The sequence below is a fragment of the Anas platyrhynchos genome, chromosome 5, assembly GCF_047663525.1.
Source record: "Anas platyrhynchos isolate ZD024472 breed Pekin duck chromosome 5, IASCAAS_PekinDuck_T2T, whole genome shotgun sequence".
Taxonomy (NCBI): Eukaryota; Metazoa; Chordata; class Aves; order Anseriformes; family Anatidae; genus Anas; species Anas platyrhynchos.
The window spans coordinates 11403984-11689523 of record NC_092591.1 but is presented as its reverse complement, the minus strand read 5'-3'; the positions used below and the strand labels follow the sequence as shown (position 1 = coordinate 11689523).

The 285540-nt window shown below is 39.5% G+C and overlaps 10 protein-coding genes and 1 non-coding gene across 50 annotated transcripts in view; 6 read left to right on the top strand and 5 right to left on the bottom strand.

The window, feature by feature from the left end:
* The window catches only part of PPP2R5C (protein phosphatase 2 regulatory subunit B'gamma), an 81743-nt gene extending 38075 nt beyond the window's left edge, over positions 1 to 43668 (top strand). For all 3 annotated transcript variants that reach the window (XM_027458159.3, XM_005020728.6, XM_027458161.3), the window contains 13 exons: positions 12441 to 12640; positions 20146 to 20256; positions 20894 to 20986; positions 21099 to 21229; positions 23260 to 23319; positions 25392 to 25500; positions 27337 to 27390; positions 30323 to 30493; positions 31580 to 31707; positions 33238 to 33339; positions 35363 to 35435; positions 37777 to 37893; positions 40750 to 43668. In XM_027458159.3, the coding sequence (XP_027313960.1) occupies positions 12441 to 12640; positions 20146 to 20256; positions 20894 to 20986; positions 21099 to 21229; positions 23260 to 23319; positions 25392 to 25500; positions 27337 to 27390; positions 30323 to 30493; positions 31580 to 31707; positions 33238 to 33339; positions 35363 to 35435; positions 37777 to 37893; positions 40750 to 40881 (1481 nt within the window). In that variant the 3' untranslated portion in view covers positions 40882 to 43668. The remainder of the gene's footprint in view (positions 1 to 12440; positions 12641 to 20145; positions 20257 to 20893; positions 20987 to 21098; positions 21230 to 23259; positions 23320 to 25391; positions 25501 to 27336; positions 27391 to 30322; positions 30494 to 31579; positions 31708 to 33237; positions 33340 to 35362; positions 35436 to 37776; positions 37894 to 40749) is intronic.
* A 4038-nt stretch (positions 43669 to 47706) lies between these two features.
* Positions 47707 to 90935, top strand: DYNC1H1 (dynein cytoplasmic 1 heavy chain 1). The gene is made up of 78 exons (XM_005020730.6): positions 47707 to 48056; positions 50341 to 50428; positions 50990 to 51163; positions 51622 to 51877; positions 52782 to 52968; positions 53154 to 53425; positions 53536 to 53763; positions 54563 to 55639; positions 55958 to 56137; positions 56638 to 56787; positions 57048 to 57194; positions 57329 to 57469; positions 57618 to 57794; positions 57907 to 58017; positions 58098 to 58217; positions 58438 to 58677; positions 59201 to 59356; positions 59697 to 59810; positions 60495 to 60605; positions 60686 to 60895; positions 61292 to 61438; positions 61656 to 61822; positions 62489 to 62662; positions 63400 to 63565; positions 63645 to 63833; positions 63920 to 64114; positions 64396 to 64678; positions 64942 to 65042; positions 66434 to 66593; positions 66894 to 67137; positions 67319 to 67502; positions 68066 to 68278; positions 68429 to 68667; positions 68791 to 68947; positions 69346 to 69573; positions 69807 to 70037; positions 70172 to 70312; positions 70551 to 70784; positions 71379 to 71585; positions 71680 to 71801; positions 72162 to 72327; positions 72526 to 72689; positions 72892 to 73021; positions 73780 to 73913; positions 74178 to 74292; positions 74410 to 74571; positions 74648 to 74862; positions 74949 to 75153; positions 75293 to 75466; positions 75562 to 75681; positions 75813 to 75933; positions 76073 to 76268; positions 76910 to 77027; positions 77991 to 78206; positions 78764 to 78976; positions 79091 to 79218; positions 79592 to 79745; positions 80518 to 80664; positions 80744 to 80894; positions 81096 to 81349; positions 81523 to 81657; positions 81769 to 81863; positions 81949 to 82123; positions 83147 to 83222; positions 83801 to 83961; positions 84241 to 84352; positions 84434 to 84494; positions 84879 to 85002; positions 85343 to 85456; positions 85713 to 85883; positions 86096 to 86313; positions 86510 to 86613; positions 87004 to 87215; positions 87928 to 88081; positions 88873 to 89015; positions 89420 to 89588; positions 90023 to 90150; positions 90554 to 90935. Exons 1-78 carry the CDS (start codon positions 47786 to 47788, stop codon positions 90680 to 90682), a joined length of 13956 nt encoding a protein of 4651 aa, XP_005020787.4. The 5' UTR covers positions 47707 to 47785; the 3' UTR covers positions 90683 to 90935.
* Positions 90936 to 92060: 1125 nt separating this feature from the next.
* Positions 92061 to 96044, bottom strand: LOC140002575 (uncharacterized). Of its 8 annotated transcripts, none has more exons than XM_072038283.1 (6): positions 95903 to 96044; positions 94621 to 94688; positions 94165 to 94218; positions 93074 to 93133; positions 92355 to 92903; positions 92061 to 92199 (listed from the first exon to the last, which is right to left on the bottom strand). In XM_072038283.1, the coding sequence occupies exons 2-5, from the start codon at positions 94675 to 94677 to the stop codon at positions 92361 to 92363; spliced, it is 714 nt and encodes a 237-aa protein (XP_071894384.1). In that variant the 5' UTR covers positions 94678 to 94688; positions 95903 to 96044; the 3' UTR covers positions 92061 to 92199; positions 92355 to 92360. The 8 variants fall into 8 exon arrangements, with proteins under 8 accessions (XP_071894384.1, XP_071894385.1, XP_071894381.1 ...); XM_072038284.1 differs by having other exon boundaries at positions 94165 to 94215; XM_072038280.1 differs by lacking the exon at positions 95903 to 96044 and adding an exon at positions 95147 to 95335.
* Positions 96045 to 105087: 9043 nt separating this feature from the next.
* Positions 105088 to 113126, bottom strand: HSP90AA1 (heat shock protein 90 alpha family class A member 1). Of its 2 annotated transcripts, none has more exons than XM_027458158.3 (11): positions 112932 to 113126; positions 111360 to 111518; positions 110896 to 111262; positions 110302 to 110435; positions 109542 to 109850; positions 108695 to 108860; positions 108230 to 108420; positions 107959 to 108106; positions 106612 to 106880; positions 105957 to 106290; positions 105088 to 105834 (listed from the first exon to the last, which is right to left on the bottom strand). In XM_027458158.3, exons 2-11 carry the CDS (start codon positions 111516 to 111518, stop codon positions 105725 to 105727), a joined length of 2187 nt encoding a protein of 728 aa, XP_027313959.1. In that variant the 5' UTR covers positions 112932 to 113126; the 3' UTR covers positions 105088 to 105724. The 2 variants fall into 2 exon arrangements, with proteins under 2 accessions (XP_027313959.1, XP_071894380.1); XM_072038279.1 differs by lacking the exon at positions 112932 to 113126 and adding an exon at positions 111753 to 111820.
* Positions 113127 to 131107: 17981 nt separating this feature from the next.
* On the top strand, positions 131108 to 175931 carry WDR20 (WD repeat domain 20). 7 transcript variants are annotated; one of them, XR_003497809.3, is made up of 5 exons: positions 131115 to 131483; positions 158571 to 158753; positions 162665 to 163942; positions 165712 to 165778; positions 175024 to 175931. XR_003497809.3 is itself a non-coding variant. In XM_038179641.2 (4 exons), the coding sequence occupies exons 1-4, from the start codon at positions 131220 to 131222 to the stop codon at positions 168689 to 168691; spliced, it is 1815 nt and encodes a 604-aa protein (XP_038035569.1). In that variant the 5' UTR covers positions 131114 to 131219; the 3' UTR covers positions 168692 to 175931. The 7 variants fall into 7 exon arrangements, 5 of the variants coding, with proteins under 5 accessions (XP_027315228.1, XP_038035569.1, XP_027315226.1 ...); XR_005266070.2 differs by having other exon boundaries at positions 168602 to 175931; XM_038179641.2 differs by lacking the exon at positions 165712 to 165778 and having other exon boundaries at positions 131114 to 131483; positions 168602 to 175931.
* MOK (MOK protein kinase) lies at positions 173671 to 198630 on the bottom strand. 19 transcript variants are annotated; one of them, XM_072038263.1, is made up of 15 exons: positions 198455 to 198607; positions 196132 to 196195; positions 195080 to 195446; positions 194307 to 194421; positions 192397 to 192486; positions 190947 to 191017; positions 187490 to 187568; positions 186944 to 186992; positions 185849 to 186027; positions 183377 to 183478; positions 182790 to 182963; positions 182430 to 182538; positions 181238 to 181435; positions 181079 to 181151; positions 173671 to 176285 (listed from the first exon to the last, which is right to left on the bottom strand). In XM_072038263.1, exons 4-15 carry the CDS (start codon positions 194324 to 194326, stop codon positions 176122 to 176124), a joined length of 1308 nt encoding a protein of 435 aa, XP_071894364.1. In that variant the 5' UTR covers positions 194327 to 194421; positions 195080 to 195446; positions 196132 to 196195; positions 198455 to 198607; the 3' UTR covers positions 173671 to 176121. The 19 variants fall into 19 exon arrangements, 17 of the variants coding, with proteins under 17 accessions (XP_071894364.1, XP_071894365.1, XP_071894363.1 ...); XR_011809455.1 differs by lacking the exons at positions 195080 to 195446; positions 196132 to 196195 and having other exon boundaries at positions 173671 to 173935; positions 176055 to 176285; positions 198455 to 198614; XM_072038264.1 differs by lacking the exon at positions 195080 to 195446.
* Positions 198631 to 199569: 939 nt separating this feature from the next.
* Positions 199570 to 199643, top strand: TRNAI-AAU (transfer RNA isoleucine (anticodon AAU)). The gene has a single exon. It is a non-coding gene; the product is annotated as a tRNA-Ile (tRNA).
* On the top strand, positions 199599 to 211593 carry ZNF839 (zinc finger protein 839). Of its 3 annotated transcripts, none has more exons than XM_027457524.3 (8): positions 199599 to 200286; positions 201038 to 201970; positions 204110 to 204361; positions 205255 to 205347; positions 205717 to 205869; positions 207411 to 207458; positions 208332 to 208470; positions 210214 to 211593. In XM_027457524.3, exons 1-8 carry the CDS (start codon positions 199813 to 199815, stop codon positions 211203 to 211205), a joined length of 3084 nt encoding a protein of 1027 aa, XP_027313325.3. In that variant the 5' UTR covers positions 199599 to 199812; the 3' UTR covers positions 211206 to 211593. The 3 variants fall into 3 exon arrangements, with proteins under 3 accessions (XP_027313325.3, XP_027313324.3, XP_038035377.2); XM_027457523.3 differs by having other exon boundaries at positions 199600 to 200286; positions 201041 to 201970; positions 207411 to 207551; XM_038179449.2 differs by having other exon boundaries at positions 199600 to 200286; positions 207411 to 207551.
* A 3452-nt stretch (positions 211594 to 215045) lies between these two features.
* On the bottom strand, positions 215046 to 221163 carry CINP (cyclin dependent kinase 2 interacting protein). The gene is made up of 5 exons (XM_027457525.3): positions 221033 to 221163; positions 219911 to 220079; positions 218590 to 218716; positions 216878 to 217007; positions 215046 to 215383 (listed from the first exon to the last, which is right to left on the bottom strand). Exons 1-5 carry the CDS (start codon positions 221037 to 221039, stop codon positions 215181 to 215183), a joined length of 636 nt encoding a protein of 211 aa, XP_027313326.2. The 5' UTR covers positions 221040 to 221163; the 3' UTR covers positions 215046 to 215180.
* On the top strand, positions 221083 to 262744 carry TECPR2 (tectonin beta-propeller repeat containing 2). 2 transcript variants are annotated; one of them, XM_027457522.3, is made up of 20 exons: positions 221083 to 221212; positions 225835 to 226119; positions 226258 to 226386; positions 226776 to 226907; positions 227876 to 228033; positions 229158 to 229470; positions 229952 to 230084; positions 231642 to 231935; positions 232543 to 233537; positions 234656 to 234839; positions 236694 to 236867; positions 239069 to 239249; positions 240733 to 240874; positions 242181 to 242421; positions 243318 to 243407; positions 244230 to 244463; positions 248020 to 248168; positions 260410 to 260551; positions 261761 to 261910; positions 262199 to 262744. In XM_027457522.3, the coding sequence occupies exons 2-20, from the start codon at positions 225886 to 225888 to the stop codon at positions 262354 to 262356; spliced, it is 4233 nt and encodes a 1410-aa protein (XP_027313323.2). In that variant the 5' UTR covers positions 221083 to 221212; positions 225835 to 225885; the 3' UTR covers positions 262357 to 262744. The 2 variants fall into 2 exon arrangements, with proteins under 2 accessions (XP_027313323.2, XP_027313321.2); XM_027457520.3 differs by having other exon boundaries at positions 231471 to 231935.
* Positions 262745 to 278399: 15655 nt separating this feature from the next.
* ANKRD9 (ankyrin repeat domain 9) lies at positions 278400 to 282212 on the bottom strand. 3 transcript variants are annotated; one of them, XM_027458640.3, is made up of 2 exons: positions 281960 to 282212; positions 278400 to 281242 (listed from the first exon to the last, which is right to left on the bottom strand). In XM_027458640.3, the coding sequence occupies exons 1-2, from the start codon at positions 282195 to 282197 to the stop codon at positions 280296 to 280298; spliced, it is 1185 nt and encodes a 394-aa protein (XP_027314441.3). In that variant the 5' UTR covers positions 282198 to 282212; the 3' UTR covers positions 278400 to 280295. The 3 variants fall into 3 exon arrangements, with proteins under 3 accessions (XP_027314441.3, XP_027314442.3, XP_027314443.3); XM_027458641.3 differs by having other exon boundaries at positions 281966 to 282212; XM_027458642.3 differs by having other exon boundaries at positions 282005 to 282212.
* Between the last annotated feature and the right edge of the window lie 3328 nt (positions 282213 to 285540).

The window sequence follows — 285540 nt, the reverse complement described above, 5'->3', positions numbered from 1 at the left end:
CGTCTTTTAAAGACCTCCAGGGATGGTGACTCCACCACTTCCCTGGGCAGTCCATTCCAATGCCTAACAACCCATTCGGTAAAGAAGTTAATCAAAATTCTTGTTTGGTGATTTTTTGCTATGACATGCATTTAAATTTAAAACTCAACATGGTTTTCAAGAAATGGTTTTATCCCCGTGTCTGTTAAAGGCTTTTAATAATAAATTGTAACTTCTGTAGAGTCAACTAATTCTCTATCAAATACTGCTAGTTACTGAAACCACCATAAAGCATGTAGATTAAGTGGGTACCAGCAATATTTTTCATTTATAGGTACAGGAGTATTTACATCTATGCAAACAAGATGTTCCTCTGCTGGTAATGGCTTTTATGTTCTAACCTTTTTGCCTGACCTAAACCACCTATATGACTGAAAGTGCAGTCTTCTCAGGAAACAGAGCCTGTGCTTGGCTTCTGTCCGTGTGCTTGTGTTTTAAAAATGACACAGCTGAGTTAAATGATGCTCTGAATGCAAATGAATGCATGATATTTTAAAGTCAAATCTGCACGTGTTTTATTGAATTCCGCTTAATGTGCATACAGGTTGTGCAACACCATTTCTGCTATAATTTGCCAGTTAAGTTTCCTTTTTCAAAGGCACTTAAATTAGGGGCGGGGGGCTGCCTCTGAACTGTTACCAGTAATGGTGGAAGTGACAGTTTTATGTCAGGCTTCAATTTTCTTAATTGCTCTTGTGACTGATACGTGTCTGAATTTTATGAAGTAAACATTTTCCTCATAAGTTCTTTAAAGAAAAGATGAAATATGAAACCAAAAGATGTAAATTTTGAACTTCTCCAGTTATTTGTAGCAGTCTGCTACTTGAAAACTCCTCTCTGGATCGGTTTTATGGAAGTTCTTTAATTTGCATTTTTGGATTTGCCAACTGTGTGGTTTGTTTTTCCTTTACAAAACCTTTAGAACCAAATTTTCATATTGCTTTTGTATTTGAAGTGAAAACATAATAATGTCAGCGCTGTTTCAAAGGTGTCCTGTTTTCATTCACATATTGGAAAGAAAACTTGACCAAAAGGATCAAAGCTTGAAATCTCATAAACAGGATAAGGAAAAACTGTTATCTGTTCTTTGAGGTATAATAAGTTTTTCTTCAAAGATTTACTCCAAATGAACTTTAATTAGACTAGTATGTTTTTTCCAACCTCTCCCCAGTGCACTATTTTATCCTTTGCTTCTGTTAGCATATAACCTTCTACAGAAAGTATCTCAAAATCCCAAATCTGATGCAGAGGTGGGTGGTTTTTTGTTTGGTTGGTTTTTGAGGACTGCCTATTGAAGTTATTTGCGTGGTATGAAAAGTTTGGTTTTGTTCTTGTCCCAGTAGGAAATTAATATCTCACTGACCTTTGAATCAGAGTAAACATGTGCTCTCCAAAGTAAAATTTTGAGCATGGACTTTACTGCTTAATTCTTCTCACTCCCTCTGATTGGAAAGTGAGTATTCATTAATGTAGCTTAAGGGATAATGAATGCTAAAGCTTATTTTAAATAGAAGAAATTAAAATCAACTGCTTTCATTGTTCATTAAATCTTCTGTTTAAAAAGAAGATAGTAACTAAAAATAGCCTTAATACTTAGTTTGGGAAATCTGCTGGGAGTTAGGTGATGTTCATAAATATGACCAAGATTTTTGGACATGGAGTAGTGGGTCAGCCTAGGATTCATAGCTAAGAAAGCCAAACTATTTTTGCCTTTTGTTGGAGGCTCTGATTTGAGTGTGTTACATAAAGAAATGGTCCACTCTTTCTGCTGTGGGAAAGTGGTAGAAATGTGGTACATGTTATCAGCAGAACGTCAGCCTTTCTGGCAGCAAAGCAACGTACTCCTTTTGGGATGCTGTTGCTAATAGGTACAAGCTCTGTTCTGACCAGAATCCCTTTGCAAGACTGAAGACTAGTCCAACCAGAGCCTAAAGACATCTGTTTGAAGTAAATGCTGTATTTGTCTGAAAACACGTACACAAGGGAAAATAGCATTGGAATATGCATTATCATATGCAGTGATGATTTGTGAATTGAGTTAAAAGGAAAATTCTGAAGCACTTCGTTCCTGACATAATATGCCTGTATATATTTTGGTTTTAATCTCTATCTGGTTTTGATCTTCAATCTTAATGCATAATAATATTGAAAGCATGCATTTCAATACAAGTCAGTACTATGGTCTTGTTATATGAGTCAAAATTTCCCTTACTGAAACATGAATTTTATTTCCCAGCAGGGCACTGCTAGTAATTGTTGTTAGCATTTGAAGTAATGGTTGTTAGCGCTTGACGTGGCAAGCATTGGCTGCTAAGTAGGTTACTGACCTAGCTCTAAGGTTACTTTTCCTCTCCCAGGCATCGTGGCTGTCATGCCAACCACTTCTTTTACCCGAGTTGCATCACACAAGGTTCCCAAATTTCATAGGCATATGGAACTATTGAAGTGTTGCTTATGCCACCAGTGAGGAAGGCTACGTACTGAATTGAAAAGTAGGATTTTTCAGGAATATACGTGGGGTGGTAATTGCTGTCTGTTGGAAGTTCAGTCAGAACCTCAGTTTGCATGCAGGCTCGGTTACCTTCACTGGTAGAGCCTTTCCTCTGAATAGGAAAAAATTTATTCCAGATCCTATTTCTAATTTTGAAAATAATGGAGAATTCAGCTGATTTAGTGTTGTCGTCAAGGAAAAATTGTAGAAGTGTTTGATTAATTTAAAAATAAATGTTAGCTTCAGTGAGTGCATGCAGCTGTGCCTGTGGTACAACTTAAAGAACTCTTGCCTGAGGGGTTGTGCATTCAGTTTAGGTTGCATTAGGATGTGAAACACTGAGGGTTTCTTTCTATGGTTTAACCATAGAAAACCGTGGTTCTCTTTTCTTCATGCTTTCTAATATATTATGTCATCTCTTCCCAAGTCAACACTTGGCCCAGTGTTCTTCAGTGAAATCTTGTGATATCTGTTAATAATTATTCTAAATATCATTAAGTTTATGTGTTTTATAATTCAAAAGTATCTAATAGAAAACAAGGAGTAACCCACAGGGTTTAGGACATGTAACAGAGCAAGGAGAGGAACAACCATGCTGATAGGCTCTTCAGGAAGTAACCAAGGTACTTTACACATATTTTGGTGGTTGGTTTTGCATTGAATTACGTTTCACACAGACGTGTGACAGCTAATACCATTGGCAAATTACTCACACTTGACTGGTATCTGGCTAGAGTTAGAGGTTGGTATATGGAGCTTTGGTGTGCTTCAGGAAGCTGTTCTGCTTGTAGTATATGGGTAGGCATGATTAGCTTAGATTTATTTAAAGCAAGCATCGGAAGTGGCAGAGTTTGATTCAGTTATTCATTGTTTTCTTCAGTTTTCTTAATATAAAGCATATAAATTACACCACGCACTGGAATTATGTTCTGTAATGAAACTTAAGTCTGGTCTCAGCAGTAGCCTTGACAGCAGTTCTTCATTTTCTGAGAGACAGTTATATATATTAAAAATACTTTTAAAAAGCTCAAATGCAATTGATGTTGCATATTCTTTTATGTAAAACTCCAGATTATTGTGCCATTGAAAATGGATGCAAAGTTACTTGTATCTTTTGAAGCACATAGTAAAACTGGGAAATAGAGGATTTTTCATTTTTGGTTGCTAGTAGGTACTTTGTGTTCAAAAATGGCTTTTCCTGTCATGTTAACTGTGTGTGTGCCAAAAAGCTCAGAGATCTGTATCTGCTTGGTTCCTGCTTCCCTTGTTAAGACAGTTTTTTCTTCCATTGTCTTTTTGATTTTACTCGCTGTCATCTTTCTCCCTAATTTTCAGGTGGAATTTTTACTTCATTAGGTCAAGCCCATTTCTGCTTGTTTCACTTGTCATTTCCTGTATGAGCATTCCTGTTTTCCTCTTTATGGCACATTGCCTTCCAAGTATTTATGCAGTTATGACTTCTACACTCTATTTCAACATGTTTTAATCTAGTCTAAAAATTCTTAGTTTAGTTAGATTTAAATATATATCTGATCGTGATTTTTTTTTTTGGGGGGGGGGAGTCTAAGAAAGTAGTTGATTTCTGGTAACATTCTTTTTAAAACAAAAACTTAGATGTAGGGTGGTTTTAGTTCACTTTTGAAGAATCATTGCATAATGTAGTAAGTCATTGTGTGCCTCTGATCCACTTTTCCCATCATTAGTTATGATGTACACCTGGAAAAGATGTTAGTGGAAGTCATTTGTGTCTCAGCTTGTTTAAATACTTAAAAAAATAATAATAATAAAATAAAAAAAAAAATAGTGCCATACAATGGAGAATGACAACAATTTTTTTTTTTACTTCCTTGCCGGTTGAAGTTCTTAATCTCCCATTTTTATTTTTGACAGTTAAATGTCATTACATAAAGCTTCTCTATTATCAAACCCACAATTTAATCTTGTAGCTAGGGGATAGCTGCCACCACCAATAGCCTTCTGCATGGGATTCCCCCAGGACTGCAGCTTTCCTAGAGGATTACTGTTCTGAAGCACCTCTCTTCTGCTTCACTCCAGGACTGACAAAACATGTGCTCAGGACTTTCTGCCTCTCTTCAGCTGTGGGTTATTTTTGCTGTTGCTGTTTAGTTAGTCTTACAGTAGTTCATTTAATTCTAGCAGCCTTTAGTTTATTTTTTCTAATATATGCCAAACTGTATTGCTTAAAAAAAATCTAAATCCAATGAAAAGTCTTTATTTTGAATGAAGAGATTTGTTTATTTAGAAACAATATTTAAAATGCTGTGTACGTTTCTATGTAATGATTTCCAACATCTTGCTCCTCCTGCCTCCCCCCCACCCCATTTCCCTGTTGTGAGTTTAAGCCTAGTTTCATACACAAGCTGTCAGAGGTGGAATAACTTCTTTCACTTAAATAGAGTTGCAGTTAAACCCAGACTGCACATCAGCAGAGAAGCAAAGTCAGCTCTATTGCTTTGCTGAAAAAATAAAGCTGAATTTCCAATCCTAGCTGGAACCTTTGTTTTCTGAAAACAAAACTTAAGTAAAACCACTAGAGTACTTGAATGTGCAGAAATTTGAACTACTTGAAAGAGAAATCAAATGCAGCTTGCTTTTCAATTTTAGATAGAAAATATGCCACGTAGGATTTCAAGCATCGTTTTTAAGCTTTATTTACTATCAATATGTAGGGAAATATTTATCGTTTTGTGTGCTTTTGTCTCATTCAGGCACATTACAGAATGTGAAACAACAATAAGTAGGAGCAGTGTAGTTTCTCCAAAAACTGAAAAACCAAACCAAAAGCTCTTATTTCCAATTACAAATGCCTGTTACCTGGAGCACAGCCAAAAGGTACGGCTGGCAGCAGTTCAGTTCCTTGAAGGCAAAAAGGAGTGGGCATAGCCAGTATTTACAGCTGATTCTCCTTTCTCTCTGGGATTGCTGCTGAGAACAGTGGTGCTGCATAAAGGCAGCTGATCCAAAAGAGGGTCATGCTTTAAAGTTGCAGTTTGCTCTATGAGTACTAATAGAGGCTGGGTTGCATCCATCTGCTAGTCTCAGCTCACCATCAAATTGGCTTTGAACAACACGATTTTGCTATGATATTAGGTGTTTGGGCAATTAAAACATTTCGTTGTCTGTCCTGCAGAAGCTGTAAGTATCTTTAGAGCGTTTTTAATTATTGACCAGGAATTTTTGGAGAATCATAGGCTTTGTTCTAGGCCAGGCTGAAAGTTCATCTAACCTGCAGCATCCTGTTTCTGACAGGAAATGCATTGTTTCAAGAGAAAGGAGAAAAAAAAAAAAGGCTGAGAACTTCTCAGTCGGAATGTATTTGAGTAATAATAGTATAATAAATGGTAAATGGAGAAGGACCTCAAACTTGAAAGAAGGAGAAGGAGCTGTGATAAAGACTCAGCTGCAGTTCTTTTGGAAAAAGTCTGCATTCTTTTATGACACTACTTCACTTACATGTGAATCCCATTATCTTCAGTAGTGAGACAGAGTAGAATTTGCTTTTCTACGCCACTTAAGGGAGCATGATATATAAAAATACAGAGTCTAACACAAGCACTGTGTGTCTTCCCATGGGTGTTCCTGTGGCTTTGATCACAGTGGGCATTTTTCTTGTTTTAAGCATTTCTTTTGGAGGGGGAAAAAAGCTACAGGATCAATAGTGTTCCAGATAAAACAATACAAACAGCAATATTTTATGTATTTTTTTCCTATCCAATGTATGCATAACAATACCTTGTTTCAAGTAATCTGCAGCCATACTCCTACTCCCAGGATTGCTAGTTATTGTATAAAGTGTATTGCATACTGTATGTAATTATAGTAATTTCTTGTATTCCTTAAGTGTATTTTAAAGTACTGCTAGATGTAATAACATTAATTAAACTTTCCACGTGTGAACTGGAAGACTTTCTCCCCACCCCCTTATTTCCAGTATCTTCTATTAAGGTAGAATACTGTTGTCTGGGAGAGTTTTGTCTCTAAGTATATAAAATATTGTTATATTTTCAATAAAATAATTTCATTAAAATCTGCTGAAGAAAATCAGCAACTGTGATGAGTTGGTCAAATAATAGAAATGCAAGAAAAATTAAGTTCTGTAACCCAAGGAAGTGCTCCTTGCTGAGGACTAAGATAGTAATTCAACAATTTCAAAATAAAATATACATTTTAAATAGAACTTTATTAAGCGTTAGACAAGCTTTTTTTGTAATCTTTCCATTTTTCTGTGATTTTTCTGTTAAGTCAATGTTTCAATTGATTATGTTCATTTTCCCATGTTATGCAGTCCCCCTACTTACATGGCTGGCAACTTCCATTTCTTTTACCCTAGATATTGAACACTCCTATTCTTTTAGAAAAATGCTGTCATGGTACTATTAACTGAAATGTCTGGAAAAAAACAGATTGCCTGAAACATGCTGAACTCCTCATGCTGAAGTACAACTCTGTAGTGCAAATTACAGAGCTCCAGGAATGCTTCAATTTTGCTTGCTTTTCTAATGGACAGCCAATTTAAAGGACACTAATACCTGCTTTTTGTTGTCAGAAGGGGCCATGTTATCAGTCAGTGTACTGGATGTACTGGATAGCACCCTAGTTTACAGTTAAATGTTGTTTTTCCATATTTAAATTTATTTAAACTTTCATTTTTAAAAACTGTAACCTTCAGTAGACTTGGAGACACATTTCATAAGATTTATCGTCTGCTTGCAAGCAAGCATCATGCTAGGACTCTTGCTATACACCTGTATCTTAAGGAAAAAGTTATTTCTAGCCTTTGCTTTTTATCTAGCCTTTTTTTTTTTTTTTTACACATGCTACTTCCCCTCAGTGTGGTGGTCTTGTGGATCCTTTTACTTAATCCTGGGTGTATATACGTGTCCATAATCTGATTGGTAGTTCTTAATATCAGACTGTTTTAAAGAAAAAAAAAGTATTTTTCCTTCTGATAAAGTGGAACTGAGCAAAACTGATACCTCTGCTGAGCCTTCACAAACAAGCAAGTGCTCACACAGCTACAACGAACGGTATCTCCTCTATGTATTTTCTGCAAGTTCTCAGCTATGATTCGTTTTTTTGCTTTTAAAATGATGTAGTGAGTCTTACTGACCACAAATTATATTTTGTGGTAGCAACTGTATTGTTCTTCCTGTCAGACCATGACCTGAACATTTTCAACTTCTAGCTTTATTGCAGTGGCAATTTGTATGTGAAAACAGCTGTTTTGTATGACATTGCTGAGTCGCCTGCTTACCCTGCCTGCCTTTGTCCTGCCCTCAGCAGCTGGTAAACACTGTTGTCATAGAAAAAAGGTCTCTTTTTCTCTGGAAAAGGTAGAGAGTGAGTCAGTCACGGGCACCAGGTGATAACACAAAATACAGTACTTGAAAGGTGACTTTTATATTTGACTGAAAAAGTTACCCAGAGAACGGTAAGTTCTCTGAAGTCCTACAATGCAAACGTGTGATGTAGTATTGCTGATATGTCTGGGCACTTAGAAACTGAACTGTAATGTTTTCTGGTTTTGTTTCTTTTTCTATTTCTATTTTTCTTAAGTGAGGCAAAAACTTTGTTGTATTGTGAAAGCAAGGAAATCATCTGTGTTCTGCTAAGACACTTAAGCAAATTCTGTAAGTATTGAATATGTGATATAAATAGCAAAGGGAGAGTTTTTAAGCGTTACTCAGTGAATAGCACCAAAAGTCAATTTGAGGATAAGGAGTACCTTTAAATAACCACAGCCTTCTCGGTCATTGAGGGATGGAGCACCAGAGCTGCTCAATTACCAAAAAAATAAAAAATAAAAAAAAAATCATACCTAGTAAAATGGTCTTTGAGTATGTCAGTTAGCTTAAGCAATTAGAAGTCAGAGATTACAATTAATTGTAGTGGAAGATGATGTAGAAGTTGTCGCACAGTGAACGGAAAGCACGCAGCCAGATAGTTTCTGGCATGTGGCTAAGGATAAATGACTTGTTGGGGCATCTCATAATTAAACAGGTGCACGTACATTCTCTGTACAAAAATTCTGGTCTATCCAGTCTGCTGCTTGGCCACCTTCACTAATCTCTGTCATCCTGAAATCATCCCTTCAAACCTTAATTGTAGGAATGATCTTGACTTGATGGCAGGTACTCCAGGCAAGCACCATGAGAGAATTGAGGTCCGGACATATTAAAGCTGTTGATGAACACTTAAAAGGCTGGGAAGGGACGTGACAAACAATTCCTTACAAATACATGAGGTTCTCAGTCTGTAGAAAGACTATCTCTCACATCACTGAGGGATAATTATTAAACTTAAAATATTTAAACCAATTCATAAGTGGTGATGCAGGTGGCTTGCTTTGTGAGGGTGTTCCTGGACCTTCTTAGTTGTCAGCCTTGAATTTCAGAGATTAGTACTAATTATAGCTATAATGCCTCCTCTCCTTCCAGGTTGGTGTACTGGAAATCATTGTAATTGTATGTCCATTACTTGTGTGATTAAGGTCTCTGGATTTTGCGCAGTATACGTGTCCAGCACAGTATCCCTAAGTGAGATCATGTTGTTACGCTTCAGGCTGAACCACTTTCCATTTTAGTTAATTGGGAAAAGGTAACCACTCTAACCACTTTGTACAAACAAGACTTTTTACATTTAGGTCGTAAATTTACCTGGCTTCCTGCATGCAAACAACTCCATTAAATACTCTTTCCAGGAGAAATTTATTCATTAGTTACAGTTTTTAATATAAATAGACAAAAGCATATGTATTCAGATACAATTTGTGTGGCTTACAGTACTTTCAGATTGTTCACAACACTGGACAGGATTTTTAATTTGCTGGGAAATTTGTTGGCATTTGTCATTTAGCACCTTCTTCCTAATTCTTGAACTCTTCATTATCCAAGGTGCCTTAATGACACTGAAGTCTGTAACCAATAACGGCTTCTTTTGTCTACAGTTTTTTGTTGTTCTGTATCTTCTTTGGAGCTCTTCCGCTATGTTTTTTTCTTCTGCGGTCGATTAGTGGAGCAATTCAGTGTCTGTAGCTTTTTTTTTTTTATTTAGACCAAATATGTCATGCAGGTTTATTAAAGCAAAAGTACTTTTGAGAGCAACTTCTTTTGGGGAGGAAGGAACCACTCCAGTTTGCTATCTTGACAATACATTTGTCAAGCATTTAAAGAAGAGCTACTCACTATATTAACTAATCAGCTGGGCTGATATGTCAGGCAGTTTATTACATTACGTGTTCATCTGTTAGGCTGTGTGTGTTTATATTCAGTAGTACCACTTGAAATGCTTTGTCTGGTGGTGGTTCTTACTGCTTGTGTTTAAGAAAGTTTTTTACATTTTACGGTGCGCTAAGGAAAAATACAAGCCATCAGCTGGAGGAAGTCAAAGCAAACTGCAGGCATTCTTACGAAGGCAATCTAGACTTTTGTCTTTTATCAGGCTTAGCTGTTCATAGCTAACAATAAAAAAAATGTCATACAAAAATATTAAATGTATTATGGTGCTAATTTATGCAGGCTTTCTGTGGTATATTCTCATTTCTTGTCTGGAACTTAATGCTGTGGTTATATGGCCATTTTAATTGGAATAGGTATTTTTTTGCTGCCGTCAAAATATGGTACTGTTTTCTTTACATCTGGCCAGTTACTTAAATATTCCCAATTTACTGGAAGTTAAGGTGCTGATCCTGAAAGCATTTGCTGTGTATAATAAACTATAATGTCTCATGCATTGATCATCTTAATTGCTCATGGGGTCACTTAGGCAAAAAGCAAAGCACATGGGGAATTTTGTGGCATCACAGCTAAACCGTGTAGAATTTTAGAGGCATTACTTTTTGTTTCATAACTGTTGAAACGTTAGATGTAAGAGATATTTTAAGTTGTCACCATATGAATATTTATAAATAGCAGTCTAGTGTTAGTTCTTTCTTAACAGTAACCTAAATTTAGACTTCTACATCTAAATTTGGACACAGTGATTTAGGCTTGCTTCAGATTATAACTGGTGGGTTTGTGTTGATATGAGTGTATTTTTACATTTCTGAAGGTTTGTTATTTTGGAAAGTACTGATGGCAAAAGTAGTGCTGGCTTTCTTTCTCATCAGTTCTCTGTACATCTGAACTGTACAATCTAATTTTACTTCATATACAAGCATTAAATTAATTTTTGAGGGTCATCACGGTGGATTAAGGTGTAAAAAGCCCAGGAATTAGACTTCAGAGTTTTAGGAGAACCTAGGTATCCTTGTCAAACAGCAAAAATGCTACTGCACAAAGCACTGTATAAAGGAAAGGCATGTGTAAATTGATAGAAGTGTTACAGACAGAATTAGAGTTACCAAAAAAAGTATTTTGAAAAGGTACCACAGAAGAGAGAAATTAAATTAAGTAGATTTGTACACACTTGAGAAGAGCCACTTTAAGTGTGAGGAGCAGTAAAACAAAGCACCAGCAAGCTTGCTCAGAAACATTATGAATAGATAGACTAGCTTCACAGGTCAAAGATCCTCTAGAAAAAAGGAAAGGGGAGGGATAAAAATGGGCAGAAGAGGGGCACTGGGAGACTTGAAAGGAAGATGGGCAGAAATGTTAGTGTTCCTATTACTGGCTATTCTTACCAGCTACACTTGAGTGATGATTAAACAATCAGTAAATATCAAACCAATTATTTACTCATTCTGATTCAAAAATTTACTGGCCTTTTTTTTTCATGTTTTATTTTCACCTTGGTGAGAGCTGACAGTGTTATTTTCTTGTGTGTTATTTGTATTTTATTTGTATGTATATAAATACATATGTATACGTGTTTGAAGGGATTCAAGACATGGACTCCTGATGGCATTTGGACAGAAGGCATTTATTGCCCTTTTTCACTACTACATATACTTTCCCTGTAGCCCCACGCACTGTCCATGTGCCTGAATCTGTCATACAATTGGGTAGAGACCCTCAGACACGCACCTCCAGCCTGCCAGCAGTTGGCCACTGCCCAAAGCTCATCTTTAACACTGTAGCCCATTTACTTTATCTCAACCTTTCTCAAATTTTTGTTTCTATTGCTTGTTTCCTCATTATCTAATTCGGGGAGGTGTGAAACATCACGGAGCCACCTGCAAAATCCTTTCCCACACATGTATATATAAACTCATGACTTATATTTAGTAATTGTGATCTTTTCTAGAAGACCAGTGTTTAATTTTGCGGTACTGGCCACAATTAACTGAACAAACTCCTAAAAAATGCTTCAAAAGATTCATAATGCAAGTCTATCTCTTGCATGTCCAGAACATTCAAAGTGATGCTATAAATTGAGCAAAGAGTTGAAGATCTGCATCTACTCAACTTTCTTTAAGTGTTTTTTTTGTGTCAATAAGTTTTAAAAATAAATAATTGTTCTGTGCCTAGCTAGATGTGGTTACTGCTGTTTATTTCCATGCGTGACAGGAAAAAATTGAATTTGTGAAGTGGTAGATCCCAAGTTTAAAAAGTGACTCTGGCTTAAATATATTGATGAAACCGAAGATTTATCTCTTAATACTCAAAAAGAATATTTCTACAGATATAATATTTTGTATGTAAACTGAGCTCTTTGGGGAATTCTTGAGGCATTTTTTCAAGTATGTGTTGTTTTTTTCTGTGCAGCAGCTATTTGTAGTGAAGGCAATCACGCAGCACTTTCGGAGTTCTGTTAATTCATCCTGTCACATACAATGTATTTTACTGGGGTTCATGTTTTGGACTATTATATTCCTCAATTTCTTTGAAGATTTGGGAAGTTTGCTTTTAGTCTTAAACACTGCAGTACCTGTGTCTCGGGGAAATAAAAATGAGGAAAAAGTAAAATCTGCTACAACGTAAATTATAACCAATTATTTTTTACTTTTCAGATGTTCCTCCTGCTGATCAAGAAAAGCTTTTTATCCAGAAGTTACGACAATGTTGTGTACTTTTTGACTTTGTTTCTGATCCACTAAGTGACCTAAAGTGGAAGGAAGTAAAACGAGCAGCTTTAAGTGAAATGGTAGAATATATCACACACAATCGCAATGTGATTACAGAACCTATTTACCCTGAAGTAGTACATATGGTAAGTGATGGAACCATTCTGAAGTTTTTTAATTCATAATTACTTCTTCAGCTCTGTCAATCTGTCTTAAGAAATACTACTGAAATCTTCAAAAAGATCAACTATGTTTGCACACTGGCAAAATGGTAATATAATAGGTTTTTAATCCTCTTGCAAGTGTTGACTCTTTTATGTAAGAGAAATTGGATGCATATTTGCAGCAGAAATAAATTATGATTTAAGTTGACAAAAATGAAATCTTTAATAAATAAAAAAGACCATCCATCCCCTCCCCCCAATCTTTTTTATAATAGGCATTTATAAAAGCAGGGTGAGGGTGAAGGGTATAAATAATCTAGTTTTTTAAAGAACGAGTAGATCACAAAACTGAAAGTCTGAGTGTTTGTTAGAATTAACATCACTTGTTCAATCTTGACACTTAATCTCATGTAATTACATTCAGTGCCCATGGTTGAAATTGTTTTTTTTTCTGCATTTGGAGCTGAGAATGAGAGTCAGACTTTATTACACTGATGAGGATTTTGCTGGAACAAGTTATATGTACTATTTAGACCTGTGTTGTCTTCCCTTTCACTATCGAAATCCAAGCCAATTAGACCCACTTCATTTTTTCTGTCCTGTTTAAGTTCAGTCCAGAGGAGGAAGCCGTGAAACTGCAGGAGAGTCTTTCTTCTCTCATTGTGGTGACTGTATGCCAGTTGCCTGAGGTAGCAATTGGGCTGAGGACAGAAAAGCATCTTTCCAAGTAGCTAACTACTAAGCTTCCCCAAAAAAATGTTGACCACGTGACATGATAGTTATTCCCTCTAACACCCCACCCCCGCCCCCAAAAATACTCAATTGGGTCAAGCTTTCAGGGGGATAAGAAAAATGTACTTCTTTAACATTAGTGTGAACTCAGTCAGATATTGAGGTTGAGGTCCTGCTCCAAATCAGAGACTGTGAAGCAACTTCAGAGTAGATTCTAAAGATTTATAGTATTAAAGGTGCTACTCTAAAGATTGCTTGCACCATAAGTGTTCACTAATACAGATTTTTTTATGAGAACTTCTGAGTATATGAGGATTCTGTACAACTTTAAGTCAAATGTATACAAAACATTGAGGATGGTTAATGATATCATGTGATCGTGTCTTTTCATATGTTTTGATAGCCTATTTGTATGTGTTTTTTGCTAATCGATTATTCATTTGAGAATATTTGATACTCATGGAAAAATAATTATGAAAGAATAAGCTTGCTGAGATTTGATTTAGAGGAAAAAATGGAATTCATGGTGATGGCTTGAATATCAGTTTAAGACATTAGTGTTTGCTCTATGTGGAGTCTTAACTGTCCATAAATTCATAACTTCTGCATTATGAGCCCACATTATCTTCCTCCATCAAAAACCAATGGCAAGGATACATTTAACCAAGGAAAATACATACTTCCTTTGCTTTCAGATGCAACTAATGGTAATACAGTTTGCAATTCTGTCAGTCTAATAAATCTTGGTGCAGAATTTGTCTCATCTGAACTACCAGCATTCTGCTATGGGCTCAGAGCTTCTGTTTAACAATTCTTTCAGTGAATTTGAAGTGCTTTTTACATGTAAGAATCTAAAGGGTATGGGATTTCCTTGTATAAGACTTGTACAGCATTGTGGCAGACACTTTCAGTGGCTGTTGTCAGACCTGGACTAGGATTTTTAGGTTAAATTCAAATAGCAATTTTTTTTAAGGCTGCTAATATGGAAAAGTTTTCTTTCAGTTGTCTATAATGAAACAACTATATTCCTCTTGCAGTATTATTATATGCCTCTTTCAGGCGTGCACATAAAGAGGTGTACTTTTTGTGAAATTCTAGTAGTATATTTATGTGGATGTTAAGGTAAAATGGCTGTCTTCTTTGTAATTTAAGGGACCTGTCTACGTTAGGACTCATTACACCAAACTTGGGATAATAATCCATCTAGCTCAGCATCCTGGTCTTGTCAGGGATGAGTGTAGAGGCTGCTGGAAAAGATGAAATCTTATTTTTCTTTATCTGAGCTGGTAGTTGGTATAGGAGTTAGGACTTTACTGTGCCATTCTGTTTATCTTCACAGCTTGGGGGTTACTCATCTATAGATGACTACATACACGCGTAAGTGCGTGTAAGAGCGAGAGAGATTTTTGTTTGCTTTAGTTACTGTACTGTTTAGGCCAAAAACTTAGGGCAATAAATTTCACAAGTTACCCATTTAATAATAATAAAAAATTATTTGTCCTTTACGGTATCTTTATTTGTTCTTTTGCTCTGATGAGAGCAGTCTTTATAATTCAAGTGATCACGTCATGTTCGTGCCCATCATCCCAACCCTCTGCTTCGTGTTTCAAGTGTCTTTGGCAAATGTATAGTTAGATCTTGTCTTTAAGCTATGTTTTGATTTGGTTGCTTAATAATTATTTAACATTAACCATGAGTCTTTTCAAACAATACGAGAGAAACAAGTTTCTTAAATTGATGTAATGTTATTCTCCAGAGGGGGATGTAAGAGTTTCTTCCCCTTCTTCCTCAAGGACCCAGCTGATGTCCTTCAGATTCTCTTTACCTTTGTAAGCAAAAATGTGATGGGAAGGGAAATGTTTTTAATACAGACTTGTTTTACAAGTTCCGTTTCTCATGTACATGTATATTATAGTAAGATTGGATTGACTATCCCCAAAGCAGAAACTTACATCTCGAAGCTGAAAGACATGTGGACAAATGTCTAAATACACGTTGTAAATGTAAATGATAACTTAATAGTTTGGATGAAAAGCATCTGTTGCGGATTCTTGTTTAGTAAAGGGATGTATGCTTTATTTTAGCTTGGGTTTTGAAGAAAACAAGACTTTGAGATTGTTCTGTTGTGTACTAATTAATCAGAAACATAAATATTTAAGGCTATTAGTTTTGTAGAAAACTTCTGAGAATTGTTAGCTGTGTAGAATATGGACCCATAGGAATGCTGCTTTCCATCTCAGGAAGGGATGGGCAATATCTGTATTGTATCTATTTTAAGAGGGACTATGAAAGTGAACAGTGGTATGAATATTCACTTCCCCAGCTAACCAGTCAGAGGATATTGAGGAGAGCTGAGAGGAAGCTGAGGAAATGCTGAATTTTGAGATCCGGGGTTGTAGTGTTCTGAAAAACAAGTAGATCCAAAGCTTGTGTAAATAAGACTTATTTCTGTAGCCCCCAGAATAATTTCCTTGGTGATGATGTAGTACTTGTGTATAAGAAATCGATGTTTTTGTGAAGCACAAAGACCAATATGACTTTTTAAGTTGGTAATATAAAGGAATTAAGATCTTACTTTATAACTAGGTCATTTCAGCAGCTAAAGCAGTTTTCCCTGCTACTCTTCATGTATTATGAAAATGAAATGACACACTCATGCACATGGGGATATATATTATTTTAAGTGTTATTTTGGTGTTAACATGGGTATGTCTTTTGTTTACTCTGACCTTTGATATGGAATAAGAGTTGATATTGTGAGTAGAAGTGTACTATATGTGGCTCGATTCAGCTGTTAGGATGGCTTTATTCATTAAAATATGGAGGGTGCAGACTCTCAAATTATAAATCTCATCATTCAGAGCTGTTCTTGTCAAGCTTCACTTGGGCTGCTCAGCAGAAGGGAGGAGAAAATGTGTGTAATGTTATCTCTGTGATACCTACTTGCTTGAAAATTTTCTCTAGTGTTACACAAAATGGGCCACCAGAAGAGCAGGGTATGCAACAACCATGACAAGCAAACCTGTCTGTGAAGCTGTAAAAATGCAGCTTGTTGGCCTTTTCTTTTGCTGTTCTCCCATCCCCCTGAATGAATTACATACTTCGGAGTCAAACATGCCCATGCTAAAAGTGCAGAGAGAATCCTGGCACACGAGCCCAGTTAAAATTCAAATCTGATAAATCAGGGGGGTGCTTATGGGGTTTTGTTGGATTTGGGGGAGTATAAATCAATCCTTTATGCTGTGTTTGCTTAGTTTTTCTCTGGGAATTTGAACTTAGAGGAAATTGGGCTTTGCAGCTTGCATCTTGTCTATTTGGTAAAAAGAGTAGTTAGGGAAAAGAGCAGCCAGTTGACAAAAAGGCAAAGGTCTCAATTATGCTAACTCATTGTAAATTTTCATATAAGCCACTTTAGTGGCTTAATAGACAAGAGTTTCAGAGCTGTCTTCATTGAGAAATGCTGCACCTTGATTTGAGCAATTCTACGTTCTGCTGGTCAGATACAAAACACAAAATGGCAATCAAATCAGGCTCCATCGCTCATGGAACAAGTTATTCTGTTTTGGGTTTGATACTCTTTCCATTTGATATTCTCAAAAAAAAAAAAAAAAAAAAAAAACTGTTACACCTTATACAACCCAGCTTTTCTTCTTGCTCTCTCTCTAGCCTGAGACTTTCCTTTCTCACCTAGAAAAGGCTGATTATTCTTCGATTTGCTTAGCAATCTTAGCAAGTGGGAATCACGTCTGGTCTTCCTATGTTTTTTTTTGGAAGACCATTGATTTATTGTAGTTTTTCACCTTTTTAGAAGAAAGCTTCAAGGTTATTAGTTTCTTGAAGTCCATGCTGTTAAAATATCTTTATATTTATATGCCCCTTCTTAGCTTTACCTTTAATTTTGTGAAACTGTAATTACTCTGATACAGCGTTCCTAATCGATATCAACCCTGCGGCTCAGTTGAAATAAAGGAATATTATGAAGCAAAACAGAGCGTCAGGATGACTTTTCCTTCATGGGAATATGATGTAATTCTTGCAGATTTAGCTGATGCAGTTTGATACTGCCTCCCACTGTCTGCTCTGCCATCTGTCAGACGTGAGATGGCAGGACAGCACATACATATGCTCCATAGCCTGCTAGTTAATAAGTAATGTACAGCATTATTTTAAACTGTGAATGGAGGTGTTAATGATAAGCAGTCAGAATGTGAGCAGGGAAACATGGCCTTCTGTTGCTCTTCCCAGAATCCCACTGAAGAGGGGTGGAGTGGATTCCTCTGCAAAACAACATCTTTAGACAGCTCAATCTTTCAGAGCTTCTGGGTTATCTTCAAATTATAAGCAGCTAAGTTCTGATACTATTTAAAAAAAATATATATATATATATATATATATATATGTAAAAGTAAATAAATAAAACTGTGAGAAGAGAACAAAAATGTGTGTATGGGATGTGTATCATAAAACAATTGAAAATCAGACTGATACTATGGCATAAATAATAGACTTTTAAGTGTGCTTAAAGTAGCCCTACAGCTACGTTATAAGTGAACCCCATCCATCATGTAGGGTTTAGGATTTTTCCTTTAATTGTTGAGAGCTTAGGAGTGTCTCAGCTGATGAATTAAATAAAATGTTTTTTTTGCATACTCAAAACATTCAGTTTGATGCAAATTCCAATGGAATAATCTTTTTTTTTTCTAGCTAGTTGTGGAAATGCCCTGTACTGGCATGTTTGCTGAGCCAAGTATTGGCTTTCGTGAAAAGGCTCTGTAAATGGTTCTGCTGCTCCTGGTGATGTAGCCTTTTGCAAAGAATTTTCTTTTTTCCTGGGAAATCAGGTGTATCTGACTTAGCCGGACTTAGGAAATGTATTTTTCAGATTTCCCCTAAATTCTCGCAAAAAGACTTCCCGATCTGTTACACTGCTTGAATAAGTAAGAAAAGCCTTAAAGAGTTTCTGTATATATCCTAATATACTTGATCATTATGGAAGGTTAGAATAGTAAACCACTGTTTTTATTTTGGCAATCTTTCCATTTCTGCATTGTGTTCAATCTGAAGCCTTTGTATCAAATAATCTTTTTCAAGTAGAGGAAGCAGTTCAGGACCGTAACTTGAATTGATCTATATTTTTCATTCTGTTCAAAAGTAAGTTTAGGCTGCTTGGTACTGGTTTGATAACAAATAAGCAAGCAACAAAACAGAACAAAAAGTCTCTCTTGGATGCACTTACATGGCTAAATAGATTGTATTTTTCTATTTGCTCATCAGTGTTGTCTCCTACCAACATCTGCCCTATCTAATACTCTGGATTACAAGTGGAATTGAGGAATTAGTCTCTCTCGGTATTGACAGCTGTAGCTGTCTTTACATTTACAGATAAGGGATTTTTCCATTTTTCTTACTGGCGTGCACAGAAACCTGTTCCCTGCAACTTTCTCAGTAAAAGGTTTAATCATTAACTTGTCAGGGGTGACAGAACAACCATTTGAGTCACTAGCTAGTCGGTCCTTTCTTGTCCATGAAGGAGCCAGCTGTCATTTCAGGTGGAGAACTGAGGGTACTGCAGACTTTAAATCTGCACTAAGCCATTGTAGGTAAGATTACTCTTGAGAACGTGTGCTAAATTTATCCAAAAATCATGTAAGGTTTTTTTCAGCCAACAAATGTTGTGTACATTCTTTTATGATTATACGTATTGTATATATAGATGTCATTGTGATCATACCTGATTATGTGTATTTTTATTTACATTTAAAAAAATAATCCAAGCAATGTGCATTCAGTGATGAAGTGGTTTTACCTAGAAGAGGACCTCTTAGGAAAGTGTTTTGTGTCAAAATTTGTTGCAAAATCATCGCTCTGACAGTACCTGTGATGATCAATGCACAATGTAATGTGCAGGAGCACAGTCAGCGCCCATCTTCCCTAGAACCTTTCTGACCTTGAAATATGCAGAGGTTCCTTAAATTTTACCTTTACTTTTATGCTTTTTGCCTTTTAAGATTTTTAAAAACTTTTTTTTGTCTTGAAAACAGTTTCAAAATCCCTAATAGTTTTTAAAGGGCTTTGTGGCAAATACTACTTCAGTTCACTCACATTACAAATCTGCATCTAGACAAACACTTGACAGCACAAAATATATTTATACCTTTGTACCTGTGTGTGTGTGTGGTTGTGTATGTGAACCTTGAAAAGCAATTCATCTTCGTAGTCTGCTCCACATCCATGAGGATGCCAAACTGTGCATGGTTTAAGAGAAGTATCACTAGGAGGGGAACAGAGAACTTTGATTTTAAAGTGTTTCCATATAGGTACACCCAGAGTATGATTTGAAAGCAATAATAATTTACAGAATAGTGGCAGGTAATCTTTGTTTTCCATGTCTGGTTCTGACTTCTGCTGTTGAAGGTTGTTGTGAGGTCCTCTAAAGCGTATATGTAAAAATATTGTCTAACCACTTATAAATATATTTGCTTGGACTTTCAAAATGTATTTAAAGAAAGAAAATATCCTGTCAGCAAGATTGTGCTTTCAAGAGTACTGCACGGAAAACTGTTCTCCAAGTTAAAAATTTTTAAAGAAAAATAAATTTACCTCATTTTTGTTTAAATTGCTAGCTTACATATCTTGCATTTTTGCAGATGTTAACTAAATAGGTCATGTTAAGAATTCTCAGTAAAAAATTATCTTTGAAATCTTTTATAGTCATTCACTTGTTTCAGAGTTCTTAAAGGCACGTGTGATTTCAGTTTGCAGTTAATATGTTTCGAACATTACCACCATCTTCCAATCCAACGGGAGCAGAATTTGATCCAGAGGAAGATGAACCAACTTTAGAAGCTGCGTGGCCTCATCTACAGGTACTTAGTGAAGATTAGGAAGTTGTAATTTAATAGAATTTTAACATTTAAATCATTGCTTATTGACTCAAAATGACTTAGGTTAGGTGTTTATATCTGTAAGTTGCGTTTCTCTGCTATACCTAAAATACTTTTGAATTTACACGTAATATTAAAAAAAAAATCACTAGTGTATTGGAGGTTAAAGGCTTGCTGTTTCTTGCGGTGCAGATGCAATTGCTGTGACTTAAATGTCACTAACTGCTTTGATCTGACTCTGGCACAGTTCTGGCTTTGAGAGGTACTATGACAAAGAGAGGAGAACAGAGAATTTTCAAGACACATACTTCTGAGCATGATGAATATTAGATTATTCTGGGTCCCATGAGTAAAATCTAGCAATGGAGCTCAGCAGAATTTGAATGCGATTTAAAGAACCCAGAGTTCTTGCTCTAGATAAAAACATACTGCATTGAGAGGGCAGGAGCAAAGCTTTCACCGTGTGCAATATAAATTTTTAAAAAAGTGTGCTATACAAATATAAATAAAAACAGTCCTGTTTTGAGCAACTAATCAGTAACTTTGGTAATGTACTGCTTATAAAATGGTTTCTTGTTTAAAAAACTAATACTGTTTTTTGTCGGACTTTTTTTTTCAGCTTGTTTATGAATTTTTCTTAAGGTTTTTAGAATCTCCAGATTTCCAACCTAATATAGCTAAGAAATATATTGATCAGAAATTTGTATTACAGGTAAGGTTTTTTTTAAAAACAAAACATATTTAACTTAAAGCTCCAAATCCATATTATCTTACAATGCATTAGGTTCAGGTAAAGTGCATCCTTTCTTTTTTCCTCTTTGCAGCTTTTAGAGCTTTTCGACAGTGAAGATCCTCGTGAAAGAGATTTTCTCAAAACAACTCTTCACAGAATATACGGGAAATTCTTAGGCCTGAGAGCTTACATTCGGAAACAAATTAATAATATATTTTATAGGTAATACATTTTATAGCTTTTTTCCTTTTTTTTTTTTTTTTTTTTTTACGAGGGGGAGGGTGGTGCTTCGAGCTTTGGTACACTTTTCCACAAGTCATTATACTGTGAATGTTTTACAGTCCTTCCATCATGTCTCTGTTTTCTACCCACAATGAATGTATGAAACTTCCCATTTAAGAAACTAGCAAAAAAGCTGACACATACTGGGTACCATTCCATGAATGGCACGAGCAGTACCAGCAGCAGTACATTCTCTGTATGTGGTAACAAGTGAGCCTTTAGAAGAGATAGAGAGGAGTTGCTTTAAAATAATTGGGAAGCCTTCACTCTCCTGCAGACAAGAGCTCTTGACTGGCCGTATCTAGAGCCAGTATGTCCTTAGATAAAAATACACGTATATAATTCATTTCTGAACTTTTATATATATATATATATATATATATAATAATTCATTTCTGAACTTTTATATATATATATATATATAATAATTCATTTCTGAACTTTTTTTTTTACTTGCTACTTCTTGTGCTTTACTTCAAGGAGTAGCAGAAGCAAAGTCTTCAAACACAGATGGTTCTGGTGTGTGGCTTTTGGAAGACTGAGAAATGTTACAGTCATTAAATTGACTTCATTACAAAGAATGCAAACCATTACAGTTTTCCATATTTTTCACTCCGAAATTTATGAGAGATGATGTCATTTGCACTGCAGAAATAACCTTTCTGTACCAAGTTGTAAGGGAGAAAATCAAACAGAAAAAGTTTCTTATTTCTGTAATACTTTTGAGCTGAAAGTTGAAACTTTTTGCATTTGATTGTAAACTCATGAATATGAACACCAGGGAGGAAAGCTGTGTCAACTTCTGTCTTGAATTAAGGCTTTGTATGTGACAAACTCAAAGTATGTGCAGAATTTTTCAAAATGCTTCATTTTCGTATACTTTTTCCAGCAAGTCTTCTTACATAAGCCTAGTAAGAAACAGAAGTGTGGTCTTTGTCTTTTAGTCACTAATCAGGATTGCATAAATTCTGTCCCCATGGTATGCTAATCTTACTTTTTTTTCTAGTGTGAAATATATATTTTTTCTTAAATTATTAAGCCAGTATGTTCCTGCTTATTTGCTCTTAAGGTTTTAATATCATTGTCTTTAGTTTTGCTTGAAATCGTCCTGAATTACATGGAGAGCATTTTAAGGAGAAAAAAGTCATATCAAATACTCTGGATTAAAAGTAGTTTTTAGTATGTTGGTCTACGACAAATTTTCAAATAGATAACAATTTTCCAATAAATTAATATTATCTTCTAATAAGTAAAATTTTTGATAATTGTAAAATACCTGAAGTTGTGCATAGAAGTTTTTCAATAAACTTACACTCAGGCAATTGGAAAAAATGCAGGAAAGGTGATTGCATGGGAAATTACAGTGTTCTGTCAAACAAGAATTCAGGAAAATTTGACTTCCTCAGTTTATTACAGAGCCTTTTGTGTGCATAGGAATCTGTAATGCCAAATAGCTCTTTAGATCCATAAGTAGTAACTGTTTGAACACCTTGTGCTTGCATGTGCTATAGAAGGTTGAGTCACAGCATTTGATTATGCCAGATGCTCTGTGTTATTTTAATATTTAAAGCATTGTTTGCTGTGTTCCATTTCGCATTATTGAAATGGCATGGAGTATGATTGGAAAAGGCTCAAATGACTGTACTGTTATTAAATGTGGAGGGAAGGAGCAAGCATGAAGGTTGAGAGCAGCTTGATGTGCTCTTGATTTGTTTCTATATGGAGCGTGCATGTCTGCTATAGAACAGGGCCGTCAAGTACAGACAGTGTCACTGTCTTTAGAAGAGTTTGTAAGACTGCTAAATTGTTCTGGTGAACTCTGCAAAGTTTCTTTTCCACTGTGTGCTTGTTTTCTTCTGAGTGACTAAAACTGGGGAGGTGAAGGCTACCTGTAATGTTAGATGGTAATCTTGTTGGTCACCTTGCATCTCTATTTGGCAGTAACTGAGTAAAACTTTTCATTTATTTAGGTTTATTTATGAAACAGAACATCACAATGGCATAGCAGAATTACTGGAAATACTGGGAAGGTAAGTTGTAGGTTTTGTCTAATTAGACTTGCTTTGTCCTCAGAGGAGGCTTTAAAGATTGAGTTGGGAATTGCACATTGTTATGAGACAAGATGAAAATAGCTTCCTAGCATGTGGCAAAGCTGTAGCTGAGGATAATTTTTTTTATAAGAGCACAGAAATGCAGCAAGAACTTGAGTGTAACAGCAACATTTTTGGGGTGTGACAATTTTTTATCACATTTTAAGTCTTATTTTCTAGCTTAGGAACCCTGTGATTAAGATTAGTTGTAATGCAGCTGTGATTAATGTGCAACTAATTGCAATTTGTTTAAAAATTCTTCCAACTTTACTAAATATGTAGCAGGTAAACAGATAGGTTGTAAGTTCTCAGAAATCTTCTGTTAATCTTATAGTAAACTGCAGTGATACATCTGAAAGCCCTTGAAACTAGAATTGTACAACATAAAGCTGATAGCCCAGTCAAAACTGGTGTGTTTTTTATCAACTGCTTTCTCTCATCTATAGGCAAGTTTTTATTTTATATACATAATACACTTCAAAAGCATAGTTTATTTTACTTTACAGTTTTTTCTCATCTTTGCACATAAAAATAACAATGTAATGTCACTTAATTTTAGAAATATGTAAATTTCACAGGATCAAATAATGAGTCAAATTGGCAGGGACCTGTGGAGATCATCTAGTCCTACCACTCTGCTCTGGGCATAGTCAGTGAGAGTGGGTTGTTCAGGGCCATGGCCAGTCAGGCTTTGAATATCACCAGGGCTGGAAGCTCCACAAGATCTCTGGGCAACCTTTTCTGTGTTGGACAACCCTGAGATTAAAAAGGGATTTTTCTTCTGAGTGAAACTTCCTGTTTCAGTTTGTGCCCGTTGCCTCTTGCCTTTTCATTGTGCATTGTTAAGAAGAGCAACTCTGTCTACATGCTGTCTCATCTGATACTGTTACACATTGATAAGACCCCTGAGCTTTTCCTCTTCTCTAGCCTAAATGGTCCCAGCTCTCTCAGCATTTCCTAGTATGTGAGGTGCTCCAGTCCCTTAATCACCTTCATGGCACTTTGCTGGACTCTCTCCATTATGTCCATATCTTTCCAGTCCTGGGGAGCTTAGAACTGAACCCAGCACTCCAGATGTGTCTCACTAGTGTTGAGCAGAGGGGATGGATCACTTCCCTCAACCTGCCAACAACTCTGTTCCTAATGCAGCTCAGGATACTGTTTAAATTGAAAAGACGTTTTGTAAATTCTCCATATCTACATGTCTGCCTGGAATAATTATTTAATTTTCGACTAAATATTCAATGATTAACAGAAGTTACAAATCTATCATTACATCTACATGCTATAAAAGTAATCAAGTAATACTGCTCAAGATATACTGAAGACTGTCTAAAGCTGAAATACAAGAAGATGGAGCTAAATCTACAAAAGTTACATCACTGACTTTTTCACTTTAGTTTTTTTAGGTTGGCTTTAAGTGTTAATGTTGTAAAAATTAAGTGTTTTTTTCCCCTCGGGTTTCCAAGTCAGTATTTCTATCATCTAAGTAAGGATTCTTTGCTGTAAACATGCTATACTGATGGGCTGATATTGATGGGGATGGGTTCTGCAAGTATTTTAGCAGTCCATGTGTTGGTTTTTTTTTTTCCCTTCTCTGCTGTCCTGGGTCAGTCTCTCCAATATTCAGTCTCAGGTTCATTCTTTAATTCAGTGACGATGCTGATAAAAATATGTTTTCAAAGCTTTGTTTGTAGTGAGTAGTTCGTAACAAAAATTAGAATCTGAAGTGCAAACATAATCATGTATGTTGCTTGGAAGAAGAATTTAGGACCTGTGAAAGATTTGGGTGAGGTGTGGGCAGATGTTGATTTGACTGTTCTATTTATTTAAAGAGCTGGATCAAAAATGAAATGGTCTCTGGTGCATGTGGAATCTACATTTTTCTGCTACACCGTGTTTTCCGAAAGTTCTCAAATGTGCTATGAAAACAAGGGTTTGGTACATGCAGTACAGTAGTGCAGTTTTTGAGTAATTGCTGACTTTTATTTTTTAATTTCTTTCCCTGACAGCATAATTAATGGATTTGCCTTACCATTAAAAGAAGAGCACAAAATATTCTTATTGAAGGTTTTGTTACCACTGCACAAAGTGAAATCACTCAGTGTTTACCATCCGCAGGTAAGTTTTGTTTGGCACTTTTCTTAGTAACAGAACAGTTGCAAAAGTCTGCTATGATTGACACCTTCTGTTCTAACCTGCCTGAGCTGGATTGGTCTTTCTGTTCCCCTTACTTCATAAACTAATTCTTCTACACCTTCTAGTGACTTGCATTCATATCAGCAAGAAGGGTTGCCTATAGGGTTGCCTGTCTTCTCTAGATTAAAGCATCTGCTTTAAATTGATACACATAGTTATTACTAGTTCACTTTCTCATATTGTAGCAAATCTTATGATTTAAAACTGTTCTGTGCTTTTTTGACTAACTTAGGTGATGAAAATATTTTTAAACAAATGCGAGACACCAAAATGTTAGCAACTGGAAAGCACTTCAGAATTTAAAATCACAATTTTGTTTTCTGTGACTGAAAAGAGGAAATGAGTTGAAATATGAAGTACAAGATAGAAAAAAAATCTAATTCACAAGTATGGAAAGGGGAATAAATTGACAGTTAATGTAAAATTAAATCCAAATTATTTAATGTACTATTACATTTTTTTCAAAAAAGAAAGACATCTTCAGTAAAGACACTTCAAATTTTCATCTTTTTGTAGCTAAATCAGATATTGGCACTCTCTCTTTTCACTAGCAGCCTAGATAAGGCCAACTAGGAGATAATTTTTGCTATCCTACATGTGTGTGGACTTTATGAAGATAGATTTACTTTCTCAGCTTCATAGTCTGTTCCTTCATGTTCATTTCCAGGAGATCTGTAAGCTTTTTATTCATAACAAAAAGATGAAATCTCAAATAGAACAGTAGTTTGCGGATTGATTTCATCACCAAAAATAGGTGCAAATTCCCATTCCCATGCAAGAATCTCATTTGGAGATTTGGAAAGTGACTGTTTCCCTATTGATAACAAGAGGAGAGGTTTTTAACCTTCCTTCTTGACAACCCAAAGGAGAAACCAGCAGATATGCAGGTTATTACCTCTCCAACAGGAGCTGATTCAGCCTTTGCAGTGCTGGCTTCTGACTATTTGCCTCAGGGAAGCTCTAGAGTTGTATTAAAGTGAGCAATTACGTTTATATAAAGGAGAACTTCTAGGACATGGATTTCTCATTTGCTTTAGAATTAAGCTTCTTTAATTAAAACCAGCAAAGCAAAAACTATGTAAAAACAAGCAGGGCATTTGAGCAAAGATCTAGTAGATGTGCGTAAACTGTGTTCCTGTGTCCAGAAGTCTGTTTTCATGTTGATTTCATACTGTTTAATAGTGTATCTTTATCAGAGGATAGAATCATTTAACAGTGAGGATTCTTCCCCTGATTTGTAACTGCTTGTTGGTAGTCTCTTCTCCGTTTTTGCTATCTTCTCTTTGTATATTAAGAAACATTTTAGTATCCTAATTCATATTAGAAAGAATCGGTCTTACTAACCCTATCTTTTTGTATCTCCTTGTTTTCTGGTAACAATTTATCAATCCTGATCACTGATCCACTGTATAATGAGAGAAGAATAAATATGGTTAATTTCTGTTCAAGCCTTTCTCCCCCTCCTGTGAATTCTGGCTTTCTCAAGAGACAGTATACAAGTCTTTAAACAGTTGAAAGTTTATGTTCCTATTATAACCTAGAAGATGAGTACAGACTTGAGTACATATGCTTTAACAATTTTTCCCCAGCTATCTCTTTTGTTGTTTGTTTTTTTTAAATTGTCTGCCAAATAACCTTGTAAAATTACAGAAAAACTGTTGTTTTTATCTGGATTCAGTAGTGTTCTGCAGTTATACTGCTGATTTCAAAGTGTGTTCAATTTCACAAGTGTTAATAAAATATTTTCTTTTATTTTAGCTGGCGTACTGTGTAGTTCAGTTTTTAGAAAAGGACAGCACACTTACAGAACCAGTAAGTTTATCTTGCTATAATATGTTTTTGGAACATTAATATCCCTTTCATCTGTTGACTGCTTAAGGAGGTTTGGGGAATAAAGTATTGATAGGTAATTGTTTTCAATCAGAAGAGTCAAATATTTAATCATTTCGATCTATCAAGTGGATTTTTTTTCCCAGCAACCATTTGGAATCCTCAAAATGAGTTAATGCAACTTGAAAATTATCTCTTCTGTTTGTTAACAGATATTTTATTGTGCTTATTTTGTTCTAGCTGATTATATCTGAGACAGTTGATGCAGAAGCAGTTTAGTCAGATGCTTGCTTGCCTGAACTGTGTTGTGTTGAGAAGCTGATGATATGCTAGAGCACAGATTTCTGGCACACAGCTACGTACTGATGCAAGGCTTTTGAGTCAGATCCTGACTCCTTTTGAATCAAATACCAGCTTGGAACATAAACAAAAACAGACTTTGGTCTGGCTGCACATAGCTGAAGAGATGAATACTCACTGTCCTAAATAGTATATAGGGTTTTGCATCACTAAGCCAACACATTTAATCACTAAGTTGCAATCTGTAAACGATTGCTAATAACGAAAGTGATATAGAATTAGATTATAACTGTTTCCATTGTAAAATGGAAACGGAATCTTAATGCAGTGCACAACTGAGCAAGAATTCTCTTCTACTTGGAGCTTCTAGTCTTTAAAATACCACGTCTTGTACATCTGACATTTGTGCCATATGAGATCTTGGAATCTTAGCTTTCTTCCAAATATCAACTGGGATGTTACATATTTCCTAGTACGAATTTGAACTAATACAAATCCAAGTTCATTTTCCTTTTTTTAATCCCAAATTGGTACATAACGCTTACATTTTTTAATCATGGTGAGTAATGCATGTGCTAAGTTCCCCTTCCAAAATTCCAGTCATTACAAAATAAAACCCTTTGTTTCCCCTCATAATTGTCAAATAAGACATTTTTACATCTTATTAAATAAAATCTGCATAAATTTCCCAAGGCTTCATTAATGACATAGTATCTACTCTGACAATTAAATGGATACATACAATAAACATACACTGATTTCTCATTGAGGTAGTATTTCATTGATTGTGTTACATTTTAGGTGTAGTTTTTAAGCTTAAAAAAAATCTGGACTTTTATAAAAGTATCATCCATTTCAGAAAATAAAGAATGCTCTTTTTTTCCTAAATAAGAGAGAAAGTTTGGTGTCTTAAGACAAAGGCTAATGGATTGTTGTAACTTAAACTACATCAAAGCTGTATAGAAGCTTTTTAGGAGAGGGTTGTTGGGGGTTTTGCTTGTGTGCTTTTTTCCAAGAATTCTGTGCCTTTTTTCTCCAGTTCTACATCTAGAACTAGACAAACACTGTCATATTTTTGTTCTTTATGCGGCTTTTTAGGTTGCTGTATGTACAGTGACTAAAAATTTAATTTCAAAAAGTATGTGCTATGGTTTTGTCTCCACAAAAGTACATTGCATCATGCAGGTGAAAGTGCTTCCATTGAGTTTTACTCCCAGAGTATCATATTTAAAATACAGGATGTTTTAGTAAGTATTAATCAGACAAGCTAAAAGCAATCATAAGTTGCACACTTTTCAAAGAATCTATTGAAATAGTTAAATTGATTTAAAAAGAGGTATAATATAAGATTTTAATGGTACAGTTGCCAGATGAAAGTTAAATTTCATAGAAAAATATATTGAAATACAAAGTTTCCTGCATGCTCCTGGAAAGTAAGTCAGAATGCAGAACAAGAGAAGGAAAGATTAAAGGTATCTCTTGTTGACACACCAGTTCATTTATTGTTAGATATGCTTACATGTGAATTGTAACTTTTTAATTCACAAGTTTTTCATCAGTTTGTATTGGTTTAGTTTATCAAAACATCACTAGTTAAAATTACTGTCTGACATGGGAATGCAAATATCCTGTCCCTTTAGTGACTAGAGTCCTAAGCCTTCTGTTTTTAATCTTTAACCACAGAACAAAAGCATTTACAAACACGTGCTTTCAAGAATATACTAATTTCTTATAAAAATATCTAAAATGGAGTGATATGCCAGTCATTTTGAAATATTTAATGTGTTTTGAAATATTATTTAAAGAAAAGTCTTACTTGAATATTATTAATAGCATAGTATTCATTATGCATTCAATATAATTTTGCATGTTTTTGTTACTTAAGTGATTATGTAATTGAAAACTCCATTAATAAGTACAATTGCTAAATATATTAACTTCTAATCTGGTATCACTCTTCAGACTTAAGTTCTTCAACTTAAATATTCAATAGATTAAAGTTTTTTTGGTTTTCAATTCAGAGGCCTTTCCCACGGATGTATAGATTCTTTCTGAATACTTGTGAGCCCTCTGAGAGATTGCTTCCTTTTCTATCACATTTTATGGATCCCCTTAAGACTGTGATTATAGTAATGTAGTCAATTAAATAAAACTTAATGTGTAACAGTAATCTGCCTGGAGTAGTCAGTCACCTGTCAGCCTGGGTATTTATGGTAAGTCTTTCCTTAAAATATAGTGATAGAGCTTAATTTCTTGAGCCTTGGAGTACTCCTCCAAGAAATAAGAGATTAAAAACTGCTGTCACTTAAGTGGCAGATAATTTTTCCCCATCATATATCAGCAAATTTGCACTTTGACATTCGTGTTGAGGTAGCTGTCAGGTTACTTTCTGTAGTCTTCGGATAATTTTTGAGCAAGTTTTTAACAGTATAACTCTTCTGAGAAATTGTTTTTAGCCTTATCAGCTATTATTTCTGTGACTGAACCATATCTGATTGCTACTGTCATGTGGGACAAGAAATTTGAGGGTTTTGTTCTGTTTAAAACATTGAACTTCTTAATGATATGCGATTAGACAACTTTTATGAAAACTGTGTTCACTTTGCTTCTGCAGGTTGTAATGGCACTGCTGAAATACTGGCCAAAGACTCACAGTCCAAAAGAAGTCATGTTTTTAAATGAACTAGAAGAAATTTTAGATGTTATCGAACCATCTGAATTTGTAAAAGTAATGGAGCCTCTCTTCAGACAGCTAGCCAAATGTGTGTCTAGTCCACACTTTCAGGTCTGTATTTCCTGAATGCACAATCCGATGAGAATTTGTATAGAGTGAACTTGGTATTATTCACTGATGCTGTTCACCATACTTAACTTTATTTCTTGCAAAAAGTCTTCAACTTTGGCAAAAATGGGGTATCCAAATGCCAGCGTTATTTCTTTTCAATAGCATAATGCATGAGTTCATATTGGCTAATTCACTTAAGCTCTGACGTTAAGCATACCACTTTTAAAAGCTTGGTGTTTTCAGAAGTGCCTGAACATTTTCAGTAGATACTTTTTGCATTTTACTGATTATAATAGAGTTCTATGGATACTCTTTTTCTGGGGGGCAAACATGTCTCTGCTCAGATTTTCTGTTAAAGAAAAAGCAGGTTTTCTGTCCTTCCATGAGTAGCTTCCAGTTCATGATTGTTGTGGTTTAACCCAGCCGGCAGCTAAATACAACACAGCCGTTTGCTCACCTTCCCCCCTCCCTCTCTGGGATGGGGGAGAGAAATGGGAAAGTGAAGCCTGTTAGTTGGGATAAAGACAGTATATTAAGACTGGAAAATAATAATAACAATAATGATGATAGTAGTATTACTAATAATAATGTGTATGAAACACGTGATGCACAATGCAACTGCTCACCACCCAGCCTAACCCCAAGCAGCTGACCCCCCCACCCCAGCCAGCCACCCCTATATATTGTTTAGCATGACTCCAGATGGTATGGAATACCCCTTTGGCCAGTTTGGGTCAGCTGTCCTGGGTCTGTCCCCTCCCAGCTCTTGCTGTACCCCCAGCCTGCCCGCTGGCAGGACAGAGTGAGAAGCTGCAATGTCCTTGGCTTTGTATAAACACTGCTCTGCAACAATTAAAACATCAGCATGTTACCAGTACTCTTCTCATCCTAAGCCAAAACATAGCACCCTACCAGCTACTAGGAGGAAAATTAACTCTGTCCTAACTAAAACCAGGACAATGATATAAAAATCCAAATCTCAGTTGAAATTCTTCTTACCTTTCAGTTATTTTTGCCAAATGTTTCTATTACATGCTCTTTAAGGGATTGTCTAAAGAAGTGTTCCTTTCTTCCATGTTGTCTTAGGTGGCAGAGCGAGCATTATACTACTGGAATAATGAGTATATTATGAGTTTAATTAGTGATAATGCAGCAAAGATTTTACCCATCATGTTTCCATCCTTGTACCGGAATTCAAAGACACATTGGAACAAGTAAGAAACATTTGTACAAATTCTGCCTTCTTTTATGTCTAGTTTAGGCTTGAAAGTGGTTCAGACCTTACCTTTGAATTGATAGTTTTAAATGTTCTGAGCTGTTTATTCTATGATGTTAAAGTTACTGGATAAGGAGATCACTGTAGTCAAAATATTAAATATTAAGAAACGAAGAAGAGGATAGTTTTTTCCTCTTTTCATTAAAGAAAAACTGTTTTAGTACATCAAATCCATGACACTGTATTAGTATAAACTTGGCATTAATCCATAGTTTAGATATTTCTAAAGACAAGCTATGATTTCTGATATCTAACCTCTTTGCTCATCTGTATTTCTTCTAAATTCTAGTGGAATATGTTGTAGATCAGGCCTTTTATTTTCTTTTAATGTTCTTGTTTTTTTCCCCTTTTTCTGTTTTCTTTCTCCATTGACTATTTTTACTTTTTTTCCCACAATAACATAGTACTTACGCATGAAAACAGTCCTGGTCAGCTCCTTTCTGCAGCTGTTCCATTGTGAAGGGCCTCTTTGTTTGAGCTGTTGTGCAACTGCTGGGATGGTAAAAGTATCACAGTCTAGTGCTGGCCATGAACTGAGGACTGATGAGGGTTTGGCCAAAAATACCTAATAAATCTGCCACTAAACATAGGAAAAGAAATGGAAGATAAAGTGATGTTAAAGTGATTGATTACTATCACTGATTGTAAGCAGTAACAAATAATGTACTTATTAATAGCTGTGATTCAGTGATGCAATTATACATAGTCAATACAGATTTTCAGTTATTTTTCTGGCTTTCAAGGCCATGCAGTCATTTTGTTCTGAGCAAAGTCATGCTACCCAGTACAGCTGCACTCTCGCTTGCAACTCACATGCATGATACAAAGTAATCACTTAACTGATTGCTTCTTTCTTTGGTTGTAATAATCAGTAAGAGATTAGACTAGAATTGCAAATTACTCTGTAGAAGTAAGTGCTTCATAAGGCACATGGGGTTTTTTGATTATTTTTTTCTGTTGTTTTCCATATCACATTTCTAACGCTTTTCCAAAGAGTCCTGGCATAACTGTTGAAGTGCTGTTGCTGTGTGGCAGTTTTCAAAATGAATGATGTCTTTTCTAGGCTCCTTGTAGTCCCTTTGATTTGTCAGTTGCCAGTATGTTACTTGTATTAATAACTTTAATACAATCTTGCATTTTTCTGTAATAACTGTAGCTTGGTTAGTGTCAGCTACTAAATTTCAAACCTAGTCCTCTGTTCTGATAACACATAGTATTAAAAATGAAGTTCAAGCTTCAAAAGTATATGTGACTAGTACTAGAGTAAGTAAACTGGTAATTTTAGCACTCATGTTAGCCCTTCTGAGAGTGAACTGAAACTTCCATTAACTAGTGTTGTTTCCGTTTTTTTTCCTGAAATGATGTAATTTTCCAGTTATGTAGGCTATTGGCTTCTGTTGACCAGAAAAAAAAAATAGATTTCAAAGTTTAAAGTACTCTGAGTTTCAACCAGAAGTTTTACTTATAGGACAATACATGGCTTGATATACAATGCTCTGAAACTCTTCATGGAGATGAACCAAAAACTGTTCGATGACTGCACACAGCAATTTAAAGCAGAAAAACTGAAGTAAGTTTTCATGTCAGTGTGTCTGTCTGTTCTTGAATAATTTGTTCAGAGTGCTTTAGCTCTGAAAAACTGTCTCTCTACTGGGAAGTTGTGCCCGTTTGATTACAGTACAAGTCTCAAAATTCACTTGGTGAAATTTCTCATATATGAACTCTTTAAAATCTTCAGAATAGGGTGCTTCATGTAGTCTTTGCTGCAAATCACCATCTTCCTGATGAAAAGTAATTTTTTGGAGAAAGATGCTGCTAATCCTGGAGCCCAGTGTAAAAGATCTCTTGAACAGCTTAGTTTACATCCTATGCTTACTTCAGCATGCTTTATTTACCCAGTGTTGTTTTCTCTCATGTTACCACTCGGTTCTTCCCAAAACACTTTTTGTGTATTTTCAGCATTGCATTGTGTGCACATGTGCATGTTTTCCTAGAAATTCTCCAAGACAAAGTTGTCACTTTTTTGTAATACATTATTTGCCAGAAGAATCCTGATGAGTTTAGTGCATTCCTGCATAGGCCAGTGAAACGGCAGGGAATTGGAAGCTAGAACTTTTCTGGTTTATGCCCAAAAGCGTGGCTAAATCTTATGATCATAATGTCACTTATCTTCTGTTCTTCTTTTTCCCACTGGACATAATTTTGAGTCCCAGAAGTCAAATCTATTAATCACTCAGTGCTTATTTTAGAAACTGGGGAGCATAGTTAGAAAGACAGTATTGAAAATACATCAATTTGAATTTCATTTTTAATTTCAAAGTGACCAAGGATTCCCTTAAGTAATGTTTCCAATTATAAACCTATATTAAAACAGTATACTGGAAGTAATATACATTTCTAATGTGGATTAACTTGCCCAAATTTTGAGGGTGTTTATTACGATTTCAGTAGAAATAAGCTTGTAGTATAGTATAAATTTTTTAAAATACATATCAAAATGTGATCACTACTTTTTTGTTTTTAAAAGAACAAAGACTATACATTTCTCTCTTCACTTACAGCGAATAAGTAGAATCAATTTTAAATCAGAAGGCAGTCTTTTCTCCTTTCTTCTTTGTTTTAGGCCTGTTGGCTTTTTTGGTTGTTTTGAGGGGTTGGTTTTTTGTTGTTGCTGTTTGGTTGGTGGTTGATTGTTTGTGTTGTTTGTTTGGGTTTTTTTTTGTGGTGTTTCACTTGAATGTGACCAAAGGCAAGCAGAGTATTAAGGGTTACATTAAAGCAAAATAAAATCCCTCACTGCACCACAGTTTAGATGGGATGGGCATTCTTCTACCCCACTCCAAACTTAGCTTAATGAAAAGTTGGAGACAAATTGTGTGTAGACTTGTTTTTAAGTATGGATCATCAGTATTTTGAAGTCTGAAAGCCTTTTTCAAGCACTCTTTAGCTAAAAGCCCTTTTAAACTCTGCCACATTGCAAACATGTGTGTTCTAGGCTCTGCATGAAGTTGATTATCTATTAGAATGGGGAAAAACAATTTTTAGTATTTAAATTACATCAGGCATAAATCACAGAACCATAGAATATCCCAAGTTGGAAGGGACCCCTTTAGATCATCAAGTCCAACTCCTGAATAAAGAATCAAACCTTTTATCTTCTTTTTGGTGTTCAATACAAAATATCCCTGGGTGTTTTATTTCAAATTATCACCTAAAGCAGTTGGGCTGACAATAAGAATCCCTGCCTTTTATATATTCAAAAGTTAAAATGCTTCCACGTAGACCAAAACTTTTGAGTTGTAACCATTTTAACACAGTTAAAGACTAACTGGTGTCAGTCAGTTTGTTGCTTTCATGAGAGCATTGGTGTTCTTGGTTTTGTTTCCTTTTAATGTTGTTTTTAGATCATGGGGTATTGCTATAATGCAAATTGTCCTGTCAACAGTAAGTGGTGTTTTGAGTGGTAAGCTGAAACAAGCATAGACAAATAATTTGTTCTGGTGAAATTTTTCATATTTAAGAAAATGTATGCAAGTTGTGATACAAGATTCACCAAGCTTTTGCTATTTTTGCTTTTAAACTTTTTTTTTCAGAGAGAAGCTAAAATTGAAGGAACGGGAAGAAGCATGGGTTAAAATAGAAAATCTAGCCAAATCAAATCCCCAGGTATTTAGAAAAGATTAACATAACATGTTCATGTTTAAATACTTTAGTTTTGTTAAATATCAGCGGGGGAAACAGGTCTGACTGATCATGGAAATAAAGCAATTTCACTAATTGTATTATGAAAGATATACAATAAAAGTACTTTTAAAATTTGTAACCTTTCTCTTGTGCAAGTAATTATTTAAAAAGAAAAAAAAGTTTCTGAAAAATATGATGTGAAGTACTTTTTCCTTTTCTTACAATAGGAAATATACTGTATTGCGGTTTGAAAAGTTATTGTGCAAAATTATGGAAAATATAGAGATGCCATAAGTGGTTTCTCTTGAAAAGCTGTTTTGCAAACAATATATTACAAAAGAGATCTTTCTGCAAACTGTGAGTTACGACTGGTCAGTTTTCCTCTGTGTCAAATGGATTAAAGTAATATTGTACATTCTTGTCTGCTGCATTTGTTTTCATGTTTGCAATGGGCTGGTCTTCTGATGGACCTGCACGTCAGGTTCTTGCTAAAAGGGAAAGCATCCTGTCAGGCATTTGTCAAAGTAACTTAACATTATTGAAATTTTGATAAAGAAAGGTTCCTTTAGACTACTTATTTTGAGATCATGGGATGGTTCAACCTGGTTTTCCCCCCACTTACCCACCCTCCCATTGCTTGGGGAATGCTGCTATATTTATTTTTTTCTGAAAGATCATTTTTCTTTATCTCAACCATGCTGATTTGCTGCTATGAGGAAAAAAATGTTTCAATTACTTCGCAGCAAGAAACTTACTGTACTGTGTCTTTGCAACTCAGAGTTTAAGTGGTGGAAGATTGAGTAATGGTACTATATGAATGGCAGCAGGACACTTTATGATCTCAGTGCTATTTTAAAACAAATTATGGGGTCATCTTTTTTTTCAAAGGAGAAGGAATTTCAAAAATGTTTATTTCCTCTTGTGGCATTTCTCAGGGAACTACTATTAGTGTGCTCAAATAAAAAAAAAATGTTCCAATCATTTGGTACCACTATTGACAACAGATCAGTTAAATGAATTTAAAAACTACGTGTAATGAAAGTAGCACTTGTTTTTCAGTGACAGAACATTCTCTAATCAGATAGTCCATACAAAAGCCCTGGTTGAAGAGTGTTTGATATACACGGTCACTTGCTAGCACAAACGGTGGCATGTCTGACTAAAGAAGTGGGTAGACTTGTGGTAGTAAAATGTACAGTACTGCAGAGTAAAATTGCTTTTCTTCCCAATTAACTTGGTAACTCAGTACATTTTCTGAAACTGGTAAGCACAACGTTGTATACATTATATTCCGAATAGTAGTTTTGAAGAGAGCTGATAATTGCAAGCAATTAAAATATGATTAATTTGAACACTGAGTGCTCCACTGAATAAAGAATTGACATAGGTGTCTAGGTGCTTCTAGCATACTCTGTAATGGATTTTAGCAGTTCCACTTCCCACCATGAATTTCTATTAATGTTTACTTTGTCTATTTACTGACAATTCTCGTTCAGAGCTATTCCTTACTCTACATGGCACAAGAATACATTTTAAGGTTTTTAGATCTTGATAAATAATTTGTTAAATCCTTGCTGTCAGTGTCATGCATTATGTTATGGGTACACTTAGATACTAAAATATTTTTGAAGAAAAATGGTTGAGAAAGTGCGTGTGTGTTCATAAATGAGTTTTGGTTTAAAGACCACATCTCATCTGAATTAAAATAGAACTTAAGCTATTGATAAACCATTGAGATTGCAGTATTTTGATTTAGTTTACAGCAAACTTTAGATACTATACAGCTGTTTTCATAGCTTTTTTTTAATTCACAAAATACTTGAATGGCTGCTTTATCAAACTTTTTTGTCTTAAGCAAGTATTTGATTTTGAAATTATTTTACATCTGTATTAGCCAAATTGTGTTTTTAACAGTATATTTTCTTTACAAATATAAAATTGCACCAGCAAGTTAAATCATTGTGTTTAGGTTGCTACACTGCTCATAAATCACTAGAGAATGTATAAATAGGGTTTCAGTTACCAGAATAGAACATCGATACTGGCAAAATCTGAATATATTTTCAAATTCAGTCTCAGATAAAACATATTTTTCATATTCTGACTGTATTTTTCAACAGGACATTTCTGCCAAAATGAAAGTATTGGAGTTCCATTTTTCTCCATCTTTCATGTGCACTTGGGAGGAAATTTATTACTTGGTACCTAGAAGCATAAGATATTGAAGTTAATCTCAATTGTAACATTCAAGTGCTCTAAATCACGCTTAGTTTTTAGGTATTACTACTAAAAATGACTATTTTAACACTTTGCATTTTATTAGTACCCAACATATAGTGACACGAGTTTGATGAACAGTCCTGTTGCAATGGAAACAGATGGGCCTTTAATTGAAGATTTGCAGATGCTGAAAAAGACAGTGAAAGAAGAGGCTTGTCAGGTAAAGCTATGTGAAAATAATAAAGCACTCGTTACAAATTGAATTAGCAACTCTGCCAGATTTATAATTTATTCTTAATTTTATTTACTTGGTTAATCCTATAAATGAATTTGAGTTACATTTTCATCTCTCACTGTTGTCTCCTAAAGTAATAAACTTCATTAGAGCTGCTACTTTAAAGTGATACTGTAGCAGCAAGGAATAGATTATTATATACAGTTATGCCTGTGGATCTGCTGTATGGGTCTCTTTAGATAGTTCTGCAAATATTTTGTTTCCTTTCAACTTAGAAACAGCTGTCTGAGTCATGGCAGAAACAAAGGCTATGCTTTAAGGATAATTAAAAATATGGCTAAAATCCAGTGTTCTCTATATACCAGTTTTGTTTATTTAAAAAAAATCATGTTTAAAATAGTCAGATTCTAACAATGATGCTTCTTTTGTCTGTTATTCAGAGCCTTCTTTTTGGCTAAAGCTACTATGTTCTGACAAAATTTATGAAGTGTCCACCATAAAACTTGCCTTGCCTACACATAGGCTGTTTTCCTCAATCCACCATCTGTCATGTTCCATTACCTAGTAAAAGGCAGAGTCTGAAGGCCATTCCAATTGTCATTAGCTTATGGTTAGTGATCTTCAGGACTTTTTTATATTCAATTAAGTGGAATAAGAGTCCTGACATTAAAACTAGACATTTGGAGAACTATTTGAACTAGGAGCTAATGGAAGATGGTGAAATAACAGGGAGTACTGCAATATCACTAAGATGTCTGGTAGAATGTCAGTAGTATGAATAAATCTATATCCAGCAATTTTTGAGACTAGAGAAGTGATCTCAATGAGTGGCTGAGATAGGAGATAAATTCTGTTTAACAAAAGTATCAGACAAGGAATTTAATAAAAATAAGCATATGGTGAGCGTAACGTTCCACATTAATTTTGTAGAATTCATTAATTAATTAAAATTATATTTATGTATTATCGTATTTTATGTATTATAAGAAATATGGCATTTTGCATCCAGTAGATTGAAGTTAAAAAATACATATATATGCACAAATACATATGTGTATTATACATGTATATCTATATATATACACACACATATATATGCCTCAAAGTTATGCTCTGTGACAGCTGGCTTTTAAACAGCCACTTCTGGAGTGGATTGCAGTGAAGCTAATGGAAAAGAAACAAACTGTAAAAATAAATAAAATTCCAAAACTTAGTTTAGAGCTGTTGAAGTGTTCTTTAACCATCACTCCAAGTGCATGCTTTCCTGCTTTTCTATGTTCAGAAAGTGTGCAAGAGGTAAATGAGATTTTTCAAAGATAAAGATCCTGTCTTAGCAGAGCTAATGGGATGTTTTGAAGCAGGAGTTATTATTAACAGAAACTTAGAGATAACTCTGAGAAGTATAAAGCAAGAGGATTGGTAAGTGGCTCGCTAGAGAGGGAAAAAGATTGATTAAGGTTTAGGGCACTGTAGATAGCAGGCTAAATGCAGGTAGGATTCTTAAATTTATGAGCGGACACTGTAGAGAACTACATATCCCTTGCTAAGTACTATCAGAAATTGATGTTAAAACGATCCACAAGAGTTACCAGTTTAAAGTCAAAAGCAAAATCTAGTGTTTTTAAAATCAAACTTGAGAAGTGAGAACTATGTCAAGATCTATCCAGTTTCAGGGAAAATAAGGCTTTGTCAGAGGTTTGGAATATAGCAGAGTGTCAGTATTGAAGAGGTGCTGCTAGAATGGCTGAGGAAAGTAGAACAGCTTTTCTTCTGTACTGGACTACAGCTTCTATACTGGACTCTGGTAAAGCTGAATTTGACCACCACATACTACTAACTTCGTGAACATGCTAGTGAAACAAAGGCAAAGTAAAAGCTGCTCAGTTTTTATATGGGCCTTTCTGGTTTTTGAGCCCTTTTATAGGGCTGTTGGGGAACAAAGGAAGAAAAAAAGAGAATAAATGGTTGCTTTTCTGTGTGAGAAGAACCAAACAGCAGCATGCCAGATTTATTATGTAATGTTCACTGTACCTGAGAAAGAGGGGGAGAAATGTGAGGTGACACCACTTGCAGATTGCAGTTGTATGGGTTAAATGAAATTGTATGGGGTGAGAAAGTGCAGACCTAACTGAGCTTGGATGTATGGGGCAGTGTAACAGATGGGGAAGGGAGGAGTGTGGGGGGTGGATGAGAATATCTGTAGAAAATCAGTCTCCTTTCTCAGTCATCTTGTTAGGTTTGCGTTCATGCAGACAGCTCAGACTTTGAGGATAATTTGTTAAAGAACATGAATTAACATCAGTGATCTAACAGCTGAATTAGGGTAGATGAGAAGGACATGAGGACCGTATGAAGGCATTATTATTCAGTTTTATGATACTTTGACAGGAATATTGTTTGGTTTTGACAGAGCATCAGTACTCTAACACAGGAGAACCTTAAATTTTCAGATATGTGAATGGTGCAAGTAAACAAGCATGGAAGAAACTAAGATCATTTATCTAGGATGTAGAGAAACACAAAATGAAAAATAGTACAAGGAGAGGACTTTTTTGTTTTAAGGAAGGTTATAATCAAGGGACAATCATAGTAGTAACACAAATGCTAGCAGCTCTTGTTTCTTTTTTTTTTTAATTGTATTTTCTTAGTAAAAAGAAATTGTTTCAAGACTTGAGACTGGATAGCTGGTGGAATAAACAGGAGACAGTAAAAAACTTTTTCTTATCCTTTTTTGTTTCAGTCCCTGAAAGGAAAGTGAACATTCTGATATGAAAGAAATATTTTAAAATAATTGTTCAATAATTAATATTTTTGGTTAACTTTGTTCCATTTTGATTTCAGGCACAGAAAGATCAGAAAAAAGATCGTCCTCTCGTGCGACGCAAGTCAGAACTGCCTCAGGATATCTATACCATGAAAGCCTTGGAATCACATTGCAGAGCTGATGAATTAATATCACATGATGGGCATTAAACTATTTACAGTGAAATATTATTTTGAAGGAAAAGTTGTTTTTGTTTTTTTTTCTGGACTCAGTTCTACAGTAGAACTTACTTTTTTGTGCCATACCAATCAGTTACACACAAAGTCAAAGCTTTCTTCAACCCAGTTCTGTAGGCAATAACTTAATAGAGTATGCAGCTCAAGATTAGTAGTTCAAACAATGGTAAATTACCCAATTCCAAATGCAGAATGTCGGGTTGACTATAATCAAGTGGACACAATTTCCTGGAGGTGTTATCATAGTACCAGCTAGCTGATAACGTAGTTTTTTATCTTCATATTTGAGAAGAGCATTCTATGAACTATTTCCACCTAAAGAAATGAATGACCAATCGTTGGTACTGATGATAAATGTGTATTTTCAAAAGCAAAATTATTTCAGATTTAATTAATAAACTTTTTGTAGGATTTCTCAACTTTATAGTTGTTTCCACGTTATTGCTGTCTTGTAATATACCAGCAGTTTTGAAAATACACAATTGTTCTTTCATACTATAAAACATGGCTTACAAACTGATAACTTTCACGACAATCCTCAATCATGATTTCTTTCTAAGAATTATGTAATTTTTTTCTCCTTTACTTAGGATAAAGATATAGATCTATATATTCCATGTCCTAATACTTTATGTATATTTAAAGCCATATTTTCCAGTCTCTAGTATATAATACGGCACCAGTATTTGAGATAAGAACTGGTAAAAGAATTTTTCCTAAAATGAAAATTTGTTTACGATGACTGGGAATAGATTGAATATAAAATTTCATTTTAATTTTTTTTCCAAGTCAATAAAATACTCTTTCACTGTTTTCTCCCTTATCTGAGCTTTTAATACTCAGCATTTTTCTTGGGCTCTAGGAGTTCAGTATTCCATGGCAGATATTGTGTGTCATTTCAGCTGCATCAGTTTTTATCTGAAAGATGAACGTAGCCTTTCAGGAAACAAAACATTACAAGCTTGTGTAATTAAGTAAAATGAGAAAAAGAACAGACCCTTGAATTCCATTCTGCTTCTTTTTTAAGAGTCTAAGAGCTGAGGGGATAGTGACCATAATTTTACCGTGAAAATATTTTTTGTTGTAGTTGTAAAGAGCATATTTGCTGCAAATACACCTCACAAGTGAACTGAAAATGCATCTGAATTGCTGATGATCTTCAAATGCTGCTATATATTCCACAAGATTACTTGCATGTAATGAGCTTTTTGTTGTAGATGGAAAAGCACGGGAGGAAAATCTCTTTTAAAATATAGTGCTTTGTCTTCAATATTTGATTTCTCTCAGGGTGGCCAGTATTTTGACTTACTTATCCTGCTTACAAGCTGTTTGAAATGTGTTCTGCTATTCTAAGTGGGTGGTTAGTTTCTTTTGTCTCTGGCAGTAACATGATATAACTATGTTTAATGTCTTGATGCATAAAGAGATAAAAACGTGGCTTCTTTAAAAATAGTTTTGTTTTATTTTTTAAGGAAGTATAACGTCTCCTGCATCCATGAAAATATTGCGCAAAGCAGACATTCATAGTAACCTTGTGCAGATGTAGTGCCTGCTGTTTGTTGGTTGCATTTAACATACAATTTCCAATATTTGTTACGTTGTCTATTGGAAGAAAATTGTCGGTGGTAAACATTGGCTTACAACAACTAAATTTAAAGACCAACCCAACCTTTAAGTGGAACGTCCACTGCGTCTGAAAACATTTCCTGTAAAACTTGAAAAAGAATATGCTTTACCATTAGGATAAACTATATTAAAAGAAGTTTAAAGATGCCTTCTCCTTTTGAGGGAAAAAGGGTGCTTTTTTAATTGTGTAAAGCAATGTCTATGTATTTTGATATACCATTGTTTGAACTTCCATCTTTAGCTGGTAGATTATCAGTTACCTTTGATTTTGGGTGTTCAGTATGTTTGTGCAAGAGGTTGCTGAAAGGAATTATTCTTATGTTACCCAAGGGAAAAAAAAATGTATATCAATGTTTGATTGATTGTGTGATGCTCAACGTATAAGAACATCTTTCACTGTCTAGATTTAATTTCTGTTCTTTATTGAAGATAAACACTCACCAAAAAGGGAAATGTTTAGAGACTTAAATTTCACCATAAATTCGTATTTGAAGTTTGGGCCACTGGACATTTGTTTAGGCACATTCCAAATCTATTACCACTAATGGTTTAGGATGTTTATTATCAATATTTATATACTTATAACCCTTTATTAAACCATTCTAAAACTAATATATCCAAAATAAAAATTTTAAAAAAGTAGAATTTTGGTGACTGTTGTTCTTCATAAAGTTCTATGTTTGACACCTTTTCCTGTTCTCCAAAATTACACCTGTACATCAGGAATGTCAAAAGTAATATTACAAGTGTCTTTTTAGTGTGGCTTTAGTATGGCTTCATTTTAATATTGTACATACATTGTACCTTGTTTTATGGTAATAAGTAATAAAAATGTAGACTTCATATTTTGTACAGAATCGTCCTATGTACAGAATAAAAAGTTCCTAGAAACAGCAAAAATAGGTAAGTGGAACAATTATTTTTCATTAGACAATTTCTGTAACACTGTTAGTGGAATGTTAAGTTCAAATGTACCTACATATTTTTTAACATTTTGTAATTCAATTTTTTGTTCTGGCATTGTTTCTGAAGAACTTCATACACCTGCCATTTAATATGCTTTTATCTAATTTTAAAACAAAACAACAAAAAAGTGGTGTATTATATGGACAAATAAAGAACATGTGAATTTTACTTGCTCATCATGAAACTAAATTTAGCTCAGGGCCTTTGGGGGTGTGTTCAGATTATAGTTTGCAGAATTAGCTATGTGAATTAAAGAAAAAAATAATTTCAGAAGTTTCACAAAACACCCTAATCCTAAAAAAAAAAAAAAAAAACAGGAATTTTGTGGGAATATTATTAATAAAGGTATAGGGGCTAATATATGTTCAATAGAAAAAGCAAACTTAGCTTCTAGAATAGGTATCGGTACTGAAAATAAATTGATAAATTTCCAGTCCACACATACAAAAAAACATTTTATAGTATAACGTTTTCCCATGTAGCACTTATATTGACAGGCTTCAAACAAAGTAGCCATAAAGGATTATGGTGTGGGTAGGTGATGAGTGGTCAGATGGCAAGGACATAAGAAAAGATCTTTTTTTTTTTTTTCCCCTTTGGAACCCCCAAAAGTCTCCAAAAGAACTAAGGTAATAGCTCACATAAAGCTTGACTTTCAAATTGGGGGGGGGGGGGGAGAGATTGGTTGGGATTTTTTGTTTTGTGTTTTGAATGCTAATACAAATCTGTTCAGGCTTTTTGCTTGTTACAGTTTTCTGTTTGGGTGGTTTGGGATGCAGGGATGGGAGTGGAGTTGGTTTTGTTTGTTTCTGGGGGGATTTTCTTTTTCCAGAGGCCCAAGATCAATATCTGACTATTGAGTTACAAATGTAACATTCAGTCCAAAGAACTCTGCTAATAACCTACTCATTTTGGAGACACCTAAATTCAGTAGCCACCTCCCTGTGAAGTCTTTGTGTGTCTAAAGAAGTCGAGTTTTCTGCATGAGCTAAAACTCATCACATGCAGTCCCAAACTTAATCATAAATCAAAACACTAGATACTGAAACAAGTGATGATTCAGTCATTCATTCTGTTTACAAAATTAGGATCAAATATCTTTCAAAATACAACAGTAGCTACTGTTTTAAAATAGTGGTGGTTCTGACCTTTTTTTTGCTATACAAATACACTTGAGTCGCGATCATGTTCAGGAAGTGGGAGAGGAGGAACTAACCATTTTTGTCTATGGGAATTAAACTTCAGGGCTTTGACCAACAACTTTTTTTTTTTTTTTTTTTTTTTTGACATTGCTAGCTTGGTAAGGCTTTTTAGAAGCAGAAAGGTAGGTGCAAGTGTGGCATAGATACACTTGCGTTTGGAGGCTTGTTTTACTCTCTGAAAACTGCTCTAGTACCTTGGAAAGACTACTTCCAGGATTCCAGTTCATGGGGAGGGTTGGCTTGGATCCTGGTATGGACCATCCGCCTGAAAGTGGAACGCTTTTCCTCCTAGAATCTTATCCTTCCTGTGCATAATAATTGTGGAGGCTCAGACTGCATATAGCTAATTAAGAAATGCCATTCTAATTACCATATCCCTGTCTCCCTGGATTATAGTTTATTTTAAATGATGAGACTTGGCTTGAGCTGCCTTTACCTTATGAAGTAAAACTTTGATGTAGTTAAATACTGTGTGTGAAAAATTTCCCAAGGGGGAATTTACTGTGGAGCGAAGGATGATGATGCATTATTCCTTCATCACATAATTGGAGAGCAGCATGACTGCAGCTGCTTTTCCCTGAACAGATTCATATTGGGACTGCATTCACTCCCGCACAAGGAGAGGATTACACACACAAAATGTGAAGTTTCAGAGGCTTCCACCATAGGATTTTGAGTGGAAAAGGCTTCCACTGTTTTAATATAAAGAGAAGAGAGCATTCACATAATTTGCTTCAAGTTATTTTAGGCATTTTTGTGGACCAGAAGACCGCAGGAGCATTCATGCCTGTGTGAAGGTCTTGCCATAATAATAGATCATGCTTTTTACTAGTACCCTGCCTGGAGAAGTCTTTCTCTGTGTTTTTGATACTTTCTCTGTGTTTTGATGAATATCCAAGAAAAGGATATTCATAGTCAACTTGAGATAGATCAAGGGGAAATGATTTTTCACTCTAATTGAGCCTATTCTTCCCATAGATTTTACTTGAACCTGAGAAGCTGTGCAAAAAAAAAAAAAAAGTTTATCTTTGACACTTTGTTATCAAAGTCCTATACATTTGTTCTTCATTATAGTCTTGTCACAGAATATTTTTGTATGTGCTTTTTCTAAGTAATGTAAGACTTGCTGGTTTTTCTTTTTTTTTTTTTTTTTTTTTTTTTTGACACTCTCTGTGATTCAGCAGTAGTGGATATAATTACCTGGATTCTTATTTTTCATCTCTGCCAAGTTACACTTGGGCTGGGCTGTTCAGTTAACGTATTTTCTAGATGCATGGCCTGAACTGACGTATACTATGCAGAGATGAGTAGTAAATGGTTATTCTCCCCCCTGGGAAGCAGCCAGGCAGAATGAAAATAGGAGGGTATTTTATTAAATACTTAACTCAGTAACTGTGTTCCTTAAATAGGACATTCAACTGACTTAAGTACCTATGACTATTTTTTTTCATCAAAAATAAAAATTTACCTTTCTAACAAAAAGGGTTTGGGGGGTGAAAATTTAAATGGTTTTGATCAGTTTTGGTTGGATCATCTGTATCACTTCTGGTGCTTGTATGTGAAAACTGGTTGCTGAATTGATCATTTTCCTTCCAGAGAAGAAAGGTTTGAGATTTGTATTACTTCAGAAATCACTGGTTTTCCGAGATACACTGGGTTCCGAAGCCACTTAGGAGCGTACTGAGCATATGCGTGTTTTGGGGGGTTGAAACAGAGAAGCTGGGGTATGCGGCTGGGCTTTCTGGACACATCTGAACAGATCCTGAGTGTGAGGGTCTCTGTGCACATTGATTTGCCTCAGTGACCACCTAGGGAAATGCATGAGGAGTTCTGAGAGAATTTTATTTTCTCTTTGGGGGTTTCCCCTTCACCACAGGAACAAGAAGTGGAGTTTTCAGTCTGTGGTCACCCAGTGCCTCCAATGTGCTTTGTTGGGGCCTGGGGAGTTGCTCTGGACCTTGACTGCTACCTCCCGTCTCTCAGGCATGTTCTCCTTTGGTTTTCTGTTTGCTAAACCAGCAGCAGCTGTGAGCCAGGACCAGGCAAGGGAAGAGACTACACTGGGCAAGGAGGAACAGGATTGTCCATCTTTGTGGCAGTGAGCTGGATTCATCTGATAACTTAGGCAAGCAGTGGTAAAGGAAGATTAAGGTTTTTCAAAAATGAAATTCAGAAAAAAGTCTTGTTCATCAGTGTGTTTATTTGGTATTCTGTCCTATGCTTTTGGGAAACTGTCTGGCACTACAATCTGGATTAGTGGTTCAGATACAGGGTCCAGAGGAGTCCCATGAGGATGAGCACCTCTCCTATGAAGAAATACTGAGACAGGTGGGGTTATTTAGTCTAGAGGAGAGGAGGCTCGAGGAAGACTTCATTGTGACTTTCCTGTACTTAGAAGGGGTCTACTGGGCAGCTGGGGAGGGACCCTTTATGCGGGAATGTAGTGATAGGACAAGGGCTAAGGGCTTCTTATCTCATCTAAACCTAAAAGAAGAAATTCATGAAGGTGGTTTATCACTGGCACAAGTGGACAGCCATCCCTGGGGCTGTTTAAGGCCAGGTTGGATGGGGCTCGGAGCAACCTCATCTAGGGGGTGGGATCCCTGCCTATGGCAGAGGGTTGGAAGTGGGTCATCCCTCAGGTCGCTTCTATTCTATTTGGACACCTCAGAGTCCAGGTGAACCAGGGGCAGTACAGGCTCCTTTCTCATTTTCCCTTCCCTTGCCCTCGCAGCGGCAGGCGCGGCCTGCTTTCCCCCTCAGCACAAATAACTCGAACAAAAGCCCACACACACCCCTCGCTGGTGCTTCCCGCTAAAGCAGAGGGGAGGGAGGGGAAGCAGCCGCCGCCCTGCGACGCCCGACCTCCGCCTCCCCCCTCTCAGCCCGGGGGGCGCAGCCGGGTCTCTCGGCAGCCTCCTCCGGGGCTCGAAGCCAGCAGCAGCGCAGCCCGGAGCCCGGCCCGGCCCCGGGGCGTGTCGGCCCGCCCGGCGCAGCCTCCCCCGCGGCAGCAAGGCGGCGCTGGGAGCGCGGCGGGCGGTGGCGGAGCGGGCGGAGCGCGGCCGCCTGCCTCCTGCCTCGGCATGTCCGACTCCGGCGGCGGCGGGGGCGGCGGCCCCGGCGGCGAGGAAGGCGGCATGGAGGTGTCGGGCTCGGCCGTGCAGAACGTGGCCGATGTGGCGGTGCTGCAGAAGCACCTGCGCAAGCTGGTGCCGCTGCTGCTGGAGGATGGCGGCGAAGCGCCGGCGGTGCTGGAGGCGGCGCTGGAGGAGAAGGGCGCCGTGGAGCATATGCGCAAATTCCTCTCCGACCCGCAGGTCCACACGGTGCTGGTGGAGCGCTCCACCCTCAAAGGTGAGCCCGGGGCCCGCGGCCGCCGCGCTCACAAAATGGCGGCGGCGCCGCGCTGAGGGGATGGAGGAGCCGGGGGAGGAAGGGAAGGGAAAGGAAGGGAAGGGCCTGGCGGGGCGGCGGCTGGCGGCGCCTGGCCGCGTTCCGTGTGCTCTGCTCCTTCTGCTCTGGGTGCTGGGGCTGCGATGGGCGCCGCCACAGCTGGCTGGCCCGGCAGAAATGCTTCGTCAGTAGGCCCCGGGCGCCGCTCCTGCGGCCTGCCCGCTGCTCGGACTCCTCGGCCGCACCGGGAACCTGCTGCTGGCAGAGCTAACCGGGCTGGGGGGGCTGAATTGGCCCTCAGAAAGTGCCCCTCTGTGGGTAACGAGCAAGATTCCCAAGTTCTGAAAGCCTAAGGGAGGCCCTGCGCGTCTTTGTTTAGTCAGCGAGGGCTGCTGAGCGTGCTGCTTGTAAACGCTTATCGGAAATCTCGGCAAATGCTGCAGCAAAGCTGGCTCTGACTGACGTTTCTGTCATTTACACGCTCCATTTACTTCAAAAGTGGCTCTTTATGAAATTTGTCAACAAATCTGCTGCTAAATAGGCGCTCCTTGTTGCAGAATTCAGGCCGGTGAACACCAATAAAATAGGATCCATTCATAACGCAAGCATTTACTGTTAGACAAAACCTGCAATCTGCATTTGGCTGCGTGCCCACCACTCTGAGCCTGCAAAATGTTAACATTAAATTTCTAGATTTCTACTCTAAGCATGCTGTTGGTTCAGTCCCTGCAGATGTGCGTCAAATTTTAACGTAGTCATACTTCACGTTGCGCTGCGTAGCACGTCAGCAGCCGCGCTGTAAGGTACGGGCTGCGTCCCTGCAGCTTCTGCACAACAAGGGAAGCTTAGAGAAGGTTCTTCCACTTAAGATGAACTTAAGATGTTGCTTGAAATATCCTGTCTTTGTTCTAAGTGTTTCCGCTGATTGTCCTCCTTCCCATTCAAACGTTTGAGCTCTCAATATCAGTAGAAATAACTAGAATTTTCTAGAGAGGAAAAGCAATCTGAATGAATTCGTGATGCAGCGTTTAACAATATTTAAAGGAAATGCACTGAGTGTTAAGAGGCTATGCACATGATCTCTGAAATTCTCTTATGTCAGGCTCACGAGGTTGGTTATCTTTAGTTTGGGTTTGAAGTAATGATACAGTACTGATCGGTTAGTTCCAGGCTTATTTTCACATATATATGATTAAAGCACACTGAAACCCTTGAAGCCATTTCCATCAATATCTTTTGGATTAATAGCAGTTATTTGGCAAAAGTGCATTTCCTGACAGAAGACCCCCACAGACACCCCATCAAACTTAACAGTATTCAGAATATACAGCGGCATATGGAGATCTTGTTGTCCCTGACACTGTTAATAAAAACTATTTTTGTCAAAATTTGTTCAAGGAATAGATAGTATGAAGCAAATTATTGATTACAAATACAGCAAAAGAGAAGCTGTATTTCTAAGTAGTTAAAACGTTAGGTGATATCACTTGCTACACAGCCTGTCGACAGCTTTCACAAGGGTTCCTGTAGTGTCTGTGATCGGGCTCCTGCTGCTTGGGATCGCAAACATGACAGCCTGAGAGTATGTCTTGTATGAAGTGCCAAATGAAACCGAAGCAGAATGAGAGTCCAGTGCAATGCGTCCAGTCAGGGTGTGTCTCCCAACAGGGAGTAACCTTCTGCACCGAAATCTCTGCATTGCAGCACAGCTCCCCGCATCCCCAGTAATTACATCATCTGTGATACGTTGGCTCTACTAACGCCCAACTACTTCCTATGGGTTGTTTGGTTGGTCATTTTTTTGTTCTGATTTAATTTCCAAAACACTTTCAAAGAAAATGTCTGAAAAAACAAAGCAGCCTATAAAAGGAAAAAAGTATTTGTTTAATGTTCTCACTGAATTGTAGTTATCCTGGCAGCATATCTCTGCAAATAAGTACATGTTTTGTACTGCAGAAAATTTCATTCTGCTTTATAAGCAGAATGTGGGTTCTAATTTGCTTGTAATGTTTAATCTTTTTTTTATAGCAACCTAAAAAATTTAATGGAGTTGTGCTAGAAAAACAGGGAAACCATTCTGAACTTGAGAGATATTGCAAAGCTAAATTTAACATCGGCTATTTTTTATAAGTTGATGTCGAATTTAAAGGTTAGAAAATTGCCTGGTTGTAGCTGAAGATGTTTGAGAGGGGGTGACAGATGCCACAGAACTAAAATATTTCTTAACATAGCATATTTTTTGCAGAGGATGTGGGAGATGAAGGAGAAGAGGAAAAAGAGTTCATTTCCTACAGTATCAGCACTGACATTCATTATGGAATAAAATCCAACAGGTGAGTTAGTAAAAGAGGTCTTGACATTTTTGCCCAGTGAAAGCAAAACCTACACAAACAGTCTTATAATTAGTATTTACCTCATGCTTTGTGCAGTGTGCTTATTTGGGTGGGGCAATAGGTTTTCAAGGGGGAGGCTCTGGTGAAACAAGGGTGTATCATGAGGCTGAAAGGAATGGACTTTAGAACTAATAGCCTTGAGGTTGAATACACAAAGGAAATGGGCTTATTTAATCAGTATACTTATAAACATACGTACATCTGGGGTTCAGTAATCTTTTGTTATTGTTTAACCATTCCATGTTGCTTTCCTCCCTGAAGCTTCTTAAGGCATCTGCTTCTAACACGCACATATTGCAGGGTGCTTGTTGACAGCTAAGTTCAGCTGAATGCTGAAGTATAAAGGTGTATTTATGGGAAGATTTGTTTTCAAGTCAGAAACAAGATTATAAAACGTGATAATGAAGGTTAGCATTTAACTCCTGTGAATGAGGCTTGCAGTCAGGTTAAAGCTGTTCTGTCACTAAGTTTCAAATGGTAACTCTCTTCTCTGTTCTGCAGCCTGGCGTTCATTAAACGTACACCAGTGATTGATGCCGACAAACCAGTGTCTTCCCAGCTGAGAGTGCTCACTCTCAGTGAAGATTCTCCCTATGAAACATTACACTCTTTCATTAGCAATGCCGTTGCTCCCTTTTTCAAGTCCTATATCAGAGAATCTGGCAAAGCAGACAGGTAATGCAATACAAATACTGCACTTCTCTGCTAACAAATTAAAGTAGGTGTTGTGCTGGGTCTGGCTGGCATGGAGTTTACTTTCCCTGCAGCAGCCCATGCAGTGCTGTGCTCTGCGCTTGTAACTAGAACAGCACTGGCACCTCACGCCAGTGTTGTGTCTACTGCTGTGCAATACTGGCACCACATCAGGACTCCCTCCAAGCCCCCCCGAGTAAAACCACCACATTGGTTTTACCGTGAATGAAAAAAATCAATCATCATTTACAGTTTAATTTACCATCAATAAAAAAAAATAAGACAGTGATTCTTCAAGCCAAGCAGTATGCAAAATTGTTTAAGCGCACAGTTGCATATGAAGCTGCTGCTTACCCTGGGGAAATAATTTAAATGGCTCAAATGTGTCATGTAAGGTTTTGGGTTTGGCTTCTTATCCAGAAATACCTGTGCTCTTTCAGGGATGGCGATAAGATGGCTCCTTCAGTTGAGAAGAAGATTGCAGAACTTGAAATGGGCCTCTTGCATCTGCAGCAGAATATTGAAATTCCAGAGATTAGCCTGCCAATTCATGCAACCATTACTAATGTTGCCAAGCAGTGTTACGAACGTGGAGAAAAACCAAAGGTTACAGATTTTGGCGAGAAGGCTGAGGATCCGTTATTCCTCAATCAGCTACAGTCTGGAGTCAATCGCTGGATTAGAGAGATACAAAAGGTAGACAAGACATGTGCCAGACTATGTGATAGGAACTGCTCTGTAGTACTGGGAAAAATTCACCCAAGTATCTTAACAGTTTCAGTGGTAAAATATTGCTCCATGCAGGATACTCTGGAGATCTGAGACCAGTTTTATGAGCCACCAAAGACTCTAGTCTGCTTCTAGACTAGCCTAAGCCTAGTCTAAATTTAAGAGTCTAGTCTAAATTCTTCTGCAAATAGTTGAGAACATAACTGTTTTGTCTCTACTGGGATAAACAGACTTAAGAAACTAGCAGTATCCTGGTGAAGACTATAACCGTTCCTCAAATCTGTACAGCAGGTTGAAAGAAACAGGACTTGTTTTTTTTGTTTTGCTTTGTTATTTCTCCAGGTGCATCCACAAACACTTCACAGCAGTTGCTCTACTCCTATCTCATAATTTCTTGTATTCTTGACTGTTACTTTTCAGAAGAACTCTGCTGTTCTACTGTCCCTCAGAAAGAACATCTCAGATTTTTTTTCTCGTGGGCACTAGTGCTCCTGGGAAAGCAGTGCCCTTGCTTACTGCAGAGGATAAAACATTTGTTTTCTTGCTTGGCACATCTGTCATTAACCAAAATATAGATGTTGATCAGGAAAGTGGAGAGGTGGCTTTTTTAGACCATGCTGAAGATAGTACATGAAGGTCTTAAAAATCAACCTTTAAGAACGCTGGAATTAAACCTTAACTCTTCTACCATGATTCCTATACTTTTCAGTGATTGCCAAAAATTACTCATGTTTGAAATATTAGAACTTTGTAGATGTTATGTGTCTCGATTACATTTAGTAATAGAGAAAGCTTTTACAGTTGAAGCATGTAAATAAAATGTTTTTCTCCCTTCCTCACTCCCTATCTTTTTCTTTTTATTATTTTTAAGGTGACCAAACTGGATCGAGATCCTGCATCAGGCACTGCGTTACAGGAGATAAGCTTCTGGTTAAACCTGGAACGTGCTCTGTATCGTATTCAGGAAAAACGTGAAAGTCCAGAAGTTCTTTTAACTCTGGATATTCTAAAACATGGCAAACGTTTCCACGCAACTGTCAGCTTTGATACAGACACAGGTAAAACGTCTGCTCAATAAGATTTTTCACAAATGTGCTGTGGAAATTAACTTGTTACAAAACTTGAGTATTGTGGTACAAAGATTACTGCCATGTAAAGTTGTTATAGTTAAAGATACTGTCTTGTACAGATTGGATTAATGAAATGAAAAGTTCTAAGTCAAAATCTCTCCTGTTACATTTAGGTCTAAAACAGGCTCTGGAAACTGTGAATGACTATAATCCACTGATGAAAGACTTTCCATTGAATGACTTGCTGTCAGCTACTGAGCTGGACAAAATAAGGCAGGCCCTTGTTGCAATATTTACCCATTTGAGAAAAATCAGAAACACAAAATACCCAATCCAAAGAGCATTGCGTTTAGTGGAAGCTATATCAAGAGATCTGAGCTCTCAGCTACTTAAAGTGTTAGGAACCAGAAAACTGATGCATGTTGCCTATGAAGAGTTTGAAAAGGTATGCTCGTGGTTTCCACAATGCTAGCAGCTTTATTTTTGCATCAAGTAGTGATTATAAGGAAGTATTTCATTTGGGAGCTAAAGTTTTTATCCTTAAACTTTCTTTAGGTAATGGTTGCATGCTTTGAAGTTTTCCAAACATGGGATGATGAGTATGAGAAGCTACAAGTTCTGCTGAGAGATATTGTGAAAAGAAAAAGGGAAGAGAACCTGAAGATGGTGTGGCGTATCAATCCTGCTCATAGGAAACTCCAGTCTCGTCTTGATCAAATGAGGAAATTCAGGCGTCAGCATGAGCAGCTGAGGGCAGTTATTGTGAGAGTCTTGCGGCCTCAGGTAATCTTGATTGTTACCAGACAGAAAAGCTACGGGCCTTTTTGCTTGCAGGCAATATTTAATGATGCAGAGGAAGGGGAGGGATGTATTGAAGTAGGTGACTAAATGCATAGTCTTAGTATCTAAGTATCAAATGTTCATTTTTTTCCCAACTGTAGAAATTCTGTTGTATGGTCAATCTTAACACTCAGTCTGATTGGATTGTGTTACTAAAACTCTGCAGAAGAGTAGAAAGGGAAGAAGAATGAAACTTCAGTTACAATCTGTAATAAGAATAATGTGTAAATGCAGGAAACATCTCTACAAATTAGAGGAGAAAGTGGATTATATTTCCAAAAACTTCATGTTCACTGTAGCTTTAAAATTCACCAATATGAAACTAATGTAACATTCAGTTTCACTTTCTGCTTCCCAAGCTGGTCTGCTTATGAACCCTCCCTAATAGGCTTAGTTTTAACTCTGCCATACTTCACATTCTCTGACCACGCTCATGTTAACAGACACAACAAGTCCAGGCTTATGATAGAGGAGATTAATTAGTGTGTGTATGTATACGTATATGAGCTTGGCTAAAGCATAGTGGAAAATGAAGACTACTACACAGCAGTGGAAGTTTATAATGTAACTGTTTTGTCCTATTCCTTAGTTAACTTAAATCTGAGACATTACTAAAATTCGCTAGGGATTTGGATACTAATTTGTGAGGTTTTTGCAATGCTTATTAGAACAGACCATGCTTTACTATTTCTAGGTAAATTTTCAGGCATCTAACTCACTTAAATCCTGATTTTTAATGCAGGTAACTGCTGTTGCCCAGCAAAATCAAGGAGAGGTACCAGAACCTCAAGATATGAAAGTAGCAGAAGTACTTTTTGATGCTGCAGATGCTAATGCAATTGAAGAAGTCAATCTCGCTTATGAGAATGTTAAGGAAGTAGATGGGTTAGATGTTTCCAAAGAAGGTACAGAAGCCTGGGAGGCAGCAATGAAACGATACGATGAAAGAATTGATAGGGTTGAAACAAGAATAACTGCCCGTTTGAGAGACCAGCTTGGTACAGCAAAGAATGCCAATGAAATGTTCAGAATCTTCTCTCGGTTTAATGCCTTGTTTGTCAGGCCTCACATTCGAGGTGCTATTCGTGAGTATCAGACACAACTGATCCAGCGTGTGAAAGATGATATTGAGTCTCTTCATGACAAATTTAAAGTGCAATACCCCCAAAGTCAAGCTTGTAAAATGAGTCACGTTCGTGACTTGCCCCCAGTGTCTGGGTCTATAATTTGGGCAAAACAAATTGACAGACAGCTCACTGCTTACATGAAGCGTGTTGAGGATGTCCTCGGTAAGGGCTGGGAGAATCATGTAGAAGGTCAGAAACTAAAGCAAGATGGAGACAGCTTTCGCATGAAGCTCAACACTCAAGAGATCTTTGATGACTGGGCAAGAAAAGTTCAGCAACGCAACCTCGGTGTGTCTGGCCGTATTTTCACCATTGAAAGCACTCGTGTTAGAGGTCGAACTGGAAACGTCCTGAAACTGAAAGTCAACTTCCTTCCAGAAATAATTACACTTTCCAAAGAAGTGCGAAACCTGAAGTGGCTGGGTTTCCGTGTCCCACTAGCAATTGTCAACAAAGCTCACCAAGCAAACCAGCTCTATCCATTTGCCATTTCTCTCATTGAAAGTGTCCGTACATATGAGCGAACATGTGAGAAAGTCGAGGAGCGTAACACTATTTCACTTCTGGTTGCTGGTCTGAAGAAAGAGGTTCAGGCTTTGATTGCAGAAGGTATTGCACTCGTGTGGGAGTCGTACAAACTTGATCCATATGTGCAACGTTTGGCTGAGACTGTCTTCAGTTTCCAAGAAAAGGTTTGTTTTATTATTTATCTTTCAAAACAATTGAAATTACTGCGATTGTTTTTACATCCGTATTTCAGTAATGAGTCGTTAACCAAAAGTGGAATTTGATAGCTGATGGCCTGCTCAATATAGTCTCTGTAGTTCTTTGTTTAAGTAGTTAACTGAATTGGCACAAATTGTCCAACTGAATGGATGTTTTAGTACTAGTAAATTTGATCATCTTGCTGTATCCAAGTAAAGATAAGTGACTAACCATTTCTGCTTGGATATCATTGTATCTAATCTGGCAAACTAAACATTCTGTTTTTTCTTAAACTGTTTCTTTAGGTGGATGATCTGCTCATTATTGAAGAGAAAATAGACCTGGAAGTGAGATCACTGGAAACGTGCATGTATGATCACAAGACCTTCTCTGAAATCTTGAACAGGGTTCAGAAAGCTGTGGATGACTTAAATCTTCATTCATATTCAAACTTGCCGATCTGGGTCAATAAGTTGGATATGGAGGTAGGTTTGAGTAGTATATATTTAGAAGATGCCAAATCTCTTTGAAGCTGTTCTCTTTTGGGATCAATGAATTCAAGGGGAAGTTACTCGTTTCAAGAAAAAGGATTGGTATAGTTCAACTGTGTAGAAAGCTAGAAGAGCTCCTTGTTGTAGGAGCAAGGTAGATAAAGGATAGAGGAGTTTTGTTACTCTGATAGTGAAGATTATTCGCCTTAATAGTGCTTGTTACTGCTTGCTAAGTTTCAGGTTGTTGGACACTAGGTCAATTGCAAAGCAGTTCAAATTACTTAATTCCATGAACATCCAGGAGGACAGGGCAGGCTTTGAATTGATGTTGACTGAAAAACCTACCAAAACTCTTAAACCTCTTTTTAATTACTTGGTAAAGGAGTGTTTGGATCTTTAAGGTTCCGTAGCATACCTGGTGTCAGAATATGATAGTGGGGATCTTTATGCAGTAATATGAAGCTTTTTCCTCCAATGTGGACTACTTTCCCTAGATTGAAAGAATCCTCGGTGTTCGCTTGCAAGCTGGGCTGAGGGCCTGGACCCAAGTTCTTCTTGGACAAGCAGATGACAAAGCAGAAGTTGACATGGATACAGATGCTCCTCAAGTGAGCCATAAACCTGGGGGAGAACCCAAGATCAAAGTAAGTGGTTGGTGTTTTTGTTGGGGATGTGGTGGTGGTTTTTGCATTGTCAGTTACATAATGCAGTAATTATATGTGAGCCTTTTATGGGAGATAAATCTTTTTTTCTTCATCTGGCTTTGGAAGAATACATGCCTTCTGCCATAAAAGTGCTATTTGCTTTTCAAAAGTATGCTACTTCATGAAGTCCAAAGTTGTCTTGTCAATGTGTGTGTTGTAGTGGCTTGCAGTAAAACTGAGTGTGTTCACTGTTTCTGCAGAACATTGTACATGAGCTGCGAATAACCAACCAGGTGATATACTTGAATCCACCAATTGAAGAGTGCAGATACAAACTTTACCAGGAAATGTTTTCTTGGAAGATGGTAATCCTGTCACTACCAAGAATTCAAAGTCAGAGGTATCAGGTAGGTGAAACTGTATCTGAGGTCTGAGCAATTACTTTCACTTTGCACTTAATTGTGTTCAGTATCTTAGTGTGTTGCTGTAGGATCAAATATGAGTGCACTAGAAATTCATGTATATCACATGTGGTTCTCAGGTCGGAGTGCATTATGAGCTGTCTGAGGAAGAGAAGTTCTATCGTAATGCATTGACACGGATGCCTGATGGCCCTGCTGCCCTGGAGGAGTCGTACTCTGCTGTCATGGGAATTGTGACTGAGGTGGAACAGTATGTTAAGGTAAGAGGCTGACACCACGTGATGCTACAGCTAAAATGAACATGGACTTTTCTCTCAGTTCTCCTTTATAAGAATTTTCATGAGTAGGGAAAAACATCTTATAGAATGTACTGGAAAAGTTATGAATATTGTGAAATATCTTTATTAGGTTTGGCTGCAGTACCAGTGTCTGTGGGATATGCAGGCTGAAAACATATACAACCGCCTTGGAGAAGACCTAAATAAGTGGCAAGCTCTTTTAGTTCAGATAAGAAAGGCCAGAGGAACATTTGACAATGCAGAAACTAGAAAGGAATTTGGACCTGTTGTGATAGACTATGGCAAGGTAGGAAATTATATTTATTGGTCGTGACAAATGCATTATATTTCAGAATGGGTGGGTGTATAACAGAAAATGACGAGGCTATTAACTATTATGTAACTCAATTCAACTGTAGGTACAATCAAAGGTGAACTTGAAGTATGACTCCTGGCACAAGGAAGTACTCAGCAAATTTGGCCAAATGCTCGGGCAGAATATGACAGAGTTCCATTCACAAATTTCTAAGGTAAGAATCCATCTCCAGTTTTTCACTTTCAGATCAGCATATTCTAGATTTCTAAAACACTGAATTATTGCCCCACACAGTCCCGTCAAGAACTGGAGCAGCATTCAGTGGATACTGCCAGCACATCAGATGCAGTGACATTCATCACATACGTGCAATCCCTGAAACGTAAAATCAAGCAGTTTGAAAAGCAAGTTGAGGTATGTTGCCTTGCCTAATGATTCGCACTTGTGAGAATGTCAGACTTAATTCTGGAGATGATATACATGTATTCAAGCTTAGCATCGTGATGTTCAAGTCCTCTTGAGAGCAGACTTGAACTTCGTTTCCTGTAGTGAGTGCTTGTTAATGTGTTGAGAATTTAGTCTTGCAACATCAGTTAAAAAGACATAACTAACTTAGAATTGTTGTCTCCTGTAGCTTTATCGCAATGGTCAGCGGTTGCTTGAGAAACAGAGGTTCCAGTTTCCATCCTCTTGGCTATACATTGACAACATTGAGGGAGAATGGGGTGCCTTTAATGACATCATGCGTCGGAAGGATTCTGCCATTCAGCAGCAAGTAGCAAACTTGCAGATGAAGATAGTTCAAGAGGATCGGGCAGTGGAGAGCAGAACAACTGACTTGCTAACAGACTGGGAGAAAACAAAGCCTGTAACAGTAAGTAGTAATGATTAATATTCATTCACCAAATAAAGTAGTTTCTTTGCACTTAACTAGAACAAAGCAGTTTACTTTTAAACTTTTCTGTAGCTTTTCATTGTATATGATGGTTAAAGTCTTTTTGTGAACGTTCAATTATATATAACTTGTTGGTTGATTTATTTGTGTGGCAGAGGGAAGTCTAACCCTACAATGTAAGTGTCTTAGGTGCAAAAAGCAGGACAGCTTCAGTTACTAACAAAACTTTGGCTGAAACAAATGCTCTTTAAGAAGTGTGCAGGTAGGAAGATTCAGAATAAAGGGTTTTCTCCCCCAACCCCACAGTGGTATTCAGTAAAGCTAAAAAGTGCATCTAAAAGTGGGATTAGACTTACAGAATTGGTGTGTAGCCTTATTGCCAGCATATGGGAAATAGAAAAATAAAGAGACAGACCAACGTTTGGTATTCAATCCTTGCTTTTGTTTTGGCTTCAACTTACTTTTAGGGTTTTGGGATTAATATATCTCATCCAATTTTTAGGGAAACTTGCGTCCAGAAGAAGCTCTTCAAGCTCTTACCATTTATGAAGGAAAATTTGGTAGGCTGAAAGATGATCGTGAGAAGTGTGCAAAGGCCAAAGAAGCTCTGGAACTAACAGATACAGGACTACTCAGTGGCAGTGAAGAACGTGTCCAGGTATAAACTGTTCATACACCTTCTTATTGGTCTTGCAGCACAATGTTTCAGTTCCATCTCACTTTTCATTTAAGAAAGTGACTTGTAGCCTGTGGGTGATGGTGTCCACACTCATCCAGTTCTAGCCTTAAAAGATTGTTCATGACTGCCTTAATCTTTTGAAGCTATTATATGACCAGAAGTAGAAGAATCTGGGTCACTTGCTATTGCAATTTTGTTGAATTAGCAAGCTGTATGAAGGTTTTTGACATGTTAAAAGTATTCTGTTTAACTCCACCATGCTAATGACTTTGAAGAAATTATCACTAACTTGTGATGTTTGGTTCATTCTTTACTATAGGTAGCCTTAGAAGAGTTGCAGGATCTCAAAGGTGTCTGGTCTGAACTCTCTAAGGTCTGGGAACAGATCGATCAAATGAAAGAACAACCCTGGGTTTCAGTACAGCCTCGCAAGGTATTTCACTACTGTATATGTAAACAATATAACTACTGCAAGTGTATATGAATTAAGAATTAGACTTCTTGAGATAATGTGCTCAATAGTCACATTCAAGATCATTTTCAATGTTTATGTACCTTTTTCAGTACCTCATGAGCATATTTCTTCTTATGCTAAGCTTAAAAAACTTTCACAGGATCTATCACAGCTTAACTCTCCAGTGGGCCTGTGAAATTCCAGTAGTCTCGAAATTGAGATGGTACTGTATACGGAGAATATGTATACTATGTTGGTCTATTAGACCTCCATAGGAGAGCTTTGTGGTTGGATGAACAGCATCAGTTTTAGTTCAGTGGTTGGGGGGTAGACAGTGGCAGGAACCCTAAGCTATAACTGCCTGTTACAATGCTATTTCATAAATCTTAATCAGACCAATAAAATTAAATTCCCAACTACAGAGCAACCATATCTTACACAAATACATATAATATTAAAAGAGCTGTCCTGTAGATTAAACTTTATATTTTCACAGAAATCTCTCAGATGTTAACTTTTACTAGTACAAAAGTTACTTTTTTAACTGTAAAAGTTAACATCTGAGTACTGAGTACATCAGTACTCAGATGTTAACTTTTACTAGTACATCTTTATACACTGCACTTCCAGAGAAATATTTCAGTTCTTTTATGTTACTGACAGCTTCGACAAAACCTCGATGGTTTGCTGAACCAACTGAAAAACTTCCCTGCCCGCTTGCGACAGTATGCCTCTTATGAGTATGTTCAGAGACTTCTGAAAGGCTACATGAAGGTAAGTTATACTGATTTCTAAAATGCATGAATTGTATATTTCATCTTCCAAGATGTAACTTGCTTTCTTGTCTTTTCTAGATAAACATGTTGGTTATTGAACTGAAATCAGAGGCACTTAAAGATCGTCACTGGAAACAGCTAATGAAGAGGCTTCATGTTAACTGGGTTGTCTCAGAATTGACCCTGGGACAGATCTGGGACGTTGATTTACAGAGAAATGAAGCAATTGTCAAAGATGTGCTGCTCGTGGCTCAGGGAGAGATGGCTTTGGAAGAGTTCTTGAAACAGGCTAGTATCAACTTCTGTGTGTATGCACATAGTAACACATCAAAGCCTTTTTGTCAGGTGGCTGACATTTGTCCAGTAAACCTGTCAGTCTAAGATGTTGATACAAGAGCTGGGGACTCCGTGAAACACTGTTGTGGGGAAAAACTTAAAGCTGTGCAAGTTTTCATTGACCAAAAATGCAACATTTGGGAAGAGCAGTCATTGACTGCAAAAAACCCTCATCTTGTTTATTTTACCTAGTTGTGTTATATTCTCAATACTTTTAACAAAAGCTTGAGTGAAAACCCAGAATCCTTGAGTAAAAAGAAAAATCTGAATACTCTAATACATTTCTACTTTGTTATTGTGCTGAAGCAGAAATAATTGATGTTGTATATCAACCATCCTTTATTTTAGATAAGAGAAGTATGGAACACTTACGAACTGGACTTGGTCAATTACCAGAACAAATGTCGTTTGATTCGTGGATGGGATGACCTGTTCAACAAAGTAAAAGAACACATTAATAGCGTGTCTGCTATGAAGCTATCACCATACTACAAGGTAAAATGCAGAAAAAAAAGCCAATTTAATTTAACTCTACCTTCCTGTCTTGTTTAGTATATGTGATTGTCAGCAATATTAGCTCTTTAGGTTGACAAATAATTAACTGCATATACATTCTTTGTTATTATTAAATGACTGCTTCCACTAACAATTATTAGCAATGAAACTTTTGATATTATTAAAATGAGTATTAATGCAGTGTATAAACTTTCAGGTGTTTGAGGAAGATGCCCTCAGCTGGGAAGACAAACTGAACCGTATCATGGCACTCTTTGATGTCTGGATAGACGTCCAAAGACGATGGGTCTACCTGGAGGGTATCTTTACTGGTAGTGCAGACATCAAGCACTTGCTGCCTGTTGAGACCCAACGGTTCCAGAGGTAACATTTTAATTGCTTTTTTCCTTTTTTGTTTCCCTTGGGGAATCTCAGGGACAGACCTTATAACTTCATGACTTTAGTCTAGCACTCTCCTAAGCTGAAACATGAATTGTATTCTTACCTAGTCTGGTTTGATTACAGCCCAGACTTAAGTTCATCAACCAAACAAAGCAAGAAATGCATGTAAACAGTTGTGACAGTAAAAGGTTTATACTAAAAAGGGTAGCATACAGTTTTTAGAAGTAGATTGGAATTAAGTGATTTTTCTTGCAAGTTACAGTCAGGTACCTCAAGGATTTTTCTGGCTGTACAAAGGAGGTTGATTTCAGTTGTCGCAGCCTTTAGTCTCACCATTAAATGCTGTTTTCCTCCTCCACTTTAAGTTACTTTGATCATCTTTCCACACACTTCCAATCACATCAAAGAATTTTATGCATCTCTTCAGGAAATGAAGAAAAGTAGACCTTCAGCAGTGGAATTAATAGATTTAACATTGCAAAAAGCTAGACTTTGTTGTTGTTGTCTTGAGGTAAATTAAGATCTATTTGGGGAATGTAGCCTTGTGTTCCATAGGGCAGTGGTCATGTAGAGACAAATAATTTTGGAATTCTGCAGGCCTGTGGTTACTGAATTTTATACTGTTGTACCATGTTATTTTACTTACAGCATCAGCACTGAATTTTTGGCACTGATGAAAAAGGTGTCCAAATCCCCACTTGTGATGGATGTTCTTAACATTCAAGGAGTGCAAAGGTCACTGGAGAGACTGGCAGACTTGCTTGGAAAGATCCAGAAGGCACTGGGAGAATACCTAGAAAGGGAGAGGTCCTCTTTCCCTCGGTAAGAAATTGACTTCAGTTGACTCTTGAAGTAAAGTAACTTGATGTTTCTGTACAGGAATGTTCTGTTAGGTAAAGCCTCTGCCAGTTTTTACTTACCGTGTGTATAAGATGTTACAGCCATATATCTGTGTCCTTCAAAGTACAGAATTCATTTATAGCCACTTCTCAGGAAGTGGAACTAAAACTTTACTTTATCATCTGTGTCTGGTCTTGGGATTCAGAAGTTACTTAAAGAACCATTGCAGCTGATTTCTGTAATCTTACAGATTCTCTTTGGAACTGCTTAATTCTGGCATATGATTGAAGGACAGTGTCCAAACTGTCACAGTCCAGTATTTAAGTTATTGATTCTGACTTAACCCATAGTTGTCAACAAGTTTATCACATAGCATGAAGGCATAAGTGTGTGACTCAATGTGAGGAGGTAGTGAGTTGGAGTTGTACCTGTATTAATTCAATCCCAAGCACTGTTGTGTGGGTATTTCAGGGATGGATAAGTAAAGAAAATACCCCAAAGCATGGAGTTATGCGTACGGTTTTGTTTGGTATAGACCATGTGAACTGAGAGTAAGTCTTAGAACTAAGCTCTTCCAGCAAATACGTGGTTCTTGCCCTCTTACAGTGTGGAAGAAATGAGTGACAGTTATTCCCATATAATAGCTGTCTATGAAGTATGAATAAATAAAAAGTGGTAGTTGGAGTTGTGATACAGGTCTGATTTTATATGATTATTAGGTTTTACTTTGTTGGTGATGAAGACTTGCTTGAAATCATTGGAAACAGCAAGAATGTTGCTAAGCTGCAGAAACACTTCAAGAAGATGTTTGCTGGCGTTTCTAGCATTATTCTCAATGAAGATAACTCTGTGGTTTTGGGAATATCCTCACGGGAAGGAGAGGAGGTAGAGTCACGGTGTTTCTTTTTTAAATAAAATTTTGTAAATAAGTGAACATAGATTGACTTGAACATAATTCTTGCAGGTGCTGTTCAAAACACCTGTCTCCATCACAGAACATCCCAAAATCAATGAGTGGCTCACTCTTGTTGAGAAAGAAATGAGGGTGACCCTTGCTAAATTGCTTGCAGAATCTGTTACTGAAGTAGAAATCTTCGGAAAAGCAACATCAATTGATCCAGCAGTCTACATCTCTTGGATTGACAAATACCAGGTATCTGTATGCAACACTTCAGCATATTGCAGCTTGGGTACTTTAGTGAGGAAAACTATCTGATGAGGATTCTTCTTTTCACACAGGCTCAGCTTGTTGTCCTGTCAGCCCAGATTGCATGGTCTGAGAATGTTGAGTCAGCCCTCAATGGTATGGGTGGAGGTGGGGACAGCAGTCCTCTCCAGTCAGTGCTGGCTAATGTGGAGGTCACACTCAATGTCCTGGCAGACTCCGTGCTGATGGAGCAGCCACCTCTTCGCAGAAGGAAACTGGAGCACTTGGTAAGTGAAAACCTCCTTTCCTCTTGTGGGTTAGGAGGTGAGGTTTTGTAAAAGGTTAATGAAAAATCAAGTAGTCTGACTTCTCTCTTTTCCTCTAGGGGGAAAAAAAAAAAAGTTTAATGCAACTACATCAAGCCCTAGTCCTGTAGGTGGCTGTAGTTTTTAATTCTGCTCGTCTTACTGCATGATACCATATTATAGCATATAAAAACTGTAGAGTTCCTGGCTTTATTAGCAAAGGCTTGTATTGTTGTGATCTAATGAGTTGTTTCATTCTCCAGATCACTGAGTTGGTGCACCAGAGAGATGTCACAAGATCGCTGATCAAAAGCAAGGTCGACAACTCCAAATCCTTTGAGTGGCTCAGCCAAATGCGGTTCTACTTTGACCCAAAACAGACAGATGTACTGCAACAGCTCTCCATTCAGATGGCAAATGCCAAATTCAACTATGGTTTTGAGTACCTTGGTGTTCAGGATAAGCTAGTACAGACACCTCTTACAGACCGCTGTTACCTGACAATGACACAAGCCCTAGAGGCAAGACTTGGAGGATCACCATTTGGTACGTTTGTACTGAAGTACAACAAAATCTTGAGACAAGCATATAAACTTCTGTTCTCTTTAATTTATAGCTTTAATATAAGGTTTCAGAATGTTTTAAACTATGACGTTTAAGAACAAAACAGTCTTTTGGGGAAAGAAGGTAAACCATTTTAGGTTTCTTGTAAGGGACATTTGGATTCAATATGCTGGCAGATTACATGGTTGGGCACTGGTAACTCGGACTGTAAATACTGAAGCATGTCTGTCTCACTTCAAAAATAGGTCCTGCTGGCACTGGTAAAACAGAATCTGTTAAGGCTCTTGGACATCAGCTTGGCCGCTTTGTGTTGGTTTTCAACTGTGATGAGACATTTGACTTCCAGGTAAGCTGTTTGATTTAAAAAATGTAGTCTGTGCTAGCAAGCACTAGAAATCTCTTTAGAAGTTTAAAACAGCCAGCAGTGTTTACTTTTGAAATGATCACCTATAACACTTAACTGAGCAGGTATCCGTGGGTCATACAGACACTCTATAACAAAAAAACGCCTGAAGTAAAATTGTTTTTAGGTGGGGAATGTTCTTCTGATTTTTTTGTTTGTTTTTCTCTTTAGGACTGATAGTTCAATAGCAGCAAATGGAGGGAAAGGAATAGGAAGTACAGGGATGTGGAGCTTAAGACTGGCTTTAGGAAAGTGGCTTAAACTGTTTAATTTGTCTTAATAGTGCTGGTTTAATGGAGAACAGAGGGGAGTTTGAGGCTGCATGATTACCAAATAAACCATCATGGCAAAGCTAAGGAGTTTGCCTCAGTATGTGAAGGATTACTCAAAACTAAGAAAATTTACCCAGCTATTTTAAAATTACTTACATCTTCAAACTGAGAACCAGATGAAATGCTTCAGTCAATTGCAATACAACAGATATCTTAAAATAAAACCTCTGTGAGGTGTTTATGTAAAGAGAAATATAAAGCAAAGACAAGTAATCCTACTCCTTGGACTGCAGTGGGGTGTCCATATGTTCTGTGTTGTGATTTTTTCCTGTACAGCTGTGTTTGATTCATTTAGTCAGTGTTTGGCCTCTAATGGTGGCCATAAGAAAGTACCTAGGGAGGGAAAAGAGCAGGAACACAGTGCTTGATACTCCTTCCTTGCACCCAGTCCCCTTCCTACCACTGACAGTATGGATCCTACCACAGTGGCAGGATCAAGTGACAGCAGTCCCAAGCTGACATGGGTTATTCTCTATTCATGCTCCAGTGAGTCTTTCTCCAGGTACTCGTTTCTCCGACTCAATCCACGTACACACTTGTTTCTATAGCATTCTCTACCAAATAGTTCCACAGTATTATTATGCACTTTACAAAGAAGCGACTTCTTTTTGTCTATTTTTAACAATTCCCTGGTTCTTGTATTCAAAAAGATGGTGAACAGATGATAACTGGCCATCCTGAACTACTGTGGCTTTTAGACATGCAGTGTTGTGTAGTTCTAGTATCTGCCTTCTGAGAAAGTACTGGAACTGCACCTGGCATTTCTATCAACAAGCAAAATAATATGCAATGGGCTTTCACTGTTGTGCGACTACACTGCAGTACCATAGTAATAGAAAGCTGCAAATATCTGAACTTCAGAACCTTGTGCACAACCTACATACAAATTCAACTTCTACTTGCCTTGGGTGCACTGTATAAAGCACTCTTCTCTGTTCCATTTGCCTGTGCATTGGCAAGAATAACTGTGCAACATCAATGAACTTTCCTCTCTACGCGCAGGCAATGGGACGCATCTTTGTGGGACTTTGCCAAGTGGGCGCATGGGGCTGTTTTGACGAGTTCAACCGACTGGAGGAACGCATGCTGTCTGCTGTTTCACAGCAAGTTCAGTGCATCCAGGAAGCCTTGCGAGAGCATTCCAACCCCAATTATGACAAGAGTATGCTACTATTTATTCCTCGTAGTATTGTACCGTTTCTTTAATATCCTTCATGCTCTTTTGTTGCTCAGTTACATTTTTCCCAAGAACTCCAAGAATCACATGAACTCACTTACCATCAAAGATTAAAATCTTGAAGTAGCTTTCGGCTGGTAGGAATCAAGTATTTGAGTTGCAGTACAAAAGGATGCGCTGTCCATTACTGTAGCAAACTAAATTAGAATACTTGAAGTATGACTTATGTCCTCAAGGTGACTGGTCACCAGCTCACTTGTAACTAAATGTACCGTCTCTTTTCAGCTGCAACACCAATTACTTGTGAGCTGCTGAACAAACAAGTCAAAGTGAGCCCTGACATGGCTATCTTCATCACCATGAATCCTGGCTATGCAGGCAGATCAAATCTGCCTGACAATTTGAAGAAGTTGTTCCGCAGCTTGGCAATGACAAAACCAGACCGTCAGCTGATTGCCCAGGTCATGCTGTACTCCCAAGGTTTCCGCACAGCTGAAGTCCTTGCCAATAAGATAGTACCATTCTTCAAGTAAGTGACAAGTTTGTTTTGAGATTCTAAATGTTGAGCTTATTGTTCAAATCTGTGATGTTTATTGTACAACATGCTCAGTGAGTTACAAAGATTATTCCAAGTAAGCAGTGGCATATGTTTTCTTGAATGCTGCGTTGGTTTCGATTGAGAATCAAATTTTGTCTTTCTTGATTCTTAGGCTTTGTGATGAACAGCTGTCCTCCCAGAGTCATTATGATTTTGGCTTGAGAGCCCTGAAGAGTGTACTGGTCAGTGCGGGTAACGTGAAGAGGGAGAGGATTCAGAAGATTAAGCGTGAGAAAGAAGAGCGTGGTGAAGTTGTTGATGAGGGAGAAATTGCTGAGAACTTACCAGAACAAGAGGTAATTTGTGTGTGAGCTCTTATCTTCTGTGACAAAGTACAGAATGCACACTAAACAGAGCAAACACTCTGCAGTGTTCATCAATTAATGTTAAGCCATGCAAGCAAAGCAATGTTAGTTACAGGAGGTGATAATTAGATAGCTTAGAAGCACTAAGAAGTGAAATAAGTGTTGAATTTTAGGATTCCTTGAAGAGTAATAAAAGACTTATGAGGTGGTGTGTTCACAACTCTCATTGCTGCCCAGTTCTTTTGAAGTTAATTCAAAACAAACAAACAAAAAAAACCAACTCTGTTTTAAGGGTTAAGTACCTGCAGTTGTATAAATTAAAAGTCAGTAGGAATTCATTGTGTAGTTTCAAAGCTGAGCTGCCTGCTAATGGTTGTTTTTTACCTAGACCATCCTGGTTTGGTGCTTTATCAGTGAAGTGTTCCCCATCAAACACACTCAACAAAAAAAAAAGTCACACAGAATGGTTTGGGTTGGAAGGGACCTTAAAGATCATCTAGTTCCACCCCCCCACACACCTCCAGGTCTCAACTAAAACATGATTTTCTCTACAGATCCTGATCCAAAGTGTATGTGAAACTATGGTACCAAAACTGGTTGCAGAAGACATTCCATTGCTGTTTAGTCTCCTTTCTGATGTATTCCCTGGAGTACAGTATCACCGTGGGGAAATGACAGCCTTGCGAGAGGAGCTTAAGAAAGTGTGTCAGGAAATGTACCTCACCTATGGTGATGGAGAAGAAGTTGGTGGCATGTGGGTTGAAAAGGTAAAATGCAAAACTGAAAATGTTGTGGAACTGAAATTAATGTGTTTGTGAGACTTAACTTCCCTCTTATTATTAAATTATTCATTTCTAAGTGAGCAATACTTAGTGACTACCAAAGTTGAGACTTACACATCATTTTTTCTGTTGCAGGTACTTCAGTTGTACCAGATTACACAGATAAATCATGGGCTGATGATGGTGGGTCCCTCTGGAAGTGGAAAGAGCATGGCTTGGAGAGTACTGCTGAAAGCTCTTGAACGGCTGGAAGGTGTGGAAGGTGTTGCTCACATTATTGATCCAAAAGCAATCAGCAAAGATCACCTGTATGGTACTTTGGATCCAAATACCAGAGAATGGACAGATGGCTTGTTTACACATGTCCTGAGAAAGTGAGTCTTCAAGAGTACGAATGAAAACTGGACGGTAGATTTGTGCCTTACGTGTTCTGGTTTTATTGGGTCTTTGTTATCTATAGCCTGTAAAACTGCAATACAAATTTCTTTTAATTACAGAATTATAGACAACGTGAGAGGTGAATTACAGAAACGTCAATGGATTATCTTTGATGGTGATGTAGATCCCGAATGGGTTGAAAACTTGAACTCTGTTTTGGATGACAACAAACTGCTTACTCTGCCAAATGGAGAACGTCTCAGCCTTCCACCAAACGTAATGCTACTTTTATGTGATACTTGCTTTCATATAAACCTGTTGCTTTTACCTTGATCTGTATTGGTGCCTTTCCCATCACTTGTCACAAGCAGAGTAATACTGATTTCAGGTAGTGGTTAACTAGAGTTAGGAATTTCTGTGGAAACAAACATTTTATGTTATGCTTGTTCTGACCCTGTGAGACAAGTGTGATGAATTATAAGAAAGTCTAGGGTAGCAGGCAGTAATGATGAACTTAGTTTGGGATAGTTTAACGCTGTTCTTGATTCTTCAGAGGCTAAATACAGCGTAACTTTAAAAGTTCTGGGTGTGGGTTTGTTTTTTTAGTGTATATTTGTGGTTTTTTTGTGTGTTTTTTTTTACTTAAAAATCTGTTTTAAATTTCTGCTTTTTAGGTGCGTATCATGTTTGAGGTACAGGATCTGAAATACGCAACTTTGGCTACTGTATCAAGGTGTGGCATGGTGTGGTTCAGTGAGGATGTTCTCAGTACAGACATGATATTCAATAACTTCCTGGCCAGACTGAGAAGCATTCCTCTGGATGAAGGTGAAGAAGAAGCTCAGCGAAGGCGAAAGGGCAAAGAAGATGAGGGAGAAGAAGCAGCATCCCCGATGTTGCAGGTATAACTTAGATTACATTCTGGGCTAGTGTGTTTGAACACTTGTATCACAAGTAGTATGATGTACTTCAAACTTAAGGCAGCTTAATTATACAAAAGCTGACATCCTGATTTTATTTTTTTTAAAAAATGTTAAAATAAGAAGCATTTCAAGCCTTAAACAAAGTTACTTCCTGCTGCCTGGTAATCAAATGAAAAGCAAATGCTTTAAGCAGTGTTGTTCTCCCCTGACAGATCCAGAGAGATGCTGCAACAATAATGCAGCCGTATTTCACCTCCAATGGCCTCGTAACTAAAGCACTTGAACACGCTTTCAAGTTGGAGCATATTATGGATCTCACCCGGCTGCGCTGCCTTGGCTCTCTGTTCTCAATGCTGCACCAAGCTTGCCGCAATGTAGCCCAGTACAATGCCAATCACCCAGACTTCCCAATGCAGATAGATCAACTGGAGCGTTATATCCAGGTAAATATAATATGCTGCTGGGTGACTCCTGTGTCTGATACGTCAGAATAGTAGCTGGATTTCATTTATCAGTCATTAAGTTTTGTTCCATTACTGTACAATCAAGTAATAGCTGCTTTTCTTGCTTCCTGCAGAGGTACCTGGTCTATGCAATTCTCTGGTCTCTCTCTGGAGACAGTCGTCTGAAAATGAGAGCAGAGCTGGGAGAATACATTAGGAGAATCACCACTGTGCCACTGCCAACTGCACCCAACATACCTATAATTGACTATGAGGTAAAACCTTTCTTAAGGTTTCTGCTTTAGAATTTGGAGCCAAAACTTAAGTTTTATAGTTTCTGGCTCGTCAGTGAACAATGTTCTAATCTACCTGTTCTGATAATCACATCAAATTTGATGCTACTAACTTACTATGATTTTTAATAGTTTATATGTATATGCTAAACTATATATATATTAAACAGATGAAACTACATTCCTGTTCTAAATTCTGATCATGTTTTTGTGTTCTTAGGTGTCCATTACGGGTGAGTGGGTGCCATGGCAAACCAAGGTTCCTCAGATTGAAGTTGAGACACACAAAGTTGCAGCTCCTGATGTTGTAGTACCAACCCTAGACACAGTTCGCCATGAAGCATTGCTGTATACTTGGCTGGCAGAGCACAAACCTCTAGTACTCTGTGGCCCGCCAGGTTCTGGAAAGACCATGACCCTCTTCAGTGCTCTCAGAGCCCTGCCTGATATGGAGGTACACAAGAGAGTGTGTGCGCACGTTTGTATGTGCACATGTATGTGAATTAAAGGGTAGTAACTAGTCACTTACCTTAAAGATTCAAGCAGTCTTGAGTTAGCACCAAAGTGATTTGCTAGGAATTCAGTGGTGCTTCCACCTCAGTCAGTCATGTGAAAATACGGAAAAAAGTAAAAATGATGTTGAGTAGCATTTAAATGTATTTCTCAAGATCCTTAGCCCAAAAGCTACTTCCTGCTATCCAGCTTCAATAAGAGAGGAGCATTCCTCCATTTGGTATTTTAAAACCTCGAATAATGTTTAAGAATAGCTCTTGTCCTTCAGTGTATTAGGTTGGCATAACAGTAATATGAAGCTGTAGTGTTCTAAGTACAAGGCTGGGCAGAAGTTTTTGCTGCATTGTAAATGGAAAACCCGTTGTGGGAAGCACACAGTGTACTACAGTCAGTGACCTGAGATGTAGATGATACATGGACATCCACTGTGGAAAGCTAAGCTGTAGCATGCCTGGTTCCAGGGCTCTTAATAAGCTCTTTCAAGCTCTAATGCATTTTGACTTATTTATTTTCTCTTCACTATTGTCTTCTTAAGGTGGTTGGACTCAACTTTTCTAGTGCTACTACACCAGAACTGCTCTTGAAAACTTTTGATCACTACTGTGAGTACAGGCGCACGCCTAATGGAGTGGTGCTGGCTCCTGTGCAGTTGGGAAAGTGGTTGGTGCTGTTCTGTGATGAAATCAACTTGCCAGACATGGATAAGTATGGCACGCAGAGAGTCATATCCTTCATTAGACAGGTTTGTTTTCCTTTGTAATTAACTCTGTCATAACGGTTACCTTCACTGAAACTTAATGGTACACTGATTTTGGTTTGGTTTTGTTTTCTTCCAGATGGTGGAGCATGGAGGATTCTATCGTACATCAGATCAGACATGGGTGAAACTGGAGAGAATTCAGTTTGTTGGTGCATGTAATCCACCTACTGATCCTGGAAGAAAACCTCTCTCACACAGGTAATGTACCTTGTAAACAACTTTGTACTTACAGAAAGATGGGGGTCAAAACTGAAGCATTGACTATGGAATCCATTCTTAAACACTTAATACCAGTTGTGCTCAAGTTGTGTTCTTTGTTTTTGAGCTAACTACTACTCAGTTCTTATCCTGACTGACAGTCAGTGGCCTCATTGTATTTCTCGAATAACCTGTCTAACATGCAGTGGGTACATCATAACGCTTTTTTAGTCCAAGGCACTAAGGATCAACTAACAAACTGCAGTTAATGTTGGGAATTTGTAATAAAACTGTGATTTAATTTTGATTAAAAAAAAATAATATAGACTTTCTGGACTCTCAAATATGCTAATCTTTCAGATTTTTGCGACATGTTCCTGTGGTTTATGTGGACTATCCTGGGCCAGCTTCACTTACTCAGATATATGGAACATTCAATCGTGCGATGCTAAGGCTGATCCCATCACTTCGCACATATGCAGAACCTCTCACTGCTGCTATGGTAGAATTCTACACAATGTCTCAGGTAATTTGTTGAACACAACCTCAAATTCTAATCAGTCTTGGCCAAATCACTTAAGGTATATTGTTTGCCCTTCATATGTATGAGACTAGCAAAGTAATATATGGCAACTCAAGGCTTGTAAAATAAGGCAGAATTTTGGGACAAAGTAAATAATATATTTTATTTTTATATATAACTAATATGTACTTGCATTTTTAGGAGAGATTCACTCAAGACACACAGCCACACTACATCTATTCACCTCGTGAAATGACTCGATGGGTGAGAGGTATATTTGAAGCATTAAGACCACTAGAAACCTTACCAGTTGAAGGCCTTATCAGGATTTGGGCCCATGAAGCTTTACGTCTCTTCCAGGACAGGTAAGAAACATGAGATGGGGGGCTATAGGGGGTGGAACTTGGGGACGGGACAACAAAAAAACAAGCACAGAATGAATTTTCCCCTACTCCTCCAGCTTTCATTTGCAGACCAAACTTCATGTTACGTAGCTGGAGTGTATCCTTCCACTAGAGTATCCTTCCACTAGAGTATTTGTAGTCATGGATGTTTTTCTTTATCCAGACTTGTAGAAGACGAAGAGAGACGCTGGACTGATGAGAACATTGACATGGTTGCTCTGAAACACTTCCCCAATATTGACAAGGAAAAAGCTATGAGCAGACCTATCTTATACAGCAACTGGCTGTCAAAGGTAATAGATTAAAAAATGGAATACTTTGGGAGCAATTGACTGATGCAGCTTTTATGACTATATTAGCATGACAATCAGTGTCTGTAATTTTATTAGGCTGATCTCTGAGAAGTTTTTACTATGGATATCTGAAGTAAATTACTACAAAGTTAATAGCTGTTATTGCAAGGATGCTGTTGTAAGATCTACCACAGCATATAAAGGCAGTTTGAAATAATGTTTCTCTAGAATAGGGTAACACTTCCAGAAAGTTGCTGGCATTTACTGCATATGGAATCTCTTGGATAAGGTGTGAGCTTCAAACAACTCTGATAGTGTAAATTGTATAGTGGACTGTCTCACAATCTGAATTGATACAGCTGGGCAATCTGTAGAAATCCTGCTGGATCAAGGCAAAGGTCCTTCTAGTCTGCTACCCTTCTTAGGCATTTATTGTTGGTCAGGGAAAAGCTGTTTGGATGGGGAAGTGAGGGGAAGCAAGTCTTGCATGCTACTTCCCAGTCTCTTTGGTGTCTGGCAGCTCAGGCTCAACTTATCATAGATTCAGTGTTTCAACCCCATGCTGGTGTCTGTGGCCCTCTAAGCTGTGGGTAGACATGCTCCTGGGCAAGTCAAATGTGTACAGCATTTTTAAGTTTTTGTTAGGGGATTGCTTTATTAGATACTCTAATACTTCTGCTTTCATCTAGTAAACAATTGTTTGCTAAGCAAAATACCCTTAATCTTAACGTCCATACTGTATTGACTGATTCTTCTAGGATTATATTCCAGTGGATCAAGAAGAATTAAGAGACTATGTGAAAGCTAGGCTTAAAGTCTTCTATGAAGAAGAGCTCGATGTACCGCTTGTTCTGTTCAATGAAGTCTTGGATCATGTGTTAAGAATTGACCGGTAAGTTGAGACTTTGGTTGCTGTTCATGTACATCTTATTTAGAGACTTTTTCTAAAACAGAGAAGCCTGTGTAGAGTCTAGGAAAGGAGCTTGATCCCATTCCTTTCCATAGACGACCTACTTCTGCCCTTCAGAGAGCAGGATCCTAGCTAGAGAGATGTGTGTTGTCAGTTGTAGTGCTAGCTTGAAGTATAGGTGCTCAGGGAAAAACTTGAGTGAGTTGATAACATTTGACCAAACATACTCATTTGTTCTTTTTTCAGAATCTTCCGTCAACCACAGGGCCACTTGTTGCTCATTGGAGTCAGTGGAGCAGGGAAAACAACCCTCTCAAGATTCGTTGCCTGGATGAACGGTTTGAGCGTCTACCAAATTAAGGTTGGCATGCTAGTTTTACTCAACAAAGACTGTGTCAAAACTCATGCTTCCTAAATATCTGCCCCTAAGAAATCCCACTAAAAGAAAACATAAATAACAAATGTTAAATCTTTCCAGGTTCACAGAAAATACACAGGTGAAGATTTTGATGAAGACTTAAGGACAGTACTGAGACGTTCTGGCTGTAAAAATGAAAAAATAGCTTTCATAATGGATGAGTCAAATGTATTGGATTCTGGATTCCTGGAGAGAATGAATACTCTCCTAGCCAATGGAGAGGTAAGAAGATTTTAAGTAAATTCTTTAAGTGCCTTTTTACAACTGTAAGATACTACAAAATTATCTTTTGAATTAGGTTCCTGGTCTCTTTGAAGGAGATGAATATGCCACCCTCATGACTCAGTGTAAAGAAGGAGCACAGAAAGAAGGTCTAATGTTAGATTCACATGAAGAACTCTACAAATGGTTCACCAGCCAGGTTATTCGCAATCTCCATGTCGTGTTCACTATGAATCCATCGTCTGAGGGCCTGAAGGATAGGGCAGCTACCTCTCCTGCGCTCTTCAACAGGTAATTGCTGTATATCTCCCTGTACATTATAAATACTATTAAAACAGTATTTTTGGGAAGCCTTCACAAATGCTTTTGTATTTCAGGTGTGTCTTGAACTGGTTTGGAGACTGGTCAACTGAGGCACTGTACCAAGTTGGCAAAGAGTTCACGAGCAAAATGGATCTTGAGAAACCAAATTATATCGTGCCTGATTACATGCCTGTTGTGTATGATAAGCTACCACAACCGCCATCACACAGGGAGGCTATTGTTAATAGCTGTGTGTTTGTTCATCAGACTCTTCATCAGGTATGTTTGCTTAATGTTGCTGAACTTGTGCTGATTGCTGTGCCACAGCATCGTGCACCAGTTCCCTAAAAAGCATGATTTTTGGCACTTAAATAGCATTAAAACCAATGCATAATCAACAATTCCTTCTTCCCTAAAGGCTAATGCTCGTCTGGCAAAACGAGGAGGCAGAACCATGGCAATCACACCACGCCACTATTTAGATTTCATCAACCATTATGCCAACTTGTTCAATGAGAAGCGAAGTGAATTAGAGGAACAGCAAATGCATTTGAATGTTGGCCTTAGAAAAATCAAGGAAACAGTTGACCAGGTACTTATCTTTAAAACTGCCTTTTATAAGGCTTGGAGTGATAAAATAGATGTCCATGTTTAGTCTGAGTTCTCCAATCTTACTCTCTGTCTTAGGTGGAAGAATTGCGGCGTGACCTAAGAATAAAGAGTCAGGAACTGGAAGTGAAGAATGCAGCAGCCAATGACAAGTTGAAAAAGATGGTGAAAGATCAGCAGGAAGCCGAGAAGAAAAAGGTAAAAATCTTTGTTAAATCTCTGTAAGTAGTAAATATTCTTGTTTCTAAAACATTAGAGCCTATAGAGCAAATACTTAAGGAAGTTCAACTTGTAAAAAGCAGTGTTTTCTCTGTGAAACTTCTACCTAGGTCATGAGTCAGGAGATTCAGGAACAGCTGCACAAGCAGCAGGAGGTCATTGCAGACAAGCAGATGAGTGTGAAGGAAGACCTTGACAAGGTGGAGCCTGCTGTCATTGAAGCTCAGAATGGTATGTGAGCATATGAAAAGATAATACTTCCTTTTTGGAAGCTTGAAGCATTTTTATAGATCCACAGTACTTGAACAGACTTCACTAACTGTTTGTTTTCCTCCCAATCAACTTTCATCACCTTTCTGGCATTGGTTAGCTGTGAAGTCAATAAAGAAACAGCACCTGGTAGAAGTCCGTTCTATGGCTAATCCACCTGCAGCAGTGAAGCTGGCACTGGAGTCCATCTGCCTGCTGCTCGGTGAGAGTACAACCGACTGGAAACAAATACGGTCCATCATCATGAGAGAGAACTTCATTCCAACCATTGTTAACTTCTCTGCTGAGGAAATCAGGTACAGTGCAAATGTGCATTATGTGGATAAACCATTCACAAAGGCGTGGTAGGTTGTAATTGGACTTTTTCTTAGTCTAATTGCTTTAGTAGCACTGGACTTCTTTTGAGACTGATTTACTCCTGCTTGTAAAGATGGCTTGTAATGTAGGTGGTACAGGAAACAGACCACTGCAGCAAAGGTGTATCATGCACACTGGGACGAAACAACTGCTGTTGAAAAACTTCAAGGCAGAATTTCAAATCTGTATGCTGCTGTGCAAAGCCATGTTATTAGCTGAAACTAGTTTTCCAGGAGTAACTGAACAGGTTGTTCAGGCTGACCTAGGTATCCTAACATCTGAGCAGGTTAGAAGAGTACAGACCTCCTGAATTCCCTTCCAACCCCAAATTATTCTGTGATCATGTGAGCAGTTAAGCAGTTAGTGATCAACTAGTTACAAGAATATGTTAAATATCCTTATATTGCTGACATGCTGATACAATTTCTGACAATTTCTGATACAATGTCTTGAACTAATTAAAACATCAGCAAAATTGCTAGGAAATGTTCTTGCCAATTGCGAAAGGTAAACCACGTTCTGAAGACCTACATGCCAACATTCAGTGGACTCATGCTGTCTCTAAAAACTTCTCTTGCAGTGATGCCATCCGGGAGAAGATGAAGAAAAACTACCTGTCGAATCCAAGTTACAACTACGAAATTGTAAACAGAGCATCGTTGGCCTGTGGGCCTATGGTGAAATGGGCAATTGCACAGGTAAAGTCAGTACTGTGGGAAAGCAAATGGAATGTGAAGAGTGAGCCTGAAGGCATGTGACAAGGGTCTAAAGGCTCTGAATTTACCTCTATTCAGCTAAACTTTGCAAGCTATTTTGCTTCAAAGACATTGGTAGAAGGTTCATATGGATGCATTTGGGTTGTGTAGTACTGTGCCAGAGAACTAATTGGCAGTTGTGGTATACTTTTTGTGCCAAGAAACGTTTGCTTTACAGCAAACAGTAGGTGTTTCTTTCTCTATAGTGTGATCTTACAGGACAGTTACTTTGAGTTTTCAGCAAGACAAATGCTGGAAAATGCACTGCAGTCCTTTTAGTGAAACTTCTGCTGTCTCCATCTAGCTTCACAGTAGGGTATGCTCATGGGCAGCTCTGTTAAGGTCTTTTAGTTAGACTTTTCAGTACTTGAATGGTTTCCTAAAGGAAACAGGTTTTGGGGAAGGTGCCCCCAGTGTGAGATACCTGAGGGTGGTTTTACTCACCTGCTGATGTTCAACACAACAGTATGCTTGGCTTGCTAAAACTGTGGCTTCTACGAATGGTAGCGGTGTGTAGAAATTCAATTTAGCTTCAGTCTTGCCAATTGCTCCTATCTTAATTGTTCTGTGGCTTGGCTATTCTAGGAGAGGCAGGTGACCTCAGTACTGGCATGAACATCTGCTTAAGTATTTCAGCAAAACAGTGTCACACACTAACCAATGTGGTCTCAACCTCTTGTGTGTCTACAGAGCAATTGCAAAATTGCTTTTGTTCTTGGACTTGGTTTAAACTAAATCTTAGAAATTGATAGACAGTCCTTAGTTTCTGTTAAGCCACCCTTAATTCTTCTACAGATCGCAGTTACTTAAGATTGAAAAGATGGAATTGCTAGTGTATTCCTGCATGCTGGGAATGTTAACACATTTCAATTTAGAAAGCATAAAGGACTTATTTACCGTTTGCAGCTTAACTATGCTGATATGCTGAAAAGAGTAGAACCTCTACGCAATGAACTGCAGAAGCTGGAGGATGATGCCAAAGACAACCAACAGAAAGCAAATGAAGTGGAGCAGATGATTCGTGATCTCGAGGCCAGCATTGCACGTTATAAAGAAGAATACGCAGTACTGATTTCAGAGGCTCAGGCTATTAAGGCAGACTTGGCTGCTGTAGAAGCAAAAGTAAGACCTTTTATGATTTTCCATTCCTTCACCTTTGACAGTTCGAAATTGAACCATTCTTCAAAATTCCTTCTGATGAGCAAACTGGGCTGCTGCTTCTTTACAGTGCATATGAGCTATCTCTTTCATCCCTAGATATCATCAGCTCCTTAAGCTATTGAAACTTGGCTAGAGTTAGACATGTCAGCTCATGTTGCTAGTCAATTAACAAGACAGTTCACAGCAGGCGTAAAATAAACGGGAAGCCTTTGGAAATAGTCATGCTTGTAGTGTAATATTGCAATCAGACTTTTTTTTTTTTTGAAGAATTTCTTCATGTATTTGGTCTAATCCACTAGCATGTCACTACTACGCCACTACTTAACCTTTTAAACTCTTCAAGATAACAGTTGAATACCAACATAGTAAATTAACACTGGAGTGTAGAAGCACAAATTTAATTTAATTCTAAGCTTTTAATTTTAAATTGGACTTCGATTCAGTATAAGTAGTGTCCCTGGAGACATTTAATACAATAAGAAAACATCATCTAAAGACACTGCTTCACTTACTTCTAGGTCAACCGTAGTACAGCTCTTCTCAAGAGTCTTTCTGCTGAACGTGAAAGATGGGAGAAGACAAGTGAAACTTTCAAGAACCAGATGTCCACTATTGCGGGAGACTGCTTGCTTTCAGGAGCTTTTATTGCCTATGCTGGTTACTTTGATCAGCAGATGCGTCAGAACTTGTTCACCACATGGTCTCACCATTTGCAACAAGCAAATATCCAGGTAAGGATAGCATCATGACAACTTAACCATAAATCAATTCTCTGTAACACCTAAAGAAGTTTTAAGATTGCTAAGAATCTCTAGTCAAATACTAATGGTATGTTCTTCTTGCAGTTCCGTACAGACATTGCAAGGACAGAGTACCTTTCCAACGCAGATGAGCGGCTTCGCTGGCAAGCAAGTTCTCTCCCTGCAGATGACCTGTGCACTGAGAATGCCATCATGCTCAAGCGGTTCAACAGGTATTTCATTCTGAGACGCAGAATTCTAGAACAGCATTATCACAGCAGGCAGGCTCTTGTGCCTTTCAAAGAATTCACAACTCTTTCAGAGCACTGTTTAATTATTGTGAGAGCTTTTAATGTTTATAAAAGCTACTCAACCACATGTAAACACAAAAGTTCTCACTCATCTCTGCTTGCCTCTTTTGTTGCACTTAGGTGATGACTTAGGTTGGCTTGAACTGAAATCTGAAATAAGTCCTTGAACTTGTCCAACATTTCTTCATATGCAAGCTTTTAGAGTTGTGACTAACAGTGCAATCTAAATTCATAAAAATGCTTAGTTGTTTGCAGTCAAAACCCAAATAATGAGTGTGTTTGATTGTTAACTTAGGTATCCATTGATCATCGATCCCTCTGGGCAAGCTACAGAGTTTATCATGAATGAATACAAAGACCGTAAGATAACTCGTACTAGTTTCTTGGATGACGCTTTCAGGAAGAACTTGGAAAGTGCACTGAGATTTGGTAACCCACTTCTTGTCCAGGTTTGTTCCATGATCATGTAGAAGCTACTTACAATTCTTGAATTCTGCCCTGTGTACTAGAAGAATTTGCAGTTTTTCTGTTAGTAAGATGCAAATAACTTCATTTTCCAACCATTATTAATTAATACTGAGTAGAATGTGAAGAGTTAGTCCTGAGAAAAATAAAACTAGTGAGATAAGCAGGCAGAAGACACTACCTTTTTCTACTATTTCAAGATCAAATGCTTTTATTTTCAAGTGTTCTTTCCGTACTTTCACTCATTTTAGACTTGAAGCTTGTCTATTCCTTTGTTCCCACATGCTGTCTCTGCTTATAGTTAATAGTGGCTAATATGCATAGCTATCCAGAATTAAATCTACTCTGAGTAGCAGGAAGAACTTTCAGTAATACAAAGAACTAGGCAACTAGGAATAGTTGGCTTCCGCTTCTGAGATTTTTTGTTTCTTAGCATAGAAGTGGGAAAATAAAGGGTTAGCTCACAGATGAGATCAGCAACTGTTGCTTGTGCCGCTTAGAATAGGGCCTATTATGCATTAATACTAACACAACCAGACCATTAACAGTGCTCCCCTACTGAGGCCTTGTATGGTAATGGCCTAAACTCTGGGCTTGTGTTACTCAGCTACAAATCTAAAGCTTCTGAATGTGATCTGTATTCCAAACTGAATGCACATTGATCACTACCGGACCATTAGTTGTAGCTGGATTGGGATTGTTAGCTAGAGAACACTTGGAAGTAACAAATTCTCTCTCACACATCTCTGTTTTTAGGATGTGGAGAGCTATGATCCAGTTCTGAATCCCGTTCTGAATCGTGAAGTCCGGAGAACCGGAGGCAGAGTTCTGATTACTCTGGGAGACCAAGATATTGATTTGTCACCATCCTTCGTTATCTTCCTCTCCACCAGAGATCCAACAGTAAGCAAAACTCAAAGCTGTCTTCTCTGTAGAAATGGTATATCAGTGAGCTGAGAGTTTTTTATGTTTCCTGTGATAGGTTGAATTCCCACCAGACCTCTGTTCTCGTGTAACGTTTGTGAACTTCACAGTAACTCGCAGCAGCTTACAGAGCCAGTGTCTGAATGAAGTCCTGAAAGCTGAAAGACCAGATGTTGATGAAAAACGCTCCGATCTCCTCAAGCTTCAGGGTATGCTTACCGAAATTGAAGTAACTTCCTCCTGTTCTGAAAGGATACAGTAGTTTAACTCTAGCTTTAGTAATACGCCATGAAACACCTTTATAGCTGATACCCTTGCTTTTTTAGCATGGCCAATGGCAAGTCATACACAATTCCTGGAAAAATAGCACATCTATACAACGTATAACCTAATTTTTTCTTCTAATTAAGGTGAATTTCAGCTGCGCTTGCGCCAGTTAGAAAAATCCCTACTCCAGGCACTTAATGAAGTGAAGGGACGTATCCTGGATGATGATACCATCATTACTACTCTTGAGAACCTGAAGAAGGAAGCAGCAGAGGTTACTAGAAAAGTAGAGGAGACTGATATTGTCATGCAAGAAGTGGAGACTGTTTCTCAGCAGTACTTGCCCCTTTCTACAGCATGCAGCAGTATCTACTTTACTATGGAGTCACTGAAACAGGTAGGATGAGTGCTCCTTCCTGCCAGAAGCCTCGTTTATTTACTATTCAAAGCTTAGTAGGTACTTCCTAATTCCAGTCCCAGCTGCCATGTTGCAATTTTATAGGCATATGCCTTTGACCATCAAAACTGGTGGAATTCTAGAGAGGAAACCAAACTCTTTTTGTTTTTCAGATACACTTCCTGTACCAATACTCTCTCCAGTTTTTCTTGGACATCTATCACAATGTCTTGTATGAGAACCCAAATCTGAAAGGAATCACAGACCATACTCAGCGTCTCTCAATCATCACAAAGGATCTCTTTCAGGTTCAGTATTTTATTCAGCAGATGTACTCAAATAATTTTTGAGGGGCCAGAATTAAAGGCCCCTTTAAGAATTAAATCTTTATGATACTAATTTTGCTATTTTCTTGGTAGGTGGCTTTCAACAGAGTGGCACGTGGCATGCTGCATCAAGATCATATAACATTTGCTATGTTGCTGGCCCGGATTAAACTGAAAGGCACTATTGGGTAAATGTTCGTTTTCTTACCTCACTTCAGTTGAAAAACTATTGAAGAGGCAACATGGAGTTAAAGCCTTCTTTTCCCTTACTAGGGAGCCTACATATGATGCAGAATTCCAGCACTTCTTGAGAGGAAAGGAGATTGTACTAAACACTGCATCTCTCCCAAAAATCAATGGTTTGACTGTAGAGCAAACTGAAGCAATGATGAGGTTGAGCTGCCTTCCTGCATTTAAGGACCTTGTTTCAAAAGTACAGGCTGATGAGGTAGGTGTTGGCTGGGTTTTCTTCTGCATCAAGCTACTTGGTTAGGCTTTAGGGTTTCTGCTTTAAGAACTTCATTCTATGAGTAAGGTCTCCCAGTATGAGAAAGGAAGCCTTACAGATTAACTAGTTGTGGTCATTGGGAAAATGTGAATGTTCTTCATTTGTAATCAAGCTATGAAACCTGATTTGTAAATACCAGCACTGTTCATCACTCAGCCTTGGAAGCAGCTTATTCATCTCACTGTTAATCCAATCTTGCAGTCAGCTTTTTTGCAGACAGAAAGTGTGATGTCTTATCACATCACAGTGATACAGTAGAAAATTATGCAGTAGAGGGGAGCAGCCCTAGCCATACATACATTGTTATGGTGGGCTCTTGAAGAATTAATGAAGAGTTAAAAACTTGGTAAATGTGATTGTCCAAGTGCAGTTTTGCTCAGGGAAACATTCATACCAGTTATTATCAACAAGCCTTGGAAAACACCAAACTGCATGGAGTGTCAGACAAAATGTGGTGCTACATTTAATGTTTGACTTTAGTTAATATGACAACTAGTCTGCTATAGCAGTGCTTCTGTTTAGCACTGTTAGCCCTCACTAGCTTTGCAAGACTTATTTGTAGATGGAAGCTCAACTGCTGCATCTGGTACTCAGCTGAAGTTTTTATACTAAAGATGGATGGTAGGATGTGAACATTAAATGGGAAAAATCTTACAAAGTTGTTGTACATTTCATTGATTGAACATTTAACTACTTACTATTAAAAAAAAAAAAAACTTGAAGGGATTTTGCAAATGCAAGGCTGTTAAAGCTTGGATTGTCTTAAATAAAACCTTACATTAGCAATCTTCTGTTGCTTACTGAAAGCTGGTATGTAGCTGAACATTTCTTCAGTGCATTAAATTCTACATTTTAAGGCTGAAATTTAAGATCTCTGTTGCATGAGCAGGACCTAGACCATAAAGCACAGTTTTGGTGCCATGAAACTCCATTTCAGGTATTTTGCATTTTCTTTTAATACAGCAATTCTGTATCTGGCTGGATAGCAGTTCACCAGAACAGACTGTACCGTACCTTTGGACTGAAGAAAAACCTGCAAGTAAGTTAAGTTGCACTATTGTCCACACCATTCCTAATTTACTAACTTCAACCTAGGGAAAACTGACTAGATTTTAAAGCAATTTTAAAATAGAACTGGAATTTGGACCTCAGTGACTCTGAAAATCATGAACGTGGGATTGCAGCAGAACCGTAGTCTGGTTTTATTTTTAAAAACAACAATAGCAGGTTATTGAATGAGTGAGATGATGTGAAGAGATCTGTTGTCTCTGGAAGCTTAAAATCGTAGCATGGCACTTCTAGACTATAGGTATTGTAAACAAGTAGCATTTTGGTACAGTCATGAAGCATCCTACTAAGGTAGGCTTTTAAAAGGCTCATAACATGAGACATTGAGCAGGTAATTAAAATGTCATGGAAAGCAAACCCACTGAAACGGGTGCATTTCTTTGGACTGACCAGGTGAACACAGAATATAAGCACTCCGTTATTAATATGTTGCAAAAGATCTTTCATTTAGTTTCAGGAATGAGACAGGAAAAATTGAACGGAGAACTGAGAAGAGGTAGGTGTTGGGGGTTGGTTTCTTACCTGTCCAATTCTGTTTCCCCTTTTCAGCTCCTATCGGACAGGCCATACATCGCTTGCTTCTGATCCAGGCCTTCCGTCCAGATCGTCTGCTGGCAATGGCTCATACCTTCGTTTCAACAAATCTTGGAGAGTCTTTCATGTCCATTATGGAACAGCCCTTAGATCTGACGCACATCGTAGATACAGAGGTAATCTGCCTGTTTTTGGAAGGCTAATTTCCTGATGTAATGCTCAGTGCCAGTTCGCATGAGGTCCACCCTGAGTAAACCTGTTCACAGAACAATTCTACTTAACACTTCTGCCCGTGGTATGAAGAATGGATTGTTTTCCTGTTTGTTAACAGGAAAAAATAAGAGTAACATAATGTCTTTAGCTGGCCAAAGGGAAGGAAGACTGAGCTTACTGCACTTGTTATGTATTCATGTACTTACTGACTGCTTTGTATCTTTAAATTTACTGTACAATAGGTGAAACCTAATACCCCTGTGCTGATGTGCTCAGTGCCGGGTTATGATGCCAGTGGTCATGTTGAAGACCTTGCAGCTGAGCAGAACACACAGATTACTTCTATTGCCATAGGTAAGAACATGCCACTTCTCATTATCTAAGCATAAATTAATTTTTTAGCAGTAAGAGTTTAAGCAACCTTCTGTCTTTTAGGCTCTGCTGAAGGGTTTAACCAAGCAGACAAAGCAATCAACACAGCAGTGAAATCTGGAAGGTAAGTTCTATTTACTTGTAAGCCAGAATACTGTCTAGTAGGAAGGTGAATTGGGTTGGGAGGGGAATAATCTACTGGCTAAATAGACAAAACTGTGAAGAAAAAACAGTCCCAATTTTCTGAACTGAAATTTAAAATAATGTAAACACAACTATTTACAACTGGTGTTTAACAAGTATTTTCAAGGAGAGAGGTAGGTTGTACCCGCAGAACAGGAAAGTTAGCTAGTTACAGCAGTAACTGATTCTATGTAGAAGAAAGGTTTAAAAGAGGGAGGAAAACCTGTAGCATTACTACCAGATTCTGTTACTCTTTGTGGTGATAATAACCAGGATAGATAAGTTGTATGCTAAAAAGCACTCGTTTTGTTTAAAAATTTCATAGATGGGTAATGCTGAAGAATGTTCACCTGGCTCCTGGCTGGCTCATGCAACTGGAAAAGAAACTGCATTCCCTGCAACCTCATGCTTGCTTCAGACTCTTCCTTACCATGGAGATCAATCCCAAGGTAATGCTGATCCAAAATATGATGCTCTGGTACAGCAATTGTCCTGCAGAGTCAAGAACACTACCCAGGGAAGGATTTGTCGTTACTGCCTTCCTGCATTAATAGAAGGAGAACACATGTTGCCAGAGTAGTTACTAGCCATGGGTTTTAGTAACTGAAGTGTACCTGAACACTTCATAGCATTCCTTTCACTGATTCCCCCACTCTCACAAAGACAGGCAGGACTTCACTGTGTGCTTACAACAAGGTTCTGGGGTTTTGAAGGTAATGCAAACTGTGCTGTTAGAAGGACTTAATTTAGTGAAGGCTGAAGGAGTTGGGCTTACCTTTTCTCTTCTAGGTGCCAGTGAATTTGTTACGTGCTGGCCGAATCTTTGTGTTTGAACCTCCTCCTGGTGTAAAGGCAAACATGCTGAGGACTTTCAGTAGCATTCCAGTTTCTAGAATGTGCAAGGTAAGGCTGTGACTTGTATGGGTAAAATGTAAATGTCAGATTATGTTATGAAAATTGTACTTCAGAAAGATGATAAAATGTCTTGTTCACCTAGTAGTAAAATAGTAGTTGTTCCTTCTGTTGATAGAACATACACAATTCTGGTAGCAATCTAGCATTAAATGTGACATATTCTAGCCAGGCTATTATTTGCAGGCTTTGATTTTTATCAATTCACTTGGGTAATAAGTGTATTTTTTTTTCCTCTCCTTCCTAGTCTCCAAATGAACGTGCTCGTTTGTATTTCCTCCTTGCCTGGTTCCATGCAATTATCCAAGAGCGTTTGCGCTATGCTCCGCTGGGTTGGTCCAAGAAGTATGAATTTGGAGAATCTGATCTGAGATCTGCCTGTGACACAGTAGATACATGGCTGGATGATACAGCAAAGGCAAGTAGTCTTGTGTACACGAGGTACAGATAGAATTTAGGTTACTTAAGATCTTCAGTTGAGGAAGTCTGTTCTGGAAACCTTCAGCAATGTAGATGAGTTGGCTGAAATAAGCTGGTGGCAACTTAACCTAGTTCTTAAGTTCGATTCCTCTAGCAGAGGAGAGGTGGAAAAGATGCTTTCCTGCTAATTACATTGCATTTTACTCACAGGGCCGCCAAAACATTTCACCTGATAAAATCCCCTGGTCTGCATTAAAGACACTGATGGCACAGTCTATCTATGGAGGCCGCATTGATAATGAATTTGATCAACGTTTATTGAACACTTTCTTGGAGCGTCTGTTTACTACTCTGAGCTTTGATAGTGAATTCAAACTTGCTTGCAAAGTTGATGGACACAAAGATATTCAGATGCCAGATGGAATCAGGTATCTTTTTCCTTATCCTGATCTCTGTGTACAACTGAAAAGTTTTTTGTTTTTTTTAAACAAAAACACATAAAGCATAACCTGTATCTTTGTGTGCTGGAATTTGGCTGTGTAAACATTTGCCTTGGGCACAGAATTACTGTGCTATTATGACTGGGGGAAGCTTTGTAATGAATACCAAAATTCTGACTTCCAGGCGTGAAGAATTTGTCCAGTGGGTTGAGATGCTGCCAGATACACAGACACCATCATGGCTGGGCCTGCCAAATAATGCAGAGAAAGTTCTTCTCACCACACAAGGTAAGAAACAGAACTTTAACAATGTCTTACATAGATAGGAGAGATGATAGTTGAACTAAAAAGCAGAAGAGAAATAAAAGTCCTGCTGAAGAATTCAGTTTTCCCCTCCACTCTCAACATAGTTTAACCTCTGCAATTTAAACACTGTCATTTCAGAAACTTACTAGTTCATTTGTGAATTCAAAAGACAGTTACATTCAGCCTTCGAAATGTCAAGGTCCCATCTTCATTCTGGAAGGCCTTATTGTCAACTCTGGAAACATTTGCAACTAGACAGTTTGGAATCTTAGGTCTAGACTGAGGGAAAAAAGTCCTACTTCTTGTATGTGGAAGGTTGTTTTCATTTTGATGACAGTGCTTCTCTGACTAACAGCATATTTTGTGTTTTAGGCATAGATATGATCAGTAAAATGCTGAAAATGCAGATGCTAGAGGATGAAGATGATCTAGCTTATGCAGAAACTGAGAAGAAGACAAGAACAGATTCTACATCAGATGGTCGCCCAGCCTGGATGAGAACACTGCATACCACAGCCTCTAACTGGCTTCACCTTATCCCACAAACTCTGAATCATCTGAAGCGGACTGTGGAAAACATTAAGGTAAGAATTAAGTTTTATCTAACATGGACATAGGAATCACACAAGCTCTAATGTGTGAAATAAGTGCATTTTGATTTCAAGTACCAATTAAGCTGTTGCACAGGATGGTGGAACCTGCATTGATGCTGATTCTGACTGCCATAGCCCCATGTATGCCCCACTGGGTTTCATGAAATGCTCTTAGAAGTTGGTCCTGTGTTTTCTGGGGAATTCTTTAAAGAAATACGATGGTAAACTGCCTGTCACAGGTACTGCTTCTGAAGCTTCTCTGTGATCAGGTAGCAAGAAACAAGTGCTTCCTTTTGTACTTGCAGCATACTGACTATTCTTTATGGCACTGCTTTTACAGCCAGCACACATTACTTTGTGTTAAAGTTCAGTGAGAGGAGATATGGCAGCAGCTTCTGCTAAGTGAGAACAAATTGCAGGGGAAAACTCTTGAGATCTGGACAGGATTAATCGAAGCACTAACTCAGGAATAAGCTCATTGAAATTGAATATGGCTGTGATTGCCAAACTGCTTCTAAAGGTTTAATCAAGGATGGTAGGTAAGACCCTTTTGTAGCTGATGACAAGAAACCCACAATTGTTTGGAAGGTGTCAGTACAGGTGGTCTGCATTAATTGATTAACTAAAAGTCTTCAACTACCAGTTTTCCAGCAAAAATGTTGAATTTTGATCTGTAGCTTACTTTAAATGCTTTGTCAATCAGGATCCTTTGTTCCGGTTCTTTGAGAGAGAGGTGAAAATGGGAGCTAAGCTGCTTCAGGATGTGCGTCAGGACCTTGCAGATGTGGTTCAAGTGTGTGAAGGAAAAAAGAAACAAACCAACTACCTGCGTACGCTTATAAATGAACTGGTGAAAGGTATGGTAATTCAAATTGGTATCTCCCAGGTTGTAGCTTGCCACTTGCACTCTAAGTTAGAAGCTGTTATGCTCAGCAGCTTAATGCCAATCCCAATTTCCCTCCAATTACCATTTGGTACAGGCAGCCCTTTTGAGTTGAGCATAAAAATCCAATTGGCTTAGTTTAATATTACCTACCTCAATTTGAAATTCCAAACTTCTTCAGGCAGTTAAATTTTCAGCTTAGAAATTAAGCTGCTATCTTTCCAGATTCTTTGTCTGTAAATTGTGATGGAACAAAGTTGCTAATACTACAAAGTGAGTAACATTTCTCCTAATAAAATCACTTGGCAAATATTTTAGTCTTCTAAACTTCCGTTTCAAGATTGTAGGTAAATTTATATTTCAAGTAATAGTTGAAGATCAGTTGTTGAAGTACCATTCAGATGTCTGCTTTGAACAAAAAGGTTTCTTAAAATGATGTAACTTGGCCTGTTCAGTTCTTTATAAAGCATTCAAATCTTCAAGAAAACTTAAAGATACGTTAATACACTGTATATCTGTGTGTTACTAAAGTTGCTGTTGAAGGGTTTCTGTAACTGGATGGTGTTTTAAGTACTTAAAGCCATCCGCTTTGAAATCTTGTTAAATGCTTTCACTTTTTTTAGGAGCCTTGCAGTAAATGCTTGTGTCCCAATCTAACTCTTAAATGGCTATTAGGAGAAAAAGAGAAATGGTTAAAGTCTCAAAATAGTGCACAATTGCAACCTGTATGCAAGCAAAACTTAATTTCAACCACATTTTCCATAGGTATTTTGCCTCGCAGCTGGTCTCATTACACAGTACCAGCTGGCATGACTGTTATCCAGTGGGTGTCTGACTTCAGTGAACGCATCAAACAACTGCAGAATATTTCCCAGGCAGCTGCCTCTGGTGGAGCAAAAGAACTAAAGGTATCTTAAGATGGTATCATCTAGAGGTTATATCTAAATTTAGGTGCATATCTACTTTATGGAGTCTTCATATCAACACTTCTTACACGTTCATTAAGCAGAATAGCTTCATTTCTCCTAAATGTGGTTGCGAATACTGTTAAGTGTCTCCTGATACTCTAGTGAGACCTAGCAGGGTTAAGTTTATATGGCTTAGAGGGGAACGATATTTTTAGGGCAGAAAATGTATCCATAGAGGAAAAAGCAATTCAGCAGTTACATAGTTACTGCGTAGTATTCCAGCAGCTGCAGCAGGAAAATTTTAATGGAAATTTAGATTGATGAAGTAACATTTATGATAATCACTAATTAATACCACAGCCACATGCATTGATAATCTTTTTCCCCTTCCCCCCCTTAAATAGAACATCCATGTGTGCCTTGGAGGCCTGTTTGTACCAGAGGCGTATATCACTGCTACACGACAGTACGTTGCCCAAGCAAACAGTTGGTCCCTTGAAGAGCTCTGTCTTGAGGTCAACGTTACAACTACCCAGAACGCGGTCCTGGATGCATGCAGTTTTGGAGTGACAGGTAACCTTACAGTGGGAAGAAGGAGGTCCTTGTTCTACAGTACTTTTAGAAGCTCCTGGTGTTAAATGGGCTGAATTACATAAACAAGTCACATCATTGAAAGAGTTAATAGACGCTTTTTGAAGCTGTTTGTTTAAAGATCTTGTTAATAGGGAAGTGTTTATAATGGTAATAAATCCCAAGATTCAGATCAGTATATGTTTAAGTAGTATTAAGAGAGTGTATCTTTTACTTTACAACTTCTCTGTTTGGGGGATATGAAGTACTTCTAGCACTTTTAGTGGACTTAACAGAGAACCAGAATGGCCATAGTTTAAAACATCTTGCAAAACTTCCATAGATTAACATCACAGCCCTTACATGATACACGGGGAGACTCGCTTTGTCTGGATATACGAAAGCTGGTGGAACTCTAAAGTGTATTTCAATTACAGGCCTGAAGCTTCAGGGAGCTACATGCAGTAACAACAAGCTGTCACTTTCAAACGCTATTTCAACTGTACTGCCCATTACACAGCTTCGCTGGATCAAGCAGACAAATGCTGATAAGAAAGCAAATGTTGTAAGTATTGATAAAATTACTTAAATATGTATTAAAAAAATTATAATCGTGTCTTCTTGTGGCTGTCCAGCCAATAATATTTTTTTCTGAAATGCTACCTTTTTTCTGACACCACAAATAAAATTATTCTAATATTCTTAGTGTCAGAGGGTAGCATTGACTAGGTCTTTCCTTTGTAGGTAGGTAAGAGGAGAGAGCGTTCAAAAATACTAATGCTGTGTTCAAGACAAAGCTTCATATGAATAAATTAAAGAAAGCTATGCTTTAAAGTGAATTAACAATGCCTGTTGCATATTGAGTTACCTGAGACTAAATTCCTCTCATAAATACCACCTAGCGGTATAGAAGCTTCTTGCACTCTTCAGCTGCCTTGTGTAACTCTTCTGTACTCATTTTTTTCCAGGTGACGTTACCAGTTTATCTGAACTTCACTCGTGCAGATCTGATTTTCACAGTGGACTTCGAAATAGCAACCAAGGAAGACCCTCGCAGCTTCTATGAACGTGGTGTTGCAGTTCTCTGCACTGAGTGAAAAACTTTTTGTTTGGTAATACTGTAGCCCTTGTCAGTCTTCTGTGTATTCTTCACCTATACTTTGTAGCTGATATGGTTAGGCTAGGTTGGCAGATGGATTTGTATGAAGTTGACTAGAAAGAACGCAGGAGTGTAGCAGAAAGCTGGTAGGCCGGATTTGTTCGAAGGAAAAAGCGTATGAGACTTTTAGATGGTTATTGACATGTGGTATTAGTTGGATCATATTATCTGAAATAAAATCTATAGCAAGATTTCTGACTATTTCTGGAATCATTCTGGTGACTGGTCTGGAAAAACTACTTACGATCTTCTTAGAGAATAACAAGTAATAAATAAATTGGTATTTAAGCATAGTGTTGACTGTCACACAGCTCACTGAGCTAACTCTCAGCACCAAGAACCTTATATCTAAAACATAGAAACAAGAACATTGAAACAGAATTCCTTAATGCAGCAGGACAAGAAGCCTGACATTACGTGCCATGAGGTCAGATATTGAATAAGGTATTCAAACTGGCTCTTGTTTGACGTAGGCTGCTTTTACATAGCTGCTGAGATGCATTCAGAAGCTAGACTATCCTAAGCAAGACTTCCTTGTCCTACTGACTATAGGGATTTTTCTTTCTTAAGCTGCTTTTATGGTAATATAAGGCTCCAGTTTCCTGTCTCTTTAACCCAGGAAGATAGCATTAGATTTGAATGTCTAAGTAGTGTTACCCTGAGGCTTACGTACCTTTCAATATTTTCTCCTTATTGTTTTTTTTTCTACTGGATTATTTCAGTAAACACCTGGTTTAAGTAAAACATTCAGTAGATGGATTGGATGCTTACTTGGGCAAAAGGCTCTGAATTTTAAGATATACTTGCTCTAACCACTTTGTTTTGAGGTATATTTAAAACCAACTACTTATCTCTAAACTGAAGGGGAAAAGTTACTTTAATAACATAATTATGCAGCTGTTAATGGAATGGTACAAGCTACCTTTTTTTTTTTTAAGAGTCTGAAATTAATCTCTTTCAGTCATGCAAAATGAAAAGTTTCTGAACACTTACAGAATTGGTACTGGTGTATTTCAAGCAATCGTGCTTCTGCAGTTATAGCCCATTTATGTGGAAAGGAAACTACTAAAAAGATTACTACTAAAAAGATTATCATCAGGCAGGGAGATCAGAGAGGTTTTACTAACTGACCTCCCATCTGCATGCACCACTTCTGCAGCTTGTTCTCAGTAAGGAAGAGGAGTACTTACAGATACCATGTTCAACTTTGCATTGTAAATTCTAAACTGGCAGATGTACTGAGCATACATAACAAAAATATTGTTCAGAATAGGTAGGAACATATATATTAATAGCACAAGTCAACAGCACTGTGTTTAAAGAAAAAAGAAATGAAAGCTAGATTGCTACATTCATTACAGCTTAACGTAATTGTTTGTAATCAAACCTGTAGAGTCATTCAAACAGCTGCTACCCTCCTGCCACACAGCAGATCAGACAAATGAAGAACAAACCCTGTGGAGTGAAACAGGTGAGGGGTAAGCAGTAGTTATGGAAAATCAACAGCAATTTAGTCACTCATCTTTCCCTCCTCAACAGAGCCTTGCAAAAGGAACGTCTACCAGGTTCACTTTTTAGAACACAGAGTTCTTTCAACTATATATTCATACCTCAGGTTAGATAGCACGAAATTTCTTTCTTCGTAGTTTTTCACCAGCACCCTCTGCAGTGGAAAATCCTTGTTTTCTTTTAATTAGTAGCTGTTTGGATATTGTTTCAGAGTCATCTGTTAGCATGGTTTGTGAAACACTATCACCTGGACTTCCTAGCAGATCTGCAGAGGCTGAAGAATGAGTACCCATCAGTAAGGAACGGTCAGGTGTCAGCCACATGGAGGGAAATGCTTCTGTGGCTCTAGTCAGTTCAGAGGATTGCGACAGGCTTCTTGGGAAATCCTTCTGTTGGGTAGAAAGTTCTGGAGGTGCTTTACAGTCAGTTGGTATCTGGGTGTGGATTTCACCAATTTTTGTTTCTGGACAGAGCCAATGCAGAGTTTCAGGGGAAGACTCTTCATCTTCTGAAGGATCAGCATCCTCCAAAGCCATCGCTTTTGAGGCACTGTTCACCCATGGTGCAACTTTTATACTATTTAAAGAATTCAAGCTGCAGTCAGAGTATACGGATGCATCTTCTGAATCGCCATCATAAGGATCTAAAAACTAAAACAGAGATCTTTATAGAGTAACATTCAATGGGCTTAAAAAACTCTTCAGTGTAACAAGTCATAAACTTACTATGGAAGTTTTGTTTCTCCACACAATTTCACCCTGTATTATAATTTTTGGGTTGCACACTGAGAACAAGGCTTCTGTATAATAGCTGAACCTACCTGTGATCCCTTAGAGTCCCTTGCCTTCTTGAGTCCTTCAGCAAGCAGGCTAGGCACGGCCTAGTTAAGAGAAGTTTACATAGGTTTATAAAACATCTTCCCCTGAATTATTGATCGCTTGAAGTAAAACTAAAGCAGATAAAAACCTAGAGAAGAGGAAGCCAGATTGTTGTGTGTGTGTGTGTGTGTGTCATCCCGCGTTCCCCCCCCCCCCCCCCCAAAGTTAAAAATATGTATCAGACAAACTAACTTCAAAAGGCCTGGTTAAAAAAAAAAAAAAAAAAAAAAAAAGCACTAAAAAAGAGCTATGGTAAATCCTCCAGCACTTAAGATGTCCCTATGAAGAGAACAATGAGTAATTGTATACCCTACTACCAGAAGTAAACAAATCAGAATTTAATAATAGAGAATATGTAATTTAGAGGTTAGAGAGCTTTCCCTTCAAATTAGGTCACCTTTTGTTCTTTTACATTAGGTACAATCTGAAATTCACCTTCATTATGAATTTTTACAGCTAACAGAAGTTCCCCTCAGGACTCGGGTAGCACAGACCCTGTCTCAGCACAGGAACAGCAGTCGAGGCCCAGGCAGGCTCCGTGCTTCCACAATACTTATCGGAGCTCTTGGGGGTGCTCATTTTGCACACTACACCTCCAGGTGCTGACAAGAGCCAGTAACACGCAGTATTTCTGTAAGCTTGGTTTAAGCTCTGCCCAGCCCTGCAGAAACCCAGCCGCCCCAGAGCCACCACAAGTCAACCACCAGAGACAACCTAGGGCAGCTTTATGCATGTTTTAGCAGGGAAAGTATGTCAAACCTAGTACTTCCCTGCCTTACTCCCACCCCACCCGCTTCCTGATTTTGCTGAGCTTATTAGCGGTTGTAAGGAAGAGCCTGATGAACCAAACGGTGTTGCGGGGTTTTCTGTTTTGTTCCCCTGCCCCCCTTTCCTTTCACAGTCACAAGGAAGAACCCAACAACCACGCCTTGGACTCTCCCTACCGAGATCAAAGGCAGGGAAGAGCAGCGTTGGATGCCAGGCGTTACAGACGCTCATCACCATCAAAACACCCCAGAGACTCGAGCCTCACCTCAGCGCTGGATTCAGACTCTGACTCTGTGCTTGACTCTACGACACACTTCTGCTGTGGAGGAAGAAAGGGAAGAAATACTGCCCAGAGCAGAACTTCAGGCAGCTTTGGGCCGAAACTGAAGTTCCAGTACAAACCATAGATGCTGTGTTTTTCCAAAGCTTTCAGCTTTTCAGCTTGTCTTTCCAAACATCCCACATTTGTGTTGCTGATTGGGTTGTACAAGCAAGAAAAGGGAGAAAATGGAAGCCCTTTATTCTTCCCCCAAAAGCTTCCTCCCTCCTTTTTTGTTGCTTTGCAGGTGATACCATTTGAATTGATTATTCACACATGTTCCCCATGAAATATTTTCCAGCACAGCTATCTGCACCATCAGGCTACTGACAAAGCAGCTAACTAAAGCTAAATTACAGTTTAACAGGGGGATAAAGAAATAGCAATTAGAATAAAAGTTACCATGTATTTATGTGCCAGTCTTTCTATGTAGTCCGAGCTTTTAACAGAATCCTTCATTTCCTGAGCATCTGACAAAACAGGAAGAGGGTAAGAAAATGCATTAGAGAAAGCTCTCATCGATAAGTTTCCTAGACATGGTAACTACCTCTGTGCTAGGAAGGTTTGTAAACCCTTCATAAAGTCTGTGTTAAGTTACTAATCACAGGCAGCTGCTGTTAAACAAGAAGCAAGCTCTGTCTTCTACCACAACAACAACTGGATTCACTGGTTATTTGTGCAGCATGAGAAAGATGCACATTTTTTGAAGAAGAAGCTTACATTTGGCGAAGGATTTTTTTGTTTTGTTTTTAAGAAATGGCACTACAAGACCCTCAAAGAAGTGCCTGTGCTCAAGAAACCAGACTAGACTAGAGAAAGCAAACACAAAGCCACTCTCAGCCACCCTTCCTCCCAGCCCTCCCACCCAGCACTGGGGTGCCCACACACCCCCTGCCCTCCCCAGGGGCTCTTCCTGCAGGAGATTCACCTCTCCCCAGCCCCTCCATGGGCTGCCCAGCCCGATGCCGCCTCCGCCGCCTCTTCTCCACCAAGGCCATCTTCTTCCAGCACCCGCACCCTCCTCCAGGACCTGCACCCTCCTCCAGCTTTATATGCCTGGGCTCCCAGCCCCCTCTTGCCCCCACTGCTCACACCTGCCTCCCTGCTCAGCTCCCCCAGCACAGAAGCACCTCTCTCTGCTGAGAAAGGTGGAAGCAAAGCAAGGGCAAGGAAGGGTGAGGCCTCCTGGCAAAGTGCTCTCTGCCACAACCAAAGGCCCCAGACTCCTCCACAAAAGGAGTTCATGAGAGCTGGTCGTGGGGAGATCTGCAGAAGCAATCTGCAGAGAACAACACGGTTGTCTGAGCCTCTGCTCACTGCATTTTTATACACAAAGCACACCTATACGCAGACAAGCACACGCATTTGCAGTTGAGTTTACAAGGCCTGGCAGCCAGAGATGCATCGCTCCCACTCTGCTCTCATGGATTTATTTCCTGTAGCCCCTGTGCATTCACACAGCCCTCAGAAAATGACCAAAGGAGCGTAAGAGCCAAGGGTTTGTCAGTGGAGCCAGCAGCCGGTCATCACTCTGAAAAAACACCAGGAGACACCAGAGGGAGAGCAGCTGCACCAGAAGCTCACAGCACACCCCGGACACTTCTGCTCCACCCCTCCCACCAGCTGTACACCTAACCGCATGCACCTCTCTTCTCCCCTGACAGCTCCTCTTCCACCTCCTTACCTTCTCTGCCCAGGCTGAGACCAGTCTAGTAGTTAGCTCCCCTTTTGGGAACCTTCAGCTGCTTCCACATCAGAACAGAGACCAGTCAAGAGCCTCCCACACCAGGGAGGTGGGATTGAAGAAGTGCTCAGTCAGTGCTTGCAGCTCCAGCTGATTTGTATGAGCACACACGGCCACCAACATGGCTTAGAGAACTTTCTCTTCCAACAAGCCTGCCCGAAGAAGCTACTAATGCTTTATAAGCAACAGGTGTCAGCATAAGGACCCATCAGGTGGTAATCAAGACAACTGTTAGTCTCTGAGGGATTACAGGTGAAACAGTGACATTAGGAATCACATCTTCCCTGCACAAAATATTTTAAAAATTCAAGATGGGACCGCGTTGTGGTGAGAGTGGTTTTACCTGAGCTGATCAGATGAAGGAGGTACAGAGTGTGAAGTTCTGCAGTCACAAAAAGGTCAACCCATGGCGGATCAAAGTAAATCTCAGTCAATCCTGTGTGTTGTGACAAGCTGAAGAAAACAAGGTACTGGAGAAACTGCAAGCTCATCTCACACTGTGGAAGTGTTTCTGTCTATCAGCAGTTCAGGAAATCTTTGACTTAACTTCCTATTAAAATCAAGCTGTGAATAAAGACATTACAAGCACAGTTTGAGGCTGTTTTGCTTAACAGGAATTGGCTTTATCCCTTACTTTGTTTGTACTTGCACATATGGTGCCGTACACGACTGCAAGCATGGCTGAACTACAACTGGTGCCGCAGTTTCCTCATTTCTGCAGCTCACCTTGAAAAGCCTACAGCAGCTATTATGGGTAATATGTGACTGCTGATTCTTTAGGAGAAAGAGAGAGAAAACAAAGCCAGCCTTTGAATTCCTGAACTCGCAGCTGTTTGCACACAACAACATCCCATTCTCTTCTTCATGAAGTCTTCTCTCTGTGATGCGTGACAGAAGGGTTTGGAAGACAGAAATGTCCTTGGTGGCTGCCCTGGTCTGTGAGTACAGACGTGCCATGTTCTGAGCTAGCTGTTCTGAATAATCCCTTGGGAGCAAATTCAATAATGGATATTCTGTGGTATACGAACCATGGGAGTTTCTAAGATTCTTGGTTTTCTTCTGTACATCAGAGGCAGCACGAGCTGGAGACCTGCACTGGGAGTTAAAGCAGAGGTTCTGTTCTTGGCTTTTGTGCCTTGATGCATGACCTTGGAAAAATCATTTCACAAAGGGAATGAATTAAGCTCTGGTTGAGAGCGCTGATATGTTTAAATCGATATTTAAGGCAAGAAACAGCTCAATAGGGAAGAGAGAGATTTTCTTCAATGCTTTATTTCATGAGAGCTACGTTAACCATCATGTGAGTGAAGCTGGGAAACATCATTCCTGCTGAGGCAAGTGGTCAGAAACCACTTGCCTTTGCATCTTGGGGAAGCACCTGCTGATTCCCAGGCTCCGAAACACAACCCCAGGCCAGCTGGGAATTGGGCATTTAAGAGTTACTTTGTTAAACTGCCTCAGTCTAACTTTACAAAGCAGCAACATTTTAGCAGTACTTTGCTGTCAGCATTTCTGCGCAGTTGTAGCAGAGCCATGCACTTAGCATTTCCTGGCAGCTGTTTGGTCAGAAGCCAAAGCTCCTCAGGCTGAGGACCAGCTCCCACGGCTGGCAGCTGACACATCTTCACGCTTGTCAGAAAGCCTCCTGTAAGTTCTGGGTTGTTGGTGCATACAGTGGACATTCCACAGCAAACACACAAAACTTGTGTTTTATTAAGCGAGAAAGCCACGCTAATGTTTGGAGAAGGAATTACGTTTTTAAAGGCAAGCCAGACTATTGCTGCTTTACTTCAAAGTCTGTTTGTGAGGAGCAGAGAGGAAATATTTTGCCTAACTTAAAATATAGCTCCTTAGCCACCCATGAGTTTCTTTGACAGGCTGATGTTGTTCTGAAGATGAAGTGCTTTATATCAATACCCCTGGAGCGTCCACATGCCCTTCAAGACCATAAGAGTAAGGATGGTATTTTGGCTGTCTCAGTTTCCTCAGCTGCTTTTTTAGGTTCAGGGCTGGGGTCTTGTAATTTGGATGCTGAGAAGGCAGGGAAGGTGGTCAGAGCACGAAAGCGTAGACTCCACTTACTAAAACCAGTTACACATGACTAGTAAGGTGGTTTCATGTGTGTGTGTTTCCTAAGCTCTCTTTATATTCCCAGACTTAGTTCAGCTGCATCAGTAATTACATCATTTGAAGGCGGGACGTGAAGCCCGGCCTGAAAGCTGACGGAAGTCACTGCACCCGCCTGGTGAGCTGCACTGCAGATACCGGACCTGATGCTCAGAGCTACCTGCAGGTGGTAATACATCGAAGTACTGGAACATTGCAATTCTTGTTTCTACACATACACCCATGGCGGGCACCACTGTGCCCAGTGTGATCTAATCCTAACAGGTGAAGGGCAGAAGTTACTCTGGAGACTTCTCACATACATGTTCTGCTCCACTTTTATTTTAAAGTAATGTTTTGCCAAACTTTCGGGGACTATTCAACAAAAGCCTTCTGCTTTCTGATGTAGAGTTTTTTCCTGCTTGAATATGTGCCCAGCTTCTCGAAATGCATACTGCTTTTTTTAATTGCTACTTGCAATGGCTTTCATGCCAACTGGATATCAAGGGACGCATTGAAATCACTTGAGGAATACAATAAATCAGCCATTTTTTTGCGTTTTCAGCTTGTTCTGTTCACCATTACGGTTACACCACTGCTGAGACAGGCCGACTGAATGGTGGGCAGCACAAAAGCTCAATGGGGACTTCATAAACTGGGAGAGGACTAGGCTGAGTTTTTGCAATATAACCGTTTCTCTGACTGGCTAGGCAGTTTTAGTAAACCCTCCAAAATCTATTTACTTCAGGAGCACACACAGTCCTGTCTTTAACCTGTTATCATACAGTAAGCTTGACATATACATTCAGTACAGAGCCAAGCTCCAGGTGAAATGTTTCTGTTCAGCCCAGTCAGTGCTGGTACCAGCAGCCTAAAGGTGAAAGCTTTTCAGTTCACAGTTACAGAGCCCACTCACATTAGCAGGGGTCTGTGGATCCTACAGGACCTCGAAGTGACACCACCATTCAGGCAACAGGACAGTACCCTGTTTCTACCTAGAGGTATCAAAATTCCATAGATCCCCAAATCCACCTGTTATGTCTTGGCAAAAGGGCCACAAGGATACAGAGCAGATGTCGTATCTCATTTTTACCTTTCATGGGAATCACAGGCATTTACAGGTTTTGTTCTTGCTCTTAATTGAAAGTAGATTGGAGGAAAAGCAAGAGAAATGAGCAGAAAGAACTCTTAATTCTGACTACATTCAATAGATGTTGCAGTCTTCTGCTCTGGCTCTAATTTCAAACTGAAATGGTGCACCTGGATACTAATGTTACAGTACATGCTGACCGTGTTAAATCAGGATCTGCAAAGAACTGAACTCGCGTGACCCTCCTGCCGTTAGGGATTTGCCTTGTGCAGCAGCCTTAACATTTGGCTTTGCTTCCCAGAGTGATTTCGTAACATCCTGGCCCTGGAATTGCTGAATTGCTGCTTGGTTGTACTATCAAGTACATCGCTCACTCTCCTCTCAAGCAGAACACAAGGCGCCTACTGGGCTCCACGGCAGATGGTTGCCAGGACTGGCTCCACTGCATTTGAAGCTGACATCTTTTCACTTCTTTAGTGCAGTCTGATATCTTCAGGTGGACTTTTGTTCTTTGAAAAGATAGGGAGTAACATGAGTGATCTGGCCATCTCGTATCACAGAGTGCTGGAAACAGTTCCTGTCAGCTGGGAACACCCAGGAATGAAGATGCTGCAGATTCAATTTATTGGAGAAAAAAATGTCCTTCACACCTCTCTGTTCCTATTGGAACTCTCCGATGCCAGCTACCTTACCCGCCTACACGAACAGAATACCATGGGACCAAGAGGCTTATTTCATAATTACTTGATGCTTCAGTTTCAGATCTGCCTCAATGTATGTAAGCTCTGCCGAAAACTAGCATGTACACTTCAGAACATGACTAAAATCAAGTTGTTTGAGACTAGTGAAGCATAACAAACATTTAAATGATTGCAGAAGGGATTGGATTAGCTTGGCAAACTTTCTAGCTCAACCACTTAAGAGCCTGAAGAAAATGAGCAGTAGTCAGCACGCTGCCTTTATAGCCTGACTCTCACATGCCTCAGGAACAACCTGGGAGAAACGGCAACAAGAATATCCCAGTCACATGTACATCACATCATCCCCTGCATTACTTTTAATTCAACCACAACAAAAAAGTATTTTGGTACCTTGATGAACCAATACTCCTATTTCCCTGGCAAAAAAATAGGAAGTCTGAAGGAGGGAATTTGTCTTCCCAGAAGCCTTGCCTTTCCAGACCCATCAACTAGCAGTTGTAAGAACCTAAGGCAGACTTGTCCTTCTTGACCACCTAACTTCATAAAGCCTTCCCTTGTAGTTGCCTGTATGTATAAACAATTACAATTTTGAAACCTTAATTCTATTATACCACCTCTATTGTCCATAGGAAGCTAGGAAAGTTTCAGAAGTTTCACGGTGCATTAATGACAGGACAAAGTATTGGGGATGTCAGTAATACAGCCACACCTACTTTAGGTGACATGAAGTTTTCTTTCATTAAGTTTTCAGCAGTCCATTGCAAAACTGGAAACATTTGTTCTTTGCTTACACATCACCGTCCCATTCTGGTAGTGGGGGTTGCTGCAAAGCAGTTGTGATGGAGTTCTCCAGAAATCCCATAGATCTTGAAGGCTCGATATCCATGGGTGAGGGGCATTCACGCCTCTGGGGCCACCTTGCCTCTGCACTAGCTCCAGATCTCTGAGACACTTCATAAAATTCTGCTAAGGCTGTTGGAAAAGCAGATTCTTCCTTAACATTTGTTTCCATTGGTGTTTTAGAATCGTTTTCTGGTGCCATGTAAACATCACTGTGGGACTCTCTAACAGACAGGACTACGTTTTCAGGTGTAAGAGCAAGCTGTTGGTCTTCTAAAGGGAAATGCTGTCTCAGAGCTACTGCCTCTGGCACGTCATGCATCAGTACAGGTTTAACTCTTCTTTGATGTTTACCGCTAGTGAAATTCACACTGCAGTTGGCATGAAGTGATCTGTCTTCTGAGTAACCACAATAAGCATCTAAAAACTAAAATAAAATGACTCCAAGTGAGTGAGATGAGTTCTGTACTATCTGGGTCATTTCCTACCAAAGGAATCACTGAGATATCAGGGTAAAGGTTTCCTGCAGACTTTCAGTGCATGGCACCGTCTGTCACAGAGGCCAGCAAAACAGAGGAACAGTACACGAAAAGGCCTCATTAAAAATGTTTTAAAAGCTACTACAGAAAAAAATATATGGAGTATGTTTTCCAATATAAAAAGACAACTCAACAATTATCATTTATAATCAGCCATAAATAGGTAAGTAAAAGTAACAGTGAAATATATTGGGATACTAACTCTTGTATTTTAAAGCATTAACAAAATACTTGGTTCTACTTTAATGGCCCAGTGGCTCAAAATCAGGAGAATTCCGTGCACTGGGGTAAAAAAGGCAACCTTTGCCACCCACCCTCATCATCCCATCAGAACTGCACCTTGGTGTGAAAGGAAGCACGTCTCCGTCTTCTCTTCATGCTGCTGCTAAGGACACTGAATGCTTCTCTAATACACCTCCTCCTCCTTGGACCAGCCATAGTTGAGATTGAGTTTATTCATCAGGGCGTGGTTTTTTTTTGTTGTTTTTTTTTTTGACCTTAATTTTTAAAAATACAATGTTTATACAACTGACTAGCATAAAAACACATCTTTATCTGAAATCACTTATCATTGTAAGGATTATTTTGTTTTAAATAAAGAACATTCAAATGTTAATCTATAACAAACTCCCAGAGACAACAGACATCTGAAATTCATGTCACTCTTGCCCTCACTGTTAAGCAAGTTCTGATCTAAGAGAAGTTTAATTTACTCACAGGCAGACCATCTGAAATGATGAGTTTGCAAAAGCTTCTATTATAAAATTGTTAAGATCTCCAACTACAAATAAAGAACATGAATGAACATCTCATATTCAGCTGCAAATGAATGGAAAAGCTCAAGACACATCATTGCCCGTGAAATATGTTTATATATATGACTATCAAATAGTGCATTCTAAGCATTTTATGAAATAAATCCAATTCCATCTCATTCATCACAGCACAAAACTGAACTGGGTCTAGTTCAATTGTTTGTTGCAGTTTCTAGTACAATGGGAGTTACATTGCTGCTCTGCCACCATCCAAGTCCAGGGCTGTACTGCACACAATGGTGGGAGCCTTTCACTAGAACAATAGGGGCACCAGCTCCCAGGGCTCAAAAATCCCTACAGATGAGTGTACCAGGCTTCCTCCAAGAGCTGAGGAATCAAGTACTAGATGACTTAAGTATCTTAATAGCCTGCTACATGTTTAATATCTTGCTACAATTCCGAGATGACTAGTAGTAACAGGAAAACATTCTGAATTTCAGCAAAACCTCCAACTGACAGCAACATTGTCTCTAAACACGGAGGCAAGAGAGCACAGGGTCAAACTATGAAGGTTTTATTGTAATCACTTATTCAATGTGGTTTGATTCCACTGTACTGAAGCTCCCCTAAGCAGAAATATTTTTATACTGGTATCTAAGCCTTCACTGAACTGTGTTTTGCTGCATTTCCACATAAAAAAAAAAATTCTAAATTCTCGGCAATGCTGTACCATGAGCCTCACTGGACAGCCAAAGAGCCCTGAAAGACATCCAAGTTGCCTTCAGGAGGTCACTCCTCTTTCCTAAATTCTACTGTTGCACTCTGCAATATCTACTATTTAAAAAGTAACAAAGTATGTGAAACAAGGAAAGCCTGGAACTTGCTATGTTACAGTAGCCAAGCAAAATTTTTATCAGTGCTATTCTTACTTGCTAAAATGTATTTCAGCAAAAACCTGATAATGAGAGGAGTCCTACATTCTACGCAAAAAAACAAAAACATTTTGTTCTTGTGTGCTTTTTGCAAGATCTAAGGTCTGACCACTCCATTAATACAATGCAGGAAACAGTCTCACTGCAAGAAATGCTGGAGGTAACCCCCAAATTTCACCTGCCTTATTTTCTAACAGATAAATTTCCAAGGGAGGTGAAAACTTGAGTCATTGCTTCACTGCCTTAATCTGTCTCCAGTCTTTTCTATGCCATCGCACCCTTTCGATCTCAATTCTGAAGACCTTGTAGAATACATCCTAGTTATAAGACACAGAAGTACTTGCATTTTCATATAGCTGTCTTCAGCTGTGGTACAATACTACTAAGAATTCCTGCCAGTTAGACCTTGGAGAAATTACCTAAAGCTGACTGAATTCAACCCAGTGTTTTTAAGTATTTAAGCATCTCCAAGATGAAGCCTTCACCTTTTGATCAGTTTTTATCACCCATGGTCTGAAAATGCAAGTCAGTACTGATGGACACATTTCTAGCTCTGCAACCCCCCCTTAGAAGCCAGGACAGCATCTGTCCTTATGTCATATTCATTACTATAGCAACAGCACGTTCATTACTATGGCAAGAAAATGTAGTTGTATGCATGGAACACATCCCAACCATTCTGTTTAACACTGAAACTGAATGTTAACTGGAGGTAACTAGGGAAGCCCTAGAAATAGTGACATTAAACTTAAGTAGGTCTTGTCTTGCTTTCATACTGGGGCAGGGGAGAACAAAAACACATTGCCTCATTGCCTAAGTGCGTTTCATGTTTTGACATCTTACCTTTGCCTTGCTGAGTGCAATTTGCACTAACATGAAAAGTACCAAACCCTTCTGTAACCTTTTTCAGATACCTGTAATTCAAAGCAGTTTTGGACATTTTAAGCAATGACAGAGTAACACTACCATGGAAGACAATTGTCTCACATGGAGTCACACTTAACGACTTTTAGCCATTTTGTAGATGCTTAGGATTACTTTTTTCTTCTAGCTATTAATAGCTGGGAAAAGCTTTTAAACCAATTTGGGCACATGACAGGACATGTAAGGCACCCTGAACTCATTAATAGTGGAAGGCATGTTTCTTTCATGAACTTCGGAAGCAGATGCCACTTCCTCTTCACAGTGCAAGTCCTCCATTTCAGTAACAAGTGATTATCTCCCTACTGAAGTAGTTTAACACAAGTGCAGCCCAAAAAACACAGCAAGCTTCAACTGAGGCATTGAAGTCAAAGAAAACACTCATAAAAACCACCACAGAAGCCTTCAAGCAAGTTACTTTTAGGGATTGCACAATACTGAAAGAGTTTATGATTTTCATATTCAATCCCTTAATTTCATTTTTGAGAAATAATTTTATTTGCAGAAACAAGCACTTCTATCCAGTCTACTGACATGCAAAAGTCAGTTTAAAACAGATAACCCTTTACTACACAAGTCATCCTGTCACACAAATTCTGCATCAATAAACCAAACTCAAGTCTTGCCAAAAAAATAGAACAGGCAGAAGTAGTAAACTAAATCAGGACTTGCCAAAAAATGGGGGCAATATGCTCAGTACTTGCTCCTACCCTGTTCTCTTTCCTAATTCATTAAAAGCTACCTTGGTGCTGCATTGCTGAGTTTGACCCAAATAGTATGGCTATGTGGCTGTAACCTCCACTTTGAGGACTTGCAAGGTACTAACTTGTTAGTCTGATTATTCTCTAAAGCATCTGTGCCTCTACTGCATGCAGTGCAGGACCACTCAAGAGCACCTTGAACTTCTTGTTCTTATTCAAACTTAATTCTCTTAGTACCAGCCACCTACCACTGCTAGCACAGCACAATGAACAGAGGGCTTACATGTTTTAAAGCCTAGTTCCAGCTGTACTATTTTGCAAACATTGCTCAGTAGAAACATTAAGTTAAACCTAACTTCAAGTCAGTACTGCCTCTACCTTCCCACTTCCAACATGTTACTGCATGTTCTGCAGCACCACTGCACAGCATTGCCAATTGTAGGTTTAAGTCAGCAGCTAGTACTTGAAATCCAAAGCAGCATTCATGCTAACAGCAGCAGTTTTGGTTCCCAGTGTTAACAGACAAGTCAATGACACAACTCATTCTTAACACTTTTATTCTTACAGTTCTAGGTTTGAACTGTACATGCAGAGTTGCATAAGTCACAATAGAGATTTACAGTGGATTCTATTCTATGGTAGAGTGCAATCCAGAATCCTTGAACAGTATAAAAAACAACTTTAAACATCAAGACCTTGTTAGGAGCAAAAGGGTTAAAGCTTCCCCAAGTATTTCAGCTCTCATAGATACCTAGTTACTAGGTACTGTATGTTACACATATTCCAAGTTGAAGAGCTGTATTAACACTAAACCAACTTTAACATCCAGATGTCATACCATCTTTGTTACTTCCCCCAATTTCTGGCAATTAAGAATAAGTCAAAAAACCCTGCCACCTGCAACCAGCTAATACAGACAAAAATAACTACTCCTTACTTGCCTGTCTAGGGTTGTACAGTGTTAAAGAAAATATTCCCTCAATGGCATTTGTATCTCACGTCAGCTGAAAAAGCAATGTAACAAAAATAAAGGTATAACATCTTTGAAAATAAATATAAAGAGGGAATGCAGACAAAGTGTCAAAGATTTTTTTTTTGGCAGGTAACATTCATAATATACAAAATATAACTTATTCATATTAGCCAAGGAAACATTCATGAGTTCCTGTAAACTGTTTTAATCCACCTCCTCCATGCGTGATGTGTCATCATCTCCTTCAAGAGGTGGCATCTCCTCAGTAACCGCTGGACTAGCTTCCTCTGCAGCAGTATCATCTTCATCAATGCCTGTACAATGAAGGAAAAAGGGACCGTTAGTGCCCATGGAACTCAGACTTTTACCTACGTCACACTTCAGCTGGCCTGAGGTGATTAATGCCATTTTCCAGTCTGTCCCAGAGAAAACTTACCCAGGCCAAGTTTGATCATTCTATAAATGCGGTTGGCATGTGTCTGAGGATCTTCTAAACTGAAGCCAGAGGACAGAAGTGCTGTTTCATACAGCAAAATGACAAGATCCTTTACAGACTTGTCATTCTTGTCAGCCTCTGCCTTCTGCCTCAGTGTTTCAATGATGGAATGATCAGGGTTGATCTCCAGGTGTTTCTTTGCTGCCATGTATCCCATTGTGGAGTTGTCTCTTAATGCCTGCGCTTTCATAATCCTCTCCATATTGGCAGTCCAGCCATATGTACTTGTTACAATGCAGCATGGAGAAGTTACCAAACGGTTGGACACAACAACCTAGGAAAACAAAGCCATGATTTGTAACTTAGCATTTCAATACTTCCATTGAATCAGAACCCCACTGACTTAGAACTAAGGTGCAAGTTTGAAACACTGCCGTGTCATGAAGACATGTGACTCAGAAATCACAGCTGAGGAATTCACAATACTAACAGGAGAATCACCTAACTTCGCTAGAAAACACATCTGCAAAGCTCTGACCTGCAGAATGATTACAGCTGTTAAAAGCCAGTTTTAGACTGTACTGTAGTCTTCTCTGCAAGACCTTTGTTTCAGATAATTGAGCAACTTGTTGCATACAAACTGAATACTAATTACCTTTTCTACTTTCTTCTCAAGGATATCTTTCATTATCTTGCAAAGGTTTTCAAACTTGGCTTTTTTCTCCTCCTGCTTCTTTTTCTCTTCTTCATCTTCCGGAAGCTCCAAACCCTCTTTTGTTACAGAAACCAGGGTCTTGCCTTCAAATTCCTTCAGCTGCTGCACACAGTATTCATCAATAGGCTCAATCATGTAGATCACTTCCAGGCCATGTTTGCGAAGACGCTCCACGAAGGCGGAATTAGCCACCTGATCTTTTGTTTCACCTGCAAGAAGCATGAACTGGTTGAGCCCCTGCATTTTAACATGGCAACTTGTTTTCTGCAAGAGCTTGTGTAACAATGCTCCATGGCCATTACCAGGAAAGTACGGGGACATAAAACAAGTATATGGCAATCTACTGGAAGATCTTGGCCTGGTAAGACTCAAAAACCTTCTCCAGCCAACATCAAAGCTTGGAATAATTCTTTGGTTTGAAAGAACATCTGGAATGCCAAGCCATGTTTCCCACTCCTGCCAACTGAGAAAACTGGGAAGCCCTCTATAGCATTTTCCTCTTGAAAGTCTTACTTTCTGCTGCCCGAATAGTTAAAACTCCTTTGAGTTATCTATTAGAGATCAGGTACTCCTAGCCAGATTAGCCTTATTTATTAGTCCAAACGCAAAGCTATCGTAGAGGCACATGAAGGACTTCTCAATCATTCAAGGAAGCAATGACCCTGGATTTTCCATTTTAGAACTTAAGGAATGCTTCAAGAGCAGCTATTCTATTTCAGCTCATTTAAGCTTTATAGCTCCTGAAGAGAGCAGTTACCATGGCAGCGGTAAGCTCAAATTTGGCAACACTGAGTATCCTAAAGCCACCCTGCAAGCCTCCTTAAGTACAGTAAGTTAAACTGAAGAAAGCGTTACCACTAGCTAGATCCACTGTCATCGTGAACAAGGACACAGTATGAACCAGAACTGCAGCTCCATTTTAGATGGCTTTAACACTGCATGCACCATCTATTCATTTCTAAAGCTCTATAGTCCTCCAGGGATTTGATTGGAACTTACATTAACAGTTTTACCTTCCCCGGATACATGTCAACATTTCTCAATCATGACTACTAGCAAGACATGTTGACAAGGCAACTGATAATCAGAGAACAGTGCAACTTCAGTACAACTGACTTTTTTTTTTTAATCAGATTAAAAATTGTGTCAATGCATCAATTTTACATGAAAACTTAATTTTTCTTCAGAGGTCATTACCATGGTTATTTACCATGTCCTCATCCCCCAAAATAACCCTGCCTATATGTGTACACAGGCTTGTCACCCAGGCCATTGTCTCCAACTCACCAGTAATGTAGTAGACGTGTTTCTGGTTTTCCTTCATCCTAGTGCAGTAGTCCTTCAGAGAAACCATTTCATCACCAGATGCAGAGGTGTAATACCTCAGCAACTCAGACAGCTTCTTACGGTTCTGGGAGTCTTCATGTATACCAAGCTACAAAAATGTAGGACAACAGATCAACGTACTATTCACTAAGATAAATACTACGCTTCATGAGGACTTCGTAGCAAGAACCTCTAGCTTTTACAGTTGGTATTAAGCAGAAAAGACACTAACCTTGATATTCTTGGAGAACTGCTCATAGAACTTCTTGTAGTTCTCCTTGTCTTCAGCCAACTCAGTGAAGAGTTCCAGGCACTTCTTCACCAAATTCTTCCGAATAACTTTCAGGATCTTGCTTTGCTGGAGCATTTCACGAGAAATATTCAGAGGTAAATCCTCAGAATCTACCACACCTCTCATGAAATCTGGAAAGAGATGAAAACAATTAGTTTTGCAGATGATACAGAAATTCAGTTTCTAACCACCACTTCAGTGGCTTTGAATTACAAATTGGCATCTCAGAATAATGCAGTGCTTTCTCTTCAACTGATCAGATACTTTCTGATCAGCTCATTTTAGAACTCCTGTCTTTCCCTCACCCCCTCCCCATTTATTTTTATTTTTTCAATATTAAGAGGAACTTTGTAATTGCTAGGTAAATCCCATTTTTTAGGAAAGGTATTTCTCAAAAATACTCACTCAGGTATTCAGGGATCAGCTCCTCGCAGTTGTCCATGATGAAAACTCTGCGTACATACAGCTTGATGTTATTCTTCTTCTTCCTGTTTTCGAAGAGATCAAAAGGTGCACGTCGTGGGACAAACAGGAGAGCTCTGAATTCCAGCTGACCTTCCACAGAGAAGTGCTGCAAGAAAACAAGACATCTTATTGCAATTTGCACAGCTCTCACTCAAGCAACCCTTTAAAAATCTCTGTAAACATAGAAGGAAGGTAAGTGCTGTTTCAAAAAAAAAAAATTAGTGCAGTAAGACAGATACTGGTCAGGAAAACAAGCATTCTCCAGTACAGCACTGAAGTTCTGTTCCACTGCTACCTGACAAGCGGAATGCTTCAGAAGACCTCTTCAACCCCCAGTTGCATAGTGAGCTTCAGTGAAGGATGTGCTTTCTTACAGCACCTCCAACCAGTGACATGCGAAAAGGCTAGCTCCAATTCACTTGCTCATACCTTTTGACTACAACAATGTTGAGAACTACACTACAAACCCTCTAAACTTCTAAATTTGTATTTGAGACCTACTTTTAGTATTTGCAATTAGATTTGTTAACTAAGCTCTACACACAGGTAAAGCACCTGCAATTCTATCTGCAATAAGCTGACATGCAGATCTCGTGATTATGAGCACAATCTTAGAACTGGCCTGAACAGTTGTACCTCAAGAATGACCCTCACACTGTTCAAGTGTTCTGAATACTATCACCCTAAATGGTAAACTATTTACAGCAAGACAATGGAACTGAATTTATTTAGAAGATAGCTTTAGTTCAAGAAGATTGCGCCTGCAGAAAGGCAAACAAGAACCTACCTTGACAGCCAAATGGTCTTCCCAGTCATTAGTCAGACTCTTGTAGAATTCGCCATATTCCTCATTGGTAATGTCATCTGGGTTCCTGGTCCAAATGGGCTTGGTCTTGTTGAGCTCTTCCTCATCGATGTACTTCTCCTTGATCTTCTTTTTCTTCTTCTTATCTCCATCCTTCTTTTCTTCTTCCTCATCAGAGCCAACATCCTCAATCTCTGGCTTGTCTTCTGTCTTCTCCTCCTTCTCTTCTTTTTCCTCTTCCTTTTCTTCAGCCTCATCATCACTGACCTCCTTATCACGCTCCTTCTCCACCTACAAAGGGTATCATTAGTTGGGTTTAAAGACCTTGAAGTTTTATGAGCAGTTCTCAGATTTATGCTTTAAGTTTTTGTCCTCCATTCAGGTACTTTGTCCTACATCTCATTTTTATTAGTGCTGATACAGAGGTGGCATTTTGGCTCACGTCCATTGTGGTGTTTTACACCATTAAGTTAAAATGGATTCCCACTGAGAATGCATCAAGATACAGTTAATGTCTGAATTGTGTGGGAAGTGTGGCACTACTAGCTTGGTAGAACTTTTTTTTTTCCCTTCATCTTAGAAAATCTGTGAACAACAACATTTGATAAAGGGCTACATCCACATAGCTATCTGCAACAAATAGTAAAACTGATCTGTTATACAAACTTCATGTTAGTGTTTTTAAAAATATATTCATTTTGAATTGGTTATACTTAAATAAAATTTCAAGTAAGGTACGTACAAAGAGCCTGATAGGATAGCCAATGAACTGGGAATGCTTCTTCACAATTTCCTTGATTCGCCGTTCTTCCAGGTATTCAGTTTGGTCTTCTTTAAGATGCAGGATAACTTTTGTTCCACGGCCCAGAGGTTCACCTAGAATGGAATTTGCAGGTGTTATTTGTGCAGGAGTATACCAGGCTTTGACTAACTCTAAGTTATCTGCTGTTTAGAAGCATACTTGTCACTCATTTCTTTACCACTAGCAAAAAACATACTGTGTACAAAACTGGGCTTACAGATACTTCCACCTTACTGTAACCATAATCTATTTTAAAGGAACTTAAGAAAAAATTCCTTGATTGCTCTGTTCCTACAGAATTATTTCCCTGCACAAGCTTAAAGCACTTATGTCTTTCTTATGATGCACTATTTACTATAGAGAATTGCCTATCATGTGCAATTACTCTAACTAAACTTAATCTGAAACATGGGTAGTGCTACCCTGATCACCTATCACTGCTCTCACTTTTTTCCCAATGCACAGAGTAGGGTAGGCATCTGAACTATTTGGTGACTCATCTTCATAAAGTGAGCAGGCACATTCAACACTCACCATTATCAAGCCTGACAGTGAAAGATCCTCCAGCTGACGACTCCCAAGCATACTGCTCATCATCATTGTGCTTGGTGATGACAGTCACTTTCTCTGCAACAAGGTAGGCGGAGTAGAAACCGACACCAAACTGGCCAATCATGGAGATATCAGCGCCTGCCTGCAGTGCTTCCATGAAAGCCTTGGTACCAGACTTAGCAATAGTACCAAGGTTGTTGACCAGGTCAGCTTTGGTCATCCCTATGCCTGTATCCACAATGGTCAGAGTACGATCATGTTTGTTTGGAATCAGGTTAATTTTCAGGTCTTTTCCAGAATCCAGCTTGCTTGGGTCAGTCAAGCTCTCATATCTGATCTTGTCCAGAGCCTGTAAAAAGAGAGGCAAGCTTTAACATTGCCCTCCTATTTCTAGAGATTTCAGTAGTTCTACCAACACAAGCCAGCCTAAGAGCTCAAGTACTTACATCTGAGGAATTGGAGATCAGCTCCCTCAAGAAGATTTCCTTGTTGGAATAGAAAGTGTTGATGATCAAAGACATCAACTGGGCAATTTCAGCCTGGAAGGCAAAGGTCTCCACCTCCTCCTCCATTGGTTGGTCTTGAGTTTGCACAGCCTCAGGCATCTGTAAGGAGAGATCAAGTTAAATTCCATTCTGAAGAGCACTAGCTTGCTACATATACCCCTCCCCCTTACAGGCAGTGACAATGGCATTTGGGATTCAAGTTATTAACTCTATGGTGCCAAATACAGCACAACAGGGACACAAAAAAACTCTACATCTGATTCCCTAGCAGTAACAATTCCTGAATTCTGAAAGAACAAGTAAACTAGATGCAAATACTTTAACTGGACTTGCCTTATATTCAGTATGATTTGCATTTACTAGTTCTGCACCCTTACATCCCCATGTGAAAGATCAAGCATATATACTGCAAAATACAGAAATACAACTGAACACATGGCCCAGAATTTGAACGGCTAGCAAGGCTGTTCTAAGGTCAGTGAATGACAATAGTTTCCATTTGGACCGTTTCCTTTTTCTCCCATCTAACTCTGCTTCTTGAACTACTACCTTCACGTGCATACCCAATCCTCAAAACTTATTTAATGCTAACTAAAATGGCAACCCAGCCCGACTGAACTTGTTCCTCTTGTCATACAGAGAGAGGTATATTCTCCGAACTTGCACAGCCGCCTGCTGCCCGAAAGATCATGAATCTGGACTGAGGGAAGCCAAAACGATTTCAAAATGAACAAAAAACCCCTTCGACCGTCTTTTAATCTCTGATGAATGACCAGAACCTATCTGCAAGGGCGCGATCCCCAGCTGCACGGCTAGCTAAGCGATGAATAACCAGACGGCTCGCCCAACCGGCTCCTTCCCGCGGCTCGGGGCAGTGCCAGCCTGCGGCGCCCCCTGCAGGCTCCCGATGGAAGCGGGAAAGGTTCTAGAAACTGCCAGAGCCTTCCCCTACCGCCCCCCCTCTCCCTCCACCCACTCCCCGTCAGCGGCGGCCCCGCGCAGCCTCCCCGATGCCGGCCGAGTCCTTCCCAGCGGCCGCCCCGCGCTGCTCTCCCGGCGGGAGCCTCCATCTTAGATCCACCTCGTGCCCCGCCGGCCGGGCTCTCCCTGAGCTCACCGAGCTGCCCCAACATCCCCAAAAACACCCTCACCCACCTCTGCTCGTTCCCCTCTCCCCCCCAGAACAACCCCTGCAGGCTGCTCCTCCCCCTCTCCACCACGATCCCCTCACGACGACCCCCCCCCCCCATGCCACCCACCATTTTCCCTTTGCTCCTCAGGAAGCCATGAGGCAAAACCAAGAATCTCTAATAATTAATTAACCACCTCGCACAGCCGCCACCTCCCCTCCCAGCCACGCGGACACCGCCTGGCGCTCAGCGAAGCGGCGGCATCGCCCTGCACCACGCGGCCCCCCCCACACCGCCCCGCTCCCCTCAGGCAGCCCCGCGCTGAGGCGCGGCCGTTGGGGCTGCGCCGCCGCCGCCTCACGGCACAGCCTCGGCCGCTCACCTTGGCAGCTAGGGGGGTGGTGGTGGTTAGGATTAAAGGGCTCTGCTGATCTCCTCAGTGAAGCGGCGAACCCGACGCGCTCTGCCCGCACCGCTGCGCCTCCACTTAGTGCGCGCCCCCGGCCGCCCGCCCGCCTTTTATACAGCCGGCGCCGCCTCCTTCCAGAACCATCGGGAACCTTCACTGGCGGCCGCGGGGGAGGGGGCGCCGGCGAGGGGAGGGGGGAGGAGGAGTGGGCGGGGCCGAGCCGGCGCCAGCCAATCGCGGGCGGCCGCGCACGGAGCGCCGAGGGCGGGCGGGCGTTGGCCGTTGGCTCCGTTCAGATGGGAGGGGGGGAGGCGGGGAGCGGGGCGCATGCGCGGTGGGAGCGCGGGGAGGGCGTTGGGAGCGCGCGCGCGGCGCGGGAAGGAGGGGCTGAGGGGAGGGGGGGGAGGGAGGCACCCCCCACCCCTTCCCCAGCCGCCGAAGCTCCTAGAAGGAGCGTGAGGGAAGGGGGCTGGGGGCTGTGGGGAGGTTGCTGCCCCGTTGGGAGGCGGGGTGGCTGCTCGCAGGGCTCAACGTGGGGCTGTGGGACCTGCCCCGCGGGCTCTGTGGTGCTGTGGGGATGAGGAGAGGCGAGGGAGCGCAGCCAAGAGGCGCGGGCGCACATAGCGATGCGGTTACCTCAGGGCTGAGGCGCTCATAGCGGCTGCTGGGCGGGTGCTGGGGGAGGCTGGTTTGTGAGAGCCCAGAGCCTGAAATCTGCTGGGGTTCGCAGGCGACGCGGCCTTGGCTGCCTAATCTGCCAGAGATCTGCTCTGGTGTTCAAAGGGCACGGCCGCAGACACCTTTATCCGAGCATTTGTGCAGCTTGCATAAAGGCTTTGATAAGTACAGGCCTGGTTACAGCGCGCAGCTCTGTGATTAACGCGTTCAGCGTTATAGTTAGGCTATTTTTACATCCCGAACGACCTGATTGGGAGCAAGGAGCTAATGCAGGTCTTCCGTGTCTCGGGAGAGCCATCTGCATCACCCGTGTGCCGGAGCAGGCTGCTGAAACTTTCTTCCTGGAGCTGATCCACTTTGGGGGATATAAATACTATGTGAATCTACGTGCTAAAACTGCACAGTGATGAAAACATCAGCCTAGAGAATCCCTGCTCTAAGGAACGGTTTTATTTTTATTAAATGAACAGAAAGGATGCACTTTCTGTAGCAAAAATTCATCCCAGGCCCGACTTTTTGGCATTTTCTGTTGTCTCTTAAATGTACCCCAGAGAGCAATCTAGTTCAGCATCTGACTGACTTGAGAACGCTATTTTTAGATGCCTAGCATGCCCTTATCCCAGTTAAGCATCCTAAATTAAACAGGGTAGCATGCCCAATGAATTAGATATTACAATGCTCAGCTCTATTAATGCGTATAACTGAAGATCCTTATGCTGCATCTGACATTCTCCACAACCTTTTATCCTGCAATTTGATCTAGATAAAAATGATTGACCTGGGGTCTACGGGCTTGATTTTGTTGCAGAGTTCTGTCTTTCAGGGATTTTTCAGTCCTTTTTGCTATCTTCTCTGACAAATGAGAAGGTACATTAAGTATATGTTTAAGACATTATGTTGGAGCAGCTGAGGAATTAAAATTACAGCTTGCTTCACTGCAATTCCTGCAGTATCTACATGAGGATCTGCATTGGTGCAATGACTTACACGGCTCTGCCCTTCTAAATGCTGGCGTTACACCTCTGCCCCAAACAGCTGGCCAAAACATGGGGTCCTGCCGGTTATTTTAATTAGAAGGAAAAATTAATAGTTGTGTCAACAGTAATGTAAACTAGCGTGAGATTAGCTGCTGCCCAGCACACGGAAGAAAACCTGTAAGAGTGAAGGTAGTTGCTCACTGAGGAAGCTGGATTTCAGCCAATGCTCAGCCTAGAAAGTTCTGCGGTCCTGCCCAGGCCACCTCTTTGCTGCTCACGCCAATTGTTTCCATGCTTTACCTTCTTTGGGTCTGGGTTTGTGGTGGTTCTCCATGTATTTCTTTTCCTTTCTCTCAAATACATGTCTACAAAATAATCTGTACCAAAATCCTTCGTAGGGTATTTTTTGTTCCTTTCTTCACATAGTGACTATGGTTTCAGTCGTTGTACAGCTGCTTTGCTCGCCTGCTTCCATAAAGCAGCTTAATGGCTTTTTTCCGCTGTCTAATAAAGTGTGGCAGTTATACCCAATGCATGTTTAATGCTTTTCTTAGATAAAATATAGTCCTGGTGTAGTGTCAATTCTATAGGACAAACCTTTTAGGCTGGAACAGTTTTACATTCAGAATTCATCAACTGAAATGTTTTCCAACATCCATCTGGTTCAAAATAACCTCTGTATTTTAGAGAACTGCTAAGCCATTATTATTTATGGATATCTGTCCAATATTTTTTCCTGTAATATCCTACTAAAATTATTTGTGTGCTTTCTGTTTGAGATGTCAAAAAAATGAGATTGACATTTTCATCGAAATAGTTAAGATGTTTTTCTTAAGAAAATCTTTTCCTTTCTAATCTCTTGATTAATGTGGATTCAGTCATACAGACTTAACAATATACTTAATTTTAAGCATGAGAAGACCTGTGGAAGGTTTGAATAAGTCTGCAGGATCACAGACTGTCTGATGTAGTAGTCATGTTATTCTGTTTCTCTTTTGTGATTGTGTTATTTGGCTTACAAAAGCTGTCTTCAAACCAGACTGATTTTTTTTTTGTCAAAATTGTTTGACAAATCCACTAGGAGAACATAATCTCATTCCAAACCATCTGAATTTTCCCAGCTCTGCTTAACACAAGTTTCTGGGTGCCTGTGTAAAGCTAATATTTTCTTCACAATTTTTGAATATATTCCTCTTACACAGTGAGAGCTCATGAAGACTGTTTTTGTTTTCCTATTATTCCTCTGTTTTAACTGATCACAGATCTGTATTGCTTGTTTCTGGCTAAAATGTTCCAGACTTAATTTCTGCCAGAGTTAATACTGGGGGAAAAATCTGTGCAAAATTTCCCTTTTCTCAACTAAGAGATAGTACACTTCCCCATTTTAACAAATAGCTCTATTAATTGCTGAAGCCTGTTATTTTCAAGTTCTACATTCTTGGCATATTCACACATGCTTGTTCCCTTCCATGTCTCCCACCCACCCCTGACACTTCTCACTGTTCCAGGTCTATCCTTTGATTTCCAGCCTGGACAACAAGCAGTCCATTCAACAGGTAGCACACATTTGGGCTTGGGCAATAAATAGCCAGCCGTTGCCTCCTAGCTCTTAGGACAGTCAGAAAACAAGGATTCTCCCTGTTCCTTCCTTCAAAAGAGGCAACAAGAGGATGCATCTCTGCTACCCACCTACTGATTTTCTCAGACTTAAATATCTCTGTGATCTCTATTCCTGTGCTAGCTTTGATTGAATCGCTTAAGTAGGTCAAATTTACTAAGGAGGGACTGATGGACAACCACCATACCACGGCATATGTTTCATTGCCTTAGGATAGTAGACTAAAATCATTCTTCCATTTTTTTTCCACTAAACAACTGTTGTAACCGGTGTTTGATGGATGGTTACAAGGTGTTTGTTTTTTTTTCCCAATTATACAGTTTTAAAATAAGTAACATGGGGAAACTACCATTTATTCAGTAAAATGTACTACTTCAAACATCAATGTAAATGCAAAAACAAAACAAAACGACCACAATACCCAGTCAAAGCCCAGGCAGGTAGTTGACTTGCCATTCTCATCAGAATCTGAGCAACTTCCGCCTTCAGAAAATTCAGATTTGAACCAAATTTTGAGGAAACTGGTCTTTAATCAAAAACTGTTCCATACCAACACATGCCAGAAAGTTAGATATATCGCTGCATTACTGCATAATCTTGCATTTGCCAATTTCCTAAGGAAGATCCCCATACTTGTTCCCTGTATACATTTGCACTGTAATAGAAGATTTAATTATACAACTTTATTGATCTTACAAAATAACATAGAACAAAGTAAAAGACGTCTGGAAGAAAGTTATTTAATATTAAAAGCACTGAAATAACACTCAGGAAAACCCAGCGTTTTATTCTTGATTCTGCCACAGGCTTCTTCAGTGTTGCTGAATAAGACTTTTTTATTTTTATAAACCACAAAGAAATTAAATGAAATCTGCATAGAGAATTTTAACTCCAGCATTTACTGATTTTTGAGTGTTTGATGTTGTAGCCTTAGTGCTTTTGAAATTAATTCTGTCTGAGTTCTGAGACAGATTTGTCATGTCGTTATCTCAGTACTTCAGGGTTTACTTAAAGAAAACAAAACTGCAGCAATTGAAATTGCCTATACAGTAGATTTCAGAAAACTGACATAAGTAGAAAGACGTGGAAATATGTGTCTGGTTTTCTTTAACACACTAGAATTATGCATGTAAAATCTGTGTTATCATAATGAAATGTAAAGCTGGCTTGGATCACTGACTGAACAAAGCATCGTGCTTTCTTAAAACGATTCATCAGGCTGTCCCATTTCCTGCTTTCTCTCGTCTTACTTGGGAGCCGAAATGATCAGAAGATCTTTGGGTCACAAAAAAGAAGTGATTCATACTAGAAATAGGATCGACAGTCACTTAGAATTTTTATTTTTTTTTGTGGTGGAAAGATACTCGAAAGGCAGAGAACAAAATCGATCTCACAAAATGTAGTTGTACTTCTGAACCGTAGATGGCAGCAAGAATTGTATGGACCAAGGGCACATTCCTAAACGTACAGGTTTTTTGAAGGAAGTGTTAGGGAGTGTGGTAAATGTCAGTCATTGCTCCAGAAGGAATTGTGAAGAGACTTAACTGTTGAAGAAAAATTCATTAGTTTTAATGAGAATCAATATTTCCACTAACAAATGCCAAGTATAATTTACAATAAAAGTTCAGCTGCATAGAAAGGCTGAGAGAAGCAGCGTGGAAAGGCCCCAACGTAACTGTCTAATCTTAGCATAGATTACTTCATATGCTGTCTGTTACAAAACGAGGAGATTAGATTATAACCAGTATCATTCAATGTTTTAAATTTGTCCTCATCTTTATATTCCCTTGTGGCTTAAACAAGAGATACTGGTTTTTGGAGTTTTATGCCATATATCATGATTTACACCTTCCCAGAATAAGTGCATAATTATGCACTTCTTAGCTGAAATTATATGTACAGACCAAGAATTATACCCAGGAAAACCTGAGAGACAAAGGTCACTCTGTCTTCCACAGTATTACAAGTGGTTCTTTCCAGTCTCTGGTTCTGCTTTTTGCTTTACCAGCCACCATGAGGCTGCAGTACCTGTTTTCTGAAATGTGTGTTGTCTTTGTCCAGCATGGGACCAAAAAAACCTGCACATATAATTGCACGGCTTGGAGAATGACTGCAGAATGCCACCGGAACCCATCAGAACCCCTCTGAAACAAGAAGCAATCAGGAATAGTTCCATAGATGTTAGTTTTGAGGGAAGAACAACAGAGATGGTGCCAGCTGTAACTTTATTATCCATGATTCAGAGCTTTTTTCCACTCATTGGCATAAGCTGCAATAGATCCTAATTCAGAAAGAGAAGAAACTTGGAGAAAAAGCTCTTCCAGAGAGCAGGTGGTTTAACTAAAAAGCCACCAGACAAACAAAATCCTTGACTTCCCATCAAGATATTCAAAAATTGTGATGGTCACAACGCTAGAAAAGTTAACAGAGCCTCATCATCAGGTGTGGCAATAACTTGATACTTTTTCCCTGTATATATTCAGAGTCTAAGAGTTGGATTCAGTATAACAGCAAAGGTAGTAAGTAGTTTAGATGCATGTTTCAACAAAGGTTTGAGAAGCCACGGAAATTTTAAAAATGTGAAGCCACAGAAATTTTAAAAATGTGCAAGCTTGGGTTCAATATTTTTCAGGAAGAGAGATTTAAAATTTTAAATTTAAAATAGTGGTCAAATTTAAAATAGTAGTCAGTGACGCTGACTCTTTCCGTATTTCCAACATAGGATATAATCTTTATTTCTTTGTACTTGTGAGAAAGAGGGAAGAATTAATTTGAATCTGTCACAGGTTCTGGGTAGACTGTGTAGCACCTGGCTGAAGATTTTAATTTATTTTTTCTGTATTTCAGACTTAGTATTTTCATCTTATGACAGAGATACTGTTAAGGAAAAAAACAGGGTTCTAAAATTACAGACTACTTTCAGATAATCACGGATTAAGTCATCACAGCTATCTATGGTAATCACTCTGCTACGTACATTTTTTTTTCCTTCTGTGTCAGATAGATCAAAAGATGCATTTCTTGGGGGGAAAAACAGGACAGCCCTGAATGCCATCTTTCCTTCCAAAGAATGCCAAAAAAAAGAATAGTAGCACTAAGATAACCTTGATTAAAGCTGACTATGAGTAGATACGTTGAGAAATTTAGTCAAGAGTTGTACAAATACTTGATTAATCATATACAAATTTATCTGTAGGCTATGCTGCAGTAAGCAAGCATAGTGAATTAGAGGGAAAGTCAGTTTTCATCTCTTTCAAAGTGATGTTTTCTGCCACAGTGAGGCAAATCTCCTGAAGTAACTCTGCCATCTATATTGAAATCCTGCTTTGCAGTCAGCTGAGCTGAGGGTATTCTTAGCCAGTTAATATGCATGTCAGTATAATGCAGCTGCTCTACAGCATTTTACATTATGAAAGTAGGACAGACTAGAGTTATTAGAAGTCACCAGGTTATTTCTTAATCAGAGCAGTGCTGGTTAATACTTGCCAGGAGGTATTACTTTCTGCCTTTTTTTCTCTCATAGTTGGCTACAAAAAAAAGAGAAAAAAAACTCTGGAAAGGTTCTTTCATCTGACTGAGAACCACACTGACTCTTATGACTGACAAATTTAAAACGGTTTCAGATGCTGACAGCTGAGGATATCTACATCCCCACTTCGTGTGGATTAGATATGTCTGGAATAGCAAAAGTATTTTTATTTTGTTGAATTTGAGTTACTTTTTGAACTTGTTTTGTGTTTAAATAAAAGCAGTAAGTTTACATTAACCAGAAAAGTTCTTTATTATAAAACTACGAAAAATTGATGAAATAATGCATTTTCTGTCTCATTTTTGCTGTCTTTCAGAGTACATCTACAAAGCTAAATTGTAGGAATGCAGAAAAGGATTGGAATAGTAAAAGAACGGATTTTTCAGCTCTTTTTTTTTTTTTTTTTCTCTTTATGGCACAGCTGCTCTTTCTAATGACTTATCTAAAATTGTATTTCCTCAGACTGTTTGGTCAAAGTGAAATCTGTTACCCATAGTTCTGTAGAACTGTTTCAAGTTTGTTTACCTGAAAGAAATACAGTTCTGAGTTTATACCAAACATAACCATGATGACTTGGCTTCCTTCTCCTTAGCTTTCTGAGATGGAAAATGGCAGTGGGCCATTCTTTTCACTAGAAATCTCTGCATTCACATTCCTATTTTATTCATTCATTTGCATTTGTTATTTCCATCTTGACTGACTTGCCTGTATGTCACGGCTTTTTTAAGACTGTAGGTCACGAGAAGTATTTCCAATTCTGCTTTGTGTTTTCATAGTGTTCGTTCATGAAATACTATACATCTGGTATTCAAAATGTCTTTCTAAATTGCTTTCTGCTTATCTATTGTCAATTTTGGAGCTAGAGCTGTAATATCTGGTGCTTAAAAGCCAGAATTACTAATCAGTCAGTGTCAACCAGACCTCTTTCAGAAGTATATTTAAGTGCTTTGGGAGACTTTTTTGGTCCCAAATGTACAGCTCTAGGTTACATCAGTATAAAATATACATTCAGCATTTATTGCTTTAGCTGCATGATTAGGATTTTCAGCTACAAATATGTCTTTGCATTGTCAAATAGTCCAGATTTTACCAAAAGCATTAGCTGTGTCTTATTATATTAACTATCATAAATGTTAGTCTTATAAGACATCCTCTGAGTAGGTGAATGAAAAAATCAGTATACAGTTTTGACTGGTAAGTGGTATAACTATATTATATATTATATAGACTATTATATATTACTCTTAAATATAATTATATATTACTCTTAATTATATATTACTCTAATTAATTACATATTACTCTAATTATATATTACTCTTAAAAAGTAATCATTAGGAAAGAAATACAGAAATTATCTCAAACACAACGTAGAGTCCTTCTTGTACATGTTTCTGCTAACAGTACAAAGACAGCTTAGTTAATGCTGTACTAGTAGCATCTGGGAATGCTGCAAGGACATTAGGTATTCAACTAGTGTTTCAAAGCATGTACTATTAGCATCTCAAACAAGGCACTTACAAAGAGTGTAATTGGATAGCTGATGAATTGAGAATGCTCTTTCACATTTATTTTTTTTTTGATTTGCCTTTCTTCCAAATAATCTCTTTGGTCTTCCTTAGGATCTAGGATAATCTTTGTTCAGCTCAGGAGTTTCCCTTTAATGAAATCTGAGAGTTTAAGTGGAGCACAAGGCCAAAAAGCAAGCTTTTCCTGAAATTAAGGATTAAGATTCTCTCACTACAAATACATTAACTGTCATTGACTACCTGAGAACAATGAACTCGTGCTTTGTACGTATTTTGTGCTCCAACAAATAAAACAACTACAGAAATGAAACCATTTTGATTTGTATTTCCCCTGACTTTCAGAATCCTGATAAAGCATAGCAATACACAGCAACACATGAACTGCAAGAAGGAGTTTATATGGCAGAAGTTCATTAAGATTGACCTTTTTCTTTAAATGTTATAATTTTTTAAAATGTTTCTTTAAACATGAAATGCAGCACTGGTGTTGTTTTGTGTGATAGCATCTTCATTCTCTTGCTAAACAAAGTTTGGTCAATGATTATTACCCAGCCAGGGCAAATTTGCTGCTAAAGTTAGAACCAGTGTTATATCAGATGGTGCACCTGTGCTTGCACTGCTGTTCTACAATGTGTTCACTTGACATTACTCACTTATGAGACGGAGAACAGCAAATTCCATTCACAACATCATTATTAACACTGACAACAAGAGAGCCTTGCACTGAAGGTGATACACACACTGCCTTTTTGCTTTGTGAGTCCGATTCAGGAGATATCAGCATGAACAATGGTTCTGTGAAAGTTTTGGTGCCAGACCTCACAGTAGTAATGGAGGCAGCTTTAGTCATCCCGTACCTTACAGCTGGAGTACAATTATGTTCATTGGGTCAGGCATTCCCAGGATCCAGCTTGTTTGACTCAGTCTAGGCCTGAAATCTGATTTTGTTCAGAGATCACAACAAAATCAGAAGGCTTAAGCATTCTCAGGCTATACTTAGGAACTTAGCAGTATTTTACTTGCTGAGTCATACTGATGTCAAGACTACGTGCATCCAAAGAATTGCAAAATGGCTCCTTCAACAAGGTTTCCTTGTTGGAGTACAAAGTGTTGATGAGCAACTATTTTAGCCTGTTAGGCAAATGTTTTTTCCCTTTTCACCCGTTGGCTGATCTTGAGTTTGCACAGGTTCAATGTCAATACGGGTGAATGGGGCTGAAAGCTCATTGCATGTCTATGTTTATACATACACAGAAACTTGACTGTGACATATGGCTTTTTAAACTGAGTAGAAAGATACAAATAATTTTGGATTTATGTTGTGAGAGTAAAAGACAGAGAAATATAATTGCTGCAGGTGCAATACTAATATTTAATTGTATATTTTGGACTTGCACTCTTGGATTTATAATTTCTTGCTTAAGCTGAAGACAGAATAGGATGGATAATTGTTTAATCAAGACAATTTAGTAAGCTTTTAAATATAATCATGTTAGATTGTGGTATAAAGCACAAAAAGTCATCACAAAATTTCATTTACTACCAACAATTAATTTCCCATTTACATTCTTGGACATCCCAGAGTTTACATTTTACTGTTATGACAATAACAGACACTGGGTATTCTTCTCCGTCTCCTTTAACTGAAACACTACTTGTATAGGAACATCCTGACATAATTTTTTAAAGAATGTAAGTGGAATTTTGGGGGAGAATGAGAGATACTGACTTAGGTGGTATAATTATGAATATTCAAGTCAGAATAAGACTGCAAGGAAACACATTTTACTTAAGGGACATGTTACATTGTAAAGTCCCTCTTGTTAATTTAAAGGTAATAAAATCTGAAACCACCTAAATGTGTAGAGTTCCTATTTAAGCTATGTTCTTATTTAATGTTCCTATTTAAGGTATGTTAAGTTCCCTTTATTTAAGTCCCCTTTATTCACCCGTTTTGAACAAAGGCCATGAGAACCTTGTGCCTCACTAACAGCTGGTGTTGTTCTGTCCACAGTTGTCTCTTGGTACAGCTGTGGGAAAGAAAGAAGACATAAAAAAGAAAACATTATGACTTAGACTGACTAGAATGATTTAGAAGATTATGACAAGAGTATATTTGAATTTTCCAAGGGAAATGATGGACAGAAACATACTGTTGCCACATTTAAACTTACTTTAGGAGAGCAACTAATCTTCATCATCTAAGTCTGTCAGTAAAAGATCACTGTCATCACTCATCTTTCCGTAGGTAACCTTCAAACCACACTTTTTTTTTCTTTTTTTTTTTTTTATAAGCCCATCACTTGCTTTAGACACGCAGTGGGAGAGGGATAGTAAAGAGAAACTGAACAAATTTCATTAGGCATGAAGCAAGTCAGACTTCCAGTCAGACAGGCACTTAGGGTGCATTATTTTCACATATCGCATATCAAAGGCTGACTGGGTTTGCTAACCCATGTATTAGAGGCAAGCAGCCTCCTCATTTGTTATCTAGAAACTAAGATCCCAATCCTGCACTTCAAAAGAAATTTATAATCACTTATGCCTACGCAAGGTAAGTAAAATGCTACCTACTCAAAATAATGTTTACTTACATTGATATTGCACAAATATATGTGATTACATAAAAGGTAACCTTACAGAATCACAGAATAGTTGAGGATGGAGGGGACCACGTTGGAGGTCACCTCATCCAACCTAGGGTCACCTAGAGCAGGTTGCCCGAAGCCTATGCCCACCAATGGCTCTTCTGACAGGAACTGATGGGTGACATTGCTTTGCGATTACAAGAAGTGGATCAGAGATGTCTCCCTGAAAGAATCTTAAAGGCAAACTCTCCACTGGAGCAGTGGACACAGATAAACTGATTTTGCCCTGTCACACATGACCTCAGCTCAAGGAGCACTAAAAAACAGAAAAAGGAAGATAAATAACCTTGTGAATGGCAAAAGTGCATTATAGACTGTTCGTATTTGTGAATGCAACTGAAAATAGCAGCACCCTAACTTGCGAGATGAATCCACTAAAATGGAAGAAAAGCTTATAAACTATGTTAGTACTAATAAGGATTCCTTCTTGGTGCTTGCACTATTGTGACTACAGTGACAAAGGGAGGAATATGGGTCTCTGCGTATGCCCTACCATCCATGTGGGACACGTGAGATGAGCACAAGTCTGTCTAGTTTGCAATGCAGTTAGAATTCACCAGATGGGGCTAATACAGCAAATATAAATATTCTCTATAGAAGTCATACTGAAGAAATGTAGATAGGTAGGGAGAACAATATATACTTGTATATATGGCACAGGAGTTATAACTCTGAAAGGCTGTGGCTGTTTTTGTTGTTGTTATTGTTTGTTTGTTTGTTTATTGTGGTTAACCCTCTCAATTAATTCATTATTTAAAATAGATATTTTATTTTGATAGTCTTATATAATTTATATGTTTAACTATTCAACCATTAACCACCACCACTCCCCAAAACAGTAGCTGTAGGTTTCTTATTTCAAATATTTTTTTAAATCTCTAAACAACTATAAAGCCACAAATACAGAAATGGAAGGATATATGTTGTCTTCAGATCCTAGATATGATTCTTTTTTTTCTGCCTTTAAATAAAAACACAAATACAAGTTGAAAAAATCAGTCTATGCTTGTAAACACATATGACTTTCCTTTTTGACATGGTACATGACTGATCTTGTTTCCTACGTCCATCTCCCAGGTTTTGTTTCATGTAGATACTCTGAACATATTTAGACATCACAGTGAAGTTTTAGCTAATTCATTAAAAAAAAAAATCCTTGCACGCACTGCATCTTTCAAATGCCCTTATCTACGTCAAATCATTGAATCGGAAACTTAGTACCAAAAATTGAAAGTAATTATCTGTGAAAAGTGTCAGATTGACATTCTCTATATTCTGACATGTCTTTAATAATTGATTCTATAATTTTTGCCATCATTGGGAACGAAAATATGTTAAAATTTAGTATTTATCAACCTCATATTTGATTTTATCATGTTATACCTATTTATGTAAATAAAAATAACAGTGAATACAGTATACATCAGATAGCACTTAACCCATTGAACAAATATTATTGGCAAATGACAAATCATATTATACCTAGTGCTTGGTCACAGATGGAGGCAGAAGACAAAGAATGTCACACTAATGATTACTGATAAATATATATTAGCTAAGAATATAATATTGTATGAGCTGGATAAGGATGGTAGTTTCAGGTAAACAAGAAAAGCAGGGACCCAAGAGCCTACTCTACATAGGCAACCTTCAAACTACTCCTTTCTTTAATAATCCCATCACTTGCAGTAGGAGAAAGAGAGTAAGAGAGAAACTGAACAAGTTTCATTGAGCATGGAGCAAGTCAGACTTACAGCTAGACAGGCACTTACAGTTCTGAATGCTTCAGTGCTGATAATTTATTACAAATTAAACTTTTTGTAATGAAATTATAAGGTATATATGATAATAAGAATATATGTTCTAGCAATGAATTCCCATTCTCCTCAGCCAAGCCCTATTCTCCTTGCCTTGTAGATCACAAATAAATAAGTAAACAAATAAGTAAATCCCCTTTGATGAAAAAAATGTATTGGGAAGTTCTGTCTAAACAGTTACACGATTCCGCTCACCGATCTTCCAGTTCCCAGATACGAGTAAGTTGTGGACACCAGATGGATGTCTAAGATGTGTGAATATAACTTACGCCCTTCTTGCCTTGCAAATGAAAGTCATGAGCATGACCATAATAATGACCATAATGAAGCCAGCACTCAGTTCAGAGAAATGAGCTCTCCCTTCTGTAAACGTGCAATGATTCAACTAGCACTGAATGAACAGCCTGTGCTATACAGCTTCCAAAGCTTCTATGCTTCAGTGAGCTCACAGAAAAGCTCATAAAAAGTTCCAATAGAAGATCATCTACCTAAAAGTTCAATGCTTCATCTAAAACAATTTGGAGTCAGTCATTCAGGCCATGGAATTTAAATTACACTTGTGACACTGATGAAGAATCTCCTTCTAAGGCTCAACAGAAAGCAGATATAGCCATTCTTACCCCGAAGCTCTCTGCAGCATGTTTATTTCGAGATAATATTGTCTCATGTGAGAATGGTGATGAGGGAACGCAGAACATGCTACCAAGCTTTCAGTCCCTCCTTGAGAAATATACCAAAGCAATGGAAAAATAACTTCATTGAGATGGTCTTAGCTTGTACATTTCTAGATTAATCCTCTCTCCAGTCTTTTTCAGAAAACAAGCTTGAGTGCCAGCAAACAGTATGCAGAAGGACGACAACTTTGTTCTTGCCAAAGTGCTAAATCTGGGCACTAGGCAGTGGAGTAGTCAGGACACACAACCCATCCATTAACAAGCAAGCTTTACTGAATATGTATACAGCTATGCAAAACTAAGCCATGATATATAATCGCTATTAACAAGAGCTCATCATCATTTCAGTAGATGGCCTGGGGGAGACTGGTGAGCCTAGGATAAATGTAAGACATCTACAGATCTCTTTAAAGTGCAAAATGTTCAGAGCCATTTGATTCTGTCCACTTTTTAGGCAAACAAAGAACTTACTTATTCTTTGTTTTAGGCTGGTAATGCTTCCCTCTCCTTAGCTGTTCTTTCCAAGGACACTTTTCTCAGCTTTCCTTATTTCCTGTTCTGCTTAAGGGAGACTTTAAGCACACAATGACAACCTCTTTTCGTGTTAATTTGCATGGATGACTAACTGTTAGCTAACTGTTGCTCACACCAACTACAGGTTGCTTGGCTGACCTGCAAAACCTATCAATAATCATGTATGATCACAACACGATCACCAACATGACCTGCCCAGTGAAAACCAGCTGAATGAAATAGCTGGCTGTGATGAGCAGAGAAAATAATTTTGAAACATTTACATACTAAGTATTTTGCTGCTTAAGTTACAAACACACGAGTGACTGCAACTTAGGCATGTTCTTGGCCTTCTTGATGGCATTAAATTCTCACACTGCAGCACTGATAAGCATCACTGTCTAGAAATTCCAGTTTTGTAAGGAACTAAATTATTGCTGCTGGACAACAAACAGACATTACTTATTCACAGCTTTGTCATTCCTCATTCCTCAGCTGGATTACAGCACTACTGTATGGATGGATAATATGTCTTACGTGTCTAGGGAGTTTTGAGAAGTACATAATGCTGGACCACATCTCAGAAACACAAGCTATTTGCAGGCATATCAAACCAATCTCTCTGGCTTCCCATAGAATTTAAATTAACTTCATAATCTCAGTTTTATCTTCAGAGAACATAATTTCCAGGATAGCTAAAGCTTCAAGATAAGAACTGTTTTTGACAAGAATAACAGTCTTCACTATGGAGGTAAGCTAGTCTGTTCAGGAGACAACTTTCAGAGAGCTGACTGCAAACAGCAAAATAAATTCCTTCAAAGACACAACAGAGTTCATTGTCATCCAATCCCAACCATAAATCAGATTTCTTTTACCTTGCCTTCTTTAAAACAAATGTTTGTTTTTAAAAATAGCCATTTATTTTTAAGAAATGAATCTTCAACACTATGGTAACAATTCTTTTCCACGTACTTTTGTTCCTGAGGAGGGACAAAAGCACAAAAACTCACAATGTATTCTAGATTAGAAGAGATTTACTTGCTTCCCTAACATCCTTTTGTTTTGTAATGCATAAAACAATGCATTATCATATGTCTTTAGTGTTAATTATATGTAGTGGTTAAGAAGAGATTCTTGATGCAAATAGGGAGCTATGAACTGAAAATTTATAAAACTATGCCATAAACAATATTTTCTCATGATGAAAATAAATTAGATGTACTTTAAAATCCATGTAAGCCATTGGAAATATATTTCCAACATCACAATTGTTCTTTTCCTAATATTAAATGGAACTTGCATTGCACTCTCCTTTCCACCATTAATCTGACTAGCTCAAATGTGTTGTGTATACCTGTGTCAGATGGTAATTCTCACGCATTCACAATTTGGTAAGAACTTACACATTGCAAAGCTTTTGATACCCTGAAGCCACTAAATACCTAAATTCTTTTTGACATCAGTAATCCAAGCAAGATGTGACAGACAGCCTACAGTTGACAGAGACTGCAGACATGGTCTCTTGATTCCCACCTCATAATCTGCAGACAGTGCATGCTTGAATAGATACTTTTAGCATGATGAAGTAGAATGCAGTCACAATACCTTTTTTTTTTTTTTTTTTTTTTTCTCAGAAGAGCTGATAAAAGCATCACTGATCTCAGTTGTTGCACTTTTAGACAACTAACAGATGGCATTCAATTCAAGCATAGAAAAGTTTTGTTAATAACTGTACTTGTATCACCTAAGTTTTAAGGCTCCAGTTTCCTCACAGTCAGCAAAAGCACTAATAACACTGCAGCCTGAAATGCTGCAGGACCAATTCATGCTGTGCATAAATCAATCTCTAAGAACTGCACTATTTTATTAATGTTAGTGAATTTTGCTCATGTCTGCCTTCCAGCTTACCCTAACACTAGTGAGAAGTCCAGGCACAATAAAGCAGTGATTCTGCCTGACTTCCATTCATTGATTGTACATACAAAACAAAACATCTATGGGCGTCCTGATGGGATCATTTCAGAACTATAATCTTTGGTTAGCTTGAAACAGAAGAATTTACAAGTAGTACAGAGAACTTTTTCAGAAGGCTTATCATTGTAATCTCTTTTTCCCATTCTTTAACCAAGTATTTGGTGAGGATTGTTGATGGGGCTGTACAATAGCGTTCTTGTGACTTGCAGCTGTGTTTTTCAAATGAATATTTGTCTTGGATTCTCTGTGGAATCTCTCAGCAGCTTTTATTGATGTTTCTTGGTAAATGTTAAACACTACATCAATTCTTTGACTTTCTGCACCATCATGTACTGCTGATAACCAGGTACATGTTAACTTTGTTTATTCTTTGGATCACGCTCATTCCATTAGTGATAGATGGCCTGCTGTGGTTTCAGTACAGTTTGCATTCCTCACGATCCCTCTACCAAAGTTGCCTGCTTGGTCGCTCGAAGTGATCTACCCAACATTGTCAGTGTGTAATGAGTAAGACATATTCATTATGTCAGTTTGAAGCAACACTTTTTTGGGTTAGATCTTTGTTTTCAATACTATTGTCATTAAGACATTAAGAGGTCCTTGCATTTCCCATTTTCTGCCTTTTTTTTTTTTTTTTTTTTTTTAATGACTGAAAACATTCTGACCTTCTTTGTGGAACTCAATTCATGAAATTTCTGCATGAAAGAACCACTCTCTAGATAAAGACTCTTAGAATAATTGCAGGTCTGCTCACCTACTTCACGTACTTCTAGGAGGACATCAATACTATATAGCAGCTGGTTGATAAACTGGAAAGATCTATTGGTCATTATTGATTGTCTCTATCTTAAGAATTTCAAGCAAGGCTTCAATACCTGGCCTCATTACAGTTCAATTATCTGTACTTGTTCAGATATTCACTAATTTACATACTCTATTCTGCACGAGTTAACCTGGAGGTCTTCAGCTGTTTCAGGTCTCTCAGCTACCTTGTACCAATATTTTGATGATTGTCAATAAGGTAGTATTTAGCTTCAAACTAAATCCCTTTGAACTAAACTGATTTGAAAATAAAGCCCTTTAGCCCCCTGGAGTCTGGGTGGGCTTCTGTGATTGAGATGATCTAGTGGAAAGAAAGGGAGGTTCTGCATCCCTCCTGCTCTGCACCCCCATCCCCTCCCTTATCCAGTCTGTTTTTCATCTAACCCGACTCATTTCATATTTACAGAGGGGCTAATTCTCTGCCCCAGAATCTTTTATAAGCAGTTTGTCATAAGGTCAGATGAGCAACACTGCTGGTGAAGGAAGTAGCAGCAGACAGTCAGTCAAGGAAAAAGAGAGCAGGAAAACCCCTTTACTAGCAGCTACATTACAGCAACTCTGGTACAATGTGAAACCACACTTTGAAAGTGCATTGTTAGAAGGCAATCTAACAATGTGCTGATCTTCCCCTAGCTGCACATTCCCAAGTCCTTCCTTATTTTGTCTCTAGCAGTTCTCTGTTGAATTGGACCAGCTTCGTTACTGACCAACAGTTTTCTTACCTGAGCGAGAGCCTGCCATTTCTCTGGTGGCATTAGCTTTCGAGCTGCTCTGACTCACCCTTTTGTTGCATGACTACTGGAACTGATGCAAGGGAGGCAGTGGAAACCTGTACCTGAAGACAGAGGAGATGTTGTGTTCATAGACTCATACAATATCTTGAGGTGGAAGGGACCCATAAGGATCATCAAGTCCAACTCCTTGTTTTGATGTCAGAGATATCTGTCACTTTTTTTTTTTTTTAGGAGATGAGATGTCACCTTTTTTTTTTTATGAGATGAAATGTCACCTTTTGTTTTTTTACAGCTGGAGAGCAGTCTCTGATTAGCCTAAGCCCACTGTGAGGAGGAGGATATAATTAAACTCAGAGGACACTTGCCTCCCTAGTGGAAATTTCGGGGAACCACAGGCTTAACACCTCAATCTACATTTGCATTTATTCTCTTTTCACAGCCTCATCCTCGTGCAGGGTTCGGGAACCCCACCACCAACCCCAAGCCCTTCACCCCCACCCCTCCTCCGCCATCTTGTGCACCCCCCCCCCCGCCATCCCCGCCCCGGTCCCCGCCGGCCCCGCCCCCTCCTTGGCGGTCCCTCCCCCGGGCGGGCGGGGGCGGCGCATGCGCAGCGGCGCGGTAAACAGGGGCGGCGGCTCCTCCCCCTTACGCCGTTTGCGTGGCCGCCTCCGCGCAGGGCCGCGCGAGCGCCGGCGGCGGCGGCGGTTGCGCAGTGTGGCCACATCCGGGCGCCGGGGCAGGATGAATGCTCCTTTCCAAGATGGCGGCGGAGGGAGGAGGGAAGGAGATGAACGAGATTAAGACCCAGTTCACCACCCGGGAGGGGCTGTACAAGCTGCTGAGCCACTCGGAGTACAGCCGGCCCAACCGGGTGCCCTTCAACTCGCAGGGCTCCAACCCGGTGCGCGTTTCCTTCGTCAACGTCAACGACCAGAGCGGCAACGGCGACCGGCTCTGCTTCAATGTGGGCCGGGAGCTCTACTTCTACATCTACAAGGGGGTCCGCAAGGTACCGGGAGGCTGCGGGGGGGGCTGACGGGGGGCTCCGGGGGTCCCCGGGGGCTGTGGGGGTTGTGGCGGGGGCTGTGGGGGCAGCGGGCGCCGCTGCTGAGGGCCCCCGGGGAGCTCCGGGGCCGGCAGCTGTGGGGCTGCTCCCCCCGCTGCTGTGGGGTCGGGGCGGGGGGTTGGGGCTGAGGGGGGGTGGGGATGGCAGCCTCGGTGCCGGCAGCGGTGGGAGTGGGAGCAGGGGGTGCTCGGAGGGGTGTGCCCGCGCTGGGCCTCGCTGCCAGTGTGACATTCGTGTAGGAATGAGGGGGTTTGAGGGTAATAAGGCGGCTCCCGGCCTCCTTCACCTGCTGCTTGGGGGCCGGGAGGGAATGCCCGGCGTGATTGTGGTGGTGTCAGAGCCCTGCGGTTAGGCCGGTGGGCGGAGGGTGGCTTGGTCGCGCTGGTTGGGGAGCTCCGGTGGGTGTTTGCCCGAAGTTGGGGCCTTTCCGATCAGTTTGGAGCGTGGAGTGGTCCGGGGGTTGTTCCTAAATGCGACGAGATGAGGTTTAAATGTCAGATAATGGATGCAGAGAAAGTTGTTTTTATAGGAAAGAACCGTTGATGCAGCTTGAGATAGAACCCTTAACAGTTAGCAGTTGGTGCGGGGCTAACAGCGCGTGCGTTTGGTGTCTGAGGTCACCGTATTTATGGACAAACCCTCTCTGCATGGTGTGTCTTCAGGTCCTTGATTTTGACGGCATTTAGGGAAGGATTCAGAATTTGTCATGCCAAGTGAATGGGTGTCGCTCAGTGAATGTAAACACAGGCATAACAACTGCTAGGTTTCTGGGTTATGTGCCAAAAAATGGGTGTTTGTTGTCTTATATGCTTGGCATTCACCTGCTGTGAGGTGAGCGCTTCGAAATCTTCCTGCTCTTAGTCCACCGTGCAACAGGGGATGAAGGCACAGAGAGCTAGAGATGTCCCTAAAGCTGTGCAGAAAGCTTGTGGGCAAGCAAGGAGACGTACCTGGATCTACGGCCCCCTAAGCTAATGCCCAAATCTCTGCTCCTCTGTATAAAACATAAGCAGCAACTGGAGAATAAAGGCTACCTCGTTATCTGTTGACTGTGATTTGACAGATCGAGTATGTCATGTATAATTATGTGGAAAAGTGTGTATGGATTTTAGTTTCACACTTTAATGAATTTTCATAATTTAGTTGTTTTAAATAATACTTAGACAACAGCTTCTTTAAGCGTGTGATGAGTGTTTTGTATCAGGCAGTAATTGCTATTTATAAGCAATTGCTGTCTCTACAATTTACAAGATATTCTGTCAATATCTCTGTAAATCTGTCATTTGAACTATTACCATGTCTGGGTTCTGATATATAAGTTTGCTTTTCTGTACCAAGCAACTGCAGAGTTGTCTTGCATATAACAGAGCAGGCCTTTATGCAGTCCAATGTTACATGTGGTTCTTGCAAGTTATCGTAGTCATCTCTTGTCACACTTAAAATAAATAAAAATAAAATCTAAAGCTCTGAACTGCATCGAAAGTAGGGACCTGAGTAACTTTTTCAAATCATAAAATGTCTTTGAGTTTTAGCGTTGTAATATTTTTTTTCTAGATGCTAAAAGCTGCTTTTGATGGTGCGCAGTAACAGAAAATTTTAGTTTGTCAGATTGGTAACTTGTGAGCTTTGAGATATACCTGTTAGAGTATTACATAATTTTTCGCTAAAAAAATGTAAAGCATACACTTTGTTCAGAATAGTTTGTTTCAGTGAGCTCTTAAAATGTCAACAAAAAATATATTTCATATTTTATGTGCGTAAAACTTCAATGAATCTAGAGAACCAGCTGAAATAGGTTAGGGAAGGTACTTTAACTGAGAATGGGGAAAATGTACTGTCTGAAACTTGTAATACTTGTTTCTTTGGAATTTATTTTGAAACTATTCAATTGGAAGTCGCTTTACTTTGTGGACAAAGTCAGCATAAGAACAGGTTGATAGGCTTTCAACTGATTATTGGGTTTGTCAGTATCAAAAGTTAGATTTTTTTTTTTTTGTGGCTATCGTAAGAGGAGAGAGCTGATGTTACCTGAATTAGTAGTGTGTAAATCTGACTTAAAGTGGACAAACTACCACTTTGTGAGACATCACCTCAGCAATGGGAGGGAAGAAGGACTTTATTGGTTGAAGGCCAACCTATTTGTGATCCTCTGCCTAATACAAATGCTAATAATTTAGCTGTTATTGCATAATTATCTAAGTACCCCGTAAAAATTTCCCTAATGACTTCCAGACTGTAATCTTCTCTTCATTTTGGTGAAGTCACAAAAATGAGTACAGGTTGAAGTTAGTGAAGCTGTGCTGTGTATGTATCAAGCAGCTATGATTTGGTCTTTTTTTAAGGTCTGCTTCTGTTCTTGCTATGGAAATGTTATGCTCTTATTCAAATGAGTGAAAGAACCACCAGGACCTTATTTCAAGGAGCTGTGTCTGAGATACTGCTATAATCTTTGTATTGATAATCCATTGCAGATCAGGGCACATCAAGTAAGAGTCACACTTGAGCCATGCGTGGTGCTTAAGAGTAAATAATGCTAATATTGAGTAAAGGATGTTTCTTGAAATCAATGATGCTAAGCTTTTTTTTTAGTTTCCATTAAATCCTAAATATGTTGCATCTGCTAAGTCTAGTTTGTAAGTCATCTTTTAAAGTAGACTGCTAACATCTGTGTTTTTTAGGATATTTAACATATATAAAGAAAAAAAAAATCACTTTTCAAGATGTTTTTTAACCTTTTTTTTTTTTTTTCAAGAAGCTCAATTGAAAAATTACATCCACTGACCGGGACAGTAGTGTGGAGATTGGAGTACCAACAAATAATGGTGGTAATTTAGTGGAGAGGCAGAGGAGAGTTTGGGCAGCATTTCAAGCTGTCTTTAGATATATATATTTTTTGAGCAAAAATGCATTTCCACACAAATTTGTTCTTTGCTCCCTGAAAAAGGAAGCTGAGTTATTATTTTATTCTTCCATGTTACCATGAAACTTTACTGTGAAATGTTACCGTGTTTCCATGTATTCCATGACAGTGAAGTAATCAACAAAAGCCCGTCAGCTATAAGCCAGCGCTGTATTGTTTTTTGTAATGGAACTGATGCAGCTCTCCTTCCATTAATAAGGCAGCACAGGCTTACCAAAAACTGCTGTTTTTTGATTCGGATCCACTGAAAAAGGAAGTGATCCTATAGATTAGCGAGGAGAAATTAAACTCTGATTTAATGAGCTGTGGTTGCATTATTTACGTAAGTATGTAATTATTTTCAACTGCACTGAGTGTCAGTGGGCTTTCCCTTTCGGTACTCCTGAACTTTGACATTAAGAACTGATGTGTTCAATCACCTCTTGTTGAATTGAACGGGTGGATGTTCACGAACCGAACTGGTGTAGCGACAGCTGGAAATGCTGGCCTAGCAGTGAGGTATCTTCCTGACAGCGTGCTCCTTTCTCCTTGCTGGCCTTGGCAGCGCTCAGCCTCAGGTTGAGCTAGTTCAGCTTGCTCAACCAGCAGCTACATACCTGCTCTTTTTCTGGGTAGACTTTTCTCTTGATTTGGCAAGTTAACTGTCTCTTCCTGGGGTCAGGTATTAGCCGGCACAGTGGCAGCAAAGAAAAGGCTGTGGGGGAAAGGAACAAAGCTTTCCCCTGAAGAGGCCTGTGCTATCAGATGGGATCTGTTGCCTTACGAGGTCTCACCTGAACAAAGCCTTTACTTCAGCCTTAAGTCAGATTGGGAATGATCTGTTCTTTAGGGATTGCTGGCTTAATCTCGACTGAGAGCTATAGGTGTTACAAGAGACCTTTTTCTGTTGCTGCTTCATGGAGTAAAAGTATAAGGTAAGCGTTAAAAAATGATTGATCAAACTATGCTGCATGGATGTTTTGGATGGGTTGCCTTTTTCTGAAGCCCCACATCAGGAGCGAAGGCCATTACTGGAGTCTTGCTTGTAAGACAGGCTTGGAGCACTTAGCTGGCTTGTGGCAGGCTTTGAGAAATGATTTATTAGTTGATTCATTAGGCTTGGAAAGGAGCGTGCTATCTCATCTTCCTTGCCTTAGGAATGACTGACAAAACGATCGCTGCTGACATGAACTATCAAATCTGTTTCCCTTCCTACTTGGAAGCTAGTGCATTTTCCTTTAAACTGTGTTTATGATAATTGGTGTATTCTCTGTTTATTGTAAAGGCCTCTGGGCAAGTTAATCTGTAACTAGGACTGCACTAGTCATATGGAAGTACGTTGCCTTGGCTTCTATCTCCTGTATTGGGGTGTTGTGGAATTTGGATGTGTAGCTCAGCTTATTATGTTAGACTCAGCTTTTTGCATCGTAAGGGAATTCTGACGACCAACTCTGCTAACATCTGGCAGACTGTGGTTGTTTCTTTTCTTTTTTTTTTTTTTTTGAACTTCTCACTAAAAGAAGCTTTATCTTCAGTTCTACTTTTTTTTTTTTTTTTTTCCTGCAGCTACCTAAAGCAGCAGTCTGTCAATAACTATATGACATTGTAGTGTGTTGTAATGGTATTGTGGTAGAAGCGTGTAGGTGATAAGCTTCTATTGGGGAAGGCGTGGAGGACATAATCTTTTGACTGTCTTTTTAACCCTACATTGAGCAATGGGCTTAGAAATAATTGTAAGATGGAGGTAATCTCACATCTTAACCTCTTTTATTAAGAGTTAGCATGTTGGTAATACCTGATTATCAGTAAAAATACTGATCACAGGTTGGATTTTTTCTTTCACAGTTCTCTAAATTACCTTTCTAATGTCTGGCTTGATATTGGAGGCTCTGTTGTCCAGTTCAGCAGTGTTATCGCTGATGATTACTTGCATTCTACAGACTGGTCACCTAGGATCTCGTCTCAGTGACAGAGCGATAATGGGTGGCATTTGTCACCCTGCTTAGTGTGTTGCTCTGGGAAGAGCAGCATGGGACACTGCTAGGTTGGGAGCTGGAATCTGCAGAGAGCGACAGCCAGCTTTTCTGTGGTGGGGAGGTGAGTTTGTGTTCTTAGAGATCACTAAGATGTATCAGGCCTCCCAAAAAGATGCACGTTTTAGTAGCATGTATGAGGTACTAAAAGGGTGAGATTTGTCAAGGTCTCTGAAGATGTGCTTGCTCTGAAGCAGAATGGAGTATATCTACATCTTTGTGACCAGTTCTTAAACGCGAATTCCACAGCCTTCATAATTGTTTTGGGGCTTAGTTTCCATATTTTTTCCCTAATACCTAGCTAAATATTTATTTGAGGGGGACAAAAAACAAGCTGATTGCTGTTTTCTGCCAGGATCATAGAGAACAGTTGACTGTTGCCTTTGGCTTTTGCGTATTTGAAAACTTGTTAGTTTGTCCTCTCATTTTTCCAAAGAAAAATAAATCTAGTCCTTTTAATCTTCTCAGGTCATGACTTCTGAGTGTTTGATTGCTCTTCTCTATATTGGCTTCAACTAACTAGCATTTATTTTTATTTGGAGTACTGAAAATAGGTATAGTACTTCCACTGTGATTTCGATACAGAGAAAGGGAGAACAGTTGCCTGCTGTGTCTGTCTTCTGATATTCTTGCTAACATTTTGAACAATGTTGACATTTTTGAATTCTTCTCATAGTGTTGACTCACTTGGATTGTTTCTTATCATATTGCTGCTTTTCTCCACGCTTTGATTTCTTAATTTATAAATCCCACATAGAATTTTTGTTGAATTCTGTTCTAGTAGCTTTATTAAAGGGTGTTTTTTGTTTCCAATTCTGTGCCACATAGTGCAAATAATCCTTCCAATCTTGATGTCATTCACTCTCATCCATTTAAAATATCTTAAAAAACATGATGCTTAGTTTGCCTGTAGGTGTGTCACGTGAGACTTACCAAAAGTGTTCCTAATTTTAAGGCATTGCAGTTGACCTTTTCTTCTAGACCAGTTATTTTTATTTATTTATTTTTTTTTAGAAAACTATATTGGTTTGGTGCCAGCTTTTATCAAATTTGCCTTGTATGGGATTTCTCCCTTTTGTCTAGGTGCTTACAGACATTACTTTGGTGTTTTTAATACCAAAAGAAAGGTTTATTACTGTGGCTGTTGAATTCTACTACAAAGTGTTCTGCATTGAAATATTTATTTATACTGGACTCTAACATCACTCTTCTAGTCAAATGGAAGACAAACACAGCTGGCTAATGGAGCTACCACAGTAAAGACATCAGAACTTCCCTCAAAGGTATCTGATGCCATCCTGCGGCTGGAAAAATGCTCCTTTTTTGTGCTACAGGGATTTGCATAGTCCACAACTCTTCAGGTGTTCTGGACGTGACACTGTTAACCCAATTTGTCCTTCTTCAGAAATGTGTTGTAAGGTTGTTTGTGGCTTTGTTTCTGTTTCTTGTTTCCTCCAGGAAATCCCTTAATTTGCTGAGGAGTCTTTCTCCTCTGTCTTGTAGATAGGAGATATGTTGCAGCTGGATTCACCAGTCCCATGGAGGTATTGTGGCTGGGTCAGTAATAAGTTACCTGCTGATCTGTGCTTGTGGAGGTGTTTGAAAGACTAAAGGAAATTGTTCAAGCATTTCATTGATGGATATACTTAGCAGCCCAAGTTTTATGATGCAGATAGATGTTTTCTTCCTTAATTTTAGCTGGGCTGTACTAAGGACTGCCAAGACATGTTACAAACTGTTCCTGTGGAGTTTTCTGAAGGGTGGTGGTTTGGTTGTTCTGTTGTGTTGTTGTTTTTTTTAATCGCTTTATTTCAATGACACCTCAGAGGAAAATAGTGAAGAGTTAATGTTGGGTTACAGGAGTAAAAGGTAGGTTTAAGAGGCTAACTCTGTTTTGAGGCTTATTTAGAACACCTAGGACTGCCTTGAGTAAAAGGAAAGAACAAATGTAAAGAAATAGCTGTTTTAAAATGATACTGTTAAGCATTTATTGCTGTGGAAGCATTTATTTGCACTTGACAAAGCTTGCAGTGTGATTATTCTCTGGGGTTACTTCTGGACAGTAGATAAGGCCTGTACTCTGTAGCACTTTCACCTTTTCTGGTTCGTGCTTCCAGCCTATATCACAACTGCATGTCTTCAGTAGGCTATTGCAGGACATCCTTTGAAGGGTTGCTCTCCAAGGTAACAGTTCATCTCTGGCTGCCTGCTTGGCTGGCATCTTGTAGTGTGAATACCGGGTCACGCTAGCCAAACCTCTCAATTGGTAGGCCAGGTTTTGTAGGCAGTGAGGTGTTTTTTTTTTGTTTTTTTTTTTTGCCACTGAGTAGAATTTTTATTTTGTATTAAAATGTATTTGTAGTACATGAAGTAAGTTGGAGGAATTCAATTTAGTGTGAAGCCATTAATTGTGGCGCTTAATCTTTGCAGGACAACAAAATTTTAGTCATAACACCTCACAGATGTAAATAATGATCATTTCTACTACAAACATTTGTGATGCTAAAGAGTTTTGTGAGCCAGCTTTGTCAGAATATTTATAAAAGGGTTGTACTGTGTGCTTAGATTGCAAGGAGTTTGGGTTATGCTTTGACATCTGACAGTTAATAGTTAAAATACACATTGAAGATGCTTCAGACTATTTAAACATTGCCTAGGCCCATCTCTGAGAGGGTCGCAGCCATAGTTGTCTTGTTTGACATTGTAAAATCAAATTTAATGCCCTACTTTGAAGTATTAGTGCAGATCTCTGGGAAATATAAATATTTCCAAAATACTTTGTTTTGAATAATGTGTATCCAAAGGCCACATGCTGTCCTGTTGTCCTGACTATGAGTTGGCACACTTGGACAAGTTACTGTTTAAAAATGGCCAGGGAAGGAAGGCCAAAGCTCTTCAACCTAATAATGTCTTTCCTCTCTCAGAAAGCTTAAGGAAACCAACCAGCATTAAATGTGTCATACTGTAAGGTGAAATAATGTTTTGCTGTGTACTCCTGAATTGAGTATTTCTTCCTGATTACTTCACCCCACTTTGTAAGTCCAAATGTGTATGCAGTCCATCTTCCAGCATCTACATTCCTTCAATTTCTTGCCCCCTGGAGCTGAAAATAAAGCAGCTGATTTTGCTTGTCTCAGCTTCTCCTGAGCAGACTGTCAGTAGGCTGAATGTAGCCCTGTAGTTCGTGTGGGCAGGATCACCAGGCACTACAGTGAAACTCTTTCCAGTGACATAGCTTGGAGTTGGATTTTTACTTATGCATTGTTCACTAAAGCTGTTTGTAATGGAATGACAAGTCTCTAAGGGATACCTTCTGCACTTTGGTTTTGATTTACCAACTCTAAATCAGGCTCTAATTTAATGAGTTAATCACAGAATTCTCAGGTGGCTGTCACGGTCAAAAAACACTACTTTTCTGTTGCTGACTCTGGGATTGGAAAGTGGTTGTACTATTCCTTGTTTAATAGAGCCTAATCTTTGTACACCTGGAGAATGTGAAGTGCGAAGTTAGACTCAATGCTAGTCCCAGCAAGAACTTTAGGTTAAGAATGCCCTGGGGGAAGGAGGAAGAACTCTGCGAGCACTGGACGTTAGGAGCAAATTTCATTATCCTCAGTCTACTAGGAATGCAAGATGTAATTCTTATTGTCTGTGCTGGGAGTTTACATGCACTTTGTCAGGGAAATTATGTTGTGTAAAACCTGCAGAGGACTCATGTTTATGGTTTTAAATAAACTAAAAGTATAAAAAAGTATATGGTTTTAAAGCTCCCTCTCAATTAAGGGAAGGAGGAGCAGTGACAACCGGAGACTGAGTGGATGTCAATATATATTGAAACTGTGTTCAAATCCACAAGTCTGACGAAATAAACTATTGGAATGGTGCCCTGTGGACACTTTAGCCTTCACAGTCACAAGGATAACAATACATCTGAGTAACATAAATGTCATTTTTTTTTTAAAAAAAGCAAACACTTTTTTACAAAAACCTTTTTAATAGGAGGGTGGGCCGGAAACCTTGAAGAGCTAGCCGTGTACACCTAGGGCGTCAAGGAAGTGCACCTTTAAAGAGTAATTTATTAGGACAGGAATAGTTGCCTGATTAGGCAATACCACTTTCAAAATATGATGCTGTGTGTAGTGCAGAATGCAGCATTTCTTACCTGTGTTTTAAATATAGCCTATCTTGCATGTGTCAGCATTTCTCAGCTCCAATTATTATTCTATTGTTTGTAAATAACTAGAGACTTTTTGAATTAAAAAGGTTGCCTGGTTGGTGTGATTGTTTTAAACCAGGGGGATGTTTTTGTGTTTTTTTTTCCCAAAGAAGCCTTTCAGAAATACAGGGTGCTCTCAAGGAAAGTGGTTATATTCACATCAGTTTAATACATGGGTATGGCTTGCCTTTCTCACCTTCAGCAGTGAAACTGTTCTCTTGTACAGAATAATGTATGGCTGTGTCGTGTACAAGTAGCAAACACCTGCAAAATTTTAAGATGCTGTTCTTCTAGATGAAGTTTCTGACCTTCTAACAGTTGGTGGGACAACTCTACTGAGAATTAACTGTGCCAGTGTAGTTCTGTGTTAGCAAAATGCAGTTCCTGAACTGGGATGTTTAAAAGCATGGGTGAGCATGTTAGCACTTTATAATCAGAGAGATGGGGCAAATAACTATTCTGAGCAACTCAAACAGAAGTCCAGATGAAGCTGCCTTTAGTGATGCTGGAGATGATGTAGGCTTCTCCTCCCAGAGCAGCACAGTTCTTGTTGTCAGTTAAATTGCTGCAGCAGTCTAGAGGCAACCTGTTTAGCTGCTCTACCTCTGCCCTGGAGCAGCATGGATGGGTTAACCCCTTTTGCAAAAAAGTACCTCATCAGCATTGCTCTGCTTGATCTCCATGCTGTTTTTTGCTATTCCTAAACTGATACAGGCTTTACTTGTACATAAAAGAACAAGACAAGAGGGATGTTGATAAGATCAGCGCTCAGAGAAGTTGTGTCTTATGATGCTAGAAGATACTTTTGCTCTGCTTTGTCTGGAGTCATTTGGGACCCTCTCCTTCATTTGTCTTATCTCTGGTGGTGGTGGCTGTGGCACCTCCAGTGCAAGCTGATGTAGAGGAAAACTTAATTTGGACAGTCTGGGGAGATCAGTGCTGGTTGAAGGTATGAGGTATGATTATTTTTGAAAGCAGAAATCCCTGCTTTCAAAGCACGTGTAATATTCGTATGCCATAGCAGTGGGAGGGGTGACTTAATAGCTGGGCTGTGTTCTGTTTGTACCCTGAGCGTGCTCAGCTCCCTGCTCTAATACAGGCTTCTGCTACCACCTCTGGCAAAAGGCTTGGAAGGTGGGTACTTGGCAGCACACCCATGTGCAGGAAGGTCAGTAAGTGACAATAGGTACTCTGATCGCTCCCTCCCACGAAAATCAGCCTGAAGAAAGAGACAATGTTGGATGATTGTGGTAAAATAAACACTTTCAGACCTTTAAATGGCCTTTTGAAATCGATTAATAGGCAAAGCAACTCTTTTTTTTTTTTTTTTCCACATAATACCTGCACCAGTGAAGTTGTCAGCACTTAGTGTTACTTAAAGTATCTGTAGTGCTTTGCTTATTTTAAAATAAGGCTTTTGGGAAAACTTGTGCCAGAGTTGGGAGCTTGCTGCCTTTTGCTCTAAAACACGCAAAATAGGGTTCTGGTTTGCAGACTGGGTTGTGTTCTAGACCTTGTACGTATGGGACAGTGGAAAATCTGAGTTCATCGCAGTGTATGCGTTAGGGATTTGGCCCTTGCAATGTTTTCTAGCCTGTCTCTTGCTCTTGTTCAGTAACACTTTTTGCTGTGTTGGGCTGGGTTGTTATGAAATGCCTTCAGCCCCAGAAGGAAGATGCATTAGTGTAAATTAACAAGTTCAGGACAAGAGTTAAGGCAGATGTGTTCTTTCATCTGTCTGTTCCTAAACATGACCACAAGAAGTATAAACCACTGGGCCTCGCTGTGGTATTGAAGCAGAGATTATATATTTGGTAGATAACTTATTCATATAACTTCAGCAGAAGTCTTTTGGGGCTCTTAGAATAACAGCTAGCTACATCTTATTTTTAGTACAGAAGTAACTGGGCTTTGTTCTAGTAATGTTTTGTTAATACGCTGCAACACGAGGGAGTTGCTGGCTTAATAAAACTACCCTATCAAAAATGTCTGGCATTCCTGTAGGGCTTGCAAAATCCAACAGTAGCCAGAAAAAGGCACAATTCTGACTTGCTGGACAGACGTTTCTGTGTTGTATTTGACTCTTATTGAGCTTTGTAATGAAAAAATACAAATTGATTAACAATTAACTGCTACGGTGACAGAAGTTTCTATAGCAACAGTGCAATGCAGGCTACAATTATTCAGACTGCTCTTCTGTAACAGATAATTTTTTCTTTCAAGCAGTGAATTTACACTGTTGGACTAAAACACTGGTTTGTTATAGCAACGGATAATCCTGAGCTCTTTTTCTGCTGCTTTTTTTTTCTTTTCCTAATCCTAAAGAAATAACTTTTTCTCTTATGTGCTGAAAGGGGGTGGAGGGAACATTAAAAGATAAATACCGGGGTGGCGAACCAGTGGAAACTCTAGTTAATACTGCTTGCCTGCAGGTTGTTTAGTGTAATAGAACTGTAATGCATGTGTTGTAGAGCAGTATGAATTTATATTTCTCTGTTGACAAGTCTACTTGAAGCTGGACTTGCTTTAATTTGATTAAAAATGATCATGTAGTAGCTGGCAGATTTCAAGTAAATTGGTTAATAAAGCTTAGTCCTAATGAACTAAACAGTTGATATTGATTCCTGGAATCAGGCAGGTTCTTGCTGTGTTTATCTGTATATATTTGAGGTCTCTGTGTATTTTTTTTTATTTTGTTTTTAATACTCGTGAATGCACCTACAGAAAGGAGTGTTCAACTTTAAGCCTCACTGGTGCGTTTGGAGAAGATAAGGGGACTGCATTTTTGTCCATAAAACACATTTGTAACGCTCCACAGGTGGTTTTGCTGTATTTTGGTCTCTTTAAAATTGGAAGAAATAAAATTTGAGCAGCTTCAGTCTTGAAGCTACACAGCCTTAGTCATTTAACAGGGAATTTAATTCTGTGTAATGTATTTTAAGGATACTTTGTTGTACAAAAGCAGTGTCAATAGACAGTCAACCTCAAATGAGCGTTCATAGATGTTCGTGTATTGTCAAAGTGCATTTTTCTGATAGCAAAAGAGTATCATACAGTTATTTTAGAGAAGAAAAAGAATTAAAGTTCAAAGCTAAAGTGCAAGTGGTGGCTTTGAAGGCGTGCTGGGCTAGCCCACTAGTCTGACAGGTCAGGTAGCTTTGTGTGGGCATGGGGAGGAGACAGCACGGCAAGAGATGACGCTGTCAGGTCCTGGGGTGTTTCCAGTTTGTTCCATGGTTTGGGGAGCCATCTAGAAGCAGTCTGCCTGCTCCAATTGAAATGGGTGTCACCTTTAACAGTTTAATTCTCTAACCAGTCTTACTGAGATGAGCCAATTTCAACTATTTCCAAGTGATAGTAACTTGCTATGCGTTTAGTAAGTTTCCCAGCTGAGCCAGTGAATTGGATAACAGTTGAATTGTATCTGAATGTGTGGTTTTATCCATTTAATATTTACATGCTGCTTTATTTTAGTTTTTCGTACATCTAGTGTCTTACCTTTGTTCAGTTGATCTGAATTGTACCTTATTCTGCATTAAAAACAGGTGAGAAAGGACTGATTATAAGTGTAAGCAACGGGGTGACTAGACTAGGATTAGGAGGAAATAAAAGGATTCACTGGAGGATAAGAAGCAAGAAAGAGATCAGAAAGATAACTTATCTTTTTAATTTCAGAGCTGTGAATCTGTTACAACCTCTTTGATTGTAATTGTTGAGAAAGGAATTATGGCTAACTAAACATACATCTTAGAAGAACCTTGAAGAGCTTAATTATAAAGTAGTCAAGGAAAGATGCAATTGTTACAGTACACTTCATTCTCTCAATTCCTCAAAAGTGAAGAGACTAAAAAATGTGCTTCAGTGCCAAGCTTTACAGAAGGTGGTGGATTCTTTACACAGTATGTGACACTCCATAAGGAATATTATAGTGTGAACTTCATTTAGTGCCTGCAAATACTCAGTATGGTCCCTACTACTCTGAAACTAGTTGCTTTTTAATTCACCCTATTCTTAACAGTGAAAACTTATGCTAAAGCCCAGTTGACTTGAATAACATGAAGGCATTTTCTTAAGGCTTATCCTTGATTATATTTAGGTAGAGGTAAAACATGCGAGAACACTATGCGGAGGGGAAAAAGGTGTTATGAGCAAATGAAAAAGGATTAAAGGGATTTGTTTGTAGTGGTGTCTGTATTTGTTTGTAATGGCACAATGCTGAGAAGAATCCTCATCTGCTTACAGGTACTTTCAGCTTTTGAAATTCTGAGGTGGTAGAGTTCTGTACTATTTTTTTTCTAAGTAAAATGTTGTTTCCCCGCAGTCTAGGCTGAGAAAAAGCGTTAATGTGTAACATGTATTATGTAAGAAAGCTTCCTTGAAGTTCAGGTGCTCTGCCTTCCCAGTGTAATACACTGGTAGTAAGAGGGAACTGGAACCATCATTGTTTAGTTTAAAAATGCACTGTCTGCCTATTGAAGTCTCATCTGTGCTGCTATCTCAGGTGGTTTAATTTTCATTAATAACTTTGTTCAAGCATCCCTTCAATCTATGTCCTTGACTGAACTGGCAATTCTAGTTTTGTATACTGTATGTTTTAACTGAAGGAGTTCTAGAACCTACACTCATCTCTCTTTATATCTTTTACTGATCCCAGGGACTGTAACAGTAGTTGAGAAGAGAATTTCAAGCTGAGGTACTCTAGTAGCCTACGGACAAAAAAGTAAGAACAAGTGCAAGTTGGCAAAATTCCCCTAAGTTGAGAGGGATCACTGTTCATAGAGTACTTTATAAGGTTCAACAAGCTGATAGCAGAACTGTAACTGAGGTGAAACTTCATTGGAAAAAGATGTGTTTAGGGAATTTTTGCTTCAGCCTGAAAACTTTGAGAAGATGTAAACATTATGGTGTGGTTATCAAGCTGAGCTAGCTTGTGCTACAGCTGTTGAGGGCAGGAGGAAACAGATGCAATTTGAAGATCGCTCAAATGAGGTTTACTGATAGAAATAGGGAAATGTCTTTGGTGCTGTCATACTAGATAGTGAAGAGATGTCTTTAATATTGTATGAAATTGTGGTTGCTTCTGTTGATGAAGGTAAATTTCAACTGCTGCTGTTAGGAGAAGATAGCATCTAATGTAAAACTGGAGAAAAAGGAGTATGATTTTAATTAGCCTGGCAAAGCAATCACAATTTCTTAAAGTTGTAAAACGAAGAAGAGAAAGAATAAATAATACAAAACCCTCCCTAGGTGTCTGAGAGACACTGCCAGATCTCCCACAAATCCCAGCCACACAAAATAACTATGAATTCAGAAGGATTCTGCTCTTTGACCAGCCCTGCTGTAAGCTGTTGCTAATAGTTGAACGACTGCATAATGAAAATACTGTTGTGTCATAGGTTACAGGCTCCATGGGAAGTACAGAATAGCTTTTGAGAAGAAGCAGAGCATTTCATCCAGAAACTTCTGTGAGCCCAGACAGATAAAAAAGAGTGAAGAAAACGTATTCATAGCGATACAAATCCAACTATCTGTGGCACCCAGGGAGACTACCTTACTGGCTTTTAGATCCAGAAAAGGAAATTAAATTGAAGATAGGAGCTGGAGACACTGAAGCCCAATGAAAGAAAGAATGTACAGCTGACTTTGCAGATATTGTGGGAAGAACATGCTATGTTTTGTGCTAACAGTACCTCAGCAGTTTTGTAAGCAAGCTTCAGGGGGTTTTGGTTTTTAGATTTTCTTGGAGATGGTTTGCTGTACTTTAAACCTATATTTATACAGCAGGTGTTGGAGTTCAGAACCATATAATGTCACCTTTAACGTGAGCAAAGTGAAGGGTGAGATTTTCCTGAATATTAACATCATGTAGTAGTGGCTCCACTGATTTATTATAAAAGAGGTGAGCAGCCAACCCTTATTAGTTTTTCTGGGGGGCAGTGAGGCTTAAACAAGCAAGCAGTAAACTGTCTTGTTTTAAGACTTGCTAATCTGTTCTTTACTTACTTTATATAAATGCTAGTGCACTAAAATGCTAGTGCATTTTCTGGGAATTAGGAATGATCCCACGTGCTTACACAGATGTTTTTGTATTTGTGACCCTGTAATTGAGCTGAATGTTTGAAGAAAGATCTTCCTTCAAAATGGAAACTGAGAGAAGCTAGTTACTGTTGTTTGGCTTGGCCCTGCTAATGTTAATCACAGGACTTCAAGTAAGTTAGTCTGTTACCTTGCTCCTCTCGCGTCAGAGCAGCAGGACTGTTTTCTCCCAGGTCACAAGCTTTAGCATATGGAAGCTATCTTACTGAAGTGTACTCTTGGAACAAATTTCCCTTTATCGTGAGTGTAAAATCTTGATTCACAGGAGAGAAAACACTGTCAAATAGAGCCTGTTCTACTCTAGCTCCTTAAATATACCTTGTCCCTCGTGTTTGGGTGTATGCTGTGTACTTGGTAGCTATTTATGCACATCTTTGGCAGTGAAGTTTCCCCACTATCTTAAATCTTAAATAACGACAAAAAAATCCTTTAAGGTTTGTAATACTGAAGGTGATTTCTCCAGTATGAGAATTGCTCACTGTGCTCACTGGAGTACATTAGGGTGTTAATGTATCTTGATTAACATGCAGCACTAAACAGTTAAGCAGAATTTCAAGTAGACGCTCAGCCTGCTTGGTTACCATGGCAAACACAGTAGGAAATGCACGCCAAAGTTTGGAAACTAAGATACGCAGAAGAAAACTTGTAAACCAAAATAGTCACTTCAGAGAATAAATGCAGTTGTTCATAACTTCAGATCCCTTTTCCAAAGAATAATAATTTAAAATCCGTTTTATCAAGCAAAGCTTAATTTCCAGTCCTGAGTTTTACACAAAGCAGGCAATATTCTCAAGCAGGGAAGAGTGACGTTCTTTGTTCACTTGTCCTCTAACTGTAAGGGCATTGAGTGAATAGAATAGCCTCTTGGAGCCAGATAAATTACTGAGTACAGTAATCAACCTTTATGTATTTTTCACTGTGCCATGTCATGTCTAACAGATGGGATTGGGATAGTGGTTAGATCATGTATGTGTGTGTTTGTGTGTGTAAAAGTTCTTGAATTACTTAATTCACTTTCCCACAGTTTGTCTTCCGGCTTGCTAGCTGTAACTGAGATCTGTAAATTGGTGTTTTAATTGGGACAGTTTTCTGTTTGCTGGGTTCCCTGTTTAATCACTGGCTGTGTACAAACACAGTACTTTGTTTTGTCGGTTATGTTAGTATAACGCGGTGAAATCTGATATTTTTGCGTATAGCTTGCTGTAAACTTTCCACAGGTATGGCAGCATTTAAATCATACACTTCTCAATGCAAATTAGTATGTATATTTACATGAATCTTTTCCAAAATCTCTTCACCAAAAGGGGAAGCTGTGTTACACAGAGAAATCATCCTGTGGCTTGAGAGAGATGCTGCTTTATAAAACCAAAACAAACAACCTCTCCCCCCCCATATATCCCTGAAGTTTGAAGCTAGAGTCATAGCTTGGCATCGAGGCTGTGCACACTAAAACATGTGACTTACCCACATCGCTTTATACATTGCATAAATGGGATTGGTGCCTGTCAGATTTTTGTAGGTTAAGAGAACTCAAGTTAGGATATTCCTGAGAAATCATGATTAGTTTGCCTTTGCTTTTATAGCACAGGGTATTTTGGGAAGAAAGGCTTGATGTCGTACTGGCTAGGAAGTTGTGTTAGTGGAACCTGAAATGTTAGGGGTGATGGAATGGTTTAGTTTGAAGCTGAAAAGGTGCTTGGGAGTTTGGATGAGTTTTAGAATAGAGGCTGATCTGCAGACTGGTTACAAATAGGAGCTGTTGTATTGAATTACACGTTAGTTTGTGCTTTTTGCTGACCTTTTTTTAAAGGGACTTAAGGATCGCTTCATAATTAACACAAAAATTGTCTTTCCAGGTGAAAACATCTAGAAGATCATAGGAGGGTTTAGTTCAAAGGAAAGTAAGACCTTGGAGGCCGCTGGAAGTGATGAATTGTTGCCGTTGATTAGGCACAGTAGATTTTAAGTGAAAGGGGAAAAAAAAAAAAAAGGGTAGTGGTGGTGGAGAAAGGCAGCAGAAATCGCAGGTGGACTGAGTTACATAACTGTCAAAGCAAGAGGAAGTTGTAAGAAACTTGGGAGATGTAATTATGCTAGGTGAGGGAGCAGAAGTGCTTGTTCCCACTAATCTTTTGGTGGCACACTGAGGGTAATAAAGTTGAGTCATTTTGGTACCACTATGCAAAAAGGGAGGGGGATTGCTGGGGATGATTCAGCCTTCACTGGTCAATACTTGAAACCTAATTTTTCTTTATTGTTATAAAAAAAAAAGGCACAGAGCGGAGCTTTAGAAATAACAATTGAGTAAATTGTATTCCATTATATTAATTGATAGATCTAAGCATAAGTACTTGGACATGTCTGAAATAGAACTAGAACAAAGATTCAGAGAAGTGGTGAAAGTTGTGATATCTTAAAACTTGCATGGAAATACTGAAGAGGGTGGGACTGTTTATTTTAATAAGCAATATAAGTGCTGTATGTAAGAAATAATATCTATTGTCTCTTCCCAGTAACAAAAAGCCATTCAATGAAATCTGAGGGAACAAAATTCAGAACTGATACTGTTTTCTATACTTAACTTGATTGGAATGTGTTGCTTCAGTCATCTAAGCAAATAACGAGCAGAAAGTAGGTGTTAAAACCTGGCAATATTCATTGTTCTATGCAGTAGCTAATACAAACAAATCCTGTAAAGTGTTACTAAACTTCCATGTTTGCAATTTAAATGGCTGTCTGGAAGAAATCTAGGATGGGAGATAAATGAATGCAGCAAGTTTCTTGATTTCACTTCTGGGACATGTTTCTGGCCAGTGTTGAAGAAATGGGGGTTGTGGTCCAGTTCTGCAGTCCATGATAATGAAGTACGTCTGTGCCATGACTTCCTAAATCTGCATCTTAATTTTTAAGCTGCTAAGGGAGAGACCAGTATATAAATGTGACCCTTCACCCATGGTTTAATTATAGCCCTGAGAAATCATTGTTTTGAACCTAAAACTGCACAGTGAGATCTTTCTTGCATCTCTTTAAAAAGAGCTGAGTAGGGGGAGAAGAGGAGGAAGATATCTGCACTGCATGCAAAACATACGTGATTCGGAATTGGGTTGCTGCCTGAGAGGGTTTTATCCAGCTGGCTGAACGACAATTGAGCCAAAATCCTGTAGACCAGCCACTGGGAAGAGATGTATCATGCCTTCTTTACCCTTCTTCCCTTTTAAAAAAAAAAAAAAATCCAGAAAAAAAAGGCAACTAATTGCTTAAACCAAAATAGAACATCTAATTCAGTTCATGCCTGTTGGGAGTGTGCAATACAGTGCCTATATTCAGAGTTGTTTGACTAGCCTGTTTACAGATTTCAGTGTGACCAAGCGCATAACACTGAGGTCAGTTGTAATTTTTATCTGAATTGATCATGTCATGATCTGACACTCACAGTAAGGATAACCTTGTAAGAGGAGCATAAGGGCTGTGAAATACTTCTTTCATTAGCTGCTCTTCTGCATGGGGTTGAGTGATTGTTTAGATGCTCAAGAAAACACTATAAAGCTGTTTTCTTCTTTCTGCATTGCATCGTAAAGCCATGATGTGGAAAGTGGGATTTAAAGGACTGAAGCACTTCTGGGGAGGAAAGTGACAGATTTTTCTTGTGTGGGAATAATAAAAATTAACGTCCAATAGATAGAAACAAACACCTTTTGAAAAGCAAGGTTCCAGCGTCATGCCACTTCCCTGAAGGTTTAGTGCTTTGATTGTAGAGCCGCTGAAGATTGCTCAAGTTACTTGGAGTGCTTCCAGCCTACTTCCTGGAGCAGGCTGTTATTTTTCCCCTGGAGAAGCTGCGCGCTGCTCACCCACCTCTTCGGGGCCGACGGGACGGGACACGCTCCGGAGAGCTGTGCCTGGGCCCCTGACCCGGCTCCGTGGGCACCACTGGTGTGATGTGTACCTACCTCTGCTCTTCTGCTGGGAGGCAGCCCTGCCAGCCGGCCTGGAAATGTTAGCAAGTGACTGACACGGTGAATTGAGAAGCCCTTAAACTTCCACGGGAACAATCGCAGTGACCTCAGTCAGGTTGTCACAGATACAGGCAGTAGTTGGTGTTCTCTGCTCAGGAGACAGAAGTATATTTTATGCGGAGGGGTTCAAAAGTTTCAATTTCTCTCATTTCTCTTTTATTGGCCTGCAACAGCGCAAATGTGTTAACATTCCTGTCCTACTTTAATGCCCTTTGCCCAGTCTTACAGGGAAACAAGGGGTAAGTTGCTTCTGTATGCACACATACTCCATGTATACACATGTAGAATGTATGTGAAGTGAATGGGGATTTGCAAACAAAAAAGGATTCTTATTTTTTTTGGAGTGTGTGCTGTTCTATCTTCTTTTTTGAACTTTTTAAATATAAGTGACTTTTTTTTTTTTGCTTTCACCTTTCACACTTCCAATGGGATGTGCTGATGTATACTGTAATCGGAAATGTTTTTGTTCAGAGCATTACTAAAATGAAGTTAACACTGCTGTGGTAGTTATAAATCAATTAATCCTATATGCCTGTTCTTTATGGTGTTCACGTCTACTTTCTTGATCTTGCCAATTATATCACCATTCAGTTAAGTTAATACCACGTAGATTTATTTCAAACCATTGTGTGTGTGCTCTTGCTCTGAGTGCTGAGAAATTTCTTCTGGAAACAGAATTTGATGATTTTATTGGATACTCCAGAAAACTAAATTGATTTTTGCCTGAATATGGATTTATGTCCAGTTGTCTGGACTAGAGCTCTTATTTTAATGTATATGGTCACAGTTGTCTGCTGTATGAATACAGGATGATAACCTGGTAAGTAATGCTTTTCTGCTTTCCAAATTCATGATATGTCTTGTATGGCCCCCAAGTGGAAGTTAAATCTGGAAGGGAGAAAAATATCAAGTAGCTTCCCAAATGTTCAGGCAGCTTTGTACGAAATTGATCTTTAAGACTTTGTTATGGATAAGTTGTGTGGAACACTTTTAAAAATAGGTTAAATAAAATTACTTGGTGCCCCTGTTTTACTAACAGAGCTGTTCTTATACAGTATCCTAGAAACTCCATCACGTGCCTTCAGTGTTCCTGTTCAGCATTTAATCAAGTGCTTGGTAACTTATAAAAACCTGCAAAGATACAGGACCCTGTTTATGAGGAGCAGTGCTATTAAGGAGAGGAAACTTTCTGTTAAGTACAAGTAAATCTTAACATGCTTTTGCCTAGAGCTAATGCAAATTATGTTGTACTTCAAGTCGGATCATTCAAAATATTAACGTATTAAAAAAATACATCAGGAAATCTGCCCTTGTCAATGAAGCCAAACTAATGATCATGTCTCGAAGACCAGAATCTTTAGGTTTCTGAAGGTAAAACTGGCACAGGTTGCCAGCTACGCTTTCTGAAGACTTTGTAGAGAAAGGAATCTATAGAGAAGCACCTTAATGGAAAGTCTTTGAGACTGTATGTTAAAAATAATTTTTTTTTCCTACTTGCTAATTGTTTCTTGTCCCAATTTCTTAATTTTCCATTTTCAAACTTCATGTTGTTCAGTGTAATCTTCTTTGCTTACTCAAATTCTGTTATGTTCAATTTGAAGAAAAAGAGAAAGTGAAGGTGTGCTGATCCTTAGTGACAGTTGGTACCTGCCCTTTTATCAGGTGAGAGCATGCAGTCCAGCACTGGTTTTGCTGTTCTGGGTATTAAGCTGTCGGTGCTCCAATTCACAGAGTTGAAAGTTCAGAGAAATACCAAAAGCAAAACTAAAAATGAAAGAATGGTTTTCCTGAGTTTGGCTGTGCATTTACTATAAAGCAGATGCACTGAATGCAATGTTGCAAAATAAAGGCCAACTTCTCACTAGCATTAATGTCTCTGTAAAAATTAGGAGACACTTAAAACTAGTCTATTTACACACAAAGTGCCCATTATGCAGCCCTCAAGTTAAGTAAGTCACTTAAGTATGGAAAAAGCAGCTCAACTCTTCTTAGTTATTTGAGAAACTGTCCTTAAATTGAAGAGACCCACTGTAACTGTCTATAAACAGGGCAACTTAATAATTGTCTGCTGGCTTTTTAGAGTCATAAAGAGCATTTTATATATAAACGCACACACACAAGAACTTATATATATCTACATGTATGTTTTTCTATATGTTTATGTAGTGTTCCTGGAATCTTTCGGTCTAGTTCTTATTTTTTCGTGGGGGTTTCTGAGGTGCCCCTGGATGTGTGTGTTTAGCTGTTACCCGAAGGATTCATACTGAATCTGCAGCGCTCCTAGGCCTGCTGTTAGACCTCGCCAGACTTTAAGCTTTCTACCAGAAAGCTAAGGTCATTAGCTGCGTGTAGGCTGACAGACTGCTGACTGTATTTGTCGAAACTAATTAATTACTGATTGGCCATGACACTGTCAACTGTACCGAAGAGAGTTTTATTGGGGTTTTATAGATGGACGGGGTGTTGCCTGAACTTTATGGTGTTCGTGCCATGTACATTAAGTGGAACTTTTGCTCTACATCAGTATTCTTTACAGGGAAAGTCAGCTGACTTCTTCCCATAGCTTTCTTCCTGCTTGAAGTTCCTTTCAGACGTGAACCAGACCTGTTAAATGAGCTGGGACTGGCTCTGTTGCTGCAGCTTTGGCTAGTCCTAAGCGTAGGGTCCGAGGGTCCTTCAGGTTGGATGGGTCTCTAGTCTAACCTCTAGCCCAAAGCAGGGTCAGCTATGAGATCCGACTGGCTCGAAGGAAAGGTGAAGTAACTACAAATGATTCTGTTGTTGGTATTAACAGTGCTGGGCTCCAGAAAAATATTTCAAAAATCTACTCCTTTGATACTGAGGGAATTAGAGGGATTTCCAGCGTGAAGTCCCGAAGGTAGTATTTTTGGCAAAAACCCTTGTGTACAGAGGCAGGGGACAGAGTTCCCCAGGAAACTACACAAGTGCCTGAAATAACAGCACCTTCTTGCCGTGAGTCAGCTGTGTTGCACGGCTTTTGCTGTCCTTTGGCCCTGTAGGAAGGAGAGGGAGAGCAGCACGTGCATGGGGGAAGGATGTACTGTAGGGGATCCTGTAAGGCACAGTGCTGCAGCAAAGCCTATTTCTCGGTTAGGACTTTAAAGAGCATCTGTGAAATTCAACAAAGTCCACTTAGCAACAGTTGTAAGGGTTGATTTCTGTAGTTGCTTGTATAGCACTGTAACAAGCAGAGTTTTCTCCAGTTATGATGGTTATAGAGCAGGGAGCATGAAATCCCTTATCAGCAAGGTGTTGAAGAGATACAAGCTGCAGGTACTTTTGTGAATTCCAAGCTCCAGAAATGCTGGAAAAATTGTTTTCAAAAGTGACTCTTAGTATTTTGTCGTCTTGTGTTGGTGCTGTAGCTGTGCATGCGTAGCCAACCTGTAATCTGCAGTTCAAGATCAGTTAATTCTTTGTACTAGGGGGGATTCTCTTAAGAGGATTTTTGGAAGTGAATTTTTTATTAAATGTTTGCTCTTACTTCCAGGCTTAAAGACCTAATATTCTGTCTCAAACTCTCTTACCCATATGACCAACTGAAAGCCAGCCTGGCAAATCTTATATTAAATACTATTAAGTCTCTAAAGGAAACATTTTAATGGCTACTGTTGAAATTATCTGAGAGAAATTAATAAATAACGCCTTCCCTTTCTGATCTGGGAGATGTTTGTTTAGCTTGGCAGGAAATGTAGCATCTATTATAGATTTCAATAACTAAAATTTGCAGAAAGCTGCAGATGTAAGTTAGGAAAAGAAGATGATAGAGGAAGAACTCACGTCTGTCAAGGAGCATGATTAAATGCTGAGTTGAAATAATGTGATTCACTATTTGTGAAATTGTAGCATGAAAGCTGAGTCTTAGATCAATAGTACATCAAAAGAATAAATCTTGGACAGAAATTAATCTGTCTTTGACCTTAGAGTTGCATAAGGATAAGGAACCAAGGTTGTTGATGCCCATCCTAATAAGACATTTCAAATGTTGGAATATGAAATTTTCAATATTTACTTCAGGTTGAGGTAACTGATTTTTTTTTTCTTTCTGTTCCTATTATTTAGGTATCTAAAGCTGTGGTTAAGATGTTCCACTTGACCACCTTCCTACTGAAATCTTGATTCAGGGTGAATGGGCAAATTATGTACACGTACGCACATACTTTTATTATATATTTATTTTTTCCCCTTCCTTTTCCTTCCCCAGCAGAGTGAGGGTAACATGGCTAAAATCGCATGATGTAAGTTAACTAAATGGGACTGGAAAGTCCCCAGTACCACTACGTGATTCATGTTTTATTTCTAGACAATTTCTCACAAAGAACTGAATGGCTGTGTTAGTCAATTTTTCTTCTGCTTGTAAGCGTAAGATTTTAGAGACTTTGAATCTGTTCAAGGACAGGACTCAAACTGTTGGTGCCCCAGGTACGCCAATTTTGTTCAGCTGCATCACTGACTTCAGACAACTGTTGAGTGAAATTTGTCTTGCTCTTGTTGCCTGATAGCCATTATTTCTTGTTCTTTTGCTCAAGGAGTACTTGAAATACCAGTGCATGTTGCAAAGGAGAGGCTTCCAGTGCAGATATCGGTTGGCCCAAGTGCTATTACAGAGGCTTGATTAGTGAAGATGCGCTTTGATGGCTTGCACAGTGATTTCATTCAAAGGGAGGATTGATTCTTACCCTTGCATTAGGTGCTCCAACCTGTTTCAGTCAAGACTAAACATAAGTTCTAATTACAGAGTGGTGCTGTCATCATGAATCATCCATCATGGAATACGTTCCTCAAAGTGGACAGGCTGGAATACTGTTAAGTATTTTTTCAGAAGAAAAATTGAGAAGAACTGGGACCAAAAACATGCAAATAACTTGCTAGCAGCTCAGGCATAGCCAAGGGTGCCTTACCCCGTGCTTGTAGCTGCCGTGTTCAGTAACACTTAATCCCAGCATCTTTCAGTTCCCTTCCCAAGTACATCAGCATTTTTCTGATAGTGGCAGTTCACATCGCCTTGTTGAGTAAATAGTGTCAGATCCTAAGATCTCATGGAAAATCTCTTTTCTGAGAATCAGATCCTTCACAGTACAGCTACAGCAAATGGCCTTAATGGTATGCTAATGAAATGCTGAGTCACAGGCCCTATTGAATTTTATGAGTAAGGGCTTTTCTTGTTCTTATCAAAAATCCAATAGCAACTTTCAAATGTGCAGAAATAGAGAAAATGGCTTTTGGTTCTTATGATCATTGATTCTATCCTGTCTTTCAGTGAAGTGAGAACAAGACCAAAAAAGTGTTTTTGTGCCTGACTTATCTCCATGAGACAACTGTATCGTAATCACAACTGAAAACACTAGCTGCATGTAAATAAAAGGCAGAGCATCCCTCTCAGTAGAAGCCTAGCTTCTGGTAATTCTGGTAATTGAATTAATTTACTTATACTCCATTGAAGTTCAGACAGATTGTCCGTGCCATCTGGTTCCCCGAGAGCAGCTAGAACAAGCACAGTGAAGTCTTGTGCCTAGATTTCATTTATCAGAATTTCATGTCTTGCTAGATCTGTTATCACACAATTTCAGAAGACTTCAGCCACAGCAAGTTTTTCAGACTACCAAAAATATAGTGAATGTTGAAACAAAACTAAAAAAAAAACATCGTGACCAGACAAAAGAGCAAAGTGTAATTTCAATCTGAAAATAGCTACCTCTCGACCTTCTGTGCCACTTAAAAGAATAGTAGGGATTCAAAAGATGACAGCCCTGGGAATGCTCATGTTTTCCACTGCTGAACGAGCCAGCCATTCTCTGATCCCTCAGCGTGATTCAGGCTGAGCTCTGTTTATTTTGAAAGGGATCTCCTTTCTGAGGCACTTGGTTCTGCTGAAACTCTTGTCCAGGGGCCATACCCTGTGAGACGAGAGAGCATTTCTTTGAGGTATGGAGGGATGCATCTATAGTTACTGTAAAACAGTCTTCCATTGGAAACATTTTTCTCCATTTAGGGAGTTACCTCTTGATACCACATATATTGTATTATTTTAGGACAAGGGAATCTTGCACGATATAAGGGATCCAACCACATGGCCTCTAGGGTTTGATCATTCCAGCTTCAAGTTACAGATTTACATGTGTCTGTGGATGCCCCTTGGTAGCCATGCACCTTATCCTATGATCCCAGTAGAGCTAGCATTCTATTTAAGTTCTCCTTGAAGAGGTATTACTAATATTCTTTTTTAGCTTATAATGGTTCTCTGGGCTCTGGAGAATAACTTTTTTAATATGCTGACTTTAGAAGTTGGAATACATTGTCTCCTTTCGGAGCCTTCAACCAGAAGGCCATACACCTGACTAAACTGGTTTATAATATATGCTGCAAAGCAGAGTGTAACTTCAGTACTGCTGCATATATATATGCTTATCACGTGTATCCCGTAGTTAAATTTGCCTTGGAAATGGCTCACCTGATGTGAATCACTGTGTAGCTAGTCACGGTTTTGCTCTACTTACAGGCAGGTCTGGTTTCCCACAGTACAGCTCCATGCATGCTATGGATTTGCTGCTCTTCAAATGTTGTACTCAGGTTTAATACACTGGAGCAATTTTCTTTTATATGGAGCTTGTCCACTTCCTCAAACAAGTTTTATTTCCTATATTGCTGCCCTGATTTCCCTTGACTAAAAATACCGTAAAAGTAGATATCAAAACTAGAATCCAAGTCCCAAATCACAGCTGCATCTTGAGCCTGTAATATTATTGAGTAACTGCAGCTTTCTAATTACAGACTCCGAACCTAGTAAATAGGGAGTTAAAAAGAAAGGTTGAACCTGATGTATGATCACGCATGTTAAATGTGTGGGTTATAATCTCTGGATGATGATAGATTAGGGTGTCTGTTCAGAAGTGATACGGGGATAAACATGGGTTACACAACTGAGAGAGCATTTTAAATTGCTTTTCTGTTTTTTTGATTCTTCTGACACTTAAGTGCCAGATCTTCAGTTGTTTATATAAAAGTTCTTCTGTTTTGCTAGCACTTACTTTGTCTAAGCTGTATTTGGATTGTTCAGTAAATTCAGATGATATATTGATCCATAGAAGTCATCCTTGATTATAGATGGTGCAAAGTATTTTCACGTTTAATAAAATCAATGTCAGAAGCACAATTATTTTGTAACCTAATCGCCTTAAAAATATTTTATAAGCATAATATCAACATTCTGAGTCAGTGTTCCTAGAAATCTCTGGATCTAGTTGATCATTTTTTAATATTGATAATGGTATCACATTTTTGCCTGTTATAAAATGATGCATTTACAGTACAAGGACCAAGATACGCTATTTTTAGTCCACTGCCAAAACTAGTTGTACTTCATTTTGAGAAAACTGCTGCTAGGGAAATGGAAGATGTCTTGTCAATGTGATGGGATGCTGCTTCTGGCAGGAGAACCCAGGAAACAGGTTGATCTTGAGGACTCACTGGAACCTTTGTGTTACTGAACAGTTGTCACTGGTTTGTCACATGATGTAGTTGCAAAGGTGGAGCATTTAGCAAAACTGGAAAATGTGGAAGTGTGATGTTATATTAAAAGCTAAACCTGTTGAAGACATATTTGAGGTCTTCAATAAATACAGAGCTGTATTTTAAAGTATGGTTTTGTGAGTGCATAAATCGTTGCTTAGTATAAGCTCTTTTGCAAGCTAAACTTGTATGTGTATACATTGTGATAAACTTTTTAAATTCTGTTTGCTCTTTTTGCAGGCTGCGGACTTGAGTAAACCAATAGACAAAAGGATATACAAAGGAACACAACCTACATGCCATGACTTCAATCACTTAACAGCCACAGCAGAAAGTGTTTCTCTTCTAGTGGGCTTCTCAGCAGGCCAGGTCCAACTTATAGACCCTATTAAAAAAGAAACTAGCAAATTATTTAATGAGGAAGTAAGTAGAAATCTTAACATTGTTGCATGCAATGTATTTCTGGTACTAAAAATCCTCAAAGTTCCGTAGATGGCTTTGTTTGCCTATACAGCTCATCGTTCAGTCACTACCTTTTGTTTTCAGCTCCTTCATTGGTTTAGAATACTTAAACAAAAATTTTATTCATAAGGAAGCTTTTGGGGTTAAAGGCAAAAGAAAAAAATAGGACTTCTTAGTTTGGGTAGTATTGCAACTAGAACTAATGACAGTTAACAGATAGAAAAAAAATTTACAAATCAAAACACTGCTGCATGTTCTCTGCAGTCAATTGTTTTGGAGGCTTCTGGTTCCAAACAGGGAAGAAAATATTTGAGCCCCTATTTAATATATTACAGTCAAAATATTAAATAATTAAAGTAAAAATATCACTTTTTTATGGTCGGGGTATTACAGCAGAAACGGTCTGTATCAAGGATTCCTAAAGGCTTTTTCAGGGAAGACTAGGATCTCAAGCTGAATGCTGCATGAGAAAAGCTAAAGGCTCACAAAGTATCGACCATGTGATACTCCCGAAAAAGAATTCTCTCTTCAAGCAATAGGTAAAAAATAGAGGGAGTACTATGAGGGGGACTCATGCCAAGTTACAAAACCACTGGCTCTGGTTATCTGGTAATACTGGTATTCTTAGAAAGGTAAGTGTTTGGATATTAACAGTGGAAGAGATCTGGTAACTGATAAAACTTGGACAGCTTTTTCTGCAGAGGATAAGCCAGAGGTACTTGGCTTGTTTTTTCATTTGTTTTTGCTGCTTTTTGTGTTTTAATACTGCAGGTAAATCATGAGGTAAGAAAGAGCTCTGCAGTTTTTTTTTGTTTTTTTTTTTTTAAAAAAAAGACTTGAAATCTGGACAAGAGCTTTGCAGATGAAGTTAAGCCTTGCTCAGCTTTCAAACTAAGCAAGCATATCTTTCCCACCTCAGGGACATGTGTTTTCTTGCTCTGTCTTTGTGCAAAGAAGATTGAAGTATTGTTCTCAATGGGGATGTTTTATAATTAGAACTGACTCCTCCTCAGCTTTCTAAAAGTAGCTACAACCAGATCAGAAGAGGGGCGTACTTCTTTGTTACCAGCCTTTTCCCACCTGTTCTGTCTCCCTGCTTGTGTTGAATGGGAAACAGTGCTGGAGAGCCTCCTAATGCTGCATGGAATACTCTTTTTGGTAGAAACCACTGTATATGTAGTTAAAATTTTCCTTCTAGCATCATCCATTAAAAAACTTCCCAGAAAACCAAACTTTGGCATTGGTGCACCACTGGGAGTGCTAATCCAGATGTGCCAAGTTACTCATGTAAACAAGATTTAATCTTGTATGGTAGTAGCATAAGTATTAAAAATGGCAGCGGGAAGCTATGAATAGCTAGAACTTCCTATTGCAGAGCAGTTCCCACTCCAGTAGCTGACCTGTAGTTGCCTTGAGAAAAACGTGTGCTAAAATACTTCACACAAAGGTCTGATGCCTATTTACGTGTCACGATGTTTACTGTCTAGCTTCTACAGCATAAAGCTGCATTTCAGGCAGAATAGTTCTTGTGGTATTCCACAAGTGATGGAAGCACTGAGACGACATGACATTAAAAAAATACTCTTTCCTCTCTTGCCACCAGTATTGCCTCATTGCGATGGAGATGTATCTTCTTCCTGTTTGGTGGAATTGAAATGAGATGAGCTCCTTTATACAAAGCTAGCATATGGGTTTGTGTAGTGTTACCAGAACTTACCCACATGTAGGGTAAAGTTAAAAGACAAAATCCCTGTTTCCTACACAGATCTTATCTGCAGTTATAACCAATTCTGAAACTGCTGTGGTTTTGGCCTGTCAGTTACAATAGTGAAACTGACTCTGGGCATGTTTAGAAATATTAGTTTGTATCTGAAGCCCATTTAAGAGAAACATTAGTAATTATTGATGTATGAGTTGGTACCTTTGCTTCAAGAAAATGTTTTTTGGATATATTTAGATTTTTAGAAAGTATTTGAGAATAAACATACCTTCATAAGCAAAAGGTGGGCTAAATAAGTGTTTACATCTTTTGACAGATTTAGCACTCGTGCTAGAATAATAGAGATGGTAGCGTTCACCACTTGTCCTGTTAGTAATTTAGTGATTTAGGTAGCCCAAAGGTGTGTTCTGATTATCACCTATGATAAAGCAATAAGGATAGCACTTAATTGTATGTGATATGTGAAATGGCTTCATCTTATGACACAGGTTGTGTCGAAGCTTGACTAAATTAAGGCTATTGCATTTTAACTTGTTACTTTTTAAAACTCTGTTGATGTAGAAGAGAATAGGGACTTGAAAGGCAGAGTTTTCTAGTATAAAAGTTGAGTTGCTGCTTCTGTGAATATGTGGTTTGTCAGGTTAAGCTGCTCTAGTACAGTAGAGCAAGAAATCTCACTTTGTGCTGTATTAGTGATGGCTTCATAACAAGACTATTGCCTCTAGCAAGAAAGCTAGTCTGACCTCTATATTTTTCTCTTGGTATGTACGAAGTAACTTTCTGACTAACATTTCTGGTATCATTTTTACCAGATATGAATGATACATATTAATGAATATGTGACAAATTATTTAAAATGCCACAACAGAATCTAAGATGCTATTTGTAAAGCTACCTTGTTAGAGGAAAAGTTCACTCTCAAATAGAAAATAAGAAGTTACACAAGAGAGGTTTCCTGGTCCTTATACTGAATTTCACAGTAGCAAAAATACGTTCAAGAGTAATGACCAGGTGATGCTTTTGATAGTTACAGGCCCAGAATGGGTAAGAGTCAGTGTTATCCATTAGCTATTTTTTTTCTTTGTGAAAAACAGCATAGCAAAGCATTTTTTTTTTTTTTTTTTTTCTATGTTCTTCTGTAACTTGCTCTGGTATTTCCTGAGGCACGCTGTATTTGCATTCTTGCCTTTTGTATAGCCCAGTTCTACTTTCAGCCTGTAATCAATCTGTGCCAAATACAAATCTTGAATTTGCATTTAAAGAATTTTTTTGTCTCTAAGTTGCAGTTGAGTGATGCAATGGCTGAATTGGTAGATTTAGAAATCCACCAGAAGAACAGTTGACCCCTTGAGTTTATGGACTTTATCTCTACTTCTCAGTTTTTACAGTACTGAAGACATTTTAACTAGGGATGTTTGTTTAACGTGTGTTCATTGTTTGGTAATGATGGACTCCATTAAATTGTTTTTATTTAAAGGAAACTTCTTAATCAGATGGTAACTGAGAGTAATGAATGAAAAGTAATTGCAGGGTGGGGTTTCCAAGGTGAAGAGGATGTGGTGCCTTCCAAATTTGCTGATTTACATGTGTTTAGCTATTAACTGTCCAACCACATGTTAACAGGGGCACAGCATAACGTTTGCTGCCTGAATCAGTGAGCTGGTAAAGGCTCCTAAGATGTCTCTTTTTCTTTCAGATGCTGATTTTTATAGCCATTTCAGATAAAACCAGTTTAAATTTAACTGTTGCTGATTTATAACTTGTCACACAGATGAGTAACAGCCTTTTTTCCCTTTAGTTCAGTTTGTGTTCCTTGATTATTTTTTTTCATACTTTAACATCCTCAGCAGAATGTAAACTTAAGAGCATTGCGTTGAGATTCATAGCAACAGATCGGCTTGATCAAAGTATGCTCTTCAGAATGTGACTGGACCATAATGACCTTTGATAGCACTTTCTCTGAATATAATTTCCTGTTAAGTGCCTTATGAGATTGAGTGTTTGCGAATAGTAACATAGCTCCTTTCCAGAAAGTTGAATTCGCTTTGCTTAAGCTTTGTTCCCCTTCTCCCTCAAAAGCTCAGATTTACAGTTAATCATTAAAACTTTAATTTTCAGACTTTCTGATGTGTATCTTCTTTGTTTTTCACAGAGACTAATAGACAAGTCCAGAGTAACCTGTGTAAAATGGGTACCAGGTTCGGAAAGCCTTTTCCTAGTAGCTCATTCCAGTGGCAATATGTACTTATATAACGTGGAGCACACTTGTGGTACCACAGCCCCGCACTACCAGCTACTTAAACAAGGAGAAAGTTTTGCAGTTCACACTTGCAAGAGTAAATCCACAAGAAACCCTCTGCTTAAATGGACAGTAGGTGAGGGTGCCCTGAATGAATTTGCCTTTTCCCCAGATGGGAAGTTCTTGGCCTGTGTGAGCCAGGATGGTTTTCTTCGTGTGTTTAACTTTGATTCGGTGGAATTGCATGGTACAATGAAAAGCTACTTTGGAGGACTGCTGTGTGTGTGTTGGAGTCCTGACGGGAAATACATAGTGACAGGTGGAGAGGATGACTTGGTAACAGTTTGGTCTTTTGTGGACTGTCGAGTAATAGCGAGAGGCCATGGACATAAATCGTGGGTCAGTGTTGTTGCATTCGATCCGTATACCACTAGCGTAGAAGAGAGTGACCCGATGGAATTTAGCGGCAGTGATGAGGATTTCCAAGACCTTCATTTTGGCAGAGATCGAGCAAATAGTACGCAATCTAGGCTATCCAAAAGGAACTCTACAGACAGTCGTCCAGTAAGTGTTACGTATAGATTTGGTTCGGTAGGCCAGGACACGCAGCTCTGTTTATGGGATCTTACAGAAGATATCCTCTTCCCCCACCAACCTCTTTCAAGAGCAAGGACACATACAAATGTCATGAATGCCACAAGTCCACCCGCTGGAAGTGGTGGAACTAACCCAGGAAGTAATGGAAACAGTATCACTACACCTGGAAACTCTGTACCCCCTCCTCTTCCACGGTCAAACAGCCTTCCACATTCTGCAGTCTCAAATGCTGGCAGTAAAAGCAGTGTCATGGATGGTGCCATTGCTTCTGGTGTTAGTAAATTTGCAACCTTATCGCTACATGATCGGAAGGAAAGACACCATGAAAAAGATCACAAGAGAAACCATAGCATGGGACATATATCTAGCAAGAGCAGTGACAAACTGAACCTAGTTACTAAAACCAAAACGGACCCAGCTAAAACTTTGGGAACACCTCTCTGTCCCAGAATGGAAGATGTTCCCTTGTTAGAGCCTCTTATCTGTAAAAAGATAGCACATGAAAGACTGACTGTGTTAATTTTTCTTGAAGACTGTATAGTCACTGCTTGTCAGGAGGGATTTATTTGCACATGGGCAAGGCCTGGTAAAGTGGTAAGTTTTAATCCTTAATGCTGCATCAAAGAACTAGAACTCTGAATAGGTAGTTTTCTTGAGATATAAATGAATGTTGAATATAAAATTTCTTTATGCTTAATGTAAAAAAAAAAATCCTCAGAGCCATACTTTTGGATACTGCATGCCATATTTCTGAATGATTTGAAGTGTCTTGGATACAATTAAGTATAGTTGCCTTCCAGCAGAAGAAATAAATACTGTGCATCTAAACTATTGATCAGTGTTCTTATACTTAAGCATAACCACAATATGGTGAAAGCTATTTATGTAAAAATGGAAGTAAAAACATGTCAATCACTAAAATAATTATAATCTTTCAAATGTTTTCTACAAAATACTGCACTCCCAATAAAAGTAGCTTATAAAAGCTGCTGCTTCTAAGTCTAACGAGAAATGTGAGCCTCTGAAAAATTTAAACCAAAGTGTTTTATTCCTCCATACTTTTCTGTGGTGGTCTGCCATTAATGTAAAACCACTTCTTATTAAAGTGTCAGCCATTTTATGAGCAGATTTGTGAGCCCTTTACTGACTGTAGTTTATGCTCTTGAAGTTGTGAATCAGTACTATCAAGGAACTCTAATTTTAGCTGGGTCTTGACTTATGTATTCTTTGTCAAGCTAGGGAAAATTGTGCAAGCTTTCTCTAAGCAGCTTCAGTTTTATGTCACTGTCACTTTTGTTAGTCAAATTTGGTCATTGACAAGCTTGTGCTTTTTGATAGCACCTGTTCTATCAGTTGAACCTTCATTAAAATATTAGTTTTAACTTCTGTTGTTAATGCACTTAAACACAGATGAAACTTTTCTTCTGTTCAATGTATAGCAAGCTAAATTTTGAATGAAGCTAAAAGTGGTGAATATTTTGTTAAAAAGTACTTTGTGCTACAATAGCTTTGTTTGCCTGCAATGTTTTAAAGGAATACAGCTATGAAAACATTACCAGATTTTATCCACCAAAAAAGACCATTATTTTTGTGAAAACTTCTCAAGTTTTTGTGGCATGTAGATTATCATTTCAAGAAAAAAAAATATCTGGTAATATCTGAGTATTGCCACAGTAGGCAGCATAAATGAACATCTGATGTTTGTTACGTTTTAACTATTTGGTTCATAAATCTCACTTTTGAAGTGGAAGTACTGTAAATAGTTAAACACCACATCTTCATTGCTATAAAACTAAGTAAAAGTCAAGATTTTTTTCTTAAAAGTTTGTATAATGTAAGTTTCTTTGAGATGTTCTCAAACTTGACACAACTTATTTACTCAGAGCTACATCTACTCTGCATTTTGCTGTTTTTTAAAGGTTGAATCTAAAGCTAAAAAAAATTGTAAACCCTTTTCTGGGGAGAAGGGTAGAAGGTAATACCTAGGAAAAAAAACATAGTTTTTGCCTAAGGACTACAGCTCCAGCATTAATTAAAAAAAAAAAAAAAGAAAGAAAGAAAAAACAACCCAAACTTAACTACTTAATGTTTGTCCTCAATGAAAAAACTAAAGCAGTTATCCGTGACTCAGTGCAATTCATAAGTCTTAAGAATTAACTTTATACATGTACAGCAGTGCCTCAGATTTCTATTGTGACCTATATTTTCTTTTTTGCTTTAAAACTCCTCTGTGTACTACTAAATGCAACACTGTTAAATTTATTTTCAGTGGCTGAGGTGGGTTTGGTTAGACTGGTTATAACTTAAACACTTTTTTTGGTGTATTGACTTTGATTTGGAATATGACATTTCAAATATTTCAGAGATAAAGTATGCAGTACCAAAAATCAGGATTTATGTATTGGCCAATATGGAAAACTTTAATGACAGGTAAGTAACTTTCATGCTAAAGTTATCACTTTCAAAATTAATATATTGCACACTGATGTAAATGCCATATTGTTTAGGAAGTATTTACTTAGAAATTTTCAAATGAATTTGTTTTTCTGATATCACTTGCATTTCTAGTGAGCTCACTCTGCTGGTAAAAACTAAATTTTGATGGCATGTTTACAGGGGTTTGATAGGAAAATATTTGTGCCAGAAGGACGTTACGAGCATTCTTTTTGTTTATAGGAAAGCACTTAACTTTATTTAATGAGAATTGTCAAAGTATAAAACACTCATGGTAATGTCTTTCTTACTGGGTTATATACCATTCATTTCCGTTTTGCCAACTGTTATATCCTAGGCCATCCCATTGCTCTAGGGTTTAAAGCTGCTATTTCTAGTCTTCCTTTTGAAATATTGGGTCCCCAAGTGATCTTAAAACTCCGTCACTTTTTTGTCTGCCAACTCTAGAGTGAAAGCCTCTAAATCTTGCTGCTTCTTCCATCACTGCCTCAAAAGGCCTTCATTAAATTCATGGCACTGCCAGCCTAAAGAAAGAATTGGATGGAAAACTGAAGCAGATTTGCAGTGTTTAAAGTAATTTCCTTTGAGCCAGTGCTACTTTTCCCTCATTTTTAATAGCCATCAAAAGACATGCCGGATAATTGGACAGTGCATGACAAGATCTCTGAATTTTTCTGGTTGGACTGGTGCTGCCCTTAGTGGAAAAAAATCCAGAAATGTCTCTTCAGCCAAGATCCTTATGATAGTTGATAGGCTGTACTGTGCTTACAGAGTGTCCTGCCAGTTTGTTTACAAACTTTACCAATTATTACTTCAAGTGTACACATAATCATACCTTGAGCTTCCTCACTGGATATGCTATCCTTACATTGCACTTCCAGAACTGTTGTACTAACTCCCGATCAGAGTGAGGCCAAGTGAATGGAAAAATTCAGTAAGAACCAAGTTGAATGAGGCTTAGAATACCTTTTTTTTTTATTTATTATTCTCATTTTGTTAGCCTGTTTGTAAGATAGAAGGTTCAGGGTAGTGAGAAAAGTAGGTTGCCTTAACAAGAGTATGGACTTCCTAATCAACATGGTGACCATTAGCTGTCTCATTTTCCCCCTCTTGCCCAGCCCCAATAGAAAGTGTAAATAGGATTGTACAACTGTTGTATTAATCCTAAAATGTAAGAGAAAAACATCTTAAAGGAACCAAGGTAAATTTCATGTGTTACCTTTATAGCTACTTCAAACTGAATTATAAGAACTGCAGAAGCAGAAACACTACTGAAAGAAAAAAGTGGTACCTGCATATGCAAAGTAGGTTTTCTCTGAACTTAATGGTCAGAGAAACAATCTATATGATTACTGTGTCTGATTTAGGGATTAATTTTTCATCTTGTACAGTGACTCCATTTTATCTAAATGAAAGCTGCTGATTAGTTGCTTCCTTTGTCAGAAAGCTCAAGGTAAGATTGGACAGAGCTATGAACAGGTGAAATGGCAGTGTATAACCTAGCAAGACAAACATGTTACCATTTTGTAAAACAAATGCACATGGAATTTATTTATTTGACTTATTGTACAGGAAAATTTAGACTTAAATTATAACATCCTTGAATTTTCTAGTTAACTACAATTGTAGTACAGTATCATGTTTTAGTATGATTTCTGTTTTAGTAAAAGTACTTAAACATTCATGTACTATATTTGAGTGAGATGAGCAGCTATACATACTAATTCTTCCTCAATGGAAAGGAGCATTTCATCATTACAATTGAAGTTCAATTGCTGGTATTTAAGTACTATCAAATAGATTTCTTTCAACGTGATACGGTATCTGTATAAACTTCAGGGATGATTATAGTAAAACTGAAACACAGCTATATGACTTCAGGTTACCATGCTGAAATTTGAAGCTTTCTGTAATGTGCATAATAGCAAAGTTGCACATAGCATACCCGCATTATCAGGGTGAATTTAAACCTAGTACACTGGTGTGATATTTATAGCAAGGTATGTGTGTTTGCGCGTGTGCGTGTGTGAGGAGGTGTGACTAGTGGCTCCAGTAAAGCCAGGAAAGATCATAACCCTGTAAAGGCTTTATGATGAGGATGTCTGGATTAGGAAATAACATGACTTTTACTAAACACTTTTTAGAAAACCCATGTTCTGAATTATCACCTCTTACAATTTGGTTATGTACTTGGAATGACTGTATATGTCTGCCCCTTTAACAATATAAAGCTTCTAAATTAATATTTAAAATGCTGGCCTGCTTATGTTACGATAATAAATTTTGTGTCAGTTAATTTACTGTCAATTTACATGTAAAAATTAAACAATTTTTTTCTGCATTTTATGAATTCTGTATACTGGAGTTTGTTAAAGATTGACATGTTAGGTGATACTGTACAAAATTGTATTGACTACCTTTAGTGAAAATCAAAAGTAAAATTCATATGTATTTCCTTTTTACACTTCCATCTAATTTCTTGACAACTTGAATAAATTTCATAGAGCCTTTCTAACATGAACTATTGTTAATTTAACTGTTGCAATAATTAAGCTTTAAGAAGTATTGTTGGTATATTTATAATTTTAAGAAAATCATGTTTGTTTCATACTGCTTATTTTTAGCTGTTCTATTGTCACTGTTACAGCTGAAGAACTTTACTAAATACTTGACATTACAAAATAACTTGCTGGGGTTGTCCTCTGTATACTGATGTTAAATAAAAATGTGTGATTGAACTGTAAATGTAGATAACTTTCAATAGTCCTTTTCCACATTGAGTTTTAATTTATCTTGCAGTCCTTAGGTGGTCTTTTGCTATCATACTGTGCTGAACAAATGGCCACAATGAAAACTGTTAACTTGCCATATTTTGAAGTAAGAAGTTGATTGCATCCTGTAACCTGCTCTGAGTAAATGTTTCACTTCAACTCAAGATAATACATACATTTTTGATGTTTAAATCTTGCTGATAAGGTCATGTCTTCTGATATTTTTCTAGGACTTAGATTAATATGAAATAGAATACTTATAAAAAATCAAATTTGTTCAAACTCAGATTCAGTAAAACACAGACATGTATGTGTCTAGATTCGCTCGGCCTAGCCATCAGATACGAGCTGGGGCTGAGTGTTTTCTCTTCCTTCTAGGACTCTACAGGAGCTCTTTCCTCTGTGGACTCAGGTGCAGGGTATGTTGTTTATTCCAGCTTTAGACATTGCCATTTACCTAAAGAATGCTGAATTTACAGCCCTGAGGATATGGCTCGCTTGGATGATTCAAGTGTTTTCAGTCTAGAAAAGCTTTGGCTAGTCTAGAACTTCACTTATCTGAACTCATCTGAACAGTCTAAGCCTTTGGCTACAAAATTTCTTGAGACCAATTTAGGCAAAGAAAAAGAAGGTGCACTTGTATCTGAGCAAATTTCGCCCTTGCAGCAGCAGCACTGTGTGCTGAAGGAACCAAAAAAGTGACACCTCAGTGTTTCAAAGGCACTTCTGAGAAATTTCAGTGAAAAAGTTACTTACTTTGAGTCCTGCCTAACTGAGGTAGAACTCTTCATCTCTTAGGAAAAAAATCCTCTGTAGTCTAAAGCTGAGGAAATAAGCTATCTATCTTGTAAGAACTTGAGAATATTTGGTACTTCAGGAGGTACTGACTGACCACTACGATGGTCTACATGTAATATATGTATATTTAAGAATATACAGGAGCCAATGGATGAACAAAATAAAATCTGTCCTGAAAGCTTGTGTGAACAGCTGATTACATCAAATGATGCAAGAATTGCTTGTACAAACCAGTTTCTCAACAGTCAGTGTGAACATGAAATTTAACCATCTTCCACACCTTCTGTAGTGACAGAAGATGACAAAAAATGTCTCGGAAGATGGAAGTATCTTCTTGCTTTTATTGCTTTTATTTTATAATGTTGCACAAACTTATCAAGGAAATAACTTGTTTGATAACCTTATTTTCTGTATTTAAAGTTGGATTTTAGGTAGGTGCCGATCAACTTACTAACTTCATTTTTGATCACTTCTCATTCTGTGATCATGCTTACTTTACAACTACCCAAAATGGGGTTGCCTTAAGTCATCTGCTTCTTCCCCAATTCTTCTCCTGGTTCATTTCAATTTCATTATTTCCTAATCTGAAAAGTTTAAACTTTACCATAGTTTAAAGAGGCTAGAGAAACTGTTCCTAACCATTGGAGCCTGTACTACCTAAATGAAGCTTAAGTTCCTATCATCTGAGTCAAATCCAGCTTCTGTTGGTAAAGCCTTTTGTGCTTTTCCCAGTGTGCACTTAGTTGCATCTTATTTTTTTCTCCTCTTGAAGATGCTTATCTTCCACTGCCAACTATCACTATAGGTTAAGATTTTTTTTTTACTAGGCTGCTAGTTTTCTGTCAGCCTTGACTTTTCTTTCTGTTGACCATGAGCAACAAAAAGGGTGATTTGTTGAGAGGTGATACACCTCTCTTAGAAGAAAAACTCCTTACGTATACAGAAGTGAAGTTGCACGAGCAGTCTCCCTGTTGCTACTACGTGCTTTTACAAGATCTGGTATGTCGTATGCTTTAAGAATTTACTTTTCTGTAACTCCACGAAAAATAGTAAAGCCAACCAAAGACAAATAATGCATTTAAACCTACATAAAGGGAACAGATAGGCAATGCAGAGATGGGTATTGGCTTGGCTCTTTCCCCCTGAATCCATACACATTCCTCTATAGTATGTTTTGTTAATGTTCAGCAGGCACTTCCTTGAATGGTCTCAATTTTGACTCACTGATTTACTATCTGATTTAATCTATATAAGTAGTTCAAAGACTTAAGCTAATAAGTGCTGACTCATCTGCGTAAGAAACGTGGACATTTTGTTCATACAAATCTTAATCCAATTAAGCTGGTTCGACTGCAGGATTTCAAATGTGAACAGTTTCATTCTGTTTGAGCATATTATTGCTCAGATTCTGCATTGGACTGTGGGCTCTTTTGTCTCAGTCCAGATACCTTTTTTCAAGTGACTCCAAGAATATCACGATTTTGAACAAGAATAAACTACATGTGGAATACTCTTAACAATAAATGCAATTATTATCTGAATAGCAGTAATGGCTTAACAAATCAATGCCATGTTTGCATGGGCATTCGTTAGGTCAGCTGTTGCTGGTTTAATTGCATTAGTGAAGTGTACTGTGAGACCTTTTAGCCTGTATCTGCCTAAAAGGCTTGTTTAATACCTGTTGTATTTGTTACAGTGGACTGTTTGCTTTTCTTTCTACTTTCCAATTTCAAAACAGCAGGAAAGACAGGCAGGGTTCTGACATCCTGCATGTTTCTGAGGCAGCTGCTCTGTTTTACTGTCCAGGGCGAGCACCGAGTGCGTGCCAAGAGAGCTGTGAATTAGCACATAAGCAGTAACTTTACAGTAACCTGCCCACGTGTCCGAACTTGCAGTTTAATATCTGGACTAGTGAAATCTTTGGCTCCAATCAGTTCTGTTCTAATTTACAAGAAGAAAATACAAAGTCTGTAGTTACTGATGGCTTTTATTCTAAGTAGCAGTGTCTTCCTGGCTCATTTTTTAAATGCAGCAGTTGTGTCCTGATCTCTCACACACTTAGTTTCTGTTGGGAAACTTTGTGTTTCGTATTATTGCCTGGGGAAACAAACAAACAAACTTTGTGCATATGTGGAACTTCTTGAAAAACAAACCCCTGCAATCTCATGCGTTGTGAGGAGGGCTGGTCCTCTCGCTGCTGCAGGTCTTTCTGAACAGACCACGGGTGTGACTGCTCTGTAACTCGGATGGGAGCAATCTTACCTATCATATTTGTTACGGCTTTTTCTGCCTACCAGTATGTCTTAAGGTTTTTACTAAATATGCAAAGTCCTGTGAGTTTTGGGAAGTCAGAGAGCATGCATAGATTAATGTGGTGCAGCAGCTTGCCCTAGCAGCACTGCTGAAATGGTGTTTAATGCTCTTACATTGCTAATTGTCATAAGGCAAACGACAGTCCTCCACCAGAGAAGTGTGTTCGAACAGTATTCGAACAGCAGAGTATGCTGTTGAGATGGCAGATGATGCAACACCTACTTGTAGGACTCTTGCTGAGGTTGTAATGAAGGTTGCCTTATCAAATTCCTGGCTTGGCTCCATTTCCAACCCCTGCTAGACCCAAAATAATACTGCTAATAAAAGGCTGTGTTTGTTTTCAAAACTGTTTTTGAACAGTCTCTTAATGTGTCTCTGCTGCATGCTCAGTGTGATGTTTGTTCTTAAACTTCAGCTGATGCAATGTACAGCACAGCAGATCCGGAGCTGTCGTATCGCAATTCCTCATGTTTTAATCCTTCACGTTTTCTGTCACTGCTATTAAACTGTGCAGCTTTGCTCTGAGTTACTGCAGCTTTTGTTCCATCCTTCACCACCTGCGTGGTTTAGCCACAGAAAGCACCGCGGGCTAACTTCTTTATCTTATGTATCCATGCAGGAACTTTCTAGACTTTTTTTTTTAATAACCTTACTCGTATTATTCCCAGAGAATGTCATTACAAGTGTTCTAGGCCCACACCCAGATTACAGACCAGACTCTTATATGGTAATTTTTGTATGAAAACTTAGCTTTTTTTCCAGCTGTCACATGCTTTTCTAAAACTGGCTTTCCAGAGCTTACTATGTTGTACTTAACTTCTTCATAATGGCAAAGCTCCATGGGATCTTTCTTGTTACTCAGGACCCACCCAGAACTCTTAACTCAATTCTGTAAAACTTTTATGCCTAAATGCCAAATTTTTATTCTTGCTTTCCTTATATGAACATCTGAGGTCTCAGATGGTCACCTTATGAAGTTGAGTACTTGGAAGAACTTGCAGCATTTCTGATCTCTGTCACACAAGCAAACCTCTGGGATGGCCATCTCCTCATTGTAGCTTGACCAAGTTTTAAGGTGCTGCTTCCTAAGTTTATGGAAGTTTTTGAAATGTCTTGATCCTGACATTGTTTCCGCTTTACTGACCCTCTCCCCTGCCTGCCCAGAGTTGTAGAATTCATTTAGAACAAGGCTTGAAATCTGAGTTCCAAAGCACGGTGCTCTGGCTTTCTAAACCAGGAAGCATTCATGGGGTGGGAGATGCAACCAGGACTGAGCAAATCCTTGTTCCTAGTCTTGGAACTTAAATTCCAGAGTTGCTAGTAGTTTTTTGGGGAATCAGGCTTCACACTACGTGTCAGTATGTGCTACCTGTTTCTAGAGCAGCTGTAGGATGAGTGGCTTTATTTTGTTTGCCAACAATCAGCTGCATTACAGTGTAAATGTGGTGGTAGAATAGTGCTTATTTCTTCTGCTTATGTAGCATGGCTATGATCCTGTTGAAAAAGGCTTCATATTACACCATCCCTAGTACTTTTTTGTGTGTGCTTATAAAGAATGCTTGCATATGAACAGTTTGGATTATTGATTTATTAAAGACTGAAAATAAGACTTTTGGGACATCTTTTTTGAGGGTGTGTGAAACTTGCTCAGTGGACGTAGTCTTCTTGTGAGAATGACCTTCCAGTTGTTGCTGGATTTAATAGACTTCTGAGGAATGCTTTGATAAGCAAATTATGGAGTTCTGTTTTGTCTTCATCTCTTTTAAACAAAGCTTTCTTGATAAACATTTTCAGAAATGCTTCACTAGCTTGTTTTCTCTAAAATTCTACCTTTTTGCTACTCCTTAACTAATAACAATAAAACTGTCTTTTCTTCTTGTTACATATGCAGTATCTTTGCAAAGCCTGAATGACACACAGGTTTAAAGACCAACCCATATCAGTCTACCTCAGCAGTGTTTGAACCAGATATTCACAAGATATTCATAAGTGCCACATACATTTATTATATATAAATGTATATAAAAGTGTATACATACACACGTGCCCACACACTTTGCTATAAATCCTACAAATATATCTGGATTTGTGTGTTGGAATTGGTGGAATAGATGTGGGGTTTTCTTTTTTAATTAAAAAAAAGTTTTGATTTTAGTCGAAACTTGGTGACTTGAATCCAGCCAATCCAGACCTCCTTCCACTTCTTTGTCTGTGGTCAGGGTTTTCTTCCATCAGTAGTGACATTTCAGTTCTGGGATCCAAGCAAGAAAGAGCTCCTGTAGATTCCAAAGCTGTATGCATTCTGCATTCTATGTTAGTTGCTGCCTGAACTTGTCTGGTTTGATGGATCTGAGTCACAGGATCTTAATTTTGAGGTAAGAAATTAAGCTGGTAGCTATCTAGCGGAATTGCTAAAAGTGCATTTGCCATGCCTGCATAGTAAGAGTTGCTCCATGATACTCATTGGTGATACTCATAAGCTTCCAGCTTAGCTGCCGTGGTGGTGCAAGTCTGCTGGCAGTTGTTATAACAATGACATTGCAAGAAGATGAAATTGCATTTTGATATTAAGCTTTTCCTATATAAGTCTGGCATACGTTTTTTATGTGAATAACTAAAAATGGGCTACTATACATAAATGAAAACTGGGATCTGTCGCCTACAGTATAGTTGCCTTAATATGGAACCGCAACCCCTGTCTAGCTTGGGGTGCCGCACAGTAGCAGCATTATGCTTGAAATAAAGTCAGTCTCCATTTATTGGAACGGTAATGCAGTTTAAAGAAAAAAATCCTGAATGCAAGCTTAAATTGTAATGGGAAACTTCTACTGAACTCCTACTTCGTGTTTCATTCTCCTTTACAATTACCAAACTAAGTATTTGGTTAGATAATCTATTTTTCTAATTAAAGCTTGTAATATTCAGTGGCATATAAGAGATTGAGCATTTCCCTGTATCAGGTTAGTTGTCAAACTTGTTAATATTGAAATAGGTTTGTTTGTTGCTACCCTAATAAAATGATGATCACTTTTTTGGTGTATGATTTTTAAAGTTGTACAGCTCACAATGACTCAAAGTGCAAGGTAGACTGAAATCGAGTGCTCGCATCAGTTTCACCGTGTGTCAGGAACACAGGCACTTTCTGCCTTACTGAACGCTTTGGTGTGTGCTGCTTGACTGATACAACAGTGGCTTAGATTCTTGTAGGAGGGGAGGTGCTGATACTTACAGTAAGCAAGTGGTGGTAAAAATAAATTGTACTTTAGCTTCAGGATAATAATTTTATAAAATTACTGTCAGGTTCTCTTGCTGGATTAATGTAAACTGCTTTGTTTGCAGGGTTTATTGTCATCCCAAAACCAGGCCAATTCTCCAAGTGGAACTGTAGTATAGCCATCACACTACTGCTAGCAAATCTCTGAACACAGGACAAGAAGTAATGACAATGGAACCAGGAGCTGTTCTTCAGGCAAAGAGCATCACAAATTATAATGTGGCAGAGTGTAAACATGGAATTATGTGAATCACATAGTAATTTGCAAAGGAATAATGTAATGAGTTCTTATTACAGCTACTACTGCTAGCTGCTCACCCAAGGAAGAGTTTTCATTTAAAAACAAAACAAAAAAAAAAGCTTCCTTTGGTGCTGCAGAAAAAAAAATAGTAACATTTTTGGTTTTCTTTATACTTTTAAAGTCCAGTGTAATTTAATCTATATATATAAATATATAAATAAAAGATATATATATATATAGTGTAAAATAAAGTATGTTTCTTAAATCCAAGTAAGTTCAATGGTTAAATTAGTACTTCACCATTGTTTATTTTGCACTGATTTTTTTAACCAGAGATGGCTAGAAGACAGCCTGGAATGCACTCGTAGAAAATGAAAGTCATTACTTTCTGGCTTCAAAATGTTATTCAGGAAGATGGATGCTGCAATCTTAGATTTTTAAAACAAAATTGTTTTGCACTTAAATAGTTTAATGCTAATAGAAAATTACTTTAAATCTGGTGTCCAAACACCAGAAAAACTATGTTGTGGAGAAAAGATCCTTTGTATCTATTAAACCTTTATTTTAATATTGTTGTTTCCAACTGCAATCAGCTCTGTATTATATGTACAAATAATGTAATTCAGTGGTGGGGGAGGGGAGTAATGGATCATTACACTAGAACTTCTCATTCATTTAAGAAAGTGATATTTCTAATTCAGAAAATACATATTAAACTATCTTGAATATGCATTTTTGTTTACTTTCTGTTCAAATTTGATCAGCTTTGATGTAATCAATCCTTTGTTGAATTAAATGTTTGGTACAGAAATATAATCTAAACTTTGTAGAACAAATTCCTTTAAAAAGTCTTACCTAGAACATTGCTTCATATTTAATATAGTTGAGTTTTGACTAGGAAAATGAAGTAATGGTGGTCTGTTCACATTCTTAGTGGTTTATCTCCAAATCCCTCGTGTAGCAGAAATCTTGCAGACAACTTTGTGGGATGAGGATTTTGTAGTTGCAAAATGTTGTATACTTGTCTTGGGACTTCAGAAGTGACTGTTCCGACAGTAATAGACAAACACCTTCTGACCTGGCAAACTAAAATTATATCAACATGTAGGAGCAGCTGGGTTTCTGAGGCAACTTGTTTGTCCTGTTTACAGGCATCTTGTTTACAATTCAACACTTTGATAAGTACAATGGAAATACGTATCTGTGTTTGTGTAGTTTAATGCTGTTTGTCTGAACACACATTTTCAGTCAGTAACAGAACACTTAAATTGTTTTCAGTATTTCTTGTGAAGATGGAAAAAAAAAACAAACAAAAAAAAACAGAAGATGTTGCTCCACATCCAGCCCCAGCAATGACAGATGATAAAAGTACCAATCATATCTTTCCTCCTTTCCTATGCAGAAATAGGCAGCCTGTTGCTGAGTCTTGCAGGGAGGCAGAGCAGAACCGTAGGCCACAATGTGAGGGCACACCTCAGCAAAATCTGCCCGTCCTACTCTGCAGCAATGGAGGGGGGTAGAATGTTTCTCATTGCAAGTAAACATTAGACACCTTCGGGCATGAGAAGCTAGTGTTTTTCAGGAAATGAATTAAAAGTTGTAGAGAAACAACTGCAGTAGCTGCTTACAACTGCATCTCCCATTCATTTCAGGCAGCTAGCATACAGGAGACTGCCAGATGTATGCATAAACCAGCATTTGGATTGTCTACTTTGATAAAGACAGAACTGTACTTTGTAATTCTCAGCTACTTGTAGTCTTCTAAAATACAAGGAATAGGGAAAATACTGAAACTGAGCAGCATTATTGTTCAGAAATGTTTATTAACATATTTGGTTTAACTGTTAAAATACAGATAAACCTTGTCACTGAGAACTAGTGTAGTTACCTCCCTGTAGAGTTCTTTATGTGCATGCTTCATATGGTTTGAGTCAAAATGAAACAGTTGAGGAAAAGATGAAATAGTCTCTTTAAAAGACTTTGTATTTTACCAGCTGTAGGAAAAATCAGTACCGGAAGGACCATAGTATCCAATTTGAGGTTAATAGTGGCAGCTACTTACATTTCTGGTTGCAGAGTACATCTCTGTTACAAACCACAGTCAAATAGCATACAGTGAGTCTGGTCTTGGTTTTGTTGTTTTTTTTTTCAGGAACATCATTTTTACCATTTGCAGGCACCTGAAAGCTTGAACTTATCCATCCCATTCTTTCTTCCATACGAGGAAAAAAAAAGATTCTAGGAAGAAAAGGGATGCTAATGACTTACCTGGAGAGAACTTTAGAGTTCTACAGAAAAAAATTAAAGGGTAGAACACAGGTCATCTCAGTGCAGAATTTTGGCTCGAAGAATGGTGGTAGAAACAATACTTCCCAATTTATAGTTTAAAGTTGAATGTATTTTAACTATAAAGCAAATCGGAAAAACTCAAGATTGTCTAATAATCCAACAGTCAGAAAAGTGTAAGTGGTCTCCAGAAGAGTAATAGCAAAGAACTTGTTATGCAATAAATGCCTATGAAGCACTGTAAGTACCAAGCTCTGTAAGACCCACCTGAAAGCTTAAAAGAAATGGAAAAAAATATTTTCAAAGTGATAATTCAATTGAAATACTCAGTTTTCATAGCAGAGGCAATTTGCTGAATGTGAACTTCCTTCTTTTCATTGCAACAGACTGACAGCCCCAGATACTTATTATGTGAGACAGAATTGTTGGTGATATACAAAATACTACTCTGATAACCTTTTCTCTCCAAGTTTAGAGCTACAAAAATTTCTGACTTCATATTTTTCAACAAATGTAACTATTTCCTGGTGTACGAATAAGGTAATTACCTACCTGCTATTATTCACAGATGCAAGAAGTTGCAATAATAGTTGAAAACAGGAAAATATCTTGTGAAAACAAGATCTGAGGGAATTCTTTTGAGGGGTAGGGGTTGAATTATTGAATGAAACCACTTAAACTTCAGCATGTCATGTTTGAAACTTCCAGAAAAAAAAAGATTATAGGAAGCTATCAATACAATTAACGTATCTGCATAAAGAACGTACTTTGCCTATTGTATTACTGAGATAAGAGAGCTCTTGGTTTGGATGATCAACCAACTGTAGGATTTTTTTTTTTAATTATTTTCTGGTTTAAGAATCTGCAGACTGATACATGCTTGATTTGTTAAAAATCATGTCACAGATTCCTAACTGTGGAGAGCAAGATCCCTCCGATACATTACCTAATTTTAGACCACCATTTTTACTTCTGCATACCATGCTTAACCCCAAATGGGTAACACTCAGCAACTCACCATCTTCCCCTCTTGGAAAAAAACAAAGCAGAAAACCATACCGGATAAACCTGTGGTAAAAAAAGGTAAGAAGCTGGAGCTTACTGTTACGCTATGTTGCCTGTAGACCTGCCATCCTTAATGCCTACGTTTAGCATCACACCTTTAAATTACTTGTGTGTGTGTCTGTAAATTAATGCTAAATATTCAAACAAATATTATTGTTCAAACTCTGTTCTGTTTGAACAATATGAGCTGCTAACATATAAGCGTGACTACATGGGGAGATAACTGTAACACAACAGTACACCTGGGCTGGTCACTCTGTCTTCATGTACTCCTGCTGCAGTTTCAAGATAATCCTGGTCAGGAGTGTATTTTTTGCTTAGAACTGGAGGAAGGATGACCTTTATCCAGTACGAGTTTCAATAAAATGAGAAACAGCCTCTACCTATACTGTTGCATTCCGCTGTTTAATTCTCCCTGTTTTATGGTGTTCTACTGGTCTACTGCACAACTGCCGCTAAGGCTGTTTACGTATTTGTTTAATCCTAGTAAGAGAAAGCTGCTATTTCTGTGGCATACCCAGGATGAGTAGCAGCAATACAGATTACCCTGCAGAACCTTGTTCATGTGCTGTAATTTACGATGATTTATGTAATTTACAATTTACTGGGAGGTATTTCCATTCTTCCTGTTGAGATTCTAGAATTTTGCTAGGAAGAAATGGAGTAAAACAAGCAAATGTAGAGTAGGCCATGCTGCAGGCACAAGATATTCACCTTGCACAGTCAAATTTGAATCAAACCAAAAAATGACTCCCATGGTATGCATCACATAAACATTTAGCTTGCTGACATTTTTACACTTAAATAATTTTCTAGTAATGTCACGTTGCTCCTTGGTATGTGAAAAGAATTCCTTCTTCAAAACACAAAGATAATCATTAGATAGCCACACACTTCTAAGTGGTAGATCTCAAAAGAATTCATAAAGAACTTGACTATCATGTGCAGCTGTGACCTCATTCGTGTGCAGCTGTGACCTATCTACCACAACATGCCTTTTGCCACCTTTCTGTGCCTATCGCCAACCACCCCCCTCTCATCACCACAAGCTGTGCAGTGGTGAATCTACCACAAAAGTAAAAACCAAAGCTGTAATACCTTGATGACTATAAAACCTGAAAATGTATCACTGACTGCCTCATAACCCAAAAGGAAAAGAACAAGAAATTAAAGGATGGGTAAATAGTTCAGCAGTAATGTCGGTCACAAATCTAGATTTTTGCTGCCTGAGTTAGATTTTACAATCGAGTTGCTGATTTTTGTTTCGCTGTTTCTGTAAAGGGACAAAAAAGTTAGGCAGCACAGGCCATTCCCTGTCGCTGAGCAATAGTGCTGATCTGGCATTGGTTGCTTTTCATTTTCTTGTCACACAGAGAGCTGTTGCACAGCAGCAGATGGCCCAGAGCTCTTCGGTTTCAGTGTCAGGAAGGTGGGTGAAAAAAACAATTATGAGCAGAGTAATTTAGGACTAACAAAAAAAAGTTGGTTGCAAAACCTGTCCTGCCGCTATACCGGCTGACCAAAGATTTCTAAACCCTAGCAAAGCAGGCCTCACACAAACAGACTCATTTGTTTTTTAAATAGTAAAACTGTTCTGTAAAACATCAGGTTAATGACTGCATTTTTTTAAGGAGATCTCAGGAGTTTTAAAATCAATGGTATCAAATTCTAATAAACACTTTCCAAGTATGATAAAAATACTTTTTAAACACTTGCTTTGTGAAGAGCTAGAGAGCAATAACGTTATATTAAATTGTTACTGAGGATCTGTAAAATTTCTGAAACATAATGAAATGCATTCATGTATTGCTCTTACAAGCAACTAGCTGCAGTATCAGTCACTGTTTAAACTTCTGTTTAAGAGCACTGTTTGAAGAAAACTGGCCAAAGTTGATTTATTTTTGAATCAGACAAAAAGTTGCTTTTATCTTTTAGCTAGTAAATAGTTATCTAAAAATATTGAAGTTATATTAACTGTATCAAAATCAAGTATCTCATGATTGCACAATCTGCAAGTTCTCAATAAAGCTTGAGGTTGAAGTTATTAAATACAGGAGGTAAATACCTTGCAGAAATCACTGGAAAAAATCTAAAAATATATATAAGATGATAGATCAAGTTAGCTGCCATTTATTCAATAATATGAAAACTTGTATTTTTTAGGCAACATTGCATTTTTATATTGAAGCTCAACAAATCCTTTCATGTTATTTTTAACCAACCCCTTCCTCCATCAGGTTCTAAAAGGAAAAAATATTTAGTAAGTTCAATACAGAGTGCTCTCTAAGCTCAGCCAGAACAATGCTTTAATTAAATATTGATAGTCTTCAGGAACAGAATACCAAAATGCTAGGTAAGCAGCCCGTTATAACCTTGTGGGGTTTTCTGACAAATTGTCAGAAACACAAAATAACGCACTGTTGGTTTTGTTAGATCTCTACCAATGACAGCATGATCGGGGCTGTTTCACTCACTGCATAGCCGTTCTTTTCCTCAACCTCCAAAATCTTTACAAGGTGGTCAGTAACCTCCTCCTCTTCGTCCTATAGCAGGTAAGTGGAAATGTTTCAGGGAAGACTTACGTGCCTTCTGTTTCCCAGACTGTTGAGAAAACAACAGAAGTTTGAAATGTGCTCTGTAAAACATATTTGGCTGTTATACTTTAATGAGCAAGTTAGAGTCTATACCTCGATATTTGATCCCATAAATCTAACAGACTGTGACGCGGGGGTTTCCCCACTTTCCTTAGCCGTAGGAAAAATTGAACGCAATGTAGGTGTAGGACAAGAAGTCAGTTTGGCTACTCCAGAAAGATTTAATATTGGTAATTCTCCACAAGGGGGTCCATGTTGTTTTGTTTTTTCCTGGGCTTTCCTAAGAGGATCCTTTTAAAATTAAGAAATTGAGATTTATTTTTTTCTGATAACATCTTAAAGAATAAAAAACTAAAAGAAACAACAGAACAAAACAACTCAGCCAAATACTATTTCAATTAATTATTTTTAAAAATTACTACCTCACATAATGTTTTTTGCAAATTTTCCCTATTGTGCTTCTTACAAAGCTCACGTTGATGAACCCAAGAACTAAACAGGTGGAAAATGTGTCTGTTTGCATGAAAAGTGGATTCATGCTTTCTATGTCAAATGCACAGCAGAAAATATATTTTTTCTCTACTGTGGTAACTTTTGTGAAAAAATGAATTTCAGAGTTTTTTATGCAATGCTATCTTCTATCTCACCTTCTAACTTTTATCTCACTTTTACTAACTTCTATCTCACCTTGCAGACAGAATGAACTCTATGACTGCATATGTTGAGTATTTTTCATGTAATTTGACTATAAACAAAGTTTTAGTTAGAATTTAGTTAGAATTTTTCATCACATTTTAATTTGCTGATTTTCAGCAGCCAGTGTAAATTCAGTATTTGTCTGGGTATGATCAGAATACAGGATAACAAAGAAACAAAAACCAACAACAAATGTATTCAAAATGTAGACTGAAGACCTCGGGAGCACAAATACATTTTCTATCTCCGCTACAACTTTATCTGTAAAACTTTTTTAAAAGTCAAGTGTAGATAGCAAAAAAAGCAGAAGACCATATTTTAAACAACACAGCACTGACTCTAAGTAGTAGCACCTATGAAAAGTGTCTGCCAGAGGTACTACCTGGTATCACAGCTTTTAAATTCTAACCTGTGTTTCAGGGCCTGGGGGGATGGTGAGGTGCATCAGACCCAGCAAAGACTGGTGTCTGGGCAGACTGAATAAAACCAAGTAATCAGCTTAAGTAAAACATTTGTTTGTAGCTAACAAGCTCAGTGTCACAAATTACTTTCTTTAAGTGGGATGGCAGTGCTTCCACTAAAATATTACCTGTTTTTGGCTTTCCCTTGAAATTTGCCACGAATGCAGAGGTACTTGCCCTGCTGTATTTTCTAGTAATCTTACTCTGTGCGTGGCCAAAGCCGGTGTATCAGCTGCCCTACAAAGTTTGGGGGAAAAAGGAAAAAAAAAAAAAAAAAAAAAAAAAAAAGAGGAAAAACATCAGTTGTGCTTTGGTGAAGTTTGGACTCAGTGCAAAGACTTATGTTGACTGATATTACATTGTGTAGCAACACAAATATTAGCACTGTAAGTGAACTTCTCCTCAGTCCACCTTATATAATAAGCACACAGTGTCCCCCCAGTTCTTAACTGTAGTCGTCAAGATTGAAATGATTTGAAGTCACTTGCCAGAATTCTTGAAAGTAAGGATGCTGTAATGCTTGATGGGCAGCAATTCTCTCATCGGGATCATATTTTATCATTGCATACAGGAGAGAGAAGCCTTTAGGAGATAAATTGTGCACAAGAGGAGGTATTCCTTTTCCTTTTTTAAAGGGGAAATCAAAATTCATAATTGTTGACCTGTGTTAAGCAAGTTGAGAACAGTTATTCATGCATTTCATAGAGAAACTAAAACTGACTGAAAGAAGTTAGTCTAAGATTTCGTTAATCACTTATTAGGTGCAAGTAAGTAACACCTGGAAAAAAAAAGTTTTCTTTCCTAACAATTTATGCCACTGACCTTAAGGATACTACAGAAATAAGGCCAAGTAAGATTGATGTAGGCTCAAATTTCTTTTGCTCTGCCTACAAGAGTCACAAATACATGCCTGTCTCTGGGGCTTGGGGGTAGACAGAAGACACCACTGTCAGCAGCTGTCACAAAAGAATTTGATTTTTGTGATGGTTCCCTGTATAGAAATGGTACACAGCTCTACAGTTGTATTTTGAATATATGAACATTGAGACCAATAACTATGGAAATTCATACTTACTGCTTGAACTTGTTGAGAGTTTTCTTGGCAGGAGTGCCTATAACATCATGGATTTTTGAAATTTGGTCCAGTTCGTTAGATCCAGGAAAGAGAGGCTGAAAACTGCAAGGTAAGAGATGGTATTAACACTACAGAACACAGTTGAAGTAGTTTAAATGGCATAGCTGCCACTTTGGTTAACATTTTTTAATTTAAGAGAAAGATAAAATTTTGTGTTATTTGTTTGTGAACAGTTTAATACCAGCCAACAACAGAAGGATAATGTGAGCAGTAGGTTAATACAACTGCATTTTTGGACAGAAAGGATAGTTAGGGTTATTAAGCAGAAATCTGTAATTGCCCTCTCCTCACAGATTTGGAGTAAAATATGTAAAGACAACATCCCTCCTGGTCAAAAGTAATGGGAATGGGATTCTGTTTTCTTCTAGTGAAGTGGCAGATCCCAGAAGAAAGAATGAGTTTTCCTCCTTTTAAGACAGCAGAACCAAGCAGTCCCTCCTGCTGTGTATGCACACAAATACATATTTATAAGAAACATTCCATTCTTACACGGAGGTTCGTTACAAGCAGCAATACTGGAAAGATGGTATTTTGAACTGCATTCCTGAGCTTGATCCTCAGTTAATATAAAACTTGCACAGAGTCCTTGAAAATTGTTATCAATAGAGCAATCTGACTCAACAAGTTAGGTCCACTATCATTTGTTTCTTGCATACGTTCCCTTTTTCCATACTAGCCGAGCATTTCCTTTGGTATATAATTTAAGAAACACTTCAGTAGCACCACTTGATTCTTGAAAACAAAACATTCATCCCTTTTTGAAGAAGGAAGAAACTTCTTTTAACTGTTTGCAAATTCAATCAAACAGCTGGCTGCACATCTCTCTGAATGTCTTCATAAAGCTTTGAGAGGAAGGAGAGAAAAAGAGAGCTGATTCATGTTGTGCAGCTGTATCTCTCAAGACAAGCAGTTGGGAGTGGGTTTTTATGTGAATTACAAAAATGTGCTGCCTCTAAATGGAAAGCTAAAACTTAAAGAAGGACAACTGCGCAATCCACAAAAGAAACATCATCCAGGAGCCCAGGTTTATGAGGAATAGTGAAAGGAAGAACTAGGTGTAAAAGAGAAGCATGACTGAGTAAAAGATTAAAAAACCCTTACAAAATGTGGTCTCAAGTATAAAGGCTTATGCAAATGTTCAACAGCAAAAACTGCAAGATCCTCCTAAAAAGAAACAAACCTGTCCATACTTTCCTTTCACTTGGCAAAGCTGTCTTTTAAAATTCAGTGACTTCCAATAAACATTTCTTGTTTCTTTCTGAACACATCTATTAGGTCTCTGAAAACATGCAGTGGTTGCAAAGACTGATATTTGTTTCATTAAGCTAAAATTACGAGGAAACATCTTTAAGGTTTTTTACCCTAAAAAAAAAAAAAGTTTGCAACATGTAATTTTCTTGCAAATCTTCAAAACCCACTGATTCAAACTGGGATGGGAAAACATGGCATTTTTTAAGCATTTGTTCCCAATTTACTTTGCAAGAGAACTGCCACATTTGGAATTTTTCTGTTAACAGTTTTCTGACCGAAGGAGAATTGTTTCTACAAGTTAGCAGCCAAAGCATAAGGGTTGTCATTTAATGTGGTGGTGACGGCAGCAGCTGCACTTGCCATGTGGAGGAGGAGGAAAGAAGCAAAGCAAATGTTACCACTCCTGGTTGCATATCAGAGGCAGTAGTGTGGGAGGAGAATAAAGAACTGCTGCTGTTGCTAGGGCACAAAGATAATGGAGAAATACTCATAGTGGTTATTTTTTCTTTTTTTCTTGAAGGCCAATGACAATTTTGTTAAAATCATAGTTTTATCATCTTTGAAAATCTTGAAGGACTTCAAGCCAGGTTTTTCTGAACTCTTGCTGCATCAGAAACTAACTTCAAAATATTCCAGGACAGAAGGTCCTGGCACAAGGGTCTTGAGCAAACTATTTTATAAACCAAACTAGTAAATTCAAGGGATTGTCTTCTATGGTCTCATCTGTTTTTGCAGAAGAGTAATTCATTAGAAGAGGAAAATTTTACCATCAAGTGTATAAACAAGACTGAGGATGGTTAGTTATACTCATGACAGGAAATGAGCCATATTTCACAGCTACGGCAGATAAAATACGTTTTTTATCAAACTGAAACATGAAGTCAGGGGGTGGGAGGGACTGCTCAAAAATGCTGTTTTTCTTGTAAATATTTTTGATGGCGATTGTGTTCTCTTAATCATCCCACTGTTTTATTATTAACCTGCCATAGGGTGAAGAAAGACAATGGACAGTAAGTGCCTCGTGAACCCTGCAAACTAATCATGCACTGAACTTCCCTAAAACTGTGGAAGCAAAGATCAGATTACCTATACCATGTGCTCCTTATTTCAGTTGTTTACCTTTGATTTTCTGGATTAACAATAAGGAACTGAACACTGTACCTTGTGATTTCATAGAAAACACAGCCAGCACTCCACATATCAATTTTGTAGCTATAGTAGCCATCTGTAAGCAAGCATTCAGGTGCTCGGTACCAGCGTGTGGAGATATATTCTGTGTAGGGCTGCTTAGAATATATACTCCTACAAGATCCAAAATCTCCTAGCTTCAGGGTATTCTGCTGCAAAAATAAAGTATTTTGACAATTTAGAAAGACTGAAATATTCAAGCAAAGATTTTCCTTCAATGTGTGAAGTAGTCATCATAAAAGAAATCAACAGATTGAAAATACCATTTCAGAAAACCCAGGGAGAGTATTATAGCAGCAAAACTGCATTTAAATAGCATGTAGCTCCAAGACTTGAAGAGATTTATGTGTCGTAATATGCACAAATGCCTTTCTCTTCATCATTAAAAGACAGAGCTAAGAGTTAATGGAAAAGCATATGGACTATTACTGAAGAGAAGACTGCTAAATAGGACATCTGGATTAAGTTATTTTCTTAGACTTCTTGTGTTTAGCAGTGATATAACAGGTGCTCTTAGCTTTTCTTTGCAATGGGTACTCCCGCACATTTAGAGGACTTAAAAGAAAAATTTATCTCCAGAAAATAAAATTTCATAAAGTGAATTTTGAAATCCTTGTTTTCAGACATTAGTAAAATACCATTCTGAAACTCAGAATAGATTTCAATTAAATCTTCTAGAAGCCAGTATCTTCTGCTCTTTTTAGTATGAGCAACTTCCACTAAACCTAGGCATTAAATGTAGAAAGAAAGAGATGCAGAACTGAATGCTACTGCTTGTTTCTAGGTTAATACAGAAAGGAAGATATGGACTAATGCATGATAAAGGACCAGTATGCAGATTGGCATAGACACGTGAAGGCTGCAACACATCAGATTCATCTGGTTTTAGCCACTAACAAACCTGCCTGTTCATTCCTCTAGATCAGGAATGAAGTATTAGATGCAAATGTTTGTATATATTTAAGAACTGTATTTTTATTAATGAAGAAGCATTACTTTCTCAGCATAAACAGAAAAATAACAATATATTTCACTTTCAGTTAAATATTCTCACATAAAATGAATTACCTTTATTAATATGTTTTCTGGTTTCACATCTCTGTGAAATATCCCATTTCTGTGCCAATATAAACAGATCAGAGAGAAGAGTTCAGTGAAAAGATAAAAATTATCAGTGCTTCCAGTTATTTTAAAAAAATAAATATATAAAGAGTAAAGCAACTAACACTCTTTCAGCCTTATCAACAGCATAGTAAAAAAATGAATTTTACCACCATGGTTGTACAACAGCTACAGGAATGGGGAAAGGGTCAGTTGAGGAAGGAGTCAAGCTATCTGGTGTTGCTCTCAGCAGGGTTAGAAAAGGATGGAAAGGGCCCCCTGCTCCCAGCAGGGCTCCTGCACAAAGAGCAGAGCTCCCATGGGGTGCTGTGCAGCACTGGCTGCCAGCTTGCTGACTTCCAGGGCTCTGCTACAGGCAAAGAAATACCTGGGCAATGGCCTTTTTTCACCCTGCAGCAGTCTGCTGCCTCACGTTATACACAGCTGCTTAGAGATGGCCCTGAAATAGATGTATGATGTACTGTAAAGCTGTTGCCGAAGCAGGTCTCTTACCTATGTATGTGATCAAGAGATTGGCATAACTGATACATGTAGTTCTTTATTTTTTTTTCAGGTAATGGCTTTCTCCTTCCTAGAATTAAATTTCAAGTTGTACAAGTCCTTTTTAACACACAACAGAATACAAAGAAAAAAAACATCTTCAGCTTCCAACTGATATTACCTTTTTCAATTATACTATTTCGGTCATTTATAGCTAGCTTTGCAATTCATTTTCCACTCAAATTCAGACATAATTTAAATTTCAGTATGCACCAGAATAGTTCAGCTAACATAGCTGTCAATTCAGTAGTCTATAAACTGCCTTAGCTTTTACTGTGTGTTTTTCTTGCAATATCTGTCTCGAAGTTCTAATAGAACTGGAATATATCACTTCCAAATCTCTCATTTCCTTTCCAAAAAAAAAGGAACAGGCCGTAAGGTTCAAGATTCCTATCCATCACCTCAAATTAGTGCAATGCTTAAATAACTGTGATTCACAATTGAGCTGGAAATTACAGGTTAACCTAGGTAGTTTAGCTTGCTATTGCAGTTGTGCAATAACCATAGTTATAACATTTACCTGTTTTTCAGAGCCCTAAAGTACCTACACAGCTTTTTTTCTTTTACAGGCTCCAAAGGCCTTTTAATCTTGCTGTAATGCCTTTATGTAATGCTGCAATGTCATCAACAGTGGCAGAAGTGATCACATTTCTGAAAACCAGAACAGGTACTGGTTTGCATGCTGACAGCAGTGCGAGTACTTGGCGTGGGAGGAGGAGGGAGATGAACAGGGCAAAAACTCACTGCAAATGGACTGGTGTCCCCAACTGCTCGCCGTGCTCCTCCAGCCACCATAATCCACCGAGCAGGATTAGATAACAAAGCACTTGAAACAGAGCTCCATTTACAGAGGAAATTGTAATATTATTACCTCGGTAGACAGAGATGGTGTTTTCAAATTCAGTTTTTTTGTTATTTACAGTAGAAAAGATTTTTATAAGGTGTTGTTATTTAACCCAACTTGGACTATTGTTAGTATTTAAAAAATCAAGCCTTCGTGAAAAGAAGTCATGCTCAATTATTTTTTATTTTTTTTTACAGGTAACTACTGAAATCTGGAGCAGATGCTTTTCTACTTTCAGCTTTATCACCATACAAATCTCATTTGGAAGTCATTATGAATTGAATTTAAGACTACAATAATTTTTTCTTCAGGCCATCTTCCCCACATCTCTTTGAGCCTTATTTTTTTTTTTTATCACTTTAAATGACCAAACTGTTCTTGATTAAACAAAAGGCAAGATCGTTTTTCAGTTATGAAATGACTTGTGGTACTACTACAAATTAATAGTTACAGAATTATGACTTCGTGTACAGACAAATAGCTTTAGTTGAAATAAGATGAATCTGTTGCCAGTATAATAAAGGGGTTAAAAAAAAGGATCAACATTAGGCATTACAATGAACTGGCCTCCTAATTAAGAGTGTCTTCATTCACCTTGATAAACTAGAAATTAATTTACAATCAATCCCTATTTTTCTTCACTACAAAATTTTGTACAAACCATGCTTGCCTTTAAATTTTTCTAACTTAAAGCTTTTTTTAAATTGTCCTGCACCTTTTTTTTTGCAAGATTCAGAGTATTCAGAAAATGGCAGAGATTTATATTACTATATACTGTAGAAATATACAAAAGACTACAAACTGTCTGTAACGTAACTACTTCTGTACACTCTGAAAACTGTTTTCAGACAGAGCATCGCCAATACACACAATTTAGTTGTTCTATAAATTAACACCGCACTCCTTTAAATTGTAACCCTGAAAATTCAAAAGCAGCTCCTATTTTCCATTGTTACCCAGATATCCCCGGTCAATAAGTGTTCTGGCTCAGAATTGAGATTAATTTTCCAATTTAAATATGAACTCAGAATTTTTGCCAAATAATTATTCTTTTAAATAAGCTGCCACATCTTATATTTCTCGACTTTGCAGTAAGCCATAAATAGAGTTGTCTGGGAGAGATTTTTTAAAAAAATAAATCTTATTTCTGCCCCATAAGAAATAGTCCTTTTGACACTTTGTAGGGTGAGAAAGGGGCTGTGGTGGAGTTCAGCTGCCTGGCAAGGTAAAACTACCACGTACTTAGGCCTGCTTTGAAACCATCAGAATTAATTCCTGAAAAAAAAGCAGCTGGAAAACAGTCTTCCTATGGAAAATCTTCCTAGGAGTTTGATAAGAACTGTATATTAAAATTAAAAACGCAGAATATACTGAAACTATTAGGCAGGTTTCCATCTGTGTACAAGGTTTAATATAGCTGGTTTTGTCACATGAAAAGAACAAGAGAAACATTGAGAAATGTATACCAACTGAAATTTGGTGTTTTGGATTTATTTTTAAAGGCAGTTAAAGAGCAAATCTAAACATTCTGATTTTCCATAAGTGAAGTATAGTATCTTTCCTAGAAAAAGCTACAGGATTGTTTTTAATGCGCTGGACTAATTCACTGTCAATGAGGGCTCCTTCCTATATTCTACTACTCGCTCTGACTTAATAACTTCACAAACTGATCACGGAAAAATAAAAAGCAGCAATTATTCATAGCTGAATCTACAGAGTCAAGCAAGTGTATTTTAATCTCAGCTCTTTATCTAGGTCAGAATAGGGTTACTACTTTTGTTAGAGATCTGAATACTCAATGTCATGAACATAATGTTGAGAGCAAGTCTTTATTCCACTGCACAGAATATCATCAGTTGCATGCTGAGTTACGGAAATGAATCTCCCAGCCCTGAAGACATTACAAATTTTTAATTATTAAAAAAAATCCTCTTTTACTATTGAAATTGAAAGTGCTCCTCCATTTATTGTATCCAACTCCTTTTGTTTCTGTAAGAGATCTGTTTTTAAATTAGCTTTTGTTCTAAACCTTTCTGTAGGAACTTTTCCTTAAGATTTATGGTCTTCCACCTGCCTTGACCAACATCTCCAGAATTCTTAAATTTAGGTGCTTTCAGTGAACTATGTTATTTTATAAAGAAAGCTTGGTTAAAGGCACTTTACTGGACACAAAAATTGAAAATCATTATTCATCGATTCAGTAGTCTTTGAAACAAATGGGAATAATCTTCGAGTTGTTTCGTTATAGTCCTGACTTAACAAGAGCCTGTTTAAGTTATTTTTGTTATATAAGGTAATAGTTTTGTAGAGAAGATTGTTTCCCTGTTTTCAAGTGACTGTAGAAACAGATCGCCATTGACCTGACCCCTTAGAAAGCTTCTGCATGCATCCATGCTTTAAACTGGGTATTTTGCACTGGAAATTAATATAGAATGAAGCGGTACAGCATAAAAAATCATTAAAAGTTTCATAATATGTAACAGTGAATAACCTTGTGCAATACAGTTAATTCCACTTTGCGATCTGCAGAAGGAGGGGTTGTCTGCTTAAGCACATGCTACATACCTTTTATCAGCTCATAAATATTCATGTCCATAAGTTCACATATCAGTGAAAGAGAGCCGGCTTTTTTATCACTGAAGAAACAAATTAGGAGACTTTAAGATACCTGATTTACTCGTGAAGGTATTTGAATGCATGTTTTCTGAGTATGTGACGCTGTTCAGTATCAGGAAATTTCCAGTAAATTAAATGGTACAATGTTACAATAATATAGAGGAAACATTATGCCAGACATGAAACACTTTCTCTCTTGGTCATTACTATCAGTGGAAATGGGTACCTGACTGTGACTGGAATCTCTGTTTTGTTGACAATAGCAGTTTTAAGCGTTATCAAGATACGATTATATATCTGACACCTTATTTTCCATTTCATTGCCCTGCAGAGGCAGATATCTTTAGGTCCACAGTTTTTCTAAGAAGAAGGTAATTGAATTAAAGTACACCCCCTCTACAATGCTCCATTAACCCAGACAACAAAAGGTTGTGGGTACAATTTACAATCCAGTTTACAGACAGTGAAAGAGCCAGGCGAGCTGGCTGGCCATCTGGGTTACACTTGGTTAACAACACGGCAGCCGAAGCTGGCAATTCCAGAAAGCTGAGCTGCTGCCACGATTACCAGCTTTTTATGCATTTGTGCTAAATGGGTCTGCTGATAACAGTACAGTACCAGAAGCTGGAGCAGAGGAATTGCTGGAGAGCTAGAAAAAATGTTTTAGGCATTCAACAAGTTTTGTGCCAAGTACTCAGAATAATGAACTACTTGTCTCCTGTTACATAGTGAGGAAGTATAGCACAGCAGTGGAGTAAATGCTGTCATAAAACTCAAACTTTGTGAGGCCTCAGAAGACACTTAAGTGCCAAATGTGTCTAGAAGGAGCCCGACTCCATCACCGACTGATCTCTCTCTTCAAATGCGTACCTCAGCTGCTGCCTAGTTCAGAGGTCTAAACTTCTATTATTTGCAAAGGGGTATCTACACAGTTGCTGCTTTGCCTGGATGCCTACTTCAACCTGCCAGGCCAACCCAAAAGCCCAATAGTTCCAGGGCCCATTTCAGCAAATAAGCTCTGAGTGTGCCTAACCAAAATAGTCTCCAGTAGACGTGACACCATGCATTAAAGCACTCCCTGGATATCGGATGTGGGTTCAAATCACCAGCAAGTATTATGTATTATGCCATGAAGTTTAGCGATGCTTAAAATATATCTAGTCTGTCATTTTAATAAGGATGTTGAAGTGTTTTTCAGTCTGCTACAGAAGAGTCAGAGCAATAACAGATCACCTTTTCTTAACCAAACAAAAAAAAGGCACAATGACTTTAGAATGTGGCATATCTGCTGTTTTTTCTTTCTTGTTGGTCAAGTTCCTACAGGTTGCCTCTAGGTCCAAAAGTTACTAGATCTTGTTCAAATAAAGGGTTAAGGAAGAAGTGAATGCACCATACTTACAAAACAACTTCATGTAACATAAGGATATTAGGATGTGGACTCAACCTCCTTAGTGCTTGTATTTCGCTCAGATTATTCACTTGTTCAATACTAAAATTGAATTAAAAAAAAAAAAGAAAAAAGAAAGAAAAAGAAGACTGATTTGCAATCAGGGACTAGATTATAATTGTCTTTCTCCCCTGCCATGAGACAGTCAGAACCCACTCCATTTCAGTCTGAAATTGAACTTCCAAATGCAGGACCTGCTTTGTTTCTTTATAGAACAAGTCAGTAAAGAGGAGAATGGCTTTATTCCTCCCTGCAGTCCAGAGCAGCTGGACTTACCTAGACATGATTAGTAAGGCATTTTGCTCCAGATGCCAGCTACCATGCCAAGCTGCTATCTGGAAGAACTGTGTGTCACCTACCAGTACGGATCATACAGGTCATTCTGAGCTGGTGTCGCATACATACCAATTATTGCTCAGCACGATGCTGAAAGTGACGGTCTAGCCTTGCCAAATGTAATACTTAAAATTAAGTTTTAATGATAAGCAATTGCATGAAAAATGGATACCATTCAACTGGTGTTTAAATATTAAGTTGCCCTCTTAGACTTTAATAAACAACAAAACTGCATGCAATAGAAACTCTGAAGAGGAAGCAGGAAACAGAGCTCTGCACACTATTTCATGGATCAGAACAGATCAGAAAAGGATATGTAAGCCTTCTCATGCCTTACAGCTAAACACCAAATCATAATTTTCCAATTTGAAACTGGGAGAAATACTCGGGATAGGCAGATTCTGTTTGAAACACGATTATCTGTTGCTAGAAGAGTTTGTTTCATCAAAAGAATTCATCAGTCAACTTATCAAAGGGTTAGAGGCCTAAGAGACATTTTAAACACACTGCTCAAAATGCAGGTCAGTTTGTTACTCCCTTCCACTGGACTGCATATGATCTGTATGTAGCTAAGCAGCTAGCTTAAATACTGTTTTGACCATAAACTGGGCAAATGTGGTCAATAGTAGCTAACGTATAAATGGACCAACAGTTCTCTAACAACACAGTAGACAATCATAAGTCACATGACTTCATTAACTGAAGATATTTGGGTTTGTTTTCTTTGTTTAAACTTAGGGGAATGTTTTTTCAACCTCCACTTTTCCATGGTCTCTGAAGCTCTGAGTTATGTAGTGAATTTCACTTCAGAGCAGTGTCCCATTTTACTTAAGTACACGTGTCATTCCCACTGCCATCACTAGGAAATGAAGGCATTTAACTGAGAATACAAAGCCAGTGACCCAAAAGGCAGGGTCTGGTGCATATATAAATTTGGAGAACATCAAGTGTATGTCTATACTTCCACACAACCCTCTTCTCTGTTTTCCTAACTGACAGAAGGCACCTATTTTGTGCCCATGTAGCATCTTGCTGATGGATGTAATCAAATGTAAATGCTAGTATGAAGGAGAACTAACGCTACACGTGGAGTAAGGATAAAACCAGTGCTTTTAACTTGCTTTAAAACAGTACTCAAAGTGAGACTGAAATAAAACATACTGTCCATGAGGGAGGGCTTGCACATTTCCTTCTACTGTTATCTACAGCCAGAACAAAACCAGCACAAGTACATTCAGTGTATTTGGAAAGGCAGGAATTAAATACTGAGGCCACATTTTTCTTGTTTCACTCTCAACCCAGGGGTCAGGCAGCATTTACTACAGGGAAGGACACCAGTTAGAGTACTCAAGAAAATAACCCCAGTGCCAAATAGGAAGGTCCTTTGTAGTCAGCAGCAGCTGACCTGTATACTATATGCAAACCTTTTTAACACAGGCATATTCAAAAACCTTCACTTAGTCCTTATTTTGCATTTCCCCACTAAATTTAAATAAGATTTTCTGTAGTAGTATAATTATGCATACCTTTCAAAGTGTTGTTTCATGTGTTTACACGCATAGTACTTTCCATCTCTAAGACTCAGTGTCTTCAGAACATCAGAAAATGTTCCCTCTCCTATCTTACCAACCAGTTTGTATTCTAAAAACAAAAATATATTGTTTCGGTAAGTTTAAAATAGAAATTGTCATAAAGGCTGTATCAACCAGTAATTGATTTATTAAATTCAGATAGCTGGATCTTTATTTTTTTAATAAAAGTTTTTTTGGCAACACATTGGTTATTTGAGAGAAAATATAATGAATAACAGAAAAGGTTTTGCTGCCCACATTACATGAATTCATATTTCTGAAAGTAAAATACAGGAGCTAATTACTACCTCCTTGCTTAGAGATACAATGCTTCTGCACACACCACTTCGTACCTTTTTTTTCTGCTCCAGCACATTAGCAACTCATACCTGATTGCTCTTTCACACAAGCAAACAACAAAAAAGTTGTATCTTGAAAGGCAAGTGCATCTTGGCTTTGCTTCAAAATTTTTTTAAAGCAGTTTCTGATTTTAAAGCTTTATTCCCATCTTAACTTCAGGCATGGGTTTTCAAGTAGGTTAAAAATAATGCTTTTGTTTAATATTCAGTCTTTTCCTAATTTCCTTCAGAACCGACATTTCTTTTCTTTCCTCCTTTATTCTCCTTCACCTTTGTAATCAACTGTTCTTTACCAATCCCACTGACTGGTTCCCCTCTCCCACCTCGTCCTCCTGTTTCCCTTTCTGTGTAGCACCTACAGATTCTAACCTTGTTAATTCCTCCACGTATTTCATCTGAGCAAAAAACAGTCCTGCTTGGCTCTGTGCTACTTTTGCTTTTGAGATAGCTCTGTTATTTATGAGAGATCCAAACCCAGTCATTTTGAGGGAGGCAGAGCAGGAAACCTCTTCTGTCATATTCAGCCCTTTATGGGACTCAAAATTAGTGTAGGAGTCCAAAGCAGTGCTGATGGCAGCAAACTGGATGAAGTGTAGCTGTCTGTGTAGTTACTGTGACAACAGTCCCTGGCACGCATTTGGCCTGGGACAACCACGGCTCCCCTAGGCACCTTCCTGGCCCCAGGCGAGGACTCCTTCTAAGGTCATTCCTCAAGCAGAGGTTCTGTCCTGCAGCCCTGTTTTGGAGGATAAGAGAATTTACTAGCAGAGATGTGGACCATTTCATGCCAGTTGCTCTTTGTGGCCGAGAAGATTTCCAGATATGTTTAATTTACAAGTATAAATACAGCCTCGGAGTGGAGAGAGCCTGCCAAGAAATTTCGCAGAGACAAGTTACTTAGGCAGGGACATTCTAAGGATGTCTTCCAACCAGCAATCAGTTTGTCTGGCCGTCATCCCTTTTCTCCTCCCCAGCTTTCATGCTTACTCCTTTTAAAAGTCTTTCTTTACCTTGTGATCCAAATGCTTGAATTTTAATTAGGAGGATTTGCAGGAGGAAATTTTCTGCTTTCTCCAATATAAAAGCACAGCTTCTGTGAGAATTACCATTTGCTTTTCCCATTTTTATCACCTCCTGCTTAGGTTTACCAATTATCATACTTTGTGCTGTTCCAGACCTGTTTTAAAACCTAATCTTCTCCAGAAATTCAAGCATCCTTTTCATTTCCTATGTACTATTTCCCCCCTTTTTCCTTCAACTAACAAATTAGGCCATCTAAATTAGAAAAAGGGAGAAAAACGGGGTAATTTAAAAGCAATTACACTGTCTAATGCTCTTTATACAGACAATTACATACAGAACTACTTTAAAAGCAGAAACCAAATCTGCAAATCATTATGGGTAAAGGAGGTAATACCTACCGGAGACTCCAAGACAGGGATGGGACCACGAGATTGATAAATTCTTGGGGCTGTTACCTGAGCACTGACCAACGAGGGCTCTAAGCAAGGTGATCACTAAGCAACACACCTCCGCAAGTAGCATGCTTTGTACCGTGCCCTCAGCCAGGAGAAGGGGGTTTGGGGGGAGCTGCCGCCCGTGGGGGACCCGTGCTGGAGCAGTTTGCTCCTGGGGGATGGACCCCGTGGGATGGAGCCGTGTGGGAGCAGTTCCTAAAGAGCTGCTGCCTGTGGGCAGCCCCCGCAGGATCAGTTTGGGAAGGGCGGCATCCCGTGGGAGGGACCTCGCGTGGAGCAGGGGCAGGGAGGGACCATGAAGGAGCGGTGAAGATGAAGCATCAGGGACTGACCGCAGCCCCCATTCCCCTGCACTGCTCAGAGGGAGGATGTAGGAGATGGTAGATGGAGGGGAAGGTGTTTTTATTTTGTTTTTGGTTTCTCACTGCTCTATTCTTTTAATACTGGGGAATAAATTACATAAATCTCACTATGTTGAAGCTGTTTTGCCCATAATGGTAATTGGTGAGTGATCTCCCTGACCTTTTATCTTAACCCTTGAGCCTTTTCCCATCCTATTTTCTCCCTCTTTTCCTTTGAGGGATGGGAGGGACAGAGCAGTTGTAGTGGAATTTAGCTGCTCATCACAGTGAAATCACCACAGATGCATTCATTTTTACAATAGAATGTCAGACATACAAAAAAAGCAAACAGACAAACAAACAAAAACCCACACGAGTAACAAACACCTGAGGCTTTAAGCTGGCAGACACTGAAGAGAGAACAGTGTCTCCACCACTGGAAAAAATATCAGCCAAGACCAGAATAATTGCAATCAATTGAATGAAGTGCAGAATCAGGAATGAAAACTGCATTATGTGAAATGTCTTTTTGATGCATAACATTAAATGTAAACTCTCAACAAAACAAATCACTGAAGATGGGGGAGCTTTTCTCCCAAGGAGGAAATGAGAGAATGATCGTATGACAAGTTAATTATTGTTTAATGAGAAACTGAACGGATCTCAGGCATTGTAGGAATGGTAGTATGAGTTTTTGCAGAATAGGAATGGAAACAATTTAGACTTACAGTACACTAACAATTTAATGCAGATTTTGAATTTGTGCCCACAAGCCAAGATTTCTGAAGATTCTTAAAAATCTACTTCTGATTCATCAATTACTGTAACTTCAAACAAACACTGAAAGAGAATAGTCAGGTCAAAGCTTTTCAATCTCACACTACGCATCTTAATGCAGCTACCAAGACAAACTAATTACCAGTGAGTTTACGTGAATTTGTGGTACTCTTAGGTGAAGAATGCTAGAAATTTGTAAAACTTCACAAGATCTCTAAAGATCTAATCCCCAGTTAACTCCTTCATGCATCTGTAACAATCTAGATATGACCTAACCTCTTACTTTCTTCCCTGTTGTTTCAGCACACACAGATGTTTGGGCTTGGAATAGTTAGAGGAAAGGCAGATGAGGATTAGGAAAATGGAATAAAGTTTCATACAAGTCAACAAAATAGTACAAAGGTATACAGAAGTTATTTGTAAGAAGAAGTTCTAGCACCGTGAACTAGTCTAACACTGCAAAAGTGGCCACAAGAATGACAAGGAAGTAATTATTAAATAGAAAGGCAGCGTAACAAGAAATTACAGGGCCCAGACAATTAAGAACAATGTAAATGAAAACAATGAGTAAATGATGGAGTGCAAAGACTGGGCTGCTATTACGGTGCCTAGAGAGCACAGAAAATCTCTCCCAGTTTGGAACTAAAGAATCCAATGCAAAATAACAGAAAATAGTAGTGCAATAACCATCACGGGGTATTATAAAAACAAAAAGTAAGGATTTTGTTGTCAGGACGCCAAGATGCTGAGGAGGAAAACCCACGACATTTAAATATAACACCGATACATGCAGGAAGGGAGAAATACAAGCAGAGGAAGCAAGAAGCTGGGCTCAGCCACGGTTCCCAGGCACACAGCCGGCTCAGGCAGCGACACCCGGGCGGGACAGGGGCTGTGGGGCAGGGACACCAACGGGGAAACTCGGCAGAAACGACGGGAGGGACCCGCGGAGGGGCTGCGGGAGCACAAGGCCGGGCAGGGCGGGCGCGATTCGGCCCCTCAGGGAAGCCCCGAGCCGGCAGCGGGCCGCGAGGACGGCGCCGGCCGGGCTGTGCCAACGCACCCCGCGGCCACGGCCTCTCTGTAGGGGACCGAGGGGACCGGAGGGGACCGAGGGGCCCGGTGCCACCCCGCCGCCCGCCCCTTACTGCTCATCCTGCGCTCGCCCCGCCGCGGGCCGGGCCGTGCCTCAGGCCGTGCCTCAGGCCGCCATGTTGTGTGCCCGTCGCCTTGGCAACCGCGCAGGCTCCGGCTGGCAGCGCTGCGCCCCGCCCCTGACGTCACGCCTGGCCACGGGGGAGGGCGGGAGGAGCTCGGAGCATGCGCAGTGCGAGTGGTGACGCCGAGAGGGCGCCGCCTCCTGCCCTCACGCTGAGGTGCGGGGCTGCGGGGATCGGTCCGGGGTAAAACGGCCCCAAAACAGCACAAACTGCGGCTACAGCCTTCCCTCTGCGTTATGTGAACTTTTCTGTACACAACACAGAATCACAGCGCCTTACGTTTCCACTTTCGTGTAGCATTTCTAAAAGTTAGACCGACCTCAAATAGCGAATCACTTGTTGCAACAGCTTAGGAACTGTTTTACAGAGCACTTCCTACAATTGTGGTTGTGTTAAACATCCGCAGGTCACCATTCTCACATGCAATATTAAATTCTATCATGTTATTTTGCACTCTCGTGTTTTGTTTTGTTTTGTTTTTTTTTATTATTATTATTATTATTTGTATTTTTTGGTGTGTTGTCTCTTGATAGTGTAATTGGTAATTATAACTATTAATCCTCCAGCACGAATTGTTCATTATATCCACATTTTAATCTAAGCTTTAAAGCTAAGAAGAAAGCTTTTAAATGCATATATAATAAAAAGCAAAACATTAGCAGAAGGTGAAACAGTTGTCCGTGCAAACTGAGATATTACCACTGCGTTAAACGTCTGGGGGATTAAGTGTTTTAAAAAATATGCCACAAACACGGTGTCTAACTCAATGCCAAGTGGAATTACACCCTAGAAGCCCCCTGGGGGTGTGAGCTCGTTGGGTTAGAGGGAGGGCAAGTGGCCCCCGCTGTGTCCCACACCTCAGCAGGAGCAGCACTGCCAGCCGGGCGGGAGGCTCCGTTAGAGGTTTACGGTCTCTGCGTGTCCCCGGGCTTTCAAGTGCAGCGAATTCTGCTTTTTCTCTGCCTTTCACCTCTCATTGTACTTAGGTACAATGCGCTGGTAGCGTGCATCTATAGTCCCTGGGCGGCGAGACTCCTCCAGCCGGCCGGTTAGCTCAGTTGGTTAGAGCGTGGTGCTAATAACGCCAAGGTCGCGGGTTCGATCCCCGTACGGGCCAGCGGGATTCCCTTTTTCCCTCCCTCCCTGCTGCCCGAGGCTGCCGCCCTTCATCTTCCCTCGGTGCCGCGGCGGGATGAAGGCCGGGAGCCGCCTCCTCCTCCTCCTCCTCCTCCGGGCGCTGCCCGGGGCAGTGCGGCCGTTGCGGCTGCCGCCCGCCGCCTGCCAAGATGGCGGCTCCCCAGGAGGGGGGCACGGAGGCGCCACCGCCCCCCCCTCGTCCTCCTCCTCCTCCTCCTCCCGCTGAGGGGGAGCCCCCCGGGGCGGCGGCCGCCTGCGGGGCTCCCCTCGGCGAAGAGGAGGAAGAGGAGGAGGAGGAGGAAGGCGGGGAGCGCAGCTTGGGATCCGCTGCCAGCGCCGTCCTTTACCTGCGGGCGGAGGGCGCGGGGCTGAACCCGGAGCCACCGGGGGCCGCCTCCGGGAGCCCGGCGGAGCCGCCTCCCCCTGCGGGCCGCCTGGCCGCCGAGGAGCTGCGGCGGCTCCCCGAGCGAGCCAGCAGGGCCCGGGAGCCGCTCGGAGCTCCGCCGGGGGCCGCCCCGCTTCCCCCCGGGGCTCCCCGGGCCGCCGCCGCCCGGCAGCCGCGGAGCGGGGCCCTGCAGCACGGCCCGGCCGGGGCCGCCGCCGCCCCGCTCCTCCCGCAGCAGGTAACCGCGTGGGGGTGCCTTCTGGGGGTGCCTCGGCTCTCAGTGCTTCTTTAATTTGTGGGTTTTCTTCCTGCTCTCAGCGGGGGAAGCGGGATTTGGAGCAGCTGCTGCCACCCCGGGTTTCGGTGTGCTGCCGGGGGGTGAAGCTCGGGTGGCTCCTCAGGGCCCTGCTTGAGGAAGGGGGCAGAGCTCGGGCTCCCGGGCGGTGTTTGAGGTTGGCGGGTGGTCGGTTTGGAGCTAAGGTGGAAATTTGGAAGATGGGGAGAGAATTGGAAGGAGGTGGATAAGAGGAAGCACGCCTTACAGCTCGTGGTCTCAAAGCTCTCCTAACAGAGCACTTGCACGTCCTGCATGGGGTGCGTGGCCTGTGCCCTGTAGCAGGCTGCAGCTCCTTGGGCTTGTTAAAGGTTATGAACCTGCCTCCGGGATGCTGTTGACTGCTGCTCCAGGACAGGCCTGCTTTCAGGAAGCGAAGCTGTAATGTCACCCACCAGCAAACTCCACGTGCTTTAGCTAGCAGCAGTTAGACCGGTGAACGTGCAGGAAAGCCCATAGCTTGAAGGAAGGGAACCTGCTCTTTGACATTCACTCAGGGCTTTGATGCGTTTAAATCAAAAACTAACACCGTGAATTCATTTCTTCCTGCCTTGCTCTAAGGGCATGTATGAATCATATTGATAAATATTGGCTTTATTTAATTAATGCTGTATTTGTGTAACCTGAATTATTTTTATTTTCTTTTCCACAAAAGCAGCTGGAGGCCATTTGTGTCCAAGTGCAGCCAGAACAGATGAAAGAAACTGAAAGGCCAATGCCATCATTGGCACCAGTCCAGCCCAAAACTATAACACTGAGTCAGTCTGTTGGTAGAAATTCTAGCATACCTGGACTTGGCGTTATTAATCCCCAGATAATTAGAATACAGCCTGTTACAGGAACTGAGCAGGAGCAGCAGCAGATTTTCCTACATAGTTCTTCCGAATCTCCAATTCAATTGCTTGTGCAGAGACCTTTACTGTCTGGTGGATCAGTGTCTGTGAACAAGACTGCTACAAGTAAGATGCTGAATGGGCAGAAAACGGCACGTGCTACAGTATCAGCTACAAGGTCTTCAAATATCACCATGGTTGCAGCCAACTCAACAAATACCCTGACACCATGTCTTGAAAAAAAACAAAAAGACAAGCTAAAAAAATCTTTGAAAGTGAAAACTCGTTCTGGACGGATTTCACGCCCTCCAAAATACAAGGCTAAAGATTATAAATTCATTAAGATGGAGGATTTGGCTCATGGTCATCAGTCTGATTCTGATGATTACTCTGAACTAAGTATAGAAGATGATGAAGAAGGAAAGGTGAAAGGAAAGGATGCATTATTTAATTCTTCAAATTATAATCTGAAACCCAGAATGTTTAAATGTCAGACATGTGAAAAATCCTATATAGGAAAGGGAGGATTAGCAAGACATTATAAACTTAATCCAGGTCATGGACAGCTGGAGCCTGCACCTCAAAAAATACCTTTAAATAAGCCTAATGGAAGTATATTTGTGGACAATCCCTGTGGAACAGGAGTGGAAACAATGAGTCCAGCACATTTGGATTCAATTGCCGTCACTTTTAATAATGAATATGCACTACCTACCAATTTGGAAGAAACCGTTGGTTTGCAGCCTGGAGGACAGGTAAAGTGTGTTACAGCTGTCGGTTTTGTAGAAAATAGAAGGGCAATTTTAATAGCTGCATGCTGTACTCATTCATCTGAGTTCCTGTAGACAATGATACGAGTATTTTTGAAGAGACTGAAGGTAGGCATCTAAATACATGTGAATTCAGTAGTGCTCATTGGTAAAACATGCAAGTCTTGTGCTGCCCAGCAATATCCACCAATATGCTAAATTAAACATATTTCCCATTAAGGTGTTTGCAAGAGACAACAACCTGTTTGTTTGTTGTTTTTTTTAAATGTGTCAGGAATAGTATTCTTGCACAGAAACATAAAATATTCACCAAGCGTTCCTTTATTACTGGCTTTCTGACATGCAGTTTGCAGATTGGAAAAAAATAGGTCTGCATAAATAGCCTTCTTTTCTCCATATAAGAATGCTACGTTGTTCAGTTATATATAGCTTTCTTCATGACAGACAGCAAGACATCATCTGCTTCATCGGTTTCTGTTACTGAAGCATTTTTTTTCTGTGGCAAAACTTACTTGGAATTGGACAGAGGACCACAGCTTTTCCTACACCAGGTTTTGAAAGTGAGGCTTACATGAGTTTTGAAGTGAGGCTGCAGTTCATCCCTGCAGACTGAATACTTTGAAGCTTGACTCTGGCTTGGAAGCAATTTCAGCTGCATTTTTCTGGGATGTCTTAGGCTGGTCAATTTAACTTAAAGTTTCTCTTCAAAGTACAGTTATCTCTTCTCTGACCAACATCTTGCAGCAAGAGCTGATGGAACTGTTGCCTAAGAAACAATACCCTTTTTAGCTGTAGCAATGCTGTATTTTTACTTAGAACGGAAGCTGTTCTCAGAAACATGAAAACTTCAGGTCAAGGTGCCAACACAGCAAACAAAACATCTCATCCTCTGTGCTTTTCTGTCATCTTTAGAAAAAGAGAGAAGCACAGAATACTGACGTCTGCTGCCTGTATTATTATATATTTATTTCCCTGGGCAGCACTCATATTACCCAGGAGGAGAGGAATTCTTTAAATAAGTAAATAAAACACCTAGAAACATGCAAACAAAAATCTTCAGACAATCTCAACACTTACTTCTTACTGCTAGATTCCTATCATACCAGTTATCTTTAACTGGCAAAACCCGATACTAGAAGTTGGTGCTGTAACTTCTTGATTTATTTATAATTTTTGGCCAGATAATTATTTCCTAGAAAGAATAGCAGGATTACTAAAACTGCTACATTGATAGATAGAGGAAGGCATACAAGACCCCCATGTTCAACCTAGTCTTGTGTTTAGAACTAATATAGTAACTTAATCCATGGGCTAGAACTGGTGTCATTTTGTCAGCTTTCCTACTTATTAGAGTAGTAGGAAGCTACTAAATATTAAGGTGAAAAAGTATTGATTAAGAAAATAAGCTTGAACTGTTGTTCAAGCCTCTTAAAAGAATGCAGGGACATTCTTAGAAATTCTAGCTTGGAAGTGAAATCTTTAGTAAGAAATCACTACTTTGATCAGTAAAAATCTCTTTGCACTAAGATCACTATGATAATTTAAAAAACAGAAAATGTACTTTGAGGTTTGCCTTGTGCTTTTATAACAGAAGCTATGTAGCTATATTCATGGAGATTGGGAAATATATTTTGACTTTAGTTATTGGGCTAGTCGCTGTTTGTGGCTGCCCAAACTTCTTATGTTTCATAAAATCTCTGTACTTTCACATGGTTCCAATGAAAGCATTTTTTTTTTCTTTGTGTGTGTTTCACTGCTAATTAAGGTTTACTTCTATAACCTCTCTATTCAAAGTGGCAATATTTTACTTCAAAAATACTAAGCATATTTAACAGGCATAAACAACTCTAACTATATTCTCCTGATCTTTGTATTTTGTATGGTAATTTGCAGATCAAAAAGGCTAACTTTATAAATAAAGGCATGTAAATATTGCTGAGGTCGCAGTCTTACTAATGTGCTGAATTTCTTCTGCAACTTTCTTTGCAGTTATGCTTGTTTCCAACCTTGTATTTGTTTAATATACTGTTTAATTTTTGTGTAGATGAAGAATTAATTATAAAATTGTGCCTAAAATACTGTTTCAAATGGTGAATAAATACTTTTATCTTTCTTTCGATTAAGAATTGTAACTCTGGAGAAAGCAGGCACCTGATGGAAGAACAACAAAATGAAAGCAGTTCAGGACACCGGGGACCCATAAAACCAAAAGGACCTGGAAGACCCAGACGACGGAAGAGACATGGTCGACCAAGGATGGGTGGAAGATCTAGGTGCTCTGGAAGGCTTAGCAGACCTGGTCAGTCCCCTTCAAAGCCACTTAGTAGTGTGTCAACAGAACACAACGTATTCAGAAGAAAAGCTAGGTTAAAAGAGGTACGGTTCTCTTCTGTAATTACTTCATAAGTATCTCCTCCCCCACCTTTTTTAATGTTTGGGTTACCTCAAGGATTATTTCCAAGAAGACTGATAGTTGATGTTCTTGTTTACTGAAAAGATGAAAGCCTAAGACATTTGCTAAGAAGAAAATATTTAGTTGGCTTTCAGGGAAAAAATACTTCCAGCAGAATGATGGACAAAGAGAAAATGGGAACTCTGTGTGGAAAGGGCCTTTTGACATGTAGATATACTCCTGCTTTTCTTCTGGAGAAGAAAAGTTACTAGCTACTATTGTGCATCTACTATAACACAATCAAAAGAAATAGACCCAACTGAAGTGAGGCAACATTTTAACATATACACAGAGAAGCACTTGGGAGAGGATAGAATGAGGATTAAAATCTGTGCACCTAATATGATTTTTTTGTTTGTTTCCTGTGTGTCATTGAAGATCTTTAATGGCTCCTGAATCTACTAATGTTGCTCTTTTTCTGAATTTGCAATGCTTGTGGGACTGAGTGTTGTCTGTAAACATGTGTAGTAACAGCTTTGAGATATTTTTAATTTATCTCCTGGTGTTTAACTTATCTTCTGCTGTTACGCTTTTATTCTTAAAGCTGCTAAAACTTAAAGTATGTCTATCTGTGCCCCCCACCCCCTGCACCCAAAGGCAAACTTGTTCCTAGCTTGCATTTTTAACAGCAGTTGCCTATAGGACTGACAGTGTGCTATGTGCTACCTATTTAAAATAGAAAAAAAAAAAGTCACCCTGATGTAGGATACCTCTATGTTCCTTGCAGAAGAGTAGCAATATTTTATGTTCTGAATGTGGGATGCATTAACCTCTGGAGGCTACTTTGAACTAATAAACTCATTATGGCTCTTCACAGCTAATACAGCAGTGTGATAATGAAGACTTGATGGAGCTGGCTCTCCCACGCCTTACAAAGCTTGTTACAGTGTATGAATTCCTGTTGATGAAGGTGAGGTTATTTGATTATTTTTTTAAATGTAAAAATGTTAAATTAATTTAGAGCAACTTCCATTAATATACATTAAAATATTCCTTTAGAGATGTATCTGAATTTCCTAAGTTAGCACTGTGCAGAATATAGATGTTCTAGGCAGCTGCAGTTTTACAGATGTCACACTTCAGTTTTACACAGGTTTCCTGCTGACAGGTCTCCTGATAGAAGGTATTTGCTCTCTGGTTCAGTGGCATTTCTGAAGATCCCGTAGTCTTTTAACTTGACTGCTAGTATTTTTAAATGTTGAACAAAATGATAGATTTTCATTTCATCTTATTTAAAATATATAGGGTGGAAACAAAGCCTTTCTTCTTTTATTTCTAGGTGGAAAAAGGGTATCCAGCCAAAGCTTACTTCCCAGATGTGTATAGGGAATTTGAAGAGTTGCATAATATGGTAAAGAAAATGGCTTACGATCACCTCAGTAATTCTGATTTGCTCAGCTGCCAGCAGCCTGTTGAAATAAAAGATGCTAAGGTAATAAAATACTTGGAACTGTGCTATTTCTGCTCTTTGTCTATTTTAGATGCTTTTTAGATGTTTTTATATTTTGTCTGACAAGTTTTGTTATCCTGGTAAAGTTATTTGAAGAAGGCATGTTTTTGATGAGCAAAAATGATATTGCAAAATGTACAATAAGCTAGCAAAGAGAAAAAGTAAATTCATAACAAAACTACAATTCTAGCACATGGCAACGTCTAAAACTAGAAACTTAAATAAAAACAGTTCTAATAGTACTGATTTTTTGTATCTGTCTGCATATCTAGGGTAGGGTGGTACGAAGCTGTACGTTACTGCAAAGTGTGTTTAGTGTTAAAAGTACACTGTGATATTTGGTTTGGAGGGAAAAGGGCTATGTTTAAATTGAGTGGCCTTGACTTAAAGGGATAATTGGTTTCATTGCAGAATGAGTACAAACCGAATGCTTCTGTGCAGTTCAGTTATACTAACAAATTCAAAAGATAATGAATACATACATTGATAAAATTGCAAACCATTATTTCAGCAACTCTTCAGATTCATTGTTGATTTTTGTGTGTGTGTTAATATGGATCTTTTTGATCTTTATTTGGTATATATTCCCCTTGATTGGAATAAAACAGATCTTTGTACGTAACATGTTCTTGATTTTTCCCCTCTGTTTTGCATCTTACATCCAATAAAATTTCTAAATGATGTGTTCATAAGGGTACATCTGCACTGAACTTGCAACTACAGTGAGAGGACAGCATACTTGAAAACTTAAAATAGGGAAGGTAGAGGGAAAATTTTTGTTTGTACAATAATCCAGGCTAACAATGAACTCCTGTATGGGCTGTTAGTAGTGCTTATTATTTTTTGGAATATCTCATGACATTCACTGTATGTATCGGAAAAGCTTCCTAGAATTACCGCATGCTCATCTATTTTGTAGCTGACCAATTGTTTCCATTTGGAGAAATGAAGTTGCACTGAGTAAAGGGATGCTGTCGATACCAGCAGTCCCGAATTTGAATCTGTTTCTTGCTTCTTTTTAGTTTTAATGTGCTTTCTTAATATAGGGTTATGCTCTTTAAAGGAAAAAATAAGTGTGGAGAAGTTGTATAGTAGCACACCTACATAAGGATGAAGCACAAGAATGGGATTTGGAAAAAATATATAATCTTTAGCTACTAACACATACTTTTAAATAGCAAGACTTGCATGTTTTTTAAGTAATGAAGAGCCTCTACAATCTTCTTTATTAAACCCTGCTCTTCTGAGTAACTGTTTCTGGATTCTATATATAACCACTGTACTCCTAATTCTTTTGAGTTTGCCCATTAATGTTCACCTTCAAAAGAAGGTCATGTTCTATTAATGTGGAAGCTAGCAGAAAACATCAGAGTCTAAATAATTATGCTGTAATGACTGGTTGTCAGGCTGGAACTTTGTGTACTTCTGGTTTAGCTGTAAGAAAATGAATCAGAATTTCAGTATTTTTGTGTTCAGACTGGAGAGGCTAACTTTCACTTATTTTCTTGTAACTGTCTTTAAAGGTTGCTGAATCACTGGGAATTACAGAAATACTCACTGGAGAACAAAAGGTGCAAGGCATAGACTCTTGCTCACAACATATAATTAAAATGGGTAGTGAGCAAGTGCCGGTGGAGATACTGGGACAAAAACGGTTAGCTGAGGTATGGAATGCTTTTGTGAGAACTAAAAGTGAAACCAGAATATACTAAAGCTTGTTGAAATAGATAAATATTTTATTTATAAATCATACTAGTATTATCTGACCTCTGGTTAAGTAAAAAAAAAAAAAAAAGCTAACCTGCAGCAGGCTCAGGTGTTGGACAAGCGGTTGCAGTGCTAACTGGTGGTTGGTAGTTGTGCACAAAAAACAGCTCCTTTCTTTCTAGTAAGTCAGTTCCCCAGATTTGGTCTTTTGGCAGCTGGAGCAGGGAGTGTGGTCTATTTCCTTTTTCTTGAAAGTCCCATCTCTGTGGTCCTTCCCCTCAACTGTTCTATTTTTATTTAATTTAGAGTTGTTTCTGGTGGAGGATAAAACTGGCACTCTTCCGTTTTTCTGCCCATGGTTAGATTTGAGCTGATCTGTTCTTTAACCAAACAATGCTGGGCAAGTTGTTCACAGCCCTTTACTGACGTTGGAGAGAGAGGTTATAGCAGGTATCATGCCATACAGCTAATCACAAAGGCTTAGAGAGAAACTTTTGATACCGAAGCCAGGGCAGATCGTTTCAACCAAATATCAAAAACTATCAGTGGTATTTTGGCTAAGTATGAGAGCTGTGTTTAAATCCTTACCTCCTAAGAAGTCCTTTCTCAGTGCAAAATCTTGTTTTCAAGGACAGTATCAGTTCACTGCCGCAAAGTGCCCACAGTTGGTTTGTGTTCTTTTCCAATACTGTTAGCTGTTGTGGTGGCAGCCAGTTAATTATGTCTTGTATTGACAGAGCTCAGGGGAGGAACTGTTGCCATCAGCCAAAAGGACCAAGTTAGAAGACGTAATGGAGAATGTGAATAATGCTTATGCCAGTCAAGATGAAGTGAAAGAAAAGAGTGGGAATTTATGTACACTCTTTGAAAAAGATGGTAACCTCCTTCCCATTTTCCAATTCTGTTCTGTTCGTGGAGGAGCTGAGCAAATCTTTGTTCTTCAAGCTACTGTGGTTTTTGTCTTAAGGTTTTCATTTCTCAGCTTGCTTCCTGGGTTCTTCAAAAGCAGGTCTTCGTTGGGGAGAGGGGAAGTTATGGATGATGCAAACCACAACAGTAGCTCAATTCTAAATGTATAATCATCCTGTCACTGACACTACTGCAGAATTGAGAGAATAGCACTGTCCTCTGCTGCGCGTTTCCTGAATGCTTCCTGACCGCACTGTTCCTTAGAGCGGAGCTAGTGCACAGCCTCTGTGGCAGCAGGGGGAGAGCAGAGGAAGAGGAAGCAATGGGTATGTCTTTCCTCCTTGCCCCAGCAGACTGCAAGAGTGGAATCATCAGAGCTTTGTGGATCCTGGGGGAGGGGAAGAGCTGGTGCAGGCTGTCCTGTATCCCAGGGGAGATACAGGAGCTAAAGGCTGGAATTGAGACACCATTTTGCACAACAGTCTTTGGGCTGTCTGTCTTTTTCTCTCCTCTTTATCTTTATTCCCCCTGCTCCTCAGGGTAAGTGGATTAGAGAGGAAACAGGGATGGGTCCATTTGTAATCTCCACAAACTGCACTGGTCTTTCATTTTAAAGTGTTGCACTGTTCAGAGGCATTGCAATTACTGTTGTGAAAGATCCCAACCCTTACCCATCTCGAGTAAAGTACATAGCACTTCCATCCTCTTGCTTTGTACACATCTTTTTTTGGTGTTGCCATAAGCTGCTTTTCTTTTGCCCTTTGCATGTCTTTGTCAGTGGTTGCTTTTTTTTTGGTTTTGCGTTGTTCCCTATCCTTCCCCCAGTTTATCTTTCTTTCTCTGGAAGGCTCTCTGCATGACAATGCTTATTTCTTGTTATCTTACGATTTTCTTCTGGCCTATCAGGTTGTTGTTTTATTGTTGTTTCACTTGTACATGCTAGGAGGGCTTTTGCTAGTCTACAGCACAGAAAGTTAAAACAGTTCCTTTTTGAGCTGTTAGGCCTCGTTTGTGGTACAGTGATATCTTTCATAATAACAGCAGAAAAAAACCTCTCTGTTCCTCTTGATCTTCAATAAAAATTGATGGCTCAAGCTACTGCTGCTTGGCAGATACTGTTCAACTGCCTGCTAAGCTTATGAGAACTCTTAGTCCAGGTCATAGAACTGGTAAAACACACTACATTTCTAGTGTTTTACCCTTTCTGTACTGTGGCTGCTAGCACAGCTCATTAGATATGTAGTAATTTGACTTCTCTGAATCCTAGAGCTTGACTTATCAAGAGAATTTTTACCGAGTTTAAAAGCTTCTGTCAGTTTAGTAATGGTAATGAGGACGAGCAACTGACAACCTTGTGCCTGGAATATTCCTTCTCACTTAATGTTAGTGGCGGTGTGCCAGATAGGAGGTGTGTGGGGGGAACAGTTTGACTTCCAGCACAGGTGTTTTTTGGGATTAACAGAAAAATGCTGCTTCCAGTGTAAGGTCCTTTGTTACTGAAATACGCAATAACAAAAAGTACCTTAAGTATTTTTTTACCAGTCTTCTCATTGGGAAGTGCTTTGAAACTTTTCAAAAAGGCTTCAGGCTTGCTAATTTAGGGGAGGGAAGTGGTTTAGCTTTTCCTCCAAAGTTAAAGCTGAAAAAATAACTTTTTGTACATGCAGTACTAGATTGCCCAACAAAATGATATTTCTTTCAATTTTTCAGGTTTTAATCCATTAAATGGAGAAAATTGCTTCCTGCTTTCAGAAAGTAAACATATCACTTGCTGCACAACTGGAAGCCTGTTACCAGCGGAGGAACAGAATTCGCTTGTAGGTTCAGAAGTTAGAATCAGTGCTGAAAATTCAGGTCCCTTCTCTCAGGCTGTGAAAATGAGGATAGAGTATTCCCAACCCACAGACACACAGGGGCCAGATACTGCAGGTGACATGTCTCTGCTGCATACTGAAGTCATATTGCCTGTTGAAGCAGACGGCTCAGCAGAATTAATTCAAGCACACTTTGTGAGTGAGAATACAGCAGGTGGACTGTCAGCTCCTCCACTCTGCAACTCTGTGTCAGAGCACGCAGTGGGCATTCAGACAACTGACTTGTCAAGGAAGGAAGAAAATGGTCTCAATCAAAAATATCAGTCACTGCAAGAAGAAAGCCATGTTTTTGCTGTTAAAGGACGTTCTGAACAACTTCACAATGCAGATACGACTGAGGAAACGCAGCAACTTGGAAAAGTGTTTTCAACAAACGTGCCAATAAGCCATCCCCACCATGCTCAGACTGAGTTGCACCAGAATCCTGTCCAGGAAGTATCCCTGCCTGCTCACCTGAGCCAGGACTGCTCTTTTAAAAACACGGGTGAATTTTCTTGTGGGACAGGGGAACAACATGAGCTGGAGAATACAATTACTGTAGATGAAACTGTAGCTTTTGAGATTACTGATGAGAGCCATGGTTTTTTGACTCAGGGACACGAACAGATTTTTATTCAGACTTCAGATGGGCTTATTTTGTCTCATCCGGATACTGCTCTTCTGTCTCAGGCAGAAGGCATTGTTATTGTAACTGATTCTAATGGTACTACAATGCACATCCGCGCACCGGATGGGATACCTTTGGAAACTGTGGAAGCACTACTGGCAATGGAAGCAGATGGCCAAAGTGAAAACCTTCTGCTTTCACAAAGCGAATTGGAGCCATAAATTAGAATACTGTACATGCTTTCTTCTGGAAAAGACTGTCTATATAAAAATGTATATTTTTCTAATGTGAATACTGAGATAATTGAAATTTAACTTATTTGTAAACTGTTTCTATGCCCTGTACTTTTTATAACTTATGTTTATAAAAATCTAAAACCATTGCAACCAAAAATTTTAAAATTAACTTTGTTCTATTTGCTTTATATGTTGGGGGGTGGGCGGAAAGTTGAAATCTGTCAATCCTAAAACTGTTGCACTATTCCCTTTTGTTACATAATTCCTCTTCTCTCTAGCCATCTAAATTCAGTAAATTGTACTGCTTTTTGGCAGTGATGTGCTATGTACTGGCAAGCTGTGTATGGGTAAAATAAAAACTGTATTAAAAATATGCATTTTTTGGTGCTGCTGAGAATACAGAACAGTGCTGGTTTGCACTTTCTTAAAGCTAGCTTGAATATTCATTAGCATCTAGACATGGTCTACATAAATCTGTCTGAAAAAAGGGGTAGTTTCAAACACAATCCACACTTGTGCATTCCGGGAACAATGTGACAGCCTAACTGATCTTCATTTAAATAACACTAAGCTAAGCATCCACTGCTTAGAGACAAAAATAGCCTCAAACAAGAATTAATTTGTACTGAACTGTTGGAAATATATTCAAGCGTTCTTGCCTAATGTTCAGCCATGCCTTCAACAGTTGCTGTTACTTGGAAAGAAATAGGAAGGTGCATAACTACTAATGTGAATTTTTTTAATGCGATACCAACTTCTTTAACTTCAGTGCCTGATTGTCTCTTTTAGTTGTTAATTTCTATTATACTTTTTTTTTCCTCCAGATGATGCATTTCATCAGTTCTAAGCTTTGGCCTTCCTAGTAATTCTACACTGCCCTGTACTGTTTAATCATAATAAAAATGTAACCTTGACTGTAATTCCTGTTTCTCCATGCAGAGAGAAAAGTTATCAAATTGTTTATTACTTGCTGCTATTGTGCGTAGTAATAAAATGGCATTTATTGCTTGGATGATATTTTTGTGGGCATTCCTAGGTGCTGATAGTAGCCTTTTCCAAGGCACTAACTCTCAAAAAGCTTATAAAGTAAAAAAGAACAGTCCTAAATAAATCACCAGCATCTTCATTTTGTTCTTGTGCTCTTGTGAATATTACTGAAAACTGGTAACGTACCTTTAAAACCTGTGTGTTGCCTCATTGCTAAATACAAATGAAATACTGAAATAATTGGACAAATCAGCTAAAATTACCTTTATGCAGGTATTTGTTCTTAAATATTTTTAGTTACCGAGTAAAAACATACTAAAATTGAATCCAAATAAGAGGGAAAATTTAGAGATGAAACAATCTGCTCTGTAATATCCCTTTAATACTTTTTTTTAAATTTGTTTGCCCAAGTTGAATGTTGATTTATGATTAGGCAGGACACTGCATTTTATTAATGGATGTGAAAGATGTGTTTTAGTGACTTCCTGTCTGGTTGTTGGGTTTAAGGATTTTCTGTTGTTTTTTTGGTTATTTTTTGTTACTTTGTAGTTGTGTTGTTTTCTTTTTTTTAGGAGGTGGTAATAGCCAGAGGTAATTACTTTACAAATGAATATACCATATAAAGTAGGGTTGTGCTGGTCTTTCCAAGTCTTAGATTGCAGTGAGCAATTCTTTATTACCTTCTTTCATACTGTCTATCTAAACTACATCTGAGGGCTCCAAATATAATAATGACATTTTTAGAACTATAATGACACAACATCTCTGCAATAACAATTTTGCAGTAATCTTCTGTCCTATAGCAGTCAATGCACAAAGTGATTTGTGAATATGAAGTCTCCTTCCCGAAGAGCTTAATTCTTCTAAGAAATAAGAACAAACCACCATTTCCATCTGTGCAGAAAATGAAAACTCGCTTCAGTTCTTCCTTTCCTACTGATCTGTACATGCTGGGAAATACAATATACTTACTCTCATCTTAAAAGAGCAATTCTGTAAGTGAACCAACCTTGCCTCCTTGCGAAATATTTCTCAAGTATGAAGGTGTTTCCATAGTGACAAGGGTCTGGCCCTACTCAGATAAATTAAGGTGGCTGTTAAGCTGCGCGGAATGCTTGCAAAGAGCAATAATAAAAACTAGCAAAGCTGTTCATAATTGTATTCTTGAGCTACAGCAGATTTTTTTTTTTTTTTACACACTAGAAATTTTGGCTAAGAATAGAACACTATTAAGCTGTCAGAAATAACCTTTGTTCAACAGAGCAACATGCAAAAGAAAACTTTTCCAATTCACATAGGTCTATTTGGTTATTGCAGGCAATTCATGCACCTCCCTTACCCAAGCCTATGAGGTTTCAGCTTGGAACTAGTTAAGCAAAAGTGACCCTGCGTTTCCTATCAGAAATCTGTTCCGGAATCTGTCACTGTTAGTTAGATTTTTACAATGTCAAACCACAGCCATTGTGGCCATTTCATAGCAGTGTGCATTTCATGTTATTTTTAGTTTAAATAGTTGTTTCAGGGAGAAATCAAGGATAAACATCTGTCAGAGCACAGCAGTGGTTCAATAGCACTAAGGAATGCTACAGTAATTGTGTGAAACAGAAGACTGGAATTGGAAAACAACATCTCATATAGTAGCAGGCCATATAGGCCATCACTGAGTAGGAGGAATTTGCATTATTCATCATAATTAAGTAGAAGGGCCTAACTTCACTAGACATTAGGGATTTAACTTTAAAAAATGATTGAGCAGCTGCAGAGTTTGCAAGTTGTAACACACTTTTGTGAAAAGTCCTAATTTGCAAAAAGAACCAAGCCTTTAATAACTGTTGGCAAGCATAGCAACTTTTCCATACCACCCAGGTCTGGCATAATGGTATGCTACAGCGATTATACCTTTAGGAGTGAAAGCAAACATGGGTATTGAATTCCTTTCAGCGTTTATCTTTTTCATTAACTTTCTCCTAAACATACTCCCTTACTCTCTTTTCTAAGAAAACCAAAAAGCAGAATGAAAAAGAAAAGCAAAAATTTGAGCTAACAATCTGGTTATGTAAATTGCTAACCAAAAATGCAAAAAGGACACACCTTTAAACCAAAACCATCAGAAACCTTTAAACCATCAGAAACAGTAACCCAAAGAAAAGCTCAGTGAGCTCCATGATGAGAAGCAAACAATATGGTCTAAGGACATAACCAGAGCAATGCTGGCTTTTATTCAACACAGCCTTTCATGAAACATCTCTAAAAGTTGCAATTAATCAAAAAAGACAATGCCTTTTTATACAATAGCTGTGCAGTAGCAAGTTGTACTAAAACTTCCAAATGTACTAGTTCAGGCTTGGATCACTCTTCATGAGTAAATCACACCATAATCAAAAGCAAACCAGAATTTATACTGCTGTGTACAACAGCTTTTCAGGATCACATACCAAATAACGTGGATCTTTTTAGATCCACTTTTAGATCCTGCCTTTTGTGCTCTCTTTTCCCTTTCCTCTTTTATAAACTAAGTACAAGAGTGCTAGCCCTGTTAGTCATGGAAAAAAAACACGTGATCAAGAAGCACTGAATTTCTATGGTGACAGCAACAATGTAGGTAGTTTATCAGGACTTTGGTAGTTTGTCAAGACTGTCAGGACTTTGAAAGTAGTGCAATTATTTGTTCTAAGTGTCTATGTGCATTAATTCCCAATCCCAGACCACGAAGTAGTGCTCATCTCTCTCCAATTAGAGAACTTAGCCTCTATACAGCCTCCTACGTAGGCTCTGTATTGCACTTGGTAAAGCAGCCAAAACCACATTGCCCCATGCAGAAAAGAGTATCAGCTGAGATGAAGTAATAAATACAAACAGAAAAATATTTTTAATAAGTTTTACAAAATTCAACTTACTTGGTGAGCCTTGCAAATTTGCAATTGCAGTTTCACGTATGCATCATTAGAAGCAAGGCAAACGACATTTGAAGTTCTAGCACTGCCTGTGTCCTGTTTCCAGCAGCATGGCTTCCAGCAGTAGTTTGCTGCTGTTATCAATATAAGGCTGGTATAACCATGACGATAAATAGACCATCATCAGATCCTGGTCAGCAGAATGAGCAATTTCTTCTACAATTGTTTTCTTGAGTTGTAGTTCCTTCTTGTACATTTCAGAGAGCTTCAGAGAAACCTCATCTGAAATGAATAGAAAAACCAAGCACAGTGACCATAACAAATCAGCAGTTCCCTAAACACTGAATTATGCCTGTACTGTGTTGATCATTAAAAGAACTCTACCTTTACAAAAGCTGTTCCCCGTATTTATTCATCCTGGTTTGTATAATGTTTTTATTCCTGAATATAAAATGCTAAACATTTTCATAATTTTTCAGTTTTTGGCTATACTTTTAAACACTTGTGATTTTGATATGAATTGCATTTTAATTCTAGAATAAGCAGTGGTATCAGTTCTCAGGACCCACTGTAAAACTAGCAGTTACTACATCTTTCCCATCTTTCCTTTTAAATAACTGAAATTTGATCGTAAAATTTTGCAATGCTATCTCAGAAGACAAGCTTCACATTTTAGAGTCACTGCTGAGTGGTTCTATGATTTTATGTCCTCACTTGCTGTCAGGCCCTTTACCAACACATGATCACCAGTAAGTGATACCAGTAGTGAAGAATAATGGTAAAACAAATCAATAGACAAAACCTGAAGTGCATAATGTAAAAACTAGTATTTTTACTAATTATGTTAGTAATATTGGTAGGGGGTTAAACTACTTTTATATAATTATTTCTTTAATTGTTTGACTTTCTAAAAAATAACCTCACAAAATAATTTTTAAGAGAGACTTATCTTTGTTTCCAGCTTAGCCTGAACTGCCACTATTTTCAGGAGGATTTAGTCTTTCACAGAGTAGAGAGCATCACTAAATGATTCAGTCACAATGGGTGTTTTGACAGCAGTTGTCTTTGTCATTCTTACCCTTTTGAGCTGACAGAAACTAATATGTAAGATTTCTGATAGCTTGTGGTAATGAAGTAAGAAGCAGGGCTTCACAAAGGCATGACTGTCATGACTTCACAGAGAAGGCTGCTGGTTTGCATGTAGTCAGGCTCCTGTTGAATTTTTTAGAACTGTAGCAATAGCAGTTGGGAGGCAGTACCTTTTAGTGAATGTAAAAAGGACTGATATTAACAGTAACTGAACATTTCCTTACTTGTCTCAAGTGACACTGTGATCAGAGCTATTTCCCTTCGGCTGCCTGTGAATTAACTGAGGTGTATCTTGTTCTCTGCATTCAAGGATTCCATTTCAGTGTCAAGTAACAAGTCATTCAGTAGCCTGCAGCTTAACGCTACCAAGCTGCAAATATGTCCCCCTCTACAAAGGATGTGGCTGTTGCAGCTTGGACATTGTAAGCTGCTGACAAGCTTAGTTTTATGCTGCAGTTGTTGCATGTCAGACAATGCTTGGCAATTCATACAAGCAGTCATCAGCAGTAATCCTAAACCAAGTAGTGCACTCATGTGTTTATTGATTAGTCAATTATAAAGGAGACTGATTCACACTCCCGCTCTCCAAGGGAAGACATCCAGATAAAAGGGTTTATTTTTCAGTTCTAAATTAGATGACATCAACAACACAATGCATTTATCTAAGATGATCAATATTTTACTTACAGAAGTACGGTGTGGGCCACGTGTGAAATAGGGGTGCTGGGCAATTCCCAGCTCTGTGGTGGAATGTTTCCAAGTCACAGATTCCTTTAGTAGTTGAAGAGAGCTTTTCCATTTTCAGCTGTATTTTTGTCTGAAAACGATGAATGTGTAATGCTAATGAATATCTCAGGAACATTAGGCTACTATAAACTTGAACATCTTTTTAAATACTCTTTCTGAAGAATTTACTTAGTCTGAACATTTCTAATTCTTTTTTTAACTCCAGATGGGAATCAAAGCTGGAATTTATATACAAATTTAATATGAGATACCCTAAAATTTCAAACACTCCAGATATGAATTGGTGATTCTGACTTTGCATAACTCTTTTGCTTTACCCCCATGCAGAGATATATTAAAGCTCCCTCTCACTTTTTTATATCTCTTTGGATTTTTCCCGTAAATTAGAACCGTGGAAAAACATCAGACTGTTTATGAACAAGTTTGGCACAAGCCCTAAAAATACATGTTTTTTTACATTACCATGTCAATGTTACTTAAATTTGATTTCAAAAGATCAGCTGTAGGTGTGAAAAGCAGTTCAAGCTATGACTAGCAATTTATCTAGGCTGATTGAACAGCTTGCTGTGAAAAACAGGTCATCCTGTCCACCACTTTCATGTCCACCTGTCTTTGTACATTACCTAAGGGGACGGATATTTATAACAAAATTGAACTCACATTCACTGTCTTTAAGTCAAGAAGATAAGATACAGATGTTTCTGTAAATCTGTAAACTTACCAGCTTACCAGGGTCAAAAGAAATGAAAAATAAAGTGTCTGTAGTAGCTATGCGTAATATCCCCATGTAGCACAGGCTGCTTAGACTCCTGTTACTCAAGAGTAATAAAAAAGCTGCCTCAACACCCTTGCTCATCTGAATACAAACTATCTCAAGGGAAAAAAAAAAAAAAAAAAAAGGAAAACCACAAATTACTGTTGCTTTTTCCCATGGAGCAAAATCTTAGGAAAATCTAGCTGCTTTCCTGCTTATTCTAAATACTGGTCTGGTATCCTGTCTGTATAAAAAGCATACCTATTGTCTTTTTAATGGGCCTCCACAATGGCTAAAGGCTATAAAAGTCATTTTTACTAAGAAATTTACATTTTGGTATAGGGCAAAGAAATTCCTTTAATTTCCTTTCAAAATTAAAATTAATTCCTGACAATTTATCCAGAAAGAAGGTGGGTTGCATAGTAATTATCTTACTCTTCTCCATAAAGAAAAAGTTCTGCACAGAAAATGCCGGTAGGCAGACTAAAAATGTAATTGCATTGTCTAATCAAAGATGGCTGCAATGGATATCACGGTAGATAAAACACTGCTGTGTGCTTTAAGTTGTTTGCTTTCTTCTAAACAAAGGGAATATTCAGGATGAGAAAGAAGACACCAGGTGCAGTTTTAGAATGGACTTTTGTATGACTTTTCAGATCTCATTACAAACCACATTATAAGGGAGGAGTAGAATTATAAGCAGAAGGCAAATGTAAAAACTTTATCAAGCATATAAATGGAGTCCACTGGAATTATAATCACTCAGGTCTGAAGCCAAAGAATTATGAATAAAAATCCCAATTTTTCTGTTTACAACAAATATATGAGGTCATTTTCTTATGTCATATTTGAAAAGACTTGGAACTGATTCATACAAAGACTGAAAAAATAGTATTACCATATGCTTTAAGGTCTCTAGTAGCTCTGCACAGCATTTGTCCAATTCTTCATTGTATTTTGGAGCTGGCTTTTCAGATTCCGTACCACTGTTATCGCATGCTATCTCCAGTTTGTTATCTTGAAATCTAAATAGAAACATAAGGCAGGGTGAGCAACTTCACACAGGTGTACTCAAGATGGGTAGATTTAAAATCCATGTGGTCTGATGACACGAAATTTCTCACAGGCTGTTCATGAGAATTCCAACGTAAAATAGTAAATGACACAGCTGGCCATGTGAGCAATTGAGGCTGGTATCACAACCTTCAGAGGAACATAGAATTATTCTACTTTACAGCATGTGCTCAAAAAAAACAGTTGTAAATGTTAAGATAACACCTCTTCCCACTGTACATTGCCACTGTGTTGGAAGTTATCCATCCTCTCATAATGGACAAGGAGGAATGCTTGTCAAGGCTTCGGCTAGTCACTTTCAAAGTCACTTTCACTCACAGCTTAAGACAAGACATTTAACATGAACCAGGAGCAGCTAGTTTACAGGTACGTATCTTGTATGGTCTTGCTGACCTTCCTCACAGAAGCTGTAAACTTTGACAGAGATGGAGTTTCTAGAAAGAGAAAGCAACATCTGACACCATTTCAGCAAAATACTTTTGAGATTGTCTGTCAGAACCCTGTCAAACAATCCCTGTTCAACTGTCAGGACTCTTCAGAAGCTTCTTCGCAAAATCTTGTTTGTTATGGGTTTATCTTCACTGCATGAAGACACAGCTCTACTAAAGTTACTGTTTTTTTTTTTATTATTATTAGTTTTAAATCACCACCGTTATAACTTTTTTTTTTTTGGTCTACATAAATCACTGATTCTTCCTTAAAATGTGCTGAACTCTTGCTTCAATGATATTTGGTAATATTGGCATCAGTGTAAATATACAAGAGAGCTCTCTTACATCTCTCTTGCAAATTTCTGTGTGGGCATCGATTTGTAGGATTAGACTCTAACTTTGTACGTTATGTAAATATTTTAAATAGCCCTTATGCTTGACTATGTATAATAAATATTTTCTATTTCTTGCAAATACCACTACATTGTGAGATTATTTTAATCTTTGTGAAACATGTATACCTTATTTGAATGTAAACAGTTTATGTAACCAAAAAGTGCAACAGCTTAGTTTGATCTAAGAGCCAGCTAATCCACTCTGACTTGTTCTTTCCCCAGTCTACAAAAAATCTTTCTTCTGAAGAAAACAGATTAGTTTCTCAATGAAGGCAATCCTTATGCTGTCTTTACTTGTCTATGGTATTAGCATACTTACTGCTCACTGATCTTCATGTTGACTATTTTGTTTGCAGTAGTAAATCCATTATCATTCAGTCTCTCCCATTTCATCATTAAATTGTGCCAGTCTGCTGCATTATCTTTAATTTTCCTTGCACTGACAGATAAAACAGGTCTTCTTGGGGTACTGTCAGCAGGACTCTTTGCTGCATGAGGAAAAAAAAAAAGATTCAAGCCATTTAAAACATACAGAAACAAATCTGTGTGCTGCCCTGCAAGTGCATGTATAAATGTTTTCCTTGCTTTACTGTTGAATATAGATTAAAGTAAAATAGAATTTATTATAGATTGAACTATTGCAATCAGAAGTTCACTGATGAAATCTAATTCCTTACCTACCAGTTTTGTTACAAGATAATCATACTATTAAAAAAGCGTAACCCTGTTCTGAGATGTGATGTTGTAACATGGACAGTAATGGTTTTGTAGTACTGATTGCTGTAGTGGTCATTTGTCAACATGTTATAAGCTTATTTTCTTAAGCATGTTAACGCAAGGTATGACAAAAAATAGTCACGGTAATGATGACTACATGCATGCAAGGTTCCTGCCATGAACATGTGAATTAATTCGGTACGCCTATACATGATCTACAAGTGTCAGGGAGAAATTCTGGTCCCACTGAAGACAGCGGGTGCTTTATCACAGACCACAAAGCCCAGATTTTGAGATGTACACACCAGTAGTTGATGCAGCTGTGTCTAGATTTGAGATGTACCACACAAATGCTATGTTCACAAGCATCAACTCCCCTGCCCCACACAGCGTGGGGGCTGCACACCCAGCTCTTGGTACTGTGTTTACAGGACCATTTGAAGGCTGCCACACACATTAAGCCCCCACACACACCAAGACACTGCTGTCACTCGCTTCTCCCAGCGACACAACCGAGGCACCCTCCTCAACCGCCCATCCCCGACCGAAAACAACACGCCAGCGAGCCGGGAGACAAGCCACAGACATTTTATTCCCCTATATCAGGAAGCACCAGACCCTCACCACCCCTCACTCCCCCCTCGGTGCCCTGCAGCCTCTCGGAGGGGCTGAGGCGAGCATCCCCCCCCCCCCCCTCAGGGGCCGGGGCCATGGCGGCACTCACCGGCCATGGCGGCGCCCCGCGGAAGTGCGCTCACGTCCGGCCCCGCCCAGCCCCGGCCCCGCCGAGCGCCGCAGGCAGCCGGGGGCCGCCGCCGCCGGTGCCTCGGGGCCTGGGCAGCACCGCGGCTCCCTCCCCGCTCCCCGCCCCGAGCAGCCATGGCCGCCCCCGGCTCCTGACGAGGTGAGCGGGGCCGGCAGGGCGGCGGTGGGCACCCGAGGGAAGGCGGAGAGGGGGTGCGGGCCTCGGGGGGTGGGGGGGGGCACGGCGGGGGAAGGTGGCTCGCTGTGCGGGGAGGTTTGGGGACAGAAGGTTTGGGGAAGGAAGGTGGTTTTTTTTTGGGGGTGTCCCGGCTCGGCAGAGTGAAGCCCATCGCCCCGTGCCCCTTCGCCACCTGTGTGTGCGGGGCACCCGCGCCCTCCTTTCGGTCCCTGCCGCCCAGCGCTGATTTTTTTTATTATTATTATTTTATTTTATTTTTTCTCCCTCTTTTCTTTCCAAAGAGCCTCTCCCGAGCCAATCCGCGGCGTTTCGCGGTGGTGTGGAGCTGTGTGTGTGCCGCCAGCCCGCGGGTGGGACAGCGGGGAGCCGAGCTCTGCCCTGCCGGGGGGTGGTTCCCTGCTGCCCTCGGCCAGGTGATGGCTTTGTGCGCCCCTCGGCTTGGCTTTCGCTTTTTTTTTTTTGGCGAAAAACTTTGGAGATGTGGCAGGCAGGTGGCCTGGTCCTCGGGCTGAGAACGGGAGGAGTGTCTGAAAATAACACTTGTAGCTGATGGGATCTAGCTGTGAGCAGACCGCTGTGTTTAGCAGCAGTCACGTGTATGAATTTGTCCGTGGCTTGAAGAGCTTAAATTTGTGGGTTTGTGGATTTATTTATTTTTTTTAAACAAAGAATTAAAAAATATAATAACAGAGCAGATGTCCCTTCTGTACAGACAGGGTGCTTGGGCTCAGAGAAATGCGGTGACAGCTTTAGCCCCCTGTACTGAGTGTCTGGCACATCCTGCGACTGACTCCTTACCACCACGTATCTGTTCAACCATGGGATTATCTCTGACATCAGCTGTCTCTGTAAGGCAGCCCTGAGCCTTATTCCCACTTCTGAGACCAGAAAAAAAGGAAAAACAACTCTGTTTTTCAAAATACTGCATTTAACGCAGTGTTTAATTGCTTGTGGCCTGTGTGAGTTGAGAAGGAAGGGCTCTGTTTCTTCTGGTTGTGGTTTTTTTCACGGGTAGCATATGGTATTTTTCTCTACTGTATATCTGCTGTGGGCTAGCTGCTTAGCACAATCTGATTTGTTCTAAATGGCTCTTACGTAGCTCAGATAACTGCTGCTGACCCGGGGAACGTGTGGGTCCCTTCCAACATCTGGCTGTGAAAATAGTTTTGCCTCTAATAACAAAATGAGAAAAACTGATAAAATATAATCTCGTGCTATCAACAAATAGAAGCCGTATGTGATGTATAACTCAAGATGTTGGAGGTTTTAGGCTCAATCAGCAGAGAATCATTGCATTTGCACGGTGTTTGAATGTATAGGGCTACATTGCAATTCCCTAGTCCTTTATGCATTTGTTTGGTGCAGATAAAATTACTTAATTAGCAGTATTTTTAGTAAAGTGATGATTTGAGCTTTCAGTTTTGTTTTCATACAAGCAGTGCAAGTGTTTTGTTAGTCTGCAAACTACTCAAGATGAAACTAATTTGTATGATTACAAGAAATTACAGTTCATTAATACAATTTTTGATTGTGTGGGGTGAATGGGTTATAGAGAACAAAAATAAATTTTGCTTTTTACAACTTTCTCCTCAGAGAGTTACAGAATGGCTTGGGTTGAAAGGGACCTTGAGTATCACCCAGTTCCACCCCCTGCCATGGGCAGGGACACCTCCCACCAGCCCAGGGCCCAAAGCCCCATCCAGCCTGGCCTTGAGCACCTCCAGGGATGGGGCAGCCACAGCTTCTCTGGGCAGCCTGTGCCAGTGCCTCACTATCCTCATGGCAAAGAATTTCCTCCTAACATCTAATCTAAATCTCCTCTCTTTTAGTTTAAAACTGTTTCCTCTTGTCCTATCACTATCTGCCCATGTAAAAAGTTGCTCTACAACTTTTTTATAAGTCCCCTTTAAGTATTAAGAAGCTGCACCGAGGTCTTCCCAGAGCCTTCTCTTCTCCAGGCTGAACAGCCCCAGCTCTCTTTGGATGGCATCCCTTCTGCTGTATCGGCTGCACCACTCAGCTTGGGGTCATCTGCAAAGTTATTCGATCCCACAGTTGATCCCACTGATGAAGATGGAAATAATACACAGAAATCTTATGAGTGAGAACCCTAACCTGACAGCATTTTTTAAATTTAATTTAGTATGTGACAAAAAATAATTCCTTCCCATTTTTCCTATGGGGGAGGAGAAGCTCATCAAACTCTCCCCCATTTTTTCTTCTTCAATTAAGCACAGACTTGCAAAAAATGTGTCAAGTTGTCATTAGAGTTTTGTAGAAGAGTACCCTTTTTCTGGATAATAGAAGTTTCTGTAATTCCATAGCTTGTAATGAATTACTTTGGATTAACAGTTGTAATGGAGCTGTGAGGATAATGGAAGGATAATGAGAGGGAATGAATTTTGAGGACTGCGAGGCCCTTTGACAGCTGGGGAATGTGCAATGGTTTCACAGCTACAGGAGCATCTTAGGATGATGACAGATGTGAATTGTGGGAGTGACAAAGGGGAATTAAAAAGCGAAATATGTGAAATTCATGAGGCAGTAGCTAGGGAGTGGAAGAAGTTTAGTTTAGACAGAGGAAGATTTGTATGTGTGAGACTTGGGACAAAGACTGGATTTTAGTGTTTAAAAAAAAAAAAAGATCAGCAGCCAGTAAAATTGCTAAACGGGCAAAGCAGCATTAGAGCAACAAACAGGACTCTAGCAATGGGTTCTCTATTAATTTGACTACGTGGATGGAAGGTAGTGAACACTAAAGGAAAGAACAGGAGTCCTAAAATAGGAAAGAGATGTGTGAAAATGTTGTAGAAGAATGATGGTGCACTTAGGGTATTTGTTACCTTAGCAAACAACTCTGTAAAAACCTTTTCTTTCAGAAATAGTTTGGACAAGTTGATATTTTATGGAATAGGCATCCTGACAGGTAGTAAACACTGCTGGAGAGTGGAATTATTTTCTATTTTCTTAATCACCATTAAGAACAGCTGATAACTGCTGTTAGCTTGTTCACTGCCTCTTTTCGTAACAGAGCAAATACGGGCCCTGGTACCAAACTTGATTCCTGCTGTCTTGTCTGATGTGGGCTAGAAAGGGTAATGTCCCACAAGTAATCCCTTTGGATTTAATGAAATTGTTTGGTGACAGCAAGCGCTGGGGGGCCCAAAGCCAGCATGCTGAATCCTCTTGCACAATTCAGTGGCACAGTTTGAAAATTGAGACATCGGAGCTTTTCCTGGTAATGGAGGTACTAAACTAGTGCAGCTGTATTATTTTTGATTTAGTTGAGATACACTGTAAGCAATGTGTGAAGCTGCAAAACAAATGCCATTTTTATCCTAGAGAAATACAAGCATAATAGGACATAGCATGCAGTTTGCAGTGGGAATATTTTTCAGAATAATTTTCAGCGTTTAGAGGTGTTTCCAACTTCAAGTGGCATATTTCTGTTTCTTGTTTCTCTAAGGTAGTTATAGCTGCTGAAGCTAAAGAAAATCTTCGATGTTTTCTTCCTTGAACAAGCATAGAAAGCTTTCTTTCCAGAAATCCAGATTCTTGTCTTGGAAATTTGCATCTATTTTGGGGAGATTCGAAACTGTTTCATTAATCGGGTTTGCTCACAGCAAAGTACAATTAAGAAGTGAAGATTTCCTTCCATTCCCATTTTCTAAAATCATCCACGAAGAGAATAGGTACTGCTACAAAACGGACATGTCAAGGCTGTCACTCCATGATAAGAAAACCTGCTGTTTTTATTCTTTTTAACTAATTTAAACAAAATTTTCCCATATGTGTGCATGCAGTGACATTCATCAGCATGAAGTTATTCGCTTACCCATAAAGGGAAACACAGGCATATGGTACTTTTTTTTTTTTTTTTCTGTTTCTTTACTGTTCACCCCTTATCTTTTTAAATTCCATTGCTATGTGGATACCTTCACGTACTGGCCAGATTGGGAATTCTTTCATGTTTGTGTTGCCCTTTTCTTCCCATGCTATTTTTATTTGTTGGTCATTATTTGATTATATAGTAGATACAGACCTAACCAAATTGCTTTTCGGTCATATTTTTCTTGAGGCTGGGGGGCAAAAAGGTTGTGGAGTCGAGGATAAATACCAGCTTGACACTTAGATCTTATCGTGCTTTCATACACAGTGAGCATCCCACGCTCTTAGCTCTGGGAAGAGTGAGGCTAGAGTCTTTAGATGGATGAGGAAATAGACTGTGGATCGTTCAGTGTCAGGCAGAGCCCATACGGTTCTTTCACTACCCAAATATGTTCAAGTACAGTTTTTCTTCTCAACTTTAATGAGGTCATAGCTGCAAGAAAAAAAGCTTATCCCAAATTCAGTGGTTACCATATATCCTTAGACAAGGACTGAACTGAAAAAACAAGTTTATTCTAAACAGCAAGGTTCTTCTTAAACTCTACCAGGGGATGTAAGTTGTCCTGACTTTTTTTTTCTTTATGCAAAACAAAAGCTGACAATTTCTGCATTCCTACTTGCTGAACAATGACTTAGTTAACTGTTCTTCCTTTCTCCAAGAAGTTAATGTGCTGTCTTTTGGTTTTGTCTTTCAGATTTTCGTATGTTGTGAAGTACATGCATTTATTTCTGCCTTAAAATTACTGATGCCAGTGCTTGCTATGGCATCTGTGGCTTCACCGGTTATATTTAAGGAGTTTTGTCCCTTATATTATCTACTCAATGCCATTCCAACAAAGGTCCAAAAAGGCTTTCGCTCTATTGTGGTATACCTCACAGCGCTTGATACCAATGGAGACTACATTGCAGTGGGGAGCAGCATTGGGATGCTTTATCTCTACTGCAGACATTTAAACCAGATGAAAAAATACAATTTTGAGGTAAAAGTGGACTTTTAACATTGTCACTTTTAACGAGGCTTTGGTCTGTGCTGAGCTGCTCAGAATTGGGTGACTGTTTGCAACTATATTTTGTCTCTCAATAACTTTGCAAGTTTTCTGTGTGGTTTGTTCCAACAGGGGAAATGTGAATCTATTACTTTTGTAAAGCTGTTGAGTTGTTTCGATGATCTAGTTGCTGTTGGTACGGCCTCAGGTCGGGTTGCAGTTTTTCAGCTTGTGTCGTCATTGCCTGGAAGAAACAAACAGGTAAAGCTTTGTATTTTGTCTACACTTCTGTGAGGTTTATTATGGTGATTCCTAGTAGAATGTTAAGGGAGTTCTTTGTGATAGTGAAAATGAGAAAATTTTGCCTGATGAAGTATCTGCAAATATATTTCAGGGTTCATATGTTAAGCTTATAAAAGCAATAATCTTAAACACATTTTTATCATTACAAAATGTATTTAATCAAAATTCTTCCGAGGAATTCCTCATTTGTAATAACTGATTGAGCTACTTGGTGTTGCTGTTTTTTAAACAAAATTAGGATGACCAACATTTTTTGCTTGATCTCTTATCTATCAGTCCAAGTCACTGAATAGGCTTTGTGTCTGTTTTTCCTTCCCTTCATTCATTCATTTGGTATTGTTTCACAGCTTCGGAGATTTGATGTTGCTGGTATCCACAAAAGTAGCATTACAGCTTTAGCTTGGAGTCCCAATGGAATGAAACTGTTTTCTGGAGATGACAAAGGAAAGATTGTTTACTCTGCTCTAGACCTAGACCAGGTAAATGTTTATTTTAAATATCTTAATTCCAATTCACAATTTTCTGAAAAAAAAAAATGCTTCTGTGTTTAAATAATTATCAGTTAGTTAATTGCTTAGTATCATATAGTAAATTGGATTAATTGTTTTACTGGTGTGTGTACACATAGGTAGGTGTGCGTATACCCAGTAAATTGACCATTGGAAATCCTTCATATCAGCTTTTAAAAAAAATGACTCTTCCAATTTTATCAGTTTTCTTTTTGAAATAACTGTACACATCTTTCTTCAGATTTCAGCTAGTATTTTCTCCTTGTTAATTTGGAAAGCGTGCACTCACATGATGTAAGGTTGCTGATTTGCTGATTCAGTACAGTTGAAGTTCTTTTTTCTGAATTGTTCATCATCTCAGTGTAGAGTGCAGAATGAAAATATGATTGGGTTCTACTGGGTGGCTTTAGTATGTTACCAGTAAATGGAATTTTTCTAATGGGTGGTGAATTAATTCAGACCTGGAACATCAACAAAAGAAGTAGTAATTTGTTTTTATGTAAGTGAGGAAGAGATTTTAAACAACAGTCATCCTGATTTGTGATTGTTGGATGGTGCATGGCTGATTTGACAGAAGGGTGTAATATCACCAAATGTAAAAATTGTCTCAGCGTGCTATGGTAGGGGAAAAGAAGGAAGAAAATATGCAGTCTTGGGTTTCTGTTAAGTTCAAGTGAAACACACTAGCTAAATTCCCAGAGAAATTGTATTTCATAGTGTGCAACAGTCTAACTCCTCTTTGAATACATAATGGCATTTCACATTCAGTAAGTGAACTTCACAGAACAGTAGTTGTTTTGAACAGCTTTTTTATAGCTTGCTTGCTTGTTTGTTTTTGCCTTCTTGGGCATATTGATTTCTTCAAAGTGTTAGTTTTAAGTGTCATATATTTTTAGAAGGGTTCACCACTCCTGTTAATTTCATGTATCTTTTTAAAGGGTATTTGCAACTCCAGCCTTGTGTTGGAAGAGCCATCTTCGATCGTCCAGTTGGATTACAACCAGAAAGTGCTGCTTGTCTCGACTTTACAACGAACTGTACTTTTCTACACAGAAGAGAAATCTGTCAAGCAAGTTGGAACACAGCCCAGAAAAAAGTAACCCTCATAAAATCTTGATGCAGGCACATCAGTTAATTCTAGCTTTTCAGAGTGGATTACAGAAAGGGTGATCTAAGCAGTGAAATTAATACAACACAGCAGTCCACTCATAAAAAGTGTAGTTACAGCAGCCGTGTATGCTCAAACATGAAATGACAATTCTACTTATTTAAAAAGTATGTAGCTGCAAATATGTTACAATCATATTTGCAGGGTACTATTATGCAAAAATATTTAAGGTGTTTTCTGTTTGTTTAAACTGGAAGCACTGCTAAACTTCATCTGTGGTCCCTTGCTGTTTACTGTGACTTGGTGTGAGTGAGCATTGTAAGCTGGTCCTTCTCATGGGTGAAGTATTACTTAATGTAGTCAGCATCTTAATTATTTTTAAACACCAAAGTGAATTGAAAGAGAAAGTATATAGTAAGCACTTAAAGTTGACTTGAAGGCTAGGAACTTGTATGACCTTCTCGCATCACTTATTGTGTAATTGCTCTGAGATATGCAGGAAGAGAGCACTCTGTCTTAGAACAGCATGACTGACTATATCTGGAAGCATTGGAAATTGACCCTTGAAAGAAGGTTTATGATGTATATTTCAGGCATGTGAACAGTAAAGGAACACCAATGACCCCCCTTACTTATAAACAACGGGTTTTCTTGGGTGATAGTAACAGTGCTTTTATGCACGAGGGACAAAGATTTTTAACATCTGAGATTGAGATCTGCTCCTTGTAAATAGAGGTTATCAATTTCTTAATATTATTGAGTAGTTTTCTGCTTGTTTTTATCAGTGCTCAGAGAAGAATAACTGAATGGTAGAATCTTACTAAGATGGACAAAGTTGTGTTATAGCTGTGAGCCGTGTTAGGAGGAAGCATTTAACTTGTCTAATAGGTGTGATGTCTGACTCCTGAAGCTGAGGGAAAACTCTTGTTACCTGGAAGTAGTGTTCTTGTACTGAAACCAATTTGTATTTCAGATGTTTGACTGAATACTTTAATTGAACAAAATTTTTAATTTTGACAACCTGCAGTTTTAAATTTGTGACATTAGTTTTAAAATCTGTTTCTAAGTTGTGTGTATAGCTTCTTTAAAACATTCTTATTTTTGCATTTTAGCAGTGGCAAATTTGGAGCGTGTTTTATACCTGGTCTATGTAAACAGACTGATTTGACGCTATTTGCTGCCAGACCTGGACTTCGCCTCTGGAAGTCTGATGTTCATGGAACTGTTCAGGCCACATTCATATTGAAAGATGTATTTGCTGGAGGAATAAACACTTTTGAATTGTATCCGCGTTTGGAAACATCCAGCAGAGGAAGTTATAGTTCCCCAGAAAAACACCTCGGGCTTGTTTCATGCTTTTTCCGAGAAGGATGGGTGCTGACCTGGAATGAATACAGCATCTACTTATTAGACACTGTGAACCAGGTAGGCACTTGTTGGTGCACGTTCTGTTTCTTACCTGTTTTTGTTCATGCTGTGTTGTGAGACTTTGGGTTATCCAATACACTTCTGTGATATAAACTCATATTTAAATCTAAAAAAGAAGACTCTTACTTTTTTTTTTTTTTCTTTTTAAAAAAGCAAGTACTAAAAAATGAGTACTGTGGTTCTTTTCTGCCACCAAATTTTAAATTGTTTAAGTAATTGATTACTGCTGGTTCAGACAGGAAATGAATAGACCCATGACATTTCACAGAATGGAAATTAGTATAAAAATTGAGCTACATCAGGACTGAGGTACTTGCCTGTTGTGCTGTTTTCTTTCTTTTTGATAGCATCCTTGTTCTGTAAGTATGTCAATTAAATTCCAGTGAAAAATTTACAATTGAGAGAGCCTAATCTTGTCCAACCATCAGATTAATCTGATGCTAATTATCTCTTTCTTTGTTGATTTTTTTTTTTATAGGCTTTGATTGGTGGCTTGGAAGGATATGGTGATATTGTGTCTGTGTCCTGCACGAACAATGAGATTTTTCTCTTAAAAGGAGATAGAGACATAATAAGAATTTCAAGTAGACCAGAAGGACTGTCATCAATAGGTTTGTACAGATTAGCAAACTTTAGTATGTGCCTCGTGGAATATGGTGTCTATTGTAACTTTGTGGGGTTTGTTTGTTTGGCTTTTGATACTGAAAAAAGCCCACCTTCTAGGTTACTGCAAAAACCTACCATCTTCTGTGGAATTACTTACGTTTCTGCAAATTACATTTAGAGCTGTGATTTTTACCTGGTCATCTGAGATTTTGTTTTGGCTGCAGCATGAATGGGGACATTAAGGAATTATAGTTCCATTTTTTGAGAGTTGATTGATGTTATCCTAGCCAGGCATCTCTAATCTGTGCATTTTAGGCCTTATTCTAAACAATGTTAGTGAAACAGTCCGCATTCATGATCAAGGTTATCTATGTATTGGCCAATTTCAGTTGTTTGTGTTGGAGATAGCTGAGTGTGTTGATTCCTGAGTATGTGTGATAACTTATTCCTGAGTCTCTATGATACATTTCAGGTATGTTGATACCTGTGTATCTATGATGTCACCTGTCATCACTCATATTCCAGAGAAAATCTCAGCTTTCCCAGCAATGAATAAGAAGGAACTTGCAAAACACCCAAAGAACATTCACTACATTTCCAAAAATAATATGAGGGCTTATTTTTATATTTGTTGCCATCTGAGTTCAGCATCTGTGTCGCTAGAACTCTAAAATGGATTAGTAATACTTACTTTAATGATGATGCTGACTGATTTCTCCTCATACAATATTGTAAGCACCATTACCCAGCATATTACAGTCACAGAAGGGCTATTTATGCACTTTAAAAATTCCATCTTAGTTCTGTATAACAAAATGCTAGCAAAAACTATGAAGTTTCAGTGAGTGCTAGAGGACTTAATCTATTTTATCTTTGCACTTAGCAAAAGATTTCGTCATTCAAACAGTTCTTTACTCACAAACTTTTAGAAGGTATTTACGATTTTACTTCCAAGTATAGTTTGAAAGGCATCTTCTTGAGATGCATTTTCCTCTAATTGCCACGGTGGTTTATTTGGCCTTTTTGTGTGTGTGCACGTGTGCAGGATACTGAATGTTTGAAGAAATTGAACACATGCAATGTGGTACTTCAGTATGTAACACTGCTGGGTCTTTCCAGCTAAAGACCTGCCTTTGTATTTATGTACACAGAATGGTACAGAATTTTACTATTAGAGGCTTGATACAGGCTTTGGGGAATTGATTTTTCTAAACTGATTTTATGTAGATTTACTTGCATGAAATTGTATATATATATATATATATATATGAAATGTGCATTTAGAGTATTTTCTGTAGGATAAAGTTTCTTTTCTTTGAACCCTCTCCAAGAACTATGCTGTTACTCACTTGACACCTTAGTATTTATACTTTTATTTTTCTTTTGGTCAGTTTCAGATGTGAATTCAAAAGTGCTGAATCCTTTAACAGATACGAGTCCTAATTTGCTGACCCCGTTATCGGTAGTTGCATCTGTATCATCTAGCCCTTCAGTGGAAACAGATAAAAAAATGGTTACTTCCCCTTCAGGTATTGGTGATAAAAATGACTCTTATTCTTTAGCGAAAGATAATCTGGAAACTCCAACGCTATCGGAAAAAAGCTTTGATAGAGTGGGAGACTTGAGCAATGAAACAAGAAAAAGGGGCTGCTCTGTAGCAAGCGAGTCAAGAAGCAGGAGCAGCTCAATAAACTCTGTGGACAGTGGCTCTAGTTTTATGATATGTGCAGACTCAGAAGCTCAGAGGGAGTGTCATCTTTCTTCACAACGGTTCAGCACTATCAGCTCTGAAGATTTTGATCAAGAGCTCATTGTAAAGCCCATAAAAGTGAAAAAGAAAAAGAAGAAGAAACAAGGTAAGCCAAAAGAACTTTGCCCGCCATTTATTAGAATGTGTCACATTTGATAGTTCAACACTGTGTGTGTTTGATGTGCTTTGTTTATGCTGTCACGTGGAATCTAAAACTCTGACTTATTTGGAGTGGGCCTTTTATATTTAAGATGAAACCCTGTTTTGAAAGCAATAAATTGATTACATCTTTCTTTTTAGATTATTTCTTTTATTCCTTTAAACTTTGTGTAAATATGCTTAACGTTCTAAATGAAGTATGGGTTAATGGTAATACACCACTGCGTGCTCTGTTTACAGGTTTATGTTGGAATTGTGTAGTATCTATTCATCCTAGTTAAAGTATTTGATAGTGTCATGTTTTTTTCTTTATTAAAATAGCATGTGTGTACCTAGTTATTTGAAATGTTTATCTTTTTTTTTGTTGTTATACTCTTAAAATGTTTTGCTGTTAAGACTCGTTTGGTTTTATGAGCATCACTTAGTGTTGAAGTGGAAAAGATCAGTTTGTCAAAACATAGGTTTAACTCTGTACTTATCCCAATGATAAAAATATTTAATGGCTCTTATTAATATGCTCCCTTCCCCCTCCTTTTTATTTTTAATGAGAACAGAAAGTGGGACCAAAAGAAACCATGGCTCTCTGGAAGGAACGCCATGTTATGAGCGTCAGCTTTCTGGTGACAGTCCACATTCACTGACTGCAGATTCATTTTCCATGACATCTAGCCTAATGAGTGGCAGCATCGATCATTTGAGTACTGGGTCTCCAGATCAGGAAAGCATGTTCAGTGTGGAGTCCCATACAATCTTGCAAGAAGATAATGGCTCAGAAACCTTCAGCGTCCTGCAGTCTCCTGAGTCTGCAACTGAGCTAATTCATGAAGAAAATGGAGATACAGTTAATGTGCAGAAACTTCCAAATAGTGACAGTGGCGTGGGTACATCAACGGTTATAGATACACTGACATCTGTCTCCCCTCTAATTGTTACAGAAGACTTGACAAACAATGTTGATACTGAAAATAATGATAGTGTGCTTTCTGCAAGCAATGAATGCTGTCTTGGAAAGCCGAGCCAAGAAGATCAGGATTTTAGTACATTGTGTAAAATAGATGAAAATTTAGATAAAATGAATCTGAAGGATACTGAAAAGCCTTTTGAAGAACCAGACCTTACAGACCAAATGATTGTGGAATCTAACAGTGTACTTGGTGTTCAGACATCACTGCCACCAAAGGAAAGTGATGAAATTGGTAGTGAAGACCAACAGCAGCATTCTCTAATACACAGTGTTCTGTCAGATCCTTCTGTTCTCCACTTTGACATCTCTAAAGATACTGATTCAGAGAACACTTCACTTTGTGGATGGAATTTTGAAAGCGCAATCAAAGCTAAATCTAATAGTAGCACTACTGAATGGGTAACAAACACTCATGAAAGTAAGACAGAGAAATCTGCCTCAAGTGATGAAGAGGAGGATATTTATGGACATGGATTACCGTATTCATCCTCGGAGACTAGCATGCCTGAAGTTGGTGCTGAGCCTGGTTCCCAGGATGTGTCCAGGATAAGCCTAGATGAAATGGTGCTGTTAAAATCTGATCAGGTATATGTTTCCAATTTAGTTGAAATATTTAAAAACTCATCATTTTAAAAGAAACGTGTGTAACTACTATCTCTTCCTTAAGGAAGCAATTTTCTTCTCACTTAACAAGTAAAACATAAAGCAAAAGCAGCAATATGTGTTTTAACTATTTAGAAATGTGGTATATCAGACTTCAGAATGGTTGATATGTCCTTACAAGGTGAAGACGTTGTACTGGCTGTAAGGCCTATTCAGCATAAACATTATGATTTCTAATTTGACAGAAATGTTGTCATAAACTCATTCATTAAAGAGTAAAAAGTAAAACCAAGCCATGCTCAAAGGCTGTTCCTTGTTTGGGTCTCCAGTAGCCCAAATCCTGCGTGATAATGCTTCCAACTTCCACTGATTTCTCTAGGAATTAATGCTGGTTGTCTCACATGGAGGGTCTCTGGTTAAAGTTAGTTTTACCTGTAAATGCTCAGAATGAGGATTAGTCTTTCTTTGTGTCCTAGACAGCAATTAGTGCTATTTTAAATATTGGTGTTTTTCCTTTTTCCTGTTACCCTTCTTTTCTTTGTTATTATTTTGTAGTGTAAAAGTTGCCAGAAATGGGAATTTTTATATAGTATTTATTTTCTATAGTCCAAGATTAACTATAAAATCTGCAAAATTGACAGAAAACACTGAGTTTTAGCAGAGGTCTTGAAATATAGTTGTTTTAATATATATGTACACATTGTGTTTTTTTGTTTGTTTGTTTGTTTTAAATCTGTTACAGCCATGTGTTAAGATCAACAAATATTTGTTGAGAAAGGTTGGCTGCAGTTGTTAGTAAATAGGACTCTATCAACTCAAAACTCCAAGTGTAAAAGACTTCTAGTTTTGAGTTGTTGTTACATTCTCAGATTCTGGAATGTTTTTAAAAGCTCTACAGGTACTTTCATTATAGGTCATGTATGCACTGCTTGGGTACACCTAATACAAGCTATCAAAATTCAAGATAAAACCAAATTTCCATAATATTTGACTCCTGAACCATACAGACAGAACTGAGTGCTGAGAACAAAATGCTTATGTAGCCATTTTCTTGTGCAGTTTGAAGACACCTGCCGCTGTTCTGACTCTACAATTTTTAGTTTGCAGAGAGCTGGATGGGATACTCTGGCCCTGGCTATGGCATCCTGAGCCTGGCTGTCTCAGAAAAGTATATTTGGTGCCTGGACTACAGAGGCAGCCTGTACTGCAGCGCTCTCCCGTCCGCTGGACTGCGGTGGCAGAAGTTTGAGGATGGTGTCCAGCAGGTGGCAGTTTCCCCCTCAGGTTGGTAGGCTTCTATTTCACTGTAACCTCATGAATACAAAACTTCCATAGACTTGGGGATTCTCTTTGCTTTTTTATTTTTTAATATTCACTGTTATTTGAATAGATGGAGGAAAAAAAAAAAGTCATACCATATGACTGCATCTTCAGTACATCTGGATATCGTATTATTTTAGGTGGCTGTCTTCTAACAAGTTCACATTGCACTTTGTGAAGTTTACTGCAGCTTACTGATTGAACCACAGAAGGAGTAGTTCAGTGATAGGTGAAGATGAATCAAGAAGCGCTCATCTTGGTTTTTGATACAAAACTGCTTACGATTCCCAAACTTACTTATTTTTTGCAAACATAGAGTTCTTTTTGCTTTTGCCTTTTTTTTGTTGAGTTTTAAAAAAATAAAACACCTTGGTCTGTTTCTTTATGAGTTTATTCTGGGTTCTGGGTTGTTTGTTGTTTTTTGTTTGTTTGTTTTGTTTTTTTTGGAGTGAGGATTATGTTGGATAAATGGGTTTGGGGGACAAACTTGCTTCACTTTTTGTCCATTCAGATTGCTTCAGGACTGTTGTGAAAACAGAAGTGTCTAAACTTAGTCTCTGGCTCTGCTTCTACTTTTCTTCCACTCATCTCTAAAAATGTATTACTCTTTGCTTCTCTCTGTGTAGGGGAAGATCTTCTGTATGGTCTAAGAAGGGTTTTACTTGATCTGTAGCTGAGCTTTGTGATGGACAAAAATATAAGAGTAGTTGTATTAGGTCAGATTAGAGGTTCATCCACTGACTATCTTGTCTTTAACAGTGGTCAAAAGCAGATGCCTGCAGGAAAGTGAGCTAACGTGTCTGACAGTTGCTCTTAGGAATTTCAGGCTGCAGTTGTTGGTGGCTCAATGATTTTTCTGCATTTATTTTCTCCTTAGTTCCAGGAACTTACACAATTTTTCCTTGAGCCCATGTACATTGCTAGAATTCACAGTTTTGAAATTGGGTATGTTTACACAAGAGCATATTAACCACAAAGGTCAAAAGGAAATGAAATGCTACTTTGAGGAATTATTCAAAGGCAGTTGATATGACGATATGTTTCCCTGGTATGAACCAGCACAGTTGCTAATCAGCAGTTAAATTTGGAATTCCATATGGTTTTCTTTTTCTGAGCTATCTTTGCTAATTGGAGTCGGGGAAAAAGTTCTGAAGGTGGAGAAGTGTTTGAGTTTTGTCTGCTTGTGACATGCTGAGCAGTGAACAGATGATAGAAGTGCCCATTGGTGTGTGGAACAGCGTACCTCTTCAGCTGTTTGTCATTCATAACTGGTCCACCAAAGTTAGCATTTAGAATATTAATACTACTAGTATTTGTAAAAGGTGAAAGTACTACGATATCCTCTCTTCCGTTATATACTCTTTAAAAAATCATTAAGTATGATGTTTGTGAAAGGATTTGTCACAGGTACTGTGAATGAGTGTAAGTGTACTAAGGATAAACCAAACTAATATGGAGGTGAGCTGTGAACTGCAGTCTCTTAACAGTGGGCTCATTTCACCCTTATGTGAACTTATTTTGTTAGCTTTCAATGTGTAACTAAGGAGAAGTGATTTATTTGCATTTAAACACTTAAAAATCACACGTACTCTAAATGGTAAATGCATTTCAGAAATTCCTATGGAAGTTGGCCAGTCCTGTTCTTGCCTTTAAAAAAAATGTAAGTTTTTAGACCGTGCATTTTTGTTTAATGGTACAGGTTTACCTTATTTTCCCCTCACATTCATTTAGGTGTAGGTAGGACAAGACAGTTATAGTAATTGCTTAGAGGTAGTATGTTCTTTCCTAAGTTCTTAATGATTTTCTTAATTAACACAGGGGCACTTCTCTGGAAGATTGAACAGAAGACTAACAAAGCATTTGCTTGTGGAAAAGTAACTATAAAAGGAAAACGACACTGGTATGAGGCTTTACCCCAGGCTGTATTTGTAGCCTTAAGTGATGACACTGCCTGGATCATCAGAACAAATGGAGATTTGTATTTGCAAACAGGTACTTAAATTGCAACCTCTTTCAGTGCAATAACTGAAGCTAAAGTATCAGCATTCAAGTCTATTGAGTGATCACAATTAGTTTTAAAATTTTATCTGAAGTCAAAGAAAAGGAAACGTTTTTATATCGAGAAATGTTTGTAAACAGTCTAGAGGTATTATATTAACTTGGGATGCTGAAGAAGCCAGTTCATGGTCACTTTAAAAAAATAAAAGTGGTGTACATTCAGTATAGAGTATTTATGACATGAGAAGAACATGGGATGGATGCAGATAAGTGTAAAAAGGATTGCAGAAACTATTAAAATAATACGCTTGCAGTGAAAATGGTACGGTGTGCTAAGACAATATAGCCTTGAGTGTTTTTTTTGCTTGAAAGATTTTAACTTAAGAAGGAAGTGGAAAGGAAAGGAGATAGTATGTGGCTGTTCAGAATAAATTCAGGTATAGGAAGCAGTGTAAAAGAAAGCAAAAGCTATTTGTTTTGAAAAGAATTGATTTGTTGGAGGTAAAATTTACCACTTGACAGTGAAAGGAAGGTAATATATGGAAGACACAAATGGATTCTGAAGTATAGGCAAGTGGTATGTATTTTATTTGACAGAGAGAAAGCAAAGCCAACGGAGGAATGGAATAGGATCAGCAGTCTCTGCAGCTGCTTTGTCACTGGATGCGAATGAGGCAAGGACCAGAGAAAGGGATATTGCAGTGGCAACTTTGAAGTGATGGCCTTAGCTTTGTCTGCTTCAGTGAATAGAAGAGGATGCATTTGAAAGTGTTAATGTGGAGAGTGTTGGCTAGAAGCAAGCAGCTAGAGAGAAGCCGATTTTTAGAATGTAGCTCCAGTTTATGGAGCTAAGAGAGAAGAGTATCAAAAACCCTTGGGCATGCTGGCTTTGCACAGAGAGCTGAATTGATAAGGAGAAATTACAAATAACATGATGAAGAAATTACTGTGCAAGTAGGAGGAAGATAGGGATAAGGGATAACAGCAAAAAAAAACAAAAAAAAAAAACAACATTCAAACAGGAAAATATTTCAGAGTGGCTATAAAAATTCTTATTTGTCTTCCATTTAATTTTGATACTCTGATTTCTCTTGTAGAGTTACTTGCTCTAGTGTCACATAAAAATTATTCATGATGAAGAAAGCTGTTTGAGATAGCATTGTTTCAAAAGTGTTTTGCTTTTAAATTATTTTATTTGAATAAGTTTAGTAGTTACAGAGAAATCAAGGCCACATGTATATTGCCAACAAGCATGGCTAGTGGTGATAGAGAGTGAACTTGATGCCAGTCACACAGGGCTCCGTAGAGGTTTGAATCAATATTTTTTTTCTTTCCTGTGATAGATTGGTTTGATTGCATCAGCTTGCATTCTGCTGTTCTTAGGCTTCTAAATTTGTCGTTGATGCCAAAAATAAATTCTCAGTATGTCTTGTTAATGAGAGGCAACCAGTGATGGTTATCTCTTCTGCATCTCTTCATTCCCTGCTCCACCACCCTGTCTAATGAGTGTTCTCAAAGATTTGAAACTGAGCAGTTGTCTTGTCAGTCTAGAATATCATACAGATGAGTTTGTTCAGACTTGCTTAGAAGCACAAGAAGATTAAACAAAAGCTCTGTCTCCTAAGGTGTTTCACATACAAGCCTGTAAATCAATCTTCAGTGTAACTGAAGGAGAGGTGTTCCTCCAGATTATGTATATAAACATATGTAACCTACCAGAGCCTCCCACCTCCTTGCAGTACTCCTTGCTGTGGCATTGTCTTCTGTAATCGCTCAACTGCCTCTATTCAGACCAGGTTCTTTCTCCCTGGCATGCTCTGGGCAAAAATTCTTGAATTATTGTCTTCAATGCTTCTGCAAAGTGTTTCTGTAAATGGAGATTCCCAATATTGTCACTAGAGGGAGAAAAGGAACAGAAATGACAGCACAGGACTTGGGGGCTCTGCAAGATGTTGAAGGATAATGCAGTGCTTTATGTCTTAGCATATAAATTCAACAGGATTAGAGGAAATTATTAATAGTTCATGGAAAGAACAGTTTATTAAGAAAATAGTGATCAAATGAGAAGTGTTAGCATGTCAGAGAGATCTCCCCCTTCTCCCCATTTTTTTTTCTTTGGGTAGCTCTTTCTCTTTCCCTTTAGTTGCAAAAAGCCAAATATTTTTTTTAAAAATCCTCCTTTTTCTGATTTCTAGGCCTGAGTGTGGATCGTCCTTGTGCCAGAGCAGTAAAGGTTGATTGCCCTTATCCACTGTCGCAGGTTACCTCCAGAAATAACGTTGTATGGGCATTGAGTGAGCAACGGGCCCTGCTATACCGGGAGGGAGTACGCAGCTTTTGTCCTGAAGGAGAGCAGTGGAAGAGTGATATCGTCAGGTAATGGCAGTGTAACAAGACAGCATCGTAACTGGAATGAAATGCAGTGTTTTCAGTGCTGGAACTCCTTGATATTTGAAGATTTATTACATGAACTTCTTCTGGAGTGTGTGTGTGTATATATGTGCTTGTAGATATTACATATGATTTCCTTTAGTCTTTGTCCAGACATACCCAGAGTGACTGGTGTTTTTTCTGTCTGATGAATGACTGTTATGTAGTGAAAGAAATTGCTGTGAACAGAAGTGATAATGCAGTTAAAAGCAAGTTTAAGAAAGTGAGAACAGTGCTTAAAAGACCTTTAATAATGTATATTAATATGACTTTTGATTAAATACTATTTCTTTAATCTCTGCTGTAAGGGCCTTAAAGGGTTCTCCACATATTTGAGTGATTTTTTTTTCCTGAGACTAAATCCCAGCATTTTTGTGGTCACTTGCACACAGCTGAATAATATTTTTATACTTTCCAGTCACATATTTTTATAGATACTCTGTATAATTGCTATTTAGCTTTGTAGTTGTTCCTGTTCTTGCAGTAGGGAGTTTGTGATAAATTTAAAAGCAACAAGTGTTTACTGCTGGCTTTGAGAATCTGGAAGATACAGTCTCCTGTGACATCAGCCCGAAGTGAGTATAGGAAGAAACTCCAGTCATACAGAACTGTAGTCATATGATTTTTACTATCTACTGAATATCCTGTTGTGAAGTTCCAGCTTGTATTACCTCCCAGTCTGGTATTTGGCTTTTGAAAAGACTTGGGAAATGTACAGTGTATTGTTCAAATCTGAAATTTGCATGTCATTTAGTCAGTTTGTTTAATGAAAATATTTGTTTGACCTACGCCTTAGGTATGCTTAATGTTCTTGGGCTTTGTATTAAAGTTGCAGAAAGCAATCCATATTTGTTTTTAAGTTCTCAAGAAAAGTTCTCTGAAAGAAATAGCATTGTTGCCTTCTTTTTAAATGCCTGATTAGATCATCTGATCCTATTTGGCTTTCTGAGCTTAAAAATGATTTACTTACACAGGAAGCATATAGTCAGACTCAACATTCATCTTTGCCATGAAGTTAGGTTCAGTTTTCTATTTATGGTGCCTGAGCTGCTAATATTGTTCTCAGAATAGGGCAAGAAAATTGAAGGAAATGTACTTATGAAACTGATGTACGAAAAACTTCTATTTGTTTCTTATTTACTGGCCAAATTAGTTTTTATTCATATTGTTATGTTTGTGAGTTTCAAATCTTGAATGATTTTGAAGGTCTTGTGGTGGTGTTTTTTTGTTTTTTTTTTTTTTTGAATGGTTTTTACTTATGCAAGCTAATAAGATTTAAATTACTAATAACTGTGAAAATTTGAAATCAGGTGTGTTTTTGAGCTTGAACAGTTTGAACTGCTGTTGGCATTGTGACAACTTCCTTAAAATGCCATAAGCTTAAATTTGAAGTAAGGCTTTTTAATTTTTTACTTGTTTACATTTCTAGTGAAATGCAAGCTTTGGAACCAGTGTGCATAACACTTGGAGATCAGCAGACATTATGGGCTTTGGATATCCATGGAAATCTGTGGTTCAGAACTGGCATAGTTTCAAAGAAACCACAAGGAGATGACAACCATTGGTGGCAAGTAGGCACTTTTTTATTTTGCTTTCAGTTTAGTCTGACACCCAGGGTTTACTATTTGCATTGTTTTCCCATGAGATTCTAAGTATAAAATTCAGTGAATTGTATGATGCATTACAGAACTCTTCATTCAGTGTATTAAAACTTCAGGGTGGCTGTGGTTGAAATCCCTTTTCACATCTGCTGTAGAAAAGGGGAAAACAAACACCCCATGGTCACCCAAAGCAGCAGCACAGCAGTTTTCAAGAATACAGGAAATGCTCTACCAGATTGTATCAATGGTGCATGTAGCTTGATATCTTAACAGCTGGCAGTAGGACATGCTGTTTAGTCAGAGCATTCAAGTCTGGCTGCTGAATACAGTCACTTCTCCTTGTCTTCCAGCACTCGTCCCTAGCTAAATGAAATAAATAATTGTTAACCTTCCAAAAATGCTTTAATTACCCCATTTTTCATCAATTGAAGTTTCTTCAAACTATGTGAGTCTGCTTTCTGCAGTCACAGATCTTATGGGTAGAAACAACTCAGTTACTGCAAGTATTTTCTGGCGTTGATCTAAAACCTTGTTTTCCACAGCTTTACTTGTTTTTCTCCAGAAACATGAGTTGTGGAAGAGGGGTACACAGAAAAATTTGTTTACATATTTACCTAAGTGAAAATAATTTCATTAATTTCATATATTAATTTCATTATTTACATGCATATTTAATCTTTTTTCTTGGAGATGAGCATCCTGAGTAGCTTGACTTTTGTTTTTAGGTTACAGGCAAGCTGCTCCTTCTTCCTTGCTAGGAGTATCCCAGGGCATTGTCAGCCTAGCTGTTTATGGTAAAACTGAGGCAATTGGTCATTCAGACCACCTCCTGCCAGGTTTTCACTATGTGATTTAAATTGCTACTCTATGCACATTTCTCTGTTCCTTCTGGGAAACTGTAAATATACCTTTCAGTTTGCAGGGTTTGTGTCTTTAGGGGGAAGGAAAAGATGTTCAGTAATCCCTAAATGAAGGGCTTCCTTAAAATGCAGAATTTAAAGTAGATTGCTGGGTAGGATTGTGTTGTGAGTTGATGTTTAATATGGATTCTGGTTATTATCAAGACTCCCATTTCATCAGAAGTAATTATAATAATTAGTAATTATTTTTCCCTTCCTACACTTAGAAGGTTTCTAAACTCATGATAGATATCCTGTACATAAAGTGTGTACATGCATACACACAAAAAAAAGCCTTTGATGGAAGATTCTGTGGTTCCCCCCAAGCTTAGCTAACCATCAAGAACCATTTTTTTTCCTCTTCTCTTCCCTTTCAGGTAAGCATCACCGATTATGTAGTGTTTGACCAGTGCAGCTTGTTCCAGACGATAATCCAGGCAACTCACACAGTGGCAACAGCAGCTCAGGCACCTGTAGAGAAGGTTGCTGACAAACTTCGAATGGCATTTTGGTCACAGCAGCTTCAGTGTCAACCCAGCCTCCTTGGAGTTAATGGCAGTGGAGTCTGGATCTCTTCAGGCAAAAATGAGTTCCATGTAGCAAAGGGAAACTTAATAGGTTGGTGTGCTTTTGCATCTAATGTTTTTAAGTTCAGAAATAAATAATATATAATATATTATAAATATATAAAATAACATGTAATTATATATAGTATACAATATTTATTGTTATATAATTATAAATATGTAAAACAATACATATATATTATAAATAATATCTAATAAATAGGAATAATATAGTAAATAGGAAAAAGTAGCTATCTACAGTTTGGTCACCATGAGAATTATCCACGGTGAATCAGGGGACCTTTAATGAACCAATTTTATGTTTAAAAACTAAATTAAATGATTCTTTGGCAGTTGGTCTGGATATTTTCCCTTCTGAAGGGAAATGTTTTTAATGAAAAATTCATTGTCCACAAATGAACAAGTGTGCAAGTTAGGCCTTTTAGTACCTATGTTTGTCTTTTCTCTGGGATCATAAGGCAATTTTATGCTATTGTACCTGTTATTTCTAGCACAGTGGAGTCTGGTTCATGATCAGTGTTACTATGCAGAGCAATAATGTTATGGTGTTACAGTGATAATACGAATTGCTTTATTTATGTTTCTAGGTGTGTTTCCCAAAACAGAACTTTAATTTAGTTCTCTTCTTTGATCAGATAAACACAAAGAGTAGATATATAATATTGTCTGTTTAAACTCATCACCCATTTGGTCTCCTGTTGAAGACCATTAATCTCTTCCTTTCTTATCTTCTGCATTCCCCATCCTTTGTGTGTGCATCCATGTGTGTGCACACATAAATGTTATTTGTTAGGAGGTTTTCTTCCCCAAGAACAGATACTAAAATATTTGTGTAAAAAAATAAATAAATAAAAAATCTGTCTAGATATTTGTATTCTAACAGAAAATTAACTTTCATACTGATGATGCTCTGTTCTTTCCTTTCAGGCACTTACTGGAATAATATTGTGCCTCGTGGTACTGCTTCTGCCACAAAATGGATTTTCGTGTTGGCTTCTGCAGCTTCATCTAAAGAAGGTTAGTGAATCAGCAGTGCAAACATATAATTACTGACTTTAAATATAGTAGAACTGATGGTGTAAGTAATTAAATACCTTGAGTTACTTCAGGTTTTGGGTGCCTTTTGTGTATGCAGGGATCTAAAACATTTGAGAAGTAAGGTGGAAACATCAGTAAAACCAGTAGAGATAAAAAGTCATATCATTCACTCTGTTACCTCTGGTTTGGAGTGACATCCAACAGAGAAATGGATAGTCCTTTAGGAGCAGTAACTTCCTAACTTGCCGCAGCATGAATTGCCGGAGTTTAATATGAAGTCCTGGAACATGCTTTGCTGGAATGCCTATACTGACCAATTACTTCTCTGGTCAGTGCAGTTAACTGCAGCAGAATCACACATTTTATTGGTAGAACTGTAACCACACTGAAGAATTCTAATGTTAGATAATGCAAGTGCTAACTATTGTAACTAAGTACGCCAGTTTTATTGGCAAAAATGTGTGATAAAGAACTGGGAAGGGGAGGTATGCTGTTTCTCTGAGGCAATTATCAAGGAAACAGAAGAGCAAAAGAATAAGGGGGAACAGTGAACTATTAGGTATGCCTTTTCCCTCTTAGTTTCTTCAAATGAAATCACTTGCTACTTACCTGATATAGGGGGGCTGGGGGGGACAGTACTTAAGTGCCTAATAAGCACTTAGGATGCTTATTTTTACTTGAAAATCTTAATCTAAGATCTTCAGTTTTGTCTTCAAATGTACTGATTGTTTTCAGAGGAAGTGTTGGCTTTCTCAGAGTGGATTAGCAATGATTTTAATAACAGAAATGTCCTTGCCATAGGAAGCTTTTTGTGGCTGTGCCAAAGCAACAAGGATCTGTTTTGTGTCAGTGATCAGAATCCTCAGTTTCGTCCTTCTACGGTGCAGCTGCCACCGGAGGTTGAAATGGTGCACTATTCTGCCTGCCAGGATGCCATCTGGGGTTTGGATAGTCTTGGGCAGATATTTATCAGAACGCTTTCATCCAGCTGTCCAACAGGGATGCATTGGACAAAATTGGATCTCTCCCAACTAGGTATGACATTTTTATTGAGTAGACTATCTGTTAACTCGTAGCAGACAGCCTGTATTTTCATTCAGAAGTGTCTTTGGTTTACTGATCTGAAGTATAACATTTATTGGAGCAAACAGTACCTTATAATTATGGGCATTGCAGCAGAGGACTGTAAAACACGTGCACTTACTGCTTTCAGGCAATGTTTCACCTATCCTTTTGCCGGAGATAGCATGTTCACTGTTTGCAAGATGCTTTATATGCATTTGTGCTTCTTATAGTTTGTCAGTCTGAGACCACGCGACCTGACACAGTGCTGTGCAGATGTACCAGTAGCTTTAACTAGCCCAGTTCTTGTACTATAACTGGCATAACTGTAATCATGTGGCCCTGGGCAGTTCTATACTCAAAGCCCTGTATTTTGTGGGTAAATGTGCTCTTAATAGAGTGGCTAAAGCTTCCTTAGGATCTTGTTAAGGAAAAATTTTGCTCAGAGTTGCATCATCCATAGGTGATACAGATGATGACACTCTGATGTTTGGATTGATAGTGATCTAATGATTCAGCATAATGTCAAGAATGTGCTGCTGTTTAACTGCCCCTTTTTGTTTGGTTAGCAATAAGACCAAGGTTGGTTGACCACATTTTGATCATTAAATATCCTCCCAGTTTGGCTCTTTTCATCAGAGATAAGGGTAATCTGGCCACTTGACAGCTTCACTAGTATTATTCCAATTGGATTTGTTTCTTTAATCTGAATATCTGCTAGAATATTTTTTTCTCTTAATGCTAATCTGTTTCAAAAGAAGTTTTTTTGTTTTTTTGTTTTGTTTTGTTGTTGTTTTTGTTTTAAAAGTGCTAATATAAAATTAATCTGATTTGAATTTTTTTCCATTTCTAATGGCAATATTCGTGATTGGCCTGACAAGCAATTTTATCTTTTGTATTCTTTACATAAAACTTTTAAAAGAGTCTTTTAAAAATAATGTATTTGCCAGCTGTAAAACGGGTTTTCCAGACCTGATGAATTGCTTCCAAATCACCAGTCTTACCATAGTTTAAGTGATAAGCAATGCCTTTTACCTACACTGACCTACAGGATAGTTTTGTCTGTACTGTGCTTTTCATCTTGCTTAGTAGAGCTTGAAGTTTTCCTCAAGATACTGTTATTTTCCAGCGGTTTAGATAATAACTGTGAAACTGAAATAACAAATAACTTCTTGCTATTGTCTGAAAATCTCAAAACGTTCTAATGGAAATGAGTGCTAGCTGACTGTATTAATTGTCTTGGTCACTTTAGCCATGCTGGGGCTCAAACATTACATTTAGCTGTTCCTTTTAGTTTCATGGCACTCTGTGTGGTGATACTGTAGAAATCTGGGGTCAGGAAATATTTCAGACACCGCGCTTTACCAGTCATTGTGAGCTGATAATTAAGAATGCAGAAAATTTCCTGTTTTTTCTCCAATTAAATGCATGTGGTAGATCACTGCTGACAAGATGGTGCCTACCCACAGATGTAATATAAGAGACTTGATTTGCTTTAATGGGGCAGAAGAAATTAGAGAATTATTGCTATTGTTGAAATGTATGTCTGCCTTCACTCCTCAAACATTAAGACTGTGAATTGGAGGAAAAAAAAGAGCAAGTTGCTGTAAAATTAAATTCAGAAATCTGTGTGGAGGTGATCAAGTTGCCAGCATTTACGTTGAAATATTCATATTATGTTGTTAGTATCTTCCTCTTGCCTTTACACTATGTACTGAGTGTAGTATCTAGTAAATTATTTTGATTAGGGTTCCACTATCATTATCGAGGTTTCTAAACACAGTAGAGTGACCTTTAGGTTTCAACTGTAAACAGTGTCTCTGAATCACACTTCTTTCTAAGCAGTGGCTGAATGTGGTTAACATGCCCTTCTCCTACCATAAAAACAGTAAGTGGGAGGAGGGAGAAGCCCCAAAACATTTACATAAGTGCTGCATTTTTGAATATCAAATTGTACTGCAGACGTAAATAATATCAGCTATGCCGAGTAGGTGATATGTGATTCCGTGTGCGAGAGCTGTGATGCTGCTTTGGATCGGAACATTTCAACAGCTGAGACGACATGTGACAAAGCCATCCCGGCTAGGTGTACTCTAACATGGAAGCACGAGGTTTTAAATAAAAGTTTGACTTTGCTGAATGTCAGGCCTCTCTACCTGCAATAGAGACTTGCTCTCTCCTGAAGCTGTGGAAGTTTTTGTGCATAGTTGTGCTCTGTATGCTATTTTATAATAAGAAGCTGCATGATTAAAGGGAATTTTGGGGTGAGATGAGCTAATTCAAATTCCTTCAATTCAGAAAGTTAAATAACTTGGACGAAGAGATCTGTTTACAATTTCAGGTAACTAAAAGATAAGAATATGTGCTCCTGTTATTCCCTGTTGTTTCCCCGAGCAAACCTTACTGAATTCTGCCTCAGCAGAAAAAAATGCTTTGAACCCCTGCTCTGGGGGATAAAATTGTACCCTCTCTTTAAGGAGCAATGTACTTTGCAGGGATTTGTCGCCAGATTCACATCACAGAAGAGAAAACTGTTACCAAGAATGGGATATCCCAAGCACTGCTGGCATGTTCAATCAGCCAGCAAGGCCTATTTTTAGAGTTTGGAGTACAACCAGAGCATTCCTGCTGTAGTATATCTGTCATGATTGAGTCTTTTTCTGTAGAACATGTTTTCCATTACTTAGTATTGTGTTGTCCCGATGCTGGGAGGAAAAAAATAATCAAATGTTACGTATAGTACATCACATGGCTATTCTGAAATGAATGTAAAAGAGTAAGAGTTCCAGCTGGCCATTAACTAGCAGTTCTCTATCTTTACAAACTTTTGGTAGCAAGACTCCTAAATGTGATTGGACATGAAGAAAAAAATAAAATTAAAAAAAAAATCCAAAACATACTTTTTTGGGAGCTGTGTTTTCAGTGTGCTGACTTACATAGGGTTAAAATACTGCAGCACGTCTGACATAAGTGTAATAAATATGTACGCTAAATATAAAGCCATTTGAAAATCAGCTCCTTTATTTACAGATGTGACACTGGTATGTTAACACTGAGATGCATAATCCATATGCTCTTGTATTTTTCAAGTGCTGGTAGCATTAGGAGTGTTCAGTGCTGAAGGCATTACTAGACCCAACACCATGAAAAATATAAGCATGGCCAGCTACAGAGGAAAGTTCACATTAGGTCATGTGAAAGTTTGTCTAGGCACTGATAACATTTGTTACAGAATTTTTTCCCTGCTTGAATTCAGTTATTTTAATAGCATATTTTCAGTGTGCTTTAAAAATGGCAGTATCCTGTGACTAAAACATTTATTTTTAGATTGAAGAGAAAAATGCCTTACGTATACTACCTGTTGGTGTTATTCATTATATGCCATGATTTTTCTCTCACAAGCTTGTAATCATTTTTATATGCCTGTGTTTAAAGGTAGCTTAATACCATCAAGTCTAAGTAAAGGTGCTCATTATTAGCTGAATGTAAAAGAAAAATGTCAGGTTGCTAATAACCTCTTTGTTGATAGGTGCCATAAAGCTGATCAGCTTGTCCTGTGGAAATCAGCATGTTTGGGCCTGTGACACCAGTGGTGGTGTTTATTTCCGTGTAGGAACCCAGCCTCTTAACCCGAGTTTGATGCTTCCCGCATGGATAATGATTGAGCCACCCATACAGGTAAAACACTGATTGTAATTCTTTGTAACACAGTGGTTTAGCTCTGCGCCTGTGGAAAGGAGTAATTTAACATTCCGGGAAAACAATAGGACCAGATTAAATGTGTAGTTTAAGCTTCTGTCACACATGTTCAGTTTCATCAGGACTTATCTTCAATCATCCCAAATTCATCTCACAGATAACTTCATTTTTTTCTATTTTTTTTTTTCTCTTTTTCCATCCTTAATGAAAAACTTCTATTGTAGTAACACAGCAGCTTTATAGGCACATAGTAGAACACAGCCTTGAACTATATACTGAGTACCTACTTGTACGGTAGCCAAGAGGCTAGACTGGCAAACAGCACAAAGCAGAGGGTGTGGGAAGGCTCTGCTCACATGGTGTGGTACTGAAGTGCCTCCCTCTTCCTTTATCCTCGCCCCGTGAGTCTGGGATGCTTGCCAGGGTGCTGTGCCTGGATCTAGGGACTTTCCTTATCATCCGGTGGTTAGTCAGTGTGCCGTACAATTGCAGCTCTTCTCCCTTATTCCCAGAATTGGCAAGTAAGATCTCTGTTCTACCTGCCAGCTGGGAGGAGCTGAGTGGAAAGAAGCATCCTAAAGTACACTAGGAGCATATTTTCTGGATATAGCAAATGGACAAAATATGTTTCTCCAGTGTCTGTTTTCTCATTTAATCTCTCCTTAAACCACAGTGCTGCTCTAATACTTTACACATTCCACAGTTTAACTTGCAGTTCTGTATCATGGCTCGGGACTGCTGCAAAAGAGTTGACCTCTGAGCACTGATTTCATTCTTTGCTCCCTGGCATGAAATCAGTTGAACTGTCTGCTGATCTAGCATAGTAGTGCTGGATGTGTTTGCATACTTGATTTAAGTTTTAATAATACAGTGTTACAGAACTGTTTCTGAAGATTTTGAAATACATGGTACTTCTGAAGGGTCATGTTAAGAAACAAAAGTCAGTCTCTGGCAGTGGAGTTGCAATAGGTGATTTGTTTTTTACATCATTCCCTTTTACTTCTGCTTGCCTCTTAACAGCCAACTATTAGCTCCTCCTGTGAATCTCGGGGGTGTAGCAGCAAAGAAGGCCAGGGAAACAGGGAAATGAAACGGCAGATTTGCATCTCCTCAGTTAGCTCAGCACTGGTTAAACTAGTCCTGTGCTGGGAATGTGGCCAGTCAGACCTGGAGAAATGGCATCTTGTTTCTGCAGAATAGCAGAACAGACTGATAAATAAGTACTAAATCACTTGAGTGATGGCTGTCACAACGAGGGGTAGATTACACTGCTCACTCTTGTGTGCTGCAGAGTGGGTCTTTCTGATGTTACCTGTAAGATACAAATTTGTTTGCTAATGGGGGGCAAGGCAGCAGGAAGAGGAGACTGAGTATATGAATGATGATGTCTTCCATGAGGATAGTTTTCTTAAAAAGGGGGGTGAAGAGGGAATGACATATTCCAGGATGTATTCTGCTTAATTGAGTTTGCCAATAGACAGACAAATAAACTTTTGCAGTATATTCTAATGAAAATGTATCTAACCAGGAAAATAACCTGGAGGGCTTTCACTACACTATTTTGTCTGTACTGAGTGCGTTCTCTAATCCTCTACAGAAGTTGATTAAACTGCTCGATACAAAGGTGTTTACAAGAAGTTGGGATTTGCTTTGGCTCGTTACTTAGCAGAGACTTCCTTACGTAGAAAGTCTTTAATTGGACAAGGTTGAATACTGTGTTATTTCCTATAGCTTACTGCGGAAGCTGGGTGATGTTGCCTTCCAAAATGATAACCTCCTGCTACCCAGAGCATTCTCTTCCTGTTATCTTGCCAACTCCCGACATTGCATATCTAATGAGTCAATATGAAAGGGCAAAAATTCAAACATTGCCTGTGGAGATGAAAACTCAAGGGCTACATGCTCATTTGGAGACGATTCCAACACTGAAACAAGTAACTAAAGTACTGGGGGAGCAACCACCCATGCTTTTCCAAAGACTGAATGCAAAATAAGAAAACATGGACTTTAAAATTACTTCCAGATACTAGCTCAGTGTTTGGATAACAAATATGACAAAGGATGGTTGAGAAGTAGACTGTTTTGGTGCTTATTAGTAGCTCCTTGCTGTTATCTGTCCCTTAACTGATTTTCATGCTGCATCACTTCATGTTCACAACAACAGAAGAATTGTAAGAAGCATTTGTGAATGGTTCAGTCATCTTCTGTTTGAAGAAGGAAATCAAAATTGTCTTTCACTTGCTTTAAGCACAGAAATACTCTCAAATAACGTAATTTAAAATCAGCTATGGATGTTTCATTCCCTAGTAAATGTCAGAGCCAATATGACTTGCCATATCCCAGATCTCATGACTCATGAGCAGCTTGTGAGCAGCTACAGGTTCTGCTTTTACAGTGTCACTTCTTGTTAAAGAAGTGCTGTAATTACACAGCATCATTGCACAGCTTCACAAAGGTATTCAGAGACAATAGTTTTGTTAGATTTTTAGAACAGACATTTAAAATATTTTTTTAATTCAGAGGGTGGTGAGGCACTGGCACAGACTGCCCAAAGAAGCTGTGGGTGCCCCATCTCTGGAGGTGTCCAAGGCCAGGCTGGATGGGGCTTTGGGCAACCTGGGCTGGTGGGAGGTGTCCCTGCCCATGGCAGGGGGCTGAAACTGGGTGATCCTTAAGGTCCCTTCCAGCACAAACCAAACAAATAAGATCAGAGAATCTGTGATTCTGTATGGCTTTTTTCTTAATCGAGACTGAAACAGTTCTCATTTGCTACTTCTCTCTTCGTAACTCCTAACTGCACTAATTCTTGATGAAAATTAGCATTGTGTTCTCTGCCCTCCATTGTCTAAAGTGCTGGATAAAATAAAGAAGTGGTTGATAATATCGCAGTATCGTGAACAGTGTAGTTCATATGTAGGTGTCTTCTCTGCTTCACATGTTCTATTGTATGATCTAAAAGTCAAAATTATGTAGTTAAGCCACTTTTTGGAAGCTATTTTAAGAGCATTGACTGAGCTGATCAAAAGTCCTTGATGAAATGGTTTTCATCCATGAAATGGAAAGTATTCTTCATTCCATCCTCAATATACAGTATAAAACTATTATCTGTTGTAGCATGCTTCAATATACATTACACTTCAATACAAAGAACGAGCAAGCAATGTAATTATTATTCATGCAGATACTACAGAGTGTGTGTGTTATGTATGGGTGTGTGTATGTTTATGAAATTGAATGTTTTTTCAATTCTGTAGCCTGAAAAAATAATAACAAAAAAAAAATAATATGGTCAGTAAGACTATTTTGGGTTGTTATTGAGTAGAAGTTAATTAAAAGTTAAAAATAATTTTCACCTGAAAAATTGCTTTAAAATATCCCTAGAAGTCAAAGGCCTGTTTGAAAGTAATTCTTTCTCCATTTTGTCTCTGATTTTGGGCACCTATTGAAAAAAATGCAGAAGCAAAATCTGCTTTTGAGAATAGCTTGCTTCTTATAAGGACTACTTAACGTAACACTGGCCTTAAGAACCACCTAATCAGATTTGTATTAGGGGATTTATATATATTTGCTTATCTCTTAGGTAAGCAAAACTTTTGTTTAGGGAGAGCTAAAGGAAACAAGGATGAGAACCACTATTTGTAATGAGTTAGCAATCACCTATTGCTTGCAAACAATCAATCTTACTCCAAGAACAGATTAAACATCTTAATTGTTGATTAATTGCTTCTCTTTACTCTTTCGTAATCGGAATTTCTTAGAGGATAGGATCAAAAAAGCTTACTTTATTAAGTCAAGAAGTTTATTTAAATAGCTGTGTAGCTTGTCCAAGCTGTGGGGAGAGAGGGACTTATTTAAAAAGATGTCCACTACTTAGCTACTATGTAAACCTTCTGATTCTTGGTGCAATTCCTAGGATCAGCAAAAGAGCTTAGTGCAGTTTGTCATAAAATAATCTCTTGCAGTACAGGCATTTCAAGTTAGAGGAATTTTTGATTTACTACTCTTCCCATAAACAGCCTTCTAATTGTCTTTTTCTACTTCAAGCTTGATGTCATAGCTAAGATAAGAAGCTCTTCTGAAGTTAGGAAGAATTCTGATTGTTTTTTCCATGCAAAAAATATAAGAACAAAACAAAATTGTGAGTTATTCACACTTGCACTGTCAAAAAAAAAAAAAAAAGCCCCAAGCCTCAAAACTAAGAAGCAACCATTAAAAATGACATTTGAAATTTCAGGGATTTCTGTGATCCTACAAAAATCAGTGCACGGTAGATTTCATTTCTTTTTCAATAGCTTCCTTTTTCTTAATCTGTGTTCAGTGTTAGGAGGTTGGTTGTGCCCTGCAGATGTTGGGTGACTTGTTAGAAATAGCTGCTATGATCTTTGTTTCCTTTCCTCTCTTTAATTAAGAGTTCTGCCTAGGGTGGAGGCTTTCTTACGCTGCCATCTGCCTTGCCTTTGCATTTTCCCTGTTACTTTTAAGGCCAGTTCTGTGTTAGGTGGTACTTACAGGATGAAGTGATGAGCACATCTTTTTTTGGCCAAAATCAAAGCTTAACTGTAGGGGGGGATATTTTTGAAATAATTGTTCAAGGATATTTGGAGGATGAGGGATTTTTCTGTTGAGAACACTGTGTTGTTTTTACTTCAGAATCATCCAGGCTAGTGCTGAAAATACTTGCCATGGAAAAGTCTGTTATTTGTCGTGCATAATCCACATGACTGCTCTTTTCAAGTCAGATTGTTTTCATGAGCACGAAATAGCTTGCACAACCTACCTGTTGCACAGATGTAACTGATGGGAGTTCTGCTTTGTTGTGGTAAGACAAGATGTTCAGAAAGTATCTTTTATTAGACTAATTCCATGTAGGCGGGGAAGGTAAAATACTCATTCAAACTTCTGGTTATCTGTACACCAGACTATCTGGTCTGTTATTCCATGTATGTTTACTCATGTAAGGCCTCCTGAAGACATTAAGGGGGAGAGGATTTTTGTGGAAGACTACTGTTTTCAAGAAGATGTAAGGAAAAACCTGTATTTGGCAGTGGAGTAGCTGTTTGGAGGTGGGTTGTGAAGAAGCGTGTGAGATCAGAGCTCCTGCTGCAGTGTATTTTGTTTAGCTGGTTCAGAATACCATAACGTTTAACTTGAAACATGTACAATTCTTCACAGGCATGTGCCTTTCTTACAGGTTACATAAGAAGTTTCTTTAGATACCAGAAAAATGCGCCTTCAGCATTTTTAGTAAAGTCGTCTCACGCTGATTCCATCGCTCAGTGCAGTGCTCGTTACCTTCCGTTTTGTTGCAGGTTAGGAAAACGGCTGTCACTGTGTTTCACAGTATTTTTCTGCTTTGGAGTTTTAGCCTTCTGGTATTTGTTTTAAGGCACTGCTATCGTGTTCAGAGAAGCGCACATGTAGCCTGTCACATTAGATAGCAATGGTTATCGGTACCAGAAGCCTCCGATCACAAAAAGGGCGCACAAAATGAGATACGCCCAGAAAACCGAGTACACGATTTTTCCATATCCTTGTGAAATATGATCTTAAGGTGGTGCTTCTGCTTTTCAAAAAGCCTCAACTTATGCTGAAAACAGAACCCGTGGGAAGGAGAACCTTTTGTTTTCATGCTTTCATTTGTTCAGTACTAGTAACAGCCTCAAATCTGGGCTCTTCCAGTGTGCCCATACTTCCGTTAGCTAATACGCAATTTAATTATTTTACAGAGATTGGTAAGTTCCGTTTCTTTATCTGCCCTTCTGAAAGCTAAATATATTTCCTAATGTTGAGTCTTGAGAGTTTTTCAGAATTACTCAAAAATAAAAATGTTCTGGCAATGGTATAGAAAACATCATTGGTAAAGGATACAGGACTCGATTTAGCACGCATGTGCCTTGAATTCAGTGGAACTATTCTCATGCTTGAAAGCAGTGATATCCTGAAGTATTTATAAATAGAAGACCTTGAAAAGTGATTTTGAGAGGTGGTCACAAGAAATTACTTCTGCTAGTATAAATTGAGTGGTTTTTTGTTTTGTTTTGTTTCTTTGTTTTTTCATTAAAGCTGCAGTTTCTGAATTCTGGTTAGAGCACTTTCTTGCTTTTCATGTGACTGAACTTCAGCTTATCTCATTTTAAAATCTGCGGGAGGCTGGATCCAGTTTAGTTACCAAGGGCTTGGCTTCTGTGGAGTAATTTGGGCAGCAGAAACAGTACTGACAGTGAGAGGACTTCAGCAAACCCAAAGTCCATACAGAGTAAGGAGACAGCCTGGGACAACGGCTGGGCACATCCAACCCTTCCTCCTTGAGTGAGGAGCTCAGGGTCCCCTCTGTGGAGCAGCATCCCCGTTTGAGCAGAACGGGTGCCAGCAACCAGATCTGGCTGGCAGGCCTTGTGCTGGGTTGCCTTCCCAGGAAGCTGGCTGGCTGGGCTGCGGTGTCTCCCCTGCCCTGGTGCCCCGTCCCGCAGAGCTGTCACGTAGCCTGGCTCTCTCTGTCCTTTGCCCCACTGAACCCGAGCCCAACGCAGCCAGTGAGCAGGCAAGGAAGAGGAAGCTGGACTCTGGACTCTCGTGAATGCATCCTCCGCCTGGGAGGCAGTGAGCTGATTTCTGACCCTCAACCCCCTGCAATACTATTGTTTTTGTCCGGTAGCGTAACACGTTTCAGAGCCTTATGTTTGGGGGCCGCACCTCACCTGGGGCAGAAATCAGGCCGCAGCTTCGGTGCTGGATGAGTGCTGAGGGAGTAGCAGCTGTTACGTCCCGAGTGCATCCCCGGTATTTCGGAGGCTTACAGTGCTCATTGTGAATCCTGGCAGATTGTAACTTTCCAGAGCGTCACAAGGTCATTCTTTGTTTAAAGAACAAAACAAAACCTCCCACCAGTAAGTTCTTGGGGTTTTGTTTTAATGATCCTCCCATACACACGAACTCCTGTTGTGTAAGTGAATTATATCATTTAAAGGCTATAGGCCTTTGTAAAGCAATGCAATAGTGAAATCAGAATTTCTGTTACTGTCAGCTGCGTGTGGCATTTTCAGCAGAAATGTGTTAAGTGACATGGAGCAACACTAAGATGCAAAATGGCAGAGAAACCATGAGTTTGATAACTGTTAGGGTTGTCAAAGCAGAGGTGAGGCTGAATTTACAAATGCATTTGTGTTTTTACTGTACAGAAATGTTTTACTTTTCTGGGTAAGGCATTTAAATTTCAAAACCTACAGGCATGGACTTCCCTTGGTATAGAATGAATGAGAGGGTGTTTTACTGATGCTCATTAAACTTGTTTTAAAACAAAACAAAAAACCTGAAATGTCTTGGTTTTCAGAGCCTTGCTTATACAAGGTTTTTATTACCTTGTACTAAATTATGTTCTGTTTCATGCAAAGTTATTGCATGTAGTGTTGTGTATTTCTATAAAGACACAGTTGTTCTCATCCTAACATTTTAATTTTTTAGTATGCTATTAAAAAAAAAAAGAAAACACCTGTGGTGGAAATTACAAAATGTTGTGTAGGGCATTATAGGCTGTCTGAAACCTTAGACAGTGTGACCAGAAGACAGCTGGGCAAACCAACAGACTAGGCTCAATGTCTGAATGGTCTTTGTATTATTATTATTATTATTTTTAATTGCTTGTAAGGAACAATTGTTGTGCTACATATTCTGAAAATCTTTTGTGGACCTGCTAGAGCTTCACCACGTTGAGTAGTCACATGGATTTGGTATGACCTTTTCGTGGATTTTATGTCATAATGTATGTGTGCAAAATATCTTTTGCATATTTCTATGAGAAAAACACTTGGAATAAAAATTAGGAGTTGACAGAGGTGAGGGGTCAAGAAAACTGCCTGCGTGCCTTTTGCCCATTCTTGGATGTGCGAGCCATAGACTGAGGTATCGCACTGAGGCTCGGGTCTGTTTACTCGCTGAAGGCACAAACTGGGGGAAGGAGTCATGTTGTTATTCTAAGGCTTCTGAGAAAATAAAGCTCCAGTTTTTCAGTCAATAAATAACCTTTCTCTGACAATTCTATGGCAGCATTACTGAAAAACATGGAGCTTCAAGGAAGACTAAACATAGATTCGTAACCTTTCCTGCTCTCGTGTGCTGCCTTGAACTTTTCTACAGAGAAAAAAGGGGCACTTAGCAAGCTGTTCTGCTCTTCAAAGTCTGAATGCAAAACGCTCTGGTCAGCACTGCTGACCAGTTGCTCGTGCTTGGTTGATATCTCCAATGGAGGAAGTGATTTACAATTGCCATTCAATTAGAGCTCTGAAAATAATATGCAGTGGTCAGGTCCATGTCAAGGAGTCTCTCTAAGCTGCAGTATGTATTTGTCAAGCTAGTTAATAAGATCTGGGTGTCTGTTAGCCATCAGAACAGTAAGACAAGTCTGATCTACATACAGATAGTGCTCAACGGTGTGGGAAATTGCTCAGAAGTGATGTTCTTACAGCCTGGCCTGGAGCAGCTGAAGGTATTTCTGTTTTATGAAGGTGAGTAGAGCATCCATACCTTCACACTGCTTGTAGCCACCAAACCATTATTTGAAAAAAAAGAGGGGATGGACAAGCTGACAATGTTCTGTTTAGTCTTCCTCGGCCTTGATGTTTATAGCAGAAAAGAGATAGTGGAGGTCTGCTGATACATGGACTCTCTGATTCTGAAAAGTGACTTGGAAAATGTTCAGATGCATTTTTCACGTGCATGTGTTTTTTGGCCTTTCCTCCTTGACAAGGAAATGAACCGGTGTGGTTTGGGTTCATCTGTAGCTGAAGTAGTTACAGTAAGGCAAAACTTTAGAGTTCAGGGGTGACAACTGCATTAGTTTTTATTTTGTTTTTTTTGTTGGATACCGTTGTTTAAACAAAGCTCTTGCACTGAAGCATATTCTCTGTGGTCTGCAGAAGGAATGGAAATTATTTACATGGAATTATAAAGCTAACAGACAACTTTATAACTGAAATATGTTTAGCATAGATACTATTTAATGATGTCATTTAACAATTTGTCAGTTAAGTGCTTCTTTCAAGTTTACTTTGTTTCATCAGCATTGTCTTCTGGTCAGAAACTTGGGTGCAAGGAAACTACTTTTCATTGTTGTTTTCTGTAGCAGGCAATTAGGATATTCACAGCTCTTAGCATGCAGTTTTATATACTGAGAAGTACACTGTGTCTGAAAGTGGAGTCCAGTTTTTGAGCTCTGTCAGGCTCGGTGCTGTGACCACCTCCCTGGGGAGCCTGTCCCAGTGCCCAGCCACCCTCTGGGTGCAGAACCTGTCCCTAACCCCCAGCCTGACCCTGCCCTGTCCCAGCTCCATGTCATTTTCTTGGATCCTAATATAGGTTTCATGAATGCTGTTACAAGTTAAATGAGTTAAGAAAAGGCTACTCTGAAATAATTTATTCATTTCCATGCCTATCAGTCTTTGAAATGTTATCAGCAGATTTATAAATTTGCACTGATAGCTCTCTTTATTGCTATAAGAAAACTCTACTTAATCTTTTCCTGCAGCTGTAGAGATCTGTTTCTTATATCTTCTTATTCTTATATAGATTATAAAATACTTTAAACATTTTTATGGTAATTAAAACGTAGTGAAAATGAGGGGTATTTGGGATATTCTCCAGAAGTGGTACATTATGTCAAGAAGACTCTAAATCAGTTTTATCCTACTGTGATAGCCATAGGAACATCTTTTTGTTGCAGATAAGTGCTTTCTGGGTAGCCAACTAATGTGTTTAAAACCTCTGCAACAGGCTCTAAGAATCGCCTGTGCCCGTTTCCCAGCATCTTGTCGCTGCTTTGTTCCAAAAGCTATGGTGTATAATCACATCACTAGCTGTCCTTTACTCTGTTTCACATCAGAAAGCTGCAGCAGAATGGGGGTGTTTTCTGCTAAGAGCACTGGATGTTGCCATCGGTGTCTTGCCTGGATCATTTATAATAAGAGTGAGTAGGAGGATTGTTTCCTTAATGTGAGTTTATCAGAAAAAAAAATAAGTTTTAAAAAAAAAAAAGGAAAAGAAAGCAAAAGTGAAATACTCAGGCAGGAAAAGTTGAGGAAAGAGGAGCTTGCTTTAAAATATATAGAGAGAATTTTTGTCCAAGCTTGTGGAGATCTTAGAACTTGGTAATTCCATTTGTTTCTTTGATATTCCTTTGTTATTCTGTAGAATTAGGTAGAGGTAATTGCTTTGCTTGTACTTGAACCTGCAGTGATATCGGAAGCTATCCAGCTTGTGTATCATGCAACTCCATTTATGCTACCTGCCTCTTTGGGGTATGTTGTTTGCTTGTTCTTAGTTTCCACTACCTATAACTTTGTAGTAATGCACAGGCTTAGCTGCTAGGTGTGAGCACTTAAGTCTTTCTGGATGGAAATATTCCTTCAGCTATTTCTAGGGGAATATGTTTCTAGGCAAATGATAGAGAAAGAAGAATGGTTTCCTGACATGGAAAAGTGGAGAGCAAGGTGCACAGATCCCAACAGGTCAGTAAGAAGGAGGAGTCCTTTTCTGAAGGACCGTAGTTGCAACACGAGGGAATGTTGCAGACCTAAAGCACAGCAGTTCATGGTGTGAAGGAGATGAGGAAAGTGACATGAAGTCCCTAAATCTGAGGAAGACATCACTATGGTAGAGTAACATTATGGGAAGAAGGAGATAAATGGATTAAAAAAAAAAAAAAAAAAAGCCAAGCTCTCCTTCTGTGTGCAGTAACTCAGTCTGCACAAGCTATTAATTGCAGCTCCCTTGAAAGCATGGAACTACGACAGCAGAAGAGGGATGTGATGAAGAAAGGGGCCCAGGAGTGAGGATAACTTTGAGTGAAGAGGGTGGCAAGACAGAGAGATGTGTCATGTGGGTTATCTTTTTTGTCTCTTCAAGACCAATTGTGTCTTCCTGTAAGTGTTCAACCTGCAGCCATTGCCAGTTTACTGTCAGCAGAGGTGAAAACACTTCCTCAAGGCTCAACCTGCTTCAGGCTCCCAACAAAGTGCAAGTACCTGATGAGAGCACAAACAGAAGACAGTCTGTCAAAAGTCTCACCACCTAAATAGACAGGATTGATTTGGAGCTGCAAGCTGAGCCTGGTTATAACTGGGTCAGACCCAGATCAGATGTTAGCAGGAGAACTTTCAAAGCAAAACCAAAGCAGGTAACTGTTTTGTACACGGAAGGCCCATCTGGTGCTGGGTTGTGCACTCATGTGTGTACTGATTATGGTCCTATATTCCTAGGTTTATATATACAAAGAGCTGCTTGTTCTTGTATTTGTCACACTGGATACTTGGCATATGCCTGTGAGATTATTGCAAGAGATGTGGTGCTTCTGTCAGATAACATATTTCAGGGCATCTTACTGTCATCTTCATTGCAACTTTTATTAAGCTGATGTGGAGAAAAATCCCTTTTTTCTTCTTATCTGCATTTTATTTAAAGTATGTGTTTTGTTTGTTTGTTTCTTTTTTCTTTTTTTTTTTTAATGTATTTGCATGCACTAAACCTGTTGGCTGATATATTTTGCTACAAAGTCATGACCTTTATGCTGTATGTAAAATGCCGTGGTGAGTAACACTGCTTTTGGATAGTAGTTAAGGCAAATTTCCACAGGAGCAGATGGAGTAAGGACTTGCCTGGGAGCAGAATGGAAAGTGTATTTCACTTGGGCTCACCATGAGTTTCAAGGTCATATTCCTTTAGAATGGAATACAGGGGAGAGGGCAGATCACCACATCATTGCAAAGATGGGACATTCAGACCTTAAAAATATGCAGCTCATGTGTATTTAGGACTACAGGAGAGATTTAGTTATGGTAGGAACACTTTCAGGAAAGCAACAGGAAAATCCTGTTGTTCCCGCATTTCTGTAGATGAGCTCTCTCTTCAACTTGTAATTGAAACTGTATTTGATTGGGATAACAGTGTTTGAGCAAGCACGAGTATTATTAAACTTGGATGTTGAACATCAAATATGAATATCAGTAACTTCAGGTGACATTCACTCATGTTCCTTTTCTATTTAAGAAGGGATTGACTTTTTTGAAAAATTGGTAATTTATACAATGACAAGTAAAAAGTTAAATTTCTTTCTGTCCTTGTCTCTGGTGAATATTTTACAACTTTTGTGTGTGCACTTCTGTGAGGAGCAAGTGTCTGTATTTAAAGATACAGTGGTGCAAAGATTAAATACTGTGCTTAATTTTTACAGCCAGTAGGAGTCAACTTGGTCAGCATTCATTCGAGTCCAAATGATCAGATGCTGTGGGCAATCGATAGCAAATGGAATGTCCACGTACGAGTGGGAATCACAGAAGAAATGCCTGTAGGCACTGACTGGGAGCACGTACCAGGTAAAAACTAATATGTTAGTTCCTTGTGCTTCCTGCCATTTTCTGTGATTTTTCCCCTTTTGTTTTTTATGTTTGATAGCAATACTTAAATCAGATATTTTTCTCAGTAACCAAGTTTACTTATTTATAGAAACTCAGTAAAGTATTCAGTTAGGGTTGTCTTTTAAAGAGGACCTTGGTTTCACTTAAAAACACTGTGTAGTTAACTGAGGAGAAGTTTGGTTTTCAAATGAACTTCCATTGTGTGTTATTTCAGGCTCTTGCCAATGAATTAATGAACGGTACAGTTACCTTTCAGTTAGGATTAAAGCAATGTTCCTAAGCAATAGGAGACTACTATGCTTTGGGAAGTTTTGTATTTAAATGTGATACAATGTGGGGTTCCTGTCTGGATGTGGCTAAAAAAAAAACCACTAATGTGATTTTGCACATCTTTCTATTAATTCTGTGTACTGGATGCATTCTAGATTAAGTAATTACATTTTCGTTTTGCCTATAAGTAAAATTAAATTTTAGTTGTTTCTTTTTAAATAACTGTGTATTGATTCTGTCTGCTTTTTTAGAGAGAGGTCACTGCAGAAGTGCATGGCACTTCAGTTGGAGAGGATCTGCTCTCTTTTAAAGAGGAAGAAAAAATGTCCACCATGTCTATAATATTAACCATTTTTTGGCAAACTAAGATTATAATTGTCAGATTATTCCCCATCTGTTAGTGAAATACAGTGGAAGCTCAGAAATAGGTTTGTGAAGATCCTCAATTGGTTGTTGCTTGTGGCTATGGCTACATAACAGAGTGTGTCCACAGCGTGATGTTATTACAGTCAATAGTTGCAGTGACTACAAAGTCTGCAATTAAAAAGCCTGTTTGTTTACAGCTGCTCCATGTGATGCAAGTGGCCTGCATTCTTATCTTCTGCTTATATAGGGCAAGAAGCTCAGAATCTAATAGCATCCACTTTGTTCTCCTCCCTTAAAGTCTGTGTAAGGAAAAATGTAGTCCTAAACTGTTGACTTGCCAATTCTTTCTTAGCCTCTAGGAAAACTAGGTATTTCTTTACGCCTTTTTATAATTGAGTTCTTCTATAGTATTAATATCAGAATATATAAAAATATTGTAGTCTCACTGTCTTCTCCTAAGCTTTACTGCAAGTGTATTTACTACATAAGAAAGCCTGTGATTATTGCCTCCTCATGTCCAATTATCTTTAGGTTTGCAGGCATGCCAGCTGGCTATAAGTACGAGGACCGTTTGGGCGCGCTGTCCAAATGGAGATGTAGCTCGTCGATATGGCATCACCGACAAGAATCCAGCAGGAGACTACTGGAAGAAGATTCCTGGAAATGTCTCACGTTTAACAGGCAAGTTGGCTCTGCGTGATAATCCAGAACATTGTGATTTCTGCTGACTTCTGCCTGCTGGTGCTCAAGCTGATCATTAGCAGGGAGAGCTATGTAATCTAAATGCTTTGTGGACAGTCAGTTTCACCAAGGTGCTTCTATCACATTAGTAAAAACCTTCTCTGTTTACAATTAGAAAAAATAAATTCAGATTTTTTTTTAATTCGATTTTATATTCAAATGTTTATTTACTGTTTATTATTGGAGCCTACTACCTTCGTTAAAAGATGGATAATTTATGCTTTGCAGTGACCCCTCTAGATGAACTGTGGGCAATCAGCACTTCAGGATCCCTTCTCCAGCGCCTCACTAAGACCTTTAGCCATTCCCATAATTTGCAGAAAAATAATGATACTTCTGTTCTGCTTCATCCTGATGATTTTGAAGATGAATGGGAAGTGATATGAAGTCTCTCAAGCTTCTGAAGCAGTGAAAAAAAAAAAAGGACATAAAGAATTACTGTAATGTATGTACAGAATGTTGGATCTAAAAAGCCACTCATATTGGACCTGTGATATTAGCACTTTTGTATTTAAAAAACTGACCTGTTAAATAGCCCTCAAGCTGTGAGTTCTGATGTTTGTTCCAGTATCTCTTGGGAGACTCTTTAGGTGTGGCATACTGCAATTGTTATACCGTACTACTGTAGCAGCTCCTTTGGAAACATAATTCTTTAACTTATTCTGATTAGCAATGGAAGTGACTATTTCACAACAGCATGCACACTAATCCATGTGTACTTATTTTGAGAAGGAATTCTGTTGCATTAAATATTTCTCTACAGCAGAAACATTACATTTTTCTCAATTTCTTCTTGTACTTGGAACTCCAAACTTATGGGAACGCTCTCCAACTATTGTATATATTTAGAATAACTTTTTCCTTGCAGCATGGAAGAAAATATGTCGAAGTATTTCTTAGCGAGATCTCAGAACATCGTGATTCCACAGCATTGGTGTTGAAATGAGCTTAGTTTGGTCCGTTCCCATATAAATATCTGCTGCAAGGCTATACTAACCTTCCATGTCTACAAATTCTGTTTCTAACTTGGCTTCATTCACGAGTGAGAAGTTTGGATTACACCTAATTTCAGGGGAACTTTTGCTCATTTCACGCAGCCATCGGGAAGCTGACAGTTTTGGGTGGGGGGTAAGTCCCACTTTGGAATAGGAAGAAGTTGCATGTTGGGTTTGTAGTACGATGCAGGAATGTACAAGGCAGCTTTCATAATACCTGTTATGCTATATTTGTGCCTCCAGCCAGTGCTTTAACATTTGGACTCAAATTATTTTGAGTACCAAACATAGATGTATTAAAAGCAAAATGGTAATTGATAGAATTACCTGTATATCCCATTAAAAATTGTGATATTGTGAGAAAATACTTAACAATATTGTGATTTTTAGCTATGTTAGCTAAATTTGAAGTGTCTTATACTTAACAGATGTTGCAGCAGAGGTGTGTGATGAACTGGGAAGTAACCTAAGTTAATCATTGCAGTTTATTTTTCTTTAAACTCTAAATCTTTTTTGAAAGATACCTCATCTTTTTTAAGCAATAGGACTACGGATGAGAGAACTTTAGTTCAGTATGTAGGCGGAGGAGTTATTTTGTGTTCGTTCTAAGCTTATAAACCATCAGAATGTTAAAGCAGCTGCTAACCAATACTGTAAATGAGCCAGCTTCAGAAAAGGCCAGGTGTTGAACAGTGGGGATGTTTCTGTTTTGAGAACTTAATCAATACATACAGAAAAGGATGTGTTTTCTTTTTAACCTCTGTTCTCTTTCAGAATAATTCATGCATGTACTGCACTAAACTTGGAACAAACGTGGTGCAAGGTGAGAATGTAGATCTGTGGAGAGAGAACCAAGTTATGTCACTTTCTTTTGTTATTGTTATTTTTAGTACCACTTGTGATACTGGCTGTCAGTTCTCAGTCTGTTCTTTCAGTCTTGCAGGGAGGACAGCTTTGTTTCCCTTTTACAGATAATGTTTGCTTCATTGCTAGCTCATCCGTATATGGAAAATACCCCCAGAGGGTTTTTTAAGCCTGTCTGGCAGTGGATTGTAATGGAATCTGCTCATGAAGTAACCCAGTTTGTTTTATGCAAGCATAGCTTGGTATCTTGAGGACCCCAAAGAGGCTGAAACTCAGCTTAAATGTATCTTTTGGCAGCTCCTGAATCAACCACTTTGGAGAAGGGATACGAGTACTTCTCTGCACCCTACCAAGCACCGGATGCTCAAGTACAGTGGCATTATTTAATAGTGACACTTTTGTATTACATTTTTCAAAGTCATCTTAGTAATGGCTTGAGCTTGCTAGTTGTTTGTTTACTGTATGATAATGTACCTTGCTATGGTCGTTAATATTAAATTGGTGTCGAGCTCTTCTCAGACTACTTTTTAGGGTAGTTTTAATAAAACTAGGATTTTTTTTATTTTATTTCTGTATTTAGGTTTTCGTTTGTGCTTTGAGACAAGTGCAATAAACTAGATTTTTAAGAAATAAATTACTGTGGTAAGACTCATCTGTTGCATGATTCACAAGAGTTCTGTTTGTCTGGAAATTGGCTTGTGCTGAAGACAGACATGCTTATGAAACCCTTACCTTGCTGTTACCCCAGATAATATGGTAAAGGCAGTGTAAGGACCTGGGTACTGGAAGGTATATTTCATATATTTCTTGGTTGATAGGTGTATCAAACCAGCAAAATGATCATCTTCCAAGCAAAGAGAATTAAACACTTAGCATATTGAATGTTAAGCTTATGCCTCTATGTTGAGATGGTCTCTCTATAATGGAAGTAAACAAAGTTTCCTTGCTTATACACTGTACAAAAATTGCACTTGTGCGTTAAATACTTCAGCCTTGGGTGAGGAATATGCATGTGGTAGGAAATGTTCAGGCAGAAAATAGGTGATTGTGTCACATGCTGCAACTGCACCCTGCTTTGCGTTTTAAAATATCTGAGCTCATCAGAAGACTTCCTGTGTTTCTGGACTGTAACTGTAAAAGCTTCTGAGGCGTAATAAGCACCACTGCCTTCACTTCCCACATGGGCAGACTGTTTCCTGATGGAGCTGTGACCTGTGTAACTTCACACAAGAAGGCATAGCCACGAGATTAATGACAATTCAGGCACTTAAACCCACTTCCAACCACGGGAATCCTGCTCAGATTCAGACTGCAATGTCTTTGCTAATTATGTTGACAAACTTGTTCAGCTGCCTCTGTTGGTTCCTGCAGGGAAATTCTGGTCTCCTTACAGCATCAGCCTGTTCTGTTATACAAGAGTGATCCTTATGTCACCGGAGGGATGGCAGTTCAGATGCCTGAGTTGAGTTGTTGTGAAACACCCATCTAGATAGCGAAGTAACTCTTGTTTTTCTGTGTTGCAGCAGTAAAAAGGAATGGAAAATGTTGAATGGCACACAGCAAGTCTTTCACTAACAAGTGTCAAAATACTTCCATTGCTTAAGGAAGGTAGTAGAGTTGCTGTTGGGGAAATGCTGTTACTGCTAAGGGAATGATGACAAAAATTCTTAGTTGTGGACTTAGGCTATTGTCTAAACATAGATTTATTATACAGGAACAAAGAGTTTGGAAAGAAAAAGGTTTAAACCTGTATGAAGGGCATCTTCGGTGCGATGTACAAGAAACCCACTTTGCAACACACACATGGACATCAGATCTGAACGCCTTAACTCTTCTGCATTGCTTTCTTCATGACTCTCAAAGGCACTAGTGGCTTATTTCAGAGTAGCAGGGCATTCTGCCTTGTCTTTTTGCTTCTCTCATGAAAGTCCCTTCAATGGCTGAGCTGTTGGTATGAGTTCTGGATAAATTTTAAGGAACAACCTCAGAGAAATTTTCAGTAAATGATGTTCTGAGTGTGAGGGACTGCAATTCAATTGCCTGTGTGTCTGTGGCTGTGCCTTGTTGATTAGCCAGTACAAAAGCATAAATCATCCGTGAAGATACTCAAATCTACTCATTACTGTGGTGAAAATCTCTGGTCTTTAGTTTTTACATTAACCAGCCCTGTCCACATCCTATCCATACCTGCAGGAGTAGAGATAAGATCTTAATTAAAGACTTCTAGCTGTAGAATGTGAGGTGTGGGTTTTATTCCTCTCACAGCCTTCCAGAAAGGAAAAGTTGTGTGTATCATGATGGCAGGTAGCCAGCAAAGAAAGCTGGTGTATCCCTTGCCAAACAAAGTAGCTCGCTCTGGTTGTTTGGTAATGAGTTACTCTAATTAAAAATAACCACCGCACTCTCACTTCTGCAGAAGAGAAGAGAATTTGTAATCTAAAGGACTGGATTTTAATTACTGGAAAGTGAAAGCTGAGCTGCAGTCATCTTCTGTGAGTTACTATACCCAGAGCTGTGCTGATAACAACTACAATATCTAGATAAACAAAAGTCCCTCTAGATTGCTGAATGGTGATATCTAGGTTCATCACAGAAATAACTATGGATTACTCATCGCTTGACATCGAGATAGGAAGTGAGGTTTTGGGTTCAATTCAGAAAGTTCTGTAGCTAAGACTGTGGCTGGAAGCACACTGGAAGCTAGGTGAAATTACCCTTGTGATTTGCTTGGTCTTTATCTGACTCAAAGTCTGTGCAAAAAGATCTAATGAAGTTGTTACGTTAGCCATAAAGTTAAATCCTGCTTGATGCTGGTGGGGGAAGAAACAAGCAGTGGAAGAAGCAAAGATCTGTTTGAGAAACTTGAAGTTGCTGTGAAACACGGACCTACCTATTATACGTATAATTGATTTCTGTTTTCTAAAAGCTAACACAATGATAATAAAATACCAAAAATATTAAATCCCTTAAAATGAACAAAATGCTCTATCTTTGGCCTTCAGAAATGACTAAAATATGCTGATTTTTGTAGCCTGTGATTGCCTGAAGCACTCAGTAATGCACAACTGAATAGCACTGAATGAAACTGTAGTTATGGATTAAGCTTTCAAATATTATTCACTGTTTCTGTCCAGTATAGAAGTAATCTGATTTATTTTTTAATACATCTTCCTCATAATCTCAGTTGAGATTCACTTACTGTAGATAAAGCTGGAGGAAGGAGACCTAAATTTATAACACTTGTCCTTTAAAATTTCATATACAGAGAAAGTATGCTAAAAGATGAGTACAGAATTAGACTAACACCCTGTATTTACTATCTTGATTTTGCACAAGTTGATGGCATGCTTTATTTGCATATGGTAGACCTGTAGTCTAATGAGTGTGGTGAGTCTTTGCCAGGAGAAAGCTCTGTTATTATACTAGTGCATAGATACCTTGTATATGGAAAGGAGAAATGGTATAGATATTATTACATCTGTTAAAACAGGAATACACAGTAGATGACTCCTAGCTGAAAAATACATCGCTGTATTTTGCCTGGCCATGTGCTGGGTGAATTTAGCAAAGCTCATCTGAGTCAGATGAAAAATCGAGCTAATTGGAACTCTCTCAGAAAAAAAAAAAATAGACTGGGAGGAAAGTTCCAGGGAAGCACCCAGCAGACTGCCTGGCACATGTGCCTGGCTGAGCAGCAGGGGGGGTGGGTTAAAAAATAAGGAATTTGCTGGGGCTGGAGGTGGGGGGTAAAGTGCAAGTGCCCTCAAGAAACCCCCCAGTCCCTGCTTGCTCCAGGGGACAGCCAGGCAGCTGATCGGGGAAGGGCAAAGTAAGTCGGGTAATTGCTAGGACGGCTGAGATTTTATTTGCTCAGCTCCCACGCTCGTCTCGCTAAATCTGTTCTCTGCCTCGACAGATGGGCCGGAGTCTGCTCCCTCTGAGCTGCACCCAGCGCTCCCAATCGGGAGCAAGGAGCACGTGAACCAGCGGATCTGCAGCTCCTTCCACCGTGCTGTGGTGAAAGTCAATTATTGTAAGGAGAGCACGGTAAATGATTGGTGTAGCACTTTGAAATAACAGGTTTATCACTGTTAGTTCACTTTATAATTACCGTAATAACAATGCCAACCTCGTTAAATATTAACGTTGGTGCCATAGGTACTTGTGTAGGAGATCTATTCGTCTTCAGTTCTAATTAGCTGGTTAACGAAGTACTGTCAGCATGGGCTGGGCGTTCAAAAGAACAAAAGAAATCTGAAGTGTGTGTTTGTACTAGGAACAGAGAAATTGCAGAGCTGAATCCTGTTACTCCTAAGGCCTGCTGACTTCCTTTCATCCTGTTCTTTGCCTGGTGGAGGGATTTTTCTCCTGCCCTTCCACTGCAGCTGCGTGATGAGATGGTGCCCACACAAAGCATTGCTGGGAGGAGAACACAGGGCTCTGTAGAGGCTGTTCCGAGTGTGTTGTGTCACCTTCTTTTCTTCCTCCCCATCTTGCTGATTTTAATTGCTGTATGAAAGGAGCTGAGGTCCAGGAAGGCAGCAAAGCTGTTCCTTCAACTTAAACTTTACTATTTTGTTTAAATTGAGGTTAAAGCCAGCAGGGCTTGTGTTACCTTTGACCTTATATGCCCTTGTCTGTAGTTCTTTGCAGCATGTTTTTCAGCATTGCTGGCTGCTTGCAATATGGTAACTTCTTAAACCTGATTTGAATAAAAGACTTTCAAGATGGAAGGTGACAGATGTTTTCTTTTTTTTTATTATTTTTTTTCTGTTTTTTTTTTTTTTTTTTTTTAAGGGTAAGAGATACCATATCTTGCCAGATGAGTTTTCAAAGCATGCTGAGCAAGGTGAGCTCAGCTTTCACTTAAAAGGCCATGCTTCATTCAATCCCTGAGTTTCGTAATCAGAGGTCCGGTGATTTTTCAAAGCCAGCTTTAGGAGCAGGCTGGCATCTGTCTTACTGTGAGGTTCAGAGACCTAAAAAGGAATATTGTCTGTGCAAAACTATACTTGCTAAGAGCTATCTCACTGTTTCCCATAGCATATTTGTTCTGGACAACACGGACAGATTTATAGCCCACCTATAGTTCCCTAATCTGTATTTTGCCAGCGGCCACAGTGAGTCTTTTGCAGATCTCAGCAAAAATGTAGATTTTTCTTAGATTTGTGTCTAAGGTTTCTTACTTCAGATCTAGGGTCCTTGATAAAATTCCTGAAGTCAGCCAAGGTGGAACGTGTCAGCGTAACACAGACATAAATCACATCCTAGTTTGTATGTCACAAATAAAACTTTCTTCACGCTAAATATCACAAAATTTCATGCAGTTTTTCATTTTAAAAGTCAACATTGTGGGAAGTAGTACAGCTTTTGTTGTATCGAGGACCTTAATGGGTCACAGTGACATTCAGCTTGAGCTGGTTATTTTTGAAATCCAGAGTTTAAGGGACTGAGCTATTAGAGCTGTCTCTGATTGTGTACCCAGGTGATTTGCATATCATTATCTTATTTGCTTCCTGCATTCAAGATTCTCATCTTTCATTATTGATCTCTGTTATTTTAGCAGTACCAAGTTGTACAGAGTGAATAAATCTAAAACGGTGATTTCCAAAACTCTTGTGTGAATTGACCCGGATCACCACTAAAACTTTACTGCAGATTTTCCTGTGCTTTCTCCATCAGACATTTAATAAAAGCAGAGAAGTTACACGCTTCTGTAAAGCAAATATGGACTGCTTGGCAGTGCCTGGTGGAACATCGTATGAGAATCCCTGCTCAGAAACACTGCTGCAGTAGAAATGTGTACGTAGTTATTCTTTTAGGGAAGGCAAGTGTAACGTGACAACTATGAAAATTAATTTATTTTGTTTTTTAGCACTGGTATCATTGGTCTGCTGGACTGAGTTTAACTCTTCCCAACAGCAGATTTACAGTGTATGACATGAGTTGTCATGAGAAGCTTAAGTAATACTGATGACAAGTAAAACCTTATGTTGGTGACTGGAAAAACAATCTTTTGACTAAGAAGGCCAAGTGTGATGATGGTTTTTATTAGTGTCAACGCACAGCCAGACAAGTAGGGAACGCTGGAACACTTGTCTTTCATGTTTAGTCTTATATACATCTATGGCAAAGCTCTCACTACAATTGGTCTGGATGTGGCTTCAGGAATGTTATTAGTAGGATCTAAGGCTTCATCATATGATGCCTCCAGAGGCAATTTTGCTTTTGTCTAGCCAACTAAGGGATGTTTTTGGAAGCCATCCCAGGCAAGTGATTTTGCAAAATAAATGCATCTACTTTGAAGTGATAGCCAGGTACCAAGTGTATGAGTCGCTGCCAAGGAAAACAAAAATTTTGACATGGATGACACTTGGGGAAGGAACCATCTTTTTCTTTCCCCTGTATCCTGGTGTCTCTGATATAGTCCAGATAAGCAAGAACTATCCTTGGAAGCCACTCTGTGCCAATGGTTGGGGAGCAGGAATGTGTATGTTCAAAACACAAGTCACAGGAGGACCTGTGTCACAGGTTTTATATAGTTTGCAGGTTGGGTCCTGGGTGAAGCTCTTGCACGTTGCAATAGTGCTGACATAGTCTCTTTCCCCTCTGATACTGATGTGTTTGCATCTAGGTGACTACAAACAGCTGGAAGCACCTGAATTTCAGAAAAGAAGTTCTGAGAAAGCCACTATTAATAATGAACTGAGTAGAGAGAATGCCTTGTGGAGGAAAAGCAAACAAATGAACAAAACCCACAAATAAGTCAGAGCCTTTGAAGAACACCTAGCAATTCACAGTTGCTACAGTGAGTAGAGATGATAAGATTGTTTCAGGAGATGCTAAAGAGAATAATTCTGATCTGTGGAAGAAGAATGAGCAAAGGGGAATTGGTCTTAGTGGCAGGAAACATTTCCTCACAATAAAGCTTACTAGGCAGCGCTGTTGTCTTTGATAGGAAGTGGTGGCAGTCCCATTCTGTGAGGCATTTAACACTGGATAAAGGGAACAATCCCTGTAATGATATCAAGGGGTGAGAACATCCATCAGAGCCATTTGATCTTTTCTAGCTTTGCTTTGTTTCTTTGTGTCCGTGGTGTCAGCTTGTTTTCATGTCTAAGCACTCGTGCTTTTTGGTTTGGTTTGGTAGATGTGAATGGTGCTAGCAGAAAGTCAGGGCGTTTGAAGGTGCAGAGCACGTGCCTCTCACAGTGGTGTCAGCTGGTGCTGCAGACGCTCAGCGTGTCTGCAAATCAGCCCTCCAACTATTTCAGCCTCCATGTAAGAACAGCCAGGGCTGATTGATGTGAAAAAAGCCTGTGTGAAAACAGTGCTCTTTGCGGTAGGAGGGGAATGAAAGCAACCACCAGCTAGCAGTGCGTGCAGCATAACTCTGTAATGCTTGTCATGTACCTGGGGGGTTGTTTGCTTTTATTTTCAAAATCAGTGTGTCAAGAGCATTAGATGAGAGGGATTTGTTTGACCTCCAGTTATTTGGCGTTAGAACCATATGACAGATTTATAATAGGAAAATGGATAACTTATGTAGTTAAATGTGTTTTGTCAGCCTGTAGGTGCTGGTTTCTAGAATCTTTCTCCCCAGAGGTGATCCCTCCACAAGTGGATGCTCACATTTTGTATCAGCCTTTGTTTTCATCAGGGTGTCATGTTACTTTTTTATTTTTTACCTTGTAATTTGCATCAAAGTGAGCCATCAGCTGTTGTTCTGTTTTCCTTTGGTAGCAGCAGCACTCTTGAAGTGATGGTCAGCAGACGACTTGCCTTTACCTGTAGGTAGGGGAAGGAGAGAAGGCAAACAGAAACCAGAATTTGAAGGTTTGGTGCTGGCAGACTTAGTGTGCTTGGGAGTGGCTTCCAAACATTGCTCAGAAAGGAGTAACCCAGGTTGGTGAGAGAGTGTGGTGTGGTCCTCATTAACCAGAAGTTCATCAGAGTGTCAGGCTTGCAGTCTACAATAAGGGTGTGGGCTTGAGAATAACCTGGTTGTTAGGACAAGTACATCCTTCAGTAATAGCAACAAAGCAATAAGGAATGATGTTTTCCCACTGCAGAGATTAGGAAAGTAGGAGGGCAGCCAAAAATTCCATGATCACCCTGTTAGTGCTAATGTTTTGCTACCACAAAGGATATGGGCTCTCCGTGGGCACTGAGCTCACTGCTTGCTATCACAGTGCTGCCTTCTTGCCAGCTGAACCAAAAGGCACTGGCTCAGCTGGCCAAGTTGGCTTGTCTCTTCACAGAGACCACCTAATTGAGAGAAGTAGGGTATACATCTCTCTGCCACACTATAGTTAATGCCTAGGTCATAAAGACCACTCGTGATCAACATCACCTTACAAAAATGCAGGTTCAGTGTGTGTCCCATCCCTGCAGAGTCCCTGCATCAGTGTCAGATTTGTACTGAGCAAAGCTTCAGCGCAGCCTGATTAATGAATGGAGCTTGGTAAGGTCACAGGCTGAAGCAAGGGGTATGGTTGCATAAATTTCTGTGCTTTTGTTTTAGCAGAGAGTCTGCACGAGATTTGTTTGGTATCTGAGCAACCGGTTTCTAAAGCATCAAATCCCAAGCAGAAGGCAGGAAAGAGGTCTTTTGCTTCTGGAACAAAAGACTTCCGAATACCCTCCCCGCTCGGTGTCCCAGGTTTGGTGTGGCGCTGTGGCACGGTGCCACTCTGCTGTGCGTGAACTGCTCATGCTGAAGAGGTGAGTGGAGGCAGATGCAGGCTACCAGCCGGGATCTGTCACCTCCCAGAGTGAACATTCAGTGCTGCTTAGCACCCCGAAAGGCACAGCAGTCACCGAGCAGAACCTTTCCCATGTGCTGGAGGTGGGCAGAGCCGAGCCCTGGGTTACTCCCTCCTTTTGCCTGGTGCTAGCTTGTAAAGTTACTCACTCGCTATCAAGGGCAACAAAGCAATTTGCTCCCCCTCTGTTCTCCTCCCATCATTCAGCGAAGAGATCTGGAACATGGCAAGCTCGCTGTTTGAGCAGAGCACAGAGGGTTGCAGCTCTCTTTTTGGCCGCAGCAGCCTTAGCTACGCAATAGGGAGAAACATTTGCCTGATAACTCCCTGCCTTGTACACGCAAAAATGCTGTTTGCAGGGACAGCGTGGACTTTTTGCAGGGACAGCAAGGACTATTCCAGGACAAGGCCTGCTGCTAGCTGGCTTGTATTGAGTGAGTATTTGTGAGACTCGAGCATTACCAGCCACCACTGGCCACCACAGGGCAATTACTGAGCAGGGGACCTCTGGTGATAAGAACATTTGCTGATATCTCTTGAGGAAATGGCTTCAGCCGAGGAGCTGGGATTGTAACTGCTTTGTGTGCTCTGTAAACTGGTAAGGGGAGGAGATGTGACGTGAGCTGGCTGTTCGCTATGTGGGCACTGCATCAGTGCCACAGGCATATCATGACTAAGGCATGTTGTACGTAAGCATTGCTGATACCGTGTGGTACCAAAGAATTAGGACCTCAGGCTCTCGCGGCGTTTGTGGTACAAATATTGTTGTGCTTGGCCCCACTGTCTGCCTGACTGTGCTGTCCTCACCATCACCCGGATGCCTCCTACCCTGTGCTTTCCCAGGGGTCTGGGCTCCCTGGGGAGCCAGGACTTAGCAAGTCTCCAGCAGTGAAGGACAGCTTGGATGGCAGCCACACTTCTCACCTACCAGTGTCTCACACTGCAGCCCCAGCCTGGGGGTGATGACGCTGGGGAGAAGTCACAGTCTCCTGACAGACCAGACTGGCTGGAACAAAGGGTTGTGAGGAGATCCACCTGGAGACTTTCCCCTAGAGCTGGATGCCACGGCTCTGCCTGATGGGCTGATAGCTTGCTGTCCTATCAGGAAGGTCGGGATGGTGTTTTTGGATGTGAACCAGCCATCCCTGGCCAGCATGTGCAGAGCTCCACCAGCAGAGCCAATGCTCTAGTTGTCCATGCTGAAGGCGACCTGGGCAGTACGTGCACACCTAGCCGTGCAGCTGGTGTTTAACTTGGAAGGAAACGTTCCTTTAAAAAACCCTGCCCTATCCACCAAGTGAATCAGCAAGTGACTCACCCGGTCTTGCCTCCCAGTAGCTCCTTACCTCAGGTCTGGCTCAGAGGGTGTTTTTCTGCCAGGGCGTTTTGGTCTAACCACATCCCTACTGCTGCTGCCGGCAGGGAGGATGAGACGGCAGCAAGGCTGAGTCAAACCCTGGGCATCTGAAGAAGGAAACAAACCTGACAGAGCTGCTCTTTTCCTGCTGGCATGTGAGAGTTTCCCCTCGCGAGCATGGGGAGCTCTGTGACGGCTCTTGTCAGACTGCCATGGCCAAATGCGTGCTGCAGCTCTGCCGGACAGCAGCAGGGGTCACTGGCAGATTCATTCCTTGGTGCCAAGGTCTCAGCTCATCCCTCTCGTCTTACCAGTTCCCTGCTGTCAGGTGAAGCCCTATGACATTTTTAGGAGTTTTCTTAGCTCTGTGGTCCCTGAGGCCCTAGCATCCCTCGTGCTGGGCAAGCCTGCAAATCTGTGTGCTTGAAGTGACAGAAGCAACGTGCCCCTCGCCTCGCAGACCTGGTGGCTCTAGGACAAGCAGTCACTCGGGTCACCTCCATTACTGCTTCCAGCCTGTTTTGTCCAGCCTGCTTTTGGCTGCAGACCTGCCCGTGCTTGTCATTAAAGAAGGACTAAAAGCAGCTTGGTTTTGAGTCCCTCCATCTTGTTGCTTTGAGTCACCAACCAGCAATAGCTTGCCTTGTTGCAGGAGTGGGAGAAAGTGTGAGAGCGCTAGCAGATGGCTTTGTAGGAAAGGACACTCAAAACTCGGCTCCTCAAGGGACTTGGTTCTCTCGTACTGTGAGTTAGAAATTACTTATCCTTTTAGGCTTTGCTCTAAAGGGCTGCCTCAAATGTTGTCAGGGAAATGACACTATTAAAAAACATGAATGTGATGTGGTGTAATGTGTTTACTACAATTTACTTGCACCATTAAAAGGAACCCAATGATTATAAAATAAAGTCCAAATATTAAGAGCACAATGCCAAAAACACCACTCCTACATCAAAACAGCAATTACTGCCACGGCCGGAACAAAGGAGCTGAGGGACAATTTTGGGCAGGGAAACTGCTGACAGAGAGAGTATGGGGAATGCCCCAAACCGAGCCAGGGTCTGGGGACACTGCCTGATCCCTGGCGTGTGAGTGTGGGAGGACAGGCAGGGAACCCCCAAAGCCTGTGAGAGAGGACCCACGGTGCATGGGGCAGCGTCAGGGAGCTGAGCAGCCCTGCTGTGGTCCTCCTCGGGGCTGGAAGCTGTTGCCTGTCCTGGCTGAGGCGTGCAGCCAAGTGTTTTCTGCCTGGAAGTAATGGCCTCTCTCTCTCTCTCTCTCTCTTTTCCTTTGGCTCCCTTCCATTGCTTTTCAGTGGAGGAGCCTAAAGAAAGGCTTGCCTGGCTCTGGTTCCCTGCTCGCCTCCCCGCTGAGATCGATGGAGCTTCCTGCCCTCCAGTTTGCCTTGGATGGGGAGCGTGGGGAAGGGGAGACTGGTGTGTGACCTCCTATTCCAGGCACATAGATGGCTCACCGTGGCTCAGGATAGCTTGCATCAAGCCCGAATGTAAGCTTTTTTATTTTTGCTAATTTGCTCTCCTGAAGGAGGAGTGTTGATTTAGACTATATTTAGCGATAATCTGTAAATATGACGAGTCTGTCATCATCGGAGACTTCTGAAGACTTGCTTTGTTGATCTATGGGATCTTTCCATTTGCCAGCTGAACCACTGGGCAAAGAGATACCAGTCCTTTCAGAGGTATCAAGAGTGGAGAAGCTTTTGTATCTCAGCTGCATTTCTTTTAGTAACAGTCAAGGCTTTTTATTTTTTTTAAATTTCAAACTGCTGCATTTCTGTTTTCCTGATAAATGGGATATGTTTTGCAAGAGAGCTCTGTTTTATTTTTATGCTGTTCCTGCAAAAGAGTGCACCTGCTTGGTGGCGGAAGGAGCAGGAGTAAACCAGTGCAAGCAGCAGCCTTGCAAAACCATAGATGTGGTTCTTGGGCATGACGATAAAGGACAGTCTGATGTGGTCTGAGCAAGGAGCAGGCAGAGTTTCGTTTTGACACATTGCAGGTGGAGGAGAGACCACGGAAGCCAGGCTGGGGATTCATGGCGGTCTAGCCTCAGAAAGCTTCTGCCACCAAGCAGTGATGGAAATCATGCCATGAACACAGGTGTTATGAAAGTTGGTTTGCAAGGATTTACAGTTTAAATATTAAGCACATATCATGGGTTTCTTGTTTGTTTAGTTGGGGGCATTGATCTGAAGATGGGATGATGCAATGCACAATGATCTGCTGATGTCAATAGATTTGTTACATTGCAAGTCAAAATCCTGTATAACTTGAATGTTAGGCACAGGACAAATAGGGATTAGGAAACAAGCCTGGCACCGTGGCCCATTTCTAGTCTCTGTCTTTCCCTGCCTCTGTACCCTGTCTTTGTCCTTGCTATTTTCAACTTCACCTTCAGAGCAGCCTGTAATTGCAGCCCAGCCTGTAGCCAAGGCCTCCTCTCCCTGCAGGTCCCGTGCTCTGTGCTTCTCTGCTCCCTCTCCTTTAGGCGTTGCCTGCTTGGCTCGGTTTGCAGGGACTGTCCACACGGAGGAGCCTGATGGTTAGCAGCTCCCTTTCTCTCCCCCGAAGCTGTCTGAAACCTTACCTATTTGCAGCAGATTTCCATCGTGCAGTGCTAAGCTGATGTTAGGCTCCATATTCCATGTCTGTGCATCTTCGTGAAGGGGGTGGTTCTCAAGCGTGTGTAACTCCTCCATCTTATGCTGTGTGAGGTGCCCACCTCTGGCAGAGCTTGTACCAGGCTACGGCCATGGCAAGAACAAAAAGATTCAGCTTTTATGGCAGGAGAGTACATCAGAGAGCAGGAGTGAGGCAGGTGTTAGAGTAAGGGTTGTGGGGTTTTTTTAGACTATTTAAGCCACTTAGTTTTGTGTTCGTATCAATTTAAGTTCATTAACTATTTAATATGCTTGATAAAAGAAGAATGTTAAAGATCCCAAATCCATCTTTTGACTGAGCTACTCAAAATACTTCGGCTCCTCCAGCAGACACTAGACAGGTTTTGTGACTCCGAAATGCTTAATGGAGCTGTGGAGAGGAGCTGATTGCGAGGAGGAGAAACCAAAAGTAACGCAGTACTTCCTCTCTCCCTGCTTTCAGAAGGAAAGGGTTTCAGGCCTTCTTCACCTGCCATAGTGAATAAAACCACTCTGCACTAAAAGGTGGGTAGTATGGGAATAATTTTTGAAGGTGCTCGAGCAACACGGGAAATATTTATTGTCTTCCCTCATTGTTTCATGACAGAAAGCAGCCTTTTATAGGGGAGCTGGCTAAGCTTTTCAGGAATGCTGGCTCTATACACTGCTGTATATGATTCTGAAAGCATTTCCCACAGATGAGTAAGTTGCCTTGTGCAGCTAAAGTAATCCATGAGGTAAGACAGAAGCTTTTAAGTGCCTTAAGTCTGTACTCCTTGGCTCTCATGTATTAGGGCTTGGTAAGAAGATTCACCACACCTTTGTGCCCTGCTCCCGGCCTCCAGCACTGGCCGTCCCCGCCTGCAGAGGCATAAGGACTGTCCCAGCTTGCATTATTAGGCTCGGCGATGGTGTTGCCACTGGCATTTTTGCTGTCAGCCTTTGCCAGGGGATGAAGAACTGAAGGGGCTGTGGAGCCTGAGCTCTGCTGTGCCCCAGGGCCCCCGGTGCCATCGAGTCAGGCCTAGGAAAGCTGCTGCCCCTCCTGCTTGGCCTGCGGCTGAACAGAGGCCTTCTGTTCCCAGGCTGAGAAGCCCCGGCCTTTTTCCAAGCCGTGACTGCTTGAAAACAAGCCTGGGCCCAGCTGGGCGAGTGGTCTGTGTAGTCACCGCTGCAGTTTGCCCACATTTCCCCTCAGCCTCCCCACATGGAGCCCACCGGTCACACCAGCGAGCTGCACGAAGCGAGGGCCATCGGTGACGTTCAGCAGCACGGGCTCAGCAGCAGGCTTGGCTTCTGTCCTAGAGTTACAGGAGGGGCACAGCAAGGAGCTCATCACATTGTATTGAGTGGGGGGACCCTTTCTGGTTGCTGAGTGAATTACCCAAACACTGGTGGGAGGGGGCAGTCAGCCTTGGGTTGTTGCAAGGTGCAGGGAGGGCCTGCTCTACGCTGCTGATGCAATAGGATTTTGGTAATGGAATCCAGGTGGCGATGAGGCCACGTCCTGCCCAGCCTGTCCTGCTGTCCTCATGTGTAATTAACCTCCTGGCTAGGAATCTGGAGCGTCTTCCAGCATCCCGTCCAAATAACCAACTCCCCATTGCTGAATTGCATTACATCTTTGTCAGCAAGGTTGATGAAGCTTTCCTGTCTCCCCACCTCTGCCTCCTCCCCTACCTCAGGACACTTTCTGATGTGCAAGTTAGACCTGATTGCTTTACTTCTTGCCAGTTATGGATGATGCTTCCAGAGCGTTACTCCAGAAGCAGTGTGGAAAATGTACTCAAATGAAGAATTTAACAACATAGTTTTTATTATTAAGAAGAGAGGAATTAGTTATTTGGATTTCTGTATTTTTTCTCATCAACAAGGCAGTTGAGGAGAATAGTTAGAAGCAGGTACACACTTTCCAACATGGGCCCTGAATTCCCCATGATAACTGGTTACAGCATGTATCATCTTGGTTTCTTGGGAAAAAGGAACATTTGCTCTTCTAGGAAACATTTTCAGTGCCATCAGTCTAAGAATAGCAATCTTCTTTCTGCTGCATCTCAAATTTCAGAGGTATGGCTTATCTGTTATCGTGCATGCAGTATGGAAATTTTTTTAAAATGAAATACCACACTTCTGCTGAAGCATGAATAGCTTCACTTATAGTGCCTCATTCTGAGACTTTTTACTGTTTTTCTAACCAAAGTAAGTTCATGAATAAAGAAATTAGTGTGTTCAGCGTGTCCTCTTATCTCTCAGTGCATCAGTTCTGTGATGATCCCGAAGGGAACTACAGTGCTGAAACAGTTCAAGTGGCAAACAACTCCCTGCTACAAATTTAAGCACCGCAACAAAACAGTTTCACTGCTGGCTTCCAACAATAGAGGCAAAGCTGCAGCTCGGTGGCCTAGGAGATTCCTATCGCTGTGATGCTGCTGGAGCCAGCAGAGCTCGCTCCCTGCAGAGCTGGCAGGGGCAGTGCCAATTTTACAGAGAGGCAAGCAGTGCAACTGCCCAGGATGCTGCAGAGTAAAGGTTGCAGAGCAAAGAGCTTCCTCCGTACCTTTTGCTCGGGACTTGACTTGTCTAAACACAAGTCTTGCAGGCAGGACATTACCCCTAAAGGGCTGTTCCATCTGGAGGAGCTGCAGGGATGTCTTGCATACCTTGAAGCATCTCACAAGGGATGACTGGGATACCTGGTACCCAGAGGGCTCAGCTGACCCAAAACCAACACATCCCCCTGGGCACTGGCAGTGGAGGAGCTGGAATCTATGCAAGAAGCTGCTGTAGCCTCCTGGGCACGGCCAGGCCCAAGCAAATCCCTCTGGGCACACAGGAAAGCAGGCAGAGCCTCCAGCTGTGCCACCCTCCTTCATCCCTTAGGGTGCTGGCACCTCACCCCACAGCAGCCACACAGAGGGGCTGGGGTCTCCAGCGCTGGCTCCTGCCAGGGCAGGAACAGCTTCAGCTGGGGGCTGCAGGCTCTGCTCCTGCCCTCCAGGCACCCCGGCTCTGCAGGAGGAACAGAAAGAACGTCGCAAGGAAGCCAACTGGTACTCGTGCATATGTTAAAATACAGTTTGTTCAGCTGCATATCCCTGCCAGCCTTGTTTAAGGGGGATTTAATAACACGTCTTCTCTTTGGGTTTGTGTACAAGATTAGGAAGCTTTCATCTGCGCCTTTAAAAAAAAAAAAAGACCGCATCCCTGCCAAGATGTATTAGGAGAGCTGCTAAAAAGGAGTCATCCTGTTCCAGGACTGCTCGGCTTATGTAACAGGGAAATCCTAACTCGAAGATACTCCCCCCCGCGCACTTTCTCAAGGCACATGCCATTTTGGAGTTTTCAGCTGCTTGATTTATAGTTTGGATCATATCTGCTGCTGGTTTATTTAGATGTATTTACAAATATATTCTCCCACATATCCTCATTAGTACAGGCCATGTAACATTTTTATAAAACGCAGTGTAGACCTCACCTCACCACAAAGATCTTTAAATAAAATATACTGTAAAGTGCCAGATACAATTCTTTCTTTTTTTTTTTCTAAAATAAAAAAAGAAAGGAAAGAAGACAGTTCTAATCAAAACAGGTACTTGGCGGCTGCTGCCTCGGCAGCTTCGTGCACCGGTAGGGTTTTAGCACAAGTCCGTTGTGTCAGGCGAGCAGGAGGCTCCCCTGCAGCCCCCTCTAGCTCTCCAGCTTCAAGTCCAAAGGCTTGAGGAAATGCGGCAGGGGCAGATCGTCCAGAGCCTCGGGGAAGTGCTCGGGAGAAATGGTCCTGATCAAGACGCGCATGGCTCCGACGAACAGCGACGGGGGAGCCAAGCCCACCAGGCAGCGGTACCTGCTCTCCCCTAAGAGGTCCTGCCAGCGCTGCCGGTTGTCCAGCAGCTGCTGCTTCATGGTGAAGGGCACGTCCTGAGGCACGAAGAGGAAGAGGCAGTCGAGGCAGAGCAGCTTGGCACGTGTGTTGACCGCCGGCGCCTGGGCCAGCTGCTGCAGCAAGGTGTCGAGCGGGGTGTTCCCGGCGCCGTCGGGCAGGCAGGGCGAGGCGCCGTGCCCCAGCAGCAGCAGCAGGCACTCGGGGCGCACCAGCTCGCAGGCCACGTGCAGGGCCGTCTTGCCGCCCTCCACCCGGCTGCAGCCCCGGCGGTCCAGGTGGCCGGCCCTGTCGCCCGGAGGGAAGCCCTGCACGGCCTTGAGGATGCGGAAGAGGACGCGGACCCGGTTGTAGCGCACGGCCATGGCCAGGTGCGGGGCCGAGGCCTGGCAGCAGCTGAAGCTTTGGCTGGGCACGGCCAGGGCGCTCTGCGGGTACTTAGTCAGCAGGTGCCGGGCGTAGGGCTGGTGGTCGTGCACCAGGGCGTAGAGCAGCGCCTCGGAGGGCGAGTAGAGGCTCACCTTGCCGCCGTCCTCCCAGTGGAAGACCTCCATGGTCCGCATGTCCTCCAGGAACCAGACGGGCAGCAGGTCCCTCACCGCCTGGTAGAAGGCGAAGGAGGATTTCTTGCACTGCTTCTGCGACTGGGCGCCGCCGCCGCCGACCCACCGGACGCTCCAGGGCATGGCGGGCGGCCGGGGTCCGACGGGGGCTTCCTCCCACACCCGAGACCAGGGGCAGCATCGGCACGGACCTGCGGGGGCACAGAGAGGGGCTGTCAGGGGGCACCCACCACGGGGAGAGCCGGTACGGCCCTGTACAGCCCGGTACGGCTCAATATGGCCCGGCACAGCCCGGTATGGCCCAGTACAGCCTGGTACGGCTCAATATGACCCGGCACAGCCCGGCATGGCCCGGTACAGCCCGGTATGGCTCTGCACGACCCGGTATGGCCCGGTACAACCTGGTATGGCTCTGCACGGCCCCGTACAACTCAATATGACCCGGCACAGCCCGGTATGGCTCTGCACGGCCCAATATGACCCGGCACTGCCCGGCCCGGCACAGCCTGTCATAGCTCAATATGACCCGGTACAGGTCGGCACGGCTCTGCACGGCCCGGTGCAGCTCGGTATGGATCTGCACGGCCCGGTACGGCTCAGCACGGCTCGGTATGGCCGGTACACCCGGCACGGCTCTGCCCGGCTCGGTGCAGCCCGGCACGGCACGGAATGACCCGGTACAGCCCAGCACGGCCGGTACACCCGGAACAGCTCTGCACGGCCCGGCACGGCTCGGAATAACCCGGCACAGCCCTGCCCGGCTCTGCACGGCCCGGCACAGCCCTGCCCGGCCCGTTCCCCCCCCGTTCTGCAGCAGCGCTCGGGAACCCCGAATCCAGAAACCGCCTCCCGGTGCTCGCCATGCCCCGTCCCCTCCCTCCCTCCCTTCCGCCGCACGGCACCCGTACCCGTACCCCCTCCGGTGCCGCTGCCGGTGCCGTGCCCGGGCTCACCTGGCCGCTCGGTGCCGCTGCCCGTGTGGGCGGAGGGGCGGCGGGAGCGGAGCGCGGCGCGGCGCGGCCGGGGCCCTTTATCCGCCCCCCCCCCGCCCCGAGCCGCCCCCCCCCGGCGCGGAGGTCGGTCAGGACCGGGGAACTGTCCAGCCGCCGCCCATTGGCTGCCGCCAAGGCCGCCCCGGGCGCTCATTGGCTGCGGCGGGAGGCCGGGGCCCCGCGCCGCCGCGTGCGTCACGGGAGGCAAAGTTCCAGCAAAGTTGGCGGCCGGGGACGGAGCGGGGCGGGGCGAGGGCAAAGGGGGCGGGGTCTGGGGAAAGGGGCGGGGCCTGGGGCTGGGGGATTGGGGTCTGGGGTGCTCGGGGTCCTGGGGTCTGGGTATGGGGGTCTGGGTGCTTGGGGTGTGGGTGCTCAGGGTCCTGGGGGGCTGGGTATTTGGGGTCTGGGTTCTTGGAGCCTGGATGCTCAGGGTCCTGGGGTCCTGGGGGTCTGGGTATTGGGGTCTGCGTGCTCAGGGTCTGGGGTGCTTGGGGTCCCGGAGGTTTGGGTGGTTGGGGTCTGGGTGCTCAGAGTCCTGGGGGTCTGGGGATTGGGGACTTGGGTGCTTGGGGTCTGGGTGCTGGGGGTCCTGAGGAGCTGGGTATAGGGGGTCTGGGTGCTGGGGTTTGGGTGCTTAGGGTTTGGGTGCTCAGGGCCTTAGGAGTGTGGGTATTGGTGGTCTGGGTTCTTGGAGTCTGGGTGCTGAGGGTCCTGGGGGTCTGAGTATTGGGGGACTGTGTGTGCAGGGGTTGGGTGCTCAGGGTCCTTGGGGTCTGGATTTTTGGGGTCTGGGAGCTTGGGGTTTGCGTGCTCAGAGTCTGGGTGGTCTGGGTATTGGGGGTCTGTGTGCTCGGAAGTTGGATGCTCAGGGCCCTGGGGGTCTGGGTGCTTGGGGTTCTGGGGTCTGAGTATTTGGGGTATGTGTGCTTGCAGTCTGGTTGCTCAGGGTCTGGGACATCTGGGTTCTCAGAGTCTGGGTGTTGGGGGTCTGAGTGTTGGGGGTCTGTGTGCTCGGAGTTTGGGTGCTCAGGGTCCTGGGGGTCTGGGTATTTGGGATCTGTGTGCTTGGGGTCCTGTGGTTCTGGGTGCTCAGGGTCTTGGTGCTGGGGCTTTAGGCTGTACGGGTTCCGGGCATGTGCATCCATCCAGGGCTGATGGGGTCCAGGGTGTGTGGGGCCTATGGAGAGCTGGGCACATGGGGTCTGGGCACTGCGGGCTTTGGGATCACCAGGCTCCTGGTGTGCTGCCCCTGGGCCACCAGGGAAGCGCGCCGGGGCTCTGTCACAGCCGGCAGCTCCGATACCGCTGCCCGTGGGGCTCCCCAGACTTCCCTTTGCTTCTGAAATGGGGGACGCCTTCTGTGCACAGCATGAGGCTTGTGGGGGAAATAGCCAGGCGTGAGCTGAGATGTCACATTTCCTTACAGCCCTCTCTGAGAAGCCGCCTGGGGCCTTGGGGAGGGAGGGAGAGAAGGAGGGAGACTGCAGCACGCTCCCCTTAACCCCGGAGAGAACAAAGGCGGTGAGGAACAACCGCTGCCTTTGTTGTGTGTGCCCTGAGCCCCCATCCAGCTGGAAAACAATGCTGAAATTATGCTGGGTCAGGTTTGCGAGGCTGCTGCCCGTTGCTCACACCGATTGCTGTGCAGGTGAACCGCTCCTGCCCAGTTCCAGATGAAAACTCACCGAGGACAACCACGTCCTCTGCTTCCTGCTGACCGGAGCGTTTCTGTCCAGTTGCATCCTATTATTTCAGGCACGGGGTAATTTCTGCTGAAGCACGGGATCAGAATAAATGGCTTAAAGGTGGCTAATTCTACAGCCCTGGCTTGGGGCAGGCGTCCCGTGCTGCCTCACCCACCCGTGCCTCACCGCCCTGTGTGCCGTGCTGCGGCCTGCTCCCAGAGACGACTCTGACTGACCCCAAACACCTGGGCCTTTCCCCAATTTTGCCGTGATATTGTCATCACTTCGGCTGCCCAGCACGGTGACTCCAGGGCAGCCAGGTTGCCAGCCCTTTCGACTCATTTTCCACACATGCCTGGGTAAGCCAAGTTGTGTTTGAGCCCAGAGACAGGGGATTAGCGTAGTCGCAAAGCCAAATTTGCTTTTGTGTAGGCAATTAATGTCCCTGGAGTGGAAGCGGGACTGGTTTGCTCAGGCCAAGCTTTCCTCCGGAGGCAGAGCTGCAGCCACGGTGTGCCTTGGGCTTACAAATAGGCCGGAGCATGCTGAGTCCTTGAGGTCTCGCAGCCGAAGGGTGGCCCAGGGGCTGGCCCCTGGTTGCAAAACGTGTTTGTCACATCCCTTCAAAGCAGGAACCTGCCTGCAGCAAACGCAGCCCGTTTGTGGACTGTGTGTGCTGGAGAAAAAGTGTTGTGTTTGCCCCAAAACTGCTCAGAGTGACAAAACACGACAAACCAAGAAACTTTTAATTTTATGGTACGAATTTTGTGTGCAGACCTGCAGACACGACTTGCTTGTTTGCAGCCCAGCCTGGCTTTAATCACTTTGAATTAAGTAACTGATCTTATTACTTAGCTGACTATGAGAGGGCTTATCACAGGTTCCTTGGCACATGATGAGGATTAGTCTGTCGGCACAACCACGTCTGAGTAATGCGACTCTTTGTTGCCTTGTGACGTGTCCTCCTGGAGCTACTTTTTCTTCACCTTCCTCCAGCACGTTGCTCCTTTGGTTTCTCCAGCCAGTGACCAGCTAAAACCCGCTTAATGCTACTGAAACCCATCCACATAATGGGAAGAAGGGAAAAGCTCTGCTGTTGCAACAGACGCCGTGTGTTTCCTGAGGTTTTCATTAAACTGAGGGCAGGACCATATTGGCCATATTGGACCTAATGGGCATGATTGTGGGTGTCATTAAAAGCAAAATGAAAACAGCAGCATGAGTGATAATGTTGAGCATAGTTAGTGTTTAGCACTGCTTTTGAGCACGAGACAAAAAAGGGGCAATTAGTACATCCCTCAGTTTCGGAAAGGGCTGAAAGATGCAGTTTTGACCCCAGTCCTTGCCCTGACTTTTTGAGTGGGTTTGATGCTGAACATTTACCAGTTTCCTCTATTGCAAGCAGGCTCGGGACCAAAGTTCAGCAGCGTTTGGACAACGGCCCCCAAACCGCAGCACGCTGTAGCTGCAGGTTTGCTTTAAGCCTCCGGCTCTGGAGTCTCTGTAAGCAAGTCAGGCGGAAACAACCGGCGTGCTGTTTAGCTAAAATTAAACATCTTGAGAGAAAAGTAATGAGCGAGGAGAGCCGGGGCTTGCAGCGGAAGCACTGGGCTGGAATGCACACCCCGTACATCCACGTCCCGCATCAGCAGCCTCCGAGCAAAGCTTTCATCTCGCTGTGCCACAGCATCCCCTCTGCAGACCCGGTGCCACAACGCTGCTTTCATCATCACAGTGTGGACTGTGACCTCGTTAGGCAGGGAAATTATGCAAAGGGCTTGCGTTTGGTCGTTGGGGTCCTGGCCCTGCGTG

What these genes read in the sequence shown, in the direction of transcription:
- HSP90AA1 (XM_027458158.3), bottom strand. Translation starts at nt 111,518, where the DNA reads ATGCCTGAGGCTGTGCAAACTCAAGACCAACCAATGGAGGAGGAGGTG. An exon ending in AGTTCTCCAAGAATATCAAG is followed by an intron (nt 108,107 to 108,229) that starts GTTAGTGTCTTT and finishes ACATTTTTGTAG; the next exon opens with CTTGGTATACATGAAGACTC. An exon ending in TTGAGAAGAAAGTAGAAAAG is followed by an intron (nt 106,291 to 106,611) that starts GTAATTAGTATT and finishes TTGTTTTCCTAG; the next exon opens with GTTGTTGTGTCCAACCGTTT.
- MOK (XM_072038261.1), bottom strand. An exon ending in ATGTTACATGAAGTTGTTTT is followed by an intron (nt 191,018 to 192,396) that starts GTAAGTATGGTG and finishes TTGTTTCTTCAG; the next exon opens with TGATAAAAAAGCCGGCTCTC. An exon ending in CCTTACTTTCAAGAATTCTG is followed by an intron (nt 182,539 to 182,789) that starts GCAAGTGACTTC and finishes CAAACTTTGTAG; the next exon opens with GGCAGCTGATACACCGGCTT.
- TECPR2 (XM_027457520.3), top strand. Translation starts at nt 225,886, where the DNA reads ATGCCAGTGCTTGCTATGGCATCTGTGGCTTCACCGGTTATATTTAAG. An exon ending in GGTGGCAGTTTCCCCCTCAG is followed by an intron (nt 234,840 to 236,693) that starts GTTGGTAGGCTT and finishes TAATTAACACAG; the next exon opens with GGGCACTTCTCTGGAAGATT. An exon ending in ATTGGATCTCTCCCAACTAG is followed by an intron (nt 244,464 to 248,019) that starts GTATGACATTTT and finishes CTTTGTTGATAG; the next exon opens with GTGCCATAAAGCTGATCAGC.
- LOC140002575 (XM_072038280.1), bottom strand. Translation starts at nt 95,216, where the DNA reads ATGGCCTTGGTGGAGAAGAGGCGGCGGAGGCGGCATCGGGCTGGGCAG. An exon ending in CATGGAGGGGCTGGGGAGAG is followed by an intron (nt 94,689 to 95,146) that starts GTGAATCTCCTG and finishes CTGTTTTGTCAG; the next exon opens with ATGCTCAGGAAATGAAGGAT. An exon ending in AGTCTGAATCCAGCGCTGAG is followed by an intron (nt 93,134 to 94,164) that starts GTGAGGCTCGAG and finishes TCTCTTAACTAG; the next exon opens with GCCGTGCCTAGCCTGCTTGC.
- DYNC1H1 (XM_005020730.6), top strand. Translation starts at nt 47,786, where the DNA reads ATGTCCGACTCCGGCGGCGGCGGGGGCGGCGGCCCCGGCGGCGAGGAA. An exon ending in TCTTCAGTTTCCAAGAAAAG is followed by an intron (nt 55,640 to 55,957) that starts GTTTGTTTTATT and finishes CTGTTTCTTTAG; the next exon opens with GTGGATGATCTGCTCATTAT. An exon ending in TACCTATAATTGACTATGAG is followed by an intron (nt 70,313 to 70,550) that starts GTAAAACCTTTC and finishes TTGTGTTCTTAG; the next exon opens with GTGTCCATTACGGGTGAGTG.
- CINP (XM_027457525.3), bottom strand. An exon ending in AACATGAAGATCAGTGAGCA is followed by an intron (nt 218,717 to 219,910) that starts GTAAGTATGCTA and finishes GTTTCTATTTAG; the next exon opens with ATTTCAAGATAACAAACTGG. An exon ending in TAGAGACCTTAAAGCATATG is followed by an intron (nt 217,008 to 218,589) that starts GTAATACTATTT and finishes CATCGTTTTCAG; the next exon opens with ACAAAAATACAGCTGAAAAT.
- ZNF839 (XM_038179449.2), top strand. Translation starts at nt 199,813, where the DNA reads ATGGCGGCTCCCCAGGAGGGGGGCACGGAGGCGCCACCGCCCCCCCCT. An exon ending in TTGAAATAAAAGATGCTAAG is followed by an intron (nt 205,870 to 207,410) that starts GTAATAAAATAC and finishes CTGTCTTTAAAG; the next exon opens with GTTGCTGAATCACTGGGAAT. An exon ending in GACAAAAACGGTTAGCTGAG is followed by an intron (nt 207,552 to 208,331) that starts GTATGGAATGCT and finishes TTGTATTGACAG; the next exon opens with AGCTCAGGGGAGGAACTGTT.
- ANKRD9 (XM_027458640.3), bottom strand. Translation starts at nt 282,197, where the DNA reads ATGAGCGCCCGGGGCGGCCTTGGCGGCAGCCAATGGGCGGCGGCTGGA. An exon ending in CGGCACCGGAGGGGGTACGG is followed by an intron (nt 281,243 to 281,959) that starts GTACGGGTGCCG and finishes GTGCCCCCGCAG; the next exon opens with GTCCGTGCCGATGCTGCCCC.
- WDR20 (XM_038179641.2), top strand. Translation starts at nt 131,220, where the DNA reads ATGCTCCTTTCCAAGATGGCGGCGGAGGGAGGAGGGAAGGAGATGAAC. An exon ending in TCTACAAGGGGGTCCGCAAG is followed by an intron (nt 131,484 to 158,570) that starts GTACCGGGAGGC and finishes CTCTTTTTGCAG; the next exon opens with GCTGCGGACTTGAGTAAACC. An exon ending in GGGCAAGGCCTGGTAAAGTG is followed by an intron (nt 163,943 to 168,601) that starts GTAAGTTTTAAT and finishes TTTATCTTGCAG; the next exon opens with TCCTTAGGTGGTCTTTTGCT.